The following is a 275,561-nucleotide window of genomic DNA, read 5'->3' on the forward strand; positions in this document are numbered from 1 at the left end:
GGGCAGTTCCGTCAGTGCTGACTGATGTTTCTTTCACGGTGAGGGCTGCTTGGTGCTTTGTTCCTAAGTCACCGCCAGCGATCTGACAGTTCCCTTTTAAGCTGACTTTCAGGGAACTATTCTAACGACTACATGCAGGAGTGTACACAAAGAGGTCAATGCCAAGTCAAAAGGACCTGCTCCACCATCGCGGCCTGGCCCGGGCCAGAGGCACCTGCTCGGTTCCAGGCCTTCCCTAGAGAAAGGCCATTTCTCCTTCACGCACCGGAGGCCTTTGCTCCTTGCATCGCCCCGGGGGTCTTTGCAAGTATTTGCCGCAGCTCGCTCCAGCGCCGCCCGGAAGCGCCGCATTCCAGCCAGCAGGCGGCAGCACTGCGCACGCGCGCCGGAGAGGGCGGCGCTTCCGGGAGGCAGGCGCGGAACCCGGTGGATGCGGAGCGCGTTTCTGACCGGCGGCTAGCGCAACTGGACGGCTTCCGGGAGGCTCTTCCGTGTGTGCGGCGGCACGGGCAAGATGGGCAAAGTGAGGGGGCTGCGAGCCCGTGTGCACCAGGCCGCAGTGCGGCCCAAGGGGGAGGCTGCGCCCGGCGCCGCGCCCCCCGTCCCGCGCCCGGAGGTGACCCTGCCGCCCGCCTCGGCCGGTGTCGCGGGGGCAAAGGTGAGGCGGCCCGGGAGGGTCCGGGGCGGGCGCCGCGCGTGCGGCGGGCCGGGCAGCCTCCGGCCCTGCGGGGCTCCGGGGAGCGCGGCCGCCGCCTCGGGCGGGCCCCGGGCTGGGCGGGCCCCGGCGTTGCCAGGCCCGTCCGCATCTCCCCCTCCGGAGTGACCCGAAGGCCCCGTCCCCGGGCTCTCTGTTGGGTTGAGGTTCACGTGTTGACCTGGGAGCGCCTTTTCTGAGATCTTAGGTGCGGTCCCTTGGAGGGGTGAGTGCCGCGAGGGGAGGAGCAGGGAGGAGAAGGTCCGCTGAGCCTGGCCCCGGAGCAGAGGCCAGCTCCGGACGAGCTTCAGCAGCTTAGGGAGACCCTGTCTCAGAATTTAAAAGAAAAGAGGTCTGCGGACGAGGCTCGGTTGTGAGCATCCGTAGCTCCAGTCCTCCGGACCAAGATGTCAACAAACATGTCGTGAGCGGCCGAGCGGCAGGACTGTGTTCTAGCCCGGAACCGCACCGTCCTACGTGACCCTTACTGGAGATTCCGGGACCTTTGAGGCCCCTCAGTCACCCGCCGCCCGCCTGCGTCTTTCTCTAGATGCGCCTGTTCATACATGTGAAGTAGTACTGTAATGTACTGTGTGGCTTCTTTCTTTTTTGGGTCCAGTGGTTTACTGGGGATTGAACTCAGGGGAACTCCACACCACCAGGGAGCCACACCACCAGCCCTATTTTTCGTATTTTTATTTAGAGCCAGGGTCTCATTGAGTTGCTTAGCGCCTTGTTTTTCCTGAGGCTTTGTGCCTTCTTTCATTTACGTGTTCCTGAGGTTCATCCTTGAAGCATTCTTTTGGTAGTGTTTATTTCTTTATTCTTTTTAGGACCAATAATATTCCACGTACAGGCATCCCAAACATGCTGCACTTTGTCCATTAGTAAGTTTATGCTGTTCTGGTTTCCAGTTTTTAGCTGCCGTGAATTACACTCCTGTGAACACTCATGTACAGATATTTCTGTGGACCTATGGAGGGGAATTGCAGGGTCATATAGTAACTTTAGCTCTTTCAAAAAATTGCCAGATTGTTTACTTCAGTGGTTTCCCCATTTCGGGTCCCCACTGGCTGTCCCCACGTCCTTAACCCTTGGTATCTTCTCTGTTAGAAACTTGCTGTATGTGAAGTGGTCTCTTGTCATCGTTTGATTTGGATTTCTCCAAGGGCTAATGGTGATGAAGTTTTCATGAATTTGTTGGCTATTTGTGGAACTTTGGAGAAGTATCTGTTTATAGTCTTTTACCTGATTTTAATTTGGATTGTTTGTCCTTTAGTTGTTGAGTTATAAGAATTCATTGAATGTTCTGGGTAATATATCCCTATTAGATAAGTTTGCAGATTTTCTTTTCCAATTCTCTCTCTCTCTCTCTTTTTTTTTTTTTCCCCTCTGTTGATTCTGTTCTTGGAAGCACAAAAGTTTCTAGTTTTCATGGAAGTTCAGAGAGGCTTTATTCTTTGTTGCTTCTGCTTTTGATTCATCTAAGAAACTGTTGCTTTAGCCAAGACACAGATTTACATCTATGACTTTATAATTTATATTTCAGCTGTTAAACATTTTAGGTCTTTGGTCTAATTTAATTTCATGTGTGGTGTGAGGTTGGGTCCATTGAATCTCATTGTTAATTGTTTTCTTATTTTCCTTTTTGGATTATTCATGTGTAGAAATAGAGTTGAATTTTGCATATTGCTCTTGTATCTTGGAACCTTACTGAACTTGTTTATAATTTTTGTGGATTACTTAGGAATTTCTCTGTACAAGTTGTTCTCATCTATGAGAAGGTAGTTTTACTTTTTCCTTTCCAGTACAGATGCCTTTTATTTCTTTTACTTAATTGCTCTGGCTGGAACTCCAGGACATGCTTGTTACTGATCTGCGATGTTCTCTGTGGGTTTTCCATGGATGTTCTTAGTGGTTGATCTAAGGCTTACAACGGAGAAACAGGCTTCCAGTTTATACTAATTTCAGTGGCATGGGCTTTCCTCTGGTGGCTCTGCTCCTTCCACCCTCGTTGTGGTATTATTGTGGAAGGTGTGTCTGTGAGCGTCACAAGCCTAACTGTGAGTTATTGAATCACCCTTGTATTTACATGCCTGCCTTCCAGTGCTCCTGGTGGTGTTGTGGGTTTGAATTACTCTGTAACCATTTGCTTTCACCTTCAGAAACTTCTTAGCACTTCTTTTTTTGGGAAGGTGGGGGTACTGGGGGTTGAACTCAGGGGCACCCAACCACTGAGCCACATCCCTCCTATTTTGTATTTTATTTAGAGACAGGGTCTCACTGAGTTGCTTAGCGCTTTAGTTGTTTGCAGAGGCTGGCTTTGAACTCACAACCCTCCTGCCTCAGCCTCCCCAGCCACTGGGATTACAGGTGTGCACCACCATGCCCGGCCTTCTTAGCACTTCTTACAAGGAACAGATTCTCTGAGCCATGGTTGATCTAGGGATGTCTTCATTTTGCTTGTGTTTCTGAAGGATAGTTTTTCTGGACATGTTCTTGGTTGACATTTTAATCTTTTAGCACTGGAATGTGTGATTCCAGGCTTCCTGGCCTCTGTTGTTTCTGACGAGGAGTTTGCTGTTAGAATCATGTATAAGATGTGTCTTTTTTCTTTTATTGTTTTCCATATTTTTATTTGCCTTTGTCTTTGCCTTTAAGCTTTTTGATTGTGATGTGTCTTGGTGTATCTCTTTGCATTGTTCTCTTTGGAGTTCATTTATCATACTTGGTGTTCATTGAAGTGAATTCTTTCCAAAGTCCAGTTCAGCAGGCTTTCAGTCTGTCTGTCTGTCTGGCTTTCTTTCTTGACAGTCCTGGGGATTGAACCCAGGGATGCTTTACCACTGAGCTACACTCTCAGCCCTTTATTTTTTATCTTGTGACAGGGTCTCGCTGAGGTGCCCAGGAGAGGCTTGAGCTTGCATTCTGCTGCTCAGCTTCAGAGTCTGGATCACAGGGGTGCACCCCTGCTTCTGTTTTCCACCCTTATTTGGTTGAATATTTTTTCTGTCGGTCTCATCTCTCCTTCGAGGACTTGAGTCATATCTATGTTGATGTACATGGTGGTGTTTCATGCAGTTTCTGGGGCTTGGATCATGCTTTTCTGTACTGGGTGTATCATTTTGATGACGTCTGCTCGGTCATTTTGCTTGTTGTTCTGACTTGAACACGGGGAGCTCTATCTGTTCTCCCTGTCCGTGTGCAGCCTCTGATATTTTTTCTGTTTTGTATTTTGGCCAGGCCCTTGGGCTTAGTGTAAGCCCCCAGGTGTCAGAGATTCTTCTTCAGCCCTCTTGGCCTGCTGAGGTTCTGCCCTGGGCCCTGCATCTGTGGCTTGGAGATTGCTGTCACAGCTCAGGATGTTTACATTTTTGACCCTCCTGTGGCCGAGGACTGGTGGCCTGGGAATTCCCTCGGCTGATTGCCAGGAGGGTGCAGCCTGGGTGTGCTGAAGCCTCTGGTGGCCTGGTGGCCAGGAATGCTCATGCTGGCAGCTGCTCTGGGTCAGCAGGTGCTCTTTCAGGCTGTGCTCCAGTCCCTCTGCCATTGGGCCCCTGCTTTCTAGTGCCCCTGTCTGCTGTGACTGCAGCCTGGACCCTCTCTTGGCTGTGTCCAGAGGGCTCTTGGCGTCCCTGTCCCTGGCCTCTGTTAAACCTTGGCCCACTCTGTTTAGCTGGTGCTGCTGATCTCTGGGAGCCCGGAGGCCCTGTCCTCATCCTGCCAAGGTCTCTTTCCCTTCTTATGGTCTACCTCTTCTGGACAGGATCTCTGATGGGGCTTGAGGAGTAGGGCAGGAGCAGCATGAGTGTCTCTCAGGTGACACCCTGTCTCCTAGAGGGAAGTGGAAGGTGCTTTCTAGTCTCTCTTGGGCCTGCTGGTGAATTGGGCTGGGGCTGATCAGGACTGAGCAGCCTGCTTGGTGTGGAGCTTCTGTTCCAGGGTGGCCAGGGGTGGGAGCCTGGTTCTCTGGCCTGCCCTGCCTGGGCAGCATGGGACAGAGGAGGTGGGGGAGGGCACACTGGCACCTGCCCCTCCTTTCCACCGAGGTCCCAGCCCTAGATCCTGGGTCATTTCTGTGAGGTGAGGGTGGAGAGGGTTTGGCCAGAGGCCCCGTGAGGGGACAGTTTCCTGTGCTGAGATGGTTGCTGTGGGGAGTCTCTCTCACCCTACTGGCCTGTCCAGGCCACATCTCCCCTGTGGCTCTGGCTTTCCCCCTGTGCTAGCCAGGCTTGTGAGATTCTAGCAGCAGGTCAAATCCTGCTGGAAACAAGATTAACCTCAGGGAGAAGGAAGTGAGTTGAGTTGAGCAGGAAGCCGGAACATGACATGTGACGTCAGAGTGGGCCATGGAGCCTGAAAGTGTTTCTGAAAATGTTAGACACTGAGCCCAGTGAGAGGGAGGAGCGGTTACGACAGCACAGGGTACTGGGAGACTGAGTTGGGCGGGTCACTTGAGCCCAGGAGGCCACCTGTGCCACACAGTGAGACCTGGTCTCAAAAACAGCAGAAAGCAAAAAAAAAAAAAAAAAAAAAAAGGCATATTTGGAGGAAAAATTAACAAATAGAGCTTGGATATATGAAGAATGCAGTCATTGAACTTTAATTTGGAGTAGAGAGGGAAGCAGGATTATTAATTTCTACATTGATACTGTTTGCCTGTCCTTGAACAGCCAGACAGTATAAAGTCAGTATTCTATGTGTTAATCTCTGCAGCTGTGCAGTGATGAGATACAAAGTGGCACTCTGGGAAAGTGTCCCAGTATGGGTACAGACCTGGGCATGTGGTGATCCCGAGGGCACCCACCAGGCCCTCCCCTCCCAGGGGCCGCTCCCTCTCGGGCAGCCCTCTGACCTCTCCTCCTCCCTTGCCAACTTCCTCCGACCCTTGGGAGAAGCGCAGGTAGCTGTGGTCCTGCCCTGCCCCTGCTTGGCGCTGGCTGGTTCTGCCTTGCCTCCCTCCTGTCTCTGTCTCTGCCAGGTGGGGAGGCAACATTGACCTTAGGGCTTTTTGGATGGGGCAATGTAAGACACAGGGACAGGAGAAAAGCATTCTGGTTTGCTTAGAGCTAACACATGACATGGGAGCGCTGGTAAGGAAATAAAGATCCACAGGCAGAACCTAAGTGCTGTGTGCGTGTGCGCGTGCCTATGTGCTGGGGTTGAGCTCAGGGCCTGCCAGATACTAAGCACATGTGCTCTGCCATCCAGCTGCACCTCCAGTGCTTCTCCCCAGTGCTGCTGCCCTTGGTTGGCCAGAGGCAGTTGTGAGAAGTGACTAGATCATGTGGGAGGCTAAAGGAAGCCGAGAACTGTTTCCACAGGCTCTGTCTGTACAGAGCTCCAACCTCAGCTTCCCATCCCTGATGGTACAGCACAGGGCACACATTTTCTGTTTGGGTTTCATCTCTTCTTCTACCTGCCATCATCTTCAGTGCCCTTAGCTTCTGCAAGAGGGGAACCCTCCCTGGGGGTCATGGTGCGTCCCTGTAGAGGTCATGGAGCTTGGGTCTTGAAGGAGCCAGGTGGCATGGGTCCCTCCCCCTTCAGTGTGCTGGAAGTGACTTGGAGGGCAGAATCTCCTGTGAAGTGGGAGTGTGGTAGAAAGCCCGTGAGGGGCTGGAGGGAGCTGGCTCCTTGGTGAGGCTTTGCCCACTGAAGTTGCCCCTTGCAGTGTAGTCGGGAGGCGTAGCAGGAGCAGAGACTGCCTGTGGACGGAGGCAAAGTGGTGGCCTGGCACAGCCTGCTCTGGGGACAGGTACACCCAGGTCCTCCCTGGCAGAGAAGAGTGGGGACATGTTTCCCTCTCAAACCATGGAGCCAGCCTGATGTCTTCTTTCTTTTTGGGGGGCTAGGACTGGGCGTTCATCCACACTGACGTCTTTGCCAAGACCCAGATAGACCCCAGTGCTTTGGTGCAGAGACTGGAGCTGGACCAGACGAGCCTCGCCTCCCTCAGGAAAGGTGCGTGGCTGCCCCGGGAGGTGCAGGAGGGAGGGAGGGATCTGGGTGCCCTGTAGGTTACCCATGGTACCCGTACTGTTAAAAGATTTGTCTGAAGATGCTAAAGTAGAACAGTGATGGGAAGCACACACGGCCATTACCGCCTGCAGCAGACAGGTATGGAATTATCTTGAAGCGGTGCCAGACTCCATAGCATTTCATTCCTAAGCTCTTTAGTGTCTATTCTTAAGGGCTCTTAAATGAAGATGAACTTAGATAAATAGGCAGTATAGTTCCTCAATATTGCACACATATGACTACCGCTTCCTGACTGTCTCACGCAAATTCCTTGTACAAGTCAGGTGCTGGTGTGGGCTGCACATTGCCTCCCTCCGTCTCTGCTGTTCCTCTTGGCTGTTTTCATCATGTGGCAGCAGGCTGTTTTTATTGTCACATACCCCCTATTTTGGATTTTGCTAATTGCATTCTCCTGGTGTCTTTTGTTTCTGACCAAGTAGCCTTTTTAGCCCAAGCTTCTGTTTTGAGCTGTGGCTTGCAGGGTGGAGGGTGGCCTTGCCTGATGGTGCACATTTGGGAGGTGAGGCACTGGGCCTGGGGCTACCCACCACCACGTGTTCTGGAGAGAAGCCTCTTAGATGCCTAAGTGGTGTTCTCTGCCCTGGGATAGCAGAGCCCTGAGACCGGCAGTGGATGTGACTGGAACACAGCCCCTCTGGGCAGGGTTGTTTGCCCTGGTCTTTTTTTAACCCTCCCATTGTGCACTTTAATCTTCAGTGTTTAGGTAGCTGTCATTTTTGTTTTCTACTCTGACAGTCATTTTTTTAAAATATTTTGTTAGTTATTGGTGGACCTTTGTTTATTTTAATGTGGTGCTGAGAATTGAACCCAGTGTCTCACATGTGCTAGGCAAGTGCTCTACCACTGAGTCCAGCCCCAGCCCCTGACAGTCATTCTTTGTGGTCTCCCAGCACTCCATGGAATCTGTACATAATTTTCTTACCTCTTTGCCGGGTTTCTGTTCTTGCGACTAAAAGGCTCAGGGGTCACTCCAGTTAAACTGGGCTAACTGGGCTGCACGAAATAACTACACAAGAGACACAAATACCTTTTTCTTTGGGGTCGCTGTGACGGCTCCTCTGACCTTAAGGGTCCGCAGAAAGAGAGAGAGCAAGAGCACGCGCTGACCCCTTTTATTGAGGAGAAGCTATTCAAATGAGGCAAGGGGTCAGGTTTCAGGGGGCTGAGTCTATCTTCATGATGTCCACTGTCAGCAGGTTCACTGACACCTAGGTAGGCCACACCCAAGGGCACAGTAAGAGAAGGGGACACACACAAGGCACTTCCATGGAAGATTCCATCCTAAACAGGGCAAGGGGTTATATTACAAAGGAACAGGTGAGCGTAGCTCAACCCATGGGGCTGTAGCAAGACACACCCATGCACTAGACACTGACCCTCGCACCCAAGAAGGGTAGGGAAAGCTCTGCCATATTCCTGCGACTGAGCGCCTCAGCACCCAGCCGGGGAGTGTGACTCAGTCACGTGTAAGGTTGGTCTCCCCACACCTCTTGCTGGGTGAGTACACACACAGCTCCTGGGATTTTCCTGTGAGTTTTTGAGGTCTGCATCTATTGCTTGTGGGCAGCTCTTGTAAGCTGTAACTGCACTCAGGTGGGGTTGCATGTCAGTGGATCTCCAGGGGTCTCACCTGTTTTGTTGCTTTGGGTCTTTAGGATTGCTTGGGGACAGGTGTTTGAGTCTCCTGCTGTCCTTTCTGTCTTGGCTTCCTCCTGTTACAGAGTCTTAGGGCACATTCCCTGGAGTGGACAGCAGCTGTTGGCTTTGCTTCTGGGCTGCATCCTGTCCCCGTGGTTCCCTGACTGTGTTGCTAACCCACTCTTGGTGCCCCGGCCTGCAGTGTGAGCCAGGACTGCCTGAGGCTGGAGCCTAGGAGCTACGGTTGCTTCCATGACCTGTGTGTTCACTCATTCTCTGAAGGTTTGTCTGTGTTTGGGGCCACTTTGGTCAGTTTCCTTAGATTTGAATGAGTGCTTTATGTATTGTAGAGGCTAGCTCTTCATAGTTTTATGCAATTAACTTTTTGAGTGTTTAAATTTGCTGCAGAGAGTTGGCCACTTTGGCGGCCTGGTTGATTCTCTCCAGCAGCAGTTCCGGCCAGGTTTCTTTCCAGTCCCTTCCCTGTGTGTTGCTGCACTATTTAAAGCAACCCCTTCCCAACTGTGAAACAGGCTTTGTTGTATGTCAGGTGGACGTGAAGTTCACTTTCATTCCGACCCCTCTGCTTATTCAGCCTCGGTTCTCTTATGCAGAGAGATGGTCTTCTCATTTCTGTGCCGGGTGCTCTGAGATCCACTGGGCTCTGGAATTCCTGCCCCTGTAGTGTGTCCCTCTCGAGCTATCCTACACATTGGGGTGCACCTGCCCAACATGGTGTCCCTGGTCCTGCCAGAAAGGTCCATGGGGCGTAGGAGGGCCACTGGGCAGGAGAGAAATGCCTCTATTTACAGCATGTTCTCTGTGGCTCTGCAGCACCCTCCTGGGTGGACAGTAAGGCTTGTGGCTGAGTGTGAGGGAAATGTAGCCCTGAGCTCCCTGGATTCACTGGGCTCAGGCTGACCAAGCTCCACTGAGTTCTGGTCATCCATGACAAGTGCAGGGCTCTCCGCCATCTGTGGTTTTCAGGTCCTTGGCTGCTGACAATACTGCGCTGGTCTGAACCATCTCAGTGAGTTCGGGACACCTGACTTGAAGAGGCCTGAGTGCCCACCTGCTGAGAGAATGGCTCTGTGCAGGCACCAGCATCACCAGGCACCCTTAGCATGCATAGCACCAGTCCTGCCTCAGGGCTCCCAACCTTGTTTTTCATACTCTTCAGGGACCCTGAGGCTGGGATTCTCCTCAGAGCCCCTCCCACCTCCCAGTGTCCTGGACAGATCCTGAGCCCCATGGAGTCCTCTGGATTTGTCTGAACTATGCACAACTGGGTCGTCTTGGTTCCCTGGTGGAGAGGTCCTTGCAGCCACCAAGGCTCATTACGTATCTAGGAAGTAGCAGCCCTGCCCTGCAGAGAGGGGGCGTGGGAACTTGCATTCGCTTGGGGTCACCTTGTCTTTCATACTGAATTGAGGTGTTTCAGACAGTTCTAGGTCACCATAGCTGAGACAGGTGGCATTGGCTTCCTAAGCCTGGAAGACAGCAACCACAAATGTCACTTTCCAGGAGTAAACCCAGAGAGGTACTTCCTTACTTTTCTAAGGACATCAGGGTGCAAAAGAGGCCCCCCTTTTATAAAAACGTTTTTTTTTTTTTTCTTAGTAGTTGTTGAAGCTTTATTTTATTTGTATGCAGTGCTGAGAATCCAGTCCTCACACATGCTAGGCAAGTGCTCTACCACTGAGCCACAACCCCAGCCCCAAAGGAGCCCTATCTACACCTATGACAGCCCTGGGGTGGGACTACAGGAACCCTTGAGCATGTCAGAGAGTGTCAGAGCAGTGACTGTGTTTTGGCATGGGATAGGAGCCTTGGGTATGGTTGAGGGGCTCAGGGCTGTGCTCCCCTCCAGCCAGTGGCTTTGGCTAGACACCTGATGATTCTTCCCTCTGTTGGGCTTCTCCTCTATTGGAGATGGTCATGGCATTTACCTCTTAAGTTCTGCTGATTATTGAGGCTAAGATGAGTTAATTGTTGTGAAGTGGTCCTTGCCATTGGCAAGCGGGCGGTGATCCTGTTCTGTGGATGAGACTGGCTAGTAGAGAGGAGAGGGCTTTGTGACTGCCCAGTGGGGCCAGGCCTAACTGTTGCTCACAACTCCTGTGATCAAGGGCACTGTCCACCCTCGGTCCTGTGGTCCATAAGGTGGTGACAGACCTGCCTCATAGCTGCTGGGGTTACCTGTGTATCCAGAAAGGCCCAGACACGGTCAGCAAATGCTGGTTCCCTGCTCCTCTGGGGAGGACCCAGGGAGGCAGACGACCAGGCCAGGTGGTTCCGGAGGAATCTGAATCCTTATGCTCACCTGAACTGTGTACTCACTGTGGATAGGTCACAAAAGCCTGTGGGTCCTGGAGCTTTGCTGCCACTGCACCCTGCCTGGCAGTGACCTCCTTCAACCCTGTCTGGTCTTCCCTGTCCTCTGCCTAGCTCCTGTGGCTCAGCTGGTTCCCCCGTCTCCTCCATGGCAGAAGTGCTTTCGAGGGCTAGCTGACAGCCAGCCAGCCAAAGCCTTGGAGGTCATGCTGCACAGCGTCCTTTGGAGAGTGCATATATATAATGCCTTCAGTAAGGGTCAGGCGCTGCGTCCTCACAAGCTCTGCTAGTGTGGTCTGTGTCTGTGGCTCCCTTAGCCCATTCAGCGTGGGCGGCTGAACTAAGGTGACCCGTGTGAATTTGGGGTGACACAAAGTAAAACAGACATGAATTACCTTTACACAAGCTTCAGGATGGCTTTCCCTGACTCTTGGCCTCAAGCTCCCCAAAAGGGAGAGCAAGAAAAAGTCACTAGAGGTTGACGAGAGAGAGACAGGGGCACATTCAGAAGTGAGCTTTTATTTGGGGGGGGGGGGGGACGCTATTCTTAGAAAAAGGGCAGAAGGGGTAGGATTACAAGGGAGCAGGTGAGTGTAACTCAACCCTAGCTGGTATGCCTATACCTGAAGCCACGCCTTGCTATCTGAGCTGGGACAAGGCCTAAGTCACTACCAGAGCCCCCTGCATCAAGACTGGAAGGTGTTTGTTCAGAGGGGCTTCCCACACTGTAGCCCACCCTTGAGGGTTACAAGGGCTGGAGTTCTAGACTGGTATCCTGGTGTGGGGAGTGGGGCTCCGCATTCCTGAGGTCCTGATTCTGCCTGGGTGTCCGGGAGGATTCGGGGGAAGTTGCCCCTGACTGCAGTGCCACCCAGCCCAGCCACACTGGTCCTTGGGGGATCCTGAGATGCCTTTCAGGGCCTTTGTACAGTGCAGCTCATCTCCTGGGAATTGCCTCTGGCTGACTACAGCTGGGCCCCAGGGCTCTGGTGCATGCCCTCCCTCTCCCACCCTGGGCCATGTAGGTGACTGTTGGACCTAACAGCATTCTGACGGAAGGTGGCAGGCTGACTCTTCCTCTGTCCTGAGGGCCAGCTTGGTGGCTGGAGCGTGAGAGTGCTGGCCCCACAGGGTGAGCCCTACAGACCTTCAAGTAGGCAGTCCCCATGGGTGTGGAGGGGCCCCTTTTCTTGGCTGAGGTATCCAGAGGTCCCTGGGGCAATAGGCTGTGCCTCTCCTTACCACGTGTCTCCCTCTTTCCCAGACCCCCTTCCATTTTTGGTGTTCATCACCTCTGTTCCTAACGGTCAGGGCCTGGTCCCAGCAGGTGTGGGTGTTCATGGCTGCCTACTCCCTTGGCCGAGCCGTGTGGGTGCAGGTTGTGCACAGGACTGCATCCCTGGCTTGGCCACCATTTAGTGCCCTGCTGGGCTGCCTGCATTAGCATAGCACTTTCCCCACACGCCCTCCTTGCCTGGGTGCAGTCAGAGATGGCAGAATCCTGTGCACCTCTGTCTGGCACGGCTGGAGGAGGGAGGATGGCGACTGCCATGGGCTCCTCACATGCACACATGGGCTCCTCACTGCCTGCCAGGCTGCGCCTGCTCCCCGGAAGGTGGCTGGCCTGACTCCTGTGGGAGCATGACTGCTGGCGTCTTCGTGTTTCTGCTGGAACCTTGGGGGCCAGCCAGCCTGGGATCCCTTTCTGCCCCTCAGCTTCCCTCTGCGCCCGTGCAGTCAGCCTGTTACAGGCAGGGGCTCTGTGCTGTCTGCCGGGATCTGCTGGGCTCTGCAGCCAGCAATGTGTGGCTCCTCCTTGGGGGGAGGGTGTGGGTGTGAGCTGAGGCTGACCCAGAGCATCCCCCCTCAGTCAGCCTCCACCCCTAAGGACCCTCCGCCCCCTACCAGAGTAGCCTTGGTCTTTGGGCCAGGGCCTGTGCTGGAAGAGGCTTCGCCTTGGACCACGTGTGAAGTGGCTTCTCTCTGAGAGGGGGTGGAGGGGGTGTGGAGGGTCTAGGGAGTCCCTGCCCCCTGTGCCCCTCCCTCAGTCAGCCTGTGCACCACACTCCAGCCTATCAGATGGCCGTGGTGCCCTTGTCTGATGACTTTGGGCATGAAGCTCATCTCCAAGCAGAAGGCAGGATGTGTGAGCATCCCCCTCCCCTGTGGATGTGATCTGCTCTTGAGTCTCCTGTGAGGCTGTGGTCCCTCCTCTGTGTGGTGCTCTGTCCAGCAGAGGGCAGCAAAACTGTTTCCTTTTAGAGCAGCCTAGCTGAAGGGCAGTCCTGGGTGGAGACATGCAGGGACCTCCGGTCTGGACAGTTAGCTCCTCACGCTGCCTGGAACCTGGGGAGGTTTGCAGGGTTATCTTAGGCATTGTTTTAAAAGACAGCTGTGATGGCAGCTGTGACAGAAGCCTCCCTGTGAGAAGCTCCTTGTCGAGACACTGGGCCCGGCAGGGTGCCCGACTAGCTCAGGGAGTGTTTCTGTGTGGCCCTTGCCAGTGGCATTCCTTAGGTCTGCTGTCACAGTTGCACAGGGCAGTGCCAGAGTGTTCATCTTGGCCCCAATGTGATTAGGAGCCAGAGTGGAGCCAGCTGGCTGGGCTCTGTCCTGCCCACCACTTCCTTCCCGGCAGTCTGAGCTTTCTTTGGCCATTTGTCATCCTCATGGTGCCATGGGACCCTGTGAGCTCTTCTGTAGGGGCCAGCACAGGCAGGTGACAAGGCAAGGCTGTGCCTGTGATGCTTATGACCCCCACACTCCCTGTCCTGCACATGGTGGTAACTGTCACCTGCTCCAGACAGCACAGTGGACTAGAGCCGCCTGCTGGGCTTAAAGGCCTTATGAACAGTTTTGGGAGTCCCTGCCTCCTGCGCCCCTCCCTCAGTCAGCCTGTGCACCACACTCTAGCCTATCAGATGGCCGTGGTGCTCTTGTCTGCTGACTTTGGGCATGAAGCTCATCTCCAAGCAGAAGGCAGGATGTGTAAGCGTCCGGAGGATGTGATCTGCTCTTGAGTGTCCTGTGAGGCAGCAGTAGGAGGACATGCCGAGGAGCTGGTTGGGCTCACCCCCTCCTGAGCCACCTCAGTGCTCCCTGTGCTCCGCAGCTGGTGAAGGGATCGTGTGGGATGTCCACCTGGGCACAGAGGGGACTCCTCGCCTGCTGGTGGTGGTGACAGCCTCGACTGTGAAGGCCAGGGTTCTGCAGTGGCGGCCTCTCCAGCAAGGGAGGCAGGAGGGGCTAGAGAATGCTGGCCGTCTGGCTCTGGGGGCCAGAGGGGTCTCAGAGGAGGCGGGACAGCTGGCGTGCCCCGTCAGCCTGTCCTGCTCCAGATGTGGAGCCAGCCCTGGGGTCACTCTGCTCAGTGCTCCTCATGCTGTACCTGTGGCAGAGACATGGCCACTAGAGTCCTGATTCCTCTGAAAATCACTCGTGTAGAAGATGACGTTTAGCGGTGAGGAAACAGCACTTGCATTATCAGGAAGTCGACGCCTGGTCTCATCTGATGTGGCCTCTGGACCGGGCCCTGTCTCTGGCCTGCTCACCAGCCTGTTCAGAGCTGTGGCGCCCTGCCCTTTCAGGAGGCAGCCAGTGCCTAGCAGTCATTGGGACCCTGACTAAGCTTTGTCCCACGGGTTCTCTGGCCACAGGGAAGGAGAGGTGTCTGGTTAGAGCTACCTTCTGTGGGCGAGATGTTAGTCATTTCTGGAACTTTCTGTCAGGGACATGGGCCTGACCTGTCGGTTCTTCATGACGAGCTCAGAGACTGCATCCTCCTTTCTTTGTGGCTCTGTCTCCAGCTGATTCATAGTTGTGCTCCTGAGGAAGCGGATGCTGTCTTGAATGGTGGCCCTTTGGTTGGGGTGGCTGTAGCTGTTGGAAGTCCTCAGCACGTCCCTGCTGGGGTGGAGCTTGGCTGGCAGGGTGCACAGAGCCCGCCGCTGGGTGGCTGGGCCGATGGGGGGCCTGTTGCTGATGAATGCAGATGACTGCCTCTGGGTCCAGTGGACGCTGTCCTGAGCCTGCTGGGCCTGCCCTTGACCTGTCAGCTTCCCTCTTGTGTCTTTACCATGGGTATTTTCCAAACCCTCATGCAGTTGCCATGCAGGACCCGTGAGGCTGGTTGTTCTGGGTGTGCTGCAGATTGTCCTCTGAGCCCAGCCCTCCCAGACAACAGTACAGAGGGATGCTGTGTGCATGCCTGGCTGTGGGCTTCCCTCCATGTGGCTGGTTGCCAGGCAGCTGTGGGTCAGGCACCTCAAGCCGCGTGGCATTAGAGCAGGTTGGTGTGGGTGTGCGGTTCCTCCCCATGCTGGGTTCTGCACACATGCTGGTTCCAGGCTGTGCTGCTGTGTGGTGCATGGCAGGCAGGTCTTCAGGGACATCCTGAGGAACTTCTTGGGATGGACTCCAGTTGTGGGAAGCACCGTGGATTTCACCTGTGTTCTTTGTGCGCCTGAGCAGCAAGTAGACCACAGCACAGGGCCTGGCACCGTCCCCGTGGGCCTGGCTGCAGGGAGTCTGTGTTCTGAGCAGAAGAATGAATGAAGTTGTAGTTGGGCTGATGCTCCCCCAGAAAGATGGGTAGTTGAAGCAGATGCAGAGGTGGCCCCAGAACTGCTGTAACAAGGCTGACCTGCGCTGCTTGAGGTCAGTGCTGCTGGCCACAGTGAGGTGACGGGGCACTTCCTGTTCCAGTGCCTTATTTCTTCTCCTTGCGCAGGTCAGTGTGGCTGGCAGGCTGCCCTTTGCCTCGGTGGCTGTGTGCACTTAGCTTAAGGGTACTAGGTGTCTGGTTGAATTTACTTAATTCCAGTAATCTGTAGGTCTTTCTTGGGGTTTTCTTCATACACAGCGATGTCATATATGTGAATGATGACAGTTTTATTTCTTTCCTTTTCTCTCTCTTTTTTCCTTCTTTTGTGGTATAGGGGGTTGAACCCTGGGGGCATTTTATCACTGAACTTTATCCCTAGTCCTTTTTATTTTGAGACAGGACTTGATAAATTGCCTATGCTGGCCTCAAACTTGCCATCCTGCTGCCTCAGTCTCTCTGGTGGCTGGGATTACAGACGTGTGCCACTATGTCTGGCTCAGCTCTTCCCATTTATATCCCTTTATGTGTTTTTCCTGCCGTGCTGACTTGACTGGTAGTGGAGTGAAGGCTCCAGCTCACAGCTGGCGTGCTGCTGGGGAGTCCTGGGCTCCTGCCATGCATGCCTGTGGGTCATCAGAAGTCTCTTCTGTGCCCACTGAGACCGTGGGGTATCGAGTCCTCATTTGTCTTTTGTATCAGCTCTGTGATCTTGTATCCCATAGTGGACTGCAGAAAGAGGTGGGAGGGCACCTGGGGCTTGGTCATCTTCTCCATGGCCGCCCTTCGGTCTGGGCAGATGTGGAGCCCTCACCCGGCAACATCCAGGAGGAGGCTGATGCTGGCTGTGGATCAGGGCTACCTAAGATGGCGATTTGGAAAGCTCTGCATGTCAGCCAGTCTTGTCCACCATGGAAGCTTGTCTGTGGTTCTGAAAGCCCACCTGGGCTCCTGAGGGAAGGTGCTTGTGGGATGAGCCCTTTACCTCGTCTCAGACCCAGGAGAAGATGATGGGGACAGAATGGGCAGAGGTGGGAGAGAGGGTCGGCATGGGGAGCAGGACGGGAGTGGAGCTGCCCATGTGGACTACTGTCCAAGGCCTCCCAGCTCTGGGAACTGCATGTGGTCTCTGTTGTGAGTCAGTCAGAGGGTTTGGAGTCCCCCCTTGACCTGCAGCATGGTTCAGGCACCTGAGAACTCATCCTGGGAGAGGTTTCTTTCCAACAGAAAGGGTGCTTTGAGCCAGGAAACCTGGTGCTGTGTGTTTTAGAAAATGTGCTGATGGAGCTCTATGGTTAATAATCTTGCCAGTTTTCTTCCAGGGCATTATCTCTGATTTTGGTAGTTTGTCCTCAGTGTTTAAAAATGCCTTTGGGTTTTTCTTTATTACAGAGGTACAGAGGAGACTAGGAAGCAGAAAGACAAGGTGCAGCTCAGAGGCATCCCTGTTCCTCTGGTGCTGGGCTTGTCCTGAAGCACTACCTCCTGGTAATGTCCTGGGGAGTGGCTTTGAACTCTTGATCCTCCTGCCTGTCCCACAGCGTTCCTCTTGGAGGTGCAGAGGTTCTGTTGGTTGTGTGATGTGATTGTCAGTGTGGGATTGTCTTTGTGTGCACATCTTTGTGAACAGAAGCTTACATATTTGGAGGTACAACCATAGTGGGGTTTTGCTGAGTTGAAGTTTAGGACATCGGATGTTGCCACGTGGCCTTTTGGAAATGCTGCCCTTAGGAGTCCTGTTCACAGTGCCCCTCTAGTACATGCCCGTTGGGTCCAGACCTGGGCCCTGCTAGGATGGAGAGAGGACAATGGTTTCTATCTTACAAGATGCGCAGTTCTTTTTTTTGGTGTGGGGGGGTACCAGGAATTGAACTCGGGCACTCTACCACTGAGCCACTTCCCCAGCTCTTTTTGTATTTCATTTATTTATTTATTTAAATTTTTTTTTTAAAGAGAGAGATTTTTTTAATATTTTTTAGTTCTCGGCGGACACAACATCTTTGTTTGTATGTGGTGCTGAGGATCGAACCCGGGCCGCACGCACGCCAGGAGAGCGCGCTACCGCTTGAGCCACATCCCCAGCCCCTTTTTTTGTATTTCATTTAGAGACAGGGTCTCACTCAGTTGCTTACCTCCTCACTTTTGCTGAGGCTGGCTCTGAACTCATGATCCTCCTGCCTCAGCCTCATGAGCCGCTGGGATTATAGTCGTGCACCACTGCTCCCGGCAAGATGTGCAGTTGTTTTTTTATTTTTTTATTTTTTAGTTGTTGATAGACCTTTATTTTATTTATATGTGGTGCTGAGACTCGAACCCAGTGCCTCACACATGCCAGGCAAGTGCGCTACCACTGGGCCACAGGCGCAGCCCAAGATGTGCAGTTCCTTATGACAGGTTCCACAGGCCAGTGTTCCTCAGTTGCTGCCTGATTTTTGTTTTTGTTTTGTTTTTAACATTTACTTTATAGTTGTAATTGGACACAATGCCTTTATTTTAATGTGGTGCTAAGGACCTGCCACTGAGCCAAAACCCCAGCCCCAGCTGCTGCCCGTTTGTGCCTTTTTCCTGCCCCCATGTAGGCTTTTAGTTTTTTTCTTATTAATGTGAAAAAGCTGCTTATGTAGTAAGAAAGGGTCCTGTTTTATTTTCTGCAGATGATATCCCCCCACTAGTAGTTCCTTTTGAATTTGTTTATGTAATTTTTATTTTTTTACCTTGTGAAGATTTTAAATTTCATCATGGTAAGATTTGTTGTTGTTTGGTGTGCATGTGTGTTGTAACTCCTCTGTTGTTGTTTTAACTTTTTTTTTGGCGGCATGGTCTCTATATTGCTCAGATCAGACTTGTACCTGTGATCCTCCTGCCTCAGCCTCTCCAGTAGTGGGAGTTACAGGGGAGGCCACCACACTGGCTTTTGTCGTGCTTTTAAGTTATCTCTCATATCCATGTGCACCTTCCGTCAGGCCTGTCCTGGTGTCCAGAGTGAGGCTGTGACCCCCACCCTTTCACTGTGCTAGAGCTGCCTTTGCTGGAGGTCGTGGTGAAATGTGCCCAGGCCTGTGTGAGATGGGGAGCGGAGATTGACACTGTTGCAGAGAAGCCAGGTGCACAGACTTTCCTGGTAGCTCTGTAGAGTGGGGGATCACAGGGGCCTGGTGTGCTCCGTGCAGCTGAGCAATGTGCTGTGGCGTGGTGTGGCTCCTTGGAGCAGCTGGTGTTCACAAGGGGGTTCGGGGGTGTTGCCTCCAGGAGGACTGCTGGCAGCATCTCACCTTCACTCTTCCTGTTGAGGGTCCTCAGAGCCACCTGTCCTCTCTGGGCTGGGAGCTCTTGGCCATGCCACGGGGACTGCCGGCCAAGTGGGCTCTGGTGACCAAGGCCATTGCAGGGAGCTGTGGTGTGGCAGCAGAGTTGTTTACAGCCACTTGCAAGGCAGGGCCATGGTGGGTGTTTCTAGGATCAAGGTCAGAGAGGTTATTTCAAGAACCACCCTCCCCTAGTGCTGTCATCAGCTGGAGCCCTCTGGAGGGGGCTCTGGAAACCCCAGTGACTTTGGACAGTCATGGCCTTGGCCGCCCAGCTGCCTTCTTGAGCCATGCCCCCTCTTCAGGTGGGCCCCTGTCAACTGCCTTCTGGGCCCTCATGAGGCTTCAGAGAGGAGTTGTGGTGTGCGGTGTGGCCCAGGCCTGGTGTCCTGTGAGAGTTCAGTCTGTGCCCACTCTGACTCATCTCAGCTGTGCATCTGTGTGGTCACCAGGAGGCGCTGGTGCGCTGAATTTCAGCCCAGGGTAGACACTGGCACAGACTGCAAACAGTGCCTGCTCTAAGCAAGGCTCGTCCTCCTTAACCTTCTTGGCTAGTCAGCAGCAGTCATCATGATCAGCCCCAGAGTTTCTGTTGCGGGGTGATCCATCAGTTCTCCTCAACATTTCCCCTACACTGAGACTGGTCCTGGGCTTGGGCAGCATTGGGCAGTCCTAGCTGATCCCTGCCAGGTGCTAGATGTCTTGGGCTGTTGAGAGATGATCCTCCCAGGGAGGGGCAGGGAGGTCATTTTAGAGCCATTGAGGGAATGACTGGCCCCTCACTGGCTAGGGTTCTGCAGGGTTTGGTTTAATGGAGATGTTGTGATTCGGATGTTAAATGTCCCCAAAAGCTCATACATAAAGGCTTGGTCCCCAGCTGATGGTGCTGTTGGGAGCTGGTAGAGACTAGAGGAGGTGGACCTGATGGCAAGAAGCCAATCACTGGGGGCGTGCCCTTGAAAGGATGTTGGAGACCTCCTCCTCTCCGCCCCCCCCCTTTTAAATATTTTTTTAGTTGTAGATGGACACAATATCTTTATGTTATGTATTTATTTCTATGTGGTGCTGAGAATCGAACCCAGGGCCCACACATAGGAGACAAGTGCTCCACCACTGAGCTCCAGCTCCAGCCCAGCTTCCTCCTCCATCCTTCCTGCTGCCACAAGGTGACAGCTGTGCTCCTGCACACACATGCTGCCGTGATGGTCCACTTGCCGTAGGCCCAAAGTGAAGGGCACGGATCATGACTAGAGCCTCTGAATCTGTGAGCCAAAATAAGTCTTTTCTCCTTTAAGCCATTATTTCAAATATTTTGTCTTGGCAGAATGGACAGCTGACACACACTGGGAACTTGGCTTCTCTGGCATGGTGTGGTGTGGACTGAGCAGCCAGAAGGACCCGGTGGAGCTCTGGGCCTCTGTGCAGAGGTGGCCTGGCATACATGCAGGGTGCAGGCTATGAGGCTGGGCTCCCAGCACTCGGTTGACTGCTCATGCTGGCTTGATTTGCTACAGTTCTGGGGCGTTTTGCTCGTCCTTGAGAATAAGCTGTGTTGGGTCAGATGGTGCTTTAGATTGGGCCAGGCCTGCCTGGACTCTTGGCACTGCTCCGAGTTCTGATTCTCTAGTAAAGAAGCTCAGGCTGGGATGATGTGCCCTGCGAGGCTGTCACCTTGTCCCTCTTCGGAAGTGTTGCTGGTCATGGACATGGTCAGGACAGGGCCTGCACCCCAGCTTCTGCTTCTGCTGCAGTTGCTCCACAGAGTGGCCTGTGCTTGGCAGCAGCCACTAGTCAGTTTGCTTGTTTTGTGTGCCTTGTTCAGAGCTCAGACATCAAATAGCCCAGCTGACGTCACACAAGGCCCCTTGTCTTCATGGTGGGGTGTACACACCTGCCCTATTGCTGAGCGGGCCTGGGCCTGGCTTTGTGCCCATAGGACTGTCAAGAGTTGCAACCTTATAAACCTTGGGGGGGCGTTCGGTCTGCCAGGTGACTATGGGCCTGTCCAACGGCCAAGGAGGTGGGGGCAGATGTCAGCCCACAAAGCATCTGCAGCCTACTGAGTCTGCAGCCCCCAGGGCTGCTGCAGTGGCCCTGAGCAGCCTCTGCAGTCAGCATTCCATACCCCAGCTCTGCGGGAATGGCCTGTTTGGGTCCTGTTTCCTGGGTACCATGGAGATGCATGTTTGGGAGCTCCCAGGGGCCAGGCTAGAGGGGCCCTCGCCAGGATTCCTGACCTGGCCTGCTCCAGCTTCCTTCATTTCAGCATGACATAGGCAGGTTACTGTCTGGGTCAGTTTCCACTGGTTTTAGATTCTTCTTTTTTCTTTTGAAGTAATTTCAGAATTACAGAAAAGTTGCAGGGATCACTAGAGAGAATCCATTCCTGCTGCGGTTGGGGTGCACCACCACTGGGCAGTCCGCTTGGGCTGCCGTCCTCCTCTCTCCGGCACTGTCCTTGCTGGGCCAGTCCTGTTTTCCTCTCAGCCCTCCGTGCCCTCCGTGCCCTCCGTGTCCTGAGCCCCACAGCATCCCTGACACCCAACCTTCAGGATCTGTTATCACCTTACTTGTGGTTTGATGCTGTGCCCAGCCACGTGGATACCTCACCCTCCCTACCCTCCTTGGCATGTGCACAGGTCTGCCACCCCACTCCTGTACCTGCTGCAGTGCTGGGGTGCTGTGTACTAGGAGGTTGTCCCACCAACCAGAGGAGCAGCTGTGAGGAGCCCTGGGCCCCACTGCCTGCCCTTCACCTCACCATTCCTGCCCCTGCCCGCCTTCCACCTGGGCTGAGGTGTGCACAGTTCTAGCCTCTACCTTCAGATAGGCAGTGAGAGGGCAGGGGTAAGTGAGAAGGAGAGCAAGCTGGCTCCAGGTATATCTGGAAGCAAGGACACAGACTATCCAACTCTGGCTCGTAGCTCTGGAGAGGGCCTGAGTCCCCGGGGAGTCAGGGCATGGAGGCTCGTGCCTGTTCCTGAAGTGATGTCTGATGTAGCTTGATGGAACTTGCTTCTGTATTGTTTGTCCTTAGACATCGTGAGTTCTTTGTTGTGCTGGCCAGGAAAATCTGCATGCATCAGAAGTCAGGAGACAGAGTCTTGTACAGACGTGTTCTGGGGAGAGTGGGCCTGAGGCTGCAACCACGTCACCTTGGGACAATCAGTCAAGGCCAAGGACATAGGGAGCTCTGTTTGCTCTGCTCTATAGCAGACTTGGGCAGAGAGCTGCGCACAATGAGCTCATCGCCACCCACACTGTGCCCAGCCAGTGAGGCTCCTTTTCCTGCATGCAGGACTGAGCCAGGGATGCACTTTGCTGGGGCTCCCTGTAGGGTGGTCTTCTTCTCCAGGGGTGGTGACCATTCTCTCTGGTTTATGGCATAAACTTACACATCATGGCAGAAGTTCATTCTACCCATTGCCTGAGGACACACGGGCTGTGAGGGGTTCAGTAACAAGTGAGGGGCCCCTTGTCCTACACGCCAACTCCTGCAGCCCAGTGCTTGGCCCTGGCCTCTGTCCTCAGTCCTGCTTCTACACCCAGGAGCAGAAAGTTCTGCACTGGCCACCGGTAGTGTCCCCTTGCTGGCGATAGCCAATCTGGACTCTCTCTGAGCTGTGGCTGTCTGCAGTGCCAGTCTTAGAGCTGCCTGAGGCTCCAAATGGCATTGCTCAGGCCTCTGCAGGGCTGGCTTGTGCAACCTGTGTCCAGCCATCAGTTAACTTCTGGGTAAGCTGAGGTCACACAGGGCACATGATTTTTGGTCCTGCCCCAGGTCTGTGCATTGGGGGCACATGGGCATGATGGGCCTGGAAAGTCCCACACCCTGCACCTGGAGGCCTAGTGCCCTTTCTGGTAGCTCAGTGAAGCTACACCTACGACCACATCTTGAGTCCTGGTTTATTTGGGGGACTAAACTTCCAGATCCCATATTCCCAGGATCCCTTCAGCAATGCGGTCCCCTGCGCACAGGTGAAGTCTCCACTCAGCCCAGACTGAGACTGCTCTACCTCTCTGATCAGGGCCCAGCTATCACATTGCACTGAGGTCCTCATCCACAACAGTTCCCTGTGACCCTGGACATGTTACTGCCCCTTTTGAGCCTCAATTTTCCCATTTGGGAAGTGGGGCCGGTTTGTCACATTCTTTTTTTTTTTTTTTGATACTGGGAATTTAACACAAGAGTGTTTTACTTCTGAGCTACATCCCAGCCCTATTTATTTTTGAGGTAGGGTCTCACTAAGTTGCTGAGGGCCTCAGCCTCCTGAGTAGCTGTGATTACAGGCATGCAGCACCACACCCAGCTCATCAGTTTCCTAGCTGAAGTGTAGCCAGTTCTGAGTGGCTTCGGGTGGTCAACTTGAGCTCACAGAGTGGCCGTCTGCCTTCACAGGTGATTGGTGGTGGCAGTGTGGGCCTTGGGGAGCAAGGCCTGTATCTGGCTGCATCTTTCCTGAGGAGGTGGGCGTCTCCAGCAGCCCAGGGGCCTCAGCAGCACCATAGACCCTGTGGCTTAAGTGGCAGTTTATGTCTCCTAGGCCTGGTTTCTCTCCTGAGCGTGTAGACAGTGTCTTCTCACAGGGTCATCTTCTATGCCTGTAACCTGATGTTTTAAGAACACCAGTCAGAGCCGCGTGCAGTGGTGCATTCCTGTACGCCCAGCAACCCAGAGTCTGAGGCAGGAGGATCCCAAGTTCAGGGCCACCCTGGTGGTAGGGTGGGAGGTAGGTCAGTGATAGAGGGCAGCCCTTGACGGGGAGCTGTCCCTGGGCCTTTGTCTGTAGCTTGGCACACACTGCTCCAGCTTTCCTCATTTCCCTGAATGAGGGCACAGCTGCCCTGGCCCAGGCTCTGTGGCCCTGCAGTGTGGCGGTGGCTTCTGCTGTTCAGGGGACCAGCGGCCCTCCCTGTCGGGTGCAGCTTGTGCTTGTTTCCCCTGCCCTGGAGCCAGGTGAAGCTGTGCTGAGTGGATCACCTTCAGAAGTGGCTGGCAGGGCTTCAGACCTGGCGCTGGACTGACGCATCTGTGGGGCCCAGGCTGTTCGCTTGTCTGAGCTTAGAGGAGCACGCCCCACTCCCACTGCTGCCCCGCCCTGGGACAGTGTGCTCCTCCAGAATTCTCTGAGGTGCAGCACGTGGAGAAGACCTGGGGTGCGGGAGGCTCTTAGTTTGAATGTGGTCAGCCTGGTTATAGAAGGGACAAGCAGCCGGATGACAGCTGAGTACTCTGTCATCCTCTGACTAGATGGGGCCAGTGGGCACAAGGCCAGCACTGGGGGTCCCTGACAGTGAAGGTGTCCAGCTTGGCTGCCTTCGCACCACCCCACCCCACCCCACGGGGAATCCTTCTTTTCTTCCTTCACTGGGGCTGTGGTGTGGGCTGAGAGCTTTCCTAGATGGAGTCCCAGGAACCCCAGTGCTATGGGACCAACAGACGGTGTTCCTCCAGTCCCTGGCACACATCTTTGAGGTACAGCCAAGAGCAGACACTGGATGTAACTACCTTCCTGTCCACGCTGGAAGAACACTTGTGTTCTCAGGGGGATATCTCCTTGGAGAGCCCGCTACCCGTCCACAGGCTTCTGCCCAGTTCAGGTTCCTCCCTGCAAGCTGTCCACTAGCCTCTTAGTGTGTGGCTGTCCTGTAGTCAGTCCTGAAGGTCAGCTTGGGGTGGGTCAGAGAAAGGGAAGGCTTTCTTGTTAGTAATGGCCTGGGCTTTCTGGGGGAAGTCCAGGGGTCTGTGGCCGTTGCCTTAAAGAGCTACCTGGTTGTGCTGGCACACTATAAACTGTCCCCAGTGCCACATGGAGCCTATGGAAGTTGAGGGCTTGCATGGCCCAGCTGCTGTGAGTCACAGCGGCCTGGGTGTGGGGCACTGCTGCCCTGGCCTCGACTTCAGGCTCTTCAGCCTCCCTGTGGGAGCTCTGGGCTGCCTGCTTCTGCAGAAACACTGTCTTGGATGCTCGTTACTCACCCACTTACTCTCTCTCCTCAGGTGCTGAGGCAAAGGCCATTTTGCCCAAGAAGGAGAAGCTGAGGCTGCGTAGGGAGCGATGGCTGCAGAGTAAGTCTGTGCCCCATCAGCTGGGCACCCACACCTGCCTTGCTCTCCTCAGCTGGCGGCACCTCTGCCATAACTGGGCTTCTGCACCAGCTGTACTCCCCACTTGGGGGCACCAGGAACCAGAGGCAGACACCCAAGGGGGATCCTTCAGCTGCATTCATGACCACTGGTGTGGCCCGCTGACCACCGAGGTGCTGGAGGGCGTTAGGCAGGCCTGGTTACACAGCAGAGTGCAGTGGGCTGTCCTGGATTGGGGTGCAGCTGCCCACCACTTGTGAGCCCCCGAGGGTCAGGATCTGCTCCTTTGGAAAGCTGCCGTGCTTGTCCCCTTGTTGGTCAAGAGGACCTGTTTCTGGGTCCTCCTCCAGGGCCTCTGGGAGGCGGCTCTGCTCCATCCAGCTAGACCTCTCCAGCAGGCCATGCCTCTCTCCTTGCTCCTTTTGGTTTGGAAAATGTAGTTATTTGTGATGCTGGATACTTGCTAATGTTTTCCTAAAGATTTTCTTCTTTCTTGGAAAAATACCAAAAATTGTTTGTGATTTTTTTTATTAGTTATGTTTTTAGTGTTATTCTGCCAACCTTGTAAAATTAATTTGGAACTTGTTCTTCATATTCTCACATGTTGAAATATGGATCAAGTTACTCTTGAAGATTTTAAAGAAAGTGTCATGTTTTTCAGAGGCAGTGCTTGGGGCAGTTTTCAGTTTCTTCCATAATTGATTTCTTGTTTTCTGTCACTTTTTGTATGTTTAAAAAAAAAAATGATTCATTCCTTCATTTTCTTTTTCACAATTCCTTATCACAAAGTTGTACAAAATACTCTTAGTAAGGTAAAAGTTAATGGATCCTGGGCATTCAGACTTGAACATTTCTGGGGTATGTTTTTTTTTTTAATTTTTGGTACTGGGAATTGAACTCAGAGGCACTTAATCACTGAGCCACATCCCAGCCCTTTTTATTTTTTAAATTTTGAGACAGTCTCACTAAGTTACCAAGCTTGGCTTTGAACTTGGATCCTCCTGCCTCAGCCTGCGGATTGCTGGGATCACAGGTGTGGCCACTGTGCCCAGCGGGACTGTAGTTCTCACACATATTTGGGATGTGTAACTTTTCATCTCTGTGCTGTCTTGGAGTTGATTTTTGCTGCTCATGTCTTCCCCTGAAATAACCAAGTCAGCTCTGAACCTTGATGTTGAGTTGAGGATGTGTGTGCTTCCTGTTCCTAAACATCTGCCATGTTCTCTCCATCAGTCTTTCTTTGCACCCCCACCATTTCTGATTGGTGACCTTTTATCTTGTCCAATACAGAAAATTTGTAATTGTCATTCCTATTCTTGTTTTCCAAATGACTGTCTGTTTTATTAATCTCCTGTGCTGGCTTTCCTTAGATTTGTTTGAATGACCTAGTTCCTCTGTTTTCATTAGCAACGAAAGGCTGTACGTTGGCCTCTGGATGCAGCTACAGCTACATCTCCCAAGTTGTTTTTACTTAGTATTTTTTTTTTTTTAATTTCAAAAACTTGATTCAGAAAAGTGAGAAGAATTTATAGTGAACACCCTTGTACTCACCACATGCATTTTACAACTAACCCTGTCTTTATTATGTAACTATTTATCTTTTCCTGTCCATCCATCAACAATTTTTAAATGATTCCAAAGAAGGTTGCAGGCTTCAGTAGGCTTCACACCAAATAATTCTGCTGGAGTTCGGTTGGTTTATGGAGACTTCCTCCCCTGCCCCCCCCCCTTTGAAGACTGTGTTTACGTACAATGAACCCTGGTGTCTAACAGGTCAGAACACTTGCAGCTGAAGTCCCCTTCAGAGCACTGACCTTTCCCGTCACCCAGAGATCCCTTCCCTTTAGGATATCTCCCTTCCTAGCTGCCAGAGGGAGCGTAGTGGTCAGCTGTGATTGTCTGAAGGCCAGGTTTGGTGACTCCTGTGAGCCAAGTCCTGTGGAATGTGCTCTGTGTCTGTCTTCCTGCCAGGTTGCCCAATGCGGTAGCCCATGCCCCTCATGGCAAAGAAGCATCTCTGTGGCCCAGTCTTCTGTTTGTGGGCGCCTGGATTTTTCCATTTTTGGCCACTGTGAATAAGACTGTAATGAACATTCTTTTCAACTCTTTTCTGTGGACATGTTTTTGTTGCTCTTGTGTAAATACTTAGGAATAGAATGTGGGGTCATAGGGTAGGTGTATGTTTAGTGTTACAAGCAGCTGCCGGACATATTTCTGAAGTAGTTGTGCACTTGCACCTCCAGCGGCATTGTGTGAGAGTTGTGGTGGCCTGCAGCCTTGGAGGTGTGTGTCTCCAGGCCTGGCTGTCTTGGCGACCCTGGCCTGGGGTCATGGTGCAGTTAGTCCTCACGCTGTGGCAGAGACTTTTCATGTGCTTTGTCTTCAGTGACTTACATTTTTCTTGAGGCCCTTTGCCTTCTTATTATTGAGCTGTAAACATTCTTTATAAGTCCTGGGGACCAGTCCTTGGTCATTTGTGAGTTCACAAATATTTTCTTGTAGACCATGGCTTGCCCGTTTGTTTTCTTAGAAAAAAAGATTCTTTGATGACAGGAGTTTGTTTTGAGAAGTTTCTTCTATATTTTCTTATGTGGTTATGGTGTGTGTGTCCTACTTGAGAAAACTTAGCCTAACCCTGGGTCGTGAGGATGCTTTCTTTTGAAAGTTGTGTGGTCTGGATCTGCATTTGTGTTGTCTGCCGTGGGTCAGTGGGAGGGCTGCTCTCCTTCCCTTTGCAGACCTGTGTGGGCTGTGCAGTTATTGCCCACCATTCCTGATGAAGGCTCTCTTCACTGGCTGGCTGTGGCATCCAGGAGGCCTCTGGGGTGGGTCTGAACTGCACCTTGACAAGCTCATCCTGTCTGGGTTGTGGCAGCCGCAGGTGAGGCTGGAAGGCAGACGCGCACACGTCCTCCATCTCAGTGGCTCTTGCTATTCTTGGTTCTTGGCATTTCCGTATAATTTTGACCATTCGCACATCACTTTCTTTAAGAACAGCAGCGGCAGTTATGATGGGGATCGCATTGAATCTGCACTACACATCAGTTTGAGGAGCATCGCCCTTGCAGCCGTGTTGGCTCTGCAGGTCCATGAACATGGTATATTTCAACATTTATTTAGATTTTCTTTAATAATCACCAGTGTTATGTAGTTTTCAATATAGAAGGGTTTTGTGTGTGTGTTTGCTTTAGATAAACTTATTTTGGTATTTTATAGTTTTCAATGCTATTCTAAATGGAATTTTCTCTCACTTCTAGTATATAAAAGTATTATTGATTTTTAAAATCTTTGATTGATTTTTTTACATTTCTCTTTGTACCCTGTGATCTCAGTGACATTACATGTCAGGCCGGGGAGCTATTCTGTGGGGCCTAGGGTCTTTGGGAATGCATGTTTTCTGTGGGTGTTGATTTTCCCTGGGTTGAGATGTGTTGAACTCCCGTCAGTACGTGGCTCTGCTCCTGTCCTTGGGTTACACTGACTTGTTCTGTAGCCCTGAGGACCAGCTCGTGACCCCTGCCCTTCCCATTCCTCCTGGGTGCCCAGCCTCCCCCGTCACCTTCTATCCCTTTGCTCTGCTTTGCTCACTCCCACCACTGACACCTGCAGCGTGTCGCCAGATTGTCAGGGCTGTGGTCCTCGTGCCCCTGGGTGGGGGTGCCAGAGGATGGTGGGTTCCACCTGACTCCCCTTGGCCGCGCACACCCACTGCTGCTCCTGCTGTCCTCACGCTGGTCATTGGTCACTTGTTGGAGTTCGCCAGTCCCATAGGCGAGCCGTGTCCCCATAGTTTTGGTGTGTGGGAGTGGCCTTTGCTTCCCCTTTGCTCCTCTGTGTGTTTCGCTTAACCTGTAACTGACCTTAGGAGCTGTGTGGCGGAGGAGGTGGGGCAGCTCTGCTGCTCTCTGCTGGCCCGAGGGCTCACGCTCCTGCCACCTGCTGCAGGCGCTGTTTCCAACCCGCTCTGAGATGCAGCGGTCCTGCTCTCTTGCTGCCTGTTCTGTTTAAAACAGTGCTTGACCATTCTTATGCATTGAGTCTTTTTAAAAAAATAACATTGAGAATGAGCTTCAGGGTCTGCTTAACATCCTGTTACTTAGGCCGCATCACATCATGGTTAATCAGAAGAGCACAGGAGGCCCTGCCCACACGGCCACTGGCTATGCTAAGTCCACACACCGTCTGTCTGTCTGTCTGTCTTGAGCCAGGAGCCTCCAGGTGGGAGTGCCATGAGGCCGCAGTCTCCTGCCCCTGCACTGGGCTCATCCTGGAGTCCTCTGATGCTTGCTTGGGGCTTTTAGCAGGGCTTTCTCTGAGGAGCTCCTTCTGTTGGTGGCATTATTGACCCTTTACCTTGGTTGGTGAAGTTCACCAGCTCTGTTCCTGGCACTCCTTGCAGGGGCAGGCTTCTCCCCGTTGGTCCCTCCTCAGTTGGGGCTGTGGGAGTCGCCACCTCCCTGTCACTGAGCGTCCTTGCATGCCGTGCATTACCCAGTTGGGCACTCCTATAGCTGACGTGTGGCCTTTGTGTCTGTCTTCAGGGGCACAGCAGGCCTCTGCCGAGCTGTCCTGGTTCTGGGGTCTGCAGCCCCAAGGGACCTTGCCCTGGAGCAGCCCTGCCTGCTCGCTGCCCTCCTTCCACCCAGGGCCAGTCCAGCTCTCCAGGGTGTGTTGGCTCCCACAAAGAGAGACTGGTTTTGGTGAAGGGCTGAGTGACAGGGCCTTGTCTGCTGCAGCACCTGGGAAGGAGGTTTTTGTCCAGGATCTGCATCCTTCCCACCAGCCACTTGCAGGCAGGTGTCGCGTTGGAACACATCTTCATGGTGGTTGTGAAGGTGAACATCAGACCCTAAGGCTGTGCCTTCTGCCTCCGCCCTCTGCAGTCCATGTACAGGGTAGAGCCTGCACCTCCCCTTTGTGTCTCTGGCCCTCTGCCTTCCTTGGGCCTTTCCTCTGGGCCCTCCACACTCTGTTGTGTTGCGCAGCTTATACTGTTTACCCCCCTCCCCACATGGGGCTCTTTCCCCTCCTGAGGGCTCAGCGGGGCGCCACGCAAGCCCTAGTTGCCTGGAGCGCAGCTCTCCCGTTAGCAGCCTGTAGGTGCTAAGCCCAGGGCGTGTTTGTACCTCTGTGCCCACTCTCCAACCCCGTGCCCAAGCCCTGCACCAGCCTCTCTGTGCAGAGGAAGCTCAGTCCTCGCTGCCACAGCTCCAGGCTCATAATCAGCCCTGTAATTAAAAAATGTGCCTCTGTGCTTAAGGGGAAAAAATAACTCAGAGCCGGCCTTCCCCCAGTCCTCAGGAGTGGGGTGCTGGGGACAGCGGGAGGTGGGGGTACTGTCTGCCTGCACGGAGGAGGCAGAGCCGGGATCAGGGCGCTGGTGGGCCTGCGTCTGGGCCCCTCTGGGTATGTCACCATGGGCAGCCACCAATGGCTCTGAGCTGTGTCTTGTACTTTGGCATCTACTCTGTACCTAACTCCTGTCTCCTCTGCCTCAGAAATTGAAGCCATAAAGCTGGCAGAGCAGAAGCTCAAGGAGGAGCGGAGACGCAGGGCCACGGCTGTGGTGGGGGACCTGCACCCCCTGAGGGACGCCCTGCCCGAGCTTCAGGAGCTGGAGGCAGGCAGGCGGCAGCAAGCCAGAGGGTGAGTGTCCAGCACACTTCCAGAGCTGTGGCCAGAGGATATGTGTCCCATGGGGAGAAAAGGGGGCCAGGGGCCACGAACCAGTGCTGCAGCCGTGCTTGACCCGGGACCCTCACACTGTGCAGAAGCCTTGAGCCAGTGTGGCTCTGCAGGCCGAGTTCCAGGTCCACCCCCGGCAGGTGACCTGGCCAGCTCTTTTCTCATGCTGCTGTCACTCCTGGCTCAGTGGCAGCTGGTCCCACTGTTGGCCTCAGCCTTCTCTCAGCTGCCCCTGCGTGTGTGCCTGAGCCTGCTCAGGGCCTCCACAGATGCCGTGCATCTCCCTGCTCTTCCGGCTGCTCTCACAGCGTCCATTTCCCAGTTGACCTTCGCCAGCCACCTGACGGCACTCTCCCTCCCTGGTTTAGTCCCTGTGATCAAAATACTTGACAAGAATAACAGGAAGAAATGTTCAGTTTGATTTTAGGGGTCTCAGTTGGTAGACGGCTGACTCCTTTCCTCTGGGCCTGAGGAGAGGCAGGACAGGGTGATGGAAGGGCATGGTGGAAGAGCGCTGCTCTGTTCAGGCAGCCAGCGAGCAGAGGGGAAGGGGAGGGCGCAGGGAGGAGGCACCCTTCCAGGGCAGCCCCCTGCCTGCAGTGAGCACCAGGCCGCCATGCAGACTAGGGCCCAGCTGCCTCACCTCCTGGCACTACTGCATGGACGTTCAACCACAGGGCTCCTCCACTTCCTGCAGAGGGCAACCCCGGGGGACAGGCACTCCTCGTTACTGGGCCAGGGGTGCCCGGCAGGAGTGTGGAACCCGCCTGCAAGCTCAGTGCACAGAGCCCAGCTCATCCACATCGGGCAGTAAAGAGAAGACAGGCGCAGGGCAGGTCTGGCCTGGGCACCGGTTGACAGGGGCTTGAGGGGACAGATGGGAAGCGTCAGGGGCATTTTGTTCTGTCACAGTTGCTGGACTTTCATCATTTATTTCTGTCATTTCTAATTTTGCTTCTTTAAAAATAATTCTTTCTCCTACTGAATTTCCATCTGAGGAGAAACGGGCTCTGTGCAGTTAGATGAGGGATTGCCCTTCCACAGGGCTGGTGGTGACATGCCACGGGGCCAGATGGTCACAGGCCGGCTTCCCGACACAGACGCTCCCAGAACATTCGGTCCAGACGAGGAGCTGCCACCGGGTCGAGACTGGATGTTGGACAGTGCCAGCAGTACAGATTCCATTCCTGGTTCTGGAGCAAACAATGTGACCCTGGCCAAGGGTCCCTTCCCTCTTTTCAGTTTTCTCATCTGAAAAATGTGCTTGGCTCCCAGCAGGGAGAAGGCTGTGTAAACAGGCCGCCTGCCCAGGGAGGAGGGGGTGTGTGGCGCTCCAAGTAGGCTGGGCTGGCCTGGGCTGGCCTGGGCTGCTCTGGGCTGCTGCTTGTGGGAGGGGCAATCCCACCTGCTCAGCCTCCTCTTCATTGGGGTCCCTGCCCTCCTCCTGGGCACCCCAGGTGTCAGGGCATCTTGGCTGTGGGCAGCCATTGGAAGACTGTCCACTTGAAAGCAGCTTCCGGCCCGTGGCAGAGCTCAGCCTGTTGACCTCGCCCCCAGCTGCCTGTTAGCGGCCCCCTCTGGGACGCTGCCATCTCGGGATGGAGGGACTGCGGTGTGCCAGAGTATAGAAAACTTCAAATGATACTTCCTGAAGTCCTCCCCTCTACCCAGGACCCCATGGGCAGCATGTGACACTTGGCCCTCGTGTCTCGAAGCCTCCTCCTGGCTGTGAGGCTCTCACTGTCCTTGGCTTCGACCTTGAAAGTTCTGAGGGGGCAAGTCAGGCACATCTTAGATGTCCTTAGATGGAATGCTTCTCACGTGTCCGTGCATGGGTTGGGGGTGGAGTTGTCAGGAGGAAGCCCCAGAGGGGATGTGCTGCATTTATGACATCCTACCAGGCGCACATACCAACCCAACTGGATATCATGATGCTTGGCACCTGGGCCACCTGGGGAGGTGTGCTCAGCAGGTCTCTCTGCAGTGACTCTCCCTTTCCTCGGTGCTCTCTGGAAGCAGGTGGCTCTGCATGGCCCAAGCTCAGGTGGGGAGCGTTGCTCCTGTTCGCCGAGGACATGGGATTCTGTAGAAGTGACATGGGATGCTGCCACAGTGGGGGCTTTGTCCGTTCCCCACTTACTTGCTGACCAGATGCTTGCTTAATGGCGGTGTGAACTCACAGGTGTATTTTGTACTTGGGCTCTAGCCCAGGGCTGCTCCTCTGTTGCTGAGGCTGTCCCAGCCTCCTCATAGCCCCTGGGTCCCTCTGACCTGTGTGTCAGGGCGGGGTCACTGGGTGCTTCTGAGTGCTTCTCTTGCAGGCATCAGTAGGTGCTTCCTGCTCAGGCCCGCCACCCGCTGCTTCTCCAAGGAGCCCTGGTTCTTTGCCTTAGAGGGGTGATGCCAAGCTTTGGCACTGGGGCGCCGTTCACTCCTGGGGAGTCAGCTGGCAGAGAGACGCCCACGTGTGTGCCGGCCTGTGCCGTTCACATGGGGTTGGTGGGGAGTGGTTCCCCAGACGCCTCACTTCTGCCACCAGTTGCCAGTGTTGGCTCAGGACTGCTCACTCTCCGGCTTGGTGGTCTCTGGAAGGTCTTGCTGGACTCCTTGGTCACAGTTGTATAGCAGAGGCGTAGAGGCTAAAGCCAGCTGAGTTGTCAAGACACAAGGCCAGAGTACAGGGAGGCCTGGGTGGGCTTCCAGCCATCCCCTCCCCGTGGAGTCTGGAGAGCTGGTGGGGGAGGCCCAGTCCACTCTGAGCCTCACAGGCGGCTCCCACAGCCAGCGAGGCAGCGGAGCCAGCTGCTTGTCCACTGGGAGAGAAGCTCCACTGCATGGTGGCCCCAGAGGCACTGGGCCTCCACTGCCCCTTGCCCCACTTGCCTCTGCCTCATTGGATGATTCCTGGGGCCTCTGGAGGGAGGAGCAGGCGGGCGAGGACTCGAGGTGCCTCCTGGTATTCTGGGTCAGGAGCCCGGCCAGGGCTAGAGTCGTAGAAAGCTAGAGCTCAGGCACTATTTTGAGTAGACACTGAATGTCTTTCATTCATATTTTAAAAGAAACATGAATAAGAAATCAGGTCTCCTGTTCTGGAGGCTAAATTTAGGTGCTGGCCTGGGGCTTGGTGGTTTTCTGTCCTCTCTCTGGGCCACCTCCCTCTGGGGTGTCTGGCTCTGCCTGGCAGCTCCCTGGGGAGAAGCCCAGTGGATGTCCCATCACAGTCTTCCCTCCCGCTGACCACAGGGCGGGTGGGCAGAGCTGCCTGATACTGTCCCCAGGAGGTGTGGGAGCTCTGCTAGGCATTCCCACCCGCCCCTCAGTCTGGCCCCCTGAGGTGGTCTGAAGCTTCCCAGGAAGTGGCATGTCACAGTGGCCTGGTCTGTGCCCGAGCCTCGTGGTGGGCTGCGTCTCCCCTTCCTGGAGCATCCCTCAGCTCCTGCAGGGGGGTCACAGCAGAGTGGCAGGTGGAGCACTCCTCAGTCACAGAGCATGGCCCTCTAGAGAGGTCAGAGGATGGCAGATGTTGGGGACTTGCCTGTTGTGGCAGCAGTGGTGTAGACTTCCCAAGCAGGCCCTCTGCCCTGGCAGTCAGTCTCACGTGTCCCCTGGGCCCAGGGTCTTTACTGGCTGTCCATCTGGATGGCGTGCTCTTGGGCTCAGGCCTGGTGGGTGGGGGATTCAGTGTGAAAGTCGGGAGCTATGCACCCTTGGGTGGTCGCCTCTTCCGTGTCACATGGGAGCTTTGAGTGGTGGACAAGTCCCAGTTGTGTGGGTGTCATCTCTGGACATGGTGGTGAGGCTAGGCCTGCATGAGCTGAGCAGAAGAGCAGATTCGTGGGGACTGCACCGTCTGGTCCGAGAAACTGGGAGCCATGTACACTCAGGGCAGGTGTGGGGTGAAGTGGTCCTGGGCTGACTTTGTGGCCTCTCTTTGTCCACAGCAGGGTGAGCAGCAAACCCAGACCAGCCGAGCTCAGCCGGATGAGCGCAGCCCAGAGACGGCAGCTGCTGTGAGTACCGGCTTCGCCCCTCGAGGCTCTGCTCTTGCTTAATGCTGACTCTGGGTGGCTGTCTTCCTTCTTCCTGAAGAGAGAAGCTGCAGTGGGTCCTGGAGGCAGGTCCTGAGTGCAGCAGCCAGCTGCCGAGGGCAGCGTTCCAGGGGACTGCCACACCCTCCACGCTGTGTCCCTTCCTTCCCCTGCTGGGGCGTGTGCCCTGGCTGCAGTTAGCCCCCTGTTAGCGAGGCCAGGAACCCATCAGGAGGGCCAGCACCCCATTGTCTGCAGAAGTTGGTGCCCTGGTGTTGTCCTGAGTGAAACAGGGTCCATCCCGTTTCACACCGTGGTGAGGTCTCTGCTCCCTTCAGAAGCAGTTGTATTCTTTGTCTCGGGTGACTCTGCCGAGGCATTTCTTCATTCCACCTTCGTGTGGAATGCTCTTCAGTGTGCTGAAGCCCCCTGTGCCTCCTGTGCATGGTTAGGACCTCTGGTTGCTCCTGGGGGGAGCTTGTGTTGAACCGGGGCCTCCTGTGTCTGGCTCCTCTCTAGAACCATTGTGCCTCAGCTGGGCCTCCCTGTCTCCCACATCCTCCCCTAACCTGTTTCACTCTGGATACTTTCTGACCCTGAGTTTGTGTCTTCTTATAGATTTTGTGCCGATTTGAACCAACTTCTTCATCAGCAGCTTTGAAGGCAGTTTGTGTAGGCAAAACCCCTCTCTGTGGCCTGCTGCTCCCTGTCCGTCTCCCTGCCCCAGCCTCTCCCGGAGCCCAGCCTGCCCAGGCAGCTGCCTCTGCAGGGTAGCTAGGTAGGGCTGTTGCTTCCTAGGACTTACCCAGCTCCAGCCTTGTGTGTGTGGTGCCCAGTAGTCTCCCTTGTCCCTGTTGACTGCACTGCCTTTGGAGGCTACTCAGGGTTGTGACCCCTGGCCTCGTTAGGTTGAGTTTGGTTTCCTGTTGTTTGTGTGCAGTATCTGAGGGGAGAAAGAGGAAGCAACTTGTTTACTAACTGGATTTGAAGCCAGAATTCTAGATTCCTCCTTGTGTCCATAGTACCTTACCAGTATACATGGGGCGCTCAGATCACCCAGAGAATTGGTTTTCTTGACCCCAAGACCTGAGGGAAGTTTGTGCTTCGTCCCCTGCATGCTCAGGCAGAGCTGTTCCTGAGGGGCACTGGCTGGGCACATGTCTCAGTGCTCCTGGGGGCAGGTGCCACTGACCGAGGAAGGGGCTGTCTTCAGGTGGATGGGCACCCCCAGTGGTGCAGTGCGCCCCTGGGGGTCAACCCAGCTGCTAGGAACCAGGAGCCCTGTGCTGCGTCCAGGCAGCCTCCACCCACACATGTGCTTCCGAGCACCTTTCAGGGAGTCTTGGCTCCCTTGCCAGCCCTTGGCCTTGGCTGAGGCACCAGACTTCTGAACCCAGTTCAGGACTTTGCCACCGGCCAGCAAGCTCACTGCCAGGGTGGCCCAGGTCCTGGCCTAGAGCCCATCACTGAGTCCTAGCTATGACTGACCAGCACCCCAGTGGTCTTGCCTGGGCCAAGGTGGCAGCCTTCTGCTGCAGGGTGAGACATCGGCTAACAACTGGCAACACCCTGGGCCTCCAGGGCAAGGCCAGAGGATGGGCTTGGCCCTCTCTGCACTCACTCAGGCTGTCCCTGTGAGCCCTACGCAGCCTGTCCTGGAGCCTCCAGCCTCGGTTTCACGTGTGGGATTTGCACCTAGGTTCCTTTTGTCACCCCCTGGTCACCTGGCTGAAGTGCAGAGTACAGAGCTCTCCTGTAGGGTGAGAGGGCCTGGCCCTGTGGTCTTGTGCATCTCCAAGCAGAACAGGCTGGCTGTAGGGGTCAGGGTGGCCTGGGGCTGTGCCACCCTGTCACCATGGCACCCAGGTCCTTGGTGTTCTCCCCGCCTGCTCGTGGCTCTCGTGTGCATCTATTTTGGGCTTGCCAGGGAGAAAGCCACCTCTTACGTAAGGCAGCATGTCTGGGGTGTGCGTGCTGTTGCCACTCCCCATTCTCAGTTCCTACCTTAGCAGCAGCCCGTCAGGCCCCTCCTGGGCACGCTGGGCGACCCCCACTATAAATTCCACAGGTGGGTCTAGGGCTGTGAGGAGACTCCAGGGCTGTCATTCCCCATCTGTCGGGTTTCCCTGGGAACTGAGCACTGTGTTCCACGTATCCACTCCAGTGTCTGGGATTGGGGAGAGGTCAGTCCTGGGGTATTGAGAGCTTGCCCTTGGCTCTCTTCTCTGTGGGGCTTAAGGGGACTCCTGCCCTGCTACCTGCTGACCTCTGGTCTCCATTCTTTCAGTGAGGAAGAAAGGACCCGGTTTCAAGAGCTGCTGACCAGCCCAGCCTACAGAGCCAGCCCCCTGCTGGCCATAGGGCAGCAGCTGGCTCACCAGATGCAGCTGGAAGGTGGCAGCCAGCTCTAACAAGGGCAGCAGTGTGCTATGAGCTCTGAGGGACGCACATATGGACAGAGGTGCCCAGAGAGGGCTATCTGCCTCTGACTGTCCCCTGAGCCTAGATGGACATCCTCTCCCAGGTCTTTGAAAGCAGTCTTTAGAACAAATGGAGGACTTCATGGATTCCTTCCTATGCGTCACCAGGCCCTTCCCATGGGTCCACTTCCACTTTGGAATCTCCTGCATTTCCTACAGCTGGGCTGACCCTAGGACAGCTGCCCCACCTCCCCTCAGGACAAGCCACACCCCCAGGCTGGGCTCCACGCTCCTGTGGTAGACACCAGTGGGTTTGCCAGGCCTGCACTCAGACCACCTGGACATCACCAAGAGGCACCACCGATGCCCTGCTGCAGCCACAGCACATCTGGAGAAGGAATCTCACTGCAGGTGACCCTGATCACAGGGAAGGCCTAAGGACAGCACCTGCTTGGTGAGCTCCTCCACAGACGCAGCCCACAGGTCCCCAGTGCTGTGCAACCCCGTGGGCTCTCCCTCAGCAGCCGCCCTCCCTCCTACGTGGGCCTCATCGTCTGTGGGCTGCAAGCTGTGCTCTGTGAACTTGGGCACAGATGGCCTTGCACAGAGGCTGCCCGTGACAAGAACAGATGGGCACTGTGGACAGGCCTGTGAGGGTGCACACAGCTCAGTGGGGCTCGGTGGCTGGGTTGCAGGTGGCCATGTCTTCCTCGTGATAGTTGGTACAGCCCGAGGTGTCTTCCTGGGGAAGGTGTATTCGTGATGTGCTATTTTAAGAGAGAGCTCCTGGCTTCCTGGTCTTCAATGTTTTGTGTAACCTGGCTGTCCTGGCCCGTGGCCACCTCTGGTGATGCACCTATCAGGGCTGGGGGCCCTGTCTTCTGCCTGGAAACCAGGGCTACCTTGGGAGAGCAGACCACAGGCTGTGAAGCCAGCCTCCAGCTTGCTGGGAACAAGGATAGGAGCCAGGGTCCTGGGACATGGGACAGACTTAACAGAAGAGGAGCTAAACGGGCACCCCCTTGCCTGCGTGGGCCTCTCGGTCGCCCAACAGAGTGGGGTGTTGCCTCTCTCTTCACAGGAGCAGAGCACCTGTCACCCAGTGTTGTGCTGCTGGGGCACCTCGTGGAGGCAGGGTCTCTGGGCAGCGTAGGTCAGGCTGTTCTTCCCCAAGTAGCCCACCACTTCCCCAGCCGCCCGTGTGGAGGGCGCTGGGGTCTGAGCGTGCTGCAGCAGCTGGTCTGGGTCACCTCTGTCTTCATAAAATGAATATGAAGGTTTTTAGTGAGGTTAAGGGAAGAAGCCTCGGTTCAGTTGTTTTCGTGAATAGACCCTGGAGCCCTGAGTTCCGATTTAAAGGGTAAATAGCAGATAAAAGCCCTCTGAGGCCCAGCAAGGCCATGGGGCCTCCCTAACAGGCAGAGGCTGCAGACCCTGCTTGGGACGCCTCATCACGCACAGCACTGGCCCACGCACAGTGGGGAGGCGCAGGCACATGTCTCCTAGAGAGTGGGCGCCTGTAGGGCGGGCAGGGTGCTGCTGGAGTGGGACCTTAGTCTTCCAGAGGCCTGTGCTGTGGGAGGAGGTCAGGTCTGGGGTCAGGCCTTTGAAGGAGTGTCAGGACCCCGGCCCTCCTCTCCTCTGTCACCTCCCTGGCCACTGCGAGGTGAGCAGGCCCAGAGCGCAGCCAGGCGGTCATGCGTGAAACGATGGGACAGAAGGAGCCCCCTCCTTCCAGGTTCCTTCTTCCAGGGTTCTGTCAGCAAGGGACAGCTGACGATGGCTCCCTGGAGGAAGGGGCCCACACAGTGGGGTCTCTAGGCAGGCCCAGGCCATTGCCCTGCACCCCTTTGTCCTGAGCTGGGCTGCACCTGCCCATGGAAGGGAACTTGTGGAGGTCTGGGGAAGGGAGGGGAGGGGACCAGGACCCAGCACCCGGGACACACCATCCCTAGGAAGCAACCTCTGCCCACGGCAGGCCCTTCTCCCTGCTCTGGCAGCCACGTCCCAGTCACCAGCTGCCTGACGAGCAGCATGGCAGACTTCAGGCTCTGCCTCCACACCCCCATCTCAGGGGGCCTCCCTTGCTGAACAGCGTCGTGTGTGCGCGTGGCAGATGCTGAGGTCGGAACTGCGTTCAGTGCCCACTGGCAGCCGTGGCAGGCGCAGGACACCCGTGTCACTGAAGTGCACGTTTCCCTGTGGCTGCACAGGGCCTGGGGTCCCCAGGCTGCCCTCCCTGCATGGCCATCAGGGGACAGCGCCTGTGCTTCTGGCTGCTGGTGTTGCTGACAGCCGGGTGTCTCGTGGCTCCAGCCGTATCCTGTGTCTGTCTGGTCTTAGCACACCACTCAGCCTCACTCCTCGTGATCTCATCTTAACCAGTCCTGTCTGCAGTCACTCCCATTTCCAAATTTGGCCACATTCTGAGGTCTTTGGACATGAAATTTGAAGATGTCCTTGGGTTGGGGGTTTCTTGGGTACCAGAACTTTTTTTTTTGTACTGAGGATGGATGGAACCCAGGGGCGTTTTATACTGAGCCGCACCCCAGCCCTTCCTGTTTTTTGAGATGACGTCTCACTAAGTGGCTGAGGCTGGTCTGGAACTTTTAATCCTCTTGCCTCAGCCTCTTGAGATTACAGGCAAGCACCACCAGTCCGGCGGGCCCTGCAGTTCTAGAAGCCCCCATCCCTGCCTGGTGACACATGGGTTGGTGGGGCAGGGAAGAAAGGTGTTGGTGACACAGGCGAGGACCTGTATGCAGCAGAGCTGGGCTTGGGGTTGTGGGGAGGGGCCCTGCCAGAGGGGCTGGGCTGGGAGGCAGGACTCTCTCTTTGAGGTTGAGCACCTGCACGCCTGTGCCTGAAGGTTCCCTGCTGGTTGTGTCCCTTCATTCCTGAGGGCACAGACCCGCACTGTAGGGTACCTAGAAGGGGTGCTGCTGGGTGAGTGAGTGGAGGGCTGGGTGGCCGCGCCCTGCACCTGGCTCCCACGTCCCCAGCAGCCCTCCCCCTCGGTCTCCATCCACCTAGAGCCTGGCCTCCTTCCCTGCTGTCAGGGCCATGAGCCAACTAGGGCACCCAGGAGGAGCAGATGGGTTACCCCAGCAGGGGGTCTGGGAGGAGGTGGAGGGGGGCCAGGTGGCCTGGAAGCAGCAGGGCCTGTGCCCGGCCCTGAGGGGTTGGCCTGCCTGGCTTCACACTTCCACACTGAAGTTGGTTGGAGGCATGACCACCCTGTCCACAAGGCTTTGTTCAGAAGAGGCTGTCTCTGGCTCGTCCACCCCCGCCTGAGCCACAGCATGGCTACTGAGTGAAGGCTGATGAGACATCGCCAGACGTGTCCTGGGCAGGTGGGCAGTGGCCCCAGCAGAGCTGGAGGTGGGCAAGACACCTATGCTGACGCGGCTCCCAAGCTGGGAGGCTCCTATGCGGCTCGGGAGCCAAGTGCTGAACACACAGCAGGCATGTTGCTTCTGGAATGTTCCTTGTGCAGTGAAAACATCATCCGAAACCTTGGGAGGTGCTGGCTGCCACCCAGGTCCTGCCTGCATGTGACTCCCCGGGATACCAGGCCTCCAGCCTCCAGCGTGTTCTCCACTGCAGCCTGTGACCTGGCTTGGGTTTCTGAGGATGCGAGGAGCTGCAGGCTGGCAGATGGCAGGAGGTGGCCCTGCTACCTTCCTCTGAAGCCCTGCTCCTGGGGCATCTGGCCTTGGCTCCTCCACAGACCCTGGCCCTATTGTAAAGTCAACGAGTCCCAGTTGGGCTGTATTTTTCTTGTAAAGGTGTAAAAATAATGTGAGTTAAAACAGTGATTTCAGGCCCACTCCTGGAGCTGGGTTGTGTTCGAGTCTTCCTTAAGACTGAAATTGAAATGTCAGAATTTTGTAGGATGTCACTCGGAGAAAAATGAGCAGTCACTTGTGTTTCTGAATCCAGGTGCTTCTTCCTGAAGGAGCAGATGCAGAGGCTTTGGGGTCCCTGCAAGGCCTTTTGGGGCCTGGGGCCTCATCCCTCTTGTCCACATCACCAGAAACAGGCTCTGGAGCCAGAGACGGGCATCCCTGGCTGGGAAGCCCAGGGGTGGGGCTTGTCCTCCCTGGTGGGGAGACGAGGCCCGAGGGGAGGCTTCCACCAGGCCCACTAGACCTGGAGAACCAGGTGCTAGGTGTGGGGCTGCTCCCTGCCCGTGAGCCTACCCCCAGGCCTTCCGCCCTTGACCCAGGGCAAGTGAGGTACACCCATACCACGTGTGCACCAGATACTGCACACACCTGCAGACGCACACACACACAGGCCTCCAGGCACCTTGGTTTCTCATCTGGAGAGAGATGGTTTCATGGAGGGATCCTGATTCCCCTGGTGTCCCCCAGTCACCTCAGTAGGTGACAGGCAGGACCCATGTCAGGACTGCCGGGGCACAACCCCCACTGCACCTCCTGGAGTGAGCCACAAGCCTTCTTGTCGTTTGGTGTCTGGGTTTTCTGGAGAGGCGGTGGTCTCTTCCACCCTGGCTCTCCCCTCCGCTGGGGTCGGGAGCCGGTTCTCATTACCTGATGAGGCGTGACTGGGGGCTGGGCACACGGCAGGCCTCTGCTCACTCTGCAGGAAGGATCTCTACAGCGTTTCTTCTCACCTCCTGGGACCCTGGCGTCTCTGGCATGTGGCCCAGGATCTGACTGGAGCAGCCTGGCCTGCCCAGTTGTGGCCCAGCTCCTGCCCAAGCCTGTCCCTTGGCAGGGCCATGTCTAGCTCCACCCCATTCATTCAGCCATCTGTTCTGGTGTGATCTTTGTCCAGCCCCTGCCACGTGCTGCAGGAGAGAAGAGACCCATCCCACGTGAAGCTCATCTGTGGATGTGTCAGTGCAAGACTTCATGATGCCATCAGCAGCCCAGGCGCCACTGTCTCGTACTTGTCCTCATTCTAGAGTATGGCCGAGCAAGCCCCAGCCATCACATGCACATCCCAGGCAGGAGGAAGAAGGAACTAGGAAGGTTACTTCTGTTCTCTTGTAAAAGCTTTTCTCCAGGCCCACCCAGCCATGTCCACTTCCACCTCTAGCCAGGGCTGGTGTGATGGTTTGGTCCCTGGTGCAGCAGTGTACAGTGGTGGGGCCTTTGGGATGGTGGTTGGGTCATGGGGACTCCGACCTCATCAGTGGATCCGTCCAGCAGCCAGGAGCCGAGTGGCTTCCTCCCCACACAGTCCAGCTGCTGTGAAGCTCTGCCTCAGCTGCAGCCGCTGGCCATGGGCTGAGCCTTAGCCCTGATCCAGATGACCTTTCCCCTCTGAATTGTGCGAGTCGTGGGGTTCCAGTCAGCAGCGAAAATGCCATCCAGTGCACCCAACTGGCGTCCCCTCCCCAGGTGGGAGGGAGGTGGGGCAGCAAGGAGAGCTGAGCGAGGGGAAGAAAGCTCCTTCCTGGGAGCGCCCTGTTCCTGACCACGTGACCCCACCTTGGTCAGAGACTTGGCCAGGGCAGCGGGCCTGCTGTGTCCAGTGCACCCTGCTGCCCTTTGAGGTTTGTAGTCAGTGGGGCGGGGGCGGGGGTTGGTGATGCTGCCATGGGGCTGTGCACGGGGGCCAGGACACTAGTGGGTCTGTCCTGCAGCCAGACTGGGCATGCAGGCCAGGAAGCCCTGAGCAGAGGACCCCACTGTGCCCCTGATTTCCTGGCACCACAGGGACGTCCTGCACCCGCAGCTCCACCTGCCAGCCGTGGAGACGGGGCTGAGGGGATGTGAGACGCCCACAGGGTTCTTCAGCAGTGGGTGGTCGAGGCCATCTCTTCTGGCAGTTCTGGGTGGGTGGGGAGTTGGGGGCCTGGGTGCAGCCCTGACTGGTCAGCCAGCCCTGCTTCCAACACCTTTCCTGGAGGCCACGAGGTCCCAGGAGGGGTTGGCCTGACAGGACCCCTGAGTTCCCACCCAGTGACCACAAGCCAAGGTCTGGACCTTCTCCGCAGGAACTGACCACATGGATGTCCATGGGCTGCCCTCAACTGCAGGCCATGGTCTGTGCTCTAAGTTCCCCTGATGAGGCGGCAGGTCCTGCAAGTGCTTTTCACAACCAGTGGGTACACACAGTGGCAGGGGGCTGGCAGCAGGTGTCCAGCAGAAGCAGTGACCTGGCCCTGGGGATAGTGGGAGGAAGACCACCTCCTTGCAACTGTCTCTTCTTAGCCCAGGATTAGGCCCAAAGTCCCAAGGCAGGATGCTCCTGTGACAAGAAAGCTGTTGCCCGGGGTGCTGGTCTCCACAGGGCCCAGCTTGGGCAGGAGACTCCCATCTTCCAGAAGGGAGCCAAGTGGAGAGGAGTCCAGGCTGTGACTGGCGCTGAGGCTGACCCTGTGGAGCCTGGGCCGTTGGGTCTATGCCCTGGGAGGGCACCTGTCCCCTGCAGTACAGATGTGGCATGAGATGGTGTCAGAAGACCTCAGTGACTTGCTTCCAAAATCACTCCCTCAGGAGGTCCTCCTGCCGCAGCTAGGGACAGTCCATGGCCTGTTGAGCAGCCTGGGCAAGGATCAGTGCCAAAACGTGCAGGACATCCTTGACTGGCACAGAAGCCCTGGTGGGGCCTGAGCTCGGGAGCCCCCCTGCCCCTGGCCTGTTGCTGGTTCCCTGGACCTCCCTCATGACCAGCTCCAGGCTCTGTGCTCCCAAGTTCTGTAGTGAAGGGCAGCTTTTGTCCCTGACCTCCCTCTCGGGTCAACTGGGCTCCCCACCTACGCATGGGGCTCCGGCCCCTCCTCTCAGCACTAGACCAACCTGGAGTGCCACACCCTCTGTGGGCACAGGCTAGGTCCAGCCATTGATCTGTCCTGGAGGGGGTGGGAGCTTGGCTGGAAGCCAGGCTCTGGGGAGAGGCTGCCCCAGGGCCGTGAGCCTGAGGGCCTGGGCTCAGGGGCCTGGGCTCCAGCTGTGATGTGGCTGCATGCTGGCCCTGACACAGCCAGGGGCCCTCACCCTCTGTCCTCCCGGGGTTTAGGGGGTAAGGTTGGGCGGCCATACTGAGGCCACTGTGAGGGCCCCTGGTTGCTGGTTTGCCACCTGTGTGGGGACAGGATCGAGCTCCAGGGCCTATCTGTCCTGTACTCGGAGGGTGGCTTGGCACCTGAATCCCCAGTGTTCAGCCTCAGATGGTGCCCGGCCATGTTCCTGCTCGCCAGGGCTCAGCGAGGAGTCAAGGACCTCTGCCGGATGGGCGGGTGCTGAGTACAGAGGCACCCAGTCCTGCCAGATGGCAGGGCTGGGCAGTGACCACATGACACAGCCCACCACTCCCTTGCCTGGGGGCGGGGTCCAGTGTGAGACCCCTCAGGTTGTGAGAGCAGCTTGGGGCTTCTCATCTGCGGGGTCTGGGACTCTGAAGCTCTCGAAAGCTGAGATCTGAAGACCTGTGGCCTTGGCTGCCTTCCACAAGAGCCTGGAGGCACTCAGCCATCCCCAGGAGGGGAGCAGGGATGGCCCTCCAGGACAGGTAAAAGGCTGGCCTGCTCAGGCGGTTCTGGGTGGAATTGGGGGCCTGGGTGCAGCCCACTGGCCAGCCTACGCCTTCAGGTGGCCTGCAGCTTTCCAGAAGGCCCCATCCACCCGTGGCTTGGCTCAGGGCCTCTGCCCACCCCAGCCTCCAGTACCTGGCCCTGAGCACGTGGCTCATCAGCAGCAGTCTCACTGGGCTCCCTCCAGCTCCTGGGAACTCCTGTCTGCTTTGCCACCTCTGGGCCCCTACAGAGACCATTCCCCTGCCCCACTGCAGACCTGTCCACCCCTCCTGGCTGCATGGATCACTGTGTCTCCTCTCAAGAGCCTCCTGAGATCCTGGAGGCAGAGGCCTTTCAGGGCTGCCGGCGGTCCTGCCCACTCTTCACTGCCCCCTCCTGGGACCCCGCACATCTGGGCCTGGATGGGGGTCTCTGCAGAGCTGAAGGTTTACTTGTAGCAACTTGGCCCTTGACGCAGGCTGGGGTTAAACTCAGGGTGGAGTATGTAGGAGGCCTGGGCAGCAGGCAGGCAGTCTGGATGACTCGCCTGTCCCGGTCAGGATGTCTGGGGAGGGGCTTGCCTCCTCAGCACCCACAGGTAGGTCACCTCGTCCATCTCTGACGTGCCACTTATTACTGTCAGTGTCACTACTATGTGACGAGATTTGCCGTGTCCAGAGCCTTGGCATGGGAAAACAGCCAGCCGGGGTGGGCACCTGGAGCACAGCTCGCAGAGATGGTGGACTATCCGCAGGGCTCCCCGCCCTGGGGCCCTGCTCCCCACAGGCTGACCGCACCGGGCTGGGCAGCCCTTCCCCCGTTACTCCCCTCTTTCCCTTGGCTGGGTCCCACCTCGCTGCATCAGGCCTTGATCTTGGAGAAGTCACTCAGGATTTTCCAGAGTCTTTGGAGAAACACCTGCCAAAAAGCACAGCCACCAAATAGTTAAGCTGGACACTGCCAGGTGTGTGCCACCAGCCCTCCCTGGGATGGCCGTGGGCGTGCACACATGCACACACTGCCCCCCCTCCCCCAGCTGCTCACCCAAGCCTTCTGCCAGTTAGGCCAGGCGTTGGCTTTTCAGTGTGGACCCCTGGTTCAGGAGCAGGTCCTGCTCTTCCGGGCTGTGCAGCATTTTCAGAAGAGGCGGGACCTGTCAAGCTGCTTCCTGCATCCGCTGAGAAGCTCTGAGCTTGTTGCTGTTTCCCCCGCCAGGCCTCCGGGTGAGCCTGTTCAACTCCTCAGGCCCTGGGACTTTGTGTTCCTGAGGTCTCATCGGGGTACAGAGCAGTCCTTAGCCTGCTGAATTTCCTTCCTGGGGCTTCATTTTGGAAACTGGCCCCTGCTCATGGGTGACTCGCCTGCAGCCTTTGTTCCCATTTGACCTTCCTAGGAAGCAGGGACTTCCTGGCTGTGTGCCTGCCCATCATGGCTGAGCCCAGCAGAGGCCTTCCTGCAAGACCCTGGGAGGTGCTCTGCATAGCACCTGTCAGCTTGTAGTGTGTGTATGTGGGGTGCATTTGTTACTAGTCTGCAGATGTGGCCTCTGGTGAGCTAGGTCCTGCTGTGAGGACCACATGGAGCTGAGCAGAGTTGATGGCTCACAGTGGCCTTGATGCAGGAGCAAGACGTCAACAGAGGCTGCTTATGCCTCTGAGGCCTTTCTTTGAAATCTCAGTGGAATCGTCCCTGACCCCCTACCTCCAGCATCCTGCATTTCTGCAAAACCAGCATCACATGGATGACACTAGCGTCTGCCTCCATCTTAAGCAGTAGCCACACCTCCAGGGACCATGGCTGCAGCAGCCTCTGAGTGCCTGGGCAGCCAAGCACAGTGAAACAACTTGCTAGGAACTCCTGTTCATGCAGGGTGCACTGGTCTCTTCTCAAAGGAATTTTTACTTTTACACCCTTGACCCTAGATGGGTGTGGTCTTGCCAATTCCTGGGATCCCCTCAAACCCTCTCTCTTATTGTTTCTGGGTAAAGTACTTAGCATTTCTGTAGTAGTTATAATTTCTTTAATAACCATATCTTCCTTGGCCTTAGTTTTACACACTGCAAGTTTTTCAATTTTTTTTGCTCTACCTCCTACTCCTGATTATCAAAGTAAACTTGGCTAGAAGCCACCAGCAATATCTACACTACCTCCTGAATGCTGAGCTGCCTTGAAATTTTTTCCACCACATTAATTAATCCACCACCTTTAAATTTAACCTCACAGAAAATCTCAGAATGTGGGCAAAATGCAGACAACTTCATAGCCAGAACATAAGACAAATGGCCTATAGTCCAGTTTCCGATAGAGTCCTATTTCTGCTCTGCAACCTAATGAGCCCAGTCTTTACTGTCCACAGTCCTGGTCTTCTGAGCTCCCACCAGAATTTTCAGTTAAGCTATAACATTCTAAAGTTTTTCCAGCTTGCAACTCTGAACTTTTCAAAATTCCTCCCACAAACAAGCTCCATAGCTTCAGAACCGCATGGTCAGGTTAGTCACAGCAAATACAGGAATCCCAAGCCCTTGGCAGATAACACCCCTGCTGAGAAAATGAGTTTCTCCTTCAATCTCAACCCTAAGAACTGGAACTTGTCCAGCTATGCCCAGGAGAAAACCGGGCCTGGAGCCTCAGGGTGTCAGCCTCCTGCTGAGAAGACCCCACCCCTCAGGCCAGGGCTTCTCTCCCCTGGTGCTGCGTGGAGAACCTCTGGAGTCACCCTCAGACTCAGCTGCCAGGGAGTGTGTGTGGGGGTGGAAGTGGCTGGGAGCTCCGGGAAGCTGTTTAGATGAGGCTCAAACAAGCACCATCATAGATCATAAGCAGCTGTAAAACAAACTTAGCCTTGTGATAATATTTTGGTTTTGTTTCCACTATACACACCTAGAAAAATGTGAGCAGCATCTCAGCCTAGTGTGAGTGCATGCCAAGAACTATGGCCAGCTGCTCTGCAGCGTGCCTCTGTGTGCCCAGAGGGCCACTGCTCAGGCAGGCCGCAGAGGGAGAGCCCAGCAGGGTCTCCCTCCTCAGCTCCTGGCAACGTGACACCAGGAGGTGGGGTATGAAGTCAAAGCCTCACTAGCTGCCAGGCCCCAGACGGGGTGCAACTGGACTTGGAGATCCTCACGTAAGACTCCCAGTTTATAGTCAGCCCTCCCCTGTGAGGACAAGGAGTGGGGGCCCAGAGCCATGGGGCCACCCAGGGGCCTGGCTGCTGCCAACAGGTAGCAGCATTCCAGGGCCACCTCTGCTTCTCTCAGGGCACTGTACCCCCTGTCCTGGAGGGCACCAGGGTTCCTGCTCCCATTACCTCCTCACTGTGACATCTCTGCCCAGAGCACACCTCTACAGGTGTACCCACCCTAGGCTCTTTTCTCCTGGGTCACAGACTTAGAACCATCTGTGGGGAGGGCCAAGCCTATATCTCAACAGGTCAAGGCCCTGGCACCCTGCGGATGACCAGAGATAGACCAGGAGCAGCTGATGTTAGCCATCCTCCATGTTGGCACCTTGATGAGGCCCCACCCACGTGTGTGACCCACACAGGCAGCAGGGCCACACTGAGATGGGGTGTTGTCAGTGAGGCCTGTGTCCTTGGGCTCTTTGTAGTGTCCTGAGAGGGCCCTGAGGTCCAGCTGCAGTTTCCCACCCTTAGGGTCACAGAGCTCAGCTGCAGTGAGCCTCAGGATGCTGCAGGGGCAGAGCAAGGGGACTGTCCAGGTGTGTCCTGGTTGGCTGGTGCTGCGATGGAGCAGTCCCTTTCAGAGGCCGTTCCTCCTACACACAGATCTAGCCCTTTGGTGGCCTGTGGGCCTATGGCTGTGGGCTGCAGGGGTGCTGAGAGCTTGGGCAACGGTGATGCTCATGGGGTGGCCAGTGGAGGTGGCAGTGGATGCGTTCTGCCGAACGCTGCGCTACAGCAGGACTCCCATCCGACGGTGAGACCTAGCAGCATGTCCCTTATGTTCAGTTATTCAATACTCGTTAGCCACTGGTCCTCAACACACCCCACAGTGCTGAGACAGGGCTGGTGTGTGCATGCCTGTGTGAGCGAGTGTGCGAGCATGCGTGTGTGTAGATTTTGTTTTTGCCCCTGTGTGTGTGTGTGTGTTGGGGGGCAGTCTTTTTGTTCTTGAACTTGACCTTTTGTGTGTGTGCGCTGGGGATTAGAACCCAGGGCCTTGTGCATGCAAACACTCTACCAACTGAGCTATATCCCTAGCCCCCTTGGACTTGACCTCCTGGACCAAGGCCTCCATTTGCTTGGGGCAGGGGCCTACAAAATAAGATTCTGTGGCATCAGTGCCCATGGGAGCCGGACACCCACGTGCTCTGAGTTTTCCAGGGCCCTTCATGTCCCCACTTAGTGCTGGATTCCAGCCTGGCAGGGGATCTGAAGAAACCCCTGCCTCCTGCCCTGCGGTGGGGTTTGCCCATCTCTCGGAGCCTGTCAATCAGATGGTTTTTCCAGGAGTCGGATCACAAACACTTTCTGGAGACAGCTGGCAGAGCTGCCCGCCTCCTGGGAGGGGAAGGGAGCCAAGAAGCTGCTGCCACCACCCTGGGACAGTGGAGCACGACTGGACGGGGCCCTGTCTGCACACCCTGGCCTGCAGGGGCTTCTGTCCCCACACAAGGGCCTCATTCTCTCCTTGGCCTGGGAGTAGATGGCCAGGGAACTGGAGGCAGGCTGGTCTCCTGAGGGCCAGAGGAAGGGTGGGTGGGGTCCTTGGTGACCCTCAGCAAGAGTCATCCCTCAACACCGGCTCAAGCCCTTGGTGCTCTCTGGGCTTGAGGTTCCTGTGCCTCCCCCATTCTGGGTACCAGGTCCTGTCCAGAGGGCCTGGGCAGAGACTGGGCAATGTGGATGCCATGGGGCCCTGCAGGCGTGGCAGGGACAGAGCTGCTGCCTGCATGGAGGCCGTGGCTCTTGCCCCAGAGCAGCTGGTTGGAGGGGACCCTGACTCCACTGTCTCCAAGCCAGGCCCCAGTGGAGAGACCCCATCTAGAGGTGGCTCTGCGACCTCCTCCCAGGCCCTGCCCCACTTGGCAGGGAGGACACGTCGGCAGATGGGAGGAGACAGGAGGAGCCTGGTGCCCTGGGTGCTCTCTGGGCTTGAGATTCCTGTGCCTCCTGTCGCCTCACAAGTCCCACAAGTCCAGGTCCATGTGCTGGAGCTGTGGCCAGGGAATGTGGAGTGGGCAGGAGCAGGGGTGCAGGAGGCTCTCAGCCCCTCCACTGGGAGGAACTTGTGAGGGGCCCCAGTCTAGGCTGTGCAAGCCCTGAGCTCCCAGGTGGCACTGCTGGGGCATGTCCCGACAGGGCAGGGGACATGGCGAACAGGTGGGGAGCAAGGGCGGGGGCCTCACCTGGCCTACACCACCCACTGGACTACCTCCCCTGCTCCCGGCCTCCTGACCTGTGGAGGAGGGACTTTGGAGCTTCTGGAGCCTGTGGCCCTAGCTCTAGGTTGGAGACCCCTCTGCCATGAGCCAGGGGAGAGAGAGGTTGGTGCTGCTCAGGTGATGCCCACTGCCCCAACATGCCAGCCTCCTCACTGGACAGGGACATCCAATGGCACCAGGAGAAAGTCCAGAGCGGTTCTGAAGCAGGAAAGACAGGCCCAAGTGGCCCTTCACTGCCCTTTCCCAGTCCACTCCAAAAACCATTGGCTGGTGGGGTCCAAGTGTGCATGGGCAGTGACGCCAGCTGGTCAGGTGGGATTTGCGGCCATCTGTGGGGGTCCAGGGGCCCAGGGCCCTGCTCTGCTCTGTGGCTCCAGCTGCCTGGCTCTGTGCCCCTCGGTGGTGTGGGAGGGAGCCGCTGTGCGGGAGGCAGCGTGAGCTCGCACTCTCGCCTGCAGGAGAAGCGCCTGTTATTTTTAGTCTCATTGTCAGTGTCACTGGCGCACGGAGGACGAGGTGCCTCTGCTGGTCCCATTTTTAACACACCTTGGAGGAGGCTGAGCAGCAACATTGGTGCTTCTCGCAGCCCTGGGCAGGAGCTTCCCTTCCCAGTGTGGCCCAGGGGCCAGCTGGTCCTGGCCCAGGGGCCATCTGCACCTGGATGGTGTGCCCTCCATGACGTCTGCCAGGCCCCACGTCCCCGGGGCAGGAGGAGGGGTGGCAGGTGGGCCTGAGCCATCTGGGTGAGCAGGGGTTGGCAGCCAGAAAAACCCCATCAAGAGGAGGCCATCCTCAGCCCGGCAGCACCCAACTGGACACTGGCTGGACATGCTGCCCCGAGAGTGCAGCTTCCTAAGACTGGGGAGTGGATGGGTGCCGAGGCTCAGAGCTGTGCTGCTGACCTCTGGACAGACCGCAGAACTGCTGCCCCCAGGCCTCTGCTTACCCTGTGGCTCCTGCTGTGCCCAGGAGCCAGTGGCTGCTCAGGAGCCTGTGCGCTGGGCCTCCCTGGGTCGGCCAGTGATGGGGCCTCCCGGACACAAGCCTGTGAGAAGGAGGAGCTGAGGTGGCTCAGGGACTGTAGAAATCCCAGCACGGCTCTGCTGGTCCAGATGCTATTGCCACGTCACTCCTAGCACCACACTGGGCTGCCACCTGCTGCCCCACCCCTGCACAGTAGGAGGCGTGGTGTTTGGTTGGCCAGGGGCCGGCTTGGTCCTGGGGTCAGGACCACAGTTAAAACCTGTCACCTCTCCTGGGCACGGAGCCTGGATGGAAATGAGCCATCGTGGATCTGGAGACTGCTTGATCCATGGTCCAGCCTGGCCCATGCTCTGGTGCACCTGGGAGGCACGGCTCCCAAGGGACACATGGCAGATAAGGCACCCGGGCTTTCAAAACTAGAGTCCCTCATGGATCTGTGGGGGGCCATCCCACTAGGTGACCAGCATTTCCATCCTCTGATCGGTTGAGGCGCTGTTGGTCACTTCCAAGTGATCTGGCCACATCAAAGTGGCTCTAGATGGCTGCCCTGATCTTGGAAGTCACAAAATGTCGCAAAATGTGTCTTCATGCGTAGGCGCACCTTCCTGCAGCCCCAGGGGTCAAGCTACGCTCACTGTTCCTTTGTGATATCACCCCCTTGCTGAACCCTTGTTTGGGATAGAATGTCCCATGGAAACGCCCTCTGTGTGTCCCCTTCTCTTGCTCTGCCTTTGGGTGTGGCCTTCCTAGACGTCAGTCAACCTGCTGACAGTGGACATCAGGAAGCTAGACTCTGCCCCCTGAACCCTGACCCCTGGCCTCATTGGAATGGCTTCTCCTCAAAAAAGGGTTCAGCCTGCGCTTGCTCTGTCTTTCTGTGGACCCCTAAGGTCAGAGGAGCCATCACAGGGCCCCCAAAGAAAAAGGTCTCTCTGTCTCTGTGTGGTTATTTCGTGTAGCCAGGTTCCCTGGAGTGACCCTGAGTGTTTTAGTTACCGGGAACGCGACAGATCTGAGTGTCTGTCTTTGGAAGAGAAGCCTGCGCTCCCTTCTGCCGCCTTTCTCTGCAAGCTTCAGGGTCCACTGAGTGAGAATGTCCCAGGCCAGGACATTTCCCGTCATTGTGTGATATGTGCAAACTCTGCAACAGTGTGCCAATCTTTGCTGTGTGTGGTATTTTCCAAGAAATCAAAGCTCCAAAGAGCCCTTCTTGTCTTCGGAAACACTGTGAAGACATCCTCTTCTCTTGACGTGACGACAGGGATGTGTCCAGCTCACCCTGTCCCCTGGGCAGTCACTGAGCCAGGCCAGCTGTGGGGCTCACGGCTCAGTGCACCATGACTTGGAATCGTGGCCACAGCAGATGTCACAGGCCCTGGCTCTGCAGTAGCGAGTCCCATCCTCCCACATTCCCCTGCATCCCCAGGAGAAGCACCTTGTGCCAAAGACGCCCGGCCGCCTCTGCCGCCTGCCAGGTGAGCCCCGAGGGCTGTGGCCCAGGTGAGGTGCTGAGTGTGGCTCTACCTCCTCTCCTGTCCCCACTGACTCGTTAACGAGTCAGTCAGCTGTGGTCACACGTCTCTCCTTGCCCAGCCAACACGGTGCTCTGTGACCAGATGGGGACTCTCATGAGGGTTCCAGCCCTGAGTCTGTGGCACTCCAAATACAAGACAATGACAAGACCTCTCTGCAGAGTGTCGGCCATGCTGGTGGTCACTTCACGGATCTCAGCTGGCTCGGCATGGACTTCACTCTGCGTGCAGGAGGCTGGTCAGCAGCACTTCCTAGGCAGCGGTCTCAGGACGTGTGGAACCCGTCTCCAGCTCTCGGCACATCACCTCAAAGTAAACAGCCCATCCTCCTCGGGGCAGTGTCCTGAAGAAAAATAACCAATGTGTCACTGCTGTTGGTGACATCATTGCCACCCTGGTGCCTGAGAATTGGCTGGGAAAACAGAAGAGCAGGTTTGGAAGGTCAGTGGGACGCCTCCCACCAGAGCTGGGAGAGCCAGTGTCCCCTGCCTAGCAGAAGCCCTCTGCTGTGTGGGGGCTGGAAAATGACCCCAAGGTACATTCACGGAACCCTGCACCTCACTTGATTGGCAGAGCAGATGTGGCCTGTGGGGCAGAGGGTGTGTCGGGCTCTGGGATTCCAAGCAAGGTCGTCCTGGGTCACCTGGGCGAATGCCCTCACCTCTGGATGAGGAGTCCCTGGGACAGGCAGAGTCAGCTGACACTGGTGGGAGAGGAGGGTCCAGGATGCCGCCTCGAGGTCCTGCAGGGCGCTGGGGAAGCAGGAGGAGCTGGAGTCGCACCAGTGAGGCTGCCAGCCTGTCCGCTAACGTCTGGTCAGGGCGTGGCTGCTAGCCACCCTCCTCCTGAGCAGAGCCCCAGGTCAGGGCCTGGACACCAGAGCAACCTCTGGCTGTGGCCCGGGAGCTGCAAGCCTGTGCGGAGGTTCCCTGTTTAGTCACCTAACCCTGGAGGGAGCTCAGGCCTGTGAGCAGGTGACAGTGGCACACACCGGTACCCACAGGCTTGAAGGCCCCCCAAGGGTCTCACACACCTTTCCAAATGAGGAGCCCAGGCCCGCCAGGCTGCACCGTAGGACCCTATTCACACGACGTGCCGGAAACGGCAAGCTACAGGACGGAGGTGGACATGGTCCAGTTGCTGGCCCTGCTGTGATGGCCAGGCCTCTGTGGGACAGGACCCAGGCCTGCCAACAGGTCTTCTGGCTCAGGCTCCTTGGGACTCAGGTCCAGTCGTCCTGGGGTTGTTGCTGAAGTCGTCACCACAGGTTGGTTGCCTTCGGGGGGACTCCATCTGGCTGAGGCCCCTCTGCTGCGTGACCTGGGTGACCCAGCTTCCCCTCTCAGGTTGGCAGCTGTCCCTGGTGGCTCGTGAGGAGGTGGCAGTGGGAGCCCAGGGCACAGGTGGGAGAGGCTGACCGGGTGGGAAGACTGAGAAAGGCCAGGGCTGGAGCAGGAGAACGCCATCTTGGCCACGCAGCTCAGGTCAGCGGGGCCAGGCAGCTCACAGGGATGCTCAGAGGAGGCCTCGAGAGCAGCTGGGCTTCGGGACTGACACCCCTCTAGCTCCATGCTGTCCAAGTGGCCTGGCCAGGGCCCGCTTGCCAGGAGGCAGCTGGCTCGTGGCCAGGCTGGGACTGGACGGGGCCTCCTGGATTCCCAGCAGCACTCTCCCACGCCCCCACGAGTGTCTGAAGGGGCGGCCAGAGTCCAGCTGTTGTGCTGGCCCATCTCCCAAGGGCAGGCGTCGAGGGAAAGCTGACCGCCTGCAGGATGCCTTGGGGACCAGTTGCCTGGGCTCAGGACATCAATCCCAGAGGACGTCAAGCTTCAGGTCAGGGCGCAGGCAGCCACGCTGACCAGACCCTGGGCTTCAGCCCCCAGCTGGCCAGGACTACCCCGGTGCAACCGGAGGGGCCACAGCTGCCTGAGGCGGGGCTCGCCTTGCCACCTCTGCTGGGACCAGCCCTGCTGACCCAGGAAGGGGCTGGAGCTTCCCCTGCACCCCGGACCCCACAGGCAGCCCAGCCCACAGCCTCAGCCCGGGCCTCACCTGGAGTCTGGCGTCTGCCCTGCCGTGTCCCTGTGGGCCCCGCCAGGGCACGGATCCATCTTATGACACTGTAAACACACTGTACTCAGAATTAGAAATCGATGGCAGTGGGGGCTGGGAGGCTGTGGAGGGCGCAGGGGGGCTGGGCGCCGGCCAGAGGCTGCCGCCCGGGCGAGATGCCAGGGAGTCGGATGGGCGTCCGGCAGGGCCAGCGGGGCTGCTGCTGAGAGCCTCGGGGGAAGCGCAGGGTCCAGGGGCCCAAGTCCTAGGAGAGCCCCGTGCCTGGTGCGCTGCTAGACTGTCCTCCTTGGCAGGCAGCAGCGCCACCCTTAGGACCACACAGCACAGGGTTGGGCTGGCACTGGTGTGTGGTTTTGATCATAGTTGCCATTTTTTCAAAAAGATCATGTCTTGGAGCTGGGGTGTGGCTCAGCGGTAGAGCGCTCGACTGGCCCGTGTGGGGCACTGGGTTCGAACCTTAGCACCATATAAAAATAAATAAATAAAGTAAAGGTACTGTGTCCATCTACAACTAAGAAAATTAAAAAAAAAATCATCTCTTACTGAATTAGGAAAAAAAGAAATGATTTACACATCTTAGAATTCAACCTGTCGAAGGCCTGGTTCAGGGGCACTCAGTGGAGGCACCACCATCTTCCCCAGAGCTTCCTCATCCCCCAAACAGAAAGTCCAGCGCACAGTAGCAGCCTCCAGCTCCTGCCCTCCCAACCCTGGAGCCATCATCTACCTTCTTCCTCTATGCATTTCCCGTTACTGTGACAAAATGCCTGAGGCAGTAACTTAATAAAGAAACAGATTTGTTTTGGCTCATGTGCCAGAGGTTTCAGTGACAGTCACTGGGCCTTTTGCTTTGGGCCTGTGTGGGCACCACACACCACGGTGGCAGCCAGGAAGCCAAGAGTGGGGGAGGATCCAGGATCCCGAGGCCTGGTAGGGACACCCATGGCCGGTCTTCCCCCGTGAGGCGCTGCCTCCTAAGGCTCCACAACTGCCCAGTGCACATGAGCTGGGGCCTGGCCTTCAACACATGGACCTCTAGGGACGCTTCAGATCCAGCCATGGACCGTGCCTGGAGCCTTCCCTCATACCCATGTTGGAGGGTCCCTGTGCAGACGGGCAGGGTGCACGCCTCTTGGTGGCTATGGACACTCCCCTGCAGAAGCCGCCACTTTCTGCCCACCTGCCGCTGGTGAGCCGGCTGCGCTGGCCTTTTGGGTACTGTGAAGGATGCTGCGTTAAGAACCTCGTGGGCAGGTTTCCACGTGGACGTGCTTTCCCCTGGAGGCACAAACAGAGAGACACAGGGACACAGCCTGCAGCGCGTCCCAGCCTCCGCTAACAACTGTGAGAGTGTCTGTGTGCTGGCCTGTTGTGGCTCCACTGCTGTCCCTCACTTCACCCTTGAGGGGCCGCTGCAGCGTGGGGGCTGCCCCTTGGGCAGGCTTCCTCTCCCACCGCTTGGCCTCGGGGTTCTGGGGAGAAGGTGGCTGTCAGGCACATGGAGGGGCCCTGGTGTGGCATGGAGGGGCCCTGGTGTGGCATGGAGGGGCCCTGGTGTGACTGGCCACTCTCTTGCTTTGGTAATCAAGACTCTGTGTCGTGCGCTCTTAGGCCTGATGGTGCGGCGTGTGCTGAGGGGCCCCAGTCCTCCCACTTAGGTCTCCCGTGGACCTGCAGGGTCGTGCTTCCTTCAGAACTGTCCCGGCCTCGCTTTTCCGACGTTCTTCCTGCCATCCTCTCTCCTCGGCCTCCGGGACTCCGCTGTGTGTTGTTGGGCTTCTCCATTCTCTGCTTTTCTGTTGCTTGAACCAGGTGGGAGTCCTGTGGTCAAGTTTGCCGATTCCGGCCTCGGCTCGCTCCTCTCTGCTGATGAGCCCCTGGTGAACATTCTGTCTCAGTTACTAGACTTTCCACGTCAGACTTTGCTTTTCAAATGGCTTCTTTCTTTGTTGACACTCTCTATTTGGTGATATGTGGTTCTGCATTTCCTTTAGGTCTTTAAACACGTTCAAAGTCGCCGTCAGTCTTAGCTGGGAGGTCTGATGTCTCCGCTTCCCAAGGACAGTCTCTGTTGATCTTTTCTCCACGTATGGGACACGTTTTCTCTCAAGTCTGCTTGAATATACGCTTCCATTTCCTGGGGAATACCCAGGAGTAGAGTGGCCTGGGAGGCACCTGATGACCCTCTGAGAGCAGTCGAGCTACCGTGGACACGGCTGGGCCATCTGATATCACCAGCAGCCATGATGGTCCACATCCTCTGCAGCCTTGTCTGTGACAAAGTGCTATGGGCTGGGTGGCTAAGCAGCCGAACCGTCTTCTCCCAGCTGTGGAGGCTGAAGCCCATGGTCAAGGGGCCCATGCTGGTTGCTGGCGAGGGCAACAGGCTCGAAGGCGCCTCTGCCTAACCCACCCTGGCTGGCCTTTCCTGGTGTGCACAGAGAGTGCCCACTGACCTCCCCCTTACAAGGATGCCGACCCCCTCAGATCCCCACCTGAGGACCTCATCTTACCCCCTCAGATCCCACCTGAGGACCTCATCTTACCCCCTCAGATCCCACCTGAGGACCTCACCTTACCCCCTCAGATCCTACCTGAGGACCTCACCTTACCCCCTCAGATCCCACCCTGAGGATCTCATCTTACCCCCTCAGATCCCACCCTGAGGACCTCACCTTACCCCCTCAGATCCCCACCTGAGGACCTCCTCTTACCCCCTCAGATCCCACCTGAGGACCTCATCTTACCCCCTCAGATCCCACGTGAGGACCTCACCTTACCCCCTCAGATCCCCACCTGATGACCTCATCTTACCCCCTCAGATCCCAACTGAGGACCTCACCTTACCCCCTCAGATCCCCACCTGAGGACCTCATCTTACCCCCTCAGATCCCCACCTGAGGACCTCACCTTACCCCCTCAGATCCTACCTGAGGACCTCACCTTACCCCCTCAGATCCTACCTGAGGACCTCACCTTACCCCCTCAGATCCCCACCTGAGGACCTCATCTTACCCCCTCAGATCCCCACCTGAGGACCTCACCTTACCCCCTCAGATCCCACCTGAGGACCTCACCTTACCCCCTCAGATCCCCACCTGAGGACCTCATCTTACCCCCTCAGATCCCACCTGAGGACCTCATCTTACCCCCTCAGATCCCAACTGAGGACCTCACCTTACCCCCTCAGATCCCCACCTGAGGACCTCACCTTACCCCCTCAGATCCCACCTGAGGACCTCACCTTACCCCCTCAGATCCCCACCTGAGGACCTCACCTTACCCCCTCAGATCCCACCTGAGGACCTCATCTTACCCCCTCAGATCCCACCTGAGGACCTCATCTTACCCCCTCAGATCCCACCTGAGGACCTCATCTTACCCCCTCAGATCCCACCTGAGGACCTCATCTTACCCCCTCAGATCCCACCTGAGGACCTCATGTTACCCCCTCAGATCCCCACCTGAGGACCTCATCTTACCCCCTCAGATCCCACCTGAGGACCTCACCTTACCCCCTCAGATCCCACCTGAGGACCTCCTCTTACCCTAATTAGCCCCTAGAGGCCCCACCTCCTCATAGCCAGCTGGTGTTAGGCTCAGCACAGGGATTTTAGAGGTCATCGCCCACAAGTGTTGGCCAGCCTGGATGGCAGTACTTCCTCCGAGTCATGCTGTGGGTCCGGTGACGTCCCGTCTTTTAGTCCCCCGTGGCGTACCGTGGACACACTGTGTGTTCTCGTTTGCTGCCTGAGCGTGTGTGGATTTCATTTCAACCTCCTGCCTGGTTTTCACTGCAGTATCTGGTCTCTCCTTCCTGCACCTGCGGAGCTCTTCACACACTGTGGACACGCGTCTTACCAGATACTGTTGACCTGCATTTCCTCCCAGAACCTCCCCCTTCTCTTCTTAGAGTGTCTGCAGAGCACAGGTTTCCATTTTGATCAAGTCTAGTTTATCATCTTTGGTGCTGGGTGGACAATGGATGCCTAACCTGGAGTCACGTGTCTGCCGTCCAGGGCGCACTCGGGTCTGCCCACGACACCGGCGCAGCTCCTGTCCTCCCCTGTGGCTTTGTGCTCAGTTCTGTTGTTGGGGGTCCTTTCTCCACTGCGCTGCCTTGGCCCTCCTGTCGGGTCAGTGTGTCGGGAGTGCGCTCTCCTGGGCCCCGTGCCAGCAGGCTGCCCCGGCTGGTGCAGTGCCGTGAGCCTTGGCACGCAGGCAGCGTGTGGCCCCCAGGCTCCTTCCCCCACCACAGCCGTCTGGACTGCTGGGACACTGCATTTCCATGTGGATTTCAGAACGAGTTTATCGAATCCTATCCGGAAGAGAACCTCTGGTCTTGGGCGGGAACGCGCTGAAGGTGGGTCGGCTGGTGCTGGTTCCCATGGAGACGGCCCGTCCCCCCCCTGAGGGCCCCCGCTTTCCTGGCCGCTGCTCCAGGTGTGCAGACCTCCCCGTGTGCCCTCACCCTGAGCACGTCCTGGTGCTCGTGTCCTCCCAAGTGGCCTTGTTTGCATTGTCATTTCTGGTGGCTTGTTGCTAGTAGAAATACACCTGGTGCCTGGACACCGGCCTTGCTTCTGCGGCCTTGCTGGACCCTCCACTCACCGTGGCAGCCGCCTGGTTTTCTTAATCCCGCCAGATTCTCTGCCTCGATGAACTCATCCCCTGCAGATAAAGATGTCGCTTCTGGTCACTATGCCTTGGCTTTCTCCTCCCTTTCCCACTGAGCTGGCCGTACCTCCAGCACGATGTTAGTGACACCTGCCTTGTCCTTGACCTCAGGAGGCGTCCCATCTCACAGTGCCTGAAGCTTGCTGTGGATTTTCAGAGACACCCTTCTACCCCGTTGGCCGAGTTCATCAGAAAGAGCCGGATTTCGTCAAGTGCCCACTCCAGGCTGAAAATTCCGAGTTGCCACTCTTCTGGGAGCCAGTGACCCCTGGTGGAGTGGCCAGGGGGAAGTGTCCTGCTGGCCACACCTGGAGCATCCTGGTGGTGAAGGGGGCTGCAGGACGAGACATTGCCGAGGGCAGGAAGAGGGGAGACACAGGGAGGGGAGGAGGAGAAGGACCTGAGGCGGCCCTTCCACCCGGCACCAGCCTCTGCAGACCCCTGCTCTGTGCAGCATGAGCCTCTCATCCACTGGCCTCTTTGTGGGGTCACTTCCCAGCCTGCCCTGCCAGGCGACCCTTAATGTGATTCAGAGACTGCTGGGGAAGGGCTGGGGCTAGGGCCAGCCCACCTCAGTGAGCTGTGGGGCGGGGGCAGCGGCAAGGCCTTCATGGAGCTCAGGCAGGCTGACATCCACAGGGACAGGGGTGGGGGCGCCATGGCTGGGGTGGGACTGGCCTGTTGCAGTCCAATGTGTGTTTGGTCCTGTCCCTCGGTGCCCTGTGCTTTGTGAGGCTGGGAGTCTCCACTTGCAGAAGCTGCTGGAAACAGAGCACAGCAGCCCAGCTCGGGGCGTCTCACCCTCGGCACCCCAGGGTGGAAGCTCTAGGACAAGGCATCACTTGCCTTCGATCCGTGTGAGCTCGGTCTCTTTGAACGGTCAGCAGTCACAGCTGCTTCCCTCCATGAGGCCAGCTGTTCCGGCCTCAGCCAGCAGCGCGGCAGCCCTATGGCTCCAGGCGGGCTCGGCCCCTGGTGCTGCCCAGAGGGGAAGCTGCTTCCCCAGGAAGCTCCTTGGAGCAGGAGAAAGCCCAGTAGCCAGGACGGAGGCCGCAGCGAATGGCCGGTGCCAGCACGTGCGCTCCTTCAAATTAAATATTTCTATCCATTTGCTTGATGGGTATTAGACCGAGGAATCCACATTCAAGTGTAAGCACTGGGCCTGCCTGAAACGGGCAAAACCTCCCAGGAGATCGATACTTGGCTCCAGAGCTTGGATTTCCTCAGAGGATCTCTAAATGCTAACAGGCACCATCAGAGTCTCCAGGGGACCTGGAGCTTCAGGCTGGAGCTCCTGCCAGCCAGGTTGGGGGCACTGTGCCCTTGAATTGCAGGGTCCTGTGCGTGCTTCCTGGTGACAGACACTTTACTGTGGGGGCTGCTGGGACTCTCCGCAGCTGGGGATGGCTTGGGCCAGCAGCAATAGGGCAGAGGCCTTCAGCCCAAAGAGGGATGGGCACAGTCCACTGTGGGCCCAAATGACCCCATTTAGCAGTCCGTTGGGAAGCGAGCATCCCAGGTTGTCACCATTACGAGCCACATGGTCATGAGCTCGGGCATTGGCTCCAAGCCACTACCTGCCTAAGGTCCTCCTGGGGACCCCTCCCCCACTTTCAGGCCACCTGTCGTGGAGGGGCTGGCCTCCCCTGGCCCAGGCCTGGGCCCCCCCAAGCCCATGTCCTCCTGGTGATAGCTCTGGGTAGAGGACAGTCCTGGCCTTGAGCTGAGCCCACCCGCCTCCTCCCAGGCCTGTCACTGGAACCCAGAGCAGCCCCTCCACTCCTGGAGCTTGCTGCCCATGGAGCTGCCTCGGACCACCATGGGGGACAGTCACCCCCAAGACTCAAAAAAACAGTTCTCCAAGGAAGACACACAGTGGTCAGCACAGAGAAGGGCTCAAGGTCACTGGTCACCAGTGAAGCACAAACAAGACTATGAGGAGCGATCCACCATTAAGATGGTGCTGCGGAGCCAGGTGGAGAGGAGCACGTGTGGGCGCGGGCACAGGTGGAGAGGGGCACGTGCAGCGCAGGCGCAGGTGGAGAGGGGCACGTGCAGGCGCAGGCGCAGGTGGAGAGGGGCACGTATAGGTGCAGGCTCAGGTGGAGAGCGGCACGTGCGGGTGCGGGCACAGGTGTGGGTGAGAGCGGCACGTGCGGGTGCGGGTGTAGGTGTGAGTGAGAGGAGCGCGTGCGGGCGCGGGTGTAGGTGTGAGTGAGAGGAGCACGTGCGGGCGCGGGTGTAGGTGTGAGTGAGAGGAGCATGCCCTCTGGGCGCGCAGGCGCAGGGGGCGCGGGCGCAGGGGGCCCTGTGCACCCTGGCTGCCGTGATGCAGCCTCCATGGAGCCTGGGTGGTGGTGAAGCCAGAAGAGGCAGTCAGTGTAGGTGGGTAAATCCAGTCAGGTCATCAAGGAGGCTAATTTTGAGTGAGTCCAGCACAACTGGAGAGGTAGCCTGTCCCAGGAATTGCCCCCCCCCTACTGGGAGCCACAGGTTGTTAATAGTGTGTCCTGGGCTGCTCCACCTGCCCTTCCCCCTTCAGCCCACCTGGCTCCCACCTTTGGCCATCCCACGGAGCATTCCTGGGCCTAGTCACGTCCACAGGAAGGAGAAAGATAAGGGGGAAATGGCAGGAGAACACAGGAAGCCTAGGACTTATAAAAAGGCGGAACTCCTCGCCTCTTGGGATACCAGGACACCAGCTATGGCCCCTTCTCCCTCCCAGGAGGAGTCTATGTGACCCCTTTAAATTTTTTTTTTTTTAGTTGTCGATAGACCTTTATTTATTTATTTTTATATGAGGTGCTGAGAGTCAAACCCAGTGCTTCACGCGTGCCAGGCAAGTGTGCGACCGCTGAGCCCGAGCCCCATACCCACGTTACCCCTTTTTAAATAAACCCTGCTTTATGTGCTTGCCTCGGCTGCTTCTCTAACGCTCTGACTTCAACATGGGGAACAGGGCTCCTCAGACGGTTGTAAGTGGAACTGCCACCTGATCCCCAGCCCTCTCCTGGGTATGTGCCCTAAATAAGGGAAAGAGGTCTTAAGAAGACACTGTGTTCACAGCAGCATCGGTCCCCAGAGCAGAGCACGGAAGCTGCCCACTGACAGATAAGGGGACAAGCAGGATGTGGCCCCTCTGTGCAGTGGATGTCATCCAGCCCGCAGCATGACCTTGAGGACTTCACCTTCAGTGGAGCTGACCACACACAAGGGAGAAACACCATGTCACTGCACTGACATGAGGTCCCTAGTCCCCACACTCACAGAGACAGGGGCTGGAAAGGTAGGTGCTGTGGCTGGGGAGTTGGTGGTCAGGGGTGCAGGCTCACTGTTCCAGATGAAAGGAACTGGCAGGCAGGTGCTGTGACAGTTACACAAGTATTTAATACCATAGGGCTGTACATTTAGAAAGGGCTGAGGTGGCCAGGCGCTGAGGTGCACACCTCTAATCTCAGGGGCTCAGGAGGCTGAGGCAGGAGGATGGTATTTTCAAGGCCAGCCTCAGCACTATGGTGAGAACCTGTCTCAAAATAAATAAAAAGGGCTGGGGATGTGGCTGTTTTAAGCACCCTGGTTCAATCCTTGGTATCAAGAAAAAGAAAGAAATAGCTAAGGGGGTAAATTTTATGTGTATTATACCATGATAAAAATATTATAAAGAAATGAAAAGAAACAGTGCTGAGCATGAGAGGGTCAGTGGCCTGAGGCTCTGTCTGGACAGCAGGGCTCAGCTGGCCCTAAGGCAGATCTCTCTCAGGCCAGAAGATGCCTGCTGCTTGGCCAAGCTGAGTGGGACAGCCACCAGAGATGGGCCTGGCTTTCAGTCACAGTGTCAACAGATGCAGAGCAGCTAAGTGCAGGCATGGCGTGGTGGGTCTCCCTGGCCTGGGGACATCTGTACCATGATGGGCCCTTGGATGCTGGACTCAGTCCAGGTCCTCTGGCCGCAGGGTGTGGAGACGGGTCACAGGGAGAAGGCTGTCCATTGGGGAAGTAGCAGAGGCTGCACACCCTCAGGGCTTGCCTGAGCTCAAAGTGACACTGGGAATAAGTGACCTCTCCATGGCTTGAGCCTCCCCCAGTGTGGGAGCAGGAGGCCTGTCTGTGGACCATGCAGCAGCACAGGGCTGCAGGCCTGTGGCCAAGAGATGGAAACCCCAGGCCAGGTTCTGGTCAGAGGTTCTGTCCTGAATGTCCCCCTACTCACACGAGTGAAGCTAGCTCAGGAAGTCCTGATTTCCACACACAAAGGCCGTGACTGTTCCAGCCTGGGACAGCTGAAATGCTGCCATCCCAGCCCACCCCTACTGTGCCCTCAGCAAGCGGCCGGCCACTAGGACCCCTCTTCAGGCCCCAACATGAGTGTCCAGCAGCACTGGACCACAGCCCTGGCCGGTGCCTGGGGGCCTAGTCCCCCTCTTCCTGGCAGTGCCGTGGGCTCTCACCGCAGCGGACCGTCAGTGGGTGCTTAAGTATCTCCATCTACATGGCCTGCGGGGCACAGGTCACCGGGCTGTGGTCTGTCAGCAGGGGAAACAGGAGGGGCTCGTCCTCCTTGAGAGGAGGGCGGGGCAGGACCACAGCGAGGCAGGGGTGACTGGCCGCGGGCTGCCCCCAGCGACAAGTGGGAGGAGAACCCGGAAAGAGGCGGCTTCAACACTGGGGATCATAGGAGGAAAATCTGCCAGGGGGAGCCGGGCTGTGGTCTCCCGGAGCGGCCTGGTCCTGGGGGAAGGGGCTCCAAGCAGTGCGCGAGGCGCAGCACTCGGACGGAGGCCGCGGGAGGGCTGGACACTGCAGCAAAGGCCGGGGCAAGCGGACAGCGCAAGTGGTCAGCGGTGGGGGGGCCGGGCAGGGCGAAGGGGGAGGGGCAGAGTCTGGTGCCCGGGGGCGGGGTCGAGGGAGGAGATAGGGTGCTCTCGGGGCTGATCGGGCGGGGTCGGGCGGGTCTAGTGGCCTGGGAAGGGGATGGGGGTGCCACGAGGGGACGGGGCGGGGTCTGGCGACCGGGGAGGGGTCGAGGGTGGCGTGCTCCGGGGCTGGACTGGCGGGGGACAGGGCGGGGTCTGGCGGCCGGGGGGCGGGGCCGAGGGGGTCGGGTGGGGTGCTTCGAGGTCTGGCCCCCGCCTGCCCCGCGGCGTGTGGGGCGGCCAGCGCTTCCTGTCGGTGCCCTGGAGCTCACCCCAGGTGCGAGGCCGCACAAGGAAAGCGCGAGGACCGGTGGCGCGATCACGGTCCCCGTCCAGGCTAGGCGGCTCCGAGCTCGGCCAAGCCCGCTGGGCCCACGTGTCCCCGTCGCTCCCGCAGCCCCGGGCTCGCGTCCCGCGCTGGCCGCTCTGCCCGCTGGTCCGCGCCCTTGACTGCACCATGGCCCAGACGCGCACGGCTGCGGCCAGGGAACCCGGAGAGGTGCCGGGCGGATCTCCGCGTCCCCCGGGGGGCCAGCCGGACGTGGGCGGCCAGGGCCCAGAGGCTGGGCCAGCGGGAGGCATGTGCGCCTGTGGCGGGCTCTGGCCGGCCGGGTGGACACTCGCCCCGGCCCGGCCCTGTCCGCATTCCCAGACGGGCCCCGGCGGGCAGCGGCGCTGGGAAGAGGCGGGTTGTTGGCTCCCACACGCGCTGTCGCCACCAGGGCTCAGGCAGTGTGGCACCGTCAGAGCACTCTGGGTCTCTGTTCCCACACTGCGACTGCCGCTTTCCCGCCGGCACCGAGGGAGGGCGACAGACCCGGAGCCAGCAGAGCCAGCGGAGGAGAAGGCGGCTCCCCGCGCCCACAACCAGCTCCCAGTGGGGTCGTGCAGATGGGACTCATCCCGGCAGGGCACGTCAGTCCCCCTGGAGGCACAAGGTGCTGTCCCCACGGAGCTGGCAGCTGGGGAAGGAGCTCTCAGAAGCCGGACCTGGAGTGTTTGCAGGAATGGGGTTCAGGGCAGCCTGAAGCCGCCATCCTGGACTAGCATCTGCTGGATTTTAAACCTGAATTCGGGCTTGGCCTGGAGGCCCGGGTGGGAGAGAGACAGCCCAGAGCCCACTGGGAAAGGTAGTCTAGTGGGAGAAGCCCACCCTCATAGGGGACATACCTTCCACCTAAGGACAAGCTAGAATAGTGCCTGGTGGCCCACTCCCTGGAACTTGCTTGGAATGGGGATTGAGCAGAGGAGAAAGCCTCTCTCTTGAGGTCTGTGACCTCCACTGGCCCAGGAGGTGGCTGTCCCAAGTTCACACTCTCTGGCGGTTGAAAGCCAGGACTTGGTGTAGGTGGGTTCAGACTGCTGCAAGCACAAGTCCTCTGTGGGGGAAACCGAGTCAACCCAGGCTTCCAGGCTTTGCCACAGATAAGCCCAAGACACAGGAAGACCCCAGCTCAAAATCACGCAGCGTACAGCCTCCACCCGCCAGCCAGCAGAAATGGTGAGGGCACAGTGAGATGGGCACGGACCAACTGGGCAGGGGCCGGGTTCACTTTGGGGAACTCAAGGGACTTAAGAGCCTCAACTGTAGAGTAGTGTTCTCCCTGGGGGGGGGGGAGGTCAACATCGCTAGAGGGGGATTCCTTGAAAAATGGCTGAATTACAAACCTCTGGTAATTCTGATGCAGATAAAAGGCTCGGTGTACTCCTAGGGGCAGGACCTGACACAGCCTCACCTCTGGGGTTGCAAAGGCAGCACTAAGACTTTTATGCTAATGCATTTAAACTTGGTTGAAGTGGACAAAATTCTAGAGAAATGTAACAAAAGCCAAGAAGTAAATAACTTGCACGTCCTGTAACCATTAACCTAATTGCCTCCGTAGATTAACATCTTTCAAAGAACCTGGCCTAGATTGTTCTCTGGCACGTTTTACCAGTGTGCAAGAAGGTGGTCCTAACAGAAAAGAAGTGACTCAGAGTGGAGGGAGGAGTGCTTCCCAGAGAAAGCGCCTCCTGTGTGGGACCTTCACGGCAGACCCTCGGAAGCCCTCCCTGCACAGGAGGCAGGGTCCCCCGTCACCATTGTAGGCCACGCAGCCCAGGAGAGTCCACAGAGTGGCAGGGAGAAAGCATGAGGGGTGCTTGAATGGCTAGGGCCTCCGTTCTCCAGGCGTCCCAGAGCGGGGTGCACCCTCTCTGTGTCCTGCTGTATGTCATCCTCAACACTTGGTGGCTGGCTCGCAGTCCAAGAACTGTCCACATGCCAGCCATCATATCCACAGCCCACCTGAGAGAGGTTAGAAGGACGATGCTTCTGCCTGCTGGGACATTCCTTGAGAGGCACCGGCCACTTCTGTTTCCACCCCACTGCCCGAGTATAAGTGTAGTCCTCACCTGGCTTCGGGATGGCCACAAGTCCAGAATGAACAGAGAATGGGGTCAGGGGCCAAGAACCCTGGCAGGGGACAAGTGCTCAGACTTGCGGATGAGCCGGGCAGGGCAGACTGGCGGCCACACTGCTCCTCCTTGGCCGCTCAGGCCACAGCACAGCCACCCAGTCCTCCAGCCCCTCTGGAAGGTCAGCTAAGGGGATGGGGTTGCCATAGGTCTTCCCTGGTTGGTGGAGCCATGTGGGCAGTTGGCTGGTGCAAGAAGCGCCGGGTGCGAGTGCTGCTCACGGTGGCGAGGATGAGAGGTGCCCCAGCCCGTGTCAGGGCAGGAATGTGCAGAGGTGAGTGGACGGCCAGCTGAGCCTACCATCCTAGTCCGGATGGCTGACCGGGTGGTAACTGCAGCAGGTGGGTGTGGCTGGAGGAGGGCTCCCGGGGGTTTCTGGGATGGGCGCATGGGGCCCTTCCTGGCCACTAAGAGGTGAGCGGCTTTCCTCTGCCACCCCTCCCCCCATGGTGTTCTCTTGCTCCGCCCGGAGCCGTGGAGTGGCCAGCCGTGGGCCCAGCCTCTGAAAGCCTGGGCCCGACCGACCTCCCTAGGCTGTTCTGTGGGTTGTGGTCGCAGCCCTGAAGGCCTGAGATAGGGTGGGGCTTGCTGTCTAGGTGCACCCTCTCTGTGTCCTGCTGATGGCCGGGCAGCCGTCGCGCCTGCGGACCCACGTATCGCAGGAAAACTTGCCAGCGTGCAGGGCAGGCTGCGATTCCCATGCACTTCAGCAAGGGGACCTTTCACCTGAGGGCCCAGAGGAAGCCGGAAGGTGCAGCCCAGAGCCTGCCCCACAGGACCCATGGCCCTTCTGTCCAGCAGGTAGATGTCAGAGCACGTGGGACCCGGGGACCTGGGGACTGCGCTCAGCAGCCATGTGTGGTGCCGGGGGCGAGCCGCTGTGCGGGGCCGGGGCTGGGCGTCAGGCCCTTCCTGGCAGATGGCCAGTGAGCAGCTCTTCTGCACCCGGATGGGAGTGGGCATGGCTGGTCATTCACGCTGGAGACAGCAGCAAGAGCTGAACTCCTGGGAGGCTGGAGGGTCAGGAGCGTCCTCAGGGCCGGGGGCTGCTGCCTTTCCACAGGGTGTCCTGTCCCCACTGCAGTCCAGCTGGGCACAGGCCTCTGTGACAGTGGGGCCTTGTTGTATAGCCAGAGGCCTCCTCGGGGACATCTGTAGGAGCAGCGCAGCCAGGACTGGGGGACGTGGGCTGGCGTGGAAAGCGGGCAGCCCTGGGGGGAAGGGGTCTGCAGCGAGGCCCGGCACCTGCCTTCAGTCTCTTCTGCCGCTTGGGTTGGTGGGAGCCACCGGGGCGTGACCTCCTCGGGGACACTAGGTCATGATCTGGAGCCAGGTGGTGAGACGTGTTCCCTACCAGCTGCCGAGAGAGCAGGGGCCTTCTGGAAAGGGCTGTGGGCATCACCAGCTTCCCTCCGTGGTCACTGAGGCAGCGAGCAGGGTATCTGAGCAAGAGGGCTCAAGCCCAAAGGTCACACGAAGGTCAGATGTGCAAAGGGACTGCCAGTGGCAGAGTATGACAGACAGGGAGCTCCGGGGCTCTTGCTGCAGCAGCAGAGCCAGGTGCTGGAAGTGTCCCCTCTCTGCACACGTGGATCCCAGGTACAGGGGGCCATGAGGTCCCCAGCATGGCCCTGGGCTCCTGGGGCCGGGGGCCCACCAGGAGGTGTACCAGAATTCCGGTGCCTCCTTCCTCCTGCAGTGGGCGTGGTCAGAGGGTGGGGCCTAGAGATGAACACTCCCCTTCTAGAAGCACCCAGGGACCTTTTCCAGTAAGAATGTGCCTCCGACTACAGTGCAGTGCCTTGCCATCTTCCCTGGGCATGTGCCAGCAGAGGCCCCCAGCCCTGGGTGCTGGCCCTGGTCTCCCTGGGCACTCAGCAGCAGTCCCTCTGCAGGCTAGCCTCTCTTCTTGCAGGGCCTGGCCCACCTATGGGCCTTGAGCTCAGGGGTGAATGTTGGGGTTGGGTGGAAGCATGTGCAAGTGTCCTGTGGCTGCTGCAGACGCTGGCTGAGAACAAGATTTATTCCCTCCTCGGGCAGCAGACAGAATGCTCTGGGGAGCTTCTCCTGCCTCCTGGAGGCTCCAGGCATCTCTGGCTCTTGGCCGCCGCTCTCTGCCTCCTCTTCAGACCGCCTTCCCTTACAAGGATGCGTGTTTCTGGATCACAAGAGCTGCAGGGTTGGCAGCGGCTGCTCCATTTGAATCCTCGTCGTGGGCCGAGAGCCGACTTGGTGTGTGAAACCGTGATCCGCGTACAAACCTGCGTGCTCTTGGTTAGCGCCAAGCCTGTGCTGTCACGGGGAGACGGAAGGGCGCACGGCGAGGTTTGGGATCACAAAGGTGTTGCCCAAGAACCAGCCCAGGAACCCCAGCCTCCCCAGGGTCACGTCCCTCCTCCCGGACAGCTTGGAGCTCCCACGGGTGGGTTTCCGAAAACATTCAGGGTGTCGCTTCTCCGAATCAGGTGACCTGGGGGACACTTAGGTCCTGATTCTGGTATGGGGACCCCAGGGGCAGCCCCTTCCTGTTCCACAGGGTAGAAGCCCCTCTCTGGGGACAGAAGGCCTGGTGCGGTGTGGCTACAACTGTGGAGGCCAGAGGCAGCGGGGAGGGCTTGGTGGCTTCTCCCCTGGGACCTCAGGGGCTGGCCTGCCTGCAGGGAGGACCCTGGGGGGTGGACCAGGCAGGGGTCAGTGTGAGTGGTAGACCATCAGGGTGGGAAGGCACGGACATCCCTGAGGATGTGGAAGGAGCCACGCTGGCCGTGGCCAGCCCTTCCTCCGGCCGATGCCTGCCCCACAGTGAGCTCACGTTTAATGGACACGTTCCTGATTTATAGAAAATTCTACCTACACGCTGGGGACCCACCTGGGTGGAGCGTCCCTGGAGGGGAGAGGTATCCAAGCCAGGGCAGGGCAAGGTTGCCCGGCCCCAGACACCGCTCCTAACCGGAGGCTCGTGGCCCTGGCTACTTTGCAGGACGCTCATTCAAGCTGGGAGCCCATGAAATCTGAGTGCCCACTGCCGGGGGCTTGGGCCTGGAGAGGTCAGGGGCCAGAGTCTCTGTGGAAGCTGAAGGAGTTGGGGACTCCTGGACCCTCTGCGGCTCTAGGCCAGGTCCCTGGAGGCACCTGGCTCAGTGGTGGCCTCTCTGCTGACCGTCCTCTGGGGCCCTCGCCCTGGCTGGGGCGGGGCGGGTCAGGCCCTCACAGGGCTCCTCAGCCCTGCTCTCTGGGCCTGCGGTCACCATCTGCCAGCAGAGGAGCCCAGGACCAGAGGGGCAGCGGCCTTTCTGTGTTCATTATTTTCCGTCTCAACTCTGCTTGCCCTGGAAAGTAGGCCTTGCTGGGCAGGGAGGGCCTGACCCCCACCGCGCGCGGAGCCTCTGGGAAGGGCCGGCTGCTGGGTTGGAAGCGTTTGATTTTCTGACTCAAATGTGTATTTATAGCTGAGAGAGACGCTCCAAGGACGAGCCTGCTCGGTCAGAGCGGGGGTGACCCAGTCTCCACCGGAGCTGGGCCAGCGTCTCAGGGCAGACGGCCCTGCGGCTGCCTGCACCGTGCCCCCGACCGAGAGGAGCCCGTCCAGGCAGCAGAAGAGGGGCCAGGCGGGAAGACAGTGTCCATGCACGGCCCTGGCACTGGGCTGCAGGCACATGACTCTCTTGTGCCTGCATTTGCCCAACACCCCTGTGCCCGCAGCCGACCCCTCCCAGCTTGTGGCCCGAGTCCATCCTGGGGGCTGAGCATCTGGAGAGAGGACCTGCCTCGGTCACTCTGCCCTGGGAAAGGGTCTTGGTCACCATGGGGGATGTGAGGTGGACGCGGCTGGTGGTGGACTTGTGTAGCTCAACTCTGCAGCTCCTGCCCTGGAAGTGACCACGGGGCCGTCTCCCAGATCCCCTTGTTGTCCTCCACCTCTGGGTCCGTAAGCGAAGGCAGCTGGAAGAAGGGGACAGGCCCTGGGTGCAGGCCAGGCTGGGGGTCCTGCTGTCCTGGGCCTGGGCCCCCTTCCATCTCAGGTTCTGGATCAGCAGTGGGCAGAGCGGCCCAGAGCCCTGCGTCCCCCGGGGTGCCCCGGACACCCACGTCGAGAGGGGCCCCTGTGGTGCTGAAGGCTGCCACCAAGAGCCCTGGGGTCCCCAGCCCCCACAGGAGGCCAGCCACATCCCCACGTCCAGTCACAGAGCGGCTTGGGGTTCACGACTCTCCAGTGGCTCCAAATGCTATTCTCCTTCCTGCTGGGCTGGGGCCAGCCAGGCCCCTGTCCCCGTCCCCACCCTGGGGACAGTCTCCCTCCTGCAGCTGCACCATGCCAGCCAACTCCCAGGTCCCTGCCCCTCTTCCTTCCCATCCTGAGGTGCCCACCGTGGTGCCAGGAGAGGTCCGACCTCGGCACAGAGGTTCCAGGACCCACGTTGGCAGGACCCAGAGCTGACCCACCCTGAGCAGCCCCGAGGTGGACCTGCCAGCGGAAGACCAGACCTGGGGGCAGTGTCCCAGCAGAGGCTTGGTCGGTCCAAGGGAGACCACCCAGGGTCAGCCTGGCCAGGGCTGCCTCCCCCTTGTCTGACCCACGGACACCGCCACCCACCAGGAGGCTAGGGCAGCTGTGGGCACCAGCCTCCTCTGGGGAACCCCTCATGCTGCCCAGCCCTTCACGGGACACCCTCCACCTCCTGGCCACAGCCCCTGTCCCCAGCCTGGTTTGTGACACGGTTGTCCACCCACAGGCCCTATGGCCCTCCCCTCTGAGCCCTGTGGCTCCTGGGCCCGTGCCAGGGCCAGCTGCCTGCAGCCCCGAGGACCCCTCCTGGGACAGCCCTGGACTCTGGGCCCTTGCTCTGGGGCAGCTGTGCCCCTTTGGGGTGGGCTTGCTCATGGACCCTGCCTCCAGCAGCACCCCTCCTGCCACGCAGGTCAGCGGAGTGTCCCTCAGAGCAGGGCTGCCCTAAGCCCTGGGTCCTGGTGACAATCCCAGTCCCACGTCCATCTCAGAGAGCCTCGTGTGGGACACGGGTGAGGTCTTAGGTGATGCTCACACTCACTCACGCGCATGACGGAGGCCCTGTGGGTGAGGGACGTGCTTTGACATCGTGACAGACGCAGCCCTTCCGGCCCGGGGCCAGCCGGAGGCCAGGCGGTGGGGCCTGGAGGTCACTGGAGGCTTCACTCTAGAGCGGTCTCCCAAATGGCTGCACGATGGTCCAGGCAGCCACGGTGCCTGGAGCTGGGGCCACTGCCGGCCTGGGCGTCCTCCACTGGGCACGGCCCCTCTTCCCGAAGCCCCCCTTGGGTGACTTACTCTGTACGTCGTGACGCCATCGCTGGGCGGAGCAGAAGGCCCTGGAGTGGCCTGGCCTCCCTGGGGCTCCGCTGGGTCCCGCCGTGGCCTGCTGGTGCCCCCTGGGCAGCCTCAGTGGCCGGTCTCTCAGATGGACCTCCCGCCCCGGATCTGGTTCTCCACGTTTTCACCAAATTCCTTAAAATAGCAACGTCTGTCTGTGTCTGTCTGTCCCTCTGTCCCTCTGTCACTGTTTCTCTCTGTCTCTGCGTCTCTCCTTCCCTCTGTCTCTCTCTTGCTCTCTCTCTGTCCCTCCTCTCTCTCCCTCTCTGTCCCTCTGTCCCTCTCTGTCCCTATGTCCCTGTCTGACCCTCTGTCCCTCTCTCTGTTCCTGTCTGTCTCTGTCCCTGTCTGTTCCTTTGTCCCTTTGTCCCTGTCTGTCCCTCTCTTCCTCTCTGTCCCTCTGTCCCTGCCTGTCCCTCTGTCCCTGTCCGTCCCTGTCTGTTCCTGTCTGTCTCTGTCCCTGTCTGTTCCTCTGTCCCTTTGTCCCTGTCTGTCCCTCTCTTCCTCTCTGTTCCTCTGTCCCTGTCTGTCCCTCTGTCCCTGCCTGTCCCTCTGTCCCTGTCTGTTCCTCTGTCCCTCTCTCTGTTCCTGTCTGTCTCTCTGTCCTCTCTCTCCCTGTCTGTCCCTGCCTGTCCCTTTGTCCCTGCCTGTCCCTCTGTCCCTCTCTCTGTTCCTGTCTGTCCCTCTGTCCCTCTGTCCCTGCCTGTCCCTCTGTCCCTCTCTCTGTTCCTGTCTCTCTGTTCCTGTCTGTCCCTCTGTCCTCTCTCTCCCTGTCTGTCCCTCTGTCCCTGTCTGTCCCTCTGGCTGTCCCTCTGGCTGTCCCTGTCTCATTCTTTGCAGTCCATTCTCCTGCCCCTTGAGCGCTCCGGGCCTGAGGCCATTCCTTCCCTGGCCTGGGGGTGCCCTTGGTCTCTGTCTGCTCCTCCTGGCCTGCTGTCCCCGCCCGTGTCTGCTGACCGGGCTCTGCCCCTGGCCTGCCTCCCACGCTCCTCTCCTCACGTTCCACCGAGTCCTCGGGATTCTCCACTTCTCCTCAAGGTCTGGGCTCGCCCGTCTGCGCCCGAGTCTGTTCAGTGTCCTCGTGCCTGTGAGGTTTGTGGCCCGTCCGGGCGAGGCCTGTGTCCCCAGGTGTGGGGCATCTCTGGCCAGGCAGAGCAGGGGGTGGCCCCGCGGCCCTTTCTGCCCATCCTTGCTGGGGAGTGACCCCTCTTCCTGTCTGCCCAGCCCTTCGTGGACTCGCAGCCGCAGGCTCTTGGCCAGGATGTGCGGGTCTTAGGAAATGTCGGATCCACACTTATTTTTAGCCTCAGGAATGCGAGGCTCGATAGCATTTGAGTTTTTTTAAGAGGGGCCAACTTTAAGATACAGCCGTGTCCCTTGACCCCAGGCCAAGCCCTAGCTCTCTGTCTGGAGGCGTGGGTGACAGTTCCAGCTGGGGCACAGGCTGTGCTGCTCTGGCCGGGACCCCCCGCTGCACAGGGCCACTGGTGCCTGGGCCTCAGCCCCCTGCTCCCTCCCCCCCCCCGCCCCGAGCTGGTGGCCTCCGCGGTGCCTTCCAGCCTGCGCCTGCGGGAGGCCTTCTAGTGGCCTCTGAGCGGGGTCAGGACCTGGCTTTTGCAGGGGCAGCAGGGGGCAGAGGACACCTGGGCTGGATCGAGACTCCTGCCCCAGTCCTGCCTGGCTCCCCAGAAGTGGCCCTGGCAGTTTCTAGTCACCCCCAGTCTCAGCATCTGCCATCAGGGAGCACGGGGTGGGGGTCTGGCCCCCAAGGCCTGGCTGAGCTTTGGGGGACCTACCGGGCCCTGGGCCAGGGACAAGCAGCTGTCTCCCAGGGCTGCTGGGCGCACCACCCTGTGTCTCTCCGAATGTCCTTAGCCTCCTGCGGTCACTCTCCAGGTCTCTGTCCCCTTGGTGTGTCTTCTCGCTGGACCTTGCCCTCCAGCCTGTGAAGGAGGCTGAGTTCTTGTGCCCTGCAGCCACGGTGCAGGGTGACACCTAGGTGCAGGACACACAGGGGCCCCTCAAGGGCCACCCTGTCCATGTCTTGCTGTAGCAGAAGGGGACTGACATGACCTCCTAGAAGTTTCTGGGAGAAGACGGATGTCCTGTGCGGAGCTGTTAAAGGTGAAGTGTGACCTGGAGCTGGCGCCCAGCGCCTAGCGCCCAGCAGGCTTCCCCAGCCCACAGCGCAAGGCCGTGACAGGAAGAGCTTGTGAAGTCACAGTTTGACTAGATTTTGAGGAGGTCCAAGGCAGACCCCGTCCACACGGCCAGAGCAGGGCACCCCCCAGAAAACAAGCAGCCGGCGAGCAAGAAGGAGTCCTTTGGAATTCAGTGAGAGCCTGGGAGACAGGAGAAAATTCTCTAAAATGCAGAGAAAATAGACAAAGATGTGGCCATGAGAGAAAACACAGGAAGTACGGTGGCTTAATGCGGGGGCTGCGGACATCCCCTGTTGGAAGCCCAGAGTGAGGAGGGACACTTAGGGGGACACTGGGCGAACTGGCAGGAGAGACCCCAGGGTGGGAGGACCAAGGGGTCCAGCAGGACGCGGGCAGGGCACAGGCTTGCTGCACCCACTGATGTCGCAGACGGTCAAGCACCAAGAGGACAGCAGCCAGACGCCCAGGGTGACAGTCACAGTGGCCCTGGCTCCTCACCAGTGTCCCTGGTGTCACGAGTCCAGGAAAGGGTGCGTCAAGCTCCCGAGAAACGATGTAGGAACTGAGAATCCTACACCAGCGGGAGCCCGGACCTGCCCTCCCACCGACTCCCTGTGACCTGGGCGCGGTTGGCGGTTGGCGGCAGGGCCCAGGCCCTCCCTGTCCAAGTGAGGCAGGAGGCCAGGTCTCTTCAGATGAGCCTCCTGCTTGGTGCAGCCTCCACCGCAGTGTGGCCGAGACGGCAGGGCGCCGGCCAATACAAGCTGCCGTCTCTGCGAACAGAGTGCAGCTGGGGACCCCAAGACAGGCACGACCGTCCATGTACGAAGACCGTAGAGTGTGGCCAGAGGTGGCGTCCGCGCAGTGTGAGGACAGGGTCCACTTGGTCTCGGGCTTGGGGCACTGACCTCCAGGTGACACATGTCTGTCCCACCAGGATTCACTTCCTTTGTACAAATTCTAATCAGCACATGAAAAGGAGGAGTCGGGCGGCTTCGGGTGGGTTTAGGATCAGTTCCCGAGCTCCCTCCCACAGCGGGAAGAGGCCGGGAGGCCGGCCTTGCCCCAGAAGGCGGCTGCTGTGACCCACTGTGGTTGTGGGGAGGCTGAAGGAGTCTCGGGCCTCACTGCCATTTCTCACCCGTGAACTGCACACGAGTCCCTTTCCGAGCAGTTAGAGGAGCCAGAGGCCACACCGTGGGCTGGGCTGGGGGTTAAACCAGGGCCCTCTGAGAGGCTGGTGGGTGAGGGGATGGACCAGCTGAGCAGAGGAGCCTCCTTCTGTGGGGTTCAGGCTCGGCAGCCGGTTGGAGCCATTGCTGGGGCAGGTGCAGTCGCAAGCCCTGGGCTGAGGCCAGGTGTGTCCCGTGAGCGCCCCTCACCTGGACCCTCCATTGCTGTGCACACACTGGGTCTCCCCCCGGAGAGCTGCTGTGTCCGCTCCAGCCGCAGAGGTCTGCCCCGGGCTGAGAAGGACGTGCGGCTCACAGCCCAAGGCTGAGCCCCGGCAGGCAGAGGGTGTGGGTCTTGGCAGGGAAGGGAATGTGGACAGTGGGGTCCGGGAGATGCACAGAGGTGCCTCAGCCGGGGGGGGGGGGGGCACCGCCCTCTGGGCCCTGGGCGCCCGCTGGACGTCAGCGGGGCCTGGATTTCAAGTCCCGGATGCCACTGGGCTGGTCAGAGCCCTCTTTTCTCCCTGGAAAACATCCAAAAGCCACAAAGAGAAACAGATACGCGGCTCTGCTATCTGCAACCAAGGGACAGGCTGCAGATGGCGGGGTCGGAGTGGCAGGGAAGGCGGTGTGGGGTGACAGAGAGGGCAGCAAACAAGGACCAGCCAGCGGTGGCTGCACTGAGGCAGGGAGAGGAGGTGGCAGGAAAGGAGCCCGGAGCCACAGTCTGAGAAGAACGCATTTGAAACAAGCTGTAAGTGCCGGGATCAAAGCAGCAGGGCCGGCTGAGCCAGGGGCCGGCTGAGCCAGGGGCCGGCTGAGCCAGGGGCCGGCTGAGCCAGGGGCCCGCAGCCGGCGCAGCAAGAGGACCTGCGGGCGCGAGGTGGCCCCTCATGCACGCAGTGGGTGGGGCCCCAGGGGCTGCCCAGGACGAAACGGCAGGCTGGGTTTGCCATCACACCGTACAGCAGCGCGCATTCCTGCTGCTCAGACAGTTCATAGTTAAAAATAAAATCTTAAAAGCGCTTTTCTAAAATCAGAGCATTCTTTGAAACTTGAGAATGGGAAAAGGGCTTTTGAAGCTGTCACAAAACCCAGAAGCTCAACAGCTAATGAATTTGACCACATGCACACAAAAAACCAACTCCTGCATGGCAAGAGCTATGGAACCCAGGTCAAAAGAGACTAGACTGTTTCTAATCCCACAGGGACCTGAGTCCTCTCGTATATAAAGAGCTCCAGGAAATCAAGAAGGAAAAGAGTCACAGTAGAAAAGGGAGAAAGAATAGGTCAGAGGATTCACACGCCCACAGTGAAGGTAATGTTTCCAGACCACAGGAGAAAGTGTTCCTCGGAGGAACCCAGCTCAGCCCCCGCCACGGTGCCCGGTGATGGCTTAGACGTGAGGTGTCCCCCAAGGCTCATATGTGAGCAAGGCGAGAATGTTCAGAGGTGAGAGGACTAGACTGTGAGAGCTGGACCAGCCCATGAGTGGACGGGTGGAGGGAACTGTAGGCAGGGTGCGTGGCGGAGGAGGAAGGGCACGGGGTGTGTGGGGCCCGTGTGTCCTCCGCCCCTGCTCCTCACTGTGGTCTCTCCCTGCCCCCGGCTCCGTGAGCCAGGATGTGCTGCCCGGGCTGGGCCCAGAGTCCACTCGTCGTGGACGACCTCTGGAGCCAGAGCCAAGACACACTTCCCTCCTGTAGGCAGTTCCCGAGGTGGTGGTCTCAGTGGCACACAGTGGACTGACGGCCAGCACTGACCCTGGCCTCACCGTCGGTGGGCCGGGGGCTCTTAGGGGCCCTGCGCTCCTCCTAGGCTGGAACCCCCTCTGCCCTGCGCTAAGGCGAGAGCCTCGGTGGTTTGCGGGCAGATCGCTGCCCGATGCCAGACTGGTGCCCCTGGTTCTGACCCGAGAGGTCTCCAGGCCTGGATCCTGGGACCCGCTAGGGGGGCTGGAACGTGGCACCATGTGCCTGCTGGGACAGGAGGGTGGGTCCACCCGAGTCCCAAGCGCCCCTCACTCCAGTGTCCTCCAGCGTGGTCCTGGAGCTTGGCCTGGATGGGGCTGGACTCTGCCCATGGAGGCCACCAGGGTGCTCCGGGGAGCAGAGCCGCTTCTGGGGAGTGCCCCTGGGGGGCCACCGGGGCCAGGCTGGGAGGCCAGGCAGAGGGACTAGCCAGGGCTAGGGCGGGGTTCTGGGACACTGCCCTCTCCGGCCTCGGGCACCCTGGCCGACCCCTTGGGAGCGACGCTGGGCCAGGGGGCCTCCCCTCCTCACTGTGCCCGTTGCTCCTGCTCTTCCCCGGGACTCGCCATGGGAGGGGGGTGGCGGACAGGCAGGGCTCACGGTGCCCAGGAGCGGTCTGTCTCGGCCATCGCGTGTGGAGGTGAGACGGGGGCGACAGCAGGCTCTGCCTGTGGGGCAGGAGGAGTGCTCCTGTCCCCCCACTGCCATCGCAGCAGCGCTGGGCTGGCCATGGGTCAGGGGTCATGGCAGCAGCAGGGTCCCCTTCCAGGCCTGCCTGCTCTTGGGGTCAGCCGAGTCCCCTGCTGAACTCTTGCTGCATCTCAGCAGGGCCCACCCACCTCGCGGGGCCGTGTCCTCCAGAGGGGCAGACCTGGGGCCCTGCAGCACCGGCACTGCCTAGGACCACCGCCTTGCGGAAGGATCCCAGGGCCTGGGGCTGTGGAGGGAGTCTGTGGCCGTGGACACCTCTCGGCCCTCCACGGGGCTTCCCACTGGACGGCTCCACCCCGACCTGACTTAGATGCTGGGTGGGAGTGTGTTTGGGATTAAAGAACCTCTGCAGCTCACTTGGGGGCCATGGGCGGGGACAGAACAGGACACTCCCTGGCCTGGAGCTGGGGCAGGTGGCAGTGGGCCAGGACCCCAGCACCTGGAGGGCGCGGAGCGGTGAGGCGCAGAGCGAGATGGCCCAGCCGGCCCAGCGGGGGCCTCTGTGTGTGGTGGGGACGAGGACTGAGGTGGAGGACAGCCCTTGCCAGAGCCGCTGTTAGTTGGAGGCTCCAAGATGTTCATTTCCAGCCTGAAGTTTTCTAAATCCAATTCTGCATTTTAACCAAACTCCTTTCACTCACACTCGAGTTTACACAGGGTGATGGATTCCTTGCCGGCCACTCCAGCAGTGTCTCAGGGCTTTGTCACTGTGCCCACAGAGAAGTCAGCCCAGACCTGAAGGGGAGAGCTGTGTGTCGGGTCTTCTCTGAGACCCCCCCCACCCGGGCGATGCGGGAGAGTGACAGATGATCTCAGCCGCAGCAGTGGCATCCCGCCATGCTGGGGGTCTGTGTGACGTGATCCCTGGCATGGCACATCCCTGTGGGGTCCCAGGCCACGCTGGTCAGGGGCACAGGGGGCAGATTCCTCCCGGACCCACCTGCCACGTCCTCTCTTCCACTGTCCATTCAAGAGCCAGCTGGCCGGGCCCTGCCGGATGCCGAAGACCCTGGCTACTGCTGCTGCCCTGTCCCCAGCAACTCCAAGGACACAGCAGGGACACCCTGTCACCAGGAGTAGTGGGGGAAGCCATGGCTGCATAGCATGTGAGTGTGTAAGAGTGGCCAGAGTCACTCAGGACTGGCGCTGCTGGGGACGGTGACAGGGTGTGCGCTGCGTCTGTGCGGGTTTGGTGTCTTCCACAAATAAGGTTCTGTTCTGCTTTGTTTTTCTAATCATTTGAAGTCGGGCATGGTGGCCACACCTGTCATCCCAGCTCCTTGGGAGGCTGAGGCAGGAGGATGGCATGTGACATGGTTGCGGCCAGGCTGGGCAACTTGGCATGACCCTGTCTCCAAAGAAGAGGAAAAGAATGTGACGATTTCTGAGACAGAGACACCGTGAAGCCAACAGAGTCGGGGTGAGAGGGCGAAGGAGGCGTCAGGCAGGAAAGTGTCCAGGCAAGTGGTGACAGTGGACAGCGAGTCCCGGTGAAGAGCAGGAGCAACGAGGGACAGTGAGGCGGGGAGGCCCCCTGGCCCAGCGTCGCTCCCAAGGGGCTCGGCCAGGGTGCCCGAGGCGGGAGAAGGCAGTGTCCCAGAACCCCGCGGGCACACCCAGGGCTGCCCCTGGAGCTCGGGGCTGCGCAGAGCCTGGCGGATGGAGGTGCACGGGTCGCCCACCACCCGTCCAGGCTGGTGTGATGGGTGCAGGGCTGTGGCCAGAGCCACTTCCACGTCCTGACTGCGTAGCCGCGCTCTCGGGGAGCGCACCAGGGCAGACCGCGGGCGGTTCTAGGTCTCTGGTGAAGACTGTGCTTCTTAGGCCGACGAGCGGTTGGATGGTCAGTGTCTGTTCCACATTTTTGAAGCCCAAGGCCTGAAGACTGGGCTGCTTTTGGAACCGCATGGCCCTCTGGGGTCCGGCTGGGCACTCACTGCCTACAGAAGCAGACCCCGGAGATAGAGAGGTTCCCCTGGAGAGAAAGAGGTTGCAAGGAAAATCCCAGGTCTGAGGGCCGTGGCTGGACCACTCACTCGGGTGTGCTGGGTGGAAATGGTCGCTGACCAGGTGGCTGACCAGGCGCCTGCTGCCGGAACGCGCTAGAGCCTCCCTGGGAGCGGCTTTCCCTCAAGTGGCCTTCAGTTGGAAGGAGTCCCTTCTCCTCAGCGACACTGAGGACCCAAGGCAGCTGTCAGCCATGGATGTGCCTGGTGGGTCCCGCCGGGCGCCAGTCCCTCTGGCGAACATCAGCCTCTCTGTGGTTGAGTGACTTTCAGTCACTTGGGCACAACCTGGAAATGCAGGTTGGATTACCAGAGGGTTTAGGGGAACAAGTGTGGCCAGAGCGACTGGCCAGGCGTCGAGAAACCACACAAAAGAACACGCCGGAAGGACAAGACAATCTCTCTAAAAACCTAGAAGCCACAGAAAGGTGCGCAGCTTCCGCCCCAGAAGTTCTTCCAGGGAAACAAGCCTTCCACGTCTTTAGGCCACTTACTGAACCTCGGTTGGACGGAGCACAGGGCGAGCACTGCCGTCCTCTGTGGGCCCGACATCCTCGTCTGTAAGGCAGAGCTGCTGGGCCCTGCCGCGGGTGGCCCTGGCCCGGCCCTGGCACAACAAGGGGCTCCCTGGGGCTCCCACGGCAGCTCTTTGGTGCCCTCGGGGCGTGCTGCCTGGTTGTGGGTGGAGACGCTGAAGGGTCTTCACCCCACGGAGATCCGTGGTGCACCTCGGTGGCTCCCGCGGCCCCCAAACCGCTCAGAGGCCCCCGGGCACTGCCGCCCCCTCACGGGCCTCCCCGTGGCTCACAGACAACTGGACGGTCTGCGTTGGCTCACTGGAAGGAAAAAGGACCCATCTGTGGTCCGGCGATCGCTGTTTCTGATGGGGGCCACGGTCACTATGTCTGCGGAGCTGCCGCTGGAGGCCTCCGGTCCCTCGTCACCCTAAGCCCAGACGGCTGCCCTACAGCAGAGGCTCTGTGGCTTCTCAGGCGTCACCTGGGGGCCGGCACCACAGACCCGCGACCCAGCCCCGTCTGAGCTGGGCCTGGAAGGGCCCCCTGGACGCTGGCTTCTGAACACCCCGTCAGTACAGCTGTTCCCACAGCCAGGGCTGCAGGCGGCTCCGCTCTCGTGCAGCTCATTCCTGCCCTGTTTTATCCACCCTGGGATCTGGACGGGCGTCTGTGCCAGAGCTCCCGTTCTGACCTGCTGCTCCGTTCCAGAACATTCCGTCCCGGGGAAGTCTGGGTGCATGGCTGGTGCTCAGGGGGGGCAGGACCAGCTCCAATCGGGTCGTCTGTGCTCAGAAGAGGGCCTTCCAGGCGGGAGCTCCTGAGGAGCCATCCTTTGCCCCGAGCAGAGCCCCAGAAGATTCTAGAAGGCCAGTCCTTCCCAGCCTGGTTCTCACTGAACTGAGATCCAAGAAGCGGAGCCCAGACTCCGCTGCCCCCCGTGAGGAGTGATCTGTCCCTTTTGCTGAGTGTCTTGTGAATTCACATTAAACTCCGTAGCGAGGAAGAGGGGGAGGCCAGCATCACCGGGGGCAGACGCAGCTTCCGCCACGCTCGTCCCGCCTGGGTGGCCAGGCTGGGTGGCCAGGGCGGGCTGCCCGTGGCTTCTGCGCACAGGAGGACTCTCGCGGCTGTTGCCGGTGCTGTGAGGAGGGCTGTGGGCACCTCCAGCCCCCGCTCCTACCACACCCTGGGGTACATGGGGTCACCAGGGTCACAGCAGCAAGTGACAGCCTGCATGCTCCAGTGCCCTCCCGGGGTCCTGAGCAATCCTTGGCGTTTCCTCAACACGCAGCTTGGTGGTGAGCTTGCCGTCCTCCCCGTGGTCAGGACGCCGTCCCCTAGTCCACTGCTCAGGCTGCTGCGAATGTCCTCGGCCTGCCCTCCGGCCTGCCCTCCGCCCTCTGGCTGCCCGCCCTTTCCTGTGGTCTGTCCTGCTGCTGCCCGGAGAGCGTGGCGGCTCCGCCCCAGGTGGTCTCCTACTCCACCCTCCAGAGGCCTTGGAGGGCTTCCTGGAGGAGGCCCCGTGGTGCAGCCTCAGGGTCCTTGGTCCTCAGGAGACCGCTGCCCACCAGCCGGGCCGTCCGCTGCTCTGTGAGGCCTCTTGGTGAGCAGCAGCGCTGCCCCGTCCCCGGGGCTAGTCCGCGGTCACACCAGCAGATGTGCGAGGTGCTGGTCTTGGCTTCTGGCCCACAGCAGCCTGGGCGGGTGGGGACTGTGGAGCGGGCTCTCCTTGGCCAGCGCAGGTTGCCCATCACCCATACGACAGCATTTCTCAGGTTCTCCACAGCTGCCCCTGGCCACCAGGTCCACGCGGGCTAGGCCAGGGACACGGGGACCGAAAAGTAAGTGGTGCTTACATTCTGACAAACAGCTCCTCTCCCGGGAGCCTGGACTCAGGGCTTGAGTCCAACAGGAGAGGTGGCCCCGAGCGCATCAAGGCCAGGGCTGCTGCCGCACGGACCTGGAAGGACAGGGGTGGTCAGGAGGCGGTCCTGAGAAGAGGAACCTGAAGGCGCAGAGTGGCCCTCCTGGGGCTGTCCTCAGATGCCAGCGTGGCTCTGCGGCAGGTGCTGATGGACCTGGGCTCCCGTGACAGCGTGGAACGAGGAGGCCTCCAGGAACGTCCGTGCAAGCTGGCCCCTGGCCCGGGGGGACGCAGCCCTCTTTAGAAGCCATGCGGAGAGCTTCCGGGATCTGTCACCCTGAGACAATGGGCTCAGCTCTCGCCGGGAACTGGGGCCATTGAGTCAGCTCCCACTGGCGACCAGGCTCTCCCCACCGGTCCCCCGGCTCGGGCCTCAGTGACTGAGTAAGGCCCACAAACTGGACAAGCCACCCGGCTCAGTCTGCCCACGTAAAATCTCCGCCTCACCCTAAAACTCCCTCTCAGAGACACCCCGTGGTGTTTGGCCAGCTTTCTGGACTCCCCATGGCCCAGAGAAGTTGCATGTAAATTAGCCACACAGCAGCCAGGTGGCTGGAGGCCCCTTCATCCCGCCAGCCAGGGGCCCTCAAAACGAAGTCCAGAGCAAGTTCTGCCCTCCTTCCCAAGCCCACTGTGGGGTGCGGAGCCTGGCCCAGCCCTCAGGCCACCCCAGGCCCATCTCGCCAACCCACCTGCCTGTCATGGGGTTCCACCTGCCCAGAGTCTGGCCTCTTCTGCCAGGTGCCCGGGCTGGCCTCCACTGCCTACAGCAGGGGCAGCTCCAGCTGCAGGCCCCTTCCACAGCCTGGCACCCCACCCTGGCACCTGTGGCCCCGTGGAGGGAGCCCTTGCTGACAGTCTGTGGGCAGCAGTGGGGTCCGGCTCCTGCCTGACCGAGGGCCTTCTCCACTGTTGGCCAGCAAGGCTGGACCCAGGGAAGGTTCAGTTGGGCCCTGCCGGCACCATGGAGTGGCAGCTCTGCCTCCGGGTCTGAAGAGCCCACCTAGCTGGCCTGCAGGCCGAGCCCCCTCTGGGCATTCCCCGGGGGGATGGAGCCCGGCCACCCCCCCGGCTGGTGCTGCCCATCTCGAAGCCTGGTGGCCAGCAAGGGGCCCACCCTCTGCACCGCACACCAGCTCTTGGCGCCTCCTGGATGGCTGCGGCCCAGCTCTGCCTGGGCTCCCCCCTTCCTGCCTGGTGTGCTCTCCCTCCAACGGGGCTCCCTCCCTCTGCCTCGCTCCCCAAGCTCGGCTTCCCTGCTCTACACAGCTCCCTGGTCCAGCCCCTGCCTGGCCGCCTGCCTACGCTTCCAAGGGGCACTCGTGACCACTGGTCCACTCAGAACCCAGACACGTCCAAGTTTGTGCCCGCCGTCCCGAGGCTGGCGGTGCCTGCTGCCTGTGGTGTCAACGAGGACCTGGAGAGTGCTGGGGCTGGGAGCAGCGGCAAAGAGCAGGCCAAGAAGGACCCTGAGTCTGGTGGCTGTGGCCTCCAACTCCCCAGGGGCTGGGAGGGACCCTGTCACCTGTCTTCTTATACTGTTTGGGTTTGGTCCCGCAATAATAGCCTATTCAGAGAATTAAATTGAAATCTCTTTTTAATTAAAATCCGACGGCTGGGGTGGGGCTCAGAGGTAGAGCATCTGGGTAGCAGGCACGAGGCCCGCTCCAGCACCTCAGCTGCCCAGGGTGGGTGTGAGGAGGGGCAGCAGGGCTGTGCAGAGCTCACGCCGCCCAACTTGGCCCAGCGCCCCGTCCCACATCCAGGAGACGGTGGTGCGCACAGAGCTCGGGGTCGGCGGGACCCTGGGTCCCCTCCCTGGCTCCCCGACCTGCCCCCAGGGGCCGCTTGCTGGTAGGAGCAGCTCCTGGTGTTGGGACGAGCGTCTGTGCTTCCCTTAGGGACATCGGACATCGGGACAGGGCTGGCTGGGTGAGGGGCGGTGTGTGAGAAGTCCTCAGCCTGGTTCTGGGGCAGGAGGGTCCCTGCTGAGGAGCAGGCTCTGGGCTGTGCAGGCTGCTGTCCGGAGGTGCTGGGTCCACTGAGTGTGTCAAGGCCCACTCTGCGACGGGTCAAGCCCAGTCCCCCATCTGGGTGGACCCTGGGGAGACCATGGCGACCCTCCAGCTCAGAGCCTGGAGACTCCTGCCCCGAGGTGGCTCCGTGACAGACAGCACAGGAACACGCAATTTTAACCAGAGACTGGCTTCCAGCCCAGGTGGAGCGGCGGGGAGGGTGTGTACCCCTCTGCTTGAGATGACCCCCAGTGACCCAGGGACAAAACACGTGAACCATGGCTTTCAAGACGCTGGCTGTCGGACGATGGAGAACAGCCATCCTGGGAGACGGGGCCCTGATGGGCCCTCAGGTGCCCAGCCACCTGCCTCGAGTGTGGCAGGCTGCAGGGAGAGGAGGGCCGGCCCTTGACCTCTGCAGGTTCTGCCAGGTCAGGCTGTCCCCAGGAGCCTGAGGCGCAGGAGAGGTGACCTGCTCAGGGGCGGAGCTGTGGTGTCCCTGCGTGTGGCCCTCTCTCTCAGGGCAAAGGTCGTGCCAGCTGGAGGCTGAGGGCCGAGGAGACCGCTGGACTCCGTGCCCAGCACCTCTGGTCTCCACTGAGCAGCGCCAGACAGGAGTAGGTGGGAGGGTCTGGGCGTCCCTTCTGCCTGGGGCCTGTTAATTCTCTTTCTTCTTCTTTCCTTTTGTTTCTTTGCACTGCGGTTGGAGCCAGGGGTGATTTGCCCCAGAGCTGCATCCTCAGTCAGAGTCTCGCTAGGTTGTCCAGGCTGGCCTTGGCCTGTGACCCTCCGGCCTCAGCCTCCTGAGTCACTGTGTGCATGTGCCGCCAGGACTGGTCGTGCACTCCTAATTGGCCAGCGTGAGGGGAGGGCTGGAGAACAGTCCTGAGTGCGCAGGTGTGCATCACTGGGTCAGGCGGAGGTGACCAGGGAGCTCCAGGAGGGTGGTGTCCTCTCCTAGGAGCCAGCGAGACGCCCACTGCGGGCCAGCTGCTGGAGGAGGGGGCGGGAAGGCTTCATCTGCCCAGCGTCTGCAGGCCCACTCAGGACTGCCCACAAGGATGCCCTCCCCAACTGTACAAGTGACCACTTGGGTCCCGAGGTCCTTGCAGACCTAGGGGAGGAGCTCGGGCTGTCGAGATGGTCAGTGTGTGGAGCCCGCAGCCGACTAGGGGACGCCAGGCAGGGTCCCATCTTCAGGGTCCCAGGAGCACGTGCAGCAGGGAGCTCTGGCCGCTGGGTGCAGGCCGGGGACAGGCCAGGTGCCCCCCTCAATGGCTTCTCCAGCAGCCGCACTTCCAGGCCACCACCCAGCTGCTCAGGCGGCTCTGGCCCCTGCCCAGACATGCAGGAGCTGTGGCCTCGGTGGCTTTCCTGAACAGGGCGCTGTGATGGGAAGGGGGTATTTTTAGACTCTGCCGCGCGTGGCTGGTGTCTGGAGCACAGAGCTCCAGGCGTGAAGAGCCCACGCTGGGAACAGGCGCGCTGGTCCCTGCTCCCGCAAACCCAGAGGTCTTTTAAGGAAACCCCCCCACTGCGGGTTGAGTCATCTGGCTTCCATCTCTGGTCTCCGTAAATAACCAGACTCTCAAATTAGCCACGAGGAAAAAGAACCAGAAAAACCTTTTTTATTGTAAAAGGGAGGCCGAGCTGACCTGTGGGGCAGAGACCGCTCCATTTGCCGACATTTATCTCTCTTCCTGTGCCTTCCGGTTTCTTCTATTGGTGGAAGCAGTGTCCAGCCCCAGCAGAATGGGAGGAAGCCCAGGGATGGGCAGCTGCCCCAGAAGCCCTCAGAAATGGCCTCTCCACAGAGCAGTGGCTTGTGGAGGATGCGGCCCGAGGTATTTTTAGGATGCCTGAAGGCAGTGAGCCCTGGTTTGCAGACTGCAGGCCCCGCCAGCCATCTGAGCGGCGGCTCCTCCTTCTTAAATCCGGCTTTGGAGCAGTGGTTGGTTGTGTCTCACAGGAGGAACGCAGGCTCGCGTGGAGTCACACAGTACCGCAGGCCACAGGGGACAGCAGGCCAGCCCCTGGCTCAGGAGTGCCTCCGGCTCCCACTGCGCGGCCAGCCAGCACCAGCTCAGGCCAAGGGGAAGGGCTTCCCTCCAGTTGCACAGGAGAGAAGGAACAAGACCGAAGGACCCCTGAGCTTCACAGGAGATGAGAGATACTCCCAAAGCCATCCAGGAAACCCCCACAGAGTCAAGGCCCTGTCTTGGTAGGTCCAGAGACAGCTGCGTCTTTGGGGTGGGGCAGAGCAGACAAATGCTCCCAACGGAGCAGAGACCCGAGGTCCTTCGGGACCCCAGGTGGTGGTGACATCTGTGGGGGAACTGGACTGTGGGTGACGGGCAGGCACGCTGGACGGCCAGGGAAGAGTCCCCATCAAGCCCAGGCCAGCCTCCAGGGGACGGACCACGCAAGGACCGGAAGACGGGGATGACGCGGGGTGGGGCACGGTGACTGTGACTCAGAGAGAGGCCAGCAGGCCTGAGCACAGAACTTGACCAGCCAAGGAAGCCACAGAGTTGGCAGCTGAAAACACGGAGAGAGCGTCTGTCCTGCTGCCCTGGGAGCCTGGCACCTCCGTGTGTGGAGAGCTCCTAGACTTAGGACAAAGGACCAAGAGGTCAGGTAGGAGCCAGCCAAGGACACAAGAGACGTCACAAGGAGGATATCAGCCGGGCCTCGGCACGAGAGACGCCGCTGGTCTTCTGGGAGCCACAGTGAGGTCAACAGCTCCCGGAGGGTTTGTGTTGATGAAGCGAGTCCCCCTGCCACTCAGCAGGTTGTAACGAAGGCTGTGATCATGCGCTGCGCTGGGCACTCGGTCCTTGTCCAGGGCAGGATGGGGTTCAGGGCCAAACTCCCATCCCTGTCTGGCAGGCAGGGCTGGTGTCCACCACAGTCTCCGTAGGCCGGTGAGCAGACAGCGGCTGCGCCCCCTCCTGCCTGCCCTCCCCGTCCCCCTCCTGCAGTTCACAGCCAGGACACGGGCTTCCCTGGAGCCCTTCAGAGTGGTGGGCGTGTGACACACTCGTTCAGACACACCTACTGGTACCCGTGGCAGATGCCACAGGCAGAACCGTGAGCAGACGCAGCTTGAGAGAGCCACCTGGGGGCGGTGCGCCCGGCGCTGCAGCTCCGGGTCGGGAAGGGGTTCCCGATCCCTGGTCCCACAGGCCGCGCTGCAAAGATACCGCCAGACAGGCAGGGAGCACACGCGCTTTTCCATTTTGGGAAATAGTCAGATTTTATATTCCACCAAAAATAGAAGTGGAATTCTAGAAAGCAAAAAAAAAAAAAGAAGGTGGGCTTGTGTACGTCCGGGATTCCAGCCGACGGGCACAGAGCGCACGCTCATCTCTCTGGAATGCGGTCCCAGCAACAGGAGCTCTGGAAGCCTGGCCCTGCTCCCGGGCCTGCGCTGGCGGCTGCTGCCACGGCCCTCTATGGTGGGGTCTACCTGGGCCTGACGGCGGCAGGCACGGTCCCTCACCTGCATCTGAGGGGACAGTGACTAACGTGAGGCCCTACCTGGTCTCGCTGCAGTTCTGCCTAGTAACCCCGTCACAAGTGCCCACAGTGGCCAGCACTGGACAGGATTATCCCGGAACACTGAGCGCCACGCCCACCAGTGGGTAGGCTCTGCCCCAGCGTGGCGGAAGCCGCGGCTCAGGGCTCAGACTCGCAGGTGCGCATCACACAGCGCTTAGACAGCCACCTCGAGTCTCTTTTTACCTGCTTTGTTAGAACATGTACATTTTGTTGATACGTGATCTACAGATGACCTCTCTGGCCAGAACACTGAGACCCAGGAAGGAACCTGTGTCCACGGAGGGATCTGTCTCTCGTGCCTGAAGCCAGGCTGGTCTACCTGGGCCTTCAGTCAACCTGACCAACCACGTCAGTGTGCCCAAGCAGGACCCCTGCGTCACCTCAATCGGGCAGAAGACAAGGACCTGTGGAAGTCAGCAAAGCAGGAACAGAAAGAACCTCCCTCCCCTCGCGGGGGGCATCTACCTGACCACCCCACCATTGATGCTGCTCTTGGAGCAGAGTGGCTGGAAGTGTCCCCTCTGAGCCCGGGGTGGACGAGGATGCCCTTTGCCAGAGCGCTGCTCAGCACTAGCTGGTGAAGCAGACCACGGAAGAGAGCAGTCAAGGACAAAGGGACTGGAGACCCAGAGATGGCCGCCATTGTTCCCCAGGAGATGGAAGGCGGCTGAATACCAGCTCCATGGGAGAATCGGTTGCGTTCTTTACAAACCAGAAGCCAGTGGTCACCAAATAAAAACAGGACATTAACAATTACCCTAAGCACCAGATACCTAGGGATAAATCTAGGGGAAGTGTGGGGTCTCCCAGGAGACGGAGAGCAGCTGGGCCGGCGCCACGAGCAGGCGGGAGTACTCACAGCTCAGGGCAGTTCCAACAGAGGTCTAGCTGGGCCTTCGAAACTCCACCAGCCAATCCAAACGCGCAGAATGCCCAGTGCATCCGTAAAAGCTGAAGGACCAAGGTCCTTGGTGGAGTCCAAAGGGAACTTGTGGGCTGCTTCAGAGCTGAGGCGGTGGCCTGGAGCAGGTGACAGTCCAGGGAGCACATGTGGATGCCTGACTCACTACCGAACCCGCGGAAAGGTGTGCTGCAGAGGCCCGTTCACAGAAGCCACCCAGGGCCCCGCGGCTGGCTGTGCGTGCTCCCCACCGCCGACACATGGGCAGCAGTCAGAAGGCCACACACAGAAGGAACGATGCCGAACACAAGGCCAGGCGCTGTCTGATGTCATGCATGTCCAGGGAAAAACGGGCCCGACTAGTTGACAGAGGGCGGGAGGGCAGTGGGGACACTCTGGTCTTGTTCCGCCCCTTGCCCTGTTGCCCAGGCAGACAGCTGTGGCATGGGACATTCCCGTGTCCTATACCCCAACAAAACGTGAAAATCCAGGTATGACGCCCCCTTAGCAGCTGCCACGGCTCCAGGGGCTCCCATCTAAGAGTTGGCTGCACCTGGCATTTGGTTAAAACCGTCAACCAGACCTTGAAATGTGAGGTGGCTGCCACCCCCTGAGCAGCCTTAAACAGCCCCGGGGACGTCCAGCCCAGCCCTCTCCAGAAAGCTGCTGGGAGGCAGGAGGGAGAGGGCCCCCTAGCCCCCTCTGCCCAGCCAGCATGATAATTAAGAGGGAAATCAGTAAAACAGAGACAAGGAGAGAGAGAAGCCCTCGGTGCCTGGTCCTGGGCCGCAGAGCAGCGCGTCCCGGGAGCCAGGATGCTTTTGTAGCTGCTCAAACAAACCAACCCAGCAGCCCCAGGCAGAAGGTGGCGACTTGGCTGGACTCACGGACTTGTGTTCTCGTCCGGCCCCAAGGAGGCAGTGAGGTTGGCAGCACCCAGGCCCTCAGTGCCGGTCCTCCGCTCGCAGGGTGGTCTGTCCGTCAGGTCCTGCTGTCACGTGTGATGACGCCCTGGTCAGGCCCTGGGAACCTGCATCCTGTGAACCTTCTGCACAGCCTCCTCCGGACCTGCAGCACCTGTGTTTCCTGTTTTGAAATTACTGAGGGTGGTGCTGGGCTGGGGCTCAGGGGTAGAGCGCTCACCTAGCACGTGTCAGGCCTGGGTTCCATCCTCAGCACCACATAAAAATGAAAATCAAAAATTAAAACGTCTCGGCATCATCATTTATTGAAGTCAGCCCTGTCCCCACTGATCTGCAAGGCCTCTTCTGTCCTGCGTCAAGCGTGTGTGTGCCGATCTTCAGTGGTCAACGTGCCCATCTTGGGGCCAGTAACGAGAGGCTCCATCTGCTGCAGCTCCAGAGTCCACCTTACTGCTTGGCAGGGCCGATGCCCCTCCTGGCCGCTCTTCTTCAGAGTGTCCTTCCTCTCCTAGGCCCTTTGCCCCCGTACATACTTCAGAATCCTTGGAGCTGCGAGAAAGTCCCTGTGGAATATTGATGAGGATCCCAGGCGCTGCAGGTAGCGGAGGGGAAGCAGCCTCTCGAATGTGGAGGCTTCTGGTGCATTGATCGGTGTCTGGACAATCACAAGCTTTCTCATTGATTTTCACAAAGTTTTTCTCCTCAAAAGAGCCTATTCTCCTTTTTGGATTTATTTTAAGTCCATACTTTTGTTGCTATTGTCACAGTGTCATTTCTAGGTGACACACTTGTTGACCATCTTGTTAGCGTCTCGTTGCACTAAGTGTTCGGCTGTAGGTCTTCCATGTCCTTCCCAGGGAACACGTCTGTTTCTTCCTTCCCAAGTCTCTGGGCGCGTCTGTCTTTGCCCCTTGGCCCAGGTGAGTGCTGCCCATGGCTGGGAACAGGAGGGACTCCTGCACCACTTCTGCAGAAGAGACTCCTCTTGCTGTCTGGGCTGTTTCAGGGGTTCTGCGGATGTCCCTTGGCAGCGGAGGAAGCTCCCTTCTGATCTTGGTTCTCGGAGTGTTTTTCTAAATGTGCCTGATGTTGGGTTCTGTGAATAGCTTTTTCTGCAGCCACTGAGATGACGACATGGATGTTCTTCCATCTTTTTTGGGGGGAGGGTACTAGGGATTGAACCCAGGGGTGCTTAACCATTAAGCCACATCCCCAGCCCTTTTTGAATTTTTATTTAGAGACAAGATCTCGCTGAGTTTCTTAGGGTCTCACTAAGTTGCTGAGGATGGCTTTGAACTTGTGGTCCTCCTGTCTCAGCCTCCCCAGCCGCTGGGATTACAGTTGTGGCTACCGCGCCGGCTACATCTTTGGACTTGCTGATTTGAGAAACGGATAGTGAAGTGTTGACTGAGAGTCATGTTCTTGGGAAGCCCAACTTAGGCCTGTGATCTTGTCATACAGATTGATCCTGGCTTGCTGAGTGTCTGCGGCTCTGTGCAGGGTGCACGTAGGACTTAGGGTACAGCCATCCATGCTTTTCACCCTTGTGTTCCTAGGTTTTGAAGTAGATGGGGCTGCGCGTGGCTCGGAGGCAGGAGGCCTGCCTAGCATACATGGCGCACTGGGCTCAAGCCCTGCCAAATTAAACCCATAAAAATGAAGTCAATGTGCCGGGAAGGGCTGGCTCACTGCTTGGTGCTGAACCCAACAGGGCACTGAGGCTTCCGAGCCACGCTGTCCGTCCACAGCCCGCGTTTCTTCCGGCGTCCTTTCCCCGGGTGTCGCCCCCACCTCTCCGACCCCCGTCTCCTGAGCCCGCTCCCTTCTTGTCCAGCTCTGAGGTTAAGTCCCCAGGTCTTAGTCCCAGGGTGTCCTCTTTCTCCCTGCTCTACCTTTGGGTGCCTGGGCCTCTTCCGCCCTTGTAGGTCTGATGTGTCCCAGCGCTCTCCTCCTCTGGACACCAGCCCTCGGTGTGTAGCTAGCTTCCAGACACGGCCATCCAACACCCAATGGGCATCGCACGCTGGACATGGTCACCCGGCACCCGACGGGCACTGCACGCTGGACACAAGCCAGAAGGCGCTTGGCTCCCTCCCACCTTCCCTGCCCCACTAGGTGGTGTGAGCGCAGTCCTGCGTGGGGCTCGGTCTTCCCCTCCCATGTTCCCGCAGCCAGCTGTCACTCAGCCGTCTGCAGGCCCCCCACTCCGCCTGTGCTGGCTCGATGTGGAGCAGGCCCCAAAAGCCCCGTGAGCAAGGCACGGCCCTGACTGGCAGCCATGGGAGGTGGTGGAGACTTCAGAGATGGGGCCCCATGGGAGGAAGGGGGTCATGGCCCTTTCTCTGTCCCCACTTCCCCAACCCCTGGCTGCCATGAAGTGAGACCGCCAGAGCGTTTCTGCCTTAGCTGAGACCTAAAAGCAATGGAGCCAGCAGACCATGGGCTGAAACCTCCCAAACTGAGAGCCCAAACCATCCTTTCTTGTTTACATTGTTATTCTCTGGCTTTTTGTCACAGTGCCAGCAACCTGACTAGCATGCACTGTTACCATCTGATTCAAGCTCTCTACATCTAACCCAAGTGCCCGTGTTTGCATTACCACTGGTGACTAGTCTGCTACTGGCTCCTTACTAATGGTGCAGACCATGGTCTGCATTTCCCCCTACACAGCCTGTGCACTTTGGGTGCTGATCTAGCTCCCAGCCACCAGAGGTGGAGCCTACTTGGCTTAAACCAGGAACTGGCACCTTTTCGGTGAAGGGCCAGTTGTTAAATGTTTTAGCTTCATGGGCCACGTCAGCCGGCTGCATATCATCTCTACGCCCCACCCCAGTGCTTCAGAGATGTAAAATTCATCCTTAGCCTGTGGGCTCCCCATTGACCCACCTGTGGCTTAAGCACTGACATATTCCATGTCCTGCTGGTGGGGGTGGGGGCTGGAGATCCAAGGGGCCCGACCGAGAGAACGCCCAGTTGGAGATGGAAGTGCCTGCCCTCGCCTTGGGCACCCTTGCCCAAGTGTCATCACTTGCCCTGAGGGCCGCAGCTCTGGGCTGGTACAGTCCATAGCCTCCGCTCCATCCTGTTTCCACCCCCGTGTCTTTCTGTGCACCTGCCGCAGGCCAGCCTGAGAGGTCGGTACTGTCTCCCTCTCCCAGGTCGTAGGCTCCAGGACAGTATCAGCCAGTCCAGTTCATGGCCACCGTGCCCACTGCTGGTTCAACCTTGCAGGTCTAAGCACCGAGAGATCAGGACTGTCTACCCTGAGCCAGCTCTGCGTCCCAGCGCAAGCAGGGAGTCAGAATCCCTCCGTGGCCTGGGCTGGGAGTAGGTGTGCGCATGTCACAGAACAAGCAAGGCGGTTCCTGGCCATCCTGTGACCACAGGGTGCACCAGGAGTCGGGCGGTGCTCCAGAGAAGGGGGTGCATTGTGAGCTTGGCAGCCTGCGTTCCGGGGTCTGCTGCCATGACAAGTGTTGACCGAATGGCCGCACCATTTGGGTTTTGCCAGTCCAGCTTGTTTTTAAAAATACAGGACAAAACCCATTATGTCTTCAAAGTATCATGGATATTGGTCACCTCTTATTGGTATTTTTTTCTTAAGAAACAAATCAATAATCTGTACTCTAAAAGTGCCCCCGAGTTGTCCTTTCTTGAATAGATTGGGCAGAGTTAATAAAAGTGACTTTTCAGTTGCACTTTTGGTTGCACCTAGGGGTACCCTGGACTGGGTTTGAGAAAAACAAGGCAAAGGCGGTCCTTGGGGCTGAGATGGAGAGCCACACGCTTCCGCCGGGCTGAGTCTGAGCACAGGTGGCAGTGGCCTGGCACAGGTCAGGGACATACTCTGCCATTCAGAAGACAGAGACTGGACTGTGTGGGTCACCATGTGGAGATGCCGCAGGGGTCAACCCAGGGCCCAGAAAGCACACTCCAGAGTGGCTGGGAGAGGCAACTGGTGCTGGAGGCTGTGATTCTCCACTGCCCACCTCACCAAACCCTGCCAGCGCCTCCTACAGAAGGAGTGGACACACTGTCACACCCGAAGCCCAGAAGTCATCCTTCCACAGAGAGCCCCTAAGCCAACGAAGGCAGAGCAGGTGGACGGGTATGGTGGGTGCTCTCCCCCACAGCAGCTCCCAGAAGGACTGCATCTGAATCCATTGTTAGTTCCAGGTCAGTCTCCTCAGACGGCCTGAAGCCATCTGAACCCCTGGCCCTGTGCACTGCAGTGCTTGGTGGCTTGGGCTCTGCTCGCCGTGCCACCCACCTCTGCTGCAGGGAAAAGCAGTCTCACTTGGTTTCCAGTGCTGCTGTCCCCAACACTCACGCAGAACCCAACCCCCGTGGTTGAGCAGGTAAGGGGACTCACGGGGCTCCTATGCTCAGTGTGAGCTCCATGTTTTTTCCAGGACACCACGGTGGCTTTTTCACAAATTGTGTGAGACATAAGCAACGGAACAAATGGTACTCAGGCCCAGGGTGCTCTTGGCCCTGAAGGCCAGCAAGTAGATGGCCATGCTCACCCGGCTACTCCAGGCCCTGGTGCTTCATCCCAGAGGTGGACGGGGCACAGATGGCTGAGATGTCCTGGCTGGTCTTCGGGGCCCTCCTCAGGGCTGCAGGGATCCTGAAGAGGCACTGCTTAGGCTCGCCCATGCTCTGTGCCACCTGCTGGCACCCATCTTGGCCCCTGGTGTCTGGAAACTGCCTGCCCCCCCCCCCCCCCGTGTCAGCCTTCAGAGGGCATTGGTGTGCCACTCTTCCAGGTCAGGACAGTTCCAGATAAAGTCAGTCTCTGGGGAGAGGGCAGCATCTGGGTGGGCTAACAGGATGGGATGACCATAGGCTCCTAGCTTGTCTCCCCTGAGCAGCTGAGCAGCTCCAGAGGTTGGTCAGCAGCAGGCTGGAGAGGGGCATGGTCATGGCCACCATTATCTCTACACTGCTGCTGGGGCAAGAGGATGAGATTGGCATGACCAGCTCTTTGTTTTCCCTGGGACAGGCCATTAACTAACCCAAGGCCTGCTGAAGACCTCCAAAGGTGGCCTCTGATGAACCATGCTTCCCTCGGCCATACTTGCATCCCTCTTACGTCCACTTGTGCCCAGCCAGCGTCTGTACTAGCCAACAAGACACAAGGAACTAGACGCTAGGCACAGGATGAAACTGCTTTCTGGTGGACAGAGCCTGGTCATGAGAAGCAGCTCCGGTCTGCCTGTTGATGGTGGGTGACCTGTGGCCTGGGTCCTCCCATGGGTTCTGCCCATGGCCTATGTGAGCAAGGTTGCTGACAACCCGTGAGGCAGAGATGAGCCAACTAGCCCGAGCTGGCCCAAGCTGCTGACCCACAGGATCACCAGAAGCTACTGCTTTAAGTGACCAAGCTCTGGGGGTTTTCTGTGCAGAAAAAGACGAGCACTCTTCATTAAGGAGCGTCCTGGAAGGCATCCCAGGAGTCCTGGTTCTCACTCAGTTGCCAGGAGAACCCCGGGGGCACCACCGGCCTCGGGCAGGGTGAAGGGCTTGTCAGCGGCTGGCCCAATGGCAGGCTTTTCCTTTCTGTCAGTGACCAGGCAGATGCCAGGCTGCTGCAGCACGTCCTCTGGGGTCAGGGTATGCTCCAGCACTGGCCGCCCCTGGGGCAGTGTTCTGCCACAGGACTCTGGGGAAAGCTGCCAGCCTGCACGTAGAGTGCTGGCCGCATCCCTGGCCCCGGATGCGCACTGGCCCTGCGTGTCTTTCTAAATTCGCTTTAATATTAAAATAATAATAAAAAGCTTTCAATGCCTTTATCATCCCACGAACGAACAGAAGGGAAAACCAGCCCTGTCCACTGCCCCGGCTTTCGTCGGGGACCGAGCCGACCTGGAGGGAGCTGCTGCCCGGGCGCCACCGCCCCACGGCGCAGGGGACCCGCGGGTCGGCCGCGCGCGCCACGCGCAGGTGCGTCCGCACGGCCGCGGCGCCAGACCCGGAGGGAGGGCTCGCAGGGGCCGGGCGGCCGCCGCTGCTGCGGGCGCGCTCCGGGCGCCAGACCCCGCGCTCGCGCCGGTCTCCCAGGCTCCGCGTCCGCGCCGCGGGGGTCGCGCGGGCCGCCTGGCGGAGGGCCGGGGGCGCGCGCGCACGTCGGCGTCGCGGCGCCGGCCCCGCCCCTGGGCGTGCGCGCGGCCGCGCGGGCGGGGCGGCGGAGGGGGCGGAGCCGCGCGGAGGCCGAGCCGGGCCGGCGCCGCGGCGAGCGGCGAGCGCAGGGTGAGGCGGCGCGGGGCCGGGCCGCGCGGGCCACCGAGCCCGCCGCAGCGCCCCGCGGCCGGACGCCGACCGCCGCGGGCGCGGGAGCCCAGGTGAGGGTGGCGGCGCGCGCGGCTGTTCTGCAGGCGCCGGGCAGGTGCTGAGGCCGGAGCGCCGCCCGGGCGGACCCCGACCCGGCCCGGCCCCGGCCCCGCTGTCCGGCGGCGGCGGGAGGGCAGGCTGCCCCGCGCGGAGGCGGGCTGCCCGGTCCCGCCGACCCTCGCGGGCCGCGTCCCCCCGGGATGCTGCGCCGCGGGAGGAGGCTGCGCCCGGGGCGACTCGTCCGCTCCCGGGAGGCGCCGTGTCCGCGTGGGATGCGCTGCGCGGCGGGGAGTGCGCCCCCCGGACCCGAGGCTGCGCGGCGGGAGGGAGGCTGGGCCCGGGGAGGGAGGCTGCGCCCCCGGGAGGGGAGGCTGTGCCCAGGAGGGATGTTGTGCCTGCGGGAGAGGCTGCTGCGCCCGGGGAGGGACTCTGTGCCCCAGGGAGGAGACCGTGCGCCCCCAGAAGAGCGTGCACCCCGGGGAGGGAACCCTGTACCCCAGCGAGGGTAGGCTGCCCCATGGGGAGGGGGGACTGCGCCCCGGACAGTCAGCGTCCCTCGTTAGGGGAGGGCGCAGTGTCCGAGTGGGACGCTGTGCACCGCGGGTGACAGGGGGCGGGGAAGTTCCCTCGGGCGCTGGGCGTCTGCCGCGATGCGTTCCCTAGCCATCTGGGGCAGTTGGGGGCCCGAGGTGAATTTTGACGCGTCCACCAGGCAGCAGGAAAATTACTGCGTCGTGGTGGTGTGCGAGGGCAGGTGTCAGATGGGGCTGTGGAGCTGACCCTGTGGGAGCGCGACTTGCCTGCCGAGGACCCAAGCTGTCCCTGTCGATTCGCGGGAGGCAGACCCGCGCGGGGGTGTTCTGTTGGTGGCGAATGTTTTCAGCTTCCAGCTTCTGGTCTTACTTCTGATAAAGGCCTTTTTTCCTCCTTAGGCCAGCCACTAGGCCGTTCCATTCTGGAGCGCAAGGACAGGTGGCCTCACGGTGAACTTGCTTTATACTCAGCGCGGTAATTAAGGTGATCCAACAGTGGTTTTTACTGTGAACAGAGATATGTATTTAGTCTTCCTAGTTCCCTCTTAAATTTGTTCCTTTGAAAGGTGCTACCAGAGTTTCATTTTCCAAAACCCCAGGCTGGCTTTTGAGTAGCCCTGGGCTCTGCAGGTGCAGGGTGTCGCTGGATCCGCTTTTTGAGGGGGCTGAGACTGCTTTAGCCTTTCTGTTGCTGAGGGTTTCTTGGTGGGAAAGGGGAAGGAAAACCGGGAGAAGGTTGGCCAGTACAGCTCCTCCTTGGAGGAGAGAGTCAGCTGTGCACTAGTGTAGAGCTCCCCCAGGGCAGATCCTCACATGGACACCCACAGCGGGGGCCTGATAAATATTGGATGAGACATGCTGAGCTGGGTGCTGGGATCCCGCGGCTGGAGGGATGAACTCAGGCTTTGAAAGGAAGGCATTGTCTCTGAGCAGAGCCTGTTGGCTGTCAGGGTTCCCGAAATGGGCATTCAGCTACCTTGAGGTCAGATTTGAAGCTCTGGTTGGAAGGGAAAAAGGAGCCAGTGAGAGACGGCTCGCGCTGGGAAACTGATGACTTGCGTCATGTGGCCACTGCTGGGAGGCCACCGCAGCAGAACTGGCTCCCAGAGGCCACGTTCTCAGAGCACACCTTGGCTCAGGCCAGTTCACTTCTCTTTGAATTCATGTGCAAAACATTTGGCCTACTGTTAGAGCTTTGGAATAAAATAAAGTTACGGTTGTCTGATGACCGAACGGAACAAACTGCATTCCTGTGACAGTACTTTCTCTGGCTTGTCATGTGGCAGCCCTACCTGGAGACACAGTGCTGGACACGGCAGAGTCTACAATGCCACTGGCAGTTATTACTTTCAAAGCATCACAGTTTAAAAATTATTTTATATAATTTTTGTAGAGTTAAAAAGATAGGCACAGGTGTGGTACATTCAGAAGGTACCCAGGCACGGACAGCTCCTTCTCAGTCCCCCTTCCAGTTACATCAGCTGCCACCCCCTTCCCAGCAATGGTCCAACATGGGCGTGGTGGTAGATAAGTTCTAACATCATTGTTAATGTTTCCTTAGCAGTGCTATAGTGGACAGTCTTACACAGAGGTGCAAACAAGACCTGATTGTATATTTTTAATTAATTACCAAAATTCCTTAGCTGTAAGTTTTACGTGAGAACAGTTTTATTCCCTTAAGTGCTGTGATTAGCTCTGTAAGTACATAGGACCAAAGAACATTATTTAAATAGGCAGTAGGTATTTAGAAATCAGCCTTTCGAGACTGATCAGTGAAATTATGCATGTACCAGCCTATAACAAACTTAAGGCAAATTATCTAGCTTAGTTGAAACCAGAGAGCTTGGAGAGGTCCAGGGTACTGGAAAGTTGGAGGGTCTGTGTCACCTTTCTGAAATGTGAGCTTCCAGGACCGCGTTCAGTGTGGTGGAGATGGTAGTGCTTAGGATCCTTTACTTGGTGCTCACCTGTGAATGGGGGAAAGCAGATAGTGAGGGTTTCCCTTAACAGTAGCACACTGAGACACTTGAGATTTCTCCCTCTGCCTCTAGTGGCTGTGTTCCCAGGCATGATGCAGTGGGCAAGGGAGACACAGTGGCCAGAAGGGGCATCGCGCTGCTTGCTGGGTGGATTTTGCTTCACACTTTGACACCTGCTGGGCCAGGGCCATGTCCGGCTACCCTGTCTTTGCATCTCAGTTAGTCCTGCTGGCAGCTCTTGCCATCTGATCACTCGCGAGTCATTTTAGGAGGGTGCCCCAGAGCAGTGGCTTTCTGATCTTAGGTGGGAGGGGCTTGAGATCACAGTGTGGCTGGAAGGGCTGGAGTGCTCCGAGGTGCGTCCTGTCCCTGCTGGAAGTCCACTGAGGGCAGCTGCTTCCCCTGGGCAGAGGCTTCGAGCCTCGTTTTGTCTTGTTTACACTTGGAGTCTTGAGATCTCATGCACTGGTGGGTGCCGCCCTAGGTGCGGGGGGCAGGAGTGAGTGTGATGAGGGTAGTTACTGTCCATGTGGTGTTCCCTTTTGGGGCGCAGGAGAATGCCCAGGAGATACTAGCGCTGAGGCCCTGAAGGGCCAGTGGAGCAGGGAGGTGGAGGAGGTTCAGCAGCTGGTGGGGGGCGCAGGATGTGAGCCGCCTGTGGCCTGGCGCAGAGGAGACTCTGGGCAAAGCCTCGACATGTGCTGGTTACCAGGGAGGCCACTGCCGCAGGAGCGGCAGGAGGGGGTGAGGGCTGCGGCGAGATGCAGCCACAGGCTGTGGCCAGGGATTTAGGTTTAATCCAGTGTGATGGAAGGCCTGGGGAGACGGGCCTGCCTGCATTTCTCCTTCCTCCCTTTCAGGGAGTTGTGGGCAAGGGAAGGACAGGGTCTGGCTGTCATCTCAACTATCTCTCCAGCTTTTGGGTTATTGGGAGCTTGAGATTGATGTGCCCGTATGTGTAGTAATTCATTTAATTCTCCCGACAGTCCAAAGGGAGGACATTATTGGTATTCCCATGGTACAGGTGAGACACCTAGGCACAGAGCAGTGAAGTCATTTACTCAAGGTCACATAGCAAGATGCACAAGCAGATTGTGTCCCTCTCCTCCTGAGTCGGCTCTTCCCACCGGCACTGCTGCAAGCTGGGAGATCAGTGAAGAGACCCTGGTGGAAGCCAGGTGACTTGGCTAGTGCCTCGGCCAGGTGGGGTGGTGAGATCAGAGTCCTGACTGTGTTTCAGCCCACGTAAGAGGCCATCGTTTGTAAGTTGCATTGTTGTCTTTATGCTACTAACAAGGGAAGTGTTGCCAATTAGAGGGTGACACAATGCTTTCCTGTCACTTGGCATTCGTTCACACTCATCAAGGAGCCAGACCTTTACAGTGGCATCACTTTGTTTTGCTTTCATGATAAAGGGGAATGTAAGTAAAGCACAATGAAGTCACCGTGACTTGCCTTCATGCCTGCAGTCTGGTTCCTCTTCATCGGCTCTCAGGGGTGCTGTGCACTAGTGCCCTGGAGGTCCGGGAGGGCTGGTTTCTGGGTGGGGTTGGGTCTTGGGGCTGGACAGTGAAGGCTGAGGCTGCTTGAGGAGGCTCTGCCCAGCAGTCACCTGTTCCAGGTGGGGTCATGGTCCCACCACCTACAGGATGTGTGTCCTGGGTGGCTGCTGGAGGCTCCTGTGCTGCGGTTTCATGCATGGGTCAGGGAGGAGAGCAGCAACTTGTGTCTCGCAGAGCTGTGGAGTCGATGGACTGAGCTAGCGCAGAGTGCCGGAAATAGTACCTGACTAGCAGCAGTTGAGAGGGTTTGCTTGCTTATTATTTTTATGATTAGTCATCAGAGTGGAGAGGTTAGCGTCTGGATGGAACTCAAGGTCGGGTGCAAGAAGAAGCCGGGCCACGGGTGTATATGTGCGTCTTTCTGCACATTGCTGGTAGCTGAGAGAGACCGTAGGCTGGGCGGAACATGGGGACTGTCGCGGGGACTGTCGGGGTGGGGGGTGTCTAGCAATGCTGGAGAAGAGGCCTGCAGGAGGTCCTGAGGCCTGGAATCCAGAAATGGGGGCTGGTTCTTCATTCTGAGGAGGGGCTGGAGAATCTCCCCTTGGAGTCGACCTTGGCTGGTTCCTGCAGGGTGGAGAGAGAACAGTGGGGGTGCTGCTTCAGGGCAGACAGGGAGCAGCCTGGGGGACTGCAGCTGGAGGGAGTCTGGTTAGTGGCAGTAGTGGCTGCACATTCCTAGGCCAGTGGGGCTGATCTCCCTGCAGAAGATGTGTGGAAATGGAATTTCTCTTTATTAAAGCAGTTCCCTCGTTTCTACGTTTCCCTAGTGTCTGGGGACACTGGCACCTTTATTCACCTGGTCTACACTGCTCAGAGGTCCCGAAGACCCCGTCCCAGAGTTCTGGAGGGAGACTCCAGTTGTGCACTTGGGAGGGCAGGCCTGAGGTGCTGGTGCGCTCTGCCTGGTGGGCTGCCTGAGCTCCATTGTGGTCTGCAGCGTGTTGGTTGTTCAGGTCTGGGGTCCCGAGGTGCCCGTGGGACCAGGAGGGCCAGAAGTCGGAGCTGTTGTCTGTCAGTGCCGAGTGCCTCCTGGCTCGGGGAGCTCTGAGGCCCCCACCCCTGGCTCTAGGTGCAGGCTTTCCTGGGAGCCTTCTCTGAGTGTCCTCTGTGACGGTACCAGGGACGGGAGGAGGAGGGCGCTGTCTGTGGACTAACTCTGGGAGGCAGTCCGGCAGGGTGCCTTGACACCCTGGAATCACCCTACCTGTGGCACAGCTAGAGTGAGTTAGAGGAAGTGCAGCTGCGGTGGGTGCGTTGCAAGGTGGCCACTCTGCAAGGCGGGTGTCCCCAAGGCCAGTGTGTGCTAGGCCTACGGGGTGAGGACTGCGTCAGGGAGGACACAGCACCTCTGGGTAAAGGAGCCGTGTGGGGGCGCTGCTGGAGTTGTGGAGGGAGCCGGACCCCCATCCAGGCCGTGGGGCTAGAGGGCCGTGTGCACCAGGTGTCTGTGCGGGGATCTTACGCAGGGAGGCAGGAGAGAGAACAGCGTCCCCGAGGTGCTGGCTGGGGTTTTGTGGTAACGGGGGGCCACACAGGGTGGCGGTGGAGCTGGGGGAAAGGAGAGGTGTGCACTGGGGTTGGGGGGCTGGGGGACCGAGTAGGAAGCACACCCCAGGCTCAGTTTCCATTGCTGGACACTCAGCGTGATCACTTATGTGACCTCAGAAGGTGGCAGTGTCTCCCCACAGACAGCCCAGCCTCTTTTTAGCCAGTTCAGTGCTGACACCGTCTACCTGGGGACCATGACCTGTCCCTTGGGTTAAGCACTTGGCCCCTAGGCACCCCTGCTTCAACCCCAGTTGCAAATCCAGGCCTCCAGAACTCTGACCCTGGTGTAGACCGGGTTCCTGTGACACCTCCTCAGGGTTCAGTTCATTCTAGAGCAACTGGTAAGGCTCAGGGAAACATTGTATTTACCGGTTGTTCTAAGGGATACAGATAAGCAGCTGCACAGAGATCCTAACAGGGTCGGGTCTGGCAGGGTCTGGCAGGGTCGCGAGTCAGGAGCTTGCATCCCCGAAGAGCTGGGTGCGCCCCTCCTGGCGTGTGGGTGGCTTCCACACTCAGCTGTACAGCGGTCTGGAGCCATGTCCTGTGGGGTTTTGTGGGGCCTTTGCTGTGTGGGCACAGCTGCTGGTGGACGTGGTGGAGAACTGGCCAGGGCTGCCGGGCAGTCTGCTTGGCCTCTGTGTTGTGTGCTTCCCTCTGAAGTGGGGTCTTGCAGGGTGAGCGAAGGGTGGGGAGCCGGGGGACGTGTGACCCGCCTTGGGCTTCTTGGGCAGGGAGTGATGACGCAGGAGCTGTGGGAGAAAGCCAGTCCACGTTGTTGACACGTGGGTCATAATTTTGCAGGATCACGAAGGCTCTCAGAGCTCTGGTGGGTGCGAGGTGGCTCAGGCCCAGGGTGTGGGCGAAGAGCCCTCCCGTGTCCAGGGTGGGTTGCCCTCTAGCGCCTGAGGAGCGTGCTGCCTGCTGGTGGTCTGTGCGCCGTAGGCCAGCGTCCGGCTCTGGTTCAGCAGCACTGGCTCCTCCTGGGGTCGGTCACTCCTCACGGTCCCCGGTGAAGGTCTCATTGGCATGGTTTTCGGGTGAGGAATTGGGAGCCCACAGGCTCAGGATCTGGGAAGCCGGATGGTGGTCAGCCAGTTAAGTGAGTTTAATCTCCTTGGAGTCTCGAGGGGCTCTCTGGAGGCCGCCATTCTGGGAACCGCCACCCTCCCTTTCCCTGTGAGCAGCTCTGGGCCTCCCCTGGGCAGCGCCTGCCGGTCTCCTTTCTTCTGCTCTGGGCCTTCCTGTCTTGATCCTGGCCAGATCGGATCCTGTGGAGCAGACACACCCTGTCACTCTCCTGCTCCAGCCCGGCACTGCCTGCCCCCCTCCCCCTGCCACCCCTTCCCCAGCCTGGGCGTTGGCTCCTGCTCTCTGGGGCTCAGGGTCAGCCGGCCTCATTTCTCCACATACCCTTGTCCTCCCAGTGCCCTCTGGGGACCAGTCCCTCTGGTTATCTTCACCATCTCTCCTCACCACCCCTCCGCCCTCCCTGCACTGATGGTGGTGGGGACAGAGGTCTCTGGAGGGCAGGGTAGGTGCCCTGAAGCTCTTCTGCAGCCTTAGGACAGTGCCCGGCCTAGGCAGGTGCTCATGGACACTTTTGCTGGGGAGTGGGTGGCTCTGCTTTCCTGTGGGGGTGGGGCTGGAACCTGAGTCGGCTGCCTCTGAACGCAGGCCTTCCCCCGCCCACGCTGCCCCCAGGTCCTCCTGTGCCTGGTGAATCAGTCCTATATTTATGCCCATATGTCTGTGTTATCTCCAGACTTCCTTGCTTTTCTTCGTAGAACAGAAACATTTACAAAACATCCAGAATTGTTACAAAACCACAGAAGTGCAATATAGTAAATTTATCTGTTGAAAACGGGAGCTCATGTCCTGAAAAACCGGCTGTGTCCTGCCAAGGTCACTTCATGCCTTTTGGGCTGCGTGTAGTTGAAGTGTCCCCTAAAATGACAGCAGTGTCTGAGAGAGAAGAAGTACACCTCCATGAAGATGAGAACACTTTGGCTAAGATGGGAAGTTTTTGGAAGACGCAGCCAGGTAGCATACAGAATAGACGATTCCGCTGTGGAAGCTTCAGAGAGTCAGCTCTGGAGAAGGGTCTCTCGGGCAGGGCTGGGCAGGGAAGCAGGCAGGTGAGACCTGGCATCTGGGGAGCTCTCGAGCACTGCTCTGAATCTGTCACAGGCCCCTTGCATGTGAGATGGGGTGGTGACTTAGTGGCTTCTGAGGCTTGTCCTGTCCCAGGGGACTGTTGTAAGTGGCATTAAGTATGCTGTGTATTCCAAGGGCAAATGCCAGTCCTGGAACCCTGAGCAGTCCTTCCCCACAGGGGAGATGGCTCAGTCCACACCTGGCTTTGAAGGCCTTGTGAGGCCAGCACAGAGGTTTCTTTCTCTTCCCTTCAGCTCTGTGGAAAGACACAGGGTGTAGGAAGGGGGGGAGGTCTTAAGAGCCGAGCAGGGTTGGGGTGGGGTCTGGGGCAGTGGAATTAGGGAGCGAGACTCCGGGCTGGAGTTGGCCCTTCTCTGTACTTTCTTGGTGCTAGGGACTAGCTGTCCATCCTCTTGAATTGAGCAGCTCTGTAAGCCTAGAGACATCACAAGGGGCCACACAGAACCAGTTAGGATTCAGCTAACCCGGCCTCTACTGATGCAGAGGTCAAGGCAGAAGTTGTTAACTTTTGGTGACTTACAGTAGCATGTTTTGCTACTGCAGAAGCCTGTGGTTGTCATGTGTCCTTGTGCTTTTGATTACAGCACCAGAAACCCAATTTCTTATCATTTTTGGCTACTGATAGTATAGCTCCCAGGACGCCAGCCCAGCCATGGTTAGTTAACCTGCTCAGGAACCAGTTCCCTTGAGAAAGGGCAGCATCGGGGTGTCAGGGAACTCCTTCCTGGCTCTGGGAGGCTCTGGGGTCAGACGCTGCACCTGGTTGCTGGGGCGGCTGGTGCTGGCCTCTGGGCTGGGCGCCTCATTCTTAGGTGAGGGTCCTGCAGGTGCCTGCGTCCTCACACCTCTCTGAGGAGGGTTTTGAGGGCTGTCTGATGGGCAGAGGCTGCCACTCACGTGCACCCTGCGGTGTGAGCCCAGGTGGAGTTCTGCTTCTGCTGATGGCACCGTTGCTGTCCCAGGGGCGAGCATCGTGTCACACTGAATGCAGGGTTATTGGTCTTGGTAATTTTGAAGCTCACTCCTTTCAGGCTTGCTGTCCACCCCAGATAGCAGCCCAGCAGCATTTTATTCTGGAGCGGCATCTGTCACCTGTGCATGGGGTTTGCACGTCCCTGTTACAGTACCGGTGCTTCTCTGCATTCTTGAAGGGACCGCCTTTTCTTTCCCAATATACGGAAACTCTGTTCTCTTTAGAACTACCGGAGCTTCACCTAAGAACGTTCTGTCTGAATTTCCAGTGCCACGGAAGTAGCAGCACCATGAACACGCCTCGCCGCCCATGGGAGTGGGCCTGGGGAGTCCAGGATGAAGCATGGGTGGAATGTCTCCGCGAGAGGTGGGCTCACAGCACGAGGCGGATTTCAAGCCGCACAGCCGGAGTCTGAGTCCAACCTAGATCTAACCGCTGTTGAAACCTTATGAGAACAGCTTCCCTGACATCTCGGTGGCTTCCGGGCAGGCCCCAAGGAACCCTCTGGTCAGTCTGCGACCAGCCACCCTTGGGGCTTGTGTGTGCTGCCGGGACAGACTTCAGGTCTGCTCTCGGGGTCCTGCCTGTAGCCCTGCTGCCCTGCAGTGGGCGGCTTGCCCTGTGGTGACCGTGACCCCTCATAGAAGGTAGCTTCCTGCTCAGCTTCCTGTGGAACTGTGGGCACATGTGGCACAGCAGGAGAGACGTGGCACAGCAGGGGGCATGTGGCATGGCAGAGGGGACATGTGGCACTGTGGGCACACTAGGTAGGACAGGGGGACGTGTGGCACTGTGGGCACATGTGGCACAGCAGGAGAGACGTGGCACAGCAGGGGGCATGTGGCATGGCAGAGGGGACATGTGGCACTGTGGGCACATGTAGCAGGACAGGGGGACACGTGGCACTGTAGGCACACGTGGCACAGCAGGAGACGTGGCACAGCAAGGGGGCATGTGGCTCCATGGGTACATGTGGCAGGTTAGGAGGGGACATGTGGCACAGCAGGAGGAGACATGGCACAGCAGAGGGGACACGGGGCACTGGGCACACATGGCGTGCAGAGGGGACATGTGCACTGGGCTTGTGGCATGACGGCAGGGACACGTGGCGTGGTGGTCACGTGGTGTGGCACAAAGCCGTGTGGTGGGTGTGGGTCTGTTGCCCCGAGGCCCTGCCTTCCCTTGGTTAGTAGTGACTGAGCCCACGTGGCCTGGACCTGCTGGGGTTTGCTGGACTCCGCTGGCCGAGTGAGAGTCCAGGACAGGGCGGTGCTGGCCCCACGTGCCTCTCACGTCCCCGGGCGAGTTGGCCTGGTGATCTGCTGGTCCTGCTGCCATGGGAGGAGCAGTCACGCTGCATACAGGATCTGGCTGTTGGTGAGCTCATCCTCGAGTGCTTGGGGCAGACCTGCAGGACATGGGGACATGCCCCTCGCCGTGAGGTGGACCATTCAGCAGTTTCCCTGCTGGTCTGACCCTGCCCCAACCCTGGGCGACCGATGTCTGCCCCGGCTGCCTTTTCCGTGCCCTGGTGGTCCTGGGGCTGCTGTGTGGCAAGCTGCCTTGGTGGCTCAAGTGGCTTGGGGTGCTCTGGGGTGTGGACGTGGCGCGTCTTGCTTCCACTCCTTTGCAGGTGCAGGTGCCGCAGCTCTGATGTGGGCAGAGTGTCCTGTGTAGACATGTGCCTCCCTCCCAGGGCGGGTCCCCGGGGCTCCGGAAGAGCTTGGAGGGGGTTTGGCACCGCCTTCCTCTGTGCTACTAGTGCAGTAGGGACGCTCCTGAGGCTGGACTTTGACGTGCCCCATTGCCTCCGGGGCCTGGGTGGCCTCTCGCGGAGCAGAGCTTGTGGGCCTCATGAGGTGGCTGCCTGCGCCCGGCGTGAGCGAGGGGCCTCAGCAGAGGGGCCTCTCCAGGGTCTGTTTTCTCCTGGCTCACAGAGCAGCCGTGAAGCGCTGTGGGTCTGTTGGGACCACAGCACCTGCAGAGCCACCGCACACTTAACTTTTGGCCCAGCAGTTCTGCTCTAGGAGCCTGCCCCAAAGACACCTCCAGCGGGCTGCAGGGACGTGGGCGCCACCCAGATGCTTACCTGCAGGACAGGGTTGCAGCTCCAGAATGAGGACCACTCGGGACCGGCTCTGGGCTAGAACAGGGCAAGAGACGGAGAGCATCTGGAGTACTGCCTTCGTGTGGGAGGAGGTGGGATGCGAGTGAGGACAGACTGGCACACAGAGCCCGGGCATGGCCAGATGGGTGTGGGGAGGCCCGGCCAGGGAAGGCCCAGCTCAGGGGGTGGCATCATACTCCTGAGTTCTCCTGTCTAGCCCCAGGCTTACAACCATGGGCCCTTCACATATCCCAGGGAGTAGAGGGTGACCATTGGTCGATACGCAGCCCCAGGTGGGAAAGAAATGGCCAGCACCCTCGGCAGGGTGGGGGAGGAGCCCTCGCCCTCCTGACCGGCTTCTCAGGGCCAAGGCTAAGGCAGGAGGGAAGTGCTCCTGTGGGATTCTGCTCCCAGGGCTCAGGTCCCTGTGGGAAGCTGCTTGCGCATTGGAGGTCTCCCTGCCCCAGGATGGAGGGCTGGAGGGGGTGAGTGGTCGGGTGCTTTGTGACCCCAGGGTCTTCCGCAGGCGTCCATGTCCCTATGCGTGTCTCCTCGTGTCCATCTGGGAGGCCTGGGAGCAGAGAGCCCAGCAGCAGGAAAACAAGGGTGCTGTCAGCTCCCGCGAGCCTGAAATTCCAAAATAAAGAAACAAGCCCACAGTGGGACCCCCGGGAGCACAGCCTCGGGCCAGGGGCAGGCAGGGCCCGCCTCCCTCTGCCCACCCAGGGAGGACGGCTCTTCCTGGCAATGCCCTGCCTCTCCAGCTCCAGGCTCCAGGGCGTAGCACCTGGAGGTCCCTGCACACCTGAGGCAGTGCCGTCTGGAGAAGGCCCCGGGGCAGGTGCCGGCCCTGCCCAGGACACCAGAGGGGCCCTGCAGGTTCTGCTCCTTCAGTTTTCTGGCTTAGCTCTTTGGCCTTGGGATTTGTTTTCAGTCTTCCCAGGAGAGGCTCTGGACCTCCACGTGGGCGGTGTCTCTTCTGTTCCGTCCTGTGTTCCAGAGGAGCTCTCCACCTCGCGGTCCTGCTCTCCTTTCTCCTACACGGTCCGCGTTTGCTCTCCAGTTAGCCGACTGACCTGTGTGGAGTTGACCTTGTGTGGCTTGAGGTCGGCTGGAGCGGCCTTGTCGTGGGACAGCCTGCTTTGTCCCACTCCAGGGTCCCTCCGAGGAGCTTGCTGTGGCCATCGGAGCTGTTGCTCGGTCCCGTGGCTGCTGGAGAGAGGACCCTGTGGTGGCCTCTTCCTCCCCGACCTTGGTGCTTTTCCTCCCCATCGGTGCCCAGCGTCTCTGGTGTCCGGTGGGCTGTGAGGTCTGGACAGTGGCATGGCAGCAGCTTCGTCTGTCCTTGACCTTGGGCGCCTCAGGCTGACGTGGCCCTCACCCCAGTCTTCATCTGGAGCAGCTCCCTGCTCCCTTCTCTCCCTGGCTGGCCATGGACAGTAGGAGCACTGACTGCGTGGCGCTCTCTGCCTCCGCGAGATGGCCGTGGGCCCACCTTCACTCTGCGAGTGCAGCGCCTTTCCTAGTAGATTCCCCATGTTGAACATTAACACTGCAAAATGGCATTCTCCCCGTGATACCTTCTCCTTCAAAACGAGTCTCCCACTCCGCAGCCTCTCGTCCCTTGAGGTGCGTTGGCAGGCTGTGAGATGTGGTGTAAATGCCCCACACCCGGCCCCTGGGGAGGTGGGGAGCCCTGAATTGCAGCGTTTGCTAGTTCCCGGGGTGTCATGGTCCTGTGTTCTGTTTCCGTTGGCTGGTTGACGAGGTTCCTGAAGGTGCAGCCTCTCCTTAGGTGAGAGGTTGGAGCTGGTACCTGGGCACTGCCGCCCCGAGCATGCATCTGATGGCTCTTCTGCTCCTGCATTTCTGGTGGCCACTGGGACCCTCGTTGTCCATGCGTCGGTGGGCACCAGCCCTGGTGCTGGCCTGTCCCAGGTTGTGCCGTTAGAGCCTCACAGTTCCCCTGAACTGCCGTGGTGCCTCCTCCCTGGGGGCGGAAGAGCGTCTGTGTTGTGCCTCCTGAGGGCCGAGCAGGCACCCGGGTGTGCTGTGTGTGCTGCTGGCCCAGCCTGAGGTGCGTGGTCCTGTCCCGGCTGCTCCTGCAGTGGGTGAGCAGTCTTCTGAGCGCCTGCTGTGTATCAGGCCCTCTGGGTGCCAGGAGTGGTGTCGGTAGCACTGGCTCCCTGGGGGAGTGCCATCCTGAAGTGCGTGGACTTTGGCTGGGGCCCACTGGACCATCCTTCCCAGTCTTCTGCCCACTCCGACATCCGCTGTCTTTGCCCCAGGTAGCCTCCTATACCACCCACCAGCCAGGTGCCCCAGCTGTCCAGGTTCACAGCTCAGGGTTGGTGCGTGTTGCTGTGTAGGCCAGCTCCTCTGTGATGTGTCTGCCCTCGCTGGGCCCTTAGAGGAGCAGGCCACGCCCTTGACCCTGATGGTTTTTACTTCAGGACAGGTTAGTGCTTACAGGGTGGTGAGGGCATGGTAACTAGAAAAGGTTGGTGAAATGGCCCTTCTTAGGGGTGTGAACTGTCGTGCCAAGTGGGCAGAGTGGCCTGGTCTGTTGCTGCCTAGAGGGGCAGTGGGTGTACTGGTGGCACTTTCCCAGCTTCCTCTTGGGACTGTGCATTTTGGCACCTGGTGGCTCCAAAGGGCCAGAGCCTGGTCACCAGCCTGCCTGCAGCATGGTCAGTGTCTCTGGTATGGTGGTCCTGGTGGCTGCAGGAGTGGACGTGTGCAGATCGCAGCATGCTGGGCTGGAGTTTGGATGCAGGCCAGTGGCCTTCCAAGGCCCATCTGCTCGACTTTCTGCCACACTGATCTGGGTTTCTGCTGTTTTGATCCTTTGCAGAATTGCTTTGTCTTTAATTGAAGCATCAGTATTTTACTCCCATAAGGGAAGATGGCTGTTTCTTCTTCTCTGCTTAGTAGAGACCAGTGTTCCCCATCCTGCGCTCCTGCAGGGTGTGGAGGGACAGCTGGACCTTGCGAAGCCTGGAGCTGAGGGGCGCGGGCCCTGGAGCAGGCTGAGCCCAGCAGCCGTTCCCTCTCCTCCTCCCGCCCTCTCTGAAGGGGAGCTCTTGGGCCACCTCTCCTCCACTGCATGCCCCTGGATGGTGAGAGGGACGAGGCGTGGGCATGGACGTAGAGCTGTTTGTCTGTATTCGTGACATCTGGGAAGCCGATCTTGGGAGGTCCAGTCCAGGAGCAGCTCCTGGCCTGAGGTGGAGCCTGTGGTCACCCTAACCCGGATCCCAGTGCCACCTGCGAGGCCTGTCTCTTCTTCGCGGTGCGCTGGTCTGTGCCCTGACAGGCGCCTCTCCGGCCTCCCTCCCCACAGCAGCCCAGTTCCAGACCCGGGTTCTGGGAGCCTGAGCCTCCTGTTCCACACAGGAGCCACCTGTCCCCACACCTTCCTTCCCTGGGTCCTGGCTAGGGGAGCTGGCGTCACCTGGTTGCCGTCTGTCACCACCGAGGCTTTGGATGCGTCTGGGTCCTCCCTGTGTTTACTGCGGCATGATGAGAACCAGGAAGCCCAGGCTGCAAAATAAGCTCTTGGCCGCGGCCTCCGAGGAAGGAAGCAGCCCAGCCCTGCCACCACGCTGGCCCTCCCTCCGGATCACCGCCCTCCCTGGAACTAGCCCCGGCGGGCGGCACCCCAAAACTGCAGCTGCTCAGTGCATGTCCTGAGTGTCCTTCCTCCACGTCCTGGGGTGGCCCCAAGTCTCGGGAGGAGGATGTGGCAGGCCCAGATGGGCAGAGGGCTTCTGTGGTCCCGGCTGGCTGCCCCCGCGGGCTTCCAGGACACCTGCGTGCCCACTGACACTGTGTTTCTCTGCTGCCTCTTGCCTGCCGTTCTATGGTCTGGATCTAGGTTTGTCCTGTCTGGTGAAGGTTCAGGGATTAGAAAGTTCTGGAACTTCTGAGACCTGCTGCCTCATGTGTGTGGCCTGTTGGCTGGGCCTCCCCCCCTGCTCTGCTCTCCTCTGGGGAAGAGGCCACAGCTCAGTGTCCGGGCTGGTGGCTGCCCACTGCTGGGGCCAGGGCTCGTCCGCACCCTAAGGTGGTGTCCAGGCTGGGTCTCTTGTGTTCTGCACACCTCGATTCTGCCCTTGGAAGCACCTCAGGGTGAGGCTTGGTGACCCTGTGGGCACTGAGTGGATGTCACTTGATAAGATCAAGGTGCCTGTGGCCACCTACCTTGCCCACCTGGTCGTCACCAGTGGTTTGTTAGTCACTGCTTGAGGTCATCCTCAACTTGGGACACGTCTGATTGCGCATGTGGCTGTCACGTGACTTTAAAAGGTGGCTTCTTGTTGTGTGTACTGTGTATGTTGTGATATGACAAGGTACATAGCTTACATATACAGTGAATATACACGTTGTATTTTCTTTCACGAATGGCTTTCTGGTGATTTTGTATTGAACAAGCGAGACCTTTGAGGAATAAAGTAGGCCCTTTTATTTGCTCAGAAGTATCCAGAAGCATTTTAAAAAATTTCTTTTGTAGCTGTAGATGGAGAGCTTGCCTTTATTTTTATGAGGTGCTGAGGATTGGCCCAGTGCCCCACCTGCCAGGCAGGTGTGGGGCTAAGCCACAGCCCGCCGGGAGCTCTCTGTACAGTCCTGCGGGCTGTGCACCCCGGCCGTGTTCCGGTGGGTGCTGAGCCTTCTTAGGGTCAATGTTGGTGGCGTCCTTCTCTGAGTGTACTGTGGCCTCTTGAGGTTGGGAGCGAGGTCCACTCTGATTAGTACCCTCACCTGCACGAAAAATAAAGCCTTTCTGCCCGTCTACAACTACAAAAAAAAAAAAAAAAAAAAAAAAAAGCTTGGGGTCATTGGCTCTCCCTTTCTGTGCTGTCCCCCAGCCAGCCCCAGTTCCCTGGGTGGAGACAGACTCGGAGGTGTGGAGAGGTCACCATGTGCAGGTTGTGGGGCTGCTGTTGGAGGTGGGGATGGTGGGGTTGGAGACATGCTTGCAGGGGTGTGTGGGAGCCTGGTCAGGCCTGTCCACAGGGTGGAAAGTGGCACCTGTGGTGGACAGGGCTCAGGCCTGCCTCGGGCCTTCTTCTGTTCTTCCCTCTCCAGACCCCAATTCACCTTTCCTCCCTGTTAGGGTCTGTGAACAAGTCAGGATGGCGCCTGGCATTTTGCCAGAGGGAGTGGTTGGTGAAGTAACGCCAGCGAGCCATTAAGTGTGGAGATTCCTTATTGGTTGACTGCTGTATCTAGTTTATGCTAATTAAGATGAGCTGGGTGGAATGTATATCTACCCCTCCTGTCCTACATTAAACGGCTCCCACTCCTGCTGTATCAGCCTACACAAGTTGCTCGTCACCCCCCGGTTATTTTGCTGCAGCCGGACTGCGGCACCTCCCTTCATGATAGAGGTTCTTAAATGTCCGGACGTCTAGCTGGCCAACGGTCTGACTATTCACCACACATGGAAACATAAAGAGCACACGCAGGTTGTGTGGGTCACGGTCCTGGCTCTCTGGAGCCTGCTCTAGACGGGGGCTGTGGGTGCACTGTCCAGTGGGATGGGAGGAGGATGGAGGAGACACTGGCATGGTCCAGCAGTGCTTTGCTGGCCCAAGTCAAGACAGCAAATGCTTTTCCCAGAGGGGAGCAGGAGGGCTGGAGAGGTGCCACAGGGGACCTGGGAAAGGGATGGCGGCCACTCTGCTGGCTCTGCCTGGGAACATCCTGCCTTCCCACACCACCTGATCATTTTGTGACTTTGGTCTCTTTTGATTCCCGAGGTGGAGTTGCAGGCACCCAAGTCCTAAACCCAGCTGGAAGGACGTCCTCTCTCCCTCCATCTCTCGGGAGGCCAGAGGTTCCCGCTCAGCCTGGGGATCTTCTTTCCTGAGGGGGGCGTTTCCCTTGAGGGGGGCGTTTCCCTTGCGTATTTCCCTTGGTGCAGTCCGGTGGCTGTGGCCAGGCTGGGTGGCCAGGCTGGGCAGCAGGGCAGGCAGCGCCCCAGCCGAGGATGGGCGGCAGGACCAGCACGGACATCAGGACGAGCAGGCTGGCCACGGGATGCTGGCCTCCGGTGCGGAGCTCCTTGCCCGGTGGTGGCAGGTCTGCAGACCAGCCACCGCCTAGGGTGAGGGCGGGTGTGGTCTTTGTGGACCGGGGTCCGCAGTGGGTCTGCACGGGCAGCAGCAGCAGGGTCAGCACCAGTGCCAGTGCAGGCCAGGCCAGCATGACCCTGCGCTCGGCCATCTCCTGTCCTCTACTGGTACCCGACTTGACTTGGCTGCTGCTGGGAGTGACTAGTCCGGGAAGTCCCGTGATCCTCTTGGGGTTCTGTCCAGCGAGGTCCGGCAGCTGTACCCCAGCCCGAACCCTGCCTGTGGAGGGTAACGGCCCAGGATTGCATGCGGCTGGAGCCAGCTGCACCCTCTGCCGGCGCCTGGTCGCCTGCAAGGGCCGCCCTGCCCCGCCCCGCCCTGCTGCTGCCTTCCTCACCCCTCCTGCAGCCCGCAGCCCTGTGGCTTCCTGGTCTTCCCCACAGCGCTACCCTGCAGCCCCGAGGCAGCCTGCTCCTGCCCCCACCTCCCATGGCCCTCTGCGCCCCGGGCTATCCAGTCCCTGGAGCACGGCAGCCTGGACCTCCTGCCCCAGTGGCAGACCCCTGGGTCCTCCCCGCCCGCCCTGTCTGTTCCTGGACCTCTGATCCTCCTTCCCTGCCCATGGCTGCCTGGTCCTCAACAGCCTGTCCTGCCTGCAGCAGCCTGGTCCTCCCCGCTGGCCTGCCCAACCTCTCACTACTCCCTCCGGTCCTCCCCACACTACCCAGCAGCCACCTCCCTCATCCCCCAGGGAATCCACTCCCCCCCACCGTCCCACCCTGCCCAGGGGTCTGGTCCACGTGTGGTTAAAGCCTTCTCTAGAGCCGTGCCCAGCGCCCTGGCCTCACCACTCTTTGAGGAGTAACCAGGACCTTTCCTGTGGCCTTGCTGATGTGTGCTGGTGCTCCCTCTGCTGGAGGGCCAAGGAGCCTGCCTTCTGGCTGGCAGCCCTCACTGGCTCTGGACTGTGGGGCCAGTTCCTGTTCAGAGCTTGAAGGTTTCTCCCCAGGCGCGGGCTCTTCTCTGATAGTGACTGGGCATTGGGTTCCTCCAGTGCTGCGCATGTTGCAAGCCTGTCTTGTGGCCACGAGGTGGAGAGTGCCACAGACCGCAGCCCTGGGGAGAGAGAGTATCAGTAGTGGACCTGCTCTTGGCAGGCAGGGCCTGTGCCACAGTGAGCGTGTCTTGCGTAAATCAGAGCCTTCAGTGTCATCTTGTTACCGCTGTTGACCGGTGACCAGTCCTGGCTTCCCCAATGTTGAAGAATCACACCAGAGAAGCACGCCGAGGCAAGGTCAGAGTGGAAAATTAGAAGTTTATTAAAGGACAGCAGAAAAGACTTCTCCCGGAGGAAGAAGGGGACCCAAGAGGTGGAATCCGTGGAAGGGCAAACGTTCCCCTTTTTATAGTTTTTTGGTGATGGAATGCAGGTGGGAAGGGTTGGGACACAGGTGGGCCAAACAAGTAATCTGGGCACTTCCGAGTTAAGTTTGCTGTTCATTAACATTTCTTTGGGATGGGCTGTCTTCAAGTCTGTTGGGGCTGTTTCCTGGGCTTCATTAACATTCCGAGAGTTGCTCAGCGTTTCCGGAAATCCATTCTCAGCATGGCCTCCATTTTAGATCTCACTCCCTATTAGTCCCAACTGACCTAACTACACTGACTACCTAACTTTAAATCTGGCTTCAGTCTCCTCCCTTGTAAGTCGTCTCTGCTGTTACCCACACAGCACGTGAGACAAGTTTTGATGTCTTGGAGAGAATTGTGAAGGCAGTTCAGGCTCTTCCCAGTCCCACTCCCTGTAACAGACCCACCCAGTCCATGTCCGGGGGAGGTCATTTCCTCAGAACATTTGGGGGGCTGTTAAAAGGAAGGGGATGAGTCCAAGGTAGCACAAAGGTGCTGAGTACCTACATACTCCATATAAAGGATCTGGGCTCCTTGGAGACACACCTGTGCCAAGTCTGGACGGGAAACACGGGGAGCCCATGCCTGCCAGTGAGAGTGCTCAGAAGCACCCCATGGCTCACTGCTGGCCCAGCCCCCAGACCTGTCTAACATGGGCAGCCTCCTTCCTGGCCGGCTCCTTTGTGGGACCTGCTGCACGGGCAGACTCCCAAGTCCACGCTGCTCAAGCCCTTGGCCATGGACAGCACCTCACCCTTCATGGAAGTGCCTGTGACCCCAATGTACCCCATAAACCCAAGCTGACCACCAGAGACACTCAGGGCCACCCCAGGCCATCCGAGGCTGTGTGGCCAAGGCCGTGCAAGGCAACTTGGGACGTATGGGGGTCAGGGGAAGGATGGGCCCTACTGGTAGAAACAGAGGTGTGGGTACAGACGGGGGGGGGGGGACTGGGGGCTTGTCAGGAGGGGCCGCAGAGGTTTCAGATGTCATTCCTGTTGTACAGGTGGCAGCTCTTGTGAGGTCCGGTGTCTGTCTTGGTGGAGTCAGACAGATGTGGTGTTGCAGGGGACACTGAAGGGGACACCTAGAGCAGGGTGTGCCAAGTGGCCAGGAGAACTGTAGCCAGCAGGACCTTCCCTGGCTGCTTGTGTGCAGGCCCTGGGTCTGCTGCCTGCTGTCCCGGTGACCTACCCTACTGCCCCCAGGTCTTCACTTGGGCCCCAGCTCCACAGGTGCCTGGAGCTCTTTGGGGGCGTGCTGACTGCAAAGAGGGTCTCGGCTTAGTGACCAGAACAGAAAGTCTGCTGTGTCCCTTGGGCAGGGTGCCTCCGGATGAGATGCCCAAATCCTGAGGCTGAGTTGCCATGCAGGGCTGGTTAAACTCCCCTGGTGGCACTGTGGAGGCCAGCAGTGTCTAGGACTGGCCTCCCAAGAGACTCTTCTGTTAAGTTCTGAGTGTGTCATTGGTCCTTTGTGTTTTAGGGTTTGACAGTGTGGTTTATGGTTTTTAGAGGAGCTGGGGTTTCTTTCTGGCCTTTAGAAGGTGACGGAAGAGATGGGAGGCCTGTGGCTCTCCTTTCCTGAACTGCTCTTCACTGGTCCCCATCTGTTCCCTCTCGGCCATGCAGGTTCTCAGATCGCAGTTAATTGATCATGTTTTAAGCGGGAGAGCCTGCCAGAGCCAGCCCCAGAAGCACTGCCAAGACCAGAGCTCTGGGACACCCTGTGGCCATGGTGCTCCCCAGGAGGTCTGCTTCCGGCAGTGCAGACTGGTCCCTCCCTTACAGGGAGCCTTCCCGGAGGTCCTGGGGCCGGGGACCAAGCATGGCCCCTACCTGAGCTCTCCTGCTACACCGACATCTGGGATGGAGCCTGGTTCTTGAGCAGATGCAGAGGGTGGGCAGTGGGACCTGCTGCGCGGGCAGCGTGAGCAGCACAGTGCAGTGCGAGTTGTGCGCACGCGTCTGGGCTCCGAGTGTCTGCTTGCTCGGGCCTTATGACGATGCTGGAGGACAGGACACCTCGTGGGAGGAAGCACTGATGTGCAGCCAGGCTGCCACGTGAGGCTCACCTGAGGGAGCCGGCAGTGTTGGGACAGTTACAACCCAGAGGGCCCCCAGGTGACCAGCTGGGCCGACGCACAGCACGAATGTGCTGGACAGGGGCCATCCACCTCCCAGGTACACGGCTGCTTCTGCCATTGGGAAGGGCACAGTTCAGCACTTACCAACTGCTGGTTCTGGAACGTCGCTGTCAGGCTGGGGCTGACTGTGGGTAATGGGATCCGAGGGCAGTGAAGCAGCGGGGAGGCTGGGGACACCCCTGGGCTCTCGGGCGTTCCGAGGGGACCCAGTTCTGAGCAGTGTCCTTTGTGGACCTGCGCCAGGGCTGTGGGAGACGAGGCTGGAAGCCTGGCCTCCCGTCTGTGGGGGGCTTGCTGCCCTCCTTGCCCTGGCCACTACCCTGCTCGTTGACCTGCCCGTCCAGGAGTCAGACTGAATCGGCTCTTCACTGTGGCCTGTTTTGATGGTGCTGGGAAACCATGGTCGAGGGAGATGGCTGTGTCGGGCTGGTGGCGGCCACGGGTTGCTGGGGACACCCCTGGGCTCTCGGGCGTTCCGAGGGGACCCAGCTTCCCAGGGGTTGGTCTCCTCCTTTTCTTTCCCACAGCAGCTTCTCCGTGACCCCCCTTGTGGCTGGAGTGCCCTGGGGCGGTCTCCTTAGCTCCAGGGAGGTGGGTGCTGTGCCCTTCTCGGGGCTGTGTTTCCTGCTGGGTTTGAAGCCCTGGCCGGGGACAGCAAGCTCCCGGGGAGCGCCGGTTGAAGGTGGTCATGCTGAGACCTGGTGTGGTAAGGGCGAGCTGTGCCTTCACCAGCTTGCGTCTGGAGTGGCCATCCCTGCTCAGTGCTTGACCTGGGGACAGAGAAGTGCACAGTCCGAGGGCTGGGTCACCTGCAGGTCTACTTCCCAGATCCGCGGGGAGTAAAGGGAGCTGCAAGCCTGGTGCCCTTGCTGTGCTCTTTACTGTCCCCACAGTGGGTGACTTGGGGATTCATCAAAATGACAAATTGATAAAAAGCGTATTTTCCTAGTGACTCTCAAAATCATGGTGACACCACTTTCATGAACAAGCTCGGTACAGTCTGACAGGCTGGGGTCCCGGGGTGGTGCACAGGTGACAGGGACCATGTCCTGATGAAGATGCTGCGTGGGGTCAGAGGCGAGGTAGGCTGAGGTCCCTGGAGGACTGTGGCAGCTGTGAAGTCCAGAACCACGTCCCCTCATGTCCATTCTGCTGAGGGACACCAGAGGCCCCAGCATCCAGCCTTCAGGGCTGCAGCGCCAGTCAGCAGCTGTGCATAGGAAATCTCGCTTCCTCCCTGAATCCGTCCCCACGGAGGCCACCAGCGGCCCAGGGAGAGAAGGTGTTGCGGGGCTCGGAGAGCCACAGGGTCCACGTTGGGGCTGCTGGTTCCTTTCCCCTGGGTGTCCTGATGTCCCCACTGGCCAGGTCAGTACAGGACAGGGAATACAGGTGCCAGATGTGGGAAAGGGGCCAGACCACCTCCATTGGCATGGTGCCCGGGAACGGGCGCAGCCCTGAGCACTGCAGCTGGCAGCTGTGGGTCGCTCACCCCAGGGCGTCATGATGCAGAAGGGAGATGACGAGGGTCCCTGCAGGCATCGGTAGTGACTGTCACGTGTGCAAAGAGAGGCAGAAGATGTTAGAGAAGGGACGCCCCGCTGGCCATCGCAGTGGTGGACACAGTGCTGGGAATGGAGGACACCAGCTGCCAAAGCCCCGGTGGAGGGAATGGTACAGCGGCCACAGGGCAGAGGACTCGGGGTCCGGTCCCTGTCCGAGTGGTCTGCAGGGTGAGGTGAGGCCTGGGGGCAGGAAAGCCACGAGGGCACTGGGGGTGGGGGTGTGTTGGTCCCAGAACTGAAACAAGAAGCCAAGCACGTGGCTGACTGGAAGCTTAGGGAAGGACGGCCCACCTGGGTGGCTGGTCCCCCATATTCCACAGCACTTGGCCAACCTGGGGAGAGGCAGCCACATACTGCCTGGTGACGGCGGGTCACAGCAGACTGCACAGACATCCCATCAGGGTGCCCACCCAGCGGCACCCAGCTGTCTGGAGCAAGCCCTGGGTGTCCACAGCGAGCCGTCTCAGGATGTCCCTCCTGAGCAATGACTGATGGTGGTGTGCACAGGTGGACGCGGGGAGTCCAGCCCTGTACCTGGCTCAGGTGGAGATCCAGCGTGGGACAAAGGTGGGGTCGCACGTCGCTGGATCTGGTGGGCTTCTGAGAAGTGGAGCACTATGGGTCCATGTCATACTCCCTGGACGGGGCTCCCAGTGGGCCGGGGGGGGGCCTTCAGAATGTGTGGCTCAGGTCAGGTTTGAGGAAGGAAGGATGGCGGGACTCGGGTGCAGTAGAAGACCCTGCAGCAAAAATGTCCTCAACCGGAACCCAACCCCACCATCCTGTGAGCGCCATCAGGACAAAACACCCATCATGAGGAATCTCCGCATCGTGCGTATCAGTGTGTAGTTCAGGGGAAAACCCCGAATCCTGTGGGAAATGGGCAGAAGACAGCAAGGGACAGCGCACGGGCCGGGGAGGGGGGCTGGTGGGCGGAGCCGGCCGCCTGCGGTCCTGGCTGTGGGGGCGTGGCCCGCGTCTGGGCTCTGCGCTCTGCGCTCTGCGCTCTGCGCGCACAGCCAGGGCGCTGCTCGCCTGTGGGCCCGCGTTTGCGCCGAGCTCTACGCACCTGTACGCCCGCCCGAGCTGCTGGACGCCCTCTGCCCACTTGTCCTGCGGCTGGCTCCAGCTGCCACGCTCCCCGACCCCGCCCACCCCCAGGCCTGGACGTCGTTCCTCCAGGGCTTCCGCGCTGCTGCCTTCCGTAGGGCTGCAGGGCTCTCGGGGCTCTCGGCAGGCCAGACGTGCAGCTGGCCGGAGGTGGCACTTTGCAAGGAGGAGGCCTGTGGGCACTGCTCTGCCCCCGCCTGAGGACGGCCAGCCAAGGCCGGGCCGGGGCAGGAACGTGTGCACCACTCTCCACCCTCTGTGCCCTAGGAGTGCCCCTGCCACGTTCCTGGGACACTGCCGGCTTGTTGCCAGCTCCTTTGTTGAATGTCCTGGGAGCAGTTTCCCATCTGCTCTGTGGCGTCGTTCAGCTGTGCATGTCCACCTGGAGGCTGGCTGTCCTTACAGCTCCATCCCCACCTGGGGACTGTCAGCAGGTGTGGATGGGGACTTGTGCTGGACGCTCCCTGGGGTTTTGAGCCAACTCTTGGTTCTCTGAAGTTGAGTGCTGAGCCAGCGTTTGGCTGAGCCCCCGAGTGCTCAGTTCCATGGATAGGAAAGCCCACTCCCCCTGGTGAGGCACGGCCAGCAGACCTGCGCCTGGCTCCCTGGCTGCCCGGGGCAGGAGCTCCCTGGAAGGGCTGATCCCTGGGGTTCCAGGCTGCACACTGCGGCGGTCTTTTCTTCCCGCCCTCAAGGGCTTGTGCCTGGGAGGTCAGGTGTGAGGGGTGCCCCCGCCCCCGGAGCCCTGGGCGGTCAGGTGTGAGGGGTGCCCTCGCCCCGGGAGCCCTGGGCGGTCAGGTGTGAGGGGTGCCCTCGCCCCGGGAGCCCTGGGCGGTCAGGTGTGAGGGGTGCCCTCGCCCCGGGAGCCCTGGGCGGTCAGGTGTGAGGGGTGCCCTCGCCCCGGGAGCCCTGGGCGGTCAGGTGTGAGGGGTGCCCCCGCCCCCGGAGCCCTGGGCGGTCAGGTGTGAGGGGTGCCCTCGCCCCGGGAGCCCTGGGCGGTCAGGTGTGAGGGGAGCCCTCGCCCCGGGAGCCCTGGGCGGTCAGGTGTGAGGGGAGCCCTCTTGTGCCTTCAGCCCCGCCCTCCGGCTGCAGGAGCTGCTTCTCACTGACCTCGTCAATTCTGGATTCTGAGAAGAAAGGGGGTTTGAGACCTTCCTCTGGGTCACTTTCTCCCTGGCTGGTGAGCCCAGGGAGCTCGGCTCCTGCCCTGAGGCCGACTGGATGTGTTCCTGTCACTCTGTGCCCTAGTTGTCATCTCCTTGTTTCCGGCTGGTTGGCAAGCAGCGCTGGTGGCCGCCAAGGACAGCCGTGTCTTCGGGCCTCGGAACCTGTGGTGCTGGCCACGGGGAGCTGTCCATCTGCTCTGTCCCCTCAGGAGCTGAGCTGACAGGCTGTGGGCGGGAACCTCAGCTCCTGGGACGAGCAGGACAGTTGCCAGGGCAGTTGGAGGACATGCATTTGGGCGCACGTCAGCCCCTTGCAGTCCTGGCCCTCGGGCAGCTGCTGGTGTCTGGCAGCTCTCGCGTCTCCGGGCGCTCTGGCTCGACCAGTCCCCGTCTAGCCGTGTCCAGGGCCCCCACGTGGACGGGTCATCTCAGATGGCGTCTGCTGCCACAGAGCACGCTTCCCAACGCTGGCGAGCTGCGGCCAGCGCCTCGCTTTCCTGGGGCAGCCCCTCACCCTTCCTGCCCTGGCTGTCCTCTACCCTCCACCTTGCAGCAGACTGCCCAAGCCCACCGTGCCACCCTGCTGCTGGCAAGTGCTGCCCCTGGCACCAGAGCTAAGAGCAGCGCCATTCCTGTTCCCTGCCTGGCTGAGTCCTGGGACACGGGCCACATGACACCCTCCTGCTTCAGGCTCCCCGCTGGGCGCAGTCCTGCCAGGGCCATATTGGTCTCTGGCCTTCTGGCAGCAGGGTCACTTGGGCATGTGCTGCCTCCTGGCCCGAAGCTGTGCCTGTTAGGGTTAAGCCTAGGGCACCTTGTCACTGAGCCACACCCTTGGCTTGTTCTTTATTTTGAGACAGGGCCTTGGTAAGTTGCTGAGGCTGGTTCTGAACTTGCGATCCTCCTGCCTCAGCCTCCCTGGCTGCTGGGATCACAGGTGTGCGCCTTCATGCCTGACTTAGACTTTATTTTTTTGGGCAGTTTCGGGTCCACCGCAGAATTGAGCAGAAGGTACAGAGAATTACCGTCTGCCCCTGGGCCCCACCATGTCAGCCTCCTCCCCTGTCACCCACCGGGGGACACATGGGGTGTTAAGATGGGGGTGCTGGCTCTCACCCCATCCTTGGCTCATCACTCCCTCCCTGAGGGCGGCCTCTTCCTGGTCCTGCCAGGCCTATGATAAGCCCTGCAGGGCACTGCCATCTGGTAGTACAGAGGGCTCCTGCCGTGCCCTCGGGCAGCGCAGGAGGGAGGGGGAGCAGGCCTGCTGCGCTCCCGAGTCCATTAGCCGTCCTACTCTGGGACAGGGCTGGGATTCTGGGCAGCACGCCGTCCCTCCTCACCCTTCCGTGCCTCTCTGCATGTCCTGGTGCTCCACTGGTCAGTGCCGTTGTTTCCCTGAGTTCTGGAGCTCAGCAGGGGCCTGGGACTCCCCGACCCTGACCCTGACCCTAACCGGCCTCCGACCCTGCAGCCCGTGGAGCTGACACTCCGTCCAGATAGATGGCATCAGAACCGAGTGGAGCCAGTGGACACCTGGCTGGTGTCCACTGCAGAGCTGCTGGCTTGCAGCTGAGGAGGCGGTGCTTAGACCTAGGCCTCGAGATCTGAAGCACTCAGGCTGCTGCCGCCCCTCGTCAGACTCTCCGCTCCTCCACAGGCTTGGCGTCAGGGTGGCAGCTCGCACCCTGCCCACAGTGCGGGTCTCACTGGAGCCAGTGTCGCGAACCCTGGCTAGTCAGGGGCGCACGCTCACGGCACCCATGTCTTTAGGGTCCTGCCGCTCTGCCCATGCGCTGGCGCTGGTTCTCAGCCTCCCAGTGTCTGCTCCCGAGGTCCTGGTGTGTGTCAAACGGGTTCCCTGGTGGTTCTGGAACCTAGGTGCCCATTGGCTTCCTTTCAAGCTCAGGAGGTATTTCCTGTTGTTTCCCAGGGTGTCGAGGCGCAGACAGGAAGCTGAAGGTCCTTCCTGTGCTCCTGCCAGCAGGCTTCCCCTACCCGCCAGCCACCCACCAACCCCTGGTTGCCATGTTGCAGGTCAGCCCCCGAGAGGCTGGGGTCGCCTGCAGGCTGTGGGCAGAGTGCACCACCCTCCCTGGGCAGGGGCAAATGATGGGCTCCTTTGAGCATCTGGGCAAGGCCATGCCTGCTTCCACTGGACAGATGCCCCAGGGCGTGCGAGGAAGGCCAGGCGAGCACCTGCTGTGTGGTGCTCCTGGGCCCCCAGAGCCCATCTCAGCCCTCCTCCATCAGGACCACACGTGCCGGCAGAGGGAGGGTGCCCACGCCTCCGTGGACGGAGGCCAGCACCTGCTCCTGCCTCCCCCTTGGCTCTGTTTTGAGGGTATGTCCCCACGTGTCCCCAGCTCTGCTGCTCCTCTTCTTGGCCTGCCCAAGGCCAGGCGTGTGGACAGGCGCTGCACGTGGCCCGTGTTCTCACTATCAGAAAACATCTGTGTTCGTTCTAGCAGCCTCCGTTCCCTTTGCTGGTTTTAGGTGTTTTCCATGGGTGCAGGGCCCTTTCTGAGGAGACCCTCCAGTTTGTTGTATGAGGCTGACAGGGTGTCATTGAGGCTACGTCTGTCTGGTGTCTCTTCCTAAGAGAAGCCTTCTGGAACGCCCTTGGGGTTCTTGCGGCAGGAGCTGGTGGCCACTGGTTGTGGTTGGTGAGAGGGTGCGTGCGTTCGATTCCACGCTGGCATCCCCTGCGCCACTGCCCTGGTCCTGGTGCTGAGCCCTCCAGGGGCACTTTGTTCTGCTCTGTGGCCCCTCGTCCTTGGTTGTGGTTTGGATGAAGTCACGTGTGAGACAGGGCAGGAAGGCGTGGAGGAGAAGCGACTGGGCTCTAACACTAACCTAGTCAGTGAACTCCTCCTTCCTCCTGGGGTTAACTGGTGACTGCAGGCAGGGGCGTGGCTGAGGAGGGGGCACTGGGGGCGTGGCCATGGCCTATATGTCAGGATCTGGCAGGTGGACTGTCTGCTTCTGGCCGTCAGGTGAGCTGTTTCCCTCTGCTCACTCTTCTGCCATGCTACCCTGCCTTACTTGGAACCCCGGGGAAAGGAGCCTGCTGTCTGTTAATTGAGACCTCTGAGACCGCGAGGCCCTAAATAAACCTCTCCCCCTCTACAGCCATTTTTTTCAGGTCTTTCAGGTGCAGCAGCAAAAAAGCTGACCCAAGACAGACGTTGGTACCAGGAGGGTGTCGTTGCCGACCGTGTGGATCAGATTTTTTTTTTTTTAGTTTTAGATGGACACAATATCTTTCTTTTTTTTTTTAAGAGAGAGAGAGAGAGAGAGAGAGAGAGAGAGAGAGAGAGAGAACTTTTTAATATTTATTTTTTAGTTTTCGGTGGACACAACATCTTTATTTATGTGGTGCTGAGGATCGAACCCAGCGCCGCGTGCATGCCAGGCAAGCGCGCTACTGCTTGAGCCACATCCCCAGCCCTGGACACAATACCTTTATTTTATTTTTTATTGTTATGTGGTGCCAGGGATCAAACCCAGTGCCTCATGCATGCCAGGCAAGCGCTCTGAGCCTTGGCTCCAGAATTTTTTTGGAGCTTTTTGGAATTGGTGGGAGGAATTTGAGATGTTTAGCAGTGCAAGCTGGAAATGCTTTAGATTGTTTAAGCTACTGGCTGATTCTGGTGGGAGCTCAGAGGACCAGAATGCTAACAGGACCGTGGGCAGTGAAGACAGGGCTCAAGAGGGTTTAGAGGAAAAGGAGGACACTATTGGTAAATGGACTAGAGGCCCTTCGTGTTCTGTTCTGGCTGAGAAATTGATTGGCTTGTCTCTTGAGACTTTCTGTGAGGCTGGGTTTAAAAACAACGGATTCCTTTATCTGGTGGAGGAAATTTCTAGGCAGCATAGCATTCAGGCAGTGGCATGGATATTGCTGGCAGCTTTTAGCCAAATTAATTGTGATAATCAGGAGCAGAAAGCAGAGCAGACAGATTTAAAAAACGCGCACTTGAATCTCTGCTTGCTGGTCTCAGGAGTAAAACTGGGCCCAAGGAAGCTGCAGTTGTTAAAGACATTAGGCCACTAAAATGCTAAAGGCTTTGCCCAGAAACAGTAAGAAAGATGGCTTGAGGGCATCTCAGGAGCTGGCCAGACCACACCTGTCTCAGGCTTAAAGGAGTAAAAGTGACATGATCTTGAGAAGAGACCAGCGGGGCACAATTCTTGCACAAGGGGACCTAGGAAGCTTTTCAGTGTGCTCAGCCAGGCCCTCAGAGGCTCTGCAGCCAGGGTCCTGGAGGCCTGGCCACTGCTGCAGATGGCAGCCGACTTGGTGTCAGCCATGTGGGGCTGGTTCTGCAGGAATGCAGGATGCTGGAGTTGGGGGTCAAGGAGGCGCCCACCAAGATTTCAAAGGAAGAAGGCCTGGGAGGCGGCAAACCGCAGTAGGGTGGAGTCCTGGAGGCACCCTGAGAGGGCCAAGTGTGGAGGAAGCCAAAGCTGCAGTGACCCCTGAGACGGAGATGCCAGTTACTGGTCCCACTGCGACTGTCTCTGCGAGCTTTTGCTTCTGTGTGCGGGTGGGTGGCCAGCTGGCCCTGCTGTCTCTCACACGTCCTGTTGGTACTGGCTCATCCTCCTGTCCTCATGGCCCGTGGGACAATCCTCCTGGCCTGAGCTGCTCATTTTCCTTGGACAGGGACTTCTGTGATTCTCCAGAGAGGACATGGCTTTTCTCTGCTGGCCGTCTGTGCCGCTGTTCAAGGAGGTACAGTTGGGCACTGCTGGGTACCAGCCATGTGATCATGACCCGTGACCTAGGGGAGGGCTGTAGTGACCACGTGCAGGGCCCTCCCTGCTTGCCCCCCGTCAGGGCTGCCTTCCCTGAGAGTCCAGGCTCGGTGGACACCAGGTGGGGCTGGTGGGGTGCCTGCTGTGCCCCTTCTTGGCAGGCCTCAGCCCTGGGCTTCCGTCCCCGTGTCCTCAGGCTTGGGCAGGTGGGGCAGGGTGGACTTGGCCTTGTGCCCTGCCTGCCTTTGCAGTAGCCAGGTCCACAGCGTGTGCAGCGCCCCGGGACCTGCTGTTGGGTGGGGTTTGTGGTGGAGGGAGCCCAGCCCTTCAGGGACTGCATGCTGCCCCGCTGCCCTGTGGCTTCTGCTGGAGGCCGTGCAGCCAGCCCAGCAGGCCTCGGGTCAGGATGCAGCAGGATGCAGCAGGTGAAGGCCCTGCCTTGCAGTGGCCCAGCGCGGCACCAGGTGCCTTCCGTGGAGACTCCGGTTGCTGGGAGCTCAGGGAGTGTCTTCTCTCAGGTCATAAACAGTGCCCAGTCACGTGGCTAGTGGGCTTTAGAGGACGAGGCCAGGCCGGGTGCAGCTCAGTGGTCTAGGCTTGCCTAGCGTGCACGAGGCCTGGCTTCCCTCCCCAGACCAGAATAAATGAACAAAGGCGTGTCTTCAAAAGACAGCCGCGGTGCGCAGAGGAATTCTGCCGAGGCGCACTGCAGGGAAACGGGCCGCTCTCCGGGAGGCTCCGTGCTGAGACCCTGTGCGGACCGTCCTGCAGTCAGTCCTCTGTCCCAGGGGAGGGTGTTGCTCGTTGGCTGAGCACGCACCATTCGTTTAATCTACTCAGTGGAACCAACCCAAGACACGTTTCCATCCCTCGGCTCCAGCACAATGCAGGGGACCAGGGACAGGTCAGCTGCTGCCCAGAGGTCTCGTGTGGCACTCCAGGCCCCTAGAAGGCCCCCAGGTTTCCTGACCTGGATTCCCGCTCACGCTCTCTAACTGGAGTCTCACCTGCTTGGGAACAGCGAGAGGACTGCGTTCGACGCCATGAGATGTGCGGTACCCGCCGTTTCCTAACTGGAGCTCGGAGCACACAGGGACGGGCGCCAGGAACCTCTCCTGCTGGACTGCCTCTTCCTCCTAGCTGCCCTTCTGTAGGAGTGGCCCGGCCCGAGGGCTGGGCAGGGCTGTGCCCTGGCCCCTGCCTCACGCCGAGGCTTTCCAGCCCCTCCCTGCTCTGCTCTTTCTGGCTCCCCACCTGGGCCTCTCTCTTCTGCTGCGACTGCTGTGGGTGGTCAGCTGGTGGACCCGCTGGTGCGTGGTAGTGCAGTCGGCCTGCGGAGCTGCCCGGAGGACCAGCCGCGGCAGGCGTGGCCTCTCTTCCTGGTGCCTGCTGTTTCCTGGCACGTTGCTGCTGCGAGGGCCAAAGTCCACACGGCCACGTGTAGAAGAGAATGGTCTTGCTGCACGTCCACGGGGACATCAGCAGGCTAACATGAAGACTGGGCACCCACGGTGACATTCGTGCCCCTGGCGGACAGCTGCTGTCCATCCCGGCTAGGCAGGGTCTCCCCTGCGTTCCACAGGATGGTCCCCGTCCCTCCCAGTTTCCCAGTGAGCACGCACCCTGAGGGTGTGGTGGCACTGTCCCGCGTGGCCCCGCGGCTGCCCTGATGGATGGGTGTGCGTGCACCCTGCCTGGGCTGCACTCCGGCTCTCCCTGCACGTGCCTGCACCCTTGCTGGAGCGCTCTGCCGCCGCCCGGCCCACGCCTTCCCACCTGCCTCAGCGCGTCCTGGGGGTCAGGCCCAGGTCTCGGTGAAGCCGTCCAGGCTGGAGCTCTTGTTTCTGACTCTGGTCCTTCCGCGTGTGGGCCATCAGCTCCTGTTGCTTCTGGACCCAGCCGAGGTGAGCGTGTGTGTAGAACCTGCTCCTCTTGCTGAAGCCACGGGTTTGGGAATGAAGTTCTCAATGTATGCTTTGTCAGCTTTTGCCGCTGTCACCAGGAGACCAACACCAGCAACCTATGAGGGGGACAGTGCATTTCGGCTCACGGTTTTGGGGGTCTAGTCCCTGGTCGGCCAACTCGGTGGCTCTGGCGCACGGTGAGGCAGAACATCATGGCAGAAGGAGTCAGGGGGACAGCAGCCCAGGAAGTGGTGCCAGGGAGCAGAGAGCTCCACCCACCAAGGACAAGATGCAAACCCCGAGGCCCAGCCACCTGCCTCCAGCCCCGCCAGCCTGGGCGGGTGGTCTTGCTGTCTCCTACCACTGGCTTACTGACCTACCGTCTGGTCACCTCTCATGTGCACTCAGGGTCCTTATGTCTGAAGCATACCCTATTCTGTGTTGTCAGGGTTTGAAGTGACCGTTCTGTCTTGGCCAGCACTGGCTGCCTACTGACCCATCCCAAAACTTACTGACATCAAACGCCATCACTTTGTGATGCTCGAGGTGGCAGGTCAGGGACTGACTCCTGGTGGTGACTGGGACTTCAGCAGGATCACCTTGTGTCTAGAGGTGGCCGTGTGTCTGGGGACTCAGTTCCGCCAGAGACTGGGTTCCTTGGTTCTCCTCGTGGCCCCTGAGACTTCTTCAGTGCCTTGGCCAGCACTGCTGGCGGGGTCTGTGGCCTTGCCCAGCTAGCTTGACCTCTGGGCCTGGTGGCTTCCTGAAGAGGGCACCAGGAGGTGGGAGCAGGAGCACGGCTTCTCTGGGCGCTGACGTGCAGAGCCACGCTGCCTGCCGCATGGCTGCTGGCCACCCAGCCCGCGGGCGCTCACTTTCTCTCCAGCCCAGGCCTCTGGTCCAGACCTGGCCAGCTCGGCCGTGTGGCTCTGCCCTACCAGGGGTGGGTTCGTTCCTCCCCCCTTCCTCTGCTCTGGGCTGGCTCTGAGCATCTGTGGGCCACTAGGGCGCCGTTGTTTTCTCCCTGTTGCAATGTGCACTCGTGCCTTCCTGGGTACTCGAGGGGGGTGAGATGGGAAGGGGTCCCGAGGACAGCAGCCCTGGACTCTTGACAGGTGCCCCTGTACTGGACAGAATGACGTAGGCTGTGGCCCCGGGCCAGCGAGGCATCTGTGATACGGCCATCGACGTGGTGGTGCGAGCGCAGAGCGGGAGGGAGCCTGCTGTCAGCGTGCCCACATCTGCCCTCACAGGCAGAGGACCTGTCTGGGTCCCTGGTGGACCTAAGGCACAGAAGGGTGCTGGGAAGTGTCTCCAGCCTCACCCCTCGGAGGACCTGACCCAGCCTGTGTAGTTAAGGGCGGACCGTGTTCCAGTGCTCCTGGCCTCTGCCCGGCCTCCTCCTCCAGGTCCCACGCAGGGACCTGTCATCTCTGTGAACCTCCCCTCAGGTGGGAGGAGCCTCTGCTGAGAAGCAGGGCATTGGAAACCACTGTCCTGCAGAGCAGACCAGCTGGAGAGGGCCGTCCAGGGCCCAGCAGGGTGGGGCACACGTGGGTTTCTGTGTCTGCACTCAAGTACACGGGTGTGCACGTGTGGGCCGGTTGAGCCGAAGAGGAGCAGTATGTCCAAGAGGGCCCCAGTCTCCTTCCTTCCTGGGCTCTGGGTGGCTTTATGCTGGGGACCGTTGGCTGCAGAGGTCTCCGTGTGGCGGTCATGTGTGTTCACGTCCTGCTGAGGGCAGGAGGGATGCAGGCCACTGTGTGCCCCTTAAAGGACAGTGCAGCCCGTGCTGGGGAAGGGGCTTTCATGGAGCGGGCCCCATGAGCTCAGCTCTGGGGAGGGCTGTCAGTGACCGGGCCTTTCTCTTCCAGAGTGGAGGCCTTCCGGCCGGCACAGCCCAAGGTGCGACTGCGGAGACGCTGCGGGATTGCCGGCCTAGGTTCCCCTGGCCCGGGCAGGCCGTCCTGGGGTCAGCCGGTCGGAGCACGCCGAGGTAAGTGGAAGCCAGGAGCCGACGTCTGCTCCACGTCCACCGTTGGTCTGGGGCCCCGGCCGCCTGGCGATAGGCAGGCTGGCCGCTGAGGTTTTACTGCCACCCTTCTCTGAGGTGGCCACGAGGAGGCTTCTGCAGCCCTGAGTTCTGAGGGCCGTCACCGAGGCTGTGCCTGCTTCTGAGAGCGTGGAGACAGGAAAGCCGGTGGTGCTGGCCGCGAGGAGGCTCCGCAGGCTGAGCTGGGCGAAGGCCTGCTTGGCCTTGGGCACCGGGCCCCGGGGCTCATCACCCCCTGTCGGCCAGGGCTGAGGGGCCCCTGTGTGGCCCCCCTGCGTGGCTCCCCCGCGTGGCCCCCCCATGTGGCCCCCCTGCGTGGCCCCCCCGCATGGCCCCCATGCGGTGCCCTCCAGAGATCGAGCATGAGGCCTGCCTGTGCTGCTGACTTGGGAGCTCGGTGGCCTTCAGGGCTGAGGACCACACAAGTGGGGACAGGGGAGTAGCCGGCCATCTACGGGGGTCACCAACTTTGGGGAGCAGAGACACGCCCAGCTGTGACTGCTGGGTCTAGCGTTTGACCAGAAAGGCCCCGCCTGCCGTTTCTGTGTCACCTAATGTCCCATGAAGGCCTCCCAAGGTCTTGTCCCAATGCTTTCGCCTGGCGCCTGCTGGTTTGCTGGGGTGCCCGCCTGGAAGGACACCTCGGCCCAATGTCACTGTGCCCAGAGCCGGGCTCGACTTTGGCCACACCCCTCTTTCAGCTCCTTTAGTGCTCTACGACTGGCCTCCCTGTGGCCACAGCTCCCTGAAAGACACCGAGGGCCCCAGCTCTGGGCGAGGGGACACAGGCAGCCCACCCTGCCTCGCTGGGCGAGGGCCACCACTGCCTGCTCTGGGGCCATGTGCGTGGGGCGTGGCACGGCGTGTGTGGGGCGTGACGTGGTGTGCGTGACGTGAGCTTGCCGGCAGGAGGCCCAGTGTTCCTCGAGGCCCCAGGAGGCGCTGGGCAAGGACGGAGAGCCCTGGGGATGCAGGCTCAGGCCTGGTCACGCCTCCTGTCCCTCGCCCTGGTGGGGGTGGCTGAGGCAGAAGCCCCTTCTCCTCTTCCCTGAAGCGACGGTGGCTGTCACACTGCCCTGGTGGGTTCCTCCGCTCCTGGGGTCGATAGAGGCGTAAGTGGCTGTCTGCTGGGAAGCAGTCCCCCGCCCTGTGCCCACCCAGAGTCTGTGGTGCTGCGATCCGGGTGTCACCTGGGCCTGGAGGTTGTCCCTGTCGGCCTGCTTGTCCCCAGGAGCCTGATGGGGCGTGATCCTGACTGCTGTGGACCTTGAGGTGGGACCCTGGTCACTGCAGTCCCAGCGCTGGGTGGACCCACAGTGTGAATGCAGGGGCCCAAGGTGTCCAATGCAGGGCCCAGGAAGTCCCCCTGGGTGTGGACCTGGGAGCTTCTCTGGGCATTTCTCCTGCTGCCACCTCTAGATGTTCTTTTATGATATGTGACTTCCCTGGGCACGGTGGCCCGTGCCTGGGATCCTTGTGGCTCAGGAGGCTGAGGCGGGAGGATCACAAGTTCCAAGCCAGTTCAGCCACTTAGGGAGGCCCTAAGGAATTTAGTGGCACCCTGACTCAAGGTACAAAATAAACAGGGCTGGCATGTGGCTCCATGGTAAGTGCCCTGGTTCAACCCCCAGCACCAAAGGAGAAGCAGGTTCACAGAAGACGCTGCCTTGTGTGACTGCAGCCGTGTAATGTCACGAATGGTGTCACGCACAGCCATGGTGGTGAGGATGCCTGCGGTGCAGGTGGCGCTGAGGCCGGATCCTCCCTATTTCTCGTGGTGGTGACGTTTCTGGGAACCTGAAATGTGCTCAAGGAGTGGGGAGCTCCTGCTGGCCTGTGGGCTGCTGGGCACGGGGGTCCCTGGTGAAGGTGCAGCTGAGCTTGGGATGTCCTGCTCGCTCCACGGGCCCCTGAGGGTCTGTCCCTAGGACCCAGCCTCTTTACACGCCACCACCACTGGCTCTGCTGCCACCACCTGCTGTGCATAGTTCGGCCACTTGGGGATTCTCCCACAGCCTGACCAGAGGACAGAAGTGTGCGGGGACGGCTGGCACTTCCAGTGGCCGCGTCCCCGGGACCTGGCTGGGGTAGGAGTGTGCGGGGACGGCTGGCACTTCCAGTGGCCGTGTCCCCGGGACCTGGCTGGGGTAGGAGTGTGCGGGGATGGCTGGCACCTCTAGTGGCTGCGTCCCCGGGACCTGGCTGGGGTAGGAGTGTGCGGGGACGGCTGGCACTTCCAGTGGCCGTGTCCCCGGGACCTGGCTGGGGTAGGAGTGTGCGGGGATGGCTGGCACCTCTAGTGGCTGCGTCCCCGGGACCTGGCTGGGGTAGGAGTGTGCGGGGACGGCTGGCACTTCCAGTGGCCGCGTCCCTGGGACCTGGCTACACGTGGCAGGAGGCCAGTCCTTGAGGTGTCCTGCTGATGTGCACTTACTGGTGCCCAGGTGTGGTCCCTGGGTGGGTCTGGCCTGTGTATGCTGTGAAGGACTGCCCTGGTGGGGGGGCCTCCTTGTGACACGTGGCCCTCCTCAGTGGTGTGTGTGTGTGGGGGCCTCCTTGGTGACCTGTGGACCTCCTCAGTGTTATGTGTGGGGGCCTCCTTGGTGACCTGTGGCCCTCCTCAGTGGTGTGTGTGGGCCTCCTTGGTGACATGTGGGCCTTCTCAGTGGTGTGTGTGGGCCTCCTTGGTGACCTGTGGCCCTCCTCAGTGGTGTGTGTGGGCCTCCTTGGTGACCTGTGGACCTCCTCAGTGTTATGTGTGGGGGCCTCCTTGGTGACCTGTGGCCCTCCTCAGTGGTGTGTGTTGGGGCCTCCTTGGTGACCTGTGGACCTCCTCAGTGGTGTGTGTAGGGGCCTCCTTGGTGACCTGTGGCCCTCCTCAGTGTTGTGTGGACCTGCTTGGTGACATGTGGCCCTCCTCAGTGTTGTGTGTGGGCCTCCTTGGTGAACTGTGGACCTCCTCAGTGTTATGTGTGGGGGCCTCCTTGGTGACCTGTGGCCCTCCTCAGTGTTATGTGTGGGGGCCTCCTTGGTGACCTGTGGACCTCCTCAGTGGTGTGTGTGGGGGCCTCCTTGGTGACCTGTGGCCCTCCTCAGTGTTGTGTGGACCTGCTTGGTGACATGTGGCCCTCCTCAGTGGTGTGTGGGGGCCTCCTTGGTGACATGTGGACCTCCTCAGTGGTATGTGGGGGCCTCCTTGGTGACCTGTGGCCCTCCTCAGTGGTGTGTGGACCTCCTTGGTGACCTGTGGGCCTCCTCAGTGTTGTGTGGGGGCCTCCTTGGTGACATGTGGCCCTCCTCAGTGGTGTGTGGGCCTCCTTGGTGACCTGTGGACCTCTTCAGTGGTGTGTGGGGGCCTCCTTGGTGACATGTGGCCCTCCTCAGTGGTGTGTGGGGGCCTCCTTGGTGACCTGTGGCCCTCCTCAGTGGTGTGTGGACCTCCTTGGTGACCTGTGGGCCTCCTCAGTGTTGTGTGGGGGCCTCCTTGGTGACATGTGGCCCTCCTCAGTGGTGTGTGGGCCTCCTTGGTGACCTGTGGCTCTCCTCAGTGTTGTGTGTGGGCCTCCTTGGTGACCTGTGGACCTCCTCAGTGGTGGGTGGGCCTCCTCAGTGGTGTGTGTGGACCTCCTCAGTGGTGTGTGTGGACCTCTTTGGTGACATGTGGGCCTTCTCAGTGTTGTGTGTGGGCATCCTTGGTGACCTGTGGACCTCCTCAGTGGTGTGTGTGGACCTCTTTGGTGACATGTGGGCCTTCTCAGTGTTGTGTGTGGGCATCCTTGGTGACCTGTGGACCTCCTCAGTGGTGTGTGGGCCTCCTTGGTGACCTGTGGGCCTCCTCATTGGTGTGTGGGGGCCTCCTTGGTGACCTGTGGACCTCCTCAGTGGTGTGTGGGCCTCCTCATTGGTGTGTGTGGGCCTCCTTGGTGACATGCGGACCTCCTCAGTGGTGTGTGTGGGGGCCTTCTTGGTGACATGTGTACCTCCTCAGTGGTGTGTTTGGACCTCCTTGGTGACCTGTGGGCCTCCTCAGTGGTGTGTGGGGGCCTCCTTGGTGTCCTGTGGCCCTCCTCAGTGGTGTGTGGGCCTCCTTGGTGACCTGTGGACCTCCTCAGTGGTGTGTGTGGGCTTCCTTGGTGACATGTGGACCTCCTCAGTGGTGTCTGGGCCTCCTTGGTGACATGTGGGCCTCCTCAGTGGTGTGTGGGGGCCTCCTTGGTGACATGTGGACCTCCTCAGTGGTGTGTGGTGGGCCTTCTTGGTGACCTTTGGCCCTCCTCAGTGGTGGGTGGTCCTCCTTGGTGACCTGTGGATCTCCTCAGTGGTGTGTGGGCCTCCTTGGTGACCTGCGGCCCTCCTCAGTGTTGTGTGTGGACCTCCTTGGTGACCTGTGGACCTCCTCAGTGGTGTGTGGGCCTCCTTGGTGACCTGTGGGCCTCCTCATTGGTGTGTGGGGGCCTCCTTGGTGACCTGTGGACCTCCTCAGTGGTGTGTGGGCCTCCTCATTGGTGTGTGGGGGCCTCCTTGGTGACATGTGGACCTCCTCAGTGTTGTGTGGGGGCCTCCTTTGTGACATGTGGGCCTTCTCAGTGGTGTGTGGGGGCCTCCTTGGTGACATGTGGGCCTCCTCAGTGGTGTGTGGGGGCCTCCTTGGTGACATGTGGACCTCCTCAGTGGTGTGTGGGGGGCCTTCTTGGTGACCTTTGGCCCTCCTCAGTGGTGGGTGGTCCTCCTTGGTGACCTGTGGATCTCCTCAGTGGTGTGTGGGCCTCCTTGGTGACCTGTGGACCTCCTCAGTGTTGTGTGGGGACCTCCTTGGTGACCTGCGGCCCTCCTCAGTGGTGTGTGTGGACCTCCTTGGTGACCTGTGGACCTCCTCAGTGGTGTGTGGGCCTCCTTGGTGACCTGTGGGCCTCCTCAGTGGTGTGTGGGCCTCCTTGGTGACCTGTGGCCCTCCTCAGTGGTGTGTGTGGGGGCCTCCTTGGTGACCTGTGGACCTCCTCAGTGGTGTGTCGGCCTCCTTGGTGACCTGTGGACCTCCTCAGTGGTGTGTGGGGGACTCCTTGGTGACATGTGGCCCTCCTCAGTGGTGTGTGGGGGCCTCCTTGGTGACCTGTGGCCCTCCTCAGTGTTATGTGTGGGGGCCTCCTTGGTGACCTGTGGCCCTCCTCAGTGGTGTGTGTTGGGGCCTCCTTGGTGACCTGTGGACCTCCTCAGTGGTGTGTGTAGGGGCCTCCTTGGTGACCTGTGGCCCTCCTCAGTGTTGTGTGGACCTGCTTGGTGACATGTGGCCCTCCTCAGTGGTGTGTGGGGGCCTCCTTGGTGACATGTGGACCTCCTCAGTGGTATGTGGGGGCCTCCTTGGTGACATGTGGCCCTCTTCAGTGGTGTGTGGGCCTCCTTGGTGACATGTGGCTCTCAGTGTTGTGTGTGGGCCTCCTTGGTGACCTGTGGCCCTCCTCAGTGGTGTGTGTGGGGGCCTCCTTGGTGACCTGTGGCCCTCCTCAGTGGTGTGTGTGTGGGCCTCCTTGGTGACCTGTGGCCCTCCTCAGTGGTGTGTGTGGGGGCCTCCTTGGTGACCTGTGGACCTCCTCAGTGGTGTGTGTAGGGGCCTCCTTGGTGACCTGTGGCCCTCCTCAGTGTTGTGTGGACCTGCTTGGTGACATGTGGCCCTCCTCAGTGTTGTGTGTGGGCCTCCTTGGTGACATGTGGACCTCCTCAGTGGTATGTGGGGGCCTCCTTGGTGACATGTGGCCCTCTTCAGTGGTGTGTGGGCCTCCTTGGTGACATGTGGCTCTCAGTGTTGTGTGTGGGCCTCCTTGGTGACATGTGTGCCTTCTCAGTGGTGTGTGGGCCTCCTTGGTGACATGTGGCTCTCCTCAGTGTTGTGTGGGCCTCCTTGGTGACATGTGGCTCTCCTCAGTGTTGTGTGGGCCTCCTTGGTGACCTGTGGGCCTCCTCAGTGTTGTGTGTGGACCTCCTTGGTCACCTGTGGGCCTCCTCAATGTTGTGTGGGGGCCTCCTTGGTGACCTGTGGACCTCCTCAGTGTTGTGTGTGGACCTCCTTGGTGACCTGTGGGCCTCCTCAGTGTTGTGTGTGGACCTCCTTGGTGACCTGTGGGCCTCCTCAGTGTTGTGTGGGGGCCTCCTTGGTGACCTGTGGACCTCCTCAGTGTTGTGTGGGGGCCTCCTTGGTGACCTGTGGACCTCCTCAGTGTTGTGTGGGCCTCCTTGGTGACCTGTGGACCTCCTCAGTGTTGTGTGTGGACCTCCTTGGTGACCTGTGGCCCTCCTCAGTGAGGAGATCCAGGGAGTCAAAATGAACTGAGGCGTGTGGTGACCAGCGGCATGGTGGTCACCTCATGGCTACTCCAGGGCTGCTCCTGCCCTGCCCTGCCCTCTCGTGACTTGCTTCCCCAGCCTTTGCTGTCTCTGGGCCTTTCTGAGCTCATCACCTAGTGTCCTGCAGTGGTCCCTCCCGGTCCTTGGCACAGGCCTTCCTCCTGTCCCCAGTTCTGCCCCATCAGCCTGCGTGCTCTGGAGCACTTGTCCTCCCGTGCTGCCGTCTGTCCAGCTCCTGTCCAGCTGCCTGCTCTTGCCTCGCGTCCTGCTGTCCCTCCTCGGCTGCCAGGCCCACCCGCCCTGCTTCAGCGCTCACCCACGTCCACTCTTTGCCAGGGGCCAGGTTCCTTTTTAAAAGTAGGTGAGAACCGGATTAAAACTCCTGGTCAGAGCCCCGCCTGGTCCCCCTGCTGCCTGGCCCGGGAGGCCCCTCGTGTGACCCCAGGACCCTGCCGTGTCCTAGAGTGCCCTGGACACTGTGCCCTTGCAGAACACTGGTCCTGGAGGCGGCTCGCTCCTCCTGCTCCCACAGGCACCCGAGGCCCGTGCCCTCTCCTGCCCAGTCTTGCCCTCAGGAGGCGGCCGCCGGGGCCTGGCTCCCCAGGTCCCTCTGAGCCCAGGCTGGCCTGCGTGCAGCAGCAGCTCCTGCATCCTGGCTGGGCGCAGGGCTTGCTGTGTTGGGGAGCCATGCCGAGGCGGCGCAGCGTCCCCTGGAGGACAGCGCCCTTCCCTGTGTCCCTCAGGCGAGCCACAAGGGAAGGATCTTCTGGGTCTAAGAGAACAGACCCCTCCCCGCATCCTAAGTGCAGGAAAGTGCTTTCAGGAGTGGACGCCAGCCCAGCGTCCAAGGAACGTTAAGGCTTCGAGTCTTTACTCTGAGGTCAGCGATAAAGATGAAATGGACTCGTCACCAGGCTGTCGGGGCCCAATGGAGTGTGACCACGTGTGAGCCTGTCTGGGCAGTGTGTCCCTTTAGCCTGCAAGGCCATGGCCGGAGCCAGAAAACAAGGCTCTTTGAAGTTGGGAGCGCGGGCTGTGAAGTGCCTTCTTGCTGCCCGCGGTGGGCGCGGCTGACTGGCTCCTTGCGTCTGCCGCTGTCTCAGAATCTCGGAATCTCAGAATCTCGGAATCAGGCTTCTATTTTAAAGTTTCTCTCAAAAAATCCCAAAGTTAGACAGAAGGTGACAGATGGCATTGGGACATGGACCTGCTCTGCCACCAGCCTCACTGGTGTGGTGCTGCTGCCCTCTGATCCAGGACGCCATTCTCCATGGCTGAGCTGTGCCCTGGGCTGCTGGGGTCTAAGCCACGGAGCTTGCAGCAAGGAGGGATGTCCATGGCGCTGAGAGGGGTCGGGTGTGAAAAGCCGGGCGTCCCTGCGGGGTGCAGGCATGGGCAGAGCTGCTGTCCCCCTCACCATGCGGCAGTGTCAGATGGGACCACACCACGTGATGGACGGCTGCAGTGCCTCTGCGTCAAGATGCTGGGCCTTTCTGCTGGACGAGGCACTTGGTGGCCATTCAGGGAGTCTTGGACCTGCGGGAGGTCCACTCTGGGCTGGGGGCCAGGGTTCCTTTGCTGAGGGCCTTCTGGCTGCCCCTCTCAGTGGAGGACCCGGGCCCCGGAGGTGTGGGCTGGAGGGCCAGGAAGGCCTGGGCCTGTGGTGGGAGGTGGCAGCAGGCCATGGGGCAGTGGTTGTCTGGCTCACGCCTGTGGGCTCTGGGCCGCAGGGAGGCCTCTCCTTGCCTCCTGCCGGGAAGACCTGGGCAGAACCCTGGCTTGGCAGCTGGGCTGGTGAAGAGGTGGTGAGGCCCGTGAACTAGGGGTTGGACCTGCCCAGGTGAGTCCTGCAGGCCTGGGCATGGCCTGGGGTCTCTGAGCAGCGAGGGGTGGTCATGTGATCGGCCTGCGATGCCCAGAGCTGGCCGGAAGGAGGTAGGGGTCAGGGGACACACGGCCTTTACTGGACATGTGGCGCAGGGTCCACCACTGCCCAGCTGGGGGCTCCTCGCCAGCCCCGCACAGGGGTGTCTCCCCCCAGGCCCTCCCTCCGCCGACTCCCGAGGAGGCTCTGGGCCTGGCCGCAGGCTCCTGCCTCCGGAGCTCCTGGGCGAGAGCCACTGCGGGCCTGCTATCCAGCCGCCCGCCGGCCTGGGACCGTCCTCCCAGGTGACCCGTGGTGCCACGGCTGCACGTCGGGAGGACATGCGTGCTCTAGCTTCCGTCTGCTTCAATCTTTCTGTCCCCGAGTCAGTCACCGTGGAGCTGGGAGATGACATACCTCCTGGTAGGGCGGGGGCACTCACAGCTGTCACCGTGGGAGGTGGAGGGACAGGGGCCAAGATGGCCCACTGGTCCTAGCCTCGCCTGGGCTGTGCCCAGAGAGCAGCCCCAGCCCCAGCCCCCAGCCCCCAGCCCACTTCCTGCAGGGACAAACTCCGGAGGTCCCCACAGGGGTGGTGCACCCCTCAGTCTGCACTCCCAGGTCAGGGAGCCGGGAGCCCGCAGCAGAGCAGGCCACAGTGGACTCCAGGACCTGCACGGCTTCTCACCTGCCCTCGGCTTATCTGGACACCGGGGTCAGCAGGAGGCGCCATCGGCTCTGGGGTGGAGGGACGAGGCCTGCTGTGCCCAGCTGCACCTCAGTGTCCAGTGCTGCCTCGGGTGTGGCCTGGAGGCCCAGCCTTACTTCCCCGGGGCTGCCCTCCCTCCCTGGCACACGGCAGGGCCAGGCCCTCCCCAGGGACCGTGGCTGCCCCTGCCCCTGCTGCTCTGCCCATAGGCTGCCCACCCTCCTTCCCCGCCAGGTGCCAGCCAGCAGCCCCCAGCTGTGCTGGGGTGGTCCCAGCCTGGAGCTGCTGGTCCCCCGGTCTCCGGCTGCTGCCCCTGTGCCACTCCTTATCCTGGGCAACTCCTTGTGCCTGCCCTGCCCATTGTGAGGGAAACACAGACCAGAAACTGAGCAGCCCTGCGACTTGCCTGTGGGGCCAGTGTCCCTGACATGTAGGGACAGCAGGGCCTCGTGTCCCGCCATACGTCTCGGGCTCCACTGAGCCAGCGCACTGTCCACAGTGTCCCGGTCCTCTGACAGCGCACCTTGCAGATGGCCAGTCCTAGAGAGGCTGTGGTCTGTGTGCCGCGTGTGGTATGTGCCTTTGGGTGGGAGGAAGGCGGGCGGCTGGGCTGTGCTGTCCCACATACCTGGCGTTCTGAGGAAGGCCACGTGTGGGGTCTGGACCTTCCGGGTGCAGTGCCCGCTGTTGGAGTACGCCCAGCACCGGCTCTCGCGTCGGCAGGGCCACGCGTCTTCCGCGTGTCGATGGCGGGGCCTGGTTCGTGGCACCTGCATTTCACAGGCACCTGTCTGGAGTCACGTGGTTGAGTAAGTAACGGAGCAAATAGTGGTTCTCCTTATTTTTAGGAATTTGTTCTTAGAGTCATTAAAAGTATGGAATATGAACAAATCACGCCAGTGTCGACGTCTGAGTTATTAAGGAAAGCCCCTTGAGGGTGTGGGGGCCTGGTCACAGTGCCACTGTCCACTGCTGCCAGTGCGGCCTCAATGTCCAGGGAGCACATCTGCCGCATGCCCTGGGAAGGGAGTGCACTTGTCATGGTGTGCTCCTCCGCACCAGTGTCCCAGCTTGGTGTGTGGTGACCAGCCCGCTCCCTGCCTGTCCCTGGGCCTATGTTCCTGAACTCAGACCCCCCCACAGTGCCTCCCTGGTGGCCACGGCAAGGTGCTCCCAGGCAGCTGGGGTGCCCCAGGGCCTGAGATGTTGGTGCATCTCCCTAGAGCCTGCGGGTCAGGACCCAGGGGGTCAAGGCTGTGGGTCAAGCTGCGTGGCCGGTGTATGGGTGCCCTGCGCTCTCATGCAAGTGTGTGTGTGCCCACACACTCCTGGGTGTAGTCTGTGCACGCATGTGCAAGTGTGTACATGTATCTGCATGTGTGGTAAGACCGGTGCATGCCGTGTGTGTGCACGAGCTGAGTGAGTGCCCACTGTGTGTGGTGGGGCCTGCTGGCCCTGCTGGCCACAGGTAGGGGCTGGCTGTGCGTGTCAGGCCCAGGTGTGGTGAAGAGCAGGCGTGCGCTGCTTCCTGCTCTGCATTCGGGTCCCGGTGAGCATTGGCCCTGGACACGGGGCTCAGGAGAGGAGGTGACCTGCCTGCCACCTGGCGACCCTGCTCCCAGGGTCCCTCCTAGTCCAGAGCGTACCGCTACCCCAGCAGCCTGTGTCTCGTGGTGTGGATGGGCCTCCTGCTCCTCCTGTGCCATCCCTCTGCTGCGGGAGCTGTCCCCACAGGGCCAGTGCCTTGCCAGAAGCCGGGCCGGGAGGCTCTGCGCTCCGCTCCTCCGGTATTGGAGGCTGGTGGTCACGTGCTGCTCTCTGGGTGGCGTCTGGGCCCCGTCCAGCCTAGTTCCCCTGATTTTGCCGTTTGAAGGGGCTGTTCACATGCCATCAGCAGGACTGGCTGTCACACATGCGGGAGCTTTGCCAGTGACCCGGGGACACGGCATGAGCCCGGGGCCGGCTGGGGCTGGCAGCCACTGCCCCACATGGCGTCGCTGGGCTAGGAAGCCCTGGACGTGGGGGTCTTCCTCAGTGTTGTGGGGCTCAGGTTTAAGAGGAGGCGCAGGAGGCGCTCCAAGAGGAGAGGTAATGGCTCCTGTCGCTGCCCGGGGTGCAGGCTCACCTCATAGCGGCTGCCCCGAGGCTGCTCTGGCTCGCCTCCCTGTCCTGCCTGTGCTGCCCTCCTCTCCCGGGCCCCACAGGCTGTTGGCCAGGGGCCTGCATGCCGAGGATGGTCTTGGAGGTGTCCTAGGCACCAGGCGCCACTCGGCTTCAAGGGTCTGCAAGGGTCTGCGTGGCGGGGTCGGTGGCTTGGGCACAGTGGGGCTTTAACTCCAGAGAAGCTCTGCGTGCCCCTCGCGGCCTGCCGCTCACTGACGCCCTCCTTGCTGGGTCAGTTCTTCACTGTGGGAGGGACTGCAGAGGCCACCGTGAATGTGTCCTCTCCTGAAAGGTCGGAGGGCCAATTCCTGACCACCAGTGCCTGCCTGCTTTCAGTTCTTCATCCAACTTAATGTTTTAAGTCTTAAAATCTATATTTTTTTCTTAAAACCAGATTCACAAGTTGTTCATAATTAAAAATGTCAAACCCCCTTTGGAGGTGAGGCTTTCCTGGGAAGCCGTGGACAGCTGGTCTCTCTGGGTCTCAGCAGTTCACGGGGGCCTCCTGGGGGACGGCACTTCTGGCAGGAGCAGCCAGCCCTGCAGCTGTGGTTGTGCTGCGCCCTGGGCATCACCAGTGCTACCGCCCAGCAAGGCCAGGGCGTGACCGTCAGGGTCAGGCTCCCTGGGTGCTGTGCAGGACTGGCACAGTGGGCACAGTGCCCAGAGCAGCTTGCTAGAGGGAAGAGACTAGGGCAGAGTCGGCAGTTGTGTGGTGTTTGCTGAAGAGGCACAGGAGAGGCTGCCCAGGGGACGTGGGCGTGGGAGAGGCCCTCGCAGCCCCTGGGTACCGTGCTCCTGAACTGTGTGCCCAGGCAGGAGGCACGGTGTTTCCTGGGGACGGAGCCTTCCGTAGTGGCCTCCTGGTCTCTGCTGTCAACGTGGCAGCTTCTGGTGCCACCTGCTTTGTTTTCTCAGCCAAACTTTAGGGCAAGGGGAGAGCTGCGGGAAGTGCTGGTCATGACCCTGGTTGCCAGCGGCCTCCGTGGGCCCTCAGCATGAGATGCTGTGGTGGGGCTACTGGGAAGGACAGGAGCAGCGCTGTCCTCTCCTTAGACCCCTGCAATTGAGGCCCAGTCTCCTCCCGCGGCCTAGAGCTGCGTCCTGCAGAGTCTTCTGGCAGCATCTTGGGGCCCCAGGCATGTCCACGTCCCCGCGCATCCCTGTGACACACGCAGGGGGGCTCCTACGGTGTTGCCACTCTTGACTAACACAGCACCTTTAAGCCACCAGGACTGTTAGGACCAGCTGTCCCACAGTCCCGCCGTGTGGCTGTGCTGTGGTGCAGGCAAGGGACATTCCCTGGGCCCTGGTGAGTACAGACACTTCCCTGTGAGTGGACAGCTGCTGGCCGCTGGTGAACAGTGGCCCTGGCCGTGGAGGCTCTGACTCCCGGGCCCCGCGGTGGTGCCCAGGCTCCCAGCACAGTGAGGGCGCCTTCCCGCGCCTGGGCAGGGTTGAGACCACCCGCCACCGGGAGAGGCAGATGGTGAGAGGATACCCGGAATGTTATGAAGGGGTGCAGAGCAGGTCTCCGCAGTGCTGCATCTATGTGGTTGTCACTGCTGGTGCTGGGCACGTGCTCCTGATGGTCTCTGGTTCCAGAAAACAGACTGTTCACCTTACGTAAGCGGGAGCCTGACCGACTGCAGGAGCCAGGCTGCGGGTCTCGCTCCCTGTCACTGCCTGATCTCGGAGGACGGCTCCATCCTGCAGTGACTAGGGCAGCCTGGAGGTCATTTGTGGTTCTGGGGTCATGCTGCAGGCTCCTGTGGCTCTCTAGAAGAGGCTGCTGCCTTGGCTCACCTGCTGAGTGGTGGAGGAAGGCTGTGTGGACACATGACAGTCTGGTGTGGGGGCGCAGGGGTGAGGTCGAGGGTGGAGGTGACCCCGGGAATGTCCAGGCCAGGCTGTGTGTGCCCTGCAGGGCCCTGGCTGCAGCAGGAGCTCCTGACTCCCCTGAGCCACCTCTGCTCAGGCCACAGCATTGTCGTCCTCGTCTACATCCCAAGGCCTGGCCTCCGGTGACCTTGGCTGTCACTGTCATCTGGCCATGGCTCTCTGTGCAAATGGAGCAGCAGGGCAGGGTCAGCACTCAGGAGGAGGGTGTGGGAGCCCCTCAGGGCATAGCACATCTTCCCCTCTGCACCCTGTCCACGGGCCTCCTGGCCCGTCACCGTCCTCCAGAGCTCTGGTGAGGTGTGTTGGGCTGTGGCCGTAGAGTCACCTGCTATGACGTGGTCAGGTGCAGCTCGACCACAGCTGAGCAGTGTGGTAGTAGCAGTGGTGGTAGGGTGGTGACTGTGCCAGAGTTTAGGGACCCTTGGTCCCCTTGCGCCAGTGACATCATTTTGTGGCAGCAGGCTGAGACCTTTTCTTCCCCACCTTGCCCCCAGAGTGGCTGGGCCACGGCGCTGTCCTCACCGTCCCCACCTGGTCCAGTGCTTGGCAGGTGTCCTTTCAGCCCGTGTCTGAGCCCGACATGCTGAGGTTTGTGGCCAGGAGACTTGTGACGTGGGAGGAGAGTCGTCTGGTGGACGACGTCGCAGACAGATGCCGTGCCGGGCTGCTGGTGGCCCGTGCCGTGGGGCCTGCTCCTCCCCAGGCTCTGCTGGAGTTCGGGAGACAGGCCTGCTGTGTGCAGGAGGAAGGTGCTGAGTCAGATGGCCCTGTTCTTATTTTGGAGGAAGCATGTGTTCTTTGAAAGAATCGGGACGCTCAGGCCCAAGAAGACTTCGAGAGCAGCTGCGTGCATGGGGGCAAGGCCCAGGCCGACCCTGCCCTGGATTTGCAGGCCCCAGCCAGGTGGGTGTGTGCAGCCAGGAGCACACTGGTACCTGGCTCCTGCCTCTCAAGGCCACATGGACCAGGCACGCTGTGCTGTGGGGACGCCTCCTGGGACCTGAAACTCAAGCTTTTTGTCAATTTTTCAGCTGACGTTACACTTAGTTTTCTGGAGAATGACAGGAAACTTGAAAAAAATAAGCTTTTCAAAGTCCATCTGCATGAATCCTGCAGACGTGTTCCAAATGAATCCTGCTCATGTTCATTTGCGGGTGTTGCCCGCGAGTATCTGTCTTCCCTCTCTGAGGTCGTGGCTCCGGGGAGGTGGACCCGAAAGGCGTGGCTCCTCTCTGGGGTGGTGCCTCCTCTGTTCAGGCCCACCTCTGACCAGGAGGAAGCTGCAGGGCGCTCAGAGGAGGGGTCACACAGCGTCCACCAGAGCCCCGGGTGAGAGGCTCTGGAGAGTCCAGCCTCACGCGAGTACCTTTTGCATCCTGTCACGGTAGGACTGGAGCGCCACGGGATGGCTGCAGACGGTGCTGACTGCACACACGTGGCCTCTTTGCGGATTCTGCAGACTCCTGAAGAAGTTGTGTAACTTTCTCATTGCATCTTATGTTTCTATCCACATTTCAGATGCTCGTGTGTACATGTGTTCACGTGCATCTACATCTTTGTGCACGCATGTGAGTGCATGTTCACCTGTGTGCGTGTGCGTGTGTGCTGCTGGGGACAGCACCCAGGCCCTCTCGTGTGCTGGGATGCTCCCCACTGACCTGTTCCTGGCCCTTTTCCTTTGGCTTTGAGGCGGCCTTACTGGTCACTGGGGCTGGCACAAATCACGAGCCACTCAAGCAGGAACAAACTTTATTTCCAAATTCCACCAGCACACTCCCCGGGAACTCTCCCAAACGCCACCCACGCGGCTCCTCCAGGAACACACCACACACCAACCGGAACCCCCTCCACCGGAATTTCACCACCCAACGCGAACTCTTCAGGAATCCCCGCGAGAGCTCAACCGGAACTCAACGGGAACTCCGCGAGAACTCAAAAGTCATCATCTTGATGGCTCGCTGGCGTAACCTCTCAACCACTACTTCTGGCAAAAATGCCATGCGTCATCCCTACTCGGCTGTGGCCCTCAACATCTCCCCACTTCTGTTTAATTAAACACCAAGCATGTGGCTTAGGGACCGTGCCTGCCTTTGGTTGTCCAATACTACATATGGTTCTTACCCGTCATCGGATGAGCTGACCTCAGGAGGCGTCAGCCTCCTGTCTTAGGTTGGTACCATTGCAATTGGATCTTACCCGTCCGTCACTGACTACCGGTCCAGCAAACAGCCACACCTGTGGATAGGTCTTTGTACCAGCGGGGGGGTGAGGTTCTTTGCCTCACCTCTGTTGGCCCCAAATTTTAGACCATCACTAGCAAAAGGGAGGAGGATGCAAAATGCCACGACACCAAGCCAAATGACGGCTCTTTTTGTAAAAACTGAACCACCGGTGACACCATCAGCAAAGATACCGCAGCACTACCACAATTTGCTGCACCAACAGATAGTTCACAATGCATACAAGTGATACATAGTCCAGGCAAGTTCTGCAAGCAGTTCAAAGCAGAGGAATCTATCAATATGTCCATTTCCTCCCAAAGTAAATCGACTCCTTGATTGAGCATTACTTGTTGAGTTATTATTCATTGATGCATCAGTTTATACAGTTTGTTGTAATAGCTATCGAAGAAGCTGTAGTTTGGTTTCATCTTTGTCTTCCCCAGCACTGGGATGAAGATAGGAATTTTGACAATGATGCTAAAAAAAAATTATGTAACATTCCAACAGGCACTAAGAAAACAATTTTCTGAACAATTTACATTATCCTGAACAGAATTATTAAATATAATGAAAAGGAAAGGTGAAAGTAAACAAACAGATCTGTTAACCTCCTTATTTGTTCACATATTAAAACAATCCTCAACAGCTGTTTACCCAATTTAAATTAAGCCATTTAAATCACGTGAATAAAAAAAAACATTTGGATCCATTTTTTTCATGAGCGCTCCTCATATATGATATATGACATACGCACATACAGACATACAACACAAAACTGAAGTGTGCACACAAAACCCCATACATACAACACATAACATAATATGTCCCTCCGCTAATTGTTGTTTGACCAGGTCATGGGCTGCTTGTATCTTTTCTTTGGTCAGGGGCCACTGAGGAACCCATACTGGTGTTTCTGATTTCCAATAAAAATTATTGTCTCAGTGACCCCTCCTGAAAACCCTATCCATGTCTATCTATTTCTTGATCTATTTGTATCGGTGCTGCTATACTTTGTCCTTTTTCTCCTAATCTTTTTTCTTTCCGAAAACCTTATCTAGCCCTAATAGTGGGCACATTTGGATTGATGTTATTTGTTAATGTCAAACCTAATTGATCTAGGACATCTCGTCTCCATAAATTTATAGGAAGATGATCCAATACATATGGCTGTATAGTTCCTTCACATCCTTCAGGATCCTTCCAATCTAATACCATTGCACTTCTATGGGGATTAGTCGCCACTCCTAGGCCTTGAAGCATTTGAGTGGCTTGTTGTAATGGTCAATGTTTCGGCCATTCTTGACGAGAGATGATGCTAAGGTCTGCACCTGTGTCCAGTAGCCTATTAAATTCATGTCCTTGAATATTTAGTTTTAGCATTGAGTGAGAATCTAAATTTAAAGACAGCATAGCCCAATCTACACCTGTGGAGCCTAATCCCCTGGAACCTCTTTCTATAGTACGACTGGAACATTTATCATGCAGCTGGGTATTATTAATAACTGTGCTATTCTATCTCCTGGTGAAATTACTGATATACCTCTTGGAGAACTGGCTATAATTTTTATTTCACCTTCATAATCGGGATCAATTACCCCAGGACTTATCATAAGTCCTTTTAGAGTAGAAGAACTGTGTCCCAATAATAAGCCTACTGTTCCTTGAGGGAAGAGGCCCTTTTACTCCTGTGGGAATGATTTGAACTCCCACCTCTGGAGTTAGTAGTGCTCTGGCGGAGGTGCAGATGTCCAACCCTGCATTCCCTCTGGTTTGTCTGATGAGGGATTTAATGGATAATATGTCCTGGGCACTACCCTAATGGTGTCACTGGGTTCCTCTATTGCCCCGTATATTTGTGGTTGTGGGCCCCAGAGCATTGGGCCCCCTTGTACGTTTTTTGGCAATGGAGCCCGATGCTTTTCTCCATGATATCGTGGGTAAACACCTGGTCCTTGTCCGTTTTTTTGATAATGGAGTACCCTCTATGGTGGTTTGAGAACGGCATTCATTAGCCCAATGTCTCCCTCTACGGCATCATGGGCAAATACCCGGTATTCTACTTCTTTGATACCTAGCTTTGTTAAACCCTCCTCCTATGGGGCAACTCCTTTTAAAATGTCCTGTTTGTCCACAATTGTAGCATGTTTTTGGCCTGGCATCTAAAGCCTGTTTTACTGCAGCTGCCACGACTTGCCCTTGTTCATTAATGTCTCTACATAATTTGATATATGTGTTTAAATCTTCATGTTTCCATGGTCTAATGGCCTCCTTGCACCATCTGTTTGCTTGCTCAAAGGCTAGCTGTTTAATTAATGGCATTGCTTGTTCTGTGTCCCCAAAAACTCTGGTAGCTGTTTGAATAAGCCTATCTATAAATTCAGTGTAAGGTTCATTAGCTCCTTGTATTACCTTAGATAATTGACCTTGTAAATCTCCATGTCCTTGTAAAGTCTTCCATGCCCTAACCGCATCTACAGCAATTTGTGAATATATAGCAGGATCATATGCAATTTGTTGCTGTTGACCCTCATAAGGTCCTTTTCCTAACAACATATCTAAATTTCTTTGAGGGTAACCGGCTGCTGCATTTCGCCTAGCCGTCTCCATCCAAAATTCCTCATTGGCAACCTCCCATAACAGGTATTGTCCTCCATTTAGCACAGCTTTATAGATACTAGTTCAATCTGCTGGCGTCATGTCCAAGTTGGTAATGGATTTGACCATGCTTACAATGAAGGGTGCTTGGGGACCATAGGTTGTTACAGCCTCCTTTTAACTGCTTCACTGTTTTGAAATCTAAAGCACGGTGAATTCGCTGCCCTCCTGCCTGCTCAAATACAGGGCATGCTAATCTTTGAGGTCCTGTCTCAGGATCCCATCTATCAACAACGGGGGTTGAGGATCCCATAGCATATGTTGTCTGTAGAGGTGGTGCTGTTGGTTGGACACTTACGCCCTCTGGTGATAGAAAGGTGTTAGTAGCAGCCTCCTGTTGTAACTTTTCCCCTGATAGTTCTTCCTCCTTTAAATTTTCTTCCTCTGTCTGACTAGCTCGAGAGACCTTCTCTTTTACTTGATCTAAAATGTCTTTCTCCATGGTCTGAACTCTAACAATTTACTTAACACTCTTTCGGTTTGTTTTTTACTAATTTCTAATCTACTATAAAGATAACGCAACCCAAGGACATAACACATAACAAACCGAAACAGAATGAAACAAAAATGGAACAAAAAATCGTTGTATTAACTTTTCTATTTTCTTGACATGTATTTTCGTGGTCTATCTCTATCTCTTCCTCAGGGCCAAACAACTTCAACCCTTGAGCCAACCATTTTTCCCAGTTTGCCTGAGAAAGTTCTAGGGATAGGCAAAAACAAAACAAATCGAAACAAGAACACATTGTTCTTTGAAATGGTCACCCATTCTCTCACCTTCCCTCAGGGGTGAGCAATTTCACTTACCTCTGAGCTTCAGGCGTTCCCCGCCCGGGCCACCAAATGCCGCAGTCTGGCTGGGCACAAATCACGAGCCACTCAAGCAGGAACAAACTTTATTTCAAAACTCCACCAGCACACTCCACACACACTCCCCGGGAACTCTCCCGAACGCCACCCACGCGGCTCCTCCAGGAACATACCACACACCAACCGGAACTCCCTCCACTGGAATTTCACCAACCAACGCGAACTCTTCAGGAATCCCCGCGAGAGCTCAACCGGAACTCAACGGGAACTCCGCGAGAACTCAAAAGTCATCATCTTAATGGCTCGCTGGCGTCACCTCTCAACCACTACTTCCGGCAAAAATGCCATGCGTCATCCCTACTCGGCTGTGGCCCTCAACAGCTGGCCTGGAGCTTACCCTTCTGCCCAGCCTCCTGAGCTGCTGGGACTCAGCTGTTTGTCTCCAGGCCCGGCTCTGACTGTGCTGTGGGGCACCAGGCCTCATTCCCACGTGGGTGCCCTGCGCTGCGTTCCTGTAACAAATGTGTCATTCGAGCGTCCCCTGTGGCCTCCTCTGTCTGGTCATCTAAGTGGAAGTTAATTGGCTAACTGTAAGCAGAACATTCCTGGTTTTGTGTCTGTAATCTCTGTACTGAGAGCCTCCTGGGCATGCAGACTCCTGACGTCCTGGTTTCTTCTTGGAGCAGATGGATTCGAGTTGCCGTGTGGCCGTGGCGCGTGCCCTGCCTGAAGGGAACGGCTAAACTGGCTTTTTCTCCTTTTGTGTTCATTTCCACAAGCTGAACTCGGGTCTGCTGTCACGACTGGTCACTGTGTTGTTAAGTGAAGGCCAAGGTGGATGTGCACTGAAGGGTAGCGGGCAGCACTGGAGGCACGGCTTTGGGGACACGTCTCAGTGAGAACCACTGACTTCCTGTGAGCAAGGATGGCCAGACTCTCAACAGGAGAAGCTGGCTGCATCTGCTTGCTGTGGTCAGCCATCCAGGGTTTCTCCAACTTCAGTTTTTGCTGTATCCAGCGGGGCCTAGGATCTGACTCGCCATGAGCAGCCGCCCTGGCCAGCGACGTTGAGAAGTGTCACTGGGGCCGGGCGCTGGCCGGGCTCCTGGCTGGGAGTGGTGGGGGCTGACACCTGGGGAGCTGCAGGGATCACGGGGATCCTCTCTCCAGCCTGTAGCCCCCACCTACGGGAAGATGGTTACTGGTCAGCCAAGTCGGAGAGTCCAAGGGCCTGGCCACGCTCAGAGCTGGACACTGGACCAGGCTCAGCCCAGCCCCCACAGCACCCCCTTGCCCCACAGCTGTCATCCTGGGATCTCAGCCTGTCAGCGTGCACAGAGAGTGACCCAGCTCTGCTTTGTGTCCCTCACAGAGGAGGAAGAGCAGGAGGAGGAGGGCAGGGACAGCCTTGCACACAGACAGCGCCAACACGGTGCCAGGCAGACGCTTTGCATGTCCTCTATCCCCAGAGGCCTGGCCGCCTGTGGCTCCTGGGAGAGCTGAGGTGTATCTCACCTAGACCTGCTCCAGAGCAAGCAGATGCACCCCGTGCGCACCCACCAGTACCCCTGGGGGTTTCCCTGTTGGGTGACACGGAGGCTCTGAGCTGCCCTCTTGGGGCTCTCAGGCTGGTGGCTGGCAGGTCCCATGAAAAAGGGACAGGTCTGTAGGAGGACAGGGGTCTCACCCGGGGCAACCTGGCTCCAGGCCTGCAGGCTGGCGGCACCCGGGGGTCCACCCGTGACTACGAGCCTTGTGCTACCCTCACTGTGGAAGGGCCTCCTGAGAGGCTGTGTGTTTAGATGGTGTGTGAGTGGGGGACGCTCCGTGTCCCCACCTGGCACTAATGTTGGGGTCCTCTGTGGGCACTCTCCGTCTCAGTGAGCCCAGGTGGTGCTTGGCCACTCTGGTGGCACAGTGGGCTGCACTCCAGGAACATCTTGGCCAATCACAGCAGCTGGCCATCTTGGACAAGTTGCTTCCAGTTGGTACCTTCCCATAGAAGTGACAGATGGGGGATTAGTGGACGTCTGCGATCTCCCCTGATCGAGACTGACCTGCGGCCCCATGTTGAAGACCTCAAGAGCCAGCAGAGCACCTGCTTGCTGTGGCCCTAGCTGAGACCCATGCATTCTGGGGACTGATGGCCCCAGGCACTGTGCCATTCCCTCCGTAGCAGCCATGTGGGAGGAGGAGCTGCCATGTAAGCCAGGAATGTGCCCTGTGTGTTTGACATGGTACCAGGGGTGTCATGAGGAAACCGGGGACAGAAGAACTCAAGTGCCTGTTTGGCAGGTGCTGCTGAGCTGTGCCTCTCGGGAGCAGGCAGCCACAGGTGAGCTGGGCAGACGGAGCAGGCCCAGGGGCCCTCCGCACGGGCCTCACAGCCCACAGGAAAGGCAGACCGTGCACGGGAGGAGTGGGGAGGCTGCCAGTGTCTCTGGCAGGTGGCTGTGAGCTCAGACCCCTGAGTGCTGCAGGTCTCTGACTTGAGAACCGGGGTCTCGGCTTCTAAGGAAGCCGTGTGTCAGGAAAACCTGGTGTCGAAGAACCAGCTGCTGTAGGCAAAGGGGCCAGGCCCGCAGATCCAGGGCCACGCAGGGTGCCATTTACTGGGGACTTTCTGACCAGCGTGGTCAGGTGGTGGACCTCACAGGTTGGGCCAGCGGGAGAGGGCTTTGGTGTGGTCAGGACAAAGGTGCTTTTCGCTCAAACTGCAGTGGGCCTGGACAGTGTGGGCAATGTGAAAGGTGTCTGCACTTCACGGTGCTGTCCTGCGGAGCTCCTGTGTGGCTCCAGTCGTTCCGTCTGTCTCTAGGATGCTGAGGACTGTGCAGGTGGACAGGCCAGAGCTCTTGTGCTTCATGGTGACCGTGTCTCAGGACAGCTGTGGTCAGCTCCTGCGGGGTCCCTACACTCCCGGACCAGGGCAAACTCACCCAGCCTGGCATGTGAACATGTGGGTGTGTGTTGGAGGTCACCTCTGGTCCATGCAGACCGCCCTGGCTGCTGGGGGAGGGCCATCAGGGTGGACAGCACGTACCTTCAAGCCTGATGGGGAGAAGGGCTGGTGTGTGGTTTGAGGGAGGAGGAGGAGCAGGTGGGCTCTGGGCGTCCGGCTGGACTCCCACTGTGCATAGAGCAGGGACAGCAGGGACATGGGGTCACACATGTCTGTATCAGCACTGCTGCTGTCCCAGTGGGCCCCAGTCAGGGTCCCCCAGAACCCAGGCCTCCTGCACACCCCCTCCAGCTCCTTGAACTCCCCCATGCCATGGCCATGGGTGGCTGGTCCGCCACCAAGCCCAGGGCCCGAGGTAGGGAAGCACACTGTGCTCGGAGTGTGCCAGTCTCTTCTGAATTTTCTGTCGCCGCCTTCCTTGTTTGTCCATGTCCTTAGCAGCTGCTGGTGTCCGCCCCGTCACCTGAGCCCTGACTCCTCTGTGCTCCGCCCTTGGTGCACCTTCCTGCTCGCCCTGCACCTCGCAGTGCGCCGTCTGCGGCTTGGGCAGGCGATCGCCAGGGCCAACTGGGCCGTGTGCCTGGGCATCTGTGGAGTGCTCCAGTCGAGCGTTTGGAGACCCTCCACGGGGTCTCCACGCGGACAGCACTGAGAGCAGAACAGGAACCAGGATGACGTGGTTCCCTGGGCAGGCCTGGCTAGTGCTGGTGGCAGGCTTTGCCTTCGCCGGACGCCCCATGGGACTCTGCGCTCTTCCTGGTTTTCTTTTCTACACTGAACAGTGGTTCTGGCCCTCCACCTGTGGGTTTGGAGTGAGAATCACACAGAGGAGCCCAGGTTCAGTCCTCTCTGCGAGTTTGCATTTTACAGCTATTTAAAGGAGACCCCTGAGGGCCGTACAGAAAATGTGAAACTGACTCAACCACCACTTTCCGCGAGGGAAGAAGTGTGGGGATCGTGGTCATTTAACCAGGCGTACCACTCGTCTCAAGTTCTTTTAAAAATCTGTAGATCTTGGTGGCTCCAGGGTAGCCTTTCCCACCAGCGTGGTGGAGGGTGTTCCAGGCCCGAGGCACCCTTAGCCCCAGTGAGCACCCACAGTGTCTTTTCTCTGCCAAGGGACACCCCAGCTCCCCTCTGCAGGTGAGAGTTGGAGCAGGAGGTGACTGTGCACAGCTGTTGTTCTGCAGGTGCAAAGGACAGTGGAGCACGGTCCCCGCTGGCCTGGAGACGAGAGGGCTGCCTGCTGAGCTGGGGGTGGGAGGGGGAGCTCTCCACCAGCCTCGGGCTCCGTCTTCCTGTGGCGTCTGCTGAAAGGCGCCCAGTTCAACACAAGGTGCCTCTGCGTTGCACCTTGGCCTGGGACTTGCACAGCACACGTGGCCTTTGGGGGTCCCACCTGGGTCCCTTCCTTCGGTTCAGACTGTTCTGGTTATTTGGACTTTTTCTTTTTTCACGTGAACATGAAAACCTGCTCGCTGCCCCATTAAAGAGGTCCAGTGCCACTGGGCCCGAGGGAAGGGACAGGAGGCTCAGGCCTCCTGAAGCCCTTGGCCTCCCGCTGTGGGCGGACCTCCCCTGGCCCGGTGCATCCCATCCTGAATACGGCTGGAAGTGGAGCCTTCCCTTCACCCCCTTCTACCTCTGGGCTCTCGGTGAGGCTTTGACCCTGCGCGCCTGTGGAGGCCGTTCAGGGGGCAGCGTGCGCTGAGCCAGGCGGGCTCTGCTCTGGGCCCTGACCTTCTGCCAGTGCTGGCATCTGCAGGTGCGGGACTGGAGGTCCCAGCCTCTACGCCTGCCGGCCTGCTGTGTGGCCACCTTCCACTGTGACGCTGTCCCTGGTCCTTTTCAGGACTTAGATGTGAGAGTAGGCCAAGGCGTGTGTAAAGGCCAGGAGACTGCACTGGGGCACCCTTCCTGCTGGGACCTGCCCCGTCCTCATCCCTAGGGTCTGTCTGTCTTCCTGCCTGAGGGTGGCCTTCCCACTGCCCATCTTGATCGACCGACTAGTGAGCCTCTGTTTCTGAGTGAGTGTGGCTCTGCGGTAGTGAGGGTGCCTGCCGTGAGGTTTAGGCGTCTGCCGAGTCCCGCCTGAGACCCGCCTGACCCAGGTGCCGCTGCTGTCACTACAGACCCCTGCCATGCTTGGTCACTCTCCCTGCTCTGCCTGTGAGGGGAGGGGCGCTGCCTCCTGCGCTGCTGAGGCCCGCTGGCCCTGTGACTCCTCCTGCTGAGGGCCTCCTGCTGCCCCCTTCAGAGTTCCAGTGGCAGCACAGGTGGCCTGTCCCCTCTAGGTGGGGTGGGGAGTGGCAGGGCCCGGCCTGTTGCCGCCTACAGGACAGAAGCAGCCCCACTGCCAGTCCGACCCCCAGCAGGCCCTGGGTCCTCTTTCCGCCTGGGGCCGGGTTTGGGGGGCTGGAGCAGAGGGCTGTCCTCTTGGGGCCTGCCCTTTCCTGGTCCTTTGGCCAGGAACCTGATGTGCGAGGGCTCCTGTGTGAGTTTGTGCTGTTGGTGTTCCGGGCTTCTAGGGCCCCAGCTCCTCGTCGGGGGACTCAGGCTGCTCTCCGTGTGCCCTGCTTGGCTGGCCTCCTCTTTGCCTTTCGGTGACCTTGTGTCTGTTTTAAACCCAGGGCAGGGCTCTGGGTGGGCATGGTGGAGGGAGGGGCACGTCTGCTCCCTCTTCCTGTGGGTAGCCCCCTGCCTTGGCACAGCATTTCAGCAGGCAGGGGGGGCTGTGGACTGGCTCCTTTGCTGCCCTGAGGTCAAGCAGGGTGCCCAGGGTGCCTGGTGCTCCCCTTGACCTGCAGCTGCGCCAGGCCACGGCTCTGTTCCACTGGCCCGCGCCAACCTCTCGCCCAGCTGGGCTGGGCCCTGGGTCACATCCCATCTCTCCCAGCTGCCCGTCCCAGCCGAGAAGCCCCAATTCCCCGCTTGCTGAGGACACTAGTCCTTCCAGCCACACTTCTGACCTCCCATCTGAGACTACGCTGAGGCACACGTGTTGACTTTCCATCATGGAAACATCAAGACTAGATGCAGCCGTGTGCTGCTGAGTTCCCGGTGGCTGCGTCTGCCTGGCTGAGTTCTCTGGTGTCCGGCGCCCTCTGCCTGGGGTGCTCAGCGTGTCTTGAGGTGGTGATGACACAAGTCCGTGCCTCCAGACCCTGCAGAGAGCTCTGCAGCACAGGCGTCCTCACAGAGACCGGGTAGCTGCACAGCGCGTTCACCGGGAATGCAGTGAGATTCAGGACACTCACAGGTGACCGTCGCCCGAGGACCCACATCCTACATACAGGACGCATGATACCCCCACGCCTTGGCACACAAGCCACCATGTTCTGAAGCAGTGGATGTGCCTTCTTATATTTATAATGTGCATTTTGTTGGCACAAAAGCAACATCGCTACGGAATCTCACGCCCTGTCCTGGTGCAGTGTGATGAGGTTCTTTGTCACCAACTGTCAGCACAGTCATGAAGGTTGTCAGAGATGCTGGGCGGAGACTGTGCAGAGTGGCGAGGGACGGGCAGCCACAGCACCTGTCCTCAGCGAGTCCTGGGTCTCTCCTGGGAATCCAGCCGTGGTCACCTGAGGCTGGTTGGTCACCTGGAGACTCGCGGGTCTGTCCAGCTGCTGCGTAGTGCAGTACTGGGTGAAGCTTGGCCGGTGGATCTCAAATGTGCCTTTGCTTCATTCCAAGCCTCACATCGACCCAGGTGACAACTGGACAGTCACTGGTGGGGGGACTCATTGAGTTGTGTGGTCAGCAGTGTGGTCACTGGGCTTCGCCCCGGGGTGGGTTACCCCTGGTTCCCAGCTTTTCACGCCCTGCACTGGCCAAGTGGAGTGTGAGGTCCTGGCCCCTGGCTGTGACCCCGGTTCTGCCCTCCGCTGTCCTCCTCTCAGGGGTCCCAGCTGGGGTCCTTGGTGCTGTGGTGCTGCGAGGAGGTGCTGGAGCCCCGGCCAGGCCTGTGCCTGGGCAGGGCCATGACCACTGCCTCCACTCCGTGACAGTCACACTGAGCCTTGTTTTCTTGCTGTCTTTCAGACAGAAACAGTCTCCGCCAGTCAAGAAGCTCTCAAAAGCACTTTGCCATGGACCTAGAAGATGAAGAGAACATGAGTAAGACCTGGGCCCGCCGCGCAGTGCCCGGCAGATAGCTTCCGTCCGACTCAGGGTCTGCCCACCTGATTGGCACGACCACCCGGGCACGCCGATGTGGGTCTTGGCGGTGGCGCGCTCTTCCGTATCTCTGTGGTGTCCATGGGGTCTTTCCCTCCAGTCCCCTGGGCAGGTTTCACCCCTTTCTCGTCACTAGCTGTCATTTTGGGGGAAATGTGCCTCCAGGTGTACAGCCCGTAAGTCTACACGGCTTGTGAGGGTGTGCCACAGCGTGGTCCTGGCAGTGATGCTCAGCGTTCACCTGGGCACTCAGAGATGTCCCCTGGACTGACCTGGGTGCCTGGCTGCTGGGCATGCCGGGACACGGTCAGCTCCTGCCTCTGGGAGGGTCTCACCATCTCCAGGCTCCAGTGACCTCCCGGGGTCTGGGAATTGGGGGCCAGCACTTCTAGACCTTTCCTTTGCACACCGTTCTTTGGGAGGTTCTTGGGCCACCAGCGCCTCAGGCTCCTTCTGTCACACACTGTCACAGGTGTGGAGAGTGCTGCTCCATCCCAGGGTTGAAGGCAGGAGCGTGTGCAGGCCATCAGGGGACGAGGTCGTGTTTCTAGCTGACAGACCTAGGTGCCCACAGACGAACGTGCCCGGCTGACAGACGTACGTGCCCGGCTGACAGACGTACGTGCCCGGCTGACAGACGTACGTGCCCACAGACAAACGTGCCCGGCTGACAGACGTAGGTGCGCACAGACGAACGTGCCCGGCTGACAGACCTAGGTGCCCACAGACGAACGTGCCCGGCTGACAGACCTAGGTGCCCACAGACGAACGTGCCCGGCTGACAGACGTACATGCCCGGCTGACAGATGTACGTTCCCACAGACAAACGTGCCCGGCTGACAGACCTAGGTGCCCACAGACGTATGTGCCTGGCTGACAGACATACAGGCCCGGCTGACAGACGTAGGTGCCCGGCTGACAGACATATGTGCCCGGCTGTCAGACGTAGATGCCCGGCTGACAGGCCTACGTGCTTAGCTGACAGACGAATATGCCCAGCTGACAGATGTACATGCCCACAAATGTACGGGCCCGGCTGACAGACGTACGTGCCTATAGACGTATGGGCCCGGCTGACAGTCGTACATGCCCACAGACGAATGTGCCCGGCTGACAGACGTACGTGCCTATAGACGTATGGGCCCGGCTGACAGTCGTACATGCCCACAGACGTATGTGCCCAGCTGTCAGACGTACGTGCCCACAGACGTATGTGCCCAGCTGTCAGACGTAGGTGCCCACAGACGGACGTGCCCGGCTGACAGACCTACGTGCTTAGCTGACAGATGTACGTACTTAGCTAACAGACGTACGCTGACGTACGTACGTGCATGGCTGACAGACAGATGTGCCCGGCTGATGGACCTACATGTCCGGCTGATGGACGTACTGCCCAGCTGAGAGACGTACCTGCCCAGCTGACAGACGGACGCGCCCGGCTGACCGATGTACCTGCCCAGCTGACAGATGGACGTGCCCGGCTGACTGACTAAGCTCCCGGCTGATGGACGTGCGTGCCCACCCAGCTGACAGACGTACGCGCCTGGCTGACGGACGTGCCTGCCCAGCTGACCTGTGTTTGTGCTTGGGTGCTTCCGTCTCAAGGAGTGCCTGCAGCCTCGTGGGCCGGTCCCCTTTTGCAGCAGTGGTGACGTCCACTAGAACCTGCTCTCTGTACCTCCTGAGAGTCCACACCAAACCAGCAGAGGCCGTGGCCCTGCTCTTGCTGGCCACCGAGTCCAGCAGCCCTCAGAGGTTCCTGTGCCCCTGCTGCCCTGCGTGGGGACTGTCGGTCTCTCCTGCCTTGAGGGTGGGTGGGCTGTGGTGTGTCTCTCAGGTCACTGTCCTGCTCAGTCTTGCCCTTGAGAGCTTTCCAAAACCCAGGCATAGGTTTCTGCTGCCAGTGCCTCTGCCATTTCTGGTTTTGCCACAATTTTTGAGAGTGAGTGTGGCCTCATTTCAGAAGGCACTTAGCCATGTGTTGGGGTGACTCCCTGAGGGATGCCTGCGGGTCCCCAGGCCACCGCCATCCACACAGGAGCCTGTGGCAGTCACCTGACGAGAACCTTCCTGAACCATTTTCCTGAGAAGATAAGCTGGGGTCCAAGCCAACACGGGAGCGCCCTGGCTCCACGTCCGTCCGTCATTCTGAAGGGCAGCAGCTGGCGGGGGGCGGGGCAGGCGTCTGTCCCAGAGGCACCGTGAGGACGGATCTTTCGCAGGTCACACTCGCCTCCTGTGCCTGGAGGTCCTGGGTAGAAGGTGGCCAGCTCCCCAGCCTCTGCCATGGAGGAGCCCCTGGAGTGGGCGGGACCGGGCGGGAGCTCTTGTCCTGTGGTCTCTAGACTGTGGAGGCAGCGGTTGGGGGACGACTGGCCACTGGCTGTGGGTCTACAGAGGTGTCCGGCGTCCCGCGGGGTCTCCCTGCTGATGGCCTGTGCACAGCTGGCCGTGCCGTCCTCGCTGCCCTTACTGACCTCTGATTCGTCTCGGTTCTGCTCTTTTAACCTCTTCTTCCTTTGAGTTCCGAAAGGAGTAACCTACCGGCCTTTTGCTGGAGGATGTTATAAATGGAAATTTAGTGTCCATTCCGGCAGCTTTGTGACTGGAGGAGTGGTGTGTGTGTCACTCGGGTCGTGGAGGGAAGCCCAGGTCTAAGCCAGCGGCCTTTGGTGTCAGGGCAGTGTCCAGGGCCTTCCCGGGTCCTCAGTGTGCCAGTAGCAGGAGCACCTGCCCGGCCTCACAGGGAGTGGCTGCCCAAGTCCTCCCTGGGCACTGCTCAAGTTCCAGGGGTGTCCTGGGATTGAGTGGGTCCCAGGGCCCCCAGAGCGAGTGGGGGCTTCACACAGGGTCCTGTGGTGCTGGCCAGAGAGCCGCTCTGCTTGTCTGTCCAACTTAACAGGAGAGTGAGTGCTCATTTCCCCTTTAAAATCAGAGTCATGGTCATCTTGCCTTATAGTTCTAGAATTCTAAAGTTTATGAAGTATCTTTAAAGGGTAGATAAGGAGATCATTCTGCAGGCCTATCAGAGAGTTGTTTTTAAAATATAAAACTGCCAGACTTAGTTATGAAGCCTGTTCACAACAATCTTGTATTTTGTGCTTGTATTTTTTTTCTATCATGGAACATATTAAGAGTTCTGAGGTAAAGATCCCTGCATATAATGAAAAATTTCAAATGAATACCAGAAATAAAGTCGTGTCCTTCAAAAATAATCTCTAAAAAGTCATAGTGTTTTATATAATCATGTAAACAGTTTTTTTGAATTATGAACTAAGTGAAATGGTCACATATATTGGTTGACTATTTTTAAACTGAAAAAACTAATTGATTTGTGAATGTATTTTAAAGTGCTGCTTCCTCTTGTGAGAGATGCTGCAGTTTAAAACTGAGGGGCATCGTGGGGTGGGTGCCCTTGGGCAAGAGGGGCTCCCTGGGTGAATGGGCATCTGTCTGTCCCGACACACTGCCATTTCACAGACTAATTAATGGGGACTTTGGGGGATTAACTAACTGTCTAATATTTAGAAAAGATCGAGTAAAGTATTTCTGGATGATTCAGAATATTCTCAGTAGAAAGACTCTTAAAATTCTTCACCCTTTGCCAGGCAGGATGGACAGGCTTGTGACCCAGCAGCTCTGGAGGCTGAGGCCGGACTGCAGGCTTAAGACCAGCCTCAGCAACTTAGCCAGACCCTGTTTCAGAAAAAAACAAAAAGGGCTGAAACGTAGCCTGTGGCTGAGCGCCCCGGGCTCAACCCCCAGAACCACTTCTTCAACTTCCCCTTTAGGCAGAAGCCACAGGGGAGCTAGGTGGCCACTTAGCCACTGTTGGGTGCAGTGTCGAGGCTGGCAGTTCTCTGGTGGAAGGGCCTGCTCGGGCTTGCAGGGAGGAGCAGGGCACACACACACCACTCACCGTTGCAAAGAGGCCAAGGAATCTGTAAATTTTGCATTTACAAGGTCCTGCAACGAAGGCGTTGCAAGTTACTCTTTCTGGGCACCGCAGGTTCCAGCAGCACTGACATCAAGGAGAACCGTAGTCTGGACATCGTGTCCCCCAAGGACGGCAGTGCCCCTGGGCCTGGTGAGGGCCTGCAGTTCCCTGGTGGGGGCAGCAGTGGTACTGGCCGGAAGCGGCCCCTGGAGGAGGGCAGCAATGGCCACTCCAGGTACCGCCTGAAGAAGCGGAGGAAAGCGCCAGGGCCCGTGCTGCCCAAGAATGCACTGATGCAGCTGAACGAGATCAAGCCCGGCCTGCAGTACACGCTGCTCTCCCAGACGGGGCCCGTGCACGCCCCGCTCTTCGTCATGTCTGTGGAGGTTAACGGGCAGGTCTTCGAGGGCTCTGGCCCCACAAAGAAGAAGGCAAAGCTGCATGCGGCAGAGAAGGCCCTGAGGTCCTTCGTCCAGTTTCCCAATGCCTCCGAGGCCCACCTGGCTATGGGTAGGACCCTGTCCGTGCACACAGACTTCACATCTGACCAGGCCGACTTCCCTGACACGCTCTTCAATGGCTTCGAGACCCCAGACCGGGTGGAGTCCTTCTGCATGGGCTCCAACGGAGACGAGTCCCTCAGCTCCAGCGGGGACCTCAGCCTGTCGGCCTCACCTGTGCCCGCCAGCCTTGCCCAGCCCCCCCTGCCGGGCCCACCACCCTTCCCGCCGCCCAGCGGGAAGAACCCTGTGATGATCCTCAACGAGCTGCGTCCAGGGCTGAAGTATGACTTCCTCTCCGAGAGCGGGGAGAGCCATGCCAAGAGCTTCGTCATGTCCGTGGTGGTGGACGGCCAGTTCTTCGAGGGGTCGGGCAGGAACAAGAAGCTGGCCAAGGCTCGGGCGGCACAATCGGCCCTGGCCACCATCTTCAACCTGCACCTGGACCAGACGCCGTCACGCCAGCCCGTGCCCAGCGAGGGGCTGCAGCTGCACCTGCCACAGGTAAGCAGGCGCGTGCTGAAGCAGCAGCCCCGCGCCTGGCCACACGGCGCAGCGTGGCTCTGCCTCAGCAGGAGGTGGGCTGGTAAGTCTGGCCGGGCAGCTCTCCTTGATTTCGTGGCCGGGTCGGGGAGAGGCTGTGGTCCCCAGTGCACGCTGGGGCTGTCCAGGGCAGTGCAGGGACTCCCAAGACCCCGTCCCCAGGGCAGAGTCTCAGTCACGACCTGTGGTCCCCACAGCAAGCCCTGTCAGGGTGGGGAGAGCCCAACACTGGACATGGCCCTTCAGTGAATGCTCACTCACCTCCCCAGGGGAGTCTGCACCAGGTCAGGGCTGCTGGCTGGACCAGCAGGAGACCCAGGCTGCATTCCCCAGGCAGCAGCCTAGCGGGGCAGAGAAGGTGCTGGGGGCAATGGGGACCACATGCCAGAGGGGCATCCACAAGGACTCCAGGGCCTACCAGTTGCCCAGGAGTCTCTGCACCCTGAGTGCCCTGCGTGGCGTCTGTGTGAGGCTCCTTCCTGCTTGACTGGACATGGGCAGCCTCTGAGGTTTGTCCCCTACCCTGATAAAATCAAGGTGAAGAGAGGGAGCTGCAGGTGGCTCTGGTGGCATCCGAGAGGAAGGGAGTTGGGCCTTTGGCTCTGGAGGCCCAGCTGCTGCAGTCTTGCTTCTGTCCTTGGAGCCTGAGTCCCGCTGGTCTGTGGTGAGGACTGCATTCCACTCCTGTGCTGCTTCCTCTTGCCGCGCCTTCTTCTGGGGAGCCAGTGCACCCCCCCAGACCAGGACCAGGCAGGCTTACATCCTCCTGGGACCAATACGGGGTTTCTGTTGACCCTGCAGCTGGAGTCTGGGACCAGGAGTTCTGCTGCAGAGGAGGAACAGGTTCTCTTCTGCCTCTAGCCACCGAATGCCGCGTCGGCATGAAGGGACAGCTGATGCCGTTGGGAACCAGTGCTTGCTTCCCTCCTTTGCCCTGGCCAGTATCGCTCCCCGAGTTGCTGGTCCGGCTGCCGTTGTGCAGACTGGCAGCAGCAGTTCCCCAGGGGTGCCTCACCCTGGTCCCGTGGCTCGCTTGGGCTTCTCCACTGGCGCAGAAGTCTGCCGTGCCCATCGTCCCCGTCCATGGTGCTCTCCAGCCCTGCATGCTCAGCTGCTGTGGGTCTTTACCCAGGCCCCGAGGGGACAAGGACAGCCCAGGGAAGCAGACGGAAGTGTGCCCAGGGGTCTATGGCCTGGCCGTGCCTCAGCCACCTCAGTGAGGAGAGGACCGAGTGTCCAGCTTGGGAGGGCTTCTAGTGGGGCCTGGCTGTGGGGAGGGGCACGGCTGGCAGGCCCCGGCTTGCTTCTGGCCCTCTGTAGTCCAGAACCTCGGGTGGGAGCTATGTCCTCCCAACCCTTCCTGTGCCCCCTCCTGTGTCCGCTCAGCCCTCCACAGTGTCTCCTGAAGCCCTCGGGGATCAGGCGAGGTCCCGTGTTGCTCAAAGGACCAGGGTGGGCCTTCCCAGGACTGGTCCTGCTGGGCATGTTGCCGGGCTCTGCGGTTTTCTGCCTGGAAGTTTCAGAGCACCTGTTCTGGAGTGGACAGGAGTCTTTGCTGTTTTCCTGGGGTAACTGGAAGGCCTCAGGCCCAGCCTCCTGGTTCAGGACTGCCTCCCCATATTCCTGGCACAGGGGCTTAGGGAGTTCAGAGCGTTGGCCACGTGAGGTCTGCCGGGGTTTCATCTACCTCAGGCCTGGCGCAGGCTGTGGAGGCTCCCGGGCTGCTGTGTGGCCACTAGGACGCATGGCCTGGCCTGGCTGGCAGGGCCTGCTACCTCCACATCACAGCCACCTGGACTTAGAGGGGAGCTGCTTCTGCACCACAGGGCGCGAGGCCAGCCACCCGTTGTGGTTCTAGCTCTCCGCTCCCCGGGCACTGGGTGCTGGGCTGCTCCCAGGCAACAGCAGCTGATTTCCACCTGCTGCCCGGGGTGTGAGTGCCCTGCATGGCCTTCTTCGCTGGCCCCTGTCTGCCCTCAGACCTGTGCTGCTGAGGTCCCCAGGGCTGAGAGGGCGGTGAGGGTCCAGCCGCAGCACAGCTGCCCTGTCCTGTGCCCTGGATGCCCTGGTATCTGCTGTGCAGTGACGGGGACAATCCTGCCCAAGGAGGTTGGCCCTGGGAGCAGTGGCATTGCCGTGCGCTGTGGAAGTGCTTCCCGAGGATTAGGGGGACGGGGTTTGCCGGGGCCACTGGATTGTGCCGACAGGTGAGTTGGTGGCATCTGGCAGACTTGGCTTGACACCCCAAAGACTCTGTCACTGTCTCCAAGATAAATCTAAAGCCGAGAAGCCCACCTCTGGGGCCTGACAGAGGCACTTGCCTCGAGCAGGGCACCCTGTGGCCAGGCGTCCCCACTGCCGTGTTGGCACCTCCCCCTCCAGGCATACGCTCAGTGCGGCTCGCGCTCACATGCGGTCATGCGCAGAGCTTCTCTGGCCTGAGCACGTCTCCTCCAGCTGCCCTTTGTCACAAGGAGGGCCAAAGAGGAGCCTGTTCCCTCCCTGAAAGTGCTGTGGCCACAGCAGGGTGGCTGAGGGTCAGCAGATCCAGGGCCGGCGTTTCCCCAGGTGAGGGGGCTGGGGGCCTGGAGGACCCCCAGCTGAGTCCCGCATGACATTTTGGCCCCTGTTTCAAGGGTTGTTTTGGAGGACACACACACATTTGTCACCTTTACCCAGTGGTCCCTGGGGTGGCCATGGTCCGCAAGCGTCCCTGTGTGAGGAGCCGCGTGTGTTGGCGTGGAGAGGCGCTGGCTCCCAGGTGTACGAGGCCTGACCTCAGGTCCTTCCTCCCCAGGTGCTGGCAGATGCCGTCTCGCGCCTGGTCCTGGGTAAGTTCAGTGACCTGACGGACAACTTCTCCTCACCTCACGCACGCAGAAAAGTGCTGGCTGGAGTCGTCATGACCACAGGTAGCCGTGCCCACCTGTCTCCCCCTCCTGTTTCCCTGTGTGGTCTGCCTTGCTCTCATCGGTGGGGCTGTGTGTGCAGGCAGTAGCTGTCCTGGGCCCTTCGCCTGGACGCGGTGCAGCTCGGCAGGGTCTGTGTCGGCAGGCAGAGGCCCCGCCTCAGGCCACCCCCGCCCAGGGCACAGCAGACGGGCCTGACGCCTAGGCCAGCCCAGGAGGGCTCCTCCTGTCCTCCTCCTGCGGACGGCCTCTGGCCTCGGCCTGTCCTGAGGCAGCCGACGGGGAGCCTTCGCCTGGGAGCAGGACTTGGTGCTGCGTCCCTGGCGCCAGGCTACCAGGCCGAGGGCTGCCGAGGAGGGCTCGACCAGGGGCAGGACGGCTGGAGAGTGCAGGTCAGGGGGCGGGGGAAGCTCTGGTAATTCCTTCAGGTTCTTCCAGAAGTTTCCAGGAGTGAAAGAAGCTGGGGTCCTTCCTGGGAACTCTGAGGAAAAGCCAGTGCCTGGCCCCTGGGTGGGGTGGGGCCCAGGAGAGGACCCTATTTCCTGGGGGCTCTACTCCCAGCATGGGTCACCCAGCATGGACTCTCCAGTGCAGGCAGAGGCCAGGCAGGGAGGGAGGTGGGGAGGGTGACACCTGCCAGCCAGGGAGAAACCTGGTTCCCTGTGCAGGGGACCGTGGCCCCTCTCCCAAGGTGGCCACCTCTTCAGGTTGTAGGGGGCCATGAGTCTGGTGCTCAGCCTGGTGCCCGGGAGCCGTGGCTGCTGTGGTCATGGCTGTGCTGCTGGCCGTGGCCTACCCACTGCAAGGCTCCTCTCAGGTGAGCCCCAGTGTCTGGCGCCTGGGCCTGCCGGTGTTAGGGTGCCACTTGTGAGCTGGCTCCCTGCGAGCTCCACGCCCTCAGGGGTGAGGCCAGCTGCTCCTTCCCTCGGGTGCCCAGTCACCGGGGAAGAGGTGGCACCACATGCTGAATCTTCCCGTGATCGTCGGCTCAAAGCCAAAAGTGCGTCTGAAGCCAGGGGGCAGCAGCACTGGCCTGGCATTGCCGGGAGTCAGCCTGCTGAGGACGGTCTGCCAGGGCGCTGACCCTGGCACCTCTCGCCCCTGGCCACAAGGCGAGGCTGCCACCAGCCCCCACCCAGGTCACTGTGTCTTTTCTGGCACAGGGGGTGGGACCCAGGGCCTCTGTGAAGGCAAGTGCTAGGCTGTACCCTGAGCCCCACCCAGCTCACAGTCGGTCTCTGGGCCTGTGGCCGGTCCCGCAGGGCTGTCCCAGGTGGCCCCTCGCCAGGATGGTTGAACGTGACGGGCTCTCAGCGTGAGGGGCCTCGGCACCTTCGAGCCCTCTGCTGCACCTCTTGGGTGATTTGGTTCTGGCTTCACCCTTACTGCCCAGCTGGCCAGTCTCTTCACGGTGCCGCGTTCCTGGGCAGTGGGGGGGCAGTGCACCTGCCCTGCTGCGTGAGGGCCCTGTGCTCAGGGACGGGCTGGGCAGGTGTGAGCACAGGCGGGCAGGCGGGCAGGCGGGCAGGCGGCGGGGCGGCTCATCATCTGTGACCTGGAGGCCTGGGCGGTCCCGCGTGGCTGCAGCCCTCTCCTGCCCTCCAGGCACAGACGTGAAGGACGCCAAGGTGATCAGTGTGTCCACGGGGACCAAGTGCATCAATGGGGAGTACATGAGCGACCGCGGCTTGGCGCTGAACGATTGCCACGCGGAGATCATCGCCCGCCGCTCCCTGCTCAGGTTCCTCTACGCGCAGCTGGAGCTCTACCTGAAGTGAGTGCGGAGCCCCTGACGCGGTGCAGACCCTGGAACAGCATGTGGGCGTGATCCCGCTGCTACCCTGCTCTGCCCGCCTCAGTCCCAAGAGCCACCGAGTTAGGAACACATGCGCAGGCACAGAGGCAGGCACATGCCCTGTGGACGTGGCCGGGCTGTGATCCCCAGGCCTGCGAAGGCCGTGTGGTCTCGCTCCGTGCAATGTGGACGTGAGGAGCCTCCCACACTGCGGGGCCCCAGGCCTGGCCTGACCTTCCTTCGCCAGGCCACGCGCTGTGTCTTGCTGTTTGAAAACACGCATGGGGGGCAGGAGTCGCTCTTGCTCAATGACCTGGCCCTCCCTGAGGTGGCCTGAGGTCCCACTAAGCCGGCCTGCCTGTGGGAAGCACCCTGAAAACCCTCCCTCTCAACACAAGCAGCTCGGGTCACCTCTGCCACTGTTCCTTTGTTGGTTGGTTTTGCAGTAGCAAAGAGGACCAGAAGAGCTCCATCTTCCAGAAGTCGGAGCGAGGAGGGTTCCGGCTGAAGGACACCGTGCAGTTCCACCTGTACATCAGCACCTCTCCCTGCGGAGACGCCCGGATATTCTCGCCCCACGAGCCGGTGCTCGAAGGTGTGAGGCTGGACCAGCAGTCAGCAGGTCCTCAAGGAAACTTACCCCGTAGTGAGGGCAGGCGCAGCACGCGGTGTCCTGGGTGTGGGTCCGATGGGAGATGCCGTCACAGCATGGGCTCCTTCTTCCCAAGTGGCCGTTTAACTAGAAAATGCTTATGAATGCAAAATGCCAATTCTAAAGCAAGAAAGGAAAATGCAACTTCTGATTAACTGAGTCCTGAGAACAGGGTGAAGGTGTCAGACCACAGTCGTACCCACACCCACTCCAGAGTGTCTGAATCGGGTGCCTGGTGCTTGTGTGTGTGGTGACTAACTCCCTGAGGCGCTCCCTGACTAACGTGTAACCCAAGCACAGAGCCGCTACTTCAGGAGCGGTGGACACTGGTGCCAAGTGGGCCACCGTCACCGCCAGCCAGTGCCCTGGTTGTGGCAGTTTGTATCCATGTCCTTCTCCCAAGGCTGGGCATGTCCGTCCACACTGCGGGTTTGGTTACATCATCTTCCTTGATTATAAAGCCAATGTAGTTCCCCAGCGAGTGGCTGCTGTTAAAATATGAGAAAGAGGGCTGGGGCTGGGGCTCAGGGGTAGAGCACTCGCCTGGCACACGTATGGCGCTGGGTTTGGTCCTCAGCACCACATATAAATGAAGTAAAGATATTTAAAAAATATATGAGAGAGAAAGTGAAAACCACTCAGTGGATGCCCCAGGGCTAATGGTGGCTGTGCGCCGGCTTCCCGGGGACGTGCGCCGGCACGCCTTACAGAAAGCTCTTTGATATACCAGGGGTAAGCTACAGCAAATGCCCCTGGCCCAAGTCAGCAGCCCTGGGTGCTTCCTCCTGTTCTCTCCCACCGTTGTCTTGATGGGAATGGAAGGCTCCTTGCCCGGCCCCCACGGAGGCCCCTTCCTGAGTCCTTTCTGTAACCCTGAGCTGCATGAGTGTGTTGTGTGGGTGGCGTGAACGTGCTGCATGTGTGTAGATACTTCAGGCCTGGATGTGCCACGGCCTGGTGCCCCACCCTGAGCCTGGAACTTGCTTTCTCTCTTAGAGCCCTCAGATGTGTGTAGATACTCAGGCCTGGATGTGCCACGGCCTGGTGCTCCACCCTGAGCCTGGAACTTGCTTTCTCTCTTAGAGCCCTCAGATGTGTGTAGATACTTCAGGCCTGGATGTGCCACGGCCTGGTGCCCCACCCTGAGCCTGGAACTTGCTTTCTCTCTTAGAGCCCTCAGATGTGTGTAGATACTCAGGCCTGGATGTGCCACGGCCTGGTGCCCCACCCTGAGCCTGGAACTTGCTTTCTCTCTTAGAGCCCTCAGATGTGTGTAGATACTCAGGCCTGGATGTGCCACGGCCTGGTGCCCCACCCTGAGCCTGGAACTTGCTTTCTCTCTTAGAGCCCTCAGATGTGTGTAGATACTTCAGGCCTGGATGTGCCACGGCCTGGTGCCCCACCCTGAGCCTGGAACTTGCTTTCTCTCTTAGAGCCCTCAGATGTGTGTAGATACTTCAGGCCTGGTGCCCCACCCTGAGCCTGGAACTTGCTTTCTCTCTTAGAGCCCTCAGATGTGTGTAGATACTTCAGGCCTGGATGTGCCACGGCCTGGTGCCCCACCCTGAGCCTGGAACTTGCTTTCTCTCTTAGAGCCCTCAGATGTGTGTAGATACTCAGGCCTGGATGTGCCACGGCCTGGTGCCCCACCCTGAGCCTGGAACTTGCTTTCTCTCTTAGAGCCCTCAGATGTGTGTAGATACTTCAGGCCTGGATGTGCCACGGCCTGGTCCTCCACCCTGAGCCTGGAACTTGCTTTCTCTCTTAGAGCCCTCAGATGTGTGTAGATACTTCAGGCCTGGATGTGCCACGGCCTGGTGCCCCACCCTGAGCCTGGAACTTGCTTTCTCTCTTAGAGCCCTCAGATGTGTGTAGATACTTCAGGCCTGGATGTGCCACGGCCTGGTGCCCCACCCTGAGCCTGGAACTTGCTTTCTCTCTTAGAGCCCTCAGATGTGTGTAGATACTTCAGGCCTGGATGTGCCACGGCCTGGTGCCCCACCCTGAGCCTGGAACTTGCTTTCTCTCTTAGAGCCCTCAGATGTGTGTAGATACTTCAGGCCTGGATGTGCCACGGCCTGGTGCCCCACCCTGAGCCTGGAACTTGCTTTCTCTCTTAGAGCCCTCAGATGTGTGTAGATACTTCAGGCCTGGATGTGCCACGGCCTGGTGCCCCACCCTGAGCCTGGAACTTGCTTTCTCTCTTAGAGCCCTCAGATGTGTGTAGATACTTCAGGCCTGGTGCCCCACCCTGAGCCTGGAACTTGCTTTCTCTCTTAGAGCCCTCAGATGTGTGTAGATACTTCAGGCCTGGATGTGCCACGGCCTGGTGCCCCACCCTGAGCCTGGAACTTGCTTTCTCTCTTAGAGCCCTCAGATGTGTGTAGATACTTCAGGCCTGGATGTGCCACGGCCTGGTGCCCCACCCTGAGCCTGGAACTTGCTTTCTCTCTTAGAGCCCTCAGATGTGTGTAGATACTTCAGGCCTGGATGTGCCACGGCCTGGTGCCCCACCCTGAGCCTGGAACTTGCTTTCTCTCTTAGAGCCCTCAGATGTGTGTAGATACTTCAGGCCTGGATGTGCCACGGCCTGGTGCCCCACCCTGAGCCTGGAACTTGCTTTCTCTCTTAGAGCCCTCAGATGTGTGTAGATACTTCAGGCCTGGATGTGCCACGGCCTGGTGCCCCACCCTGAGCCTGGAACTTGCTTTCTCTCTTAGAGCCCTCAGATGTGTGTAGATACTTCAGGCCTGGATGTGCCACGGCCTGGTGCCCCACCCTGAGCCTGGAACTTGCTTTCTCTCTTAGAGCCCTCAGATGTGTGTAGATACTTCAGGCCTGGATGTGCCACGGCCTGGTGCCCCACCCTGAGCCTGGAACTTGCTTTCTCTCTTAGAGCCCTCAGATGTGTGTAGATACTTCAGGCCTGGATGTGCCACGGCCTGGTGCCCCACCCTGAGCCTGGAACTTGCTTTCTCTCTTAGAGCCCTCAGATGTGTGTAGATACTTCAGGCCTGGATGTGCCACGGCCTGGTGCCCCACCCTGAGCCTGGAACTTGCTTTCTCTCTTAGAGCCCTCAGATGTGTGTAGATACTCAGGCCTGGATGTGCCACGGCCTGGTGCCCCACCCTGAGCCTGGAACTTGCTTTCTCTCTTAGAGCCCTCAGATGTGTGTAGATACTTCAGGCCTGGATGTGCCACGGCCTGGTGCCCCACCCTGAGCCTGGAACTTGCTTTCTCTCTTAGAGCCCTCAGATGTGTGTAGATACTTCAGGCCTGGATGTGCCACGGCCTGGTGCCCCACCCTGAGCCTGGAACTTGCTTTCTCTCTTAGAGCCCTCAGATGTGTGTAGATACTTCAGGCCTGGATGTGCCACGGCCTGGTGCCCCACCCTGAGCCTGGAACTTGCTTTCTCTCTTAGAGCCCTCAGATGTGTGTAGATACTTCAGGCCTGGATGTGCCACGGCCTGGTGCCCCACCCTGAGCCTGGAACTTGCTTTCTCTCTTAGAGCCCTCAGATGTGTGTAGATACTTCAGGCCTGGATGTGCCACGGCCTGGTGCCCCACCCTGAGCCTGGAACTTGCTTTCTCTCTTAGAGCCCTCAGATGTGTGTAGATACTTCAGGCCTGGATGTGCCACGGCCTGGTGCCCCACCCTGAGCCTGGAACTTGCTTTCTCTCTTAGAGCCCTCAGATGTGTGTAGATACTTCAGGCCTGGATGTGCCACGGCCTGGTGCCCCACCCTGAGCCTGGAACTTGCTTTCTCTCTTAGAGCCCTCAGATGTGTGTAGATACTTCAGGCCTGGATGTGCCACGGCCTGGTGCCCCACCCTGAGCCTGGAACTTGCTTTCTCTCTTAGAGCCCTCAGATGTGTGTAGATACTTCAGGCCTGGATGTGCCACGGCCTGGTGCCCCACCCTGAGCCTGGAACTTGCTTTCTCTCTTAGAGCCCTCAGATGTGTGTAGATACTTCAGGCCTGGATGTGCCACGGCCTGGTGCCCCACCCTGAGCCTGGAACTTGCTTTCTCTCTTAGAGCCCTCAGATGTGTGTAGATACTTCAGGCCTGGATGTGCCACGGCCTGGTGCCCCACCCTGAGCCTGGAACTTGCTTTCTCTCTTAGAGCCCTCAGATGTGTGTAGATACTTCAGGCCTGGATGTGCCACGGCCTGGTGCCCCACCCTGAGCCTGGAACTTGCTTTCTCTCTTAGAGCCCTCAGATGTGTGTAGATACTTCAGGCCTGGATGTGCCACGGCCTGGTGCCCCACCCTGAGCCTGGAACTTGCTTTCTCTCTTAGAGCCCTCAGATGTGTGTAGATACTTCAGGCCTGGATGTGCCACGGCCTGGTGCCCCACCCTGAGCCTGGAACTTGCTTTCTCTCTTAGAGCCCTCAGATGTGTGTAGATACTTCAGGCCTGGATGTGCCACGGCCTGGTGCCCCACCCTGAGCCTGGAACTTGCTTTCTCTCTTAGAGCCCTCAGATGTGTGTAGATACTTCAGGCCTGGATGTGCCACGGCCTGGTGCCCCACCCTGAGCCTGGAACTTGCTTTCTCTCTTAGAGCCCTCAGATGTGTGTAGATACTTCAGGCCTGGATGTGCCACGGCCTGGTGCCCCACCCTGAGCCTGGAACTTGCTTTCTCTCTTAGAGCCCTCAGATGTGTGTAGATACTTCAGGCCTGGATGTGCCACGGCCTGGTGCCCCACCCTGAGCCTGGAACTTGCTTTCTCTCTTAGAGCCCTCAGATGTGTGTAGATACTTCAGGCCTGGATGTGCCACGGCCTGGTGCCCCACCCTGAGCCTGGAACTTGCTTTCTCTCTTAGAGCCCTCAGATGTGTGTAGATACTTCAGGCCTGGATGTGCCACGGCCTGGTGCCCCACCCTGAGCCTGGAACTTGCTTTCTCTCTTAGAGCCCTCAGATGTGTGTAGATACTTCAGGCCTGGATGTGCCACGGCCTGGTGCCCCACCCTGAGCCTGGAACTTGCTTTCTCTCTTAGAGCCCTCAGATGTGTGTAGATACTTCAGGCCTGGATGTGCCACGGCCTGGTGCCCCACCCTGAGCCTGGAACTTGCTTTCTCTCTTAGAGCCCTCAGATGTGTGTAGATACTTCAGGCCTGGATGTGCCACGGCCTGGTGCCCCACCCTGAGCCTGGAACTTGCTTTCTCTCTTAGAGCCCTCAGATGTGTGTAGATACTTCAGGCCTGGATGTGCCACGGCCTGGTGCCCCACCCTGAGCCTGGAACTTGCTTTCTCTCTTAGAGCCCTCAGATGTGTGTAGATACTTCAGGCCTGGATGTGCCACGGCCTGGTGCCCCACCCTGAGCCTGGAACTTGCTTTCTCTCTTAGAGCCCTCAGATGTGTGTAGATACTTCAGGCCTGGTGCCCCACCCTGAGCCTGGAACTTGCTTTCTCTCTTAGAGCCCTCAGATGTGTGTAGATACTTCAGGCCTGGTGCCACGGTGCCCCACCCTGAGCCTGGAACTTGCTTTCTCTCTTAGAGCCCTCAGATGTGTGTAGATACTTCCGGCCTGGTGCCCCACCCTGAGCCTGGAACTTGCTTTCTCTCTTAGAGCCCTCAGATGTGTGTAGATACTTCAGGCCTGGTGCCCCACCCTGAGCCTGGAACTTGCTTTCTCTCTTAGAGCCCTCAGATGTGTGTAGATACTTCAGGCCTGGATGTGCCACGGCCTGGTGCCCCACCCTGAGCCTGGAACTTGCTTTCTCTCTTAGAGCCCTCAGATGTGTGTAGATACTCAGGCCTGGATGTGCCACGGCCTGGTGCCCCACCCTGAGCCTGGAACTTGCTTTCTCTCTTAGAGCCCTCAGATGTGTGTAGATACTTCAGGCCTGGATGTGCCACGGCCTGGTGCCCCACCCTGAGCCTGGAACTTGCTTTCTCTCTTAGAGCCCTCAGATGTGTGTAGATACTTCAGGCCTGGATGTGCCACGGCCTGGTGCCCCACCCTGAGCCTGGAACTTGCTTTCTCTCTTAGAGCCCTCAGATGTGTGTAGATACTTCAGGCCTGGATGTGCCACGGCCTGGTGCCCCACCCTGAGCCTGGAACTTGCTTTCTCTCTTAGAGCCCTCAGATGTGTGTAGATACTTCAGGCCTGGATGTGCCACGGCCTGGTGCCCCACCCTGAGCCTGGAACTTGCTTTCTCTCTTAGAGCCCTCAGATGTGTGTAGATACTTCAGGCCTGGATGTGCCACGGCCTGGTGCCCCACCCTGAGCCTGGAACTTGCTTTCTCTCTTAGAGCCCTCAGATGTGTGTAGATACTTCAGGCCTGGATGTGCCACGGCCTGGTGCCCCACCCTGAGCCTGGAACTTGCTTTCTCTCTTAGAGCCCTCAGATGTGTGTAGATACTTCAGGCCTGGATGTGCCACGGCCTGGTGCCCCACCCTGAGCCTGGAACTTGCTTTCTCTCTTAGAGCCCTCAGATGTGTGTAGATACTTCAGGCCTGGATGTGCCACGGCCTGGTGCCCCACCCTGAGCCTGGAACTTGCTTTCTCTCTTAGAGCCCTCAGATGTGTGTAGATACTTCAGGCCTGGATGTGCCACGGCCTGGTGCCCCACCCTGAGCCTGGAACTTGCTTTCTCTCTTAGAGCCCTCAGATGTGTGTAGATACTTCAGGCCTGGATGTGCCACGGCCTGGTGCCCCACCCTGAGCCTGGAACTTGCTTTCTCTCTTAGAGCCCTCAGATGTGTGTAGATACTTCAGGCCTGGATGTGCCACGGCCTGGTGCCCCACCCTGAGCCTGGAACTTGCTTTCTCTCTTAGAGCCCTCAGATGTGTGTAGATACTTCAGGCCTGGATGTGCCACGGCCTGGTGCCCCACCCTGAGCCTGGAACTTGCTTTCTCTCTTAGAGCCCTCAGATGTGTGTAGATACTTCAGGCCTGGATGTGCCACGGCCTGGTGCCCCACCCTGAGCCTGGAACTTGCTTTCTCTCTTAGAGCCCTCAGATGTGTGTAGATACTTCAGGCCTGGATGTGCCACGGCCTGGTGCCCCACCCTGAGCCTGGAACTTGCTTTCTCTCTTAGAGCCCTCAGATGTGTGTAGATACTTCAGGCCTGGATGTGCCACGGCCTGGTGCCCCACCCTGAGCCTGGAACTTGCTTTCTCTCTTAGAGCCCTCAGATGTGTGTAGATACTTCAGGCCTGGATGTGCCACGGCCTGGTGCCCCACCCTGAGCCTGGAACTTGCTTTCTCTCTTAGAGCCCTCAGATGTGTGTAGATACTTCAGGCCTGGATGTGCCACGGCCTGGTGCCCCACCCTGAGCCTGGAACTTGCTTTCTCTCTTAGAGCCCTCAGATGTGTGTAGATACTTCAGGCCTGGATGTGCCACGGCCTGGTGCCCCACCCTGAGCCTGGAACTTGCTTTCTCTCTTAGAGCCCTCAGATGTGTGTAGATACTTCAGGCCTGGATGTGCCACGGCCTGGTGCCCCACCCTGAGCCTGGAACTTGCTTTCTCTCTTAGAGCCCTCAGATGTGTGTAGATACTTCAGGCCTGGATGTGCCACGGCCTGGTGCCCCACCCTGAGCCTGGAACTTGCTTTCTCTCTTAGAGCCCTCAGATGTGTGTAGATACTTCAGGCCTGGATGTGCCACGGCCTGGTGCCCCACCCTGAGCCTGGAACTTGCTTTCTCTCTTAGAGCCCTCAGATGTGTGTAGATACTTCAGGCCTGGATGTGCCACGGCCTGGTGCCCCACCCTGAGCCTGGAACTTGCTTTCTCTCTTAGAGCCCTCAGATGTGTGTAGATACTTCAGGCCTGGATGTGCCACGGCCTGGTGCCCCACCCTGAGCCTGGAACTTGCTTTCTCTCTTAGAGCCCTCAGATGTGTGTAGATACTTCAGGCCTGGATGTGCCACGGCCTGGTGCCCCACCCTGAGCCTGGAACTTGCTTTCTCTCTTAGAGCCCTCAGATGTGTGTAGATACTTCAGGCCTGGATGTGCCACGGCCTGGTGCCCCACCCTGAGCCTGGAACTTGCTTTCTCTCTTAGAGCCCTCAGATGTGTGTAGATACTTCAGGCCTGGATGTGCCACGGCCTGGTGCCCCACCCTGAGCCTGGAACTTGCTTTCTCTCTTAGAGCCCTCAGATGTGTGTAGATACTTCAGGCCTGGATGTGCCACGGCCTGGTGCCCCACCCTGAGCCTGGAACTTGCTTTCTCTCTTAGAGCCCTCAGATGTGTGTAGATACTTCAGGCCTGGATGTGCCACGGCCTGGTGCCCCACCCTGAGCCTGGAACTTGCTTTCTCTCTTAGAGCCCTCAGATGTGTGTAGATACTTCAGGCCTGGATGTGCCACGGCCTGGTGCCCCACCCTGAGCCTGGAACTTGCTTTCTCTCTTAGAGCCCTCAGATGTGTGTAGATACTTCAGGCCTGGATGTGCCACGGCCTGGTGCCCCACCCTGAGCCTGGAACTTGCTTTCTCTCTTAGAGCCCTCAGATGTGTGTAGATACTTCAGGCCTGGATGTGCCACGGCCTGGTGCCCCACCCTGAGCCTGGAACTTGCTTTCTCTCTTAGAGCCCTCAGATGTGTGTAGATACTTCAGGCCTGGATGTGCCACGGCCTGGTGCCCCACCCTGAGCCTGGAACTTGCTTTCTCTCTTAGAGCCCTCAGATGTGTGTAGATACTTCAGGCCTGGATGTGCCACGGCCTGGTGCCCCACCCTGAGCCTGGAACTTGCTTTCTCTCTTAGAGCCCTCAGATGTGTGTAGATACTTCAGGCCTGGATGTGCCACGGCCTGGTGCCCCACCCTGAGCCTGGAACTTGCTTTCTCTCTTAGAGCCCTCAGATGTGTGTAGATACTTCAGGCCTGGATGTGCCACGGCCTGGTGCCCCACCCTGAGCCTGGAACTTGCTTTCTCTCTTAGAGCCCTCAGATGTGTGTAGATACTTCAGGCCTGGATGTGCCACGGCCTGGTGCCCCACCCTGAGCCTGGAACTTGCTTTCTCTCTTAGAGCCCTCAGATGTGTGTAGATACTTCAGGCCTGGATGTGCCACGGCCTGGTGCCCCACCCTGAGCCTGGAACTTGCTTTCTCTCTTAGAGCCCTCAGATGTGTGTAGATACTTCAGGCCTGGATGTGCCACGGCCTGGTGCCCCACCCTGAGCCTGGAACTTGCTTTCTCTCTTAGAGCCCTCAGATGTGTGTAGATACTTCAGGCCTGGATGTGCCACGGCCTGGTGCCCCACCCTGAGCCTGGAACTTGCTTTCTCTCTTAGAGCCCTCAGATGTGTGTAGATACTTCAGGCCTGGATGTGCCACGGCCTGGTGCCCCACCCTGAGCCTGGAACTTGCTTTCTCTCTTAGAGCCCTCAGATGTGTGTAGATACTTCAGGCCTGGATGTGCCACGGCCTGGTGCCCCACCCTGAGCCTGGAACTTGCTTTCTCTCTTAGAGCCCTCAGATGTGTGTAGATACTTCAGGCCTGGTGTGCCCCACCCTGAGCCTGGAACTTGCTTTCTCTCTTAGAGCCCTCAGATGTGTGTAGATACTTCAGGCCTGGTGCCCCACCCTGAGCCTGGAACTTGCTTTCTCTCTTAGAGCCCTCAGATGTGTGTAGATACTTCAGGCCTGGTGCCCCACCCTGAGCCTGGAACTTGCTTTCTCTCTTAGAGCCCTCAGATGTGTGTAGATACTCAGGCCTGGATGTGCCACGGCCTGGTGCCCCACCCTGAGCCTGGAACTTGCTTTCTCTCTTAGAGCCCTCAGATGTGTGTAGATACTTCAGGCCTGGATGTGCCACGGCCTGGTGCCCCACCCTGAGCCTGGAACTTGCTTTCTCTCTTAGAGCCCTCAGATGTGTGTAGATACTTCAGGCCTGGATGTGCCACGGCCTGGTGCCCCACCCTGAGCCTGGAACTTGCTTTCTCTCTTAGAGCCCTCAGATGTGTGTAGATACTTCAGGCCTGGATGTGCCACGGCCTGGTGCCCCACCCTGAGCCTGGAACTTGCTTTCTCTCTTAGAGCCCTCAGATGTGTGTAGATACTTCAGGCCTGGATGTGCCACGGCCTGGTGCCCCACCCTGAGCCTGGAACTTGCTTTCTCTCTTAGAGCCCTCAGATGTGTGTAGATACTTCAGGCCTGGTGCCCCACCCTGAGCCTGGAACTTGCTTTCTCTCTTAGAGCCCTCAGATGTGTGTAGATACTTCAGGCCTGGATGTGCCACGGCCTGGTGCCCCACCCTGAGCCTGGAACTTGCTTTCTCTCTTAGAGCCCTCAGATGTGTGTAGATACTTCAGGCCTGGTGCCCCACCCTGAGCCTGGAACTTGCTTTCTCTCTTAGAGCCCTCAGATGTGTGTAGATACTTCAGGCCTGGATGTGCCACGGCCTGGTGCCCCACCCTGAGCCTGGAACTTGCTTTCTCTCTTAGAGCCCTCAGATGTGTGTAGATACTTCAGGCCTGGATGTGCCACGGCCTGGTGCCCCACCCTGAGCCTGGAACTTGCTTTCTCTCTTAGAGCCCTCAGATGTGTGTAGATACTTCAGGCCTGGATGTGCCACGGCCTGGTGCCCCACCCTGAGCCTGGAACTTGCTTTCTCTCTTAGAGCCCTCAGATGTGTGTAGATACTTCAGGCCTGGATGTGCCACGGCCTGGTGCCCCACCCTGAGCCTGGAACTTGCTTTCTCTCTTAGAGCCCTCAGATGTGTGTAGATACTTCAGGCCTGGATGTGCCACGGCCTGGTGCCCCACCCTGAGCCTGGAACTTGCTTTCTCTCTTAGAGCCCTCAGATGTGTGTAGATACTTCAGGCCTGGATGTGCCACGGCCTGGTGCCCCACCCTGAGCCTGGAACTTGCTTTCTCTCTTAGAGCCCTCAGATGTGTGTAGATACTCAGGCCTGGATGCCACGGCCTGGTGCCCCACCCTGAGCCTGGAACTTGCTTTCTCTCTTAGAGCCCTCAGATGTGTGTAGATACTTCAGGCCTGGATGTGCCACGGCCTGGTGCCCCACCCTGAGCCTGGAACTTGCTTTCTCTCTTAGAGCCCTCAGATGTGTGTAGATACTTCAGGCCTGGATGTGCCACGGCCTGGTGCCCCACCCTGAGCCTGGAACTTGCTTTCTCTCTTAGAGCCCTCAGATGTGTGTAGATACTTCAGGCCTGGATGTGCCACGGCCTGGTGCCCCACCCTGAGCCTGGAACTTGCTTTCTCTCTTAGAGCCCTCAGATGTGTGTAGATACTCAGGCCTGGATGTGCCACGGCCTGGTGCCCCACCCTGAGCCTGGAACTTGCTTTCTCTCTTAGAGCCCTCAGATGTGTGTAGATACTTCAGGCCTGGATGTGCCACGGCCTGGTGCCCCACCCTGAGCCTGGAACTTGCTTTCTCTCTTAGAGCCCTCAGATGTGTGTAGATACTTCAGGCCTGGATGTGCCACGGCCTGGTGCCCCACCCTGAGCCTGGAACTTGCTTTCTCTCTTAGAGCCCTCAGATGTGTGTAGATACTTCAGGCCTGGATGTGCCACGGCCTGGTGCCCCACCCTGAGCCTGGAACTTGCTTTCTCTCTTAGAGCCCTCAGATGTGTGTAGATACTTCAGGCCTGGATGTGCCACGGCCTGGTGCCCCACCCTGAGCCTGGAACTTGCTTTCTCTCTTAGAGCCCTCAGATGTGTGTAGATACTTCAGGCCTGGTGCCCCACCCTGAGCCTGGAACTTGCTTTCTCTCTTAGAGCCCTCAGATGTGTGTAGATACTTCAGGCCTGGATGTGCCACGGCCTGGTGCCCCACCCTGAGCCTGGAACTTGCTTTCTCTCTTAGAGCCCTCAGATGTGTGTAGATACTCAGGCCTGGATGTGCCACGGCCTGGTGCCCCACCCTGAGCCTGGAACTTGCTTTCTCTCTTAGAGCCCTCAGATGTGTGTAGATACTTCAGGCCTGGATGTGCCACGGCCTGGTGCCCCACCCTGAGCCTGGAACTTGCTTTCTCTCTTAGAGCCCTCAGATGTGTGTAGATACTTCAGGCCTGGATGTGCCACGGCCTGGTGCCCCACCCTGAGCCTGGAACTTGCTTTCTCTCTTAGAGCCCTCAGATGTGTGTAGATACTTCAGGCCTGGTGCCCCACCCTGAGCCTGGAACTTGCTTTCTCTCTTAGAGCCCTCAGATGTGTGTAGATACTTCAGGCCTGGATGTGCCACGGCCTGGTGCCCCACCCTGAGCCTGGAACTTGCTTTCTCTCTTAGAGCCCTCAGATGTGTGTAGATACTTCAGGCCTGGTGCCCCACCCTGAGCCTGGAACTTGCTTTCTCTCTTAGAGCCCTCAGATGTGTGTAGATACTTCAGGCCTGGATGTGCCACGGCCTGGTGCCCCACCCTGAGCCTGGAACTTGCTTTCTCTCTTAGAGCCCTCAGATGTGTGTAGATACTCAGGCCTGGATGTGCCACGGCCTGGTGCCCCACCCTGAGCCTGGAACTTGCTTTCTCTCTTAGAGCCCTCAGATGTGTGTAGATACTTCAGGCCTGGATGTGCCACGGCCTGGTGCCCCACCCTGAGCCTGGAACTTGCTTTCTCTCTTAGAGCCCTCAGATGTGTGTAGATACTTCAGGCCTGGATGTGCCACGGCCTGGTGCCCCACCCTGAGCCTGGAACTTGCTTTCTCTCTTAGAGCCCTCAGATGTGTGTAGATACTTCAGGCCTGGATGTGCCACGGCCTGGTGCCCCACCCTGAGCCTGGAACTTGCTTTCTCTCTTAGAGCCCTCAGATGTGTGTAGATACTTCAGGCCTGGATGTGCCACGGCCTGGTGCCCCACCCTGAGCCTGGAACTTGCTTTCTCTCTTAGAGCCCTCAGATGTGTGTAGATACTTCAGGCCTGGTGCCCCACCCTGAGCCTGGAACTTGCTTTCTCTCTTAGAGCCCTCAGATGTGTGTAGATACTTCAGGCCTGGTGCCCCACCCTGAGCCTGGAACTTGCTTTCTCTCTTAGAGCCCTCAGATGTGTGTAGATACTTCAGGCCTGGTGCCCCACCCTGAGCCTGGAACCTGCTTTCTCTCTTAGAGCCCTCAGATGTGTGTAGATACTTCAGGCCTGGTGCCCCACCCTGAGCCTGGAACTTGCTTTCTCTCTTAGAGCCCTCAGATGTGTGTAGATACTCAGGCCTGGATGTGCCACGGCCTGGTGCCCCACCCTGAGCCTGGAACTTGCTTTCTCTCTTAGAGCCCTCAGATGTGTGTAGATACTTCAGGCCTGGATGTGCCACGGCCTGGTGCCCCACCCTGAGCCTGGAACTTGCTTTCTCTCTTAGAGCCCTCAGATGTGTGTAGATACTTCAGGCCTGGATGTGCCACGGCCTGGTGCCCCACCCTGAGCCTGGAACTTGCTTTCTCTCTTAGAGCCCTCAGATGTGTGTAGATACTTCAGGCCTGGATGTGCCACGGCCTGGTGCCCCACCCTGAGCCTGGAACTTGCTTTCTCTCTTAGAGCCCTCAGATGTGTGTAGATACTTCAGGCCTGGATGTGCCACGGCCTGGTGCCCCACCCTGAGCCTGGAACTTGCTTTCTCTCTTAGAGCCCTCAGATGTGTGTAGATACTTCAGGCCTGGTGCCCCACCCTGAGCCTGGAACTTGCTTTCTCTCTTAGAGCCCTCAGATGTGTGTAGATACTTCAGGCCTGGTGCCCCACCCTGAGCCTGGAACTTGCTTTCTCTCTTAGAGCCCTCAGATGTGTGTAGATACTTCAGGCCTGGTGCCCCACCCTGAGCCTGGAACTTGCTTTCTCTCTTAGAGCCCTCAGATGTGTGTAGATACTTCAGGCCTGGATGTGCCACGGCCTGGTGCCCCACCCTGAGCCTGGAACTTGCTTTCTCTCTTAGAGCCCTCAGATGTGTGTAGATACTCAGGCCTGGATGTGCCACGGCCTGGTGCCCCACCCTGAGCCTGGAACTTGCTTTCTCTCTTAGAGCCCTCAGATGTGTGTAGATACTTCAGGCCTGGTGCCCCACCCTGAGCCTGGAACTTGCTTTCTCTCTTAGAGCCCTCAGATGTGTGTAGATACTTCAGGCCTGGTGCCCCACCCTGAGCCTGGAACTTGCTTTCTCTCTTAGAGCCCTCAGATGTGTGTAGATACTTCAGGCCTGGTGCCCCACCCTGAGCCTGGAACTTGCTTTCTCTCTTAGAGCCCTCAGATGTGTGTAGATACTTCAGGCCTGGATGTGCCACGGCCTGGTGCCCCACCCTGAGCCTGGAACTTGCTTTCTCTCTTAGAGCCCTCAGATGTGTGTAGATACTTCAGGCCTGGATGTGCCACGGCCTGGTGCCCCACCCTGAGCCTGGAACTTGCTTTCTCTCTTAGAGCCCTCAGATGTGTGTAGATACTTCAGGCCTGGATGTGCCACGGCCTGGTGCCCCACCCTGAGCCTGGAACTTGCTTTCTCTCTTAGAGCCCTCAGATGTGTGTAGATACTCAGGCCTGGATGTGCCACGGCCTGGTGCCCCACCCTGAGCCTGGAACTTGCTTTCTCTCTTAGAGCCCTCAGATGTGTGTAGATACTTCAGGCCTGGATGTGCCACGGCCTGGTGCCCCACCCTGAGCCTGGAACTTGCTTTCTCTCTTAGAGCCCTCAGATGTGTGTAGATACTTCAGGCCTGGATGTGCCACGGCCTGGTGCCCCACCCTGAGCCTGGAACTTGCTTTCTCTCTTAGAGCCCTCAGATGTGTGTAGATACTTCAGGCCTGGTGCCCCACCCTGAGCCTGGAACTTGCTTTCTCTCTTAGAGCCCTCAGATGTGTGTAGATAATTCAGGCCTGGTGCCCCACCCTGAGCCTGGAACTTGCTTTCTCTCTTAGAGCCCTCAGATGTGTGTAGATACTTCAGGCCTGGTGCCCCACCCTGAGCCTGGAACTTGCTTTCTCTCTTAGAGCCCTCAGATGTGTGTAGATACTTCAGGCCTGGTGCCCCACCCTGAGCCTGGAACTTGCTTTCTCTCTTAGAGCCCTCAGATGTGTGTAGATACTCAGGCCTGGATGTGCCACGGCCTGGTGCCCCACCCTGAGCCTGGAACTTGCTTTCTCTCTTAGAGCCCTCAGATGTGTGTAGATACTTCAGGCCTGGATGTGCCACGGCCTGGTGCCCCACCCTGAGCCTGGAACTTGCTTTCTCTCTTAGAACCCTCAGATGTGTGTAGATACTTCAGGCCTGGATGTGCCACGGCCTGGTGCCCCACCCTGAGCCTGGAACTTGCTTTCTCTCTTAGAGCCCTCAGATGTGTGTAGATACTTCAGGCCTGGATGTGCCACGGCCTGGTGCCCCACCCTGAGCCTGGAACTTGCTTTCTCTCTTAGAGCCCTCAGATGTGTGTAGATACTTCAGGCCTGGATGTGCCACGGCCTGGTGCCCCACCCTGAGCCTGGAACTTGCTTTCTCTCTTAGAGCCCTCAGATGTGTGTAGATACTTCAGGCCTGGTGCCCCACCCTGAGCCTGGAACTTGCTTTCTCTCTTAGAGCCCTCAGATGTGTGTAGATACTTCAGGCCTGGTGCCCCACCCTGAGCCTGGAACTTGCTTTCTCTCTTAGAGCCCTCAGATGTGTGTAGATACTTCAGGCCTGGTGCCCCACCCTGAGCCTGGAACTTGCTTTCTCTCTTAGAGCCCTCAGATGTGTGTAGATACTTCAGGCCTGGATGTGCCACGGCCTGGTGCCCCACCCTGAGCCTGGAACTTGCTTTCTCTCTTAGAGCCCTCAGATGTGTGTAGATACTCAGGCCTGGATGTGCCACGGCCTGGTGCCCCCCCCTGAGCCTGGAACTTGCTTTCTCTCTTAGAGCCCTCAGATGTGTGTAGATACTTCAGGCCTGGTGCCCCACCCTGAGCCTGGAACTTGCTTTCTCTCTTAGAGCCCTCAGATGTGTGTAGATACTTCAGGCCTGGTGCCCCACCCTGAGCCTGGAACTTGCTTTCTCTCTTAGAGCCCTCAGATGTGTGTAGATACTTCAGGCCTGGTGCCCCACCCTGAGCCTGGAACTTGCTTTCTCTCTTAGAGCCCTCAGATGTGTGTAGATACTTCAGGCCTGGATGTGCCACGGCCTGGTGCCCCACCCTGAGCCTGGAACTTGCTTTCTCTCTTAGAGCCCTCAGATGTGTGTAGATACTTCAGGCCTGGATGTGCCACGGCCTGGTGCCCCACCCTGAGCCTGGAACTTGCTTTCTCTCTTAGAGCCCTCAGATGTGTGTAGATACTTCAGGCCTGGATGTGCCACGGCCTGGTGCCCCACCCTGAGCCTGGAACTTGCTTTCTCTCTTAGAGCCCTCAGATGTGTGTAGATACTCAGGCCTGGATGTGCCACGGCCTGGTGCCCCACCCTGAGCCTGGAACTTGCTTTCTCTCTTAGAGCCCTCAGATGTGTGTAGATACTTCAGGCCTGGTGCCCCACCCTGAGCCTGGAACTTGCTTTCTCTCTTAGAGCCCTCAGATGTGTGTAGATACTTCAGGCCTGGATGTGCCACGGCCTGGTGCCCCACCCTGAGCCTGGAACTTGCTTTCTCTCTTAGAGCCCTCAGATGTGTGTAGATACTTCAGGCCTGGATGTGCCACGGCCTGGTGCCCCACCCTGAGCCTGGAACTTGCTTTCTCTCTTAGAGCCCTCAGATGTGTGTAGATACTCAGGCCTGGTGCCCCACCCTGAGCCTGGAACTTGCTTTCTCTCTTAGAGCCCTCAGATGTGTGTAGATACTTCAGGCCTGGATGTGCCACGGCCTGGTGCCCCACCCTGAGCCTGGAACTTGCTTTCTCTCTTAGAGCCCTCAGATGTGTGTAGATACTTCAGGCCTGGATGTGCCACGGCCTGGTGCCCCACCCTGAGCCTGGAACTTGCTTTCTCTCTTAGAGCCCTCAGATGTGTGTAGATACTCAGGCCTGGTGCCCCACCCTGAGCCTGGAACTTGCTTTCTCTCTTAGAGCCCTCAGATGTGTGTAGATACTTCAGGCCTGGATGTGCCACGGCCTGGTGCCCCACCCTGAGCCTGGAACTTGCTTTCTCTCTTAGAGCCCTCAGATGTGTGTAGATACTTCAGGCCTGGATGTGCCACGGCCTGGTGCCCCACCCTGAGCCTGGAACTTGCTTTCTCTCTTAGAGCCCTCAGATGTGTGTAGATACTCAGGCCTGGATGTGCCACGGCCTGGTGCCCCACCCTGAGCCTGGAACTTGCTTTCTCTCTTAGAGCCCTCAGATGTGTGTAGATACTTCAGGCCTGGATGTGCCACGGCCTGGTGCCCCACCCTGAGCCTGGAACTTGCTTTCTCTCTTAGAGCCCTCAGATGTGTGTAGATACTTCAGGCCTGGATGTGCCACGGCCTGGTGCCCCACCCTGAGCCTGGAACTTGCTTTCTCTCTTAGAGCCCTCAGATGTGTGTAGATACTCAGGCCTGGATGTGCCACGGCCTGGTGCCCCACCCTGAGCCTGGAACTTGCTTTCTCTCTTAGAGCCCTCAGATGTGTGTAGATACTTCAGGCCTGGATGTGCCACGGCCTGGTGCCCCACCCTGAGCCTGGAACTTGCTTTCTCTCTTAGAGCCCTCAGATCGACATCCAAACCGCAAAGCCAGGGGACAGCTGCGGACAAAAATTGAGTCTGGCGAGGGGACGATCCCAGTGCGGTCGAACGCCAGCATCCAGACGTGGGATGGGGTGCTGCAGGGGGAGAGGCTGCTGACCATGTCCTGCAGCGACAAGATAGCACGGTAAGGCTGCCGGGGCTGCGGGCCACCTGCCGCACACGCCAGGCCTTCCCGCCCACCACCTTCCTGGGCCCCCTGTGGGTGCTCCCATGCCCTCTGAAGGACTGCAGCTTTCCAGGGCCAGCTGGAGGGACAGAGGCTGCCTCTGCCAGGATGCTCTGCCCCCTCAGGTCTCCTTCCTGAATGCCCAGGCAGAGGGTGTGTTGAGTGCACTGCAGGTGACATCTTGAACCGCCCTCTCCCGAGGGAGGCACGGGACCCCTCAGCAGCAGAGGGGACAGCCCTGGTGCTTGGACTCCTCACTGGACAAGGAGGGTGGCTGACATCCACACACCCGCCACAGGCAGGCGTTCTGAGCTCAGAGCCCCTAGCCTAGAGTAGGGGCCGCTCGGCTGGCCGCCCTAGTAGATGGACCGGGAGCCACCTGGTCTCTTAGCTGTGTGCCGGTCATCTGTGGCGCCAAGGCTCAGTGCCCGTCCCGAACCTCTCAGAGCCCACGTGCAGTTACGGCGCACACGGGCACCCGGGTGATGAGCCTGTAACCTGGCCTGGGAGGGGCAGGCCACACGGTGGCCGAGCAGCCTGTCTTCACGCTGACCCACGGGAGGACCACACACACCTCGTCTGTGATGTTCTTGAATGGGGTGGGGATCCCCAAGTTCCTGGGGCTGGGTTAGTCCTACACTTGGTCTGTCCTGCCGGAGTGTGGCGGGTGGAGTCTGTCATCTGCAGTGCCTGGGCCAGTGTGTGGTGGGTGTCAGATTATGGGACGTGGAACATTTGCAGACTTTACCAGTGCCCGATCCCTAACCTGAAAACCTGATGTCAGGGAAAAAAGACCTGTCCCACCTGAACCCCCGGCTCAGCCTTACCCAGCGTAGCCTCAGCCGCCTGCCTGCACATGGTCGTGGGTGTGTCCGTGTGTCCTGGAATACAGAGGTAGAGCAGCTGAGCTGCCCTCTGCTCCTCACCTGCCAGTCACTGCCCACAGTCACCGCCCAGGTGCTCCAGGGGCACATGTGGGTGGGACATGTAGGTGTCCTTCCACTGCCCCACCTAGAGGCCTTACTGTCCTCACACCTGGCCCATCTTGGTCCCCCTGACGCCCACCCCGTCACGGATATCCCCTGACGCCCACCCCGTCACGGATATCCCCTGATGCCCACCCCGTCGCGGACCCCCTGACGCCCAGCCTCTCTGAGGCACTTGCCAGGGTCTGGAGTCAGTGCTTGGCCGGGAGGTTGGACTGCACCCAGTGGTCGCCCCCTTGGCCCCTACCTGCCAATGAGCCGTTCCTGCACATTGCAAGTGGGAGTCGGGTTGGTTTACGCTGCTTTCACTAGTGGGGAGGCAGAGGTCCTGCTGAGGGACAGGGCCGTCCACCCCGCGTCCTGCTCCCGTGAGCCTGCTCTCGGGCCCTGTGGTGCGCAGAGCGCCTCACGGCTAGTCTCCTTCGTCCTGTGTCTCCCCAGCTCCTTTCCCTGCTTGGTGGCAGCGTCACCCTCTTCACTGTTTTGGTACTGGGGATGGAACCAGGAACGCCTAACGCCTGAGCCACGTCCCAGCCCTGTTTCGTATTTTCCCATACGTTCGGCTGTGATCGGGAGGGACGGCTGTGCGAGGCTCTTTGGGTCAGCACTCGTTGACTTGACTCTCATATCTGTGAGGACACAGCACAAGAGCCCACTGCAATAAGGGCTTGTCTGCCCTGGCGTCTCCGAGTCTCCACTCACTGGTGACTCCAGGCAATGTTGCAGCCTGTCTGTTCACAGTGGTAGCCACAGTTTCCCTAGATCACGGTGTTATTCTCGAAAGGCTTCATGATACCCAGTAAAGTTTGTTTCAGGGAGAGTTGTGCCATTTTAGTTGGTGAAGAATTGGTCACTGATCTTATGATTATGTCAACATTAATAGCAATAGTAAATGAATAGTTTAGAACCAGAACCTCTCTCACCAAGACTGGCTAACGGTTTTGATGGGTTTCGTTCTTGGTTGGCTTTGGTATCCCATTCTGTATTTTATTAGAGACAGGGTCTCGCTGAGTTGCTTGGTGCCTCACTGAGTTGCTGAGGCTGGTTTGAACTCGCAGTCCTCCTGCCTCAGCCTCCTGAGCTGCTGGAATTACAGGTGTGTGCATCGCCCTCTTCAAGGTCACTCACCCATGGGCATCCTGGCCTGGGTGCTGGACTTGGTGCTTGGGTCCAGTTCACACGGAGTGGGATTTTCACAGCTGGCCTCCCCAGGCTGAGGTGCCACCCTTCCACTCCTGTGTCTGTCACGGGAGGGGGTCAGATCTGCCTAGTGCTCATCCTGCCCCACTCCAGAGGACGCGTGGTGCTGCACCTCACTCTGCTGATGCCGTCAGCGGCACGGATGGAGGTCCCCTGGTGAACTGCCGTGCATTCCCGAGCCAGCGCCCTGCTGGTGGCCTAGGATTGCAGCGTGCTGTGGCCTTGATTTGTAGTGTTCTGTTGAGGGTTTTTTTTATTAACATTCATCAGAAACACTGATCTGGGTTTCTTTCCTGTAGCGTCCTCATCTGGCTGTGATTCCAGGGTGATGCTGGCCTCGGAGGATGAGCTTGGACGTGATTCTTCCTCTTAGATTTCTGGGAAGAATTCCGGGAGGATTGGTGCTGGTGTGTGTCGGTGGGATTCTGCAGCGAGGCCGAGTGGCCCTGAGCTGCTCTCCGCAGGAGGTGTCTGTGGCTCTCCATCTCACCACCTTGGCCTAGTGAGGTTCTGGGTTTCTTCCTGGTGAGCTGTGGCCGGCCGCCTGCTGTTTCCTGGTCATTCCTCTGTTGTGTCCCCTACAGTTCTCTCCACGACCGCGGCGGTGGTCCTACTATTTCCTTTTGCATTTCTGGTTTTTAAGTTTCTCTACTTTTCTTAGTGACAGTAGCCAAGAGCTTGTCGGTTTTGTTGGCTTTTTACTCAAAGGCACTCTCGGTTTCCCTGATTCTCCTCCCTGCTCACGGCTTCCTGCTGGATCTGGCTGAGCGTCTTGTTGCTGGTCCGGGAGGTGCTGGGTTGCAGTGTGGATGCGAGACCTTGCGTGGCTCCGAGCCAGCGCGCTGCATCCCGCGGTGTTGGCCAGCTGTGGCCCTCTCCGTCCGCCCGAGGGCATTTCCTGACTGTGCTGGTGACCGCTTCCCTTCTCCCACTTCTCTGCCACCCTCCTGGTGGCGCACATCTCGTAGCAGTGCGCTTCGGCCCGTGTCCCTCCCCGGCATTTCCCTCCTTCCATGGACCCTTTCCATGGCATTCGTGGGATAACCCCACAACCTTTCTTTTCCTTTTTCCTCTCGTGCTTCCACAGAGGAGGGAAGACATTGACCCCTGGCCTTCCAAGTTTGGCTTCTTTTGCTTAATATAATGCTCTCAAGTTCATCCACCTTTCTGCAAAAGGCATGATTTCAAACTTCTTTATGGCTGAATACAACTCCGTTGTGGGGACGAGTGATTGCCTAGCTCATGTGAGGCGCTGGATTCGATCCTCAGCACCACATAAAGAGGAACAAATAAAATCAAGGCATTCTGTCCATCATCAACTACAAAATAATAATAATAATAAAAATTAAAAAAGAAACTCCGTTGTGTAAAAACCACTTTTTCTTTATCCATTCGTCCACTGAGGGGCCCCTGGCTGGTGGCACAGCCTGGCTGTGGGGAACGTGCTGCTGTCAACCTGGTGTGCCTGTGTCACTGGGGCATGCCGACTTTAATTCTTAGGGTAATTACTGAGGAGGGGGTGGCTGGGTCACGTGGTGGTGCCAGGCCTGGCCTTTTGAGGACCCTCTGCACCGGTTCCACAGTGGCTGTGCTGATTCACAGTCCCACCAACATGGACAAGGGTCCCACATCCTCTCCAGCGTCCCTTATTAGTGTATTTTTGGTGGCCGCCATGCTGACTGGTGTGAGATGAAATCTCAGTGTGGTTCTGATTTGCACGTCCCTGGTTGCTAATGGTCTTGAAGATTTTTTCATGTATTTGTTGGCCATTTGTATCTCTTCTTTTGAGAAAGGCCTGTTGGGTTCATTGCCCACGTACTAATTGGATTATTTGGTTTTTGGTGTAAAGGGTTTGAGTTCTTTCCTATTCTGGATATTCATCGTCTGTTAGATGAGCAGCTACGGTGGTTCTCTCCCGTTCTGAGGGTCCTCTCTTCACGTTGTTGATTGTCTCCTTTTCTGTGCGGGGCTTTTTAATTCAGTGCCCTTCCGTTTATTCACTCTGGGCCTTATTTCCTCAGCTCTGGGGTCCTTCTGAGAAAGTCCTTTCCTGGCCTTCATGCTGCAGTGTTGATCTCCATTTTCTCCTAGGAATTGCATAGTTTCTGGTCTAATTCCGAGGTCTTTGATCCTTTTGTGGACTTTTTGTGCAGGTGAGAGATAAGGGTCTAGTTTCCTTCTCCTACACAAGCATAACCAGCTGCCCCAGCGCCATTTGTTAAAAGGCCGTCTTTTCTCCAAGGCGTCTTCTTGGCCTCTTTGTCAAGGGTCAGTAGATGTGGGCCGTTCTGTGCCGTTGGTCTGGGTCTGGTTTGAAGCCAGTGCCATGCAGGTTGGTTGCTGTAGCTCCGACACGTAGTCAGGGTGAGGCCTCCAGCGTTGCTTTTTTGTCTCAGGAATGCTTTGGCTATTCTGGGACTTTTGTTCTTCCAAATAAATTTTAGGACTGTTTTTTCTAGTTTGTGAAGAAGGTCATTTGTATTTTGATGGGGACGGCTTTGGGTCTGTGTTGCTTGGGTGCCATGGCCGTGTTAGCAGGTTGATTCTCCTCTCCACGGATGCGGGCGTCTCCCACCTTCCTGGCCCTCCTCCGCCTCTTTCTTCAGAGTTCTGTAGCTTTCACTGTAGGTGTCTTGGTTAGAGGTACTCCTAGGTGTGGGTTTTTTTTTTTTTGAGACTGCTATGAATTGGGTTGTTCCCTGGTGTCTGTTCAGCAGTCATTGTGGTAGACAGGGAAGCTGCTGGCTTCTGTGTGCTGATCTGTGACCTGCTTAGTAGCTTTAGAGTCTGTTGGTGGAGCTTTTTGAATCTTCTCAGTATAGGATCGTGTCATCAGCAACCGTGAGAATCTTCTTTCCTCCTCTCCTGTTTGCCCATTTTATTTCCTTCTCTTGCTTGTTCTGGCTAGAGTCTCTAGTGCCACATGGGATGGGGGTGATGAGCGTGGACACCTTCTCTTGCTCCAGACCTCCCCGTGCACTACGATGTGCTTGGGTTTCTCGTATATACCTTTACAATGTCTAGATGACTGCTACCCCGATCTCCTTAGTGTTTTTATCATGAACGGGTGCTGGGTTTTGTTGAAGGCTAGCTTTCATCCACTGGGATGGCTGTGTGATTCTATCCTTAATTATCTTTATGTAATGAACTACATTGATTGACTTGCTAACAATCATCCTTGTATCCCTGGAATAAAATCAACTTTGTTGTGATGTACAATTTCTTAACATTTTCTTGAATATGATTTGCTAATGTTAAGGATTTTTTTGCATCTATGTTCATCAGGGATATTGGTCTGTAGTTTTCTTTATTTGAAGGGTCCTTACCTGGTTTTGGTAGGAGTTGATTCTGGCTTTGTAGAGTGAATTTGGAGTGTTCCATTCCTTCCTAGTTAGTGGGACAATTTGAGGAGCATTGGCATTATTCTTCTTTAAAGGTGCAAGAATTAGCTGAGAATCCATCTGGTCCTGGGCTTTTCCTGTAGGAAGGCTTTTTATTACTCTTCTGTCTCATTGTGGTTATTGGTCTGTTTCGGTTGCTGTTCTATGTCCCCCTGATTCTGTTTGGCAGCTTGTGTGTATCTACACATATACCCATTTCTTCTAGGACTTCCAATTTATTCGAGTGTAACTTTTCAAAACAGTCCCCAGTGATCCTCTGGATTTCTGTGATTGTATGATTTCTCCTCTTGTCTCTTAATTCTGTGAATTTGGGTAATCTCTCTCCTCCTTTGTTAGTTTGACGAAAGGCTGGTGTTTCATCGCACCTTTGTATTGTGTTTTATTCTCGATTTCATTAACTTTGCTGCTGATCTTGAGTATCCCTTCTCCAGGTTTTAGAATTGGTTGGTTCTTATTTTTGTAGGGCCTTGAGAAGCATCATTCTGTTGTTCATTTGGGATCTCTCTGATTTTCTTATGTAGGTGCTTGTAGGTCTAGACACTCCTCTTAGAACTGCCTTCATGGTATATTGTATCACTAGTCTTATTTGTGTCTAAGAATTTTTAAATTTCTCCCCTGATCTCTTCTAGCACACACTCATCATTCAAAAGTGTGTTGCTCACTCTCCATGTGTTTATGTAGCTTCTATAGGGTCTTTATGTTCATTTATAATTTTGTTTCATTTTGTTGAGATGAGATGAAAGGAATCATATCATTTTTTTGTATTTGTTAAGAGTTGGAGAAGATTCTGTGAGCATCTGAGAAGAAAGTGAATTTAGCTATTATTGGATGAAATATTCTATAGATGTCTGTTAAGTCCTTGTGATTTATTTCACACACACACACACACACACACACACACACACACACACACTAGGGATTTAACCCAGGGGCATGTTACCACTGAGCTACATCTGTACCCCTTTTTATTTTTTATTTTGAGACTGGGTCTCACTAAGTTGCTTAGGACCTCATGAATTTGCTGAGGCTGACCTCCAACTCACAATCCTTCTGCCTCAGCCTCTAGCGTTGCTGGGATTACAAGCATGCACCACCACATCCGACCGACCCATAAAATTTTAAAGGTCCAAAGAGTCTTTACTGAGTTTGTGTCTGGGTTACCTCTATGTTGGTGAGAGGGCACCGTATTATCGTAGGGTGGCTCCCTGGGACTTGGATTCCATGCTGTCTGCTTTATGTAGATACACCATTGGGGGCATGAGTATTTACTGCCGTTACCCCTTCCTGTTGGATTGTTCTCTTAACCAGGATGAAGTGACCTTCCTTTTCTCTTCTGGTTAATTGTGGCTTGGATTCCGCTTGGCTGGACACATGGGAGTGACTACGTAGGCTTGTCTGGGGCTCTGTTTGCACGGCACGTCAGAGTTCATTCCTTCACTTCCAGCCGGAAGCCGGCCGCCTTGGTTTTAATCCATCCTGCCAGCCTGTGTCTTTTAACTGGAGGGTTGAGACCATTTACACTCAATGGGGATGTTTATCAATCCCTCTCATTTTGATTTCTTTCTAATGTTTTATTTGGCCCTCCTTCTCATAGGCTTAATTCAAGCCCTCCTGGATCTTAGTTGGTGCTGAGATATCAGAAGTAATGCTGATTGGCTTTCCTCTAAATGTGACCTGGTGTTTTTCTCTTGAGGCTTTTAAAGTCCTCCTTGTTCTATATGTTTAGGCATTTTGATTATGTGTAGTGACAAGGCCCTTTTCTAAAAAAAAAATTTTCAGTTGTTAATGGATCTTTATTTATTTATATGTGGTGCTGAGAATTGAATCCTGTGCCTTACACCTGCCAGGCAAGTGCTCTACCACTGAGCCACGTCCCCAGCACTGTGAAGAGATCCTTTTTAAATCTTGTCTATTTCAGTTCTAAATGCTTCCCTTATCTGGATATCCATCTCATTCTGAAGGTTTAGAACTTTTTGTTATTATTTCTCTGAAGATTGGGTTCTCTATGACGTTGTTAGCCCTGCATTTCACAGCCCTCCTCAATTCCAAGGACTCTTTTATTTGGCCTCCTAACATTGTCCCAGAGTTCTTATATATTCTGGTCACTATGACTCATTCCCTATGATGGTATCTGAACGCTGTCTTCCACCTCTGAGATTCTGTCTTCATCATGGTCTACTGCCGCAGTCTGGCTGGGCACAAATCACGAGCCACTCAAGCAGGAACAAACTTTATTTCCAAACTCCCCCGAACGCCACCCACGCGGCCTTCTCCGGGACACACCACACACCAACTGGAACTCCCTCTCCTGGAACTTCCCCAACCAACGCGAACTCCCTAGGCAATCCTCGCCAGAACTCCAAAGTAGCGGGTGCCCAAGGCGGACAGTAAAGTTCTAATATACAATTGAATCAATCCAGCATCATCTTAATGGCTTGCCTCACACCATTGCTTCTGGTAAAATGCCAGGGGCCATTCCGACTCAGCTGTGGCTCTCAGCATCTCCCCCGTTCTGTTTAATTAAACACCAAGCATGTGGCTTAGGGACCGTGCCTGTCTTAGATTGTCCAGTACTACATATGGTTCTTACCCGTCATTGGATGAGCTGACCTCAAGGCGTCTGCCTCCTGTCTTAGGTTGGTACCACTGCAATTGGATCTTACCTGTCCGGCACTGACTACCGGTCCAGCAAACAGCCACACCTGTGGATAGGTCTTTATACCAGCGGGGGGGTGAGGTTCTTTGCCTCACCTCTGTAGGCCCCCAAATTTGACCTTTGCACCAGTGGGGGGTGAGGTTCTTTGCCTCACCTCTGTTGGCCCCCAAATTTTAGACCATCACAAGCAGAAGAGAGGAGGATACAGAAATGCCACGACACCAAGCCAAATGACGGATCTTTTTGAAAAATTGTATCACCAATGATACCATCAGCAACGATACCCCAGCACTACCACAATTCGCTGCACCAACAGATAGTTCACAATGCATACAAGTGATACATAGTCCAGGCAAGTTCTGTAAGCAGTTCAAAGCAGAGGAATCCATCAATATGTCCATTTCCTCCCAAAGTAAATCGACTCCTTGATTGAGCAGTACTTGTTGAGTTATTATTAATTGATGCATCAGTTTATACAGTTTGTTGTGATAGCTATCGAAGAAGCTGTAGTTTGGTTTCATCTTTGTCTTCCCCGGCACTGGGATGAAGATAGGAATTCTGGCAATGATGGCTAAAAAGAAATTACGTAACATTCCAACAGGTACTAAGAAAACAATTTTCTGAACAATTTACATTATCCTGAACAGAATTATTAAATATAATGAAAAGGAAAGGTGAGAGTAAACAAACAGATCTGTTAACCTCCTTATTTATTCACATATTTAAACAATCCTCAACAGCTGTTTACCCAATTTAAATTAAACCATTTAAATCACATGAATAATAAAAATGTTTGGATCCATTTTTTCATGAGCGCTCCACATATGTGATATATGGACATACGCACATACAGACATACAACACAAAACACAAATGTGCACACATAACATAAAACACATAACATAAACACATAAAGGCCTTGTAGCTTTACACAGGTGAAATCTCCATTGTAATGTTTAAAAACTTCACAGTCAAAAAATAAAACTGATCAGAAAAACATTAACTTAGATCTGTATGAGCTCAAAAAATAAAATAGAACTTCATGGTGTGGGAGAGGGTAATAATAAAATAGATATTGAAAAAAGCATCCTGGTTACCACCTGGGTTTGACTCCTTTTTGGATAACCCATCCTTTTTTCTGTAACTTGCATATGGGTCTGAAGGTATTCCCACAAGCAAGCCTCAAGGTTTTTTACATTTGAAATAGGCCTTAATGGTGTTCATTATTCATTAGCCTCCAGGTGTGGGAGAACCACTGTTGCAGATATAAGAATAGCCAAGCTGGAGCTCTGAATATCAGCTGTTATGGATTTGAGCCAAATCATCTTCTTTTTGGTCTGTAGAAATCGCTTTGGTTAGTCTCTCTGGAATCCAAATTGGCTGCTGTTCTCCCTGTGGAAACACACAAACAGAACCCTGACTCCAGACAATTACTGGGTCAGGACCTTTCCATTGTCCTGTTAAAATATCCTTCCAAAGTACCTTGGGCTTATGTACATTTTTTGGACACATATGCCTTTCCACAGCACTAAGCCCTGATGAATCCAAATTTTAAAAGTTTAGAGTAAAAAGGGTTATTTTAAGTTTATCTTTGGGGGATATATACCCCTTCCCAATTCCCTCTTTTTGCTTTAATAAGTACATTTTAATAGTTGGATGAGCTCTTTCAACTATGCCTTGTCCCTGTGGATTGTATGGGATTCCTGTTATATGAGTAATGCCAAATGATGAGCAAAATTGTTTAAAAGAGGTAGAAGTATAACCAGGGGCATTATCTGTTTTTTAACTGTTTTGGAACACCCACAGTGGCAAAATTTTATAAGCAATGAGCTATAATATCTTTAGTTTTTTCTCTGGCATGAAGGGAGCCCATCAAAAATCCAGAAGAAGTATCAACTGTAACATGCAAATATTTTAATTTTCCAAATTCTGGCAAGTGTGTGATGTCCATCTGCCAAATATGGTTAGTTATCAGTCCTCTAGGATTGACTCCAAGATTAACTTGTGGTAAAAAGGTCACATAATTTTGACATTGTTTTATTATATGCCTGGCCTGCTCCTTAGTTATTTTAAAACGCTTTTGTAAAGTATTAGCATTGATATGAAACTTTTTATGAAAATTTGTAGCTGCTTCTAGTGTAGAGAAAATATGTATGTCATGTGTAGATTTATCTGCTAAATCATTGCCCAAACTAAGGGCTCCAGGCAATCCTGTATGTGCCCTGATATGTCCTATAAAGAATGGATCTTTTCTGTCCCAGATTAGACTTTGTATAGTAGAAAGCAAAGAGAAAACAGTAGAGGAAGGGGAAATCCTACCAGCATCTTCAAGAGATACTATAGCATTAACTACATACTGACTATCAGAAAATAAATTAAATACAGAATCTTTAAACATCACAAAAGCTTGTAAAACTGCATTAAGCTCTACCTTTTGAGCTGATTGTTTGGGTACTAAAAATGTAAAAGTTTGATCTGGGGTTAACTACTGCTGCGGTACAATTATTTGACCCATCAGTGAATATATTTGGAGCATTCATGATAGGTGTTTTTCTGTCATTTTTAGAAAAACTACAGGATGCAAAAACCAAAAAGACAATAAAGGATTAGATGGTAAGTGGTTATCAAATGAAACATTAGATTTACACATGATCATTGCCCAAGTATTTAACTCATTAGCTAACTCATGAATTTGATCCATAGTATATGGAGTAATAATTTTATTGGGAGAAATTCCAAACACTCCCTTTGCTGCTTTTACTCCTTTGAGTATTAATTGTCCTACAGCCTCAGGATACCTAGTAAGAATAGTGTTAGGAGAATAAGATAAATGTATCCATAATAATGGACCTTCTTGCCAAAATACTCCTGTAGGAATATTTTTTGTTGGTAGTACAATAAATAATAAAGGCAAACTTACATCAATTCTATCCAAATGCATATTTTCCATATATGTTTCAATGATTTTTAATGCCTTTCTTGCTTCAGGCGTTAACATTCGGGGTGAATTTGGATCTGATGGACCTTTTAGGATATCAAATAAAGGTCCCAACTCTCCTGTTGGTATGCCTAGATAAGGCCTTATCAAATTCATGTCTCCTAATAACTTTTGAAAGTCGTTAAGTGATTTGAGTTGATCTACTCGTATTTGAATTTTTGGTGGACGGACCATGGTTGAGGATAATAGAACTCCTAAATAATTAATTGGAAAATTTAATTGTACTTTATCTATTGCTATCTCTAGATTATAATTTTTTAAAAAGTTTGTAAGTGTGGCATAACATTCTAGCAATGTGTTTTTATCTTTGTGTGCTAATAATATATCATCCATATAGTGAAATATTTGTAGTTCAGGATTTTGATTTCTAAGTGGCTGGATTGCTTTGTTAACATAAATTTGACACATAGTTGGGCTGTTAGCCATCCCTTGAGGGAGTACTTTCCATTCATATCTCTGATCAGGACCTTCATGATTCAGTGCAGGGATTGTAAATGCAAAACGTGGACTATCCTCAGGATGAATTGTGATTGAAAAAAACAATCTTTTAATATCTATAGCTAAAACATACCAGGTTTTTGGCAAAGCAGACAATTGAGGAATCCCTGATTGAGCAGGCCCCATAATAACCATCTCATCATTAATGGCTCTTAAATCTTGCAATAATCTCCATTTACCAGATTTCTTTTTAATGACAAAAATGGGAGTATTATGGGGAGATACGGAAGGTTGTATATGTCCCTCCGCTAATTGTTGTTTGACCAGGTCATGGGCTGCTTGTATCTTTTCTTTAGTCAGGGGCCACTGAGGAACCCACACTGGTCTTTCTGATTTCCAAGTAATTTTTATTGTCTCAGTGGCCCTTTCTGAAAATCCAACCCATGTCTACCTTTTTCTTGATCTATTTGTATTGGTGCTGCTATATTTTGTCCTTTTTCTCCTAATCTTTTTTCTTTCCGAAAACCTTGTCTAGCCCTAATAGTGGGTGCATTTGAATTGATGTTATTTGTTAATGTCAAACCTAATTGATCTAGGACATCTCGTCCCCATAAATTTATAGGAAGATGATCCAATACATATGGCTGTATAGTTCCTTCACATCCTTCAGGATCCTTCCAGTCTAATACCATTGCACTTCTATGGGGATTAGTCGCCACTCCTAGGCCTTGAAGCATTTGAGTGGCTTGTTGTAATGGTCAATGTTTCGGCCATTCTTGACGAGAGATGATGCTAAGGTCTGCACCTGTATCCAGTAGCCCATTAAATTCATGTCCTTGAATATTTAGTTTTAGCATTGGGCGAGAATCTAAATTTAAAGACAGCATAGCCCAATCTACACCTGTGGAGCCTAATCCCCTGGAACCTCTTTCTATAGTACGACTAGAAAATTTATCATGCAGGCTGGGTATTATTAGTAACTGTGCTATTCTATCTCCTGGTGAAATTACTGATATACCCTTTGGAGAACTGGCTATAATTTTTATTTCACCTTCATAATCGGGATCAATTACCCCAGGACTTATCATAAGTCCTTTTAGTGTAGAAGAACTGTGTCCCAACAATAAGCCTACTATTTCTTAGGGAAGAGGTCGTTTTACTCCTGATTTGAACTCCCACCTCTGGAGTTAGTAGTGCTCTGGCGGAGGTGCAGATGTCCAACCCTGCATTCCCTCTGGTTTGTCTGATGAGGGATTTAATGGATAATGTGTCCTGGGCACTACCCTGATGGTGTTGCTGGGTTCCTCCATGGCCCCGTATATTTGTGGTCGTGGGCTCCGGAGCATTGGGCCTCCCTGTCCGTTTTTTTGGCAATGGAGCCTGATGCCTTTCTCCACGATATCGTGGGTAAACACCTGGTCCTTGTCCGTTTTTGTCTAACGGAGTACCCTCTATGGTGGTTTGAGAACGGCATTCATTAGCCCAATGTCTCCCTCTATGGCATCGTGGGCAAATACCCAGTATTCTACTCCTTTGATACCTAGCTTTGTTAAACTCTCCTCCTATGGGGCAACTCCTTTTAAAATGTCCTGTTTGTCCACAATTGTAGCATGTTTTTGGCCTGGCATCTAAAGCCTGTTGTACTGCAGCTGCCACGACTTGCCCTTGTTCATTAATGTCTCTACATAATTTGATGTATGTGTTTAAATCTTCATGTTTCCATGGTCTAATGGCCTCCTTGCACCATCGATTTGCTTGCTCAAAGGCTAGCTGTTTAATTAATGGCATTGCTTGTTCTGTGTCCCCAAAAACTCTGGTAGCTGTTTGATAAGCCTATCTACAAATTCAGTGTAAGGTTCATTAGCTCCTTGTATTACCTTAGATAATTGACCTTGTAAATCTCCATGTCCTTGTAAAGTCTTCCATGCCCTAACTGCATCTGCAGCAATTTGTGAATATATAGCCGGATCATATGCAATTTGTTGCAGCTGACCCTCATAAGGTCCTTTTCCTAACAACATATCTAGATTTCTCTGAGGATAACCGGCTACTGCATTTCGCCTAGCCGTCTCCATCCAAAATTCCTCATTGGCAACCTCCCATAACAGGTATTGTCCTCCATTTAGCACAGCTTTATAGATACTAGTCCAATCTGTTGGCGTCATGTCCAAGTTGGTAGTGGATTTGACCATGCTTACAGTGAAGGGTGCTTGGGGACCATAGGTTGTTATGGCCTCCTTTAACTGCTTCACTGTTTTGAAATCTAAAGCACGGTGAATTCGCTGCCCTCCTGCCTGCTCAAGTGCAGGGCATGCTAATCTTTGAGGTCCTGTCTCAGGATCCCATCCATCAACAACGGGGGTTGAGGATCCCATAGCATATGTTGTCTGTAGAGGTGGTGCTGTTGGTTGGACACTTACGTCCTCTGGTGATAGAAAGGTGTTAGTAGCAGTCTCCTGTAGAGGTGGTGCTGTTGGTTGGACACTTACGCCCTCTGGTGATAGAAAGGTGTTAGTAGCAGCCTCCTGTTGTAACTTTTCCCCTGATAGTTCTTCCTCCTTTAAATTTTCTTCCTCTGTCTGACTAGCTCGAAAGACCTTCTCTTTTACTTGATCTTCTACTATAGTCTGAACTCAAGGCTTTGGACTAGGCAAACAAAATCGTACCAACGTCCATAACGGCAATGTGTCAACTGGCAGAGTTCCTGGGTTTTTCTTTTCCTTTTCCCTTAAATCTTCACCATGATGGTCCCATTGTGGTATATTCAACAACTCCTCCTTAAAAAGCCATGGGCTACATTTTTGTATTGTATCAACGTATGCCCTGACTGTTTTTGGTTTTACTGGGGTGCCTCCTTCCTCTAACAATTTACTTAACATTCTTTCGGTTTGTTTTTTGCTAATTTCTGATCCTATATTTCTGCTACAAGGATAACGCAACTCAACAAGATAATTCAAAACAAAACCGAAGCAAAACGAAACAAAAACTGAACAAAAAATCGTTGTATCAATTTTCCTATTTTCTTGACATGTATATCCGTGGTCTATCTCTATCTCTTCCTCAGGGCTGAACAACTTCAACCCTTGAGCCAACCATTTTTCCCAGTTTGCCTGAGAAAGTTCTAGGGACAGGCAGCTTGAAACAAAAACAAAACAAATCAAAACAAGAACACATTGTTTTCTGAAATGGTCACCCATTCTCTCGCTCTCCCTCAGGGGCAAGCAATTTCACTTACCTCCGAGCTTCAGGCGTTCCCCGTACGGGCCACCAAATGCCGCAGTCTGGCTGGGCACAAATCATGAGCCACTCAAGCAGGAACAAACTTTATTTCTGAACTCCCCCGAACGCCACCCACGCGGCCTTCTCTGGGACACACCACACACCAACCGGAACACCCTCTCCCGGAACTTCCCCAACCAACGCGAACTCCCCAGGCAATCCTCGCCAGAACTCCAAAGTAGTGGGCGCCCGAGGTGGACAGTAAATGTCTAATACACAATTAGATCAATCCATCATCATCTTAATGACTCACCTCACAACCATTACTTCTGGCAAAATGCCAGGGGCCATCCAACTCCACTGTGGCTCTCAGCAGTCTACTTTATTAAGAGACTTTCAACTGAAAATTTTATTGTGACTTTCATTTCCAAGATTTCTGTTTGTTTCTTTTTTCAACATCCCTAGCTCTGTGTTGAATTTCTCATTCATACCCTGTACTGATTTCCTTAATTAAGTCAATTGTGTTCTCTAGGAATTCATTGATCATTTCATTAATCATCGTTTTGAATTCTTTATCTGATATTCCCTCCAATTCAGTATCTTTGGAGTCAGTTGGTAGTAAACTTTGAACTTTAGGAGGCATTGTGTTACCTGGTCTTTTCATGTTGCTTTTTCTTGTGTTCTGTGTTGGGCTCACACATCTGTTGGGAGGAATCTTGCTTCCGCCGTTATGTGTGGGCCTCTTTAGGGCAAGTCGTCTTGGTGAAATGCGCAGGGACGTCAGGCTGTTGTGAATTTCCTGACGTATTTCCAAATGGGTTTTAGAGTGGAGTTTCCCCTGCTAGTTTTTTTTTTTTAATAATTAGTGTATTTTGATACAGTGTATATTGTCAGAACTTGGAGATTCCACCTTCCCCGAGGGTCTCAAGAGAGTGGGGTCCTTCTCGTGTTGCATCTGGAGGGCGTGTGGGAGTTCACCCGTGACTGCTCTGGGTTTGCTCTTCTTCCCTTAACAACTCTGTAGATTCTGAAGGGACGGCGTGGTCTAGGTGGAGGCCCCTTGCAGGTCTGAACCTGTAGCTTTTGTGTCAGTTCTGTTTTTGCTGCAGGAGTGAGTGTCCATGGGAGGGCCTCCCGGTCATTCCCACTCGGCACCTGTTGTTAGTTAGGTTTTGGGTTTTTGCTCTGTGCCTTCTGTTCTTTGTAGTGAAGCTGCTGAAGCTGGAGTGTGGTCACTGTGTTTGGAGGGAGGCCCCGTCTCCTGGCGGGGCTCTCCTCTGCAGCACCGTCTGCGCCCTGTGACCTCCCAGCACTGCCAGGGCAGGCGGACACGCACAACCCACAGCTGCCCTGCTCATCACCACGACAGGAGTGTGGGGTCAGAGACGAGAGGTGACCACCACCTAGAGCTGGCGTTAGAGCACACAGCAGGCCCCGTGGGGCCGTCCACGGCACGCCTGGCGGGAGTCGCAGTGATGTGAGCCACGTGGTTCCAGAAGCTGTAAAAGTACAGCTCCTGAAGAGAAAGGGAAGGTGACAGGAAGGTCAGGATGTTCAGAGTCGGAGACGGGAGTGGCTCGATGGAGAGATGGAGAAGCGAGACAGCAAAGGACGTGGCCTTGGAGGGAGGAGAAGGTAGAGACGGAAACAGTAAAACAAAATAAACAGACCCTAACCTCAGAAGACAAAATAGCTCTCATCAAAACTGACAGACGAAACCAAATGTGTGTATATGTCCACGGGCCAGTCCGCCCAGGAAAAGCACACACAAAAAAAGAAAAGGGAGGAACAGGACCCTGAATTTAAAAAAAACAAACACAAAACTGATATAATCATGTCCACTGAGGTGGTCAGGCGGCCACTGGGAGTGATGGTCCCCGTCTATGCCCACCTGTCCCCCTTTCCTCTTTTCTCTTGGGCTGTGTACTGAGAGGGAGAGCAAGGGGCTGGGGGTGGGAAGCCCCTTCCTCTTTTTGTGTTCACTAAGCTGCAGCTGGAGTGGCCTAAGATGGAAGCCGGCTGAAGTAGCTCTCAGCTCCCTTCTCACCAGAATAGGGTGGAATGGGGAGGAAAGAATGTCAGGTGGAGTTTTATTTACACCTACCAACCGGATTGGAGCATCCCAGGGTGGGTCTGCTGCAGAGGAGTTTCTGGGGCTGGGACTTAGGTCTAATCGGGCCCCGGGGGCTTGGTTGGGTGGTGACTGCTCTGGAGATGTTAGAGCAACACACCCCTAGGGCCTGGAAGCTGCCAAATTCTGTCTGGGGTCTGGAACCCAGGAGCTTCCCAAGAATTCCACTCGTGGGGCCCAGGAGCCAATCCTCCACACCCTCTGCTGCCCATGAGCACAGCCTTCCCAGGCTTAATCCCTGAGTGTGGACACACCCTCCTGACCTGCTTCAGCTGTTCACATAAACTGCTAGACTGAAAGGGAAGCAAGCTGGACTCCCCTCTGACCTTCTGACTTGGATTCCCCTGGGTGCAGTCCTCTCTGTGCCTGTTTCACCAGTGTTCTGCTAGGCGTGCCCTAGGCTGTGTGGAGGCGCTGGCTGGGACCTGGCAGTGCCGTGTGACCTCCTGGCTGCCCCAGCTCTGGGCTGCCAGTGGAGAAACAGCGCTGGAAGTACCAGGTCACTGTGCAGCCTCTGGACGGGCCAGTCCAGGCTGCTTGCCTGGTCCGTAGGTCTTTCCAGGCAGATTGGCCCGTGGGCTGTCTGCCTGCCTGTCACCCGCCCTGAGTGGCACCCAGTGCCCTGCTGCAGCTGGCTCGGCTCCCACAGACTCCTCCTGTCCTTTGTTCAGTGTACCCACATTGAGTCTCTAAGACACTCTGACTGTCCAATATTGAAGTTTAGTGAGTCCCCTCTTCCCCCTCCTCCCTGAAAAGCGGGGCTCTTCACCTGGGGGTGCAGCCTTCCTCTCGCCCGCCATCTTGATCCTGATCGGGACTCTGGTTCATGTGTGAGAGCATCCTGTTTCATTTCCACATGTCTCTGAATTTTCTAGTTTTCCTTCTGATATTGATGTGACTCTGTTGGGATTGGAAAGGATACTTGTGTAATTCACTTTCCTGAATCCTTAAGACTTGCTTTGTGGCCTAGTATGTGGTCTACCCTGCAGAATGATCTAGTTGCACTTGGGAGTAGGGTCCGCTGCTCTGGGGTGGATGTTCTGTGTGTATCACTGGGTCCCGTGGTCTGTGTATTCTTCGAATCCTCTGTTCTGTTCTTCTGCCTGATAGTTCTATGCATTTTTTTAAATGGAGTATTGAAATTTTCTACCATTATTATGCTGTGTCTGTTTTTCCCATCAGTTCTGTTAAAGTTTGCTTCAGATGTTTATAAGCGCTAAGTTTTGATGCACAAATATTTATAGTCATTTCTTCTTGGTGAACTGACCCTTTGCCATTGTGGATATCACCCTCTGTTGCTCTAAAGGTGTGAAGTTTCTGCCTGACACTAGAAGGTGTGCTCCTGTTTGCCTCCAGTCCCATGGAGCGCTTCTCCCGCCCCTCACATTCAGTCTGTGTGCGTCTCCATGTCTACAGTGGATCTCCAGCGACAGTTTATAGTCGGAGTCTGTTGTCGTTGTCTTTTTAATCCATTTGGCCAATCTGTGTCTTTTGATGGGAGAATTTAATCCATTAACATTTAAAATGACTCTGAACAGGAAATATTCAATGTTGTATTCTGTGATCTTCTCTATGGCTTGTAGGGTTCTTCTTCCTCCTTCGTCTCTTACCATCTCCATGTTTGTTTGATTTGCTTGCAATGATCCTCTTTTCTTTTTGTGTATATTCCAGATATTTCTTTGTGGTTACCATTGTAATCACATAAAACATCTTAGAATTATAGTATTCTTTTTAAAACTTAATTCAATAACCTATAAATACTTGATGGCTTTATAACTTTATTTCCTCACACTTTGTTATTGACGACACAAATCATATATTTAAGTGTATATCCATTATGTCGACCTATGGTTATTTACGTTTTGTGATTTAGATTCTGTTAGCCAACATTCTGCAGGGAAGCGGCTGTTCACTGTCGTGTTTCAGTCGGAAGGACTCTCTCTAGCATTTCTTGTGAGACCTAGCATGCTTGTACTCATCTACAGATATCTTGACTTCTCCTTTTTAAAGGGTGGTTTGCAGATGAACTCTTCTTGGTTGACAAGTTTTTCCCTTAGGCACTTGGAATGGCTCGCCCAGTTTCTTCTGAGAAATTCATGGCCGTTTTATGGACGCGCCCTTACATGTGACCTGTGACCATCCACTTCTGCTTTTGAGGTCCAGGTCACTCTTTGTCTTGATGAGACAATTTGATGGAAATGTGCCTTGCCACTGTTCTCCCTGCACTCAGCCTGGTTTCGCCTGAGCTTGAACCTGTGTAGTCCATCTTTCTTTGAATTTGGGAAGCTTTTAGCCATTATTTCTTCAAATAAGCCCCTGGCTCCTTTCTCTCCCTCCTCTTGTTCTGGGGTTTATAGAGCATGTGTGTTGGTCGGCTTGATGGTGTCTTGTGATTTTATAGGCTTTCTTTACTGTTTCCGTTCTTTTTTCTTTTTCCTAACCTTATTTTATTTATATGTGGTGCTAAGGGTCGAACCCAGGGCCTTGCACGCGCGAGGCCCTCACTCTTCTTTCTTTTTGTTCCTCTTGCTCAGTGATTTCAACTGACCTGTCTTCAAGTTCATTGCCCTTCAAGTTCATATGCCTGGTGAAGTCTTATGTTGTTACCCCCCCAATGAAGTTTTCAGTTCAGTTATTGCATTTTTTAATCCTTAAATCTGTGGTTCCTTTGCACAGGTCTTTGTTATTACTTTAAATTATTTGTCATGTAGCATTATTTTAAGGTCAGTTTATTGACAGAGGTTTATGTTTGGTCCTTTGACTGTGCCATGTTTCTCTGTATGCCTTATACTTTTTTTTCTTTGGGGGCTGGGATTGGAGCATTTAGGAAAAGACACCTTCTCCTGTTTTTGTTTTTGCGTACTTGCTCTGTGAGGAGGAAGACTCCACCAGTCGACCCCACCTTTTCTGTTCTCTCAACCCCCGTGTGTCTGCCTGCAGACCGGGGCCCTGATGTGCACTTGCCTGTTTTTACCTTTGCTACTCAGGAGAGGCAGAAGCCAGTCTCTTGGGCAGACTTTGGCAAGTCAGGGTGTTGGATCCACGAGCTGCTCATAATTCTGTCCCAAGGAGAGAGCCTCCTGGTATGGAGGCTTCCTCCTGGGTGGTCCCAGGTGGAGGGGGCCACAGGCTCCTCCCGGGTGGTCCCAGGTGCAGGGGGCACAGTCTCCTCCTGGGTGGTCCTTGGTGGTCCCAGGTGGAGGGGGCACAGGTTCCTCCTGGGTGGACCTGGGTAGTCCCGGGTGGAGGGGGCACAGGCCTGCTTGCCAGGACGGCAGATTTTCTTGCCCTCTGTGAGGTCCCTTCTTGGATTGGCAGTGGCCTGCCTGCTGTCCCTGCTCCTTGGTGTCCAGAAAACTCAGAGAAGGAGTCTTTCCAGTGACGTTTTCTGGGGGTGCGGGCCTGCAGCTGTCTGTCTGTCTTCTTGCGAAGTCACGGTCCCAGTGTCACTGGGTTTTCAATGGTCATGTCTTGTCAGAACCCTCTGATTCTATGTACAATTTCTAATTCTCCCTCAAAGCTGCGTGTGCCCACCTGCAGACGATGACAGTCGGTGACTTTGTTGGTAGTGTGGCTCGTTTCTTATCGTCTGTCCAGGACCTCAGCGGGAAGGTCAGGGAGCAGCGGTACCAGCAGCCGTCCTGGTGTGGTTGCCGAGTCCCTCAGAGTGTCACAGCATGGTCTCCAGGTGCAGTTTGCTGTGGTCAGATAGGAGCCTTCGTCCTGCCAGGAAGACCCCTGTCCGCTTTGCCTCCAAGCCCTTTCCTGATCACACGGGTACAGCTTTGTCAGAGGCTGGTCTGCGTCCCTGTTGAACCTTTCCTGGGTGGACTGACGTCCCCCGTTGTGACAGAACACGGTCTAGTGTCTTCTCGACCTTGTTTGACTTGGATGTTGATGAGTCTCTTTTTCATTAAGACAGTGAAAAGCCCGGGAGAGGCTACTTCAGAAAGAAAAGGTTTGGGACCTGAATGTCCAAACGTCATGGCACAGGCTCTGGCAAGGACACTGAGTCGTCAGCATTTCATGGTGACCAAAACAGCCCACAAGAGCAACTGAAGCACGGAAAGTTCATTTGGGTTCTGGTTTTGGAGGGTCAGTGTGAGGTCAGCCGGCTCCTGCTCTGGGCCCAGGTGAGGTGGGACGTGGCAGAGGAGCGCTCTCCAGACGGCAGCCAGGAGCAGGGATGGGGAGGGGTGCAGGGAGCCACCCCTCCAGGCCCCAGTTGCCACCAGATGGGGATGAATGGTTAGGTGACAGCTCTCACAACCTGGTTCTTTCTCCTCCGAATACTCAAGGGATTCATCTAGAATCTGAGGATTTGGAATGAGCCATGATCAAGGCTGCTGGGGAGAAGCTGCCTCTGCACTGCAGACAGCGTGGTGCCGCGAGCCCAGGGGTGGCTCAGCAGGTGGCACCTCTGCAGGCTGGCGGGCTCAGAGGCGGGCTGTGGGAGGGCTGCGTGGTCTCAGTGTGACCGCCCCACCCTGCATCCGAGCACGCCCTGTGGCTGCTTGCACCAAGAGAGGAAGGCGGAGCGCAGCTGTGCTGGCTGAGGGGTGGCCCGTGTCACCCTTGTTTCCTGTCTCCTGGTGGCAGTGGCCAGGAGGTGCTCGTGGGGGACACGTCTTCTCTCCTTAGGGCCTGCGCACAGCTGGAGATGCCAACTGCCCAGATCTGGTCTGACTCCCAGGCACAGGGAGGGCGAGGGCCGACCCCCGGGGGGTTGCCCGGGGCAGAATCGGGCTGTGTGGTGAAGGAGCACGGAGCTGGCCATGGCCAGCGGTCTCCCTGGACGCCGTGTTCGTGGAGGAGCATGAGCCGTGCAGACAGGCCTGACGCTTCATGGACAGCAAACAGTGGCCTGTTGTCAGACACGCAGAGCCCTCTCCTGACCGTGAGAGGCCCATGAAGAGTGGCCAGGGGCCTCTGGTCGCCCCTAAGGCAGGTTCTTGGGTAGGGCAGGAAAATAAGCAAATGTAGCTAACCTGGAACTGCCGCCTTAGTCGCCAGGCCCTTAGAGAATCCACACACCAGGCAGAGCCCACAGCTTGGAACTGGGTGGCCGGCACGTCCCTGCCCCCTGCACCGCCTAGCGCTGACTCAAGGGCTTGGCTGGGTGGGGGGACGTCCTCCTCTGACAGAGGGAGGCGCACATGGTGCTGGACCCAGGGACCCGCCCCACAGCAGGCTCTTGTGGTGTGTCTGATGCTCTGACTGAGGAAGAGCCGAGGCAAGCCCAGAGAAGAGGGAAGCCCATCCCCAAAGGGGACACAGGTGACCAGGAAGTGGCAGGTGTCTGCCTGGAGCTCACGGCCCCTGAGGTACTGTGGAGGACCAGGGGAGCAGGAGCAGGCAGCCGGCTTGTTTACCCCCACAAGGGCCCCGCTGTGTCCCACTGCCTGTTGACCAAGGGATGTGGCAGGTCAGTGTGGGGAGGGGGCACAGCACTGCCCTGGAGGGCACCAGGGTGCCTGTCTGTCTGTCCAGCCGGCGGGCAGGCAGAGTGGCAGGAAGACAGCCCGAAGGCACGTGGGTTGGAGCCCCAATGTGGGTGGGTCTGGAGTCCACTCTGGTGGCCGCAGTTCGGTGTGCTCAGTGTCGGGCTGTGGGATAGACAGGGACCACCCAGGTGGGGACAGATGGCTTGCTGACGCAGTGCAGAGTCACGCAGGGAGGACAGAGGGTGGGCCCCAGCAGGGGCTGCAGCTGGGCAGACTGCCCGCTGGGCCCTGTGGCAGTGTCCTCTGTGTGCTACGTCTCTTGGGGCCAGGTGGGGCTCTGTGTGGGTCCAGGGCACAGATTGGTGGCAGTGCTCCCAGAAACACCCTAAGAGAGTGAGCAAAAAGGCCAGCACAGATGACCTGGCCCAGCACAGCAGAGGACGGCACGGGGCTCCCGCGCCTGCCTTCCCCCGGTGGCACGGGGCACCTCCTGGGCGCACCAGGAGGGCTCCTCGTTACCCTGGGTCTGGGCATGGGTGGGTGTGGGTAGTGGGCAGGTCCTTCCCAGGGCAGAGTGTGTGGGGCTCCTGATCCTCAGGCTGGACGGGTGTGGACGCTTGGTGGGCCCCCGAGGACCTGCTCCAGTCGGTGAAGAGCTTTCCAGGAGCCCTTCCCCACGGCAGGTGCCTGGGCTCCGGGAGGCGGCGCAGGGCTGTGCTCTGGGGGCTGGGGGCTGCCGGCAGAGTGGGCCGTGGTGCCTCCAGGTCCACACAGGGCTCGGCTGGCTCCAGGAGACCCTGGGCCCTCAGAAGTGCATTCAGAGTCAGCGGCTCCCCCCAGGCAGCTTCTGCAAGGGCAGTTGGAAGGCGCCTGGGGCTGGATTCTAGGAGGCTCCTGGTCTGCCCTGGGCCTTTAAGTGTCCAGTCATTAGGACAGGGAACTTGTTTCCACCTCCTTTGGGGGTGGCAGGAGGGAGCCCAGGAACTACAGGACTGGCCACCCTCAAGTGTGCCGTCTGGGCTGGCACTGCTGCGCAGGGACGGGGGATCCGTGAATGAGACGGGCGTCCTGATGGTGTCCAGAGGCTCTGGCGGGGCAGGGGAGGGCCGCTCACACAGGGTAGGAGCAGCGAGAGACGGCAGGGCCTCTCTGAGAGGATGTTTGCAGGAGGCTCAAGGGGAGCAGCCGTGGCCACGCTGCCTGGGACGTCTTCCAGGCTGAGGAGCTGCGGGAGGCTGACCTGGAGCCTGGGGACGCAGGCCTGTGGGCCGTGGCACAGGTGGCCTTTCCTCGGGAGCCAGCCTGCGTCTGCACAGGGGTCTGCACAGGGCCCTGCAGGTGCTGGCTGGGCAGGCTGAGGACAGGTCCCCGGGTTCCTCCTAGAGCCCGTGGGATGGCGAGGGCAGGGGCTGAGCTGGCCTGGCCCTGTAGTGGAGGTAGTCATAGCTGGACCCTGAACCTGTTCTGAAGCAGATCCCATGGACCTGCTGCCAATGGCTGTGACAGGGAGGAGGCAAGAGTGACCCAAGGGTGACCCGGGGTGGCCCGAGCAGATGAGGTCAGAGCTGGGGCAGATCGGGTTTGAGGCCCAGCTGTTGCTCAACCTGGGCTACCCCACTGGGTCACTGCTCCGACCTCTGGACTCCCACCTTTCACTCCATCCATGGGCCAGCAGGGGACATCACCTGGGCAGGTTGGCCGTGCGTGAGAGTGGGTCTGGAGCATGCTTGGGCCTGGACCTCACCATCCAGGTCCTCCAGTCCCACACCTGGCCAGGTGTCTTAGCACCAGCACTGCCCTATCCCTCGATGTTTTCCCCGGCCCTCTGACCGTGCAGGTGCGTCCCGAGTCCTGCACTGCCCATGGGACTCTGAAAGGCACATCTGGTCAGCCCTCTCCTGAGACACCTGTGTCCAGGAGCTGCTGCCTCAGGAGCACCCCTGCCCCTGCCCCTCCTGCCCCTGCCCACACCTGCCCCACCAGCCCCTGCCCACACCTGCCCCCACCACAACCTGCCCCGTCCCCACCTGCCCTTACCCCACCTCCCCCTACCCCACCACCCCTGCCCCCACCTGCCCGCGCCCCCGCCTCCCCTGCCACCGCCCCCACCTGCCCCTGCCCCCCACCTGCCCGCGCCGCCGCCTCCCCCTGCCCCCACCTCCCCCTGTTCCTACCCCCACCTGCCCCTGCCCCCCACCTGCCCGCGCCCCCGCCTCCCCTGCCACTGCCTGTCCCCGCCCCCACCTGCCCCTGCCCCCCACCTGTCCCCGCCCCCACCTGCCTATGCCCCACACCTGCCCAAGCCCCCCAACTGCCCCCGCCCCTGCCCCCACCTCCCCCTGTTCCTACCCCCACCTGTCCCTGACCCCCACCTTCCCCCGCCCCCACCTGCCCTCAGCCCCACCTGCCCCTGCCCCACCTGCCCCTGCCCCCACCTGCCCCCACCTGCCCCCGCCCCACCTGCCCCCACCTCCCCCTCCCCCCACCTTCCCCCGCCCCCACCTGCCCCTGCCCCCACCTGCCCCTGCCCCCACCTGCCCCTGCCCCACCTGCCCCTGCTCCACCTGCCCCTGCCCCACCTGCCCCCACCTCCCCCTCCCCCCACCTGCCCCTGCCCCACCTGCCCCTCCCCCCACCTGCCCCTCCCCCCACCTGCCCCTGCCCCCACCTCCCCCTCCCCCCACCTGCCCCAGCCCCCACCTGCCCCTGCCCCACCTGCCCCTGCCCTCGCCCACTGCCTGCCACTGCCCCTGCCCCCACCTGCCTACAACCCATCCTGGAGCCCGGGACCTGCCCGTGCGCAGTCCTGAAGCCCCCACCTGGGGCTCAGCTCCGGGAGTGCCCCAAGGAGCCTCCGTGGCCAGCCCTCTCCTCTGCCACAGAGAGGGCTCCCCTGGCCCAGCTCCCCCTCAGGCGCGGCTCTTCACTCCTCTACCTTTGGTTGCTTGTCTTGTACCCAGGCTCGTCTGCCCACTTAGGTCCCTCTGTGGCCTCAGGTGGCCTGCCCACTGGCGCCTGAGCAGTCTGGGGCTGAGGGGTGTGTGGTGGTTCTGGGTTGCCACAGCCGTGGGCAGGAGGATCAGTGCCCCACCCACCTCCTGGCTGTGCGCAGTGCTGTGTTCTCGCCCAGCGGGCAGGAGGGGGTGGCTCCTGGGCCTTGGCTCTGCAGTGACGGTCAGAGCTGTCCTTTCTGGGGGGGTGAAGTGCGGGCTGCCCCCCCGCAGGCCTGAGGTTCCTGGGGCACCTTGCGCCAGGGCTTTGGAGCACCCCACGCCGTCCTGGCTGGGGCGGCAGGACGCTCCGTTCTGCGTGGCTATCCAGCAGACCCTGCCTGTGCGGCTCCCCGCAGGCAGCTGGACCTCGCCCTGCGGGGCGGTCACGGCGGGTGCCACTGAGCGCTGTCCTTCTCCCTGCAGCTGGAACGTGGTGGGCACCCAGGGCTCCCTGCTCAGCATCTTCGTGGAGCCCGTCTACTTCTCCAGCATCATCCTGGGCAGCCTGTACCACGGCGACCACCTCTCCAGGGCCATGTACCAGCGCATCTCCAACATCGAGGACCTGCCGCCCCTCTACACCCTCAACAAGCCCCTGCTCAGCGGCAAGTACCCCGCGCTCACTGCCCCCGAGGCCTCGGGTCCTCAGGCCTCGGCTGCCCAGCCTGGCAGGAGAGGTGCCGGGCCTCTGCTCACCCTGTCCCTCTGCAGGGCGCGGGCTCTGACTAGCCGCAGACCCTGCGTTCCCAGAGGAGCCAGCAGGGGCCTCGTGCTCTCCCACCACAGGCCTGTTCTGCCCCTGTGGCCGCTGGGTCAGTGTCGGCTTCCCCAGACTGACCAGCTGGGGCAGCCATGGGTGTCCACCCTCGGGTGCCAGGCCCCTGCCACGTGGCGAGCCTGGCAGGCGGGCATGACTGGCAGGCCTTCTCCACAGCGGCTTCTCCTGTTCTCACGCCCTTTTTGCTGGTTTCTTCTCTTTTTTTAGAATGTCAGTGGCTGACAGTAAAGAGAACAGGAGCTTTTGAATTCAAGGGTCTTAACTTCTAAGCCCACCCTTATTTAAAAGGACACAATTAAGGTATTTTTACCCTTTTAAAAGTAACACCTTACTTACTTTTTGATGCTCAGAACTAAAACCATAACCCTAAACTAAAACAGCCTTCTGTGGTGTGCGTGTCTCTGCCTTGTTTGAGAGCTTGGCCGCTAGCACGCCTCCGTGGAGAGAGCAGGTGCGGCTCTTTCAGGGTGCCGGATACGGGAGTACGAAGCTTGTCTGGGCTCAGAGTTGAGAGCTCCCTAACCATAACCTTCTTCTTCAAGAAAACAGAACTGAGTGCTGGGACTGGCTATGGCACCTTGAGCCAGGAGCGCCCCTGCAGCTTGGAGTGTCGTGCTGTGTGTTGGTGTGTGAATTCCTCACGATGCTAAAGATGGTTTCCACTCTTTGCCCTCAATGTGATGTTGCTATAACAAAATACTGGAGCCTCAGACTTTATAAACAAAAGAGGTCGATAGCTCACAGTTTGGAGGCTACAATGTAAGACTGGACAGCCCCATGTTCAGCCTGAGGCAAGGGAATCTTACAAGACAAGAAGGAACCAAAGTGCAGGAGCCAAGTCTGTGCAGAAGAGATCTCGTTGTGAGGGAGGAAGCAGAACTTGGGGTCCCTCTACTAACAACTGGCTCTTGAGGAACTGACCAGGGTACAGCAAGAACTACATCAACCCCTTCTGAGGGCAGTACCCCCATGACCCAGCCACTCCCCACAGCCACCACCCCTGGGTCGCCCATGAAGGCACACCCCTGTGACCCAGCCACCCCCCACAGCCACCACCCCTGGGTCCCCCTTAAAGGCACACCCCTATGACTCAGCCACCCCCCCACAGCCACCACCCCTGGGTCCCCCTTAAAGGCACACCCCTGTGACCCAGCCACCCCCCACAGCCACCACCCCTGGGTCCCCCTTAAAGGCACACCCCCATGACCCAGCCACTCCCCACAGCCACCACCCCTGGGTCGCCCATGAAGGCACACCCCTGTGACCCAGCCACCCCCCACAGCCACCACCCCTGGGTCCCCCTTAAAGGCACACCCCTATGACTCAGCCACCCCCCCACAGCCACCACCCCTGGGTCCCCCTTAAAGGCACACCCCTGTGACCCAGCCACCCCCCACAGCCACCACCCCTGGGTCCCCCTTAAAGGCACACCCCCATGACCCAGCCACTCCCCACAGCCACCACCCCTGGGTCGCCCATGAAGGCACACCCCTGTGACCCAGCCACCCCCCACAGCCACCACCCCTGGGTCCCCCTTAAAGGCACACCCCCATGACTCAGCCACCACCCCACAGCACCACCTCTGGGTCCCCCTGAAAGGCACACCCCTGTGACCCAGCCACCCCCCACAGCCACCACCACTGGGTCCCCCTTAAAGGCACACCCCTGTGACCCAGCCACCACCCCTGGGTTCCCCTTAAAGGCACACCCCTGTGATCCAGCCACCCCCCCCACAGCCACCACCTCTGGGTCCCTCGTGAAGGCACAGCCCTGTGACCCAGCCACCCCCCACAGCACCACCTCTGGGTCCCCCTTAAAGGCACACCCTGTGACCCAGCCACCCCCCACAGCCACCACCCCTGGGTTCCCCTTAAAGGCACACCCCTGTGACCCAGCCACCCCCCACAGCCACCACCCCTGGGTCCCCCTTAAAGGCACACCCCTATGACCCAGCCACCCCCCACAGCCACCACCCCTGGGTCCCCCTTAAAGGCACACCCCTGTGACCCAGCCACCCCCCACAGCCACCACCCCTGGGTCCCCCTTAAAGGCACACCCCTGTGACCCAGCCACCACCCCTGGGTTCCCCTTAAAGGCACACCCCTGTGACCCAGCCACCCCCCACAGCCACCACCACTGGGTCCCCCTTAAAGGCACACCCCTGTGACCCAGCCACCCCCCACAGCACCACCCCTGGGTCCCCCTTAAAGGCACACCCCTGTGACCCAGCCACCTCCTGTGGGGTCCACTGGCACAGGCCTTCCCGCCTGGCCCCCACATCTGAAGAGGGAGTGGCCATGCTGAGGGTCCCGCAGCCTCAGTGCCTTGGGGCCCAGGGCCAGCCAGGGCCAAGGCCGCCTGGCCACCCACGGGGGGGCTGAGCTGGGCTGCAGCACTGGCAGAGGTCGGGCCCAGGCCTCTATTCTCGGCCTTGCCCACAGTCGAGCACTCGGCAAAGACACGGGGAGGAACCAGGCCGCCAGCTGCATGCTCTCAGCACCGTGAGTGGACAGCAGCCCTCAGCAGACCTCTGAGGAACACCGCAGGGGACAACCTGTGAGGAACAGACCCAGAGCAGAGACCGCGCCGGGCGCCCCGGCCAGTGCCACGTCTGTAAGTGCAGGCCAGACACAAACCCGAGGTTCTGGGGGAGGTCCATGCCCAGCAGTCCTCGCACCCCATCAGAAGGCCAAAACCAGAGGAAGTGGCCCGACGTGTACATCAACGACGTGCGCGTCCGACTTCGTGAGCCGTGTCGGGATATGGTGAGCGGGACGGGATCCGAGGAGTGCCCTGCGGCTTTCTTGCGGGCCAGGTGGTGTCTAGCGTGGGGCAAAGGGTGAGTCTGAGATGCTCAAGGACTCAGAAGACTCACCCAGCATTCGTGCAGACGCTCTGGCAGTACGGAGAGACTTCCACAGGAGGAGGCGGGACGCAGATCCCGGGGTGGAGAGCACGGCCGGCCACACCCAAAAGGAGCAGTCCTGGAGGAGCTCTAAAGGGTGCTCGCAGAGTGAAACGTCTCCATCCAGCAAACAGCCCGGGAAGCTGGTGGGACGATAGTGCAGGCGAACAGCCAAAGAAAACCCAGGAGAGTGCCTCTCCAGGAAGCCCTCAAAGCTGTTCAGGAAGGAGCGGTCCAGAACCAGCAGAACCAAGGTGTGGCCCAGCAGCTGGCGACAGCGCTCGGAGACCGCATCCCAGGCTCCTCAGGAGCTGTCGAGAGCTGTCACCCAGACTCCCCCAGGGTCCCAGTCCCTTCCTCGACAACAGATGGAAACTCAGAGTTGGCTCTGCGTCCTTAAGATGCAAAGGCCGAAGCTTTGCCCCTGGAAAGGAGAGGAAGCAGCACGTCCCTCGGTTTACTTAGAACACACACAGGAAATGGTGGCAGGGCCCAGCCACTGCGAGGAGGTCACCCCACCAAGCTCTCGGTCCCAGAAATCGGGAAAAGAGTGAACAAGTTGACAGAAGATACGGGAAAAAAACAGGAATGGGAAAGCAGGAGGGCAGGGTGGATGTACAGGAAACAGGGAGAAGGATCCAGATCCACCAGTCACACCAGAGGCACTGACGGGAAAGGGCCAAAGAGGCTCCGGCCGCCGGGCGGTCGGCGTGACTCACGGCGAGAGCAGAGGGAATGGCGGCTCGCCTCCGGGTCGGGGAGCAGGGTTTCTCTTTCTTTCTTTCTGATTTTTTCATTTGTAGCGACACCTGCCTTTATTTTGTTTATTTCTATGTGGTGCTGAGGATGGAGCCCAGGGCCCCACACGCGGCAGCAAGTGCTCTGCCCTGAGCCCCGGCCCGGCCCCGGGGGAGCAGGGTGCAGCAGCACTGTGTGTCCGGCCCTGGGCCTCACAGACTTCAGACTCTGAGGACAGTCAGTGGCCGAGCGGGTTTCAGGGCAGACCTTGGGCAGGTGTCGGCAGGTGGACTGTCCCCAGCACACGCAGGCGGTCCCGCCAGCTGTCTAGGGACACGCCAGCCCCTCCAGGGACTCCGCAAGCTGTAGGAAGGCGGCTGGCCTGACCGTGATCCCAAAGCTGGACAAAGCACGAGCTGAAAGCCAGCCAGGGGACGGCTTCCCCGCACGTCGAGGTCAAGGCTCGACTCTGGTGGACACTGCAGACCAAACCCTCAGGGGCCTGGGCAGCCGAGCACCTTTTCACCTGCTGACTGCTCTTCGGCGGCCTCCTCGGTGACGGTTTGGACCTCCCGCGCTGTCATCGGGCTCCTTGACCTCACCACCCGTCCGAGACCACTTGCCCATTTTCTGGATACAAGTCCTTGATCACATAAACGGCTGCAAAACGGCTTTCCAGCCAGATGTGTCTCCAGCCCTCTTGACAGTGCTCACCCAGGCCCGGGGTGTGACTCCAGTCACGTCCAGAGTCGCCAGAGTTCTCCCTGAGGGTCACGTCCGTCTGCGCCGCGGGTGCCGTAGGCTGAGGGGCTCCGAGTTGCCGTTTCTAACAGGACTGTATTCCAGCAGAGCGGGTGGGTGAAAGTCCCCTCTCTCTTGCCCTGCAGTCCAGAGGTCTCTGTGCCTGTGGCCCCAGGTGGACACCTGGTCTCAGGCTCCTCCCCACCGGGCTTGTCTGTCTCCTTGGACCCTCAGCTGAGGTGTGCAGCCCGCTCTGGATGGCAGTGTGTCCACCCTGTGAGTCCAGCTTGTCTGGGCTCCCCAGATCCTTTGCCTTCCGCTCCCAGGATCGGCACGAGGCGGCTGATCTTGGTGGGATTGCCGACTCTGTGGGTCTCTGACGAGGACTGCGTGGTGACCCGGAGTCTCCCAGTTGATCCAGGCCACCGTCACGCACCTGGCTTGCAGGGGATGCTGCACACCCTCGGTCAGATTTGAGTCCAGGTGGCTCACTTCCTGGGCTGTGCTGAGGGCCACACAGCCGCCCATCCACCGCTGACCAGCTGCCATGAACTGGTGTGCACAGGTGGCCCTGGGGCCCTGCCCTCCTCCTTTCCTGCTGTCCTGCTGTCCTGGATAGACCCAAAGCCTGCGTGGGGACATGCACTTGGACAGCCTGGTCTCGCGAGTGGCCTAGGGAGGAGCCAGCCTGGACCGCTGCGTGCTGTGTCAGCTTGGCCTCCTGCAGGGGTCCTGCTCAGGCTTGGGGATCTTCTTCTGTTCCTGGTTTGCCAGGGTGAGAAGCCGTGAACGGGAGCTGTGTGCGCTTCCCAGCTCTGAGGCTGTCGTGTGCTCACTTCTCAGTTTTTTTTACCCAAGCTCCTGGCAGCTGGCAGCAGCACCCTGCTCTGTGCTCGCTGGATCCTACCTGCTGGCCTCTCGGGTGTCTCTGCCCCGAGGTGCTCTGTCCCTGGGGACGCTGGACTGTGGGCGAAGTGGGTGAGACACACGTCCCCCCAGGTTTTCTGGAAGTGTTGGGTAGCTGATGTGAGCACTTCCCTGAGTGATGGTAGAATTCTCCAGTGAAGCCATTGGGCCTGGGGTTTGCTTGTGAGGAAATTTAGCTGTAGATTCAGTTTCTAAAATACAGGACTGTTTTTTGCTCACCTTTTTCTTCAGTTTGGTGACCCACAACTTCCTGAAAGTGGCCATTCCATCTGACTGGCACCTTCTTGGAGGGCAGTGCCTTGCTGTTGCTTGGAAGATGTGTGTGGCCCTCAGTGTGGTCAGTGTCTCCTGTTCCCAGGTCACTGTTGTGACCCCTCTCCCTGCCTGTCTGGCTGAAGGGTCACCAAGTCCTCTGTCACCTGAAGAACCAGCCCTGGTTTTGCTGGTTCGCTGCTGCCTTCCGCCGGCCCTCGGGCGACGGCTCCTGCTGGCTGTCCAGGACGCCTGGGGGTGGTACTGGTCAGGGCTCTCTAGAGGGACAGAATCAACAGGAAGGATGACTACAGAGGGGGACTTATCAGGCTGGCTCACGTGACCAGAAGCTGGACAGTCCAGCGTGGCCATCTGCAGGCTGGAGAGCGGGGAGAACCCGTAGCTGCGCAGTCCGAGAGGCTGAAGCCCCAGAACAGGGGCCACCGGTGCTGCTGTCTGAGACCCAAGCCTCCTGGAGAATCTCGGCAGAGGCCCCTTTGGAAGAGTGAAGAAGGGAGAGTCCGGTTCCTAGAGGGACCGCAGCAGCACAGCAGGAATCGAGGACCCCTCAAGAAGAATGGGCTGCGTCTGCTGGGCTGCCTGGTCTTCCACGTTCCACCCCATCCAGGCCACCCTCCTATTGGGCGGTGCTGCCCACACTAGGAGGGCCTCCACTTCAGTTGGCTGTCCCACGTGCCAGTCACTCCTGGACACGCCCTCACTGGCACACCCAGAACCTCTGGATCCTCCTCTCTCAATCCAATCAGGTTGACCGTTCAGATTGACCTACTCTGCCCTTGCGCAGCCTCTCCTGGGCTCTGAGTGCTGGGCGGCTCCCAGAGCTCTCTTGGCTCTAACTACCCGTCCTCACCTCTCCTCTGTCCAGGACTGGGGTTCCGCAGCTCTGCAGTTAGGATCCCGTTCCCCCGAGGCCGTCTCCTTTCTCCCTGCAGGAGCCTGTGTTCTGAGACGGCTGTGTCTGTGTCCTGGCCTCCTGAACTCTCTCTTAATTGCTGAAGCACCTGGTCTCTTTGTGATGTCCCTTTATTTTAAGCTGTTTCCTACTAAAAGCAAGTCCTGTCGGCATGTGGGTTAGGACCTTGCCCCATGCCACCAGTGGCCATCCTGCCTCCTCTCTGAGGTCCGTGGACCGTAGGCCCTGTTGTGGTCACTGAGGTTGCTGGGTTTCGTCAGGCCAGATTCTGGGACCCCAGAGACCTCCAGGAGCCGAGTCCGATGAAGCACACCAGAGTCTTTATTGCAAGCTCGAGCCTGGAGTCACAACCGTTCCCGACGCAGCGGTCCCAGGGAGTGAGTGCCGGCCCTTAGTCAGTGAGGATTTATAGGTTTTGGGGGGATACTCTACGTGTCACCACATCACACAGCAAATCATTGCACACTGCGGGAAAGTCAAACACAACTCTTAACATGGATCAGTGGCGGGAACAAGTTGGGTGGTGATTGGTTAGTTCACATGGTGGATACCTTTGAACTGATTGGTCTAGGCCGGAGAGGTTGCAAGAGTGTGTGCTAAACTGCAGGGTGGCCTGATCACGTTACCAGTCTCAAACCCCTGGGGGCCCTGGCATTTCAGGTGTCTCCCATGTCACCTGGTGGGTGGTTGCGGTGGCCTGGGGCATTCTTTTGGTCTTTCCAGGAACTTGCCTTTGCTGAGTCAAGGACCTCTGGTGTGGACAAATGACTCGGCAGGTAGCTGTGTGCCTAGGAACGGGTTTTCCAAGGACAGGGCCACCCCCCTCCTGGGACAGGCCCTGCTCTGAGGTACAGGCTGGTTTTCAAAACGGAGTCCCCCGAGTTCCGAGTTCCGCCGTTTGGCTCTCTCCTGCCCCTCACCTGCTCTCAGCTGTCTCTCCCCGTCTCTGAGGAGACTGATGCGTGCGCTCCATTTGGTTCCCTCTGACGCTCAGCTCTTTGTTCTGTGGGTTTGCAGGTCTGTGGGGTGCCTCGCTCACCGCGCTCCACCTGACGCCGCACGGCCTCCTGCACGGTGACCCACACAGGCTCCTTCTCCGGCCTGCTGTGTGGTCCTGCACCGTCTTCTTGTGTTAAGATCCCACTCCAGGGCTGGGCCGAGGCTCCGGGGTCCAGCACTGTGCAGCACCATGGGGCCAGGGGCCCCTCCTCAGCCCCACTTAGAGATACATAAGTAAAGGCACGTGTCCAGCTACCCCTGAGAAGTGGGTATCGGTTTGAAACCCCACGTGCCGTTTTTGTTTGGGCGGTCAGTTTTTAAGGGCATTCAGTGACCTGGGGACGCTCTCCTAGGCCTGTCCTGTAGCTGCCCTTTCCTCTGGCCGGACACACACTCTCCGGCCTTCCTGTGGCGGGTCCTTCTGAGGGTGGGTGGCCCCGCTGTGTCTGGAGGGTCTCACTTCCGACATGTGCTTGGCTGCGACTTTGGAGGCCGCCTTTTAATCTTCTTCCTGGCCCTGGGGAGATGTTGTTTCCTGTCAGGAGTCTGCGCTCACCTGCTGCCGGCACACCGTGACGCAGCTCCGCGGGGGGCTGAGGCAGGAGGGTGGCAGGTCCAGCCTGGGCACCTCAGCAGGACGCCGTCTCAGAATACAGACTGCAGGGCCGGGGAGGCAGCTCACGGCGAGCACCTGGGTTCAGTGCCCGCTACTGCAGAGAGAGGCCGGAGGGGAGGAGCCGGCGGTCTCCCGGCCGTGTCCACCTGTGCTGTGCGGAGTGCTTTTCTGCGATGCTCTTTCTCATCTGTTCTACCTTGTGCTGCTGGGGATAGAGCCCAGGGCTGTCCTGCCACCGAGCCACGTCCCCAGCCCTGTTTTCTTATTTTGAGGCAGGGCTTGCAAGTGGGAAGCCACTCGCTGAGAGCCGTGGCTCCTCTTCCACTGGGTGTCGTGCCTGGGGACCGGTGTGGCCTGGCGCCTGGCCTCTGGGCAGCAGGGGCACACGGGGCGGGCTCCCCGAGGAGTACTCAGCCAGCTCTCTTGGCAGCACCTGAGTTAACCACGAGTGGCTCCTACCCCTGCCCGCAGGCTGCAAGGTTTCCAGCCCTGTTGGCCCACGTGGGCTGAGGCTCCGTGGCAGGCAGCTGTGGCTCAGGCGACTGGTGGCCCGTGCCCTGTCACCGACCAGTGTGCCCCCAGGGTCTGCTGCAGGTTCTTGGCTCGCTGCTTGCCTGGGCCCAGAGCGCGGTGGCAGCGGAGGTGTGGTGTGCCCCTGTGACCAATGCCTGGTCCACACACGTCCCTCTGCAGATGGCACTCTGCCGGCGCTGCCCTATGACTGTGTGTGAGCAGCCAGCTGCTCCGGACGTCCCCTCCTGTCCCCGGACGTGCTCACAGGCTCACGTCGCCCTCTGTGACTGCTTCGTTCCAGGCATTAGCAACGCAGAGGCGCGGCAGCCGGGCAAGGCGCCCAACTTCAGCGTCAACTGGACGGTCGGTGACGGCGCCCTGGAGGTCATCAACGCCACCACGGGGAAGGACGAGCTGGGCCGCCCCTCGCGCCTGTGTAAGCACGCGTTGTACTCTCGCTGGATGCGTGTGCACGGCAAGGTACTGAGGTGCCCTCCCCGCACTGCGCGCTCGCCCCGGCCTGTCTGGGTCCCCCGTCCTCGTGCTCACCCCACGCGCTTCCCGGGAGGACCGTCTGGAACCCTCTCTGTTCCTTCCCGTCATGTTTAGCCTGGAAGAGGGTCCTCAGCTCCCAGAGCTCAAAGCTGCTTCAGAGGCAGACCCCTCCTTCACTGCCACCAAACCCAGGCCTTGCCCCTGGGCTGCCGAGGGAGGGCGTCGCTGGCTCGTCACCACTGTGACAAAACACCTGAGACAAGTCAGCTTGAAGAAAAAGCTCATTTCACCCCAAGGTCTCAGGGTCTGCTTCGGCCCGTGACAAGGCACATCATGGAGGGGAGCACAGGGCGGAACCGAGGTGCTCGCCTCAGGGCAGCTGGGAGCAGGGACAGAGCAGAAGTGCCAGGTGCCACCGTCCCCTCACACACCGAGTGCACACCCAGTGACCTCACCCCTCCCGTAGTCCCCGCCTGTCCAGGCCGCTCCACCTCCCCCTGCGGCTGGGCTTTGGGAGACATCCCAGACCCAAACCGTCCTGTCCTGCCTCAGGCTCCACCCCCAGGGTCCCCAGGTCTTGACTGTCCCAGCTTTGCCACAGAGCCCAGGACTGAAGCTTCTTAGTGGTGAGCCTGCGGCGTCGAGCAGAAAGCCACCTGTCCTCGTGCAGAGGTGGGCCAGGCGCCGGCAGACATGCCTGTCCAGGGGGAGGAGGGCGGGCGGCACAGGGAGGCATCAGGCCAGGCAGGACCGACCCTGGCAGGCCCACCCCGCGTCCTGTAGACGGGCCTGTGGTGACAGGCGAGCTCCCGGGGCACGGGAGGCCTGCCCCAGCCTCGGGCAGCTCTGCTCTCTGCCTGCAGCTGTGCTTGGCAGACGCTGCCCACCCCTGGCCTCTCTGACGTCCAGGCCCCCCCGCAGCCTCAGCTCAGCCTGACACGCCCTCGGGGCCTGCTGCGCAGACCTCCGCCACACGCCGCCTGGCCGCCCGGCTGGCCTCCCACCTCTCATGCGGCCCCTCCGTGCCCACAGAACCAGCGTCACCAGGGGGCCCCAGGGTCTGGCAGGCGAGAGCCTTCACTGGGCCTTCTTGGACTCTGGCTGCAGTGACCCGAGGCAGTGTCCCTGAACTCAGGGGCATTAATCACAGAAAAACGGCTGAGTGGCCTTGTGTGAGCGGGCACCCGGGGCTGTCCCCCGGTCCTGGGGTCCCTGGGGTCCCTGGCACTGGTGAGGTACTTGGCTTCTTTTTAATGGCTGTAGTCTCTCTAGCCAAGGTACCGTCCCTGCCACCTTGAGACCTGCTCCTTTTGTGGCAAAGCTGCAAGTTTTAAGACTCTCTGCTCTGCTTTCGCTCCCAGTTCCTACTGTGAATCTGACCACAAGTGTCCAGCAGCCCCATCCCACCGCCTGACGGCTGTGCTGCCTCGGATCCCTCCGCCACATACACTGGGTCCCCACTCGGAGCCTCAGGGCATGACTCTAGCACGGTGGCCCTGGGTCCAGGCCCGCAGGGTCCTCTCCAGCAGCACAGCCTGGCTCTCCAGGTCCCCCGGTGCGCTGCCTCCGGCCCCCAGCTGCCGTCAGGCTCTGCCCACGATGTTGGGGCACCTCAGCCCCGTCTCGCAGCTCTCCTAGGTCCCTCCCGCTGGCCGTCCCAAGGCAGCACACCTAGGGCAGAGCGTGGCAAGGAGCCTGTTCACCTCATGGTGACCATGGCGGGAGGGGCCGCAGGGAGGGCAGCGAGGAGCAGGTCTCGCCACCCCCTCTAGGCAGCCCCGGGACCCAGCTTCCTCCCACAGCACCAGAGGCTGGGGACCCAGGCCTCACCATGTGGCCTTTGGGGCCATCTCAGATCCAAGCCGTCCCGCGAGGAACTCATGTTGGTGCTCAGTGCTGACGACAGGGATGGAGGGCCAGCCTCCGCCCCCTGTCCTCTCGGCTGCGCTGCCTGGACTCTGCTGAGCCCTCCGCCCAGAGCCCCACAGCTCTCCTCTGGGCCACAGGGCCCTGTTCCCAGGATCCGCCCTGATGTGTGGCCAGTGACCCTGAGATTTCGTTTCCGTCAAGCACGGAACACTGAGACAGGGGCTCAGATAGAAATTGCCCCTTGGCACCCAGGACGGGCCTGTGCGCTGCAGCTCAGCCACCAGGGACCCCTGGCCCTGCAGGGCAGTGAGGTGTCCCTGTGGTCACCGACACCCAGCACAGGAAACAGCTGGTCTGCCAGAAGCCTGGCCCCAGAACCCGGGGTTTGTAGTGGGCTCCTTGGTGGGGACGCTGCGGAGCCCTGGCCTGTTTGCTGTAGGAGCTGTCCCCCTGGCTCCAGGGCTGTCCCCCCGGCCAGGGTGGTCCTGGTGCCTGGTGGTCAGAGCTCTGCGCGGGGTGGCGTGTCGGTCCCGCAGGGCGCCTCTCACGCTCCCTTCTCCTCCGCAGGTGCCCCCCCACTTGCTGCGGACCAAGATCATCAAGCCCACCACCTACCACGAGTCCAAGCTGGCGGCTAAGGAGTACCAGGCCGCCAAGGCCCGTCTCTTCACCGCCTTCATCAAGGCTGGGCTGGGCGCCTGGGTGGAGAAGCCCACGGAGCAGGACCAGTTCTCCCTCACGCCCTGACCCGTGGGCCCAGCTCAGGGTGCAGGGCTGTCGGCCCCACACTATCCCGAACCTCCCGTCTGGACTGGGGCAGGCTCACAGCCCGGTAGGGCCCAGGGACACTGTGTCCTGCACCATCCCCGAACCTCCCGTCTGGACTCGGGCAGGCACACAGCCTGGTGAGGCATGGGCCAGGGACCACTGGCGTCACGCACCCGACCAGGGCAGGTGTGGGGCTGTGGGGTGCCGGGCATCTCACATCTGCACTGGGACAGGTGCCACTCATGTCCCCTCCTGAGTCATCCAGTGACTGCTTCCAATTCCAGTTTACGTTAGAGATCGAGTTCTACTGAGTAGGGCTTCCTGAGTGTAGGAACGTAGACACGGCTGCGTGTGAGATCCTTGAATAAATAATTTATTCAGAGCTAGGAATGTGGTTTATAAAACAAGAAGTAAATATGTCAGGTCACTTTGATGCCACATTATTTTAATTGTAAAACGTGGGGGTGGAGGGGGAGGGTGGGGCCTGGAGTGGATCCCCGAGGGGCACGCAGGCCTCCCTGGTGGGGCCTCAGTGCCCAGTCCTGCAGGATGTGACCCCGGCTGGCTCCTCCGCTGCCTCTGGAAGCTTCCGTACTCCTGGGTGGGATCATGGGAGCCTTCCTCAGTTCACTCTGGATCATCAAGATGAAGCATGTCCAGCGTCCTTTGCTGGCTGATCATGTGGGTCTTGGAGCCTTTGTGGACGGAGGGGACCTTGGGCGGCTGTGCGAGAGGAGCCTGGGCCCCATGCTCCCGGCCAGGCCCTCGCAGGGAGGGAGCCGCGTGCCCAGGTGGACTTGGCCCTCGGCACTTCAGTCCCCCCTCCGGCCTCATCAGAGACACTCCTGCAGCTGAGCTGGCAGCCCTGGGGCTGGTGGGCACCAGAGGCTGAGGTCGGGCAGCGCAGGGGCGAGCGCTGCCGGTCCCCGGGTGCTGCGCCGGGAGCCTCTGGGCAGGAGCAGCCAGGGCCCACCTGGACCTGCACTCGGAGGCTGCACAGGTGCCTTGGAGCTCCAGGACTAGAGGGCAGGGGCCTGTCTGCTCCAGAGGGGCACCAAGGGGCCTTGGGGCCACGGCAGTGGCAGGCCCAGACCCGCAATGCCACGCCCAGGCATGAGGCCTGAGTGGCACCGGGCTGTCCACCTTGCTGTTGGTGCCCTGTGAGTAGGGAGCCAGGGAGCAGGGCGTGGCTGCGGTGACCAGGCTGAGAGCTGAGTGCGCTGCCTGGGGACACGGGCCTGTCTGCAGGGCTCACTGCCCACGGCTCCCGTCCCCTGGGCTCGTTCCGCATGGCGGGAGGGACACAGCCAGGTGCAGTGGGCACGGACAGGCCCACCCCAGCTCCCGCTGCTGGTCTCAGACCCGCTGCCCTGCTAGGCAGTGCTGGGTCCCCCTTGCCCCCGCAGGAGCCGGGGTCTGGGGGCTGTGTCCTGGGGCAGGCTCCTGTGCACTCCAGGGAGCACGGCCGTCCCCTCGTCTGCCAGAGGCATCGTCCTCGGGGGGACTGGAGGTGAACTCAGTCTTTTGCGGTGGCCTTCTGGCCTTGGAGTCCAGCAGGAACACGTCCCACACGCAGTCACACACCGTGGGGCTGGCTTCACGCTGCCCTCCGGGGGCACTCCTGCCATGTTGGCCCTGGCCGTCCAGCCCTTGATCTGGACCTGCAGGCTCACAGGATCTGACACAATCAGGGACTTGATTTTTTGAGAAAAAAATCTTTGAGTTCTGACATTTTGACAGTGGGGGGCGGGGTCTCTTCTGCTTGTGAGGGACCCCTGAAGTGCTGTGCCACACTGTCCCCCCGGGATGCTCAGGGACGGCTTTGCCAGGGCAGCTGGCTCAGCAGTGGGAGGGCGTGTGGGAGTCTCAGGTGGGCCACATGTTCTGTGTGGATGGCCGCAGTGGTGGGGCAGGGCTGGCCGTTGGCACCCGTGCCGTGGCCCCAGGCAGTACAGTCTCCAGCCAGGGATGCCAAAGAATCGCAGCTCTGATTCAGGTCTTGATCGTCCATCACCCTTTCCTGTCTTGTGACCACACAGTGGCTTCATCTCAGTGTGTGAGTGGCGGCCCCAGCCTGGGGCGTCACACCTGTCAGAGGTCGCTGCGGCCGTGAGGCCGTCCCCTGCAGCCCCGCGGGAGCAGCTCCGGGTGCGGGTGCTGGAGAGCGGCTGCCGGTGGGCTGTGCACGGGTGTGGGCAGTGGTCTCCACTCCTGAGGCACGCACCAGAAACGCCAGCAGGAGAAGCAAAGTGAGGTCACTTTCTTGTCCCCAGGTCCAATCCCTCTGTATCAGCCCCAGAGTCCGCGTGGCCAGGGCAAAGGACCTGGGTTTGGGGTGCACCTGCATCTCCCCTGGTGCCCAGGCCCGTGGAGGTGGAGGCTCTGCTCGAGGCTGGCGGGCTGCTTGGCCGGTCCACGCTGGCGCTCTGGGGTTCCTGTGATGCCAGGAAGTGAGGCGGTGGCCTCTGGCCTGCCAGGCGGGCGGGTCTCGGTGGCGTGGGCCCAGCCTGCTGGACGTGAGGTGTGGTGGTGAGGTGGCCCCTGGCCCCTGGCCCCGCAGGCACCTGCTCCGCTGCTTGCTGTTGGAGGAGGGGCGCCGCGGGCGTGGTCCCCACAAGCCGGTGGCTGAGGCTCAGACGCCATGGGAGTGTGCTCCAGCAGGAGCTGTTGCCAGGGTGTGGCCCTCGTGTCCTCTGTGTGTGTCCTGTGTATGCCACACGTCCCCTGCATGAGCTTCCTCCCTCTGAGGCCGGCCGAGCTGAGCATGAGACGCTGTCCCACAGACAGAGGGTCTGAGATGTTCTCAATAAAAACGACCTGTTTCCGCAGACGGTGTGCTGGACTTTGTGCCTCTCCACCCTCCGGGCAGCAGGGCTGGCGCCCACCCCACCCAGGGCCACCCAGCCCCAGGTGGTCTTGGTCTCGGCCTCGGCCTCCACTCCACATGCAAGGGGGCCCCTCCTGGACCCCGCAGGGAGGGCTGAAGACCTTGGGGTGGGGTGACGGCAGTGTGGCCAGTGGACGGGGAGAGCCTTGGCCCTCGACAGGATGACCGTGGGATCCCAGGGGCCGCTCACTCCCGGACCACGAGGAAGCAGAGGAGGCCCAGTGCCCAGCTGTGTCTCAGGAGGCAGTCTCCAGAGGACCTGGGTCAAGACCTCAGTGGGAAATGGCTGCAAAGCCGCGTCATATAGAGGCCCTGGTCTCAACATACACCCTGACCTCCCCTGGGGAGCCTCCAGGAGGACGGAGTCTGGTGGTGGTCTGGGGGGGGTGGCAGGGGTCTTCTGCTGGCTGCCATTTCCATGGCTAACGGGGAGGGCGTGGAGGAGGGTGGCACCCAGTGACTGCGGCTGCAGCCCACAGCCGCCCGCTGTGCAGATCGGGACTGATGTGTGGGGAGACCCCACGGGCACCCAGCTGTCCAGGGCCTCCTGGCACACACCCTTCCTCTCCGGGCACCAGGGCCACTCGGCTCTGACACTTGACAGAATTAATGAAGGAAGGGCTGGGCTCAGCCAAGGGGCTCAGGGCAGAGCCTCACCTTCCAGGCAGGAGGCCCCGGGTCCCATCCCCAGCGTCCCCAGGGGAGGCCCCGGGTCCCATCCCCAGCTCTGCAGGTGTGTTGGCGCACACTGCAGTCCCAGCTCCTCGGGGGGCTGAGGCAGGAGGATGGAGAGTTGGAGGCCAGCCTCAGCAACTTAGTGAGGCCCTATCTCCAACAATAAAAAGGGCTGAGGGTGTGCCGCGGTGGTAGAGCGCCAGCACCCCCACATACACACAAAAGATGAGGGTTTTTTAAAGATTTCTGACTTAGTGTCCAGCACCTGGGAGCACTGAACACCTGGACAAGTCTTTGGTCACTGTCCTCACTGAGCACGTCACCTAAGCACTTGCCTGCTTCTTCCATCACGTCATCACAAAGCAAGAGAGACGCGTTTTGTGAAGTGGGCGGTTCGTCGGATCATGGCCACGGGTTCAGAATTCTGACTCCATTGCCTCTGGATGTACCTTCCAAGATGTGTTCTGTGCTTCATTCCTCGGTGCCTTTCTTTCAGTGTCCCTGGAAGAGCACGCCAACACTTGGGTCTCAATTGAAAAGTAGGTCAGACGTTTTCTGGCAGAAAATGTCTGATTCGGTTCATTAGTTTGACAAGAAGGATCAGGTCACAGGGAACACATTTGCCATAAATAGAATGAACTAAATCTGAAACTTCACGGTTCCCACGAAAGTGCATCTGACACAGTGAGTCGATGAAAGCATCTCGTCAAAAATGGCCAAACCGCTGGGCGCGGTGGCCAAACCGCTGGCTCGGCATGGGTGCCCGCAGCAGCCCGGGGGCTGAGGCAGGAGGGTCGCGAGGTTAGAGCCAGTCTCAGCCACAGCGAGGCGCTAAGCAACTCGGTGAGACCCTGTCTCTAACTAAAACACAACACAGGCTGGGGGTGGCTCAGGGGTCGGGTGCCCCTGAGTTCAATCCTGGGTACACCCCCCAAAAAATGGCCCAAAAGCCAATTTAACGTTTCAGTGTTCCTGGGTCCCTGGACTGTGTCAGGACTGCCCAGGTGAGAAGGCCCTCCACATGGCAGCTGCTCCCCCTGGACGGCTGGGGAGGGGAGCCGGTCCTCCCACAGGCCACCTGGGCTCTGGCGCCTGCTTGCGAGGCCCTTGGGAAAGGCCTACAGCGCGTTAGGGCCACTTCATTTCTGAGCACTGAGGCTGGGGGCCGCTATTGGAGGTTCAGACGCCGTCCAGGGACATGCCACCATGCACCTCCTCTGTGCACTTCCAGCCACACGGCCTCCAAAGGGGCTTGGGAACAGCCCGGCCTCTCGTGCACAAGGACCCCGAGGTGAGCTTCAGCACAGCAGCTTCCCTGTGTGACAGTGACTGTCTGCAGTTACCCCTGCAGATCCGGAGCCGCTGGGGCACCTACGGATGGCTCCACCCAGGGGCCCCTCGGTCACTGCATGTCTAGACCTGGATTCTGCAGAGCCTCTTACTGTAGAGAAGGAGGCCGGAGTGAGCGCAAGGCTCCCGGGTTAAACGCGTTTACACAGCCAGGGGCCCCAGAAGAGCCCAGGGTCAGAGAAGACCACTTCTGCAGGAGGCAGGAGGCAGAAGTGGAGGTGGAGAGGCCTGCGAATTCACTTGCTGGCTCTCAGGTGGCTCCCCACGCGGACTGCCTGCCACTCACTACTGAAGCTACGGAGCCTCAGGTCCTAGGGCACCCGCAGCAGCAGAGGGCCCCGGGCGATGGAAATGGGGAGGGGTGCAGGGGAGGCAGGGGAGGGGTGCAGGGGTGCCGGGCAGGAGGAGGGCGCAGACGGGGTTGAAGGGGCTCCAAGGTGGGCACTGGGAGAAACCAGAGGCTTTGTTTACACATCAGTATTTACACTTGACCAGAACCACAGCTTCCCTTTAGGGAGAGTCGCATGATAGACCTGCAGGTGAGGGCACCGTTCCCAAAACTCAGAGGTCCTCACCGAAGCCTGGTCTCCTCTGTGCACTCCCCTCTCTGCGCCTGGGCCTCCTGGTTCAGGGGGTGCTTTCCTCCGCATCCGTCTGCAGACAGAGGTCATCCCAAGCCAGAGCCCAGGGGCATGCTCAGCTGACCCCGGCTGTGCCCAGGGCCAGCAGGGCTGCTGCTGTCCGCCAGCTGCCGGGCCCTTCCTGGGGCTGGTGGGCCAGGGAGACCATGCTGCCGTGCCCTGCAGCCGTCCGCCTGTCCCACAGCCCCAGACATGGAGAGTGCGTTTCCTCTGATGCTGGCCCAGCGTCCATCACCTGGAGAACGAGACGAGGCTCAAGGGGAGCTGGGAGTTCATGAGCAACGTCAGAGGAGGGTGACCTCGAATGTCTGCTTTTGCCCAAACCTGCTGGCTCGGCATGGGTGCCCGCGTCCCCGGAGCTGGGAACTCCGTCCAGGCGGCGTGCGCCATGGTTTACCGCACAGGGTCACTTATGCTGCGTCTCAGTCGGCACGCAACCCTGGGCAGGAACATTTCCAAAACCACGCCATTCGCGGGGTACTCAGGCACCGTGAGCAGGAAGGGGGTCCATCGCCTGCCAGACCCAGCACCAGCCCGCCAGCCCGTGTCCACTGCGGGCCTGCAGCATGCTCAGGGCTGTGCTCTCTGCCTCCCACCTCCTTCCGCCTGGGGCGCCATCCCAGGGCACCTACCTGGTGGTGGTGCAGAGCTGACCTCTGGTGCCTGGGGAGGGGGAGGCCCAGCCCCACGGCTGCAAGGACGCAGCTTGTATTAGGGCTCAGTGCTGTGGCTGGGACGCTGGCCCTCGTGACACCCTTCCTACCAGGGAACACGTGCCTGGGGGCCGGGGACCTGCCGAAGGCCTTCCAGGTGGACCTGACTCCCTCCTGGGTGCTGGATGGTGAGGCACAGCCTGCACGTATGTGCCAGAGTGACTCGGCACTGCGACAGCTGGGGCGGGACCGCATCCCGGCCCTCAACCGCCCAGGAACCCCTGGACGGCCTCACAGCAGAGGCCCGTGGCCTCGGCGCCACCCCCATCCAGCCCTCTGAGAGGCTGCAGGGCTCCAGGGCGCTGGGACAGTTTGGTGGGAGGGCAGGTCTGTCTAAAGGGACCCTTCCCTGGGTCCACGTCTCACCAGGAAGGACACAGTGGCAGGTCCTGTCAGGGGGTCAAGGGACACGGGCAGATTCTGCTCCCACGTGCCTCCGGGCCTCTGTTGCTCTTCAAGCCAGGTCACTGGGGTCTCGGGTCAAGGGTGGGGCTGGACGGCCAGGAAGCTCAGGGGGACTCTCGGTGAGTCTGGACGGGTGGCCGCGTCCCTGAGCAGGGAGAAGGTGAGCGCCGCCTGTCCCCAGGGACAGCCGTCAGGGGCTGCAGGGAGACCTCGGCACAGAGGAGGGCAGCCCACAGCGCCCAGTGTGGCACACGAGGCCTGCACAGACGCTCTTAGCAGCATCCAGCATGGGTGCCCACAGCCAGAGCACCCAGATGGCCAGTCGGTGCTTCCAGGCCCCAGGGCAGCGCTGGGTGCTGGGGAGCAAGGCAGGAAGTGGGTCCAGCACTCAGGGCCGGTGGAAGCAGCCCCTGAGAAGCCCGTCACCATCACCGGGGTGCTGCTGAGGGCCAGCTGTGGGGACGCCCGGCGGGAGGTGACGAGGAGCAGGAGTGGCAGCCATTGCTCCCCCAGTGCGGGCCCCGCCTGGAGCACCCGTGGGAGGGGGTGGGCGCTCTGCGGGCCACCTCCGCAAGGAGCAGGCCGCACCTCCGCCCGGCCTGCAGAGGGCCACCTGCAGACGGAGTCCACTTCCTCTGTCACCGGGGAGGCGGCGAGGTAGTGTCAACGCTTCAGGCGCCAGTCACCGACCTCCTAACGGTGACGCAGTGCACGCCATGTCACGGTTGCGTTTGTCTCCCACGTTATTGCCCTGTCTGGTCGATTCTGGGGACACGTGGAGGCAGGAGCGTCTTCCTTGGTTGTACACCAGGTGACAGTGACTCACTAGGCCGAGTGCCAGCCCACGTGGGGCTTTACCTCTGTTGCTTTGTGACTTCCGTCCTCTGGCCGGCAGGCATGTGGCCCAGGACCCCAGAGAGCAGAGCGCTGGGTCACCATCACGGTCACGTGGCCCTCACCCTTGCCATCTTGGCGTGGGTCAGACACCACGCTCTGCCCTCCTACGTTCGCCAAGCTGAGGCCGCGGTCCCCACAGCAGGCCTCCGCAGAACGCCCAGCGAGGCGCCGTTCTCCACCGCTGTGCCCAGTGGCTCCATGTGCAGCCAGGGAGCCATGACTGGGCCTGGTGCGTGCAGGAGCTGGCTTTATCTAAAGGTAAGCAGACGTGCGGCAGTGCACGGCCCGAGCGTGCCACCTGGACCGTGTTCTCACTGTGGTGACATGGAGGTGCCAGGCCCCTCATCTCAGATGGTCCCTAGGATCCTCACACAGTCCCAAACCCAGGACGTGCACAGCAGTGGACGCCGTGTTTTGAACCTCACACTTCCGTCCTCCGGGCCCGCACCCGCTGTGCCCGCCAGCTGGGCCTTGGGGGTGGGGAGCACTGGATGTGGGTCGGCTCGGGGTTTCCAGCTCAGCCTGGCTCTGTCGGGTGCGTATAGGCACCAGGGTGTCCCTGGGCCTGGTCCGGGCTGTGCACAGGCTCAGCAGTCGAGGACATGGCCCCTACGGGACTCTGGGAAGAGACAGGACGTGGGGACTCTGGCTCCGTGGCGGGCTGATCCGAGCCTGGGCTGGCACGTGCCGTGGAGGGCTCATCTCGTCCCTGACCCCTGCCCTCCCCATCCCTGCTTCGTGCCTGCTCTGTATGAGCCGCATTCCTCCCGGGCCACCACGACGCCTCTGCCCGAGACCCCACCAACCAGGGCTGGGTCCTCTGAAGCCCGGAGCCAAATCACTCTTTCCCCAAGAGCTGTTTTCCTCAGGTATTTTGTCCCAGTGTCGAAATACTCACACAGCTCTATGGTTCCATGGTGCCCACGGGATATCAAGAGATGATTGCACTGTCAGCTGGGTGCAGTGTGCCCGCCTGTAATCCAGCCACTCAGGAGGCTGAGGCAGGAGGATGGCGAGGTCAAAGCCAGCCTCAGCAACTAAGTAAGGCACTAAGCAACCCAGTGAGACCCTGTCTCCAAACAGAATACAAAACAGGGTGGTGTGGCTCAGTGGTGGAGGGCCCTGGTACCCACTCCCCACAAAAAGAATTGATTGCATTGTCAAATCCTTGTAAATAATGTTTTTAAAAAAGTATTTGAAAATTTCTCTTGCCCCTTGTGTTTCACAGTTTATTATTGCATATTTGTTACATATAATATTACATATTTAGACATAAATCTATTTACTTTTATTTATCTTTCTTTGGACTTATTGAGGGTCTCCTAAATCTTTCAGGTTTCTTTCTGGGACTTTCAACTCTGCGAAAAATCTCTGTCATTGTCTCCTCTAGTGTCACTGTCACATGTTTGTCATTTCCTTCCAGAACTTGTGTCAGAGGAAGAAGAGGCAAGAACCACCCTGGACCCACCAAAGCCATGCGTGTCCTCTGCCGTCACCATCACGCCCAGGACAAGGCTGAGCGGCTGCTAAGGAGGCAAGCCAAGGTGACAGTGGACCAGGAGAAGCCCCCGTGGTCTGCAAAGGTGCCCTGCAAAGCCAGAGCCCAGGCCTCAAAGCCAGGCCTCAAGGCCCCGCGGAGAAGGGAGGGGACGGGAGCCCAGGGGCCGGCACGGGAACACCCCTGCAGAGGACGGGACTCCAAGCAGACCAGGCCTGAGGCGGAAGGTGCCGGAGACGCCGGGGAGGCTGGGCTTCACTGTGGACTTGTGGTGACCGTGCAGAAGTCCACACAGCCACCAGAACTCTCGTTGTTGTGGGAGAAGGAACAATGTCATCAGCGGAACGTCTCTGAAGCAGGAGCTGGGGACAGCACGCCTCTCCCTGCTGGTCCTGAGTGCTTTCCTCTGGCTCCAGGAGAGGGGTCTCCGGATGATGGCACACACTGCCACCTGGGCACAAAGGCCTCCAGACACTCAGTTCACCTCTACGTCCCTCGCGCCCAGAGACTGTCGGGCCTGACTCCCAGCCATCTGCCCTTTCCAGGGGCCTCACTGAGACGGTGTCCCTCGAAGGAGAAGTGCCTTCTCCAGACTGTGGATCTCCAGGCTCAGAACTCTGTCTTTTCAGAGTCAGTGTGTGAAAGGTCCACACGCTCAACGGGAACGGCGACCCTCGCCCCAATTCCCTGTTCAGAGCATCACGTGAAGACTTCCTGGGCCTTAGAGTGGCTTCTTGTCCTCCATCCACACGGGAGTGTGAAGTCCTGGTGGCTGTTAAGGATTGTGTGCCCACGTCCCCTCTGAATCACCAGATCGTCACACAGAGTGTCTTCAGTAAGGGGGACACAGTTTGGCTGCGGGGAATCTCGGGTAGACAGGCCACATCCTCCATCCCCAACCTCCACTCCTCGTCCTGGTGTGGATATGGTGTGGTTCTCATATGGTTCTGGTGTGGGTTCTGGTGTGGTTCTGGTGTGGGTTCTGGTGTGCTTCCTGGTGTGGTTCTGGTGTGGGTTCTGGTGTGGGTTCTGGTGTGGTTTCTGGTGTGGTTTCTGGTGTGGGTTCTGGTGTGGTTTCTGGTGTGGGTTCTGGTGTGGGTTTTGGTGTGGTTTCTGGTGTGGGTTCTGGTGTGGTTCTGTTGTGGGTTCTGGGGTGGTTTCTGGTGTGGTTCTGATGTGGTTCTGGTGTGGGTTTTGGTGTGGTTTCTGGTGTGGTTCTGGTGTGGTTTCTGGTGTGCTTCCTGGTGTGGGTTTTGGTGTGGTTTCTGGTGTGGGTCCTGGTATGGTTTCTGGTGTGGTTCTGATGTGGTTTCTGGTGTGGTTCTGGTGTGGTTTCTGGTGTGGTTCTGGTGTGGGTTCTGGTGTAGTTCTGGTGTGGTTTCTGGTGTGGGTTCTGGTGTGGTTCCTGGTGTGGGTTCTGGTGTCCTTCCTGCTGTAAGTTCTGGTGTGGGTTCTGGTGTGGTTCTGGTGTGCTTCCTGGTGTGGTTCCTGGTGTGGGTTCTGGTGTCCTTCCTGCTGTAAGTTCTGGTGTGGGTTCTGGTGTGGTTCTGGTGTGGTTTCTGGTGTGGTTCCTGGTGTGGGTTCTGGTGTCCTTCCTGCTGTAAGTTCTGGTGTGGGTTCTGGTGTGGTTCTGGTGTGGTTTCTGGTGTGGTTCCTGGGGTGGGTTCTGGTGTCCTTCCTGCTGTAAGTTCTGGTGTGGGTTCTGGTGTGGTTCTGGTGTGCTTCCTGGTGTGGGTTCTGGTGTGGTTCTGGTGTGGTTTCTAGTGTGCTTCCTGGGGTGGGTTCTGATGTGGTTTCTGGTGTGGGTTCTGGTGTAGTTCTGGTGTGGTTTCTGGTGTGGGTTCTGGTGTGGTTTCTGGTGTGGGTTCTGGTGTGGGTTCTGGTGTGGTTCTGGTGTGCTTCCTGGTGTGGGGTCTGGTGTGGTTCCTGCTGTAAGTTCTGGTGTGGTTTCTGGTGTGGTTCCTGGGGTGGGTTCTGGTGTCCTTCCTGCTGTAAGTTCTGGTGTCGGTTCTGGTGTGGTTCTGGTGTTCTTCCTGGTGTGGTTTCTGGTGTGGTTCCTGGGGTGGGTTCTGGTGTCCTTCCTGCTGTAAGTTCTGGTGTGGGTTCTGGTGTGGTTCTGGTGTGGTTCTGGTGTGCTTCCTGGTGTGGTTCCTGGTGTGGGTTCTGGTGTCCTTCCTGCTGTAAGTTCTGGTGTCGGTTCTGGTGTGCTTCCTGGTGTGGGTTCTGGTGTGGTTTCTGTGTGGTTCCTGCTCTGGGTTCTGGGGTGGGTTCTGGTCTGGGTTCTTTGAGTGTTTTTCCAGGCCCTGTCTCCGCCTGCGTCTCACCTGCTAACTGGATCTTGTGGTGACGTAGTCTGCTGTTGTTTTGATTTTCACCATCCGCAGCAGTTGGCTTTGTAAACATTGTGGTTGGAGTTCAAATACTTTGAGTCTTCAGATTTTCCCCAGAAAAAAAATTTGTGTTTGCTCCTAATTGTTAAACGTGGGGGAGGGAGAGTGCCACCGGTATGTGGCTATCTTGAAATTTGGACCACGTAGACTTAGCTGATCGGAGGCACCGACCTCACCGAGCCCCGAGTCCTCAGGAAGGTCTTGTCCGCAGTGTCAGAGCTGAGGCAGGGCATCTCCTCGGCCTCTGCCTACTTCTGCAGCAGTTTTCACTCACCCTTTGGCGTCCCTGCCACCCTGGGAAGATCCTGTGTCACTCAAGTCCAGCAGGTTCTGCAGAAAGCTCAGGCTGAAGTCGGCCGTGGTCAGCTCGTCTCCTGGGCTTCCTGATTTTCCTGCTTGGTGCCTTGAGATGACTTCGTTTTCATGGATCATCTGTGATGTATTTTATTCTTCTTTAAATTCAACCATTCATTTTCCTCAGGAGGGTTGTTCAGTGCATTTCATCAGCCAAAAAATAAAAAACAGAAGTCCCTAGGCTGCTCTCCACCACTTCCTGTGTCCCTTTGGAGTGGACTTGGGGCAAAGTACACGGTGCCGGTGGCTGATCTGGGTGCATGTGCCTGGTGTGGGGAGGTGGGGTTCACTTTGCAACGATGCCCTGTGAGTCTTTCTGAGCTGGCTACTCTTCAGTGGCCAGCTGGGCGGGCGTCTAGGACAGCTGTGTGGGAAACAGCTCTGGGAAGTCTGCAGGAGGCAGTTGCGCCTGCCCTGCCCCTTCCTGGCCTCTGCTTCCTGCTGTCGGAGTCTGCCCCCAGGAGTCAGAGGCCAGCGATGTCCCCACAGCCCTTCAGCTCCACTGAAGCCAGAGCTGTCTCACTGAGGGGCAGAGGGCACAGGAGAGGAAGTGCCTGTCCTCTTGGACTGCTCGAGGACAGGCAGGGCAGGAGGAATACCTGACTCACAGGGCAGTGGCCCTGTAGCCACCGTAGAGCTGAGGAGCCAGGAAGCAGGTGGGGTTTGTGCTGACACAGGAGCTAAGGTGGCCAGCATGCCCTGGTTCTGTGGCCACAGCAGCTGCACAGCGGTGTCAGGGTCACTGCCTGTCACTGACTTCTAGGTGAGAGTAAGATCTCAGTTTCTAGAGGAGGGGGACCTGGTTATGTGCAGGCTCCCTGCCGTGAAGGTTTCCCTCACACGTCACCTGGCCCTGGCCCTTGGTGTCCAGGGTGAAATCAGCTGGGTGTAGCTGGGGTGGGAGTGATGGGCCCCGCTGGGTGTGCGTGAGCTCAGCTCAGGCAGCAAGGCCCTCAGCACCTGTGCCCCCTGGGTTTCAGACCTCCCTGACCCCTGGTCAGTACCTAATTCCTTCCTGGGCCTCCTTGGAAGCTGTCCGATAGGAGAGGGTCCCAGACACCCCCGCGCCTGCGTGTTGCTCTGGTGCTGCCTGTGAACATGACTCTGTTGAAGCTTGCAGACTCTTCCTCCCGGCTGGCACTGTCCCCATGCTGTGTGACGCTGACCACAGGTTGCGGGTCCTCCACCACAGGGGCATGCTGCGCTCATGATGCCCTTGGCTCTGAGGAGCCCTGACCAAGTGTCTACTGCCCTAGCCCTGGGAGGCTCTTGTCCAGGTAGGGCAGTGAGAGCACCAGCTGTGGCCACAGCCCCACCCGCCTTAACATCTAACACCTGCAGTGGCCGGTGACTGGAGGGCAGCCAGCCACCGGGGCGAAGGGGACAGCAGCCTGCGGGGCAACAGTGTGAGCTCAGGACATAACTGCAGCCAGCGGTGCCTCCTCTGGGAGTTAATGGTGGGAATCTGCTTAGTGCGGACCTGACCGTCCACAGAAACCCGGATGTGCAGTGCGGTTGCAGCCCTCTCAGCTAATGGCAGGGTGGTGGGCTGCAGAGGCCACTGGCAGTGGCCCCAGCTGGCTGTCCCTGCCTTGGTGGACGGGCACGGTGCTGCCTGGCCAAGGTCTCTGCCTTCCTGATTTTAGGGCAGACAGGGCACTGTCTGTCCTTCTGCTGTGGGTGGACTGGCTGCTGGGAGCATGGAGCAGGTGCCCTGGGCCACATTTCTCTGCGGATGAGTCTCCTGGGGCCAGGTGCAGGGAAGGGCTCCGACCCGGGCTCAGCACTTGAGCATCTTGCAGACGGGTCACGACAACCCCAGGCAATGGACTGAAGGGAAAGCACTGAGCATCTTGAAAGAGGACCCGGGCACTCGAAGACAAGTCTCAGCTGGGTGGCCCTCCACAACCCACACGGCACAAGCTGGGGACTTTGGCACGTCCCGCGTCACTGTGAGTGGTACTGCAGGACGTCGTCTGCGCGTCCTAACCCTCCCCTTTCTCTCTGCTTCATGTCAAGCACCTTCACGTGCCCGGAAACTGCCAAGCAAGGGCTGCTGGGCGCGGGTGGGCACACGGGCGGGCGGGTGCGCGCGGCAGCCGATGCCCTGGCCCTGGCGTTTGCCAACAGGAGCTTGGCTGTAGGCAGCAGCAAGGAGACTCGAGGCCAGGGCCAGAAGGAAGGTGTGCAGGGCTGGGCCTGGAGCTGCCGGACGACTCTGCGCTGCCCAGTGGGATCTGGGATACCCGTGTGGACGGTGTGCAGGCTGCCTCTCTCTGGTCCGGCCTGTGGCTGTGGACGGCACCTGGCTTCTGACCTGGCCGTCGCCCTTCCCTGGGCTCCTCCGGCTGCTGGCCCTCACTGTCCAGGCTCCTGAGCATGGAGGGTAACGTCTGGACAAGGCTCACCACCTCCGGGCGTGGCCTGTCCTCTGGGGAGCGCTGCCTTCTGTGTCCCTCGGCCCTCCCACGTTCCCTCTGTGCTGTGCCCCTGGGACACCCCAGGCCCAGCTTTGGCTGCCAGCTGTTAGGGCTCCGGTTTCCTCGTGTCCCTTGGTCGCTAATCCTCTGTCCTGCATCAGGTCTCTTCCGTGGTCGTGCAGACGGTCCACTTCGTGTCATGGGACCCTCGCCCCAGCCCTCGCGGAGGCTGTGTGTTGCTGTCACTCACTGTGGCCTGGTGCTGGGCCTGAGGACTCAGTGGGGTCCCTGGTGGCAAGTCCTGGCCCCATGTCCTGGGCTCCTCAGGAGCAGCCGACAGGCTGCAGGTGGACTGCTGCCCGCCACCCGTGGGCCGGGGCTTGGGCTTGTTCTGGGGAGGCCGTGTCACGGGCACTCATGACCTGAGGCCTGAGCCTTCCCCATGAGGACAGAGCAGCCTGGTTTGTCGTGAAAACACTTTTATTAGAAACGGAGGTTTAATCTGTCACAGGCCATTTCCTGCAGCCCCGGCCCCCTCAGCCGGCAGCTGTGGCAGTGAGCAGTGTCGGGCTGGAAACAGCTGGTGCTCAGAACCAGCCCAAGGGTCCTTCCTGGCCATCCCACACGGGCCATCGTCCCCACGGCATCCCCTGCAGAGTCAGCGACCAGGTCACTGAATTCACGCCGTGGCTCACTCTGTGCCTGGGCTCGGGTGTCATCACCCCAGACGGTCCACCCAGCCCCTGTAGAGGGAGGGGAATGGGGACCCCACAGCCCCGCCCACCTGCTGCAGCAACCCCAGAACCTCCCCCTCTGTCCCCGGGTGGGCAGGGCCCTCCTTCCATCGCCCCTGACCTCCCACACCCTTCCACCCTCGGTCCTGCCCAGATTCTGCTCCACGTGAGCAAGTGCCTGGCACACCTCAGCCCCAGGTGCCCAGTGGGCAGGAAGTGGGTCCTCCCTGGACACAGCGGGGCCCTGCCCCAGGTACAGGTGTGTAGGTCAGGGGTGGTGCATGTGCCACAGAGGGGTGTCAGAGCTGCCTGGGGTCCCCCAAACCTGTGTGTGGCTGCCCTGGCCCTGGTCCCTCACAGGGCTGATGTGAGCTAAGGTGAAGTGGGGTCACTGGAGTGGCCCTCATCCAACTGACCACTGTCATAAGAGATCAGGGCACTGATGTAGAGACCACCCTTGAGGGCGCAGGAGAAGCCGCTGTGAGCCCGGGAGAGAGACCCCAGGAGGAACCAGGCCCGGGACACCTTGACTTGCACTCCAGCCTCCAGAGAATTGATACCCGTGTTCTTTGTCACAGTAGCTCGGAGCCAGCGCTCAGAGCCGTTGCCCCCGGGGAAACCCCGATAGCTTGGTGCCCCCCGGGCCTGGTGTGGTCTGGGACTGAGCACACCTGGTCCCTGCTGCACCAGTTCCGGGTTATAGCAGGGCGGCAAGGACGTCCGTGCCAAACCCCTAGTAGGGGACCGGAGACCCAGCTGGTGAAGACGTGACGTCCAGGAGCTTAAGTGGCACCTCCCAAACCACAACTGGCCAGGAGACCATGGGCAGCAGCTTCTGGGCCTGTGAATGTGCAGGGTGAGGTCAGGGATGACAAGAGGATGCTCTCTGTCACCTGTCACAGTGCCCCTTGGGGGCCCCTCTCTTACTGGATGCAGCTGGGGTCACCTTCTCACTCGGGAGGCCACCACAGGCCTTGGGAGCAGAGGACAAGGCCTGCTTGGGCCTTGGCCTTCCTCAGGTGTCGTGCACCCTTAGCCCAGGTCAGCACGGGAAAGGGCCGGATGTGACCACTGGGCTGGGGCCCCCACGGGGCAGAGGTTGTAAGCCCAGACTCTGAAGGGGCAGGGAGGCGTGTCCAGGGGTCTCTCTGTCCTTGCACCTCTGGTTCTGTCCCACCCAAGGAGAGACGTGCTCAGTCCCCTGCACAGCCCTGCATGTTACAGGACAGCTGTGGCCTGTCCCTAAAGGCACCTGGACACTGAGCCATCTCAGGGAGCAGAAGGGCCCTTGTGAGCCTGTGGTCCTGCCAAAGCCAGGCCGCGGTCAGGTCTGACAGAGTGAGGCCGCGCTGGTGCCCCTCTTCCTCTTCCTGGAGAGACGGTCCATCGAAGCCCCTGTTCTGCTGCAGGTTGGGGGCGGCAGCAGCCGTGGGCCATCCTCTATCCTCCTCTGCGATCCCGTGGGGGCTCCTCCACTGTCCACACACACAGACCAGCAGCTGCTCTGCTGAGGGTCAGCTGCATGCCCCAGATATTCCAGTCATGCCAGGCACTCAGAGCGGCCTCTACATGAAGAACACGTGGAGCCTTTGACAGGACGGTGAAGGTGACACCAGTCTCTAGAGGCGCAGTGTGTCCCCACGGTCTTGAAGAGAGCCAGCTGGTGAGGAGGAACAGTCGGAGGCAGGTTTGGATGGACAGATGCTGGCCACGAAGCTTGCACAGACGATGGTCGTGGGGAAGGTGGCCGGGTCTGTCCCCGTCGTGTTGACGTGGGCCAGGACGTACGCGTCTTGACCAGGCAGACCCCATTTCACCCCGAGACGCACGTAAGAAATGTTCCTCCTGAGAGAAGACCCGGCTGCTGCCATCCTGACCCCTCGGCACACCTTGCGCAGCAAGCTTGGCTCTGGAAGTGTCCCAAGGGTCACTGACGCTGTGCTCTGTAGTCCAGTCCTTCCTGGGCACTGGACTGCCTGGTGGGCCACTCTGACCCCACCCTGCACCACCACCTCTGACTTCCTGGTGGCGGCGGGTTTGGGATATGAAGGTGCACCCTAACCCTGCACAGGGTCGGGGTGTGCAGCGGCGACTTGGTCACTGCCTCTTGATCCACTGTGGATCCACTTGTCCTGCTTCAAGACTGACCCAGTGATTTCTAATGTGCCACAGCTGGGTGACGAGTCCCCAAGGCTGAATAGTTCGTAAGTCACACGAACCCAGAGCTGCAGCTCTCGAGGCTGAGGTCCGAGAGCGAGGCGATGGCAGGTCACTCTCTCACTGGCTGCTGGGTCCAGAGAGGGCTGCCTCTGCTCCCTCGCGTCCCCTCACCCCTCGCAGGGTTCTGGCCACCTTCTGAGGGCACCCCTGGCACTGTGGCGGACCAGGACCACCCGAGGCTTCTGGGGCACGGTCAGAGCATGGCAGAGGGCCTGCATCAAGCCCTCTGCCCCAAGGGGCCAGCTCTGTGCGTAGAAAGGAGAGAGACAGAAGAAAAGAAACCTTTTATTCATTCGGTCCACTCAGCAGACCACGCCCGCGCAGCAGGGCTACAGGGCCCGAGGCTTGAGCTGCCTGGGGACAGGGAGCCGCAGTGGCTGGCCACTCTTCATGCTCACCCTTAGCAAGAGGGCACACTGGGTGACCGTAGCCCAAGAGGAAGGAGCCATGCTCAAACCCGTGCGATGGTCCACCTGCCAGGGCAGCTGCCACTGCTGCCCCCAGAATTGAGCTGGGAGCCGTGCCCGGGCAAGGGCCGGCCTGCACAGGGCACCCTGGCCAAGCCCACGTGGGTACTGTCGTCTGTCTGCACAGGGGCTGGGCGGGGCTCTCGAAGGTCCTGCTGAGGGGCATCCAGGGCCACAGGTGCTGGGTGGGCGGCGCGGCCACAAAGGGGCCTGTGGCCTGCAGCTGAAGACCTCTGGCCTCCCAGGCTCAGGCACTGCCCAGCTCCCTAGCTGCACTTTGCTTCCCACCTGACTGCTGGCCAGGGAAGGAGCCGCGCTGCCACAGCCTCCCCGACGTGGGAGATGCGGAGGCCCAGGCAACCCCACAGGCCCCACAGCCCAGGAGGCCGGCTCCCGGCCCGCCTCTCCCACACCAGCTGCCGCAGCCCGGAACACCCCAAGCTCAACAGCCCAGCCGGGCATGACGGGCACTCTGGAGAGCAGGCTGGGCCCTGCCCCGAGCTCCCACACGGTGCGGCCAGCAGCTCTCGGGTTGGGCCGGACCCTGAGTCACTGCAGCAGTTCGCATGGACCTCTCCGTCTTGAGTACAGGTGGCAGGTGGGGAGACTCTACTGCCATCTGGCTGCCTGGCACAACCCTGAGGCACGACCCAGCAAATAACTTACACTGACCCAACCAAAGCAGGAGCACCTGGACACGTGGGCACCCAACCCGATCAGGAGCACGGGACCCTGCACTTGGCCTTGCCTGGGAAGACCGCCACAGCAACAAACCTGCAAACCTGTCCTCAGGCTCCGGCCAGACAGTCTCTCCTGCTGGACACCACGCACAGCCCACTGCAGGCTGCTGCTCAAGCTGATACTCTGACAGGCTCCCTGATGGGCACCACCCCTGCCTCTGCTCCTGGCCAGCCCCCTGCCTCAGCCTCGCCTCATCTCTGTGACCCATTTACACATCACTGTGGCGAGGACGTGTGGCCTGAGTGTCACAGAGCTCAGAAATGAAGACTGGAATGAAGAGCTTGAGTTTGCCTGGCTAATGACGACCAGGTGGCCCACGAGCAGTGAACGGCCACTGATGGAAGTGGCGCAGCCTGTGCCTTTATTGTTCCGTAACTTCTAACATGGTGGACAGGAAGACGTCCGGGTCCATGCTGCTGAGCAGCCCGCTCACCACAGATCCTGCCCGCTCCTCTGGACACCAGCTCTGCAGCAAGGCGGCAGCACAGGTCCTGAGGAACACGCTGTGTGCTGACCCAGAGGGCCGCGGAAGCCCTTGCGGCCCACGGCGGGTGGAGGACGTGCAGGACGAAGCTCCTGGGTGCTCCCCGCGCCAGGTCTCCACGCACAGACGGCGGGCGCTCAGTAGGCGATCTCCCAGTGGCTGGGCTGCTCACAGGCCTTCTCCTGGTCTCCACAGAAGCGGTTGTAGGTCGTCTTGGGGTCCAACCCCAGGATTTCCCTTTCCTCGTGGATCCGGAAAGAGAACGTGGAGACCGAGGTGCCGATGAAAAACCTGAAAACGAACACCGGGTCCCGAGCCACGGGGTCAGCACTGGGCCGGCCATCAGTCCCACTGCCAGGCCCACCCTGGCCCCCCAGCCGGTCCCTCCACTGCTCCTCGCAGGTGCCTCTCCTGCACTGCAGATGCCCAAGGCCACCGCAGCCTGGGAGGACTCTCACCACGGCGCTGCGGCCACATAGGACTCCTGTTGAGGAGCAGTGGGATCCCGGGAACCCAAGGCCCATGCGCACATACACTGCCTGGGCTGGAGGGGGACGGGCACGGGAGGCCCTGCACTCCTCGGCCTCCTGGGCTGCCTCTAGCTCCTGGGGAGATGGAAGGCCTCTACTCCTCTGCCTCCTGGGTTGGCCTCTAGCTCCCGGGGAGGTGGAAGGCCCTCCACTCCTTGGCCTCCTGGGCTGGCCTCCCTCTCTACTCAACAACCAATTCATCTGAGACATTTCCAGAGCCAGTGCTACGTGCAGTGCCACACTGGGCTGGGGACCGTAGGCTTCTGAGTGAGTGCGACTCCAGGGACGGAGGTGGGTAGGTAGGGGAGGCTGTGTGGCCGAGAGTGGCCGAGAGTGGCCGCAGGCAGATGGGCGAGGACTTACACACAGGAGCCTGCAGTGGGGCTCCCAGAAACCAGCTGGCCGTGGGGCTCTCAGGAGAGCCCAGGCAGGGGGTGAAGCATGAGCTCGGGACTCCCCAGCGCCACTTCTGGGCTGGGACGGACACCTGCGGGGTCTCATCGCCACTCAGGCCACACCTGGGGAGCAGGCGCGGCCGTGACCTGGCCCGACTGAGAGCAGTCCTCTCTGTCCCTCACAGGCAAAGGGCTGAGACAGCACGGCTGGTGCCCCGGTGCCCAGGGACGTGGGAGGGCTGGCGGGGAGCTCACCCCGGTGGGTGGGAGCAGGCCGGCTGCCCACACAGGCCTGAGTGGGCACAGCACCCAGCACGCAGGGGCCACGTGGAGATCATGCCTGCACCGTCCCGGTCCAGCTGGCCCACGATGTCCCAGGTGGACGTGCAGGAGGGCTACAGCGACCCACAGAGGCCTGGCTGCCTCCCCAAGGCCCCTCCAGAGCCATGAAGGGGCCACAAGCCTCCAACCCTGGGACCCTGCGCACGCCCCTAACACAGCACCCCTGGACGTGAGCCCCACCAGGGCACCGGCCTCCCAGGGCAGGCGTGGACAGGACCAGGGGCAAGGAAGGAAGGGAGAGCAGAGGCCCAGCTGGAGCAGGAACAAGGTAAGTGTGCCTCAGAGGACACTGCTCCTGGAGACCAAGGGTCCCCGTCAGCCCAAGGATGCCCAGAACTGGACATTAGAGGAGATGCCAAGGTGGGTCAAGGCCAGGGTGCAAGGGACCACGTGCTGTGGTCACCAAGACCCGAGAGGCGGGCAGGTACCTGGCGTGCGAGCAGATCCACTGGTCGATGATGGCGACGCCCCCGTCCTTGTAGAGCTCCAGCTCCTCCCAGCTGGGCTCAAAGGTCACCATCTTGGGGAGCAGCTTTTTCAGCTCCTCGTACTCTGCAAACAGAGAGCTGCTCGTGGGGCCCCGGTGCAGCAGGCACGTCCACTCAGGCACGCCATGCGAGTGCCGGTGTGGCTCCGGCCATGGGGAAGGCGAAGGCAGCTCAGCTCTGCCCCTGGGCCACAGTCCCGTCTGCCCAGGGACGGGCCAGCACTCAGAGTGGCCTACCCGTCCTGATGGCGTCCGTGGCCACGAACACCGTGTGCAGCCGGTGGGTCTTCATGAGGCTGCGGATCTTCCTCACGGCCCCCTCCAGGCTGGGCACGTCCTTCCGGTGCCCCCAGATGAAGTCCTTTCTTCTCAGGTGGACTGCGAGGTAGGGGCCCCCCAGTGAAGAGCCGGGCTCCACCTGGGGAGGAGGACGGGGAACTGAGGCGACAGGGGACGAGTGTGTCCACGCAGCCTCCCCTCCAGGCCCCAGGGACCTCAGACAGACCGCAGGGCGGCTGAAGACCAGGAGGCAATCACGCATCACAGACCCTTTTACTCAAGTGAAGTCACACTCTGGGAAAAAGGAGAAGCCCTCTAAGGCTTCCTTCCCAGTCACGACTGAGCATCTCAGCGTCCCAGGACAGCGGCATGGGAGTCCTCTCCAGGCCCCCCACACCGCGGGCCGGCCAGCACGCTGCTCGTGGGGATCACACCACAGGAGAACCTGAGCTTCCAGGAGGAGCCGACAGAGCGTTCACACGTGGTGGTCCACGTGTGCGCTCACACACACAGTTAGATACATCCCTACATGTGCAAGGCATTTCACGTTCACATAAAAAATCCAAAAGGACGACGCTAGACCAGAATGGGATTTTCCACAGCACTGGGAGAGGGAGGCCAGGCTCCCTGCACGTCCTCAGACGGTGTCCCAGCAGTGCTCGGGGTCTGGCCTGCCCTGCCGCCCCTCACCACGCATGGCAGGAGGAGATCGCCCACAGGGGCTTCCTGTACTCCTAGAGCAGCCTCCTAGGTGCTGGCCTGCAGTGACGTCCCCTCCTGACTGCAGGACACCGTGCCAAGCAAGTTCCTACATCTGCAGCACGGCAGGGATCACGGTGCTTGGGCCTGTCCCTCTGTGGCCCGGCCTGACTCCCCAGCCCTGGAAGGGCGACCGACCCGGGATGACGCAGATGCACCTTCATCTTCGTCCAGTCCTCCTCAAACGGGATCCTGTCCGTGGCATCGGTGGAGTTGAGGAACCTGCTTCTGAAGCTGTCGCCCACCATCCGCAGGTGTTTGGCGAACACCATGCTCCGGCGGGTCTGTGGGGAAAGGTCGGAGCTGAGGGCACAGGCCCTGGGGACCGCACACGGCTGCATGCCACCTCGCTGGGGCTAGGGAGAGGCGCCACAGCCTGTCCCGTGCCACTCCCCTTGCTGACGCCCTGGCACCAGCTGCCCAGCCCCACATGCCCCTCGTTGGCCGAGCAGCCGCGCTCTCCGCCTGCAGACTCTGGGACAGGCCCTGCAGGCAGCAATGCGGCACCACTGCCCCCCAGCCCGGAGAGGTGCACCAGGCCCTCCACTCCCTGGCCTCCAGCAGCACCCACCCGGAGCTCTGGAGCCCAGCTGGACCAGGAGTCTCTGTTCCACATGACCTGCCCTGCTGCTCCTGGCCCAGCTGTGGCTCAGGCCCACTGTGGGTCCTCAGAGGTCACCCAGGGATGCGCTCCCCACCTCCAGGCAGAATCAATTCCCGGGTTAGGGTTGCACTGGAGAAAACACCCCTCTGTGGAACCAGAGTGTGGAGCAGGCAGAGCTGGAGGCTAGACCACCAGCAAGTCGGGAGAAGAGGAGCCGGAGGACAGCCCTGCCCCAGCATGCAGCATGGAGAGGGGCTGGAGGGCGGAGCGCCCGTGAGAGCCAGGGCCACATGGCAGGGACAGAGGCTCCTGGCCCGGCTCCCAAGCCTGGCCCCGTGTCTCCAGACACCTGGCCCCACACAGGGTCCAGCACCTCTGCCCTAGGGTGGGTGAGGATCCACTGCTGGTGCCCAGTGCAGCTTCCGGGAGCCTCGGGATTTCATCAGCAGTGGGCAGAAGAGCCGTCTGCAGGTCACCTTGATGTTCAGAAACTGAACAAATGGACACAATCTGCAGACCTACAGGAGGCAAGGGCCCCGGGCACTACTCACATCCCAGTAGTCCTTCCCCCCGTAATGGTCATGAAGGAAGTTCTCCGCTCTGTCCAGCATCACGGACCTGTTGACAAGAGACGCCCAGCTGACAACCCGTCTGCACCGAGAGCTCAGGGTGCCAGGCCTTGCACCAGCAAACAGGGGGGGTCTGCAGGGAGGTCTGCGGGGCTCCAGGGGAATCACGGCAGGGAAGGGCTGCCCAGCAGGACACGCGGCTCACCTCAGGGGAGCCAGGGACAGGCGGCTCAGCACCAGGGACTGCCAGCCTCATCACGCCAAAGCCCCAGGAAACCTCCCACCCACCAGAGCACCTCAGGCTGGCACAGGCCCAGGGTGCCCACAGAGACAGGCACCCTGGGAACCCAGGAGGGCACCACGGCACCACGCAGGACCGGCCCATCGCCTGCAGCCTTTGCTCCTCCCGCAGGCAGTCGGCTGAGAGAACTGTAGCTCTAAAGAAGAGCGCCAAAGACCGGGAACGGGAAGGTGCAGGGAGGCACAGGGGACCTCTTCTGCAGATGAAATCGGGTGAGCATTTACATCGGAGCTTTAGGGCACAGCCTTCCTGCGCAGCAGGACAGGGCTCCTGCTTCTCAGTGCCAGAGCCCGAGACCAAGACTGCACAGTGGCTGCAGGGTCCAGCCACGCAGTCTCAGTCCTGGGGTGGCTCAGCAGTGACCCCAGCCACTGAGGTTCTGCGTATTGCATTTCCGCTCCCTGCTGCTTGTAGGAAGACTTCTCTGTAACAACGTGCCCTGAGATAGCACTAACCTCAGGCCAACCAAAGGCCACCAACCCTCAGCACAGAGATGACCTGAAAGGCCATGGGGACCACCACACATCCTCACCAACCCAAGACATGGCGCGGGCACTGCCGCACACTCACCAACGCCCAAGGTGCAGGAGGGGCCCACTGTGCCTTCACCGAAGGCTGAGACCTGCGCTTAAGGGAGGCCACAGCAAGCCCCGTTGCCCCCGGTGTGAGAAAGGAGCCTGCCACGCCACTGCCCACAGGGAGTGGCTGCACTGTGGCCGCCCAGCCCTGTCCCCAGGTCACTTCCTAAGGACCTGGCCGCAGACGGTACAGGTGCAGGGACCCTGAGCAGCAGGCTTTCAGGACACACGGTCCCCTGCCGTCTCCCTGCAGGTCCCTGCTCTGTGCAAGCAGAAGCTGACCCACTTTCCTTCTTTGCTGGACGCTACGGCCCCACGTGTCCTGTGCCTGCAGCAGCAGCTGTTCACCTCCGTGCTGGACGGCCTTTCAGTCCCCAGCCCACCCTGCTCCCTTCACGCCAACTCTAGCTGCGGCAGGATGCGTTCTGGTTTGGGGACGCCGGGCACACCCTGGTCGGGGTCCACGTGGGTGCTCGTGGGAGGTGTGCTTGCCGGGTCACCGGGCCGTGCGTCCCTCTGCCCACGCGGCCGCGCTCCTGCTCTCCTCTCGGCTCTCGGGGACCTCACCTACACTGTGAGTCAGGCCCTGGGCTGGGCACACGGGTCGCCACTGCCCCTTCAGGGCCTGTCGCCTCCTCCACTTGGTCTTGGGGTGCCGACTGGGCGGGGCTTCCCACAGCCTGTTCCAGATCCCTCCCACCCCGTCGGAGGCTCCCCGCCCTGAGGCTCCCTGTCCGAGGCTCTGCGGCCCACCTGGAGGGGGGACAACAGGTTCCTTTCCTTGCAAGGTGCCCTCCCCCTGCTCCTCAGCAACGGTGTGGCCTTCTGCTTGCAGCCCTCCTGGGGCAGCTCTGCTCCAACCCAAACGGGTCAGGAAAACTGCGGCAGGAGCACGCGTCCAGGGCCCACGTATCCCAGGCCAAGCTCAGACACAGCTGCTTCTGGAACCCAGAGGTTGTGACCAAAAGGCCCAGTCGGGACAATACCAAAGCGGACCTCAAGAACCAGAAATCCAGCAGCTCCCTCCAGCACCTAGGGTCTGTGCTTCTGTGGGGGACGGGCCTCGTGGGCAGGGAGAATGGGGCTCACTGTGGGCTTGACACCACCTCACGAGGACACAAGGGCCAGGACCACTGGTGACGGTGATGACCAGGGGACGCTGAGCCCTGCACACAGTCGTGGCTTCAGGGGCGTGCACGCAGCAGAACAGCAGGGGCACCTTGGAGCGCCAGGTCCTGGGCAGGAGCAGTCTGTGCACCCAGGCTCCTGAGAGATGCTTACAACCTGTCTGGCACACAGGGACCTGCCAGGGCATGCGGGGACCCACAGGACACCTTTGGAAGGGTTTGTGACTTCAGTTTCTCCAGTTCCCGCAGCTACCTGAGGTCTGCAGCTAATCCTGGGCACCCGCTCTCCGGCGTTTCCCTCCAGAGAGGATCGCCCTCGCTGACTCACGATCCCGTCCTGGGGGGACCTCCCAGGCCCCTGGGAGGTGGTGAGAGTGCTGCCCTCACCCTGCTCTGCCCACAGGGTCCCCCAGCCAAGGGTGCCCTTGAGAGTCACAGATCCACAGGAGACATAGTCACAGAACAAAGCCAGGGACAGGGCAGTATCTTCAAAACCTCTCTGGGTGCTTAAAAGCCTTCTGTCAAGTCTGGCCGGCACGCTTTCCACCTGCCTGTGCCCTGGCCAGTCCCTCACTGTCCCCTCTTCACAGCTACACCCTGGCTCCTCACGTCACCTGAGAGGAACTCTGGAGAGAAGCCAGGTGTGGTTCTCCGCCAACGCCGGCCAGTGACCACCAGGCCTGGGAATGGAGTGGCGAAGCCTGAGGTTCAGGCAACGGCCTCCCGAGTAGGCGCTGCTGGCAAGGACGAGGCCGTGCTGCCCACCGCAGAGCCTGGCGCACCCACCCAAACCCGCTGCCCTCTGAGCCTCTTCCTAGGACACCTGTGGCCTCCTCCAGTCCCCTTGGTCCCACTCACTGTGGAAAGCGGCCCTGCGGCAAGGTGTGTGGACGCCAGCATTCAGCACAGGCGCGTGCTGGCTGGGGGCTGCAGGTGGAAAGTGCTGGCACTCACCGGGCTGAAGTGTTTTTCAGGAGCACAGGTGCTATGGTGGACGCTGATCCTTGAATGGACAGACAGGAGACGTTCAAACCCCTGGTTTCTTCATAACCCCAAAACCATCCCCTGGAAAGAAAACCCGCGGGGTAGCTGTTAGCTGGCTTTGCTTTCACACAGGTAACAGCACCCCCGCCCTCGGCCCGGGCTCTGGCACCCAGGAACTCACACCGCGAGAACTACGGGCTTCCCTTTGCTCGTGACTCTGGTCACCGAGAGTCAGAAGAGCAGGAGAGAAACCATGGCTCCAGGCTCTGGGGCCAGAGCAAGGCAACCATGCTCTGCCAAGAGCACCTCTCACGCTTCAGAACAAACTGCTCTGCCACGTCCCACGTGGAGGCTGCTGTGCGAAGGCTACTCCACAGGGAAGCCTTGGCTGGCGATTTACACCAGGGGCTGTGACCACCGCTCCTACACCACACTCCAATGCGTTTAAAAGGCAGGAAGCCAGGCACAGTGGCACACGTTGTCATCCCAGATACTAGGGAGGCTGAGGCAGAAGGATCACAAGCTTGAGGCCAGCCTCAGCAACTTAGTGAGACCCTGATTCAATATTTTAAAAAGGGCTAGGGATGCAGCCCAGTGGCAACAAGACCCTGCTTCAGTCCCCAGAACTGAGAAAAGAGGCAGGGAAAAGGGAGGGACCTTGGGAGGGGGTTTTGAGGACAGGCTTAGTGCCCCTCTGCACAGCAAGAGGCCTTTGCTGGCACAGCCCCAGACAGCCAGCAGGTGGCAGGTGCTGGGGAGGCCCCCGCAGGGTGGCGACTGGGCGACAAGGCTACCTGTAGTACTCGTGCTTGTCCTGCGAGTACAGCAGGGGCTCCAGGCACGGCCGCTGGTCCACCTTCTCCTCCCAGGAGCCCTCCTTCCACCCTTCCGCATACCCTTGCAGGACATACACCTGGTCAATGAAGGGCCCACCGGACTCTGAAAAAAAACCGAGAGAACAGGGCAGTGCAGAAGTGGCTGTGGCCACTCGCAGGCACATCCAGCCCCTGGCTCAGATGGACGTGGATGAGGTCAAGGGCACATTATCCCCAAAGACGACTGCGAGAGGCTCACACAGCAGACAGGGCAGAATCGGGCCCTGGCTGGGGGCAGGGCCTCACAGGGCTCCTGCCAGGGCCATCTTCTTCCTCTTGCTGCTCCTGTCATCGGGGCTCCCAGCCTCACTGCTCCCCACAGCCTCCCTCCCTCTCCTCTAGCACGGCCGAGCCTGCCCGCAGCTCCCTCCAGCACTGCCTGGCCCCCACGCTGGGCCCAGGGCTCTCCACCGTGACACCACTGCACTCCCTAGCTGCCCCGGGGAGCAGCCCGAGGGCCTATACCCCCTGCTGCCCCCCACACCCTGCTGGGGCCACCTGCCACATCCCACATCCCAGGAAAGCTCTGGCCAAAGATGGAATGAACCACCTGGTTACGAGAAAACACACCACGCAGAATCCTGCCTTCCATGTCTGCTGGGATCAGGGGCTCGCAGCTGCGTGGCCAGTGCAGCTCCAGGGCTCCCCTCACCCTGGAGGGAGAAGAACTGTGCCGGGCACTGGGCCTGCCCCGTCGCAAGCTTCACCCTCTCCAGGGAAGGCAGGCCTGGTCCAGCCAGCACGTCCGCCTGGGGAGGCCATGTGTGGCTGTCTTCCTGCAAGGCTCCTGGTCCTGTTCCAGCTGGAGGGATGCAGATTGAGTGGCAGAAGGGAGACACAGCTTTGCCACTTCCAGGTGCCACACACTAAAATGGCCAGAGCCCTGACTGTCCCTTTCCCAGCATCAGAAAACCACCAGCCTGACCTGATGGCCTGGAGGCAATGGCAGCTGGGTTTCTATGACCACAGCTCAGACCGGGGCGGGAAAGGGTGCACCTCACCAGTGTCTTATAAGGCCAGCCTGAATGAGGACAGCAGAAACACAGTGACTCACATGCCAGTGCTCCCAGGATCAACTCCAACACCACACACTCCACAGCGAGGTGGTGAGAGCCCAGCACTAGGAGAATGGCCCTCAGCGCAGGGCAGACAGAGGCTGACCTGCATGAGGACTCCATCAGGCCACACGCGCCACCCACTCCTCTCAGGGTCTCCGGAAAGCAGCAGCAAAGGGCCACTTTTAAATCTATGCTCTCCAACCAAAGTCACATTGCTAGACGTCTTAGATCATGTTCTAACGACAGCTTTAATCCTCAGAACGTTAACACGGAAGGAGGAGCAGCATGAAGTTAAAGAGGCAGCTTTACTGAAGTCCTTAACAGTGCTGCAGTGAGACACCATGACCAGAGCCACACTCACAGCCGTCCTCTAGGAGGAAGAAGGCCTCTCTCCCAGGGTGCCCTGTCTGTTGGGTGACACCTGGGGCGGGATGCTCTCTCGTGCAAAGTGACTGTGCCAGCTGTTTAGAGGCTGCGACAGCCGTCCCCACAGTTCAAACCCCTTTCCCCAGAGCAATGGTGCCGAGGGTGCCCATGCAGAGCAAGCACTGCAGCTGGGTGAGGACGCATGCAGCTGGGCCTGCAGGCCCAGCTAAATCACCACCTCACCTTCAATGAAGTGCTCATACTCAATGACCGGGATGTTTTTATTGAGACTTGGAAGATCAAAAAACTCAGACCAAGGAATCCGGTCCTGGAGGATATCAGGACTCTGCCAGTGATAGAGGCGGCCCCACGGGGGCAAGACGAGCACCCACTCCTCAGTCTTCAGCAGGGTCTTCAGCAGGGAGGCGATGCGGATGTAGACATCCCTGCGGAGGTTGAAGCCCTCCATGGGGTTGACGTCGTACAGAAGGTACCTGTGCGAAGAGCGGAACAGGGCTTCTGAGTGTAGGGCTGGTACACACCTGCCCAGACGGCTGCCTCAGTCACTGCTCCACTGGGCAGGCTTCAGTTTGCAGAGACAGCTGTCCACCTGTTTCTAAGTGACAATTACCTCAGCCCACAAGCATGACCAGACGTCCTAGTCCCCTTTAACAGCTGGCCATGCCATGGAACCTCAGCCCTGGGCCTCAGGACGAGGGCTCGTCGGGGTTTCAACCTGGTCTAAAAGCCTCTGAGGACCCAAGGAGCAGGTGTCACGAGGGTTAGGGTTCCTCGGAGAAGGGAGAGCTGAAGTACTCACTAATTTACTTAACAGAGCAAACTCCTTCCTGCGAACAAAATCACCGTCTTAAACAAAAAATGAGCAGGTTTTCAACACAAATAACTAGTGGACGCAGTGGCAAGGTTTTCAACTTTTCCGAGTTTATTCTGGGTCTGGCGACAGCTGGGTTCTCACGCCCGTTTCTGCCTTCGGCGAGCTGCGACACCACACGTCAGGTGGCTTCTGGAAGGGCTCCACGATGCGCCCTCGACACGAGGGGGTCAGGAAGGGGGCGTCCTGCACTGGCCACGGAGGTCTGGGCCAGTCCCCGGCAGTGCGGGCCGCAGGCGGGGCGCAGGGCCGCGTCCGCCGGGCCCACGTGGCCGAGCCGGGCCGAGCGAGGCGAGCCCGCGGAGCGCTTACCGTCTGCGGGAGGCCGCCCGCGACAGGATGTCGGCCGCCGACTGGCCGGGCCAGAACTCCTCGCCCGAGGCCGAGACCGGCGGCCAGGAGGCTGCCCCGAGCAGGAGGGAGACGACCGCCAGCGCCGCCATGGCTCCGGCGGCCACGCACTTCCGGCGGCCGCGCCCTGACCCGGAAGCGCAAGTCTATCCCTCCCCGTGGAGCGCGTCTCCCGTGGCGACGGCCACACGGCGAGGCCCGCTCTGCGCATGCGTCGCTCAGTCTTGGGGCGGGGCCGGGGCCAGTCCTGCAGAGGCGCGGTCTGAGGACGGGCGTGGCGTGGGTGGGGGAATGGGCGGGGCCTGCAGGCCAAGTCCTCCAGCGGACTGGGCGGGGCGGGCACCGAGGGGCGGAGCGTGGGCTGTACCGGGGCGGGGAGTGGGCGGGGCGGGCACCGAGAGGCGGGTCGAGGGATTTTCCCAGGGGCGGGGCCGGGACGGACCCCGGGAGTCAGGGCGTGTGCGAGTCAGGCACTCGGCCTGCCCGGTCGCAAGCTCAGCCTGGCTCAGCACTGCCCCCTCCGCCCCCGGCTTCCCCGCGCAGCAGTGGCGGGTCACGCAGCTCCGACCACGTCCTCCGCGCACCAGCGTGGACCTGCGAGACAAGGCCTACGGGCTGGCAGGGCGGACGGAGTCGCGGGGCAAGGCGTGCGGACTGCTCGCGCCTGCCGGATGTAGCCCCGCCGCTGTGTTGTGGGCACCAACCCCCGGGGAACACTGGGAACTGGTGCGGGGCACGGGGTTGCGGCCTCGAGGATGAGCGATCCACTCCGTGCGCCATTCTCTGCGGTGTGCCCAGACTCCCGGGGCGCAGCCGTGCCAGCTCGCGGGGCCTGCCAGAGGGGCGGCGATCCCGTCCGGACTGAAGGGTCTCCGTACCTGTGCAGGTGTCGTTGCAACCGTCCTCCAACTGGAGGGACCCTGAGGGGCCCGGGGGCAGGGGGGAGGTGGAGGACCGCCAAAGGGCAGCTGCTGTCCTGGAAACGTGTTAGCACCTCCTGTGAAGTGGAGTCGTCTCTGTTGCTTAAGCCGCTTTTACAAGTAAGTCTAGCCCGAGTTCGGGAGGCTGTGGGACAGCTGGACTCAATGGTACAGCCCCTTGGGAAGTTGTTTGACAGTTTCTGTTCTCTTCCAGTTGAATCCATAGCTGGAGTCACCACAAGTATGGCAGCAGGTGAGTTCCTGCAAGAGAGTCCCCAAACCACCCTGAGCCCTGCTGGCTGGGATTCTGATAAAAGGAGTCCTAAGCACCCAGGCTGTTTGTTTGGGGAACGTGCAGCGCGTCCTGGAGGCTGAGAACAGGAGGAGATGTAGAGAATCAGATGTAACTGCGTTACCATTACTGTCCTTGATGGAGTCTGCCTGCAAACAGGATATTCTGTCAAGGTATAGATAGGTAACAGCGGACATGCTTGAAAACGAGGTGTCTGCTGTCCTTGGGAGGGCCTACTTGCAAACGAGAGGCTCCTTCAAGGTTTAGATTGAAAACAAGGTGTCTGCTATCCCTGGGAGGACTTGCCTGCAAACGGGACGTTCTGCCAAGTGGGCTAGGAGGGCGCTGAGAAAAATTTTATTATCTGTTCTTAACAAAGAGCAGAGCTCAACATACTCCGGGCCGAGAATAGACTAGCCATGAGAAGCGGGTCACTTCTGATTAGGAAGTAAACTTCTGTGTGCTATGTTTAATTAGCTGAAAGACCTGATTCACTGCTGTTGGAAGGCTGCCTTCTTTGTTCACAATACTATAAAAAGATCGCTGTACACAGTAAAGGACTTTTTTCCTGCTGCTGCTTCGCTTGTTCTGCTTCTTCTTTCTTTTCCCATGCTGACCTGCAAGTGAATCACTGCAACAGGAGGGGTGCTCTTCCCATTGCATCTGTGGGGCTGAGGACTACAGGCTTGGTCCAAGCCTGCAGGAAAGCCTGCAGCTGGACAGCCCAGGGAGGTCCAAGCATCTGTGCTTCTGGGTCAGGATTTAAGAAGAAAATGGGGCTGCAGTTGGGGTCCAATAGTTTCTTATGTAGCTAAAAACATGGCTACTGTATGACCCAGCTGCTGCACCCTCTGTGTTTATCTAAGAGGTATGGAAACACTTATGCCTGTGAAGACTCCCCCTCAGGGAAAAATGGACACCCAGGAGCCTGGCTGGCTGTGGGGAGCCTCCCGCGCAGACCCTAGTGCTGAGCGCCACCTTCACTGTGGGCGGCTTGGACCGCCGCCAGGAAGCCTGGCCACTCTGCCATCTCCAGCTTGCCCCTGGGCACTGCAGCTCCACCAGCAGCCAGCTGAGGTGACCCCAGGCTGTGAGCCCTTGCCTGCCCAGGCCTCTCGCTCTGCAGAAAAGCAGGCTCCACACCTGCTCCACCCCAGGCCAGGCCTGGCCGCCTCACAGCCCATTGGCCTGGAGAGGGCCCCACAAGGAGTTCTAGGGCTCAGAACACCCCCGAGGTCAGCAGGCCTCCCATCTGGGGACTCTGGGTTCTTTCCTCTCAAGGAAAACAAACCCCACACTCCCCCCTGGACAGAGCACCTCCTTGATGAAGAAAACCTTGTATGCCTACGTGTTCCAGTGTGCCCCTCCCCTGTGTGCACAGAGCCCCCCAGGATGGGCTTCCCTGCAGGGTCCTCCCTGCCAGGAGCCCGAGGCGCTGAGTGTTCTGAGGACAACAGGTCCCACAGCAGTGAGGCCCCACACCAAGGCTGCGGGATGCACTTCTGTGCCTGGCCCTGGTGCAGGGTGCAGCCCAGGTCGCAGCTGAGCCGTCCTCACAGGGCTCCATGAATCCCCACACCAGGAACCAGAGCAGGCCCCAGAGGCTGCTGCGTCCCTGCCTCTGGGATTGGGGGCCTGGGCCTCCGTCTCTGCCCCAGGCTCCACTTTGAAGGCCCGCTTCCACCTCACAGTGGTGCTCGGCCTTGAGGACAGGGCGGCCCACAGGGCTAGAGGCCATGGCCTCGCGCCTCCTCTAAGAGGCTGGAGTCCACTCGGAAGTTGTGGGACTCTGTGCAGGTGGCCTGTCTGCTCAGCCCCTGGCGGACTCTGCCTCCAGGCCTCCTGTGCCGCGGTGTCTTCCAGCCTTGCCGGGGCCCGCGAGCCCCCCACTGGCACCCTGGGCCCACCGATTTCCCCTTCAGGCTCTGGGAGTGGATTGTTGATGTCTGATCTCGGGCGTGTCAGCGCTGCCCTGGGTGGTTCCCGAGGGTCCCAGAAGAGGAGCCCCTTCCTCACCCACGAGTCTCCGGTAGAGGCCAGGGTCTATAGCCACTGCTGCCATGCCGCCACAAGGGGGCACGCGAGCCCTTCTCGGGGAGCTCCCTGGGCTCCTAGGCCACGGGAAACCCGCCCACCAGAGCCGCAGAGGAAGAACAGACCGGGGATGGCAGGCTGCCTGGCCGTCTCTCTTGTCCCTGGGAGACCCCCAGAGCTGGCCTCAGGCCTCCAGCCTGCTGTGCTCCCACTCCCTGCTCCAGCCTCGCTGAGGGAGGAAGTCCCCAGCCTGGACGGGGCATGTCACTGTCCTGGGGGCCACACTGGCTCGGCCCAGGTTTTGACCCTCCTTGGCCCCGGGACCTCTTCGGTTCCCTCACATCTCACAGGGCCAGGAGTGGGCCACCGAGTCCCACCCCAGTGAGCAGAGCCCTGAGGTGGGGAGTCTGGGTGGCCCTGGGAGGATTCCCTGGAGGCTGGGTTCCGGGCCGCGGGGCTGGAGTGTGCGCAGCAGACGGGAAGGCGCGAGAGCTGGGTCTCAGCACAGCTGGGGGCAGGCAGCCCCTCGAGTGCCCACTGGGGCACCAGTAGTGCTCTGGGGCGTGGGGCGCCCTGGACAGGAGGACCTTGGGTGGGGCCAGGCAGCGGAAGGAAAGGGGAGGGGCCGGGAGGCAGCCTGGAGCACAGGGCCTCCCGTGCGTGCCCTGGAGCTCAGGGATGACCGTGGGGAGTCCTCGGGTGGAGTGGTGGAGGGTATGGACACCGTGCAGAACCAGGACCCTGAGCTGCAGCCTCCTGGGCACTGTGGGCAGTACACAGGGGCCTGCTTCCCCATTCCCCCCTGGTTGCAGGACCCACGAGCTAGGGTTCTGGATGTGGTGTGCAATCTGCCCTTTCCTGGCCACAACTCCAGGGTGCCAAAGCCTTGGGGACCACCGGCTGCCTGTGAGCTACCAGCAGGGCACAGATCACCCAGCCTCTGCAGCTAAGGAAGGACCCATGGGTTCAGGCCACCAAGTGATCAAGGCCCAAAGGAGGTGCTAGGTTCCCTGGGGACACGCTGAAAGGGGGAGGGAACTGTCTGTGGGGACAGAAGCAGGCATGGCAGTGGGGTGGGCTGTGGGGTTAGGGCCAGAGGCTGGCAGCCCTTTCCCCACAAGCCTGGGGCTCCACATCCTGACCGCTCCTGGGGCTCGGGCACAGCTTGAGTGAGCCCCACATGGCCAGGCTGTGACTGCTGCTACCATCCCTAAGGCAGGGGCTACAGGACAGAGGCCAGCAGGGATGGCCAGACCAAGACCTGCCCCACCCCACCCCAAATGCACTGGCAGCTTGGAAAATTCCTCCCAGGGGCCCTGCTTTGCCTCTGGGGACAGTCCTGTTCTGCTCCCTGCCTGCAGCGGGGTCTTCAGTGTCTTCCTGCAGGAGGTGCCTCTCGGGCCCACCCCCCCGCTGGAGGCTGGGAGGCAGATTTTCCTGGGGGGTCAGCAGAAGGCCAGGAAGGTGGCCGTTGGTTGGGGCTCCCTGCATCCGCCCCAGAGGTCTTTCTAGGATCCAGTCTGGCAAATGTCAAGGGGCTCGTACTTTCCTTGACTTGAACGGAGGCTTATTTATGTTTGGAAGACTGGTTTCAAGGACTTTGTTCTTGGTGACAGCGTCAGGGGAAATGCAGACCCGCCAGGTAAGGGTGGTGTGTCCACACGCCCCGACCCCTGGCGCTCTGCTGGAGGCAGGTCTCGCCAGGACTTAAAAGTCTGGGATGATTTGTGCCCCTCCCCACTGAGGTCACCCGGAGAACCAGAAACATCAGGGTGGGCTTTGGGGGATGCTTCAGACCAGCCCATTGGAACACGGACCGGGGAAGGCATGGTGTGTCCGGCTGTCCCAAGAGTCCCCAAGCTGGTACCAGGTGCTTTGGGGGGGACTCTGTTCTGACAGTGGATTTTTCTCAAGCTGACTCATCCTCCTGTCCCTAAGATGAAGTCCGCTTGCTCCTGGTGCATGATTCCCCATGTGGACAGCCTGGTGGACCAGGGTGTGTGTGCCCGAGTCTTGCTGTTAGTTTTTCAAGGTGTCAACAAGCTGTAAAGAATGAGCCGGTTGCTTTTGTCCGTACTGTGTGTGGAAATGCCAGTAACCGTCCGTCACGGCTGGCCGCACCAGGTTCTTACCTGCAGACTCAGAGGCCTGGGCTGGCTCACGAGTCAAGGCTTCAGCCACCCTGGCACGTGGGAGGGCGCTGTTTCCATGTCCACTTGCCAGGGGAGGATGCTAAGTGAGAGTTCCATCTGTCCAGGCGGAGAAGGAGCCAGGTCTCCAGAGGCAGGTCCTCTGTCTCCTGTTGCAGTGATTCCTAGAGTGACTCTGGGCTTAGGACAGCTCTCTGGGCCCGGTGCCTTTTTAAGGACAAACCCAGACACTGTTAGTTTGCACCCGGCCATTGGACCAGCCAGATTTCCTATTTCTACTTGAGTCAACTTAGAACTTTGTGTTTTCTAAAAAAAAAAAAAAATGGCCTCTTTAGTCTCATTTTCAAAATTGCGGTGGTTTTACTCATTTTCAAGCCTCCCCCTCCCCCTGGCCTTTAGATCTGGGGGGCATCTGCCCAGGTGTCCCCTGGGTGGGGCTGGTTTACAATCCACTGCTGCTCCCTGTGGCGGGGGTCCACCCAGAAGGCCCGGGGAGGACATGGGTGGACACCTGGTCTCCACAGTGCTCAGGTGAGCTCCCACCTGCACAGCGGAGCCCAACACAGGACAGCTGTCAGCACCTGCTCTCCCCGTCCTCAGGACGGTCAGGGTCACCTTCATCCCAGAAGTGGCTCACCTGTGTCTGATGGCCCAGAGAAGGCCACTGAGCATTCTACAGAGGACACAGCACTTCTGCAGTGACCCACGTGGAACTGTGCCCTTCCACTCTGCCGAGGAAGCTGGGTTGGAGTCAAGGCCACCAAACTCAAGACGAGGGCATCCAGTTAAGGAGGTGACAGCAATGTACCGCAAAGCCAGGGTCCCGGAGATGTCGCGGTGTTCAGGAGCCAGGCGCGGTGCAGTTAGTGGGGACAGGCGTCTGTGAGACCGACACAGACTTGCAGAGCTCCCCAGAGGGGTGAGGCCTGGGCCAGGGAGGTGCGCTGGCCACGGCTGGCCACGGCCGCTGGAGAATCACAGGGCGCTCGTCATGGCGTCTCCCTGGGGACTCTGCATAGATGGCCGCATCTGGGCACACGGTTCCCAAGGGGCTCAGTCAAAGCCCCAAACAGGGACATAAAATGCTGGGCAGTTTCACATCAAAATGGAATTTATGTCACTAAAGGCAGACGTTGGGGTAGCCTGTGCTGAGCACTTGCTAAAGGCCCAGGCGGGCGGCACTCAGGGGGCACTGGGGGGGCAGTCGAGGGCACTTGGGCAGTTGGGGGCACTCGGGGTAGTTAGAAGGGCAGTCAGGGAACACTCGGGGCAAAGGGGCAGTCAGGGGGCACTCAGGGAGCACTCAGGAGGGCAGGCAGGGGACACTCGGGGCACTCGGAGGCGCAGTCAGGGGGCACTCAGGGAGCACTCGGGGCAGTCGGGGGCACTCGGGCAGGCTGCTCCCTCACGGTGTGGGGCATTGTGCTGCAGCGTGGGAACCGCGCTCCCGACTTGGGCTAGGAGAAGAAGGGTCTGTATTTCAGGGCAAACTGCCAGAGGGGGACAGATGACGTCTGGGGCCTTCCAGGCGCCTTGCTCCGCCTCTGTCTCTCTTTCTCTAGCTCCCCTTTCTCTGTCTCTCCTGTCTCTACTGTCTCTGTCTCTGCCTGTCTCTCCTTCTGCCTCTCTCTGTCTCTGTCTTCTGTCTCTGTCTATGTCTCTGCCTGTCTCTCCATCTGTCTGTTTCTCCTTCTGTCTCTGCCTCTCTCTGTCTCTCCTTCTGTCTCTGTCTCTCCTCTGTCTCTGTCTCTCTGTCTCTGTCTCTCCCTCTTTGTCTCTGGCTCTGACTCTCAGCCTGTCTCTCCCCTGTCTCTGTCTCTCCCCTGTCTCTGTCTCTGTCTCTTTCTCTCTGTCTCTCCCTCTTTGTCTCTGGCTCTGACTCTCCGCCTGTCTCTCCCCTGTCTCTGCCCGTCTCTGTCCCTCCTCTGTACTTGGGCACATGCTGCCCAGGGCGATGCCCCAGCAGGAGTGCCCGGCACGGTGCAGACCGGCCAGCCTGCGTGGCTGGAGGGCCTGAGCTGGTTGGCTGGACGGGACACCCTGATTGGCAGGTGCACAGCGTGTGGAATAATCAGCACTTTGGGCCAAAGCTGGACTCCAGGCCCGTGCCCCACACCTGTGCCTGGGCGTCAGACACCCCCTGCCCACGAGGAGATGGGGAGGCGAGGTCTGGCCAGGCCCCTCGGAGACTCCCAGCATCACACCCAGAGAGCCCCGCGACTCGCCCAGGCTGCACGACAGTGGTTGGTCTGGGTGAGCTTTCCCACAGTGGCCGGTCCCTGTGGACGCACAGAGCGCCCGGGAATGGAATGTGTTCCGCTAACCCACGGTTCCACAAACCGCAGCTCTGTCCTGACCCTGGGAGCCAGGGCGTGAGGCGACAGAGGTGCGGGTAGCCTGAGCACCGGCACAGCCTGGGAAAGGCCTCCAGACGGAGCCAGAACTGACCCGCCCTGCCCGCCCTGGCCCCAAACCCCCGTGGCCAGCCAGTGCCCTGCAGTCTGTTAGACAGGAGGGCAGCCTGGAGCTTGGCCCCCAGGACCCCCGCCTTGGGCCACATTCCCTGCCTCCTTCAGTGCCTACCGTCCCCCCACAGAGCAGGCAAAATGAAAAGGACCCCTCCTGCCACCCACCCTCCCTCCCACAGAGCCCTGCCTCCATCCTGGCCACCCCAGCCCACCCTGAGACTGCCCTGGGCGAGGTCAGCGTCCCCTGGGCCTCCAGTGTGGGTGAGCCTGTGACTTCACCCCCCCAGCCCACCCTGAGACTGCCCTGGGCGAGGTCAGCGTCCCCTGGGCCTCCAGTGTGGGTGAGCCTGTGACTTCACCCCCCCAGCCCACCCTGAGACTGCCCTGGGCGAGGTCAGCGTCCCCTGGGCCTCCAGTGTGGGTGAGCCTGTGACTTCACCCCCCCCCAGCCCACCCTGAGACTGCCCTGGGCGAGGTCAGCGTCCCCTGGGCCTCCAGTGTGGGTGAGCCTGTGACTTCACCCCCACCCACTCCTCTGCTCTGTGTTTCCAGGGGAGGGTCCCGGGCAGGGTGAGTCCTCCCTGTCCCCTTCACCTGGGTCTCATCCCCTGCATCTTCCCTCAAGGGCCCCATGTGGGGGTTCTGGTAGTCTGTCAAGGGGGACCTGTGGTCCTCTCCCTGGGGTCTTTGGTGCTGGACCTGGAGGGCAGGGACCTGCGGGCCACCCCTTAGCAGCTCGGCTCTCCTGCCCCATGTCAGTCCTTGTAGCCGCACTGGTGGGGGCACCTCTCACCCAGAGGACACTGGACCACCCAGGGTAAGAGCCATGCCTGCACCTCAGATTCTGCCCGTAGGCCACTGGAGGTCCCCGGTGCCTGTCAGTCCACCTCAGGGTCCTGCCTCAGGGTCCTTGCAGCACGCCTGGCCTCTCCCCACCAGCCTGGTTCATGAGTTGGAGTGGACTGTTCCCAGGAAGTGTCAGCCCTGGCCAGGAGCCAGACCCATGGTCAGGGCACCTTGGTTCTGCCTCTCGTGGACTTGGCCTCAGTTGTCCCTCATCAATGCCAAGAGGCTGGACTAGACCATGGAGTCTGTTATCATCTGTGTCCTCCAGGACTGTGGACCAAAGGCAGAGTCCTGAGCTTGGCCCTGGCTGACAGGGGAGGGGTCCAGTACTGACCCTGGAGGGGCGGGGCCAACCTGAGCAGGACCTATTCTTGGTGTCTGTGGATACAGGCGCACGTGAAGCCAGAGTGGCCGAGTCCTCTGCCTGGCCGGAGGGTGCTGGGCAGAGGGGGTGCCTGAGCCCTGGGTCAGGCTCCCTCCCTCCCTCCAGCCCAGCTGACCCTGAGCAGACTGTAGCACAGCCAGGACCTGCCAAGGAGCCAAGGGGCCCCAGGACTGTCCCTGGTATTGTGGGTCATAAGCACCACCCAAGCCCCCAGGGGATGTGAAGTCTCTCCGCCGGCCCACGCTGCTGGAGGGGTCACGAGGACGCAGCCTAGGGACCAGCCTCCCCGAGCCAGCCAGCTCGCGCACCCCCTGCGCCTCCCATTTTGGGCACAGGGGACCAGGGCTGGTCCTGGGCTGGTGTTTGCAGAGGGGGACGGTGGTGCTGGGCTGGGCGGTGGGTGGGGTGGGCACTGGGGCTGCAGCGTCACTCCGTGAGTGCTGGTGCGCCCTGCCCCTGGCGGATGGAGGAGTGGTACCAGTTTCGGGCTTGGTCTTGCACAGCTGAGGAAAGCGGCAGGCGGTGCTTCTAGATGCTTCCATAGAAGAAGGCCGTGCCATGTGGCCCACCCACTCAGAGGAAGCGTCCAAGCCCTGGAGGGAACTGTCCCCCCACTTGCCAACCCCACCCTCACCATGATGTGGCTCTGGGGACTGCCCCAGACTCTGGCCTCACACCCTGAGACTGGGCAGGCCCCTCTTAATCAGGTGGACGGAGCGAGACTGAGGTGTGCGGGCAGCGGGGAGCCGGTGGGCTTCTGCCACGGAGGCTCGGGAGGCCGATGGCTTCTCCTCTGTTCCCATGGCCTGCAGTGTTCCCAAGTGCACTCTCGCCCCAAGAGCTGGCCAGGGGACATGGCCGGGGCTGCCGTCCGCTGAGCCCTGGTGTGGCTCCAGCCCCTGGCAGCACAGGAGGGGCCAAGGGCAGCCTGCACAGCATCGACGGGCAGCAGGAGGGACGGCACTGCCCTGCCCCGGGGGGGCATGGGGGCCATGGGGTGTGGAGCCATGGTTGGCAGGAACCCGCCCATGTCCCGCCATGCTGGACAGCACCACCGGCCTCTCAAGTCCTGTGCTTCTGCTGCCTGAGGTGGGAGGTCCCCGATGCCTCCTCGAGGGGTCTCGGGAGCCAGCAAACACCTAGGTAATCGTGCTCCCAGAAGTGGACGCCTGGGCCTCAGGGAGGTCCTCCCTGGGGGCCAGCCCTGGCCAGGTTCACAGCAGCACCTCCGCCTGGCCATTTCTGTGTCCCTGAGCTCCTGCAGAGCCCCTGCTGCCTGCCCAGGGAGAAGGGTGAGGGCCGCCTGGCCTGGCCTGGTCTCTGGGCCAGGAGGCTGCAGCCCTGGACGAGCATGTGGCCCTGCTGCGGCAGACCCTCCCCTCCTTCCCGCCCTCGGGATCAAGGGCAGCGGCCCCATCATGGCGGTTCGGGAGAAGCTCCACCGCCTTCGTTGCCTGGGCCTCAGCTGGCAGGGCTGCTGGTGGGGCCCTCGGCACCGGCCCTGGCAAAGGCAGCGCTCGGCTGTTAGGCTCGATGAGACTGTCACGGCCAGCTCGCGGCTGCCATCCGGTGCTCTGTCCCAGGTTCACGTCACCATCCCACCCCCAGCACCCCAGAGGGCAGCTGTCTGGAGACGGGTCTCTACGGAGGTCATTAGGTGGAATGGGGTCAGTAGGTGGGTCCTGTCTGGTTGTGCTTATGAGAGGGAGAGCAGGACGCAGCCACGAGGTCGGCCCCAGGAGACAGGGAGAAGATGGTGCCCTCCGACAGCCGAGGAGGCCCAGCAGGAACGGGCCTGCACACCTGGACCTGGGCCTGCAGCCTCCAGAACGTCAGGGACTCGGTTCCTGTCACTGAAGCCACCTGGTCTGGGGAGCTTCCTGGTGATGCAGTGGATGCCACCCAGAGGGTCCGGCGAGCTTGGCTGCACGTAGCACTGAGGTTCCCTAGGACCGTCTGTCCTGGGGACGGTGGTTTCCCGGTGTCAGAACGCCCCAGTCGTCAACAAGGGGCTGGGCTCACTACTGACCTTGACCCTCCACCACCCTCCACCTTGACCCTGCTGTGCCCATGGTCAAGGGTGACGCCAAAGGCTCTGCAGATCAGGCCTCTGCAGCCAGCCACACCCAAGCAAAGCCGCCTCTGGACAGACGCCTGCCTCATGGGGCCCAGGGCAGCTCTAGGCGCAGGGCTCGGACCAGGAGCACAGCCTCTCCCAGGTTCGCACAGGCCAGCTCCTTTACCCTCCTCCGCACCCCACGCTGCAGGTGGGGATGGAGGCACAGAGAGTGCCGTAGTCGGCCGGCGTCACACAGCACCTGAGCAGGAAAGCTGATTCAGAGCCCAGCTCTGTCGGTACCTGACCACAAGGTGCTCAGTGAGTATTTGGTGACGTGAAAGCTGTCAGGGGGCTCAGACCTCAGAGGTGTCTGAGGAATTGCTCGCCTTGCGTGGGGCGGGGTACGGCCTCTACCTGCAGGCGTCTGCACCGCCACCTCTGCCTTCCGGTGCAAGGCCAGATCCGGGTCCTGCTTCCTGAGGCTGGAGCCCCCAGGGGCAGCGAGCCAGCCATGTCCCTCGTCCTTGTGGCCCTGCTGCCAGCAGCTCTGCAAGCTGCTGCCTGCCAGCCCTTCCCACCCTGAGCTGCCAGCTCATGCTCCACACCCCACCCGCCTTGGGGCCACAGGTGCCACCCAGGGCAGGATGCCCTTGAGCTGTGAAAAGACAGTTGGTGGCCCGGGGGGAAGCTCAGCATGTGCCTGTCTGTTGGAAGACAGATGGGACGGAGGCCAGTGAGGACTGGGCGTACCAGGGGCCATCTTGAAAGCCCAGAGAGCATCCGTCACCAGACACCTAGCCTGCTGGTACTCACACCTTGCCCTTCAGCCTCTAGATCTCTGAGCAACGTGTTTCTGCTCCTCATGAGTTCCCTGCCTCAGGCATTTTGTTATAGCATCAGTGAATGGAGTCAGACAGAAGTGGCACCAAGGAGGCTGTTGCTACAACAAACACGTGTGAGCAGGCAGCTCTGGAGCCGAGGAGGGCGGAGGCGAAGACGGCGGTGAGGGCAGGTCCAGCGAGGTCTCGGGTGGAAACGGAAGTACAGGAAGTGCAGGCGGTAGCCCCCCACCTAGAGTCCCTAGGATGCTTCAGGGAACCTCAGGACACAGGTAGAGACCTGCCCCGGGGTGGGCCATCACGGGGAGCCCCCCACTCAGGCAATGCACAGTGGCGCCATGGTTGACAGCCCAGGGCTGTGGAGCCACCCGTGGGCACTGCTGGGAGAGCTGACTCCGACCCAGGAGAGCCCTCGGCTGTGGGAGGGGCTGTCCGGAGCCCTGGGTCCTCTCTGTCCCTCACGTCAGGGCATCAGAGGGGCGATCCTCCTGTGACGCCTGGAGGGTGCTGGACACCCTGGGCGTGGGACCAACTCGGCCTGAGGCCTGGCAGGGCCGGGCTCTGTGGGGACAGTGGGGCACCAGGTTGAGTTGGCGCAGTCTTGCTGCCCACCCGCCCGGCCCCGTCTGGTCCTCCTGCTTCACTCCCTCAGCTCTGGGCGCGGCCTCTGCGGGGCCACCCTGTGACCCACTTCTGCTCTTCTAGGAGCTCCGAGCCCTCATCACAATCGCCCTGTTTAGGAAGATGCTCCTGAAACACCCCAGTGACAGTGGTCTCCCTTGCAGCCCATGGGTTCTGGAGGGAGCTCTGGTGACGGAGGCTGGGCCCGGGCCCTGGGGGACATGGGAGAGCTCTTGTCCCCGGGGTCAGCCAGACAGCCAGTCCTTCAGCCTCGGGCTGCAGCCACCGCTGCCCAAGCACACAAAGGGCCCTTGTTCTCGCCCGTCATGTGCCCCGAGCCCACTCTCCGGCCTCTCTTGGACATGACTAGGTGCGGAACGACGTCCCCGAGGCCATTCATGAGGAGGAGGCCTCGGGACAGAGGGGCCTCCCCAGCCCCAGCTCACTGCCCAGTTCAGGGGAGGCCACTGTGACGTGCCCAAGATGGGTCCTCGAATCAGCAGGAGGACAAAAGAAGGACAGGCAGGACGCACAAGTACACCCCCACGCACACGCACAGCGCACACCAGACCTACGTGTGACACGCGTGCAAACCCACTCCTGGAATGCAGGAGCACACGGGCCCAGGTGCACACAGACTCACACGCACAGAAGGCCACAGCCACGAGCCAGCACAGAGAGCAGGGTGCAGGGCCTGTCCCCAGGAGGAGGCCAGTGTCACTGGGCCGGTGCCCCCCGAGGGAGGACCTGTGCACACGCCACACCCTGTGGCCCCGCTCAGTGGAGCAGCTGCTGACGGGGAGGCAACCTCGGGCTCCGCCGCCTCCTGCCCCCGTGGCGCCACGGCCCACTGACCCCCCCTCTGCAGCCCCGCGGTCGTTTGGCTCTGCCTGGCTCCCTGCCGTGTGGCCAGGGGAGGGGCTGAGGGGCTCAGCTGGAGGGAGGGCCCTGCCCTGGCTCCCAGGCTCCATGCTGTTGGTCCCACCCTGGACACCCCTCCGTGGATCAGGGACCGCCGTGGAACTCTTCTCCAAAACCGCAATTACGCAGGCGAGAGCCGGGCCCTGCGTGTTTACAGGGCGCCGAGGCAACGGGAAGAGGCTCCTGTAAACACTGAGGGGATTGCAAAACCACGCTCCCGCGGTGCAGCATGTGCAGCGGGACCTGAGGGTCGGCAGGGCCTCCAGTGACCGGAGGTCGGGGCCAGCCTGCGGCAGCCCTGGGCACCTGGGCACCGTCCTTCCTGAACCTCAGCTGGCCACTCCCCCACGTGGCTGGGAGGCTAAAGGGCATCTGAGCCCTAGTGGGCAGCGGTGCTGACCCGCCCATGCCCATGACCTCCGGCAGCCCACCCCATGTGGCTCACACAGGCCGTAGCAGCCCTCCCACGCACCTCTCTGCACAGGGCCTGCAGCTGTGGCCACAGCGGGCCGCCGAGGAGAGGGGTCCTTGGCCTCGGCCTGCAGTATCCCCCTATTGCATGTCCATCCCGGGAACCTGTCAGGGGACATTGCTTGGGAAAAGTCTTGGAAGATGTGACCACCTGAGGTTCCTGAGAATAGGAGGTCACTGATGACCTGGTGGGACCCAAATGTCACCATAACTGTCCTCGACGGAGAGAAGGGAGGAAGTAGGACACACAGAGATGCCACATGACTCAAAGGCAGAGATGGAGTGAGTGACGTCCCCCAGTGCAGGGACCTCGGAGCTGCCAGCCAGGACAGTCCTGAGCGCCTGCGGCTCAGACTCCGGGCCTCCAGCGTGGTGAGGGAACCGCTTGTCACCTCGAGCCATCAGTGCGCAGCACTTTGTCCCCACAGTTGGCCCCAGGACACTAACGTGGCCTCTAGCTCTGGAGTCCCGGGACAGCAGTCGTTCAGGCTGCTCTGAAGCAAAGGTGACAGGAGGGACGTTCTGACGCTGGGACAGCACTGACTCCTGATCATGGCTGGCGAGGAGCCAAGCTCCCGAGTGTCAGTGACACCCGTCCACCCTGGACTTGCACCTTCTCTATGCTGAGCGCACCTGGGCAGCCAGTCCTGTGCCACTGGGCAGGTGCCCACCCGAGGGAGGACACAGCTGAGACACCCTGGGCAGCACCAAGACAGGCCACCACCTGTCCAGCTCGGTGCTTCCTCCGGACCCCAGGAGACAGCTGAAGGTAAATTCAGGGTGGACAGCAGAGCCCCGCCCCCCTGAGTGCTGCACCTCGTGTCCAGTTGAGAGAAGGCCTGGAGTGGACGGAGACTTGACAGGGACACAGTGCCCCCGGGAGTCAACACTCCTCCTCCCCACCCCAGTCAGGATCGCTGGACACTGCCAGGGACAGCGCAGGGCCTGAGGGTGAGGAGGGGCCGCCCCCGTGTGGAGACCCTCCGGGAACACGTGTGCAGGCCCGCACACGCGTGTGGCTCTGCGCCAGCGCACACACTCAGCCCCTGTTCAGGGAGGGGGTAGGGCGGGCGACCCAGGCCCAGCATGGGCAGGGGGGGTGGGACAGCAGCAGGTGGGGGACAGAAAGCAGGTGGGCCTCTGACTTGGTGCTGCCCACCGGGTGGAGCTGGCCAAGTGTCCTGGAGGTGACAACTGAATCCTCGAGTCCTGTGAGGACCCCACGAGCTAGGGCCCCTTCCCAGGAGCCCCACTGACCCGACCCGTGGGCACTGACCTTTCCCGGAGCCAGCAGGAAGACCAAGACTAAACAATCCTGTCCACTTCTCGTTTCCCAAAAAACCTCCTGCCAAAGTAAATAGACGCCTATCAGCTGAGTGGTCAGCTATGGAAACACCGGGCTCGGAGGCGGAGGCTCACAGGGCCGGGGGCTGAAAAGCAAACCGAGACTCTGTGGGTGGCTGTGGAGCAGCCCTGGGAGCTGCCCCAGGGGCGGACGCAGAAAGGCCCAGGCGCTCCCCAGGCCCCAAACGCCCCGAGGCCCAGCGTCTCCCAGAACTCACGGAGGACCTCCGTACAGCAGCCTCACGGCTGAAGCTCCTGTCTGACCACAGCATGTCTGAGCGCCGGGCTGGGCTGAGAGCCCAGACTCTGGCCCTCAGTGTCCAGAGCCGATCAGAAGGCCCCCGCATGGCATGGAGGGGCAGCACAGGTGCCAGGCGCAGGGGCTCTGCCATCCTGGCCCACCACGACTACAGACGAGGGGCCTCGCCCGGTGGCTGGGGACACCAGCCCTGCCTCCGTCCCCACGTGACACCCTGTGCCCCAGTGGGCTGTCGGCGCAGGCTAAGGGTAGCAGGTCTTGGATTTGAATCTTGAGGTGATGTGCCCCCGGGGGGCTCCAGATGATGGCGATGTCAGCCCACCCTGATGACGTGAGTGCCACCAGCAGTCTCCGTCCAGCTGCGGAGGTGGTGGCACAGGCACCTCAGGGAGAGTGTATGGTGGCAGGAGGGCCAGGGGGCCAAGCGGGCCTCCCAGGAGGGACTCGTCCGAGGACCCGGGCTGTCTGACCTCGAGACCCCGGGCACCGTGGCAAGCCCACCTCTGGAGGAAGAGCAGGCAGAGGGTGGGGGAGCCGGCACAGGCCCTGCAAGGCCACTTTCAGGTGTCCACTTGGCTGAGCCCCAGATGCCCAGACAGCAGGTTGTCATGGTTTCTGAGCGTGTCTGTGTTTCTGGAAGAGATGGTTTTCCAGCTGGTGGACAGAGGCAAGGCCACTGTCCTCACCAATGATGGGGCATCGGCCAATCCACTGGCGGCCTGGGAAGAACAGTTACTCCCACAAGTGGCTCTGGACAACTGGACGCCCACACGGGAGGGAATGACTCTGGAGCCAGGTCCTCACCTCCGTGGGACCCAGGTGTGAAGTCGATGACACCGGCAGAAGCCTGCCGGGCTTTCAGGTGCAGCACCGAGGACCTCGTCCGTGAAGGACAGTGCGTCAGCGGGGTCTGCATGAAGGACGGGGGCCAGAGAAGGAAGAGCAGCCCGGAGCGGAGAGGCCGGGGCGGAGACCCCCGAGAAGGGCCCCTGGCCTGGGACCCGCAGAGACCTCTCTGAACAGCCAAGAGAACAAACAGCCAGTTGAAAGGGGAGGCCTGAGAGCCGCTGGGCAGAGAGGCTGCGGCCGGCAACCACAAGCTGGACACTCCCCGCGCCCAGCGCCGCCAGCAGTCGCACCTGAGCAGCACAGAGACCCCTGCCCACCTGTGAGGCTGCCCCAAATCCACAGGCCAACAGCGCCAGTGCCGGTGCCTTCGACCCTGGGGGAATTTAAGAAGGTACAGCCTCTGAAAGGTGGCTCCGTTCAAAACCACACAACCAGCCCTCGCACTCAGTGTTGAGAGCTACCTCAGGCAGTGCCCACACACGGGTGTTCACAGAGCGCCATGTACAATTGCCAGCGCTTGGCAAATGTCCTTCAGTGGGCGAATGTGTTCATCAACTGTGGTAGTACACCAGATAATGGAATATTACTCAACCCTGAAAAGAAACAAGCTACCCAACATGACGATGCGGGAGACTGGGTCGTGCGCGACTCAGGAAGACGTGAGTCTGAAATGCAGGATTTCCACTGGGTGGCCTTCTGGGAAAGACAGAGCTATGGAGCCTTAGCAGGTCAGTGGGGGCCTAGGGACACAGCCCGATTGGCAGAGGGCTTGCCTCGGATGCACAAGGCCCTGGGTTCAGTCCCTAGCACCATACATACACACAAAGGTCAGAGGTTTCCGGGGCAGGGGACAGGTGGAGCACACAGGTGTCTCCGCACAGTGAAACTCCTCTGCGTGACCAACACAGCCATTACAGTGACCCCCAGAACCTGCAACTCCCAGGGGCCCTCACTGATTTTAACAATGGACCCTCTGGTGAGGTGGTGGAGGTGGCCCCATGGGGGACGGAGGGGACCTCTGTACTGTTCATTTTTCTGTGAACCTAAAACTTCCCTAAAAATTAGTCTGTTTGAAAAGAATTGGAAAGAAAATGTCCCCTTAATAGACATGTACGTGCATGAGCATCCCAGGGTAAGTAGAGCAGGGTAGATCCACAGATGGACGGCGGACGGAGAGGGCAGGGTCTCCATGGCTCAGGAGGGCCTCCAACCAAGGCCAGGCAGACTGGCCTCGCTTCCTTCACGGTGCCCTTCAAGGACGTTGGAAACCAAAGATCTAAGAAAACCAGAAGGGCCCGGAGCCCAGCCCTCCTGAGGAGGCACCGGCCGGGAGTGGGACTGGCCGGAGTCAGCTTTCCACAGACAAAGACCGGAAACGGGGAGGGACGGAGGGAGCCTGACTCAGGCCTGGAGGAAGCTGGCCAGGGGGCAGGATGACCCTGCCGCCCAGTGGGAGGCAGCGTGTGGCCAGGACTCAGGCGCAGAGCTGGGCAGTACAAGCCAGCGGTCCCCAAAGAGTGCCTGGTCTGCATGTTCTGTTTGTCACCAGAACAGGGGTCTATAAATCTGCCCGGGGCTGGGGGTCTGCCCGGGGCTGGGGTCTGCCTGGGCTGGGGTCTGCCCGGGGCTGGGGTCTGCCCGGGGCTGGGGGTCTGCCTGGGCTGGGGTCTGCCCGGGGCTGGGGTCTGCCTGGGGCTGGGGGTCTTCCCGGGGCTGGGGGTCTGCCTGGGCTGGGGTCTGCCTGGGGCTGAGTGTCTGCCCGGGGCTGGGGGTCTGCCTGGGCTGGGGTCTGCCTGGGGCTGAGTGTCTGCCCGGGGCTGGGGTCTGCCTTGGGCTGAGTGTCTGCCCGGGGCTGGGGGTCTGCCTTGGGCTGAGGGTCTGCCTGGGGCTGGGGGTCTTCCCGGGGCTGGGGGTCTGCCTGGGCTGGGGTCTGCCTGGGGCTGGGGGTCTGCCTGGGGCTGAGTGTCTGCCTGGGGCTGGGGGTCTGCCTGGGGCTGAGGGTCTGCCTGGGGCTGGGGGTCTGCTTGGGGCTGAGTGTCTGCCCGGGGCTGGGGTCTGCCTGGGGTTGGGGGTCTGCCCGGGGCTGAGTGTCTGCCCGGGGCTGAGGGTCTGCTGGGGCTGGAGTCTGCCTGGGGCTGGGGGTGGGTCAGGCTTTGCAGCCAGTCTCCGTGGCTGTCCAGCTCTGCTTGTGCAGCCTCTGCTGTCCCTGGGCTCAGCCCAGTCACAGTGGCCTACTGGCCTTGGGAAGCACTTCTTCCTGCGCCCTGGGCATGCTGAGCCAGTCTGCAGCCTGGCACCCAGGCCCTGTTCCAGAGCAGATGCCCGGCAGTCCTGACCAGATGTGGGGTGGCCTGGCACACCATGAAGAAGGAGCCCTCGGGAAGCTGACCAGGCCCTGGGACGGCTGCCGTGGAAAACCCTGGCGGTGTGTCCAAGGTCCCGTGGTGTGGCTGCTGGATGTCCCTGTGCCGTCCGCAGGGCCAGGTTCCCCGGATCCCGCAGAGGTCTGAGAGGGGTCCGAGACTCCACACCCTCCCAGCACCCGGGGTGCCTGGCTGTTCCAGGACCTGGCTCGGTGGCCCTTTGGTGCCTGGGCACCTGGTGCCAAGGCGAGCTTGCCCAGGAGGTGCCCAAGTGGGCAGTGGTAGTGGACAGCACAGGGTCTCGTGGGGCAGGACTTGGGCCTGCTGTCTGCCCTCCCCCCATGTGGGCAGCTGAGGACCTGAGGATAGGGCAGAAGGCGTCTGTCCTCAGCCCAGCCTTGGCCCCTGCAGCCCAGGGCCTTCCTGGACCACGGAACTGCCTGTCGGCGGGCGGGCACCCCGGTGGCACCTCCTCCTTGCCCACGGAACGCAGCAGCTCAGGTGCAGGACGAGGCCGGCCGAGCCCCCTGTGGCTTCCCTGTCCCCACTCTCCACCCCACCTGCACCTGCTCCACAGGCCTCGTGCCCTGAATCTGGAGGGCCACCCACCCTTGGCCGTTCTCCTGGGCCAGGCAGCAAGACCGCACTGGGAGCTGGAGTCCTGGCCACTGTCCCCTATGGCTACTTGGACAGGCGGGGCCAGAAGTCCTGCAGCCCCCAGGAGCAGGAGGGCAGGGCTTCCTCGGACAGAGGGAGGTTTCAGTGGCTCCATTCTGAGACACCTGCCCTTCCTCAGGCAGGGGAGATGGAGGGACAGGAGACCCGTGTGCATAGCAGGCTGGCCGGCTGGGCTGAGGCCCTGGGAGCCTGCGCCCACACACAGGAGGTCAGCAGGAAGGAACAGGCAGCATGGACTGACCAGCTCCCATCTGGCTGCCCTGGTGCCCTCCCTGGGACTTGGCGCCGGCCAGTCCGCCAAGCAGTGAGGCTAAGGCTATTCTTGGTGCCAGTTCTGTGGTCCAGGGGCTCCTTATAAGGCTCTGTCCAGCCTTGCTGTGCCCTCAGCACCCCAGGGTCCGGCTGCCCTCTGGCCGCTGCAGAGCATGGGGGCTGCGGGATCCCTGTCCTCGTAGCCCACCTCACCAGGCCACACTCCCTCTGGTCTCCCATGAGTGACCCTCCTCGGGGGCTCGTGGGGGTAGGGGACGGAGCTGGGCACCATGGAGCACACTGTCCAAGCTGAGCAGCCACCCGCTGAGTCACGGCCAGAGGAGGCGTGATTAGAGCTTATTTTAGATGTCTTTACCCCCACACCTGGGCTGGGCCCAAGTGATACATGTGCTTTGGTAAGTCCCTCGATGGGGAAATGTCACATGTGAGCCCACTGGACGTTTCCTGAGATGACGGCGGGTGCTTCCTCCTGGGCCCGGCACCGGAGGACGTGCGGCCATCTGGTATTTCTGCTGTCCCTTCAAGGGGCACCGGGATCGTGAGCACATGTGGCAGTCGGGACCAGGACCCTGGCTTTGGCTGTCGCCCCCCTCTGAGGCAGGGCAGCCTCCCATGGACCTCTGCCCGTTGCAGTCCCCAGACGGGCCAGCGTGAGCTGGCCAGCAGCCATGAATGAGGGGCAGGCTCCTGGCCAGGCAGCCTGTGGGCCAGCCATGCCCTGAGGGCTCAGGGGTGGTGACTGGAAAGCAGGCTGAGGCCACGCCCAGGGTGTGACACGCCGTGATGCTGCCTCTCACCTTGGGCAGGCCTGTCCTCAGAAGGGGCGGGCAGGCCATCTCCTGCGCCCAGCAGGGGTGTGGGCAGGGCCTCGTGAGAGCGCCTCTGCTGCCTGAATTTTGCCCAGGTCTGAGCAGGGAGGTGCCCCCGGGAGTCCAGGAACGGAGCAGGCACCAGCCAGGCTGGCCAGTCCCCATCCCGGGGAGAAGCAGCTGTCCAGCTGAGCAGTGGTCCCCTGCCTCTGTGGTCCCTGGTGCCTGCCGCTGGCGTCACCTGAGGGGCATTCCAGGTTCAGGACCTCGGCCCGCTGCAGGGCTGGAGTGCGCGTGAAGACCTCCCCTGTCCACGGGGCTGGAGCGCAACCTCGTCCGTCTCTCAGGGTCCTCCCTCAGTTTGCTCAGGGTACAGGCCATGGGCACCAGCCGCTGGGCTGTCACCGTGGTAGACAGGGGCACAGAGCAGGCCCCTCTCCTCCTGCTGTCCGCACTCCTCCTCCCTGTGTGTGCACCCTGAGCCCACGGCGTTTCGGGCTGCATTGAGGTTCCGGTGGATGGGGCAGCCTGCTCCTAGGCCGGGTCTCCTGAGGGGTCCCCAGGGCCAGCCAGGCCGGGCCCTCAGGAGGATGGTGGCACTGCTCTCTCCGTCAGCTGCCTCTCGCTTCTCTGGGCTGCCCAGGCCGCACTCCCCGGAGGCCATGGTCCTCTGGGGTCACTGGAGTCCCGGGCGCCCCCTCACCTGCTTGCTGCTGGAACGGACACTCGGCACATTCTTTCCCAGGACGTGGGCAGGTCTGTGCTGGAATGAGGTGGGTGAGGTGTGCTGGCCCGAGTTCCCCACCCATGGCCTCTCTGGGGAGATGTGGGCCCTGTCCACCCAGGGCCCCAACAGCTTGCCCTCGGCCTCCTGCAGCGCCTTACGGATTCATTTCTCAGCCAGTCCCGGCCACCGGCCAAGCCCTGCTGGGCACACGGCAGAGCCAGGGGCCACTTCTCCCGGAAACCACGCCTGGGAGCAGCACTGTGGCTTCCAGGTGGACAGACACACTGAGGCGCCACCTGGCCGGAGATGCCCACGGTGCTGGCGACTCCTCTCTGCTCTGGCTCCCCCAGGTCACCACCCTGAGCTCCTCCTCTAACGGCCGCTCTCGGGACTCCTGCCTGGTCTCCCCTGGGCTGCACACCTGTCCCCGTGCACGCCCTCGGTCCACTCACCTGGGACATCCCTTCCGAGGGACAGAGGTGGGAGAGCGAGGGGAGAGCGAGGCAGGTTGGCGTCTGCACAGGAGACGTGTCCCAGGTAGCAGTGTCTCGTCTCTGTCGCTCCACTGCCCCCACCTGACCTCCTAGGCCTGCGACAGCTGACCAGGCTCGGTGGGGGGCAGGCCCTGTACTTAGGGGTGTCAGCACCCCAGCACCCAGTGACCATGATCCCTGGGCTCCCGCCCAGCCTCTATTGGCTGCAGGACTCCTCCTTTTGCCGCAGTCTGGCTGGGCACACAACCAGGAGGTCACGAGCCACATGTAGGTTTAAACAGGAACTACTTTATTGCCCAAACCCAACGGGAACTCCGCGAGAACCAACGGGAACTCCACGGGAACTCAACGGGAACTCCGCGAGAACTCAAAAGTAGCGGGCACCCGAGGTAGCAGGAGCCGCCTTATTGCTGGACAGCAGAGGCTTATATACACAACTGAATACACAGCTGGTTTCAATTTAGCATCATCCAGTTACAGCAGTCAGTCATTACCTTAATAATTACGCACAGCTTAACTTAACCATCGTCATCCCAATGGCTCGCTGGCGTCACTTCTCAACCACTCCTTCTGGCAAAGTGCCAGGCGCCATCCTGACTTGGTTGTGGCCCTCAACATCCTTTCCGGTGGGTTGTGGTCCCCGTGGGCTGAGCTGCGGCCCTCACCTGCCCTCTGTAGGCTGGGCCACTGTCTCCCACGGCCCTGACCTCCTCTGAGTCGCCCTGGCCACAGCTCTCCTGCTGTCCAGGTCTCTCTGGAGCCCGGCCTTCCTGAGGGGTACCTCTGCTCCCAGGCCCTGCCCCCCAGCCCCAAACCCCTACCCCCAGCCCCCAGCTCCCAGCCCCAGCCCCCTACCCCCAGCCCCAACCCCCTACCCCCAGCCACCAAAACCCAGCCCCCGCCCCCACCCCCAGCCCCAGCCCCAAACCCCTACCCCCAGCCCCCAGCTCCCAGCCCCAGCCCCCTACCCCCAGCCCCAACCCCCTACCCCCAGCCACCAAAACCCAGCCCCTGCCCTCCACCCCCAGCCCCAGCCCCAAACCCCTACCCCCAGCCACCAAACCCCAGCCCCAACCCCCTACCCCCAGCCCCAACCCCCTACCCCCAGCCACCAAACCCCAGCCCCAACCCCCTACCCCCAGCCCCAACCCCCTACCCCCAGCCACCAAACCCCAGCCCCCTGCCCCCACCCCCAGGCCCCTACCCCCACCCCCCAGCCCCAGCACCCCACCCCCAGCCCCCAGCCCCAGCCCCAGCCCCCAGGCCCCCAGTCCCCAGCCCCCTAGTCCCTGCCCCCACCCCCAGCCCTAGCCTCCCACCCTCCACCCCCAGCCCCAGCCCCCCACCCCCTGCCCCTAGCCCCAGTCTCCAGTCCCCCACCCCAGCCTCCCACCCCCCCCCTCCCCAGCCCCAGCCCCCCAGCCACCAGTCCCCCACCCCCGTCCTAGCCCCCAGCCCCCCAGCTCCAGCCCCCAGCCCCCCACCCCCCGCCCCTAGCCCCAGTCTCCAGTCCCCCACCCCAGCCTCCCACCCCCCACCTCCCCAGCCCCAGCCCCCCAGCCACCAGTCCCCCACCCCCGTCCTAGCCCCCAGCCCCCCACCCCAGCCCCTCAGCTCCAGCCCCCAGTCCCCCACCCCCAGCCTCCCACCCCCATCCCTAGCCCTAGTCCCCAGGCCCCAGCCCCCGCCCCCAGCCCTGGGCCTGTTCTGTCTTTGGGTCAGAGCTAAGACCAGGTGAGCTGAGATCAGGGACAGGCCTGTGGCCACTGCTGCCTTGCTGGCTGTTTGAGTGGCTCTCTTGCGTCAGCCGCATCAGTGTTGCCCCAACCCTGGAGGCCGAGGTGGCCGTGACGGCAGAGAAGACGGCCTGCATTGAAAGGGGCTCTGTCCTCCGGGCCAGGCCCAGGATGTGCACACAAGGGCCTTTGTTGTGAGCCTGACCCCAGGAGGCCTGTCGCTCAGCCGGGGCCCCTAGGGCTGTCTGGCCTGTGCTCTCTGGGGGAAGCTGCAGTGGGGGACCCCGCCCACAGCCCGGCCCTGCCTCGCCCCCGCAGGCCTGCTGGCTCCACCGCCCAGCCCCAGCGGGGCCTGGGATCCCGGGAAGAGCTCCTGGCCACACTGAGAACCTCCTGCCGACACTCCCAGGCCTCTGCACCAGGGTGGGCACTAGCTGCCCGGACTCTGCCTCCCCCAGGTGCGGGGGCCCTGGGCACTCACACCACGGCATTCCACAGCGCTTAGGCAATGCCCCAGCGCTGCTGCCTCCTCAGGACGGGGACAGAGGAGCAGGCGCCCCCCCGGGGTCAGCGTCACCCGGAGGGCATCCCGAGGAGCCAGGGGCAGGCGGGCTCAGGAGACTGGGGGTCAGCTGAGCCCGGGAGGCCTGGGCGCCGGGAGGAAGCACGCAGCTCTGTCCCCACAGGAGGCAGGACCCGCAGGCAGATCAGCTCGGCAGGGACGGAGAGGACCACCAGCCACACAGGGGCCAGGGGAGGGACCCGAGCGTGGGCAGCAGGTGGAGACCAGAGGCAGGTGGTTCTGAGAGCAGGTGGGGACAGCGGGGGTCTCAGGGAGCAGGGCCTGCCTGCTGGTGGTGGACAGGTGCTGGGGGCCAGCTCACAGGCGGGAAGGAGGAAGCTTGGGGGGAGGCAGAGCAGGTCTGATGGCCTGGGGCCCCCATGCAGGTCCGGTGCCGCAGGAGAGTCTGGGGAAGAGTCAGCTGGGGTGTGGCCGCTGGGCCTGGGGCTGGGGACAGAAATGAAAACCTGGCCAAAGGAGGGGTGAGGCTGGGAAGGCCAGGAGGTGCCCCTGCTGGCGCCTGCAGGAGGCCGAGCCTCGTTCTCACCATCTGGGAAGTGCAGGGGTTGGAGCCCTGGCTGGCTGTGTCCCCTGGGCCAGTGTCCTCCCTGATCCAGCCCTAGGTGACCCTCCCACCAGGCCTCATGTCTACACCTGCACTGCCGAGAGGCCTCGAGGCTGCTGCCCGCCCAGCCAGGCCCCCTGCGTGGTGGGCACTTGGCCAACACCGCCCCATGGCTGGTGGCCATTCAGATGGGGCAAGCAGCGCAGACAGCCTGTGTGTGGCAGGAGCCCAGGAGAGGGAGCCTGGGGGTGGACCCCAAGAAGCGGAAACCCAGAGAACCACATCTTGCCCAGAAACAAAGGCCCTCTGGCTCAGGGGCTCTGCAGCCACTCGAGGGCCCCGGGGGAGTCCGCTCCTGAAGGACACCCTGAGGGCAGGGCTGCTCCGACCTTTTCAGCTGTTCCAAACACAGGGAGCAGGAAACACTTTCAGGTCCCATGGCTGCAGCTCTCTGAATCACGAAATCCTCGGGAACCGTTTAAGTCTCCCCTGTCCCTAGATGGCAGCGAGTTCACCTTGCTGTGACGGAGACCGAGAGAAGAGCTCCCTCCCTGAACACGTGGGGCTGGCTTTTGGAAACCTCGAATGTGGAGTAACTTAGACCTAGAGGAGGGTCGTAGGGACAGTGCAGAGTCCCCGAGCCCGGCCTCCTGAGGCAGCCTCCTGTGGTCCCCCGGAGCCTCCCCCTAGCCAGACCACAGGCCACCAGACCCTGTCTTCCACACACGCCTTGCTGTCCCCGGGTCCTCACTAGGCGGCTGCCTGTCCCTTGATCAGGCAGTCCCTGCTCCCTCACCTGTGGGGAGCTCTGGGGGCTCCCATACCGCACCCCCCCCTCAGCCGTCCCACTTC

General features: G+C 59.2%; 4 protein-coding genes and 4 long non-coding RNA genes across 20 annotated transcripts; 3 read left to right on the top strand and 5 right to left on the bottom strand.

Annotated features, from left to right (window-relative positions):
* Positions 1 to 429: 429 nt before the first annotated feature.
* Positions 430 to 37,639, top strand: Slx9 (SLX9 ribosome biogenesis factor). 2 transcript variants are annotated; one of them, XM_046439021.2, is made up of 6 exons: positions 430 to 658; positions 6,550 to 6,658; positions 24,615 to 24,683; positions 30,200 to 30,347; positions 34,331 to 34,396; positions 36,702 to 37,639. In XM_046439021.2, exons 1-6 carry the CDS (start codon positions 515 to 517, stop codon positions 36,823 to 36,825), a joined length of 660 nt encoding a protein of 219 aa, XP_046294977.1. In that variant the 5' UTR covers positions 430 to 514; the 3' UTR covers positions 36,826 to 37,639. The 2 variants fall into 2 exon arrangements, with proteins under 2 accessions (XP_046294977.1, XP_046294976.1); XM_046439020.2 differs by having other exon boundaries at positions 444 to 658; positions 34,328 to 34,396.
* Positions 37,640 to 39,291: 1,652 nt separating this feature from the next.
* On the bottom strand, positions 39,292 to 52,812 carry LOC124089100 (uncharacterized). Its single transcript, XR_006850609.2, has 2 exons — positions 45,371 to 52,812; positions 39,292 to 45,244 (listed from the first exon to the last, which is right to left on the bottom strand). It is a non-coding gene; the product is annotated as an uncharacterized LOC124089100 (long non-coding RNA).
* Positions 52,813 to 95,630: 42,818 nt separating this feature from the next.
* Positions 95,631 to 221,098, top strand: Adarb1 (adenosine deaminase RNA specific B1). Of its 9 annotated transcripts, none has more exons than XM_046438973.2 (11): positions 95,631 to 95,700; positions 128,586 to 128,707; positions 154,438 to 154,512; positions 158,582 to 159,513; positions 162,350 to 162,464; positions 164,049 to 164,235; positions 164,703 to 164,878; positions 182,460 to 182,628; positions 208,560 to 208,741; positions 217,841 to 218,019; positions 220,471 to 221,098. In XM_046438973.2, the coding sequence occupies exons 3-11, from the start codon at positions 154,485 to 154,487 to the stop codon at positions 220,648 to 220,650; spliced, it is 2,148 nt and encodes a 715-aa protein (XP_046294929.1). In that variant the 5' UTR covers positions 95,631 to 95,700; positions 128,586 to 128,707; positions 154,438 to 154,484; the 3' UTR covers positions 220,651 to 221,098. The 9 variants fall into 9 exon arrangements, with proteins under 9 accessions (XP_046294929.1, XP_046294930.1, XP_046294931.1 ...); XM_046438974.2 differs by having other exon boundaries at positions 164,067 to 164,235; XM_046438975.2 differs by having other exon boundaries at positions 164,067 to 164,235; positions 164,703 to 164,851.
* On the bottom strand, positions 101,657 to 110,176 carry LOC124089101 (uncharacterized). The gene is made up of 2 exons (XR_006850610.2): positions 106,555 to 110,176; positions 101,657 to 102,585 (listed from the first exon to the last, which is right to left on the bottom strand). It is a non-coding gene; the product is annotated as an uncharacterized LOC124089101 (long non-coding RNA).
* An 8,360-nt stretch (positions 221,099 to 229,458) lies between the features above and the next one.
* LOC131423959 (mucin-2-like) lies at positions 229,459 to 234,862 on the bottom strand. The gene is made up of 3 exons (XM_058577231.1): positions 234,799 to 234,862; positions 234,504 to 234,704; positions 229,459 to 232,056 (listed from the first exon to the last, which is right to left on the bottom strand). Exons 1-3 carry the CDS (start codon positions 234,860 to 234,862, stop codon positions 230,675 to 230,677), a joined length of 1,647 nt encoding a protein of 548 aa, XP_058433214.1. The 3' UTR covers positions 229,459 to 230,674.
* A 3,265-nt stretch (positions 234,863 to 238,127) lies between these two features.
* Pofut2 (protein O-fucosyltransferase 2) lies at positions 238,128 to 250,174 on the bottom strand. Of its 4 annotated transcripts, XR_006850586.2 has the most exons (10): positions 250,006 to 250,174; positions 249,045 to 249,295; positions 247,297 to 247,441; positions 246,473 to 246,583; positions 243,495 to 243,561; positions 242,498 to 242,623; positions 241,539 to 241,719; positions 241,243 to 241,366; positions 240,728 to 240,867; positions 239,717 to 239,838 (listed from the first exon to the last, which is right to left on the bottom strand). XR_006850586.2 is itself a non-coding variant. In XM_046438978.2 (9 exons), the coding sequence occupies exons 1-9, from the start codon at positions 250,134 to 250,136 to the stop codon at positions 239,685 to 239,687; spliced, it is 1,290 nt and encodes a 429-aa protein (XP_046294934.1). In that variant the 5' UTR covers positions 250,137 to 250,173; the 3' UTR covers positions 238,128 to 239,684. The 4 variants fall into 4 exon arrangements, 3 of the variants coding, with proteins under 3 accessions (XP_046294934.1, XP_046294936.1, XP_046294935.1); XM_046438978.2 differs by lacking the exon at positions 240,728 to 240,867 and having other exon boundaries at positions 238,128 to 239,838; positions 250,006 to 250,173; XM_046438980.2 differs by lacking the exons at positions 240,728 to 240,867; positions 250,006 to 250,174 and adding an exon at positions 249,622 to 249,977 and having other exon boundaries at positions 238,128 to 239,838.
* A 318-nt stretch (positions 250,175 to 250,492) lies between these two features.
* Positions 250,493 to 251,833, top strand: LOC124089096 (uncharacterized). The gene is made up of 2 exons (XR_006850604.1): positions 250,493 to 251,084; positions 251,179 to 251,833. It is a non-coding gene; the product is annotated as an uncharacterized LOC124089096 (long non-coding RNA).
* Positions 251,654 to 257,105, bottom strand: LOC131423968 (uncharacterized). The gene is made up of 3 exons (XR_009226242.1): positions 256,078 to 257,105; positions 255,423 to 255,647; positions 251,654 to 255,333 (listed from the first exon to the last, which is right to left on the bottom strand). It is a non-coding gene; the product is annotated as an uncharacterized LOC131423968 (long non-coding RNA).
* Between the last annotated feature and the right edge of the window lie 18,456 nt (positions 257,106 to 275,561).

This window comes from Marmota monax, unplaced genomic scaffold, assembly GCF_021218885.2.
Source record: "Marmota monax isolate L192 unplaced genomic scaffold, Marmota_monax_Labrador192_F-V1.1 WCK01_AAM20220418_F8-fsc00125, whole genome shotgun sequence".
NCBI lineage: Eukaryota > Metazoa > Chordata > Mammalia > Rodentia > Sciuridae > Marmota > Marmota monax.

Bases quoted from the DNA above. Each gene is read 5' to 3' on its own strand.
- Slx9 (XM_046439020.2), top strand. From the start codon at position 515: ATGGGCAAAGTGAGGGGGCTGCGAGCCCGTGTGCACCAGGCCGCAGTG. The intron at 30,348-34,327 runs GTGAGTGTCCAG...CTTTGTCCACAG, and splicing joins AGGCGGCAGCAAGCCAGAGG to CAGGGTGAGCAGCAAACCCA. The intron at 34,397-36,701 runs GTGAGTACCGGC...CCATTCTTTCAG, and splicing joins GCCCAGAGACGGCAGCTGCT to TGAGGAAGAAAGGACCCGGT.
- Adarb1 (XM_046438973.2), top strand. From the start codon at position 154,485: ATGGACCTAGAAGATGAAGAGAACATGA. The intron at 182,629-208,559 runs GTAAGGCTGCCG...TTCTCCCTGCAG, and splicing joins TGCAGCGACAAGATAGCACG to CTGGAACGTGGTGGGCACCC. The intron at 218,020-220,470 runs GTACTGAGGTGC...TCTCCTCCGCAG, and splicing joins GGATGCGTGTGCACGGCAAG to GTGCCCCCCCACTTGCTGCG.
- LOC131423959 (XM_058577231.1), bottom strand. From the start codon at position 234,862: ATGCTCAGGAGCCTGGACAGTGAGGGCCAGCAGCCGGAGGAGCCCAGG. The intron at 234,705-234,798 runs GTCAGAAGCCAG...CCCACTGGGCAG, and splicing joins CAGGGAAGGGCGACGGCCAG to CGCAGAGTCGTCCGGCAGCT. The intron at 232,057-234,503 runs GTGCTTGACATG...TTAGCAGGTGAG, and splicing joins CAGTTTCCGGGCACGTGAAG to ACGCAGGCGGAGACAGGGCC.
- Pofut2 (XM_046438978.2), bottom strand. From the start codon at position 250,136: ATGGCGGCGCTGGCGGTCGTCTCCCTCCTGCTCGGGGCAGCCTCCTGG. The intron at 246,584-247,296 runs GTAGCCTTGTCG...TTTTCTTTCCAG, and splicing joins GACAAGCACGAGTACTACAG to GGGATGGTTTTGGGGTTATG. The intron at 241,367-241,538 runs GTAGGCCACTCT...CTCTGTTTGCAG, and splicing joins CACGGACGCCATCAGGACGG to AGTACGAGGAGCTGAAAAAG.